This window comes from Puma concolor, chromosome C2 (genome assembly GCF_028749965.1).
Source record: "Puma concolor isolate L17-30 chromosome C2, mPumCon1.1.hap2, whole genome shotgun sequence".
Taxonomy (NCBI): domain Eukaryota; kingdom Metazoa; phylum Chordata; class Mammalia; order Carnivora; family Felidae; genus Puma; species Puma concolor.
Window position 1 is genome coordinate 117,456,412 of NC_141675.1, and position 288,358 is coordinate 117,744,769.

General features: G+C 36.8%; 4 protein-coding genes and 1 pseudogene across 8 annotated transcripts; 2 read left to right on the top strand and 3 right to left on the bottom strand.

Moving 5' to 3' along the window:
- Nucleotides 1–9,217: 9,217 nt before the first annotated feature.
- NSUN3 (NOP2/Sun RNA methyltransferase 3) lies at nucleotides 9,218–70,062 on the bottom strand. Its single transcript, XM_025914025.2, has 6 exons — nucleotides 68,993–70,062; nucleotides 67,949–68,058; nucleotides 56,524–56,867; nucleotides 42,072–42,226; nucleotides 41,234–41,355; nucleotides 9,218–11,073 (listed from the first exon to the last, which is right to left on the bottom strand). Exons 1-6 carry the CDS (start codon nucleotides 69,002–69,004, stop codon nucleotides 10,803–10,805), a joined length of 1,014 nt encoding a protein of 337 aa, XP_025769810.1. The 5' UTR covers nucleotides 69,005–70,062; the 3' UTR covers nucleotides 9,218–10,802.
- Nucleotides 70,063–74,195: 4,133 nt separating this feature from the next.
- Nucleotides 74,196–144,666, bottom strand: ARL13B (ARF like GTPase 13B). Of its 4 annotated transcripts, XM_086675674.1 has the most exons (11): nucleotides 144,328–144,666; nucleotides 130,631–130,701; nucleotides 123,203–123,452; nucleotides 98,074–98,179; nucleotides 96,810–97,012; nucleotides 91,869–91,983; nucleotides 88,457–88,682; nucleotides 85,565–85,681; nucleotides 84,534–84,602; nucleotides 81,700–81,777; nucleotides 74,196–76,248 (listed from the first exon to the last, which is right to left on the bottom strand). In XM_086675674.1, exons 1-10 carry the CDS (start codon nucleotides 144,384–144,386, stop codon nucleotides 81,710–81,712), a joined length of 1,284 nt encoding a protein of 427 aa, XP_086531800.1. In that variant the 5' UTR covers nucleotides 144,387–144,666; the 3' UTR covers nucleotides 74,196–76,248; nucleotides 81,700–81,709. The 4 variants fall into 4 exon arrangements, with proteins under 4 accessions (XP_086531800.1, XP_025769026.1, XP_086531802.1 ...); XM_025913241.2 differs by lacking the exon at nucleotides 81,700–81,777; XM_086675676.1 differs by lacking the exons at nucleotides 81,700–81,777; nucleotides 130,631–130,701.
- On the top strand, nucleotides 102,989–114,645 carry STX19 (syntaxin 19). Of its 2 annotated transcripts, none has more exons than XM_025913243.2 (2): nucleotides 102,989–103,241; nucleotides 113,731–114,645. In XM_025913243.2, the coding sequence occupies exon 2, from the start codon at nucleotides 113,741–113,743 to the stop codon at nucleotides 114,623–114,625; it is 885 nt and encodes a 294-aa protein (XP_025769028.1). In that variant the 5' UTR covers nucleotides 102,989–103,241; nucleotides 113,731–113,740; the 3' UTR covers nucleotides 114,626–114,645. The 2 variants fall into 2 exon arrangements, with proteins under 2 accessions (XP_025769028.1, XP_086531803.1); XM_086675677.1 differs by having other exon boundaries at nucleotides 102,992–103,241; nucleotides 113,618–114,645.
- A 5,776-nt stretch (nucleotides 144,667–150,442) lies between the features above and the next one.
- On the top strand, nucleotides 150,443–221,363 carry PROS1 (protein S). Its single transcript, XM_025914125.2, has 15 exons — nucleotides 150,443–150,704; nucleotides 173,553–173,710; nucleotides 176,461–176,485; nucleotides 184,784–184,870; nucleotides 187,613–187,735; nucleotides 187,835–187,966; nucleotides 191,629–191,754; nucleotides 194,267–194,388; nucleotides 197,032–197,147; nucleotides 200,197–200,386; nucleotides 207,103–207,270; nucleotides 208,550–208,718; nucleotides 214,359–214,507; nucleotides 216,556–216,781; nucleotides 220,878–221,363. The coding sequence occupies exons 1-15, from the start codon at nucleotides 150,629–150,631 to the stop codon at nucleotides 221,036–221,038; spliced, it is 2,028 nt and encodes a 675-aa protein (XP_025769910.1). The 5' UTR covers nucleotides 150,443–150,628; the 3' UTR covers nucleotides 221,039–221,363.
- Nucleotides 221,364–235,044: 13,681 nt separating this feature from the next.
- On the bottom strand, nucleotides 235,045–235,371 carry LOC112849823 (large ribosomal subunit protein eL30 pseudogene; annotated as a pseudogene).
- Between the last annotated feature and the right edge of the window lie 52,987 nt (nucleotides 235,372–288,358).

The window sequence follows — 288,358 nt, forward strand, 5'->3', positions numbered from 1 at the left end:
AAACTCCATGTTTTCCTATTCAGAAGTGTCAATAAAGAGCAGAGAAACTTTTCTCAGACCAAAGTTCATTAAAGTTACTCTAAATTAAAAAAAAAAAAAAGAAGAAGAATGTAGGCATACTCTCTATCATTTGGATGGTCACAATTAAGACTGCTGTGCTCAAGGTGTTTCTGTTATCCAGTTAAGATTAAGCGGTACTGTTATAATATCTGGGACATAATAACTTAAGAACACTAAAGGTGTTCTTAGTATATATGTCCTGTATTCGTGAAAAGTTGGAGACAGAATGGCATCATAGCACACCACAAAAATGAAGGCTTTACTTTAGTACAAATAGAGAAAATTAGTGGAAGGATTGAGAAATTAAGTGATGCATGACAGCCAAGACAGTCTGAAATCTAAAGCCCTATACCTTACCAATTAATAGCATGCTCAGTTTTCAAGTGGCAACAGTTTCAATAGAACAGTGTCATCTGTGATATTAACTAATGCTATTTATTTCAACTTTACTTTTCAATTTTGAAAATATAGGGTTTTGTGAACTTGAGAGTTGTGTAAAACCATATGTATATAGAATTTTATACACTGTTCTGTTTCTTTTTAAATAAATAATAAAACACTGGAGCTTCAGAAAATGTTCTTGCTCCTTAAAAGGGGGCTCCCATATTACCAAAGTTTGAGATACATTACAGTGAAAAATATCATGCTTGGAAACAAAAAGTTGTTTTCTAAGAAAAAGAAATGGAAACAACCAGGCTTTCTGGCATACTGGCCTAAAAGAAATGTCAGTTTAGCAAAATGAATGTAATTGTCAAGAGTATGAAGTAACACAGGCATGTGCCCTCTTCAACCAGGCTCTCTCCTGTCTGCTTCTCCCTTGTCGGACACACTGCCTACTCAGACCTTACTCTTCTATTTATCAACTCTTCTTACACATATTTTGGTTCACTATTGTCTATTTTCTTTCTTTAATATACACGGTATTAGTAGCCCTTTACCTCAATCTGTTTCAGCTCAGAAACTTTTCAAAAGAGAAGAGAATGGATTAAATAAAATAACGAGTATGTAAATACTTAGAACAATGCCTGAAATATAGTAATGGCTCAAAACATATTTAGACACAATCTGTTTTACTCTAAAAATTAGGCAACCAAGATTTAGAAAGTTAGAGACCTATTTAATGTTACAGATAAAGTTAAAGGCAGAAGTGGCTCCAAATCATATTTTAAAAAAAGAAAAAAGAAAAACTCTGGAGTAACTGATAAGTTTATGGAGAATAAGATTTTTCTATAGTTTCTGCAAGTGCCACTTTAATAATCTATTTTTTGACTGTCCTTGATATGCTGAAGTACAATTTCTTTTTCTATTTTAAGACATTCTCATCTGCTGTTCTGCCCTTGGATATTCCTTGTAGGTTTGAAGTATCCTCTAGAAGACAATTATGGATTTATCCATTGGCATTCCAACCTTATTATTGAGCCTATTTCATTTTAAAATTTTCCCACACTGTATGCATGCCTAAGCATGCTCATAATACAGTGGGTTCTCTATTTAATTTACATCTCTCAGTCCAATGCACAAGCTTTTGAAAATGATTTGACTATTCTTCCAATTCATTATGGAAAACTTAAGTATTGCAGCCTAAAATATGCCTGTATTGTTTTCATGTAAGAGTGTAAGAACAACAAGACTATATTCTTAAAAATCTAGATCAACTTTGAAAAAAATAAGTCCTCTAGTACAACTTCAGCTAATTCTAGAGTGGAAGTGCTGGCAAGTTATTTAAGGATATCCCAACCAATAAGCTGGGACACTTCATACATTGTGATGTTAGGTTTCCTCAACCTGAGTATTCAAATTTTGATGAAGTTAAAGAGGATGTAATTGTGTGTGTGTGTGTGTGTGTGAAAGAGAGTGACAGTGAGAAAGATACAGATCTCAAAGCAAGAGGACCTAGCATGAAATGCTAAGGGCTCAGGTTTCATCCTGTAGGCAACAGGGAGACACTGAAGAATTTTAAACAGGGTAATGACATGATGGGATTTTGTTGTCGGAAGAGAACTTCAGCAGCAAAGAAGAGTGGACTGTGTTCCCACCAACAGTGCAAGAGGGTTCCCGTTTCTCCACATCCTCTCCAGCATCTATAGTCTCCTGATTTGTTCATTTTAGCCACTCTGACTGGAGTGAGGTGATATCTGAGTGTAGTTTTGATTTGTCTTTCCCTGATAAGCAACAACGTTAAGCATCTTTTCATGTGTCTGTTGGCCATCCGGATGTCTTCTTCAGAGAAGCGTCTATTCATGTTTTCTGCCCATTTCTTCACTGGGTTATTTGTTTTTCAGGTGTGGAGTTTGGTGAGCTCTTTATAGATTTTGGACACTAGCCCTTTGTCCGATATGTCATTTGCAAATATCTTTTCCCATTCCGTTGGTTGCCTTTTAGTTTTGATTGTTTCCTTTGCTGTGCAGCTTTTTATCTTCATGAGGTCCCAATAGCTCCTTTTTCCTTTTAATTCCCTTGCCTTTGGGGATGTGTCAAGTAAGAAATTGCTGCGGCTGAGGTCAGAGAGGTTTTTTCCTGTTTTCTCCTCTAGGGTTTTGATGGTTTCCTGTCTCACATTCAGGTCCTTTATCCATTTTGAGTTTGTTTTTGTGAATGGTGTGAGAAAGTGGTCTAGTTTCCCCTTCTGCATGTTGCTGTCCAGTTCTCCCAGCACCATTTGCAAACTGGTGCAGCTGCTCTGGAAAACAGAGTGGAGGTTCCTCAAAAAATTAAAAATAGATCTACCCTGGGACCCAGCAATAGCACTGCTAGGAATTTACCCAAGGGATACAGGAGTGCTGATGCATAGGGACACTTGTACCCCAATGTTTATAGCAGCACTTTCAACAACAGCCAAATTATGGAAAGAGCCTAAATGTCCATCAACTGATGAATGGATAAAGAAATTGTGGTGTATATACACAATGGAGTACTACGTGGCAATGAGAAAGAATGAAATATGGCCTTTTGTAGCAACGTGGATAGAAATGAAGACTGTTATGCTAAGTGAAGTATGTCATACAGAAAAAGACAGATACCATATGTTTTCACTCTTATTTGGATCCTGAGAAACTTAACAGACGTCCATGGGGGAGGGGAAGAAAAAAAAAAAAGAGGTTAGAGAGGGAGAGAGCCAAAGCATAAGAGACTCTTAAAAACTAAGAACAGGGGCGCCTGGGTGGCGCAGTCGGTTAAGCGTCCGACTTCAACCAGGTCACGATCTCGCGGTCCGGGAGTTCGAGCCCCGCGTCAGGCTCTGGGCTGATGGCTCGGAGCCTGGAGCCTGTTTCTGATTCTGTGTCTCCCTCTCTCTCTCTGCCCCTCCCCCGTTCATGCTCTGTCTCTCTCTGTCCCAGAAATAAATAAATGTTGAAAAAAAAATTAAAAAAAAAAACTAAAAACTAAGAACAAACTGAGGGTTGATGGGAGGTGGGAGGGAGGGGAGGATGGGTGATGGGTATTGAGGAGGGCACCTTTTGGGATGAGCACTGGGTGTTGTATGGAAACCAATTTGACAATAAATTTCATATTTAAAAAAATAAAAAATAAAAAAAGAATTCGAAAAAATATATATTAAAAAAAAAGAGTGGATTCTGAAGTGTAAGGCAGGAGGTAGGAAAAAATTCAATAGCTCAGGTGGGCTTAACTAAGGCAACACCAATGGTATTAAGACAGAACAATAAAAAAGGGTAAAACTTGGTTATTATCTAGAGGTAAGAGTGAAAAAAAAAAAGGAAAGAGAAAAACTGAACACGACTCCCAGGTTTCCAGCTTGAGAAGCCAGATGGATGGAGGTGCTTCTAAATAAAATTAGAAGTATGCATAGAGAAAGATTAAGGACATTCACTCAGATGGCCACAATTTTCTCAAGAAACTAGGAGGCAGGAGTATCTTCTGAGGGAGAAGAGGAGAGTGTTTATCTAGAAAAATTGTAGACAATAGTGGAAGTTCAGGAAAGTCACTAATGGGAAGGGAAAAGGAAGCTGGCTCAAGAATAGCCAAAGTTAGGGGCGCCTGGGTGGCTCGGTCGGTTAAGCGTCGACTTCTGCTCAGGTCATGATCTCACGGTCCGTGAGTTCCAGCCCCGCGTCGGGCTCTGTGCTGACAGCTCAGAGCCTGGAGCCTGTTTCAGATTCTGTGTCTCCCTCTCTCTGTGACCCTCCTCCGTTCATGCTCTGTCTCTCTCTGTCTCAAAAATGAATAAACGTTAAAAAAAAATTTTTTTTTGAAAGAATAGCCAAAGTTATTGAGCAGTGTAAAAGTCTTAGGGGAGGCAGGTAAACATGAATCTGTAATGAAATTAATCTGCACAGTTGTGTGAATATGTAATGAGATCAATCTGCACTACTATATGGTTTTCTTTTTTCCCAAATAATGCTCGGCCATCTAGGTATGACAGAGGCAGATTCAGGGACTACTGGACTAATCCAGAGTTGCAATTTGAAATATCAGAGGCAGTTGAATCCAAAAGTAAGGGGAGATAAAAGCACTGTTCGAAAAAATTTTTAAGGCATCAATCTTAGTGTTTAGTATGATAGATAAGGAAAGGAGAACAAAAGAGGAATGAATAGTCTTAAGGGAATGAAGCTTTGGAAACTGGATTATAGGTGTTCTTTTAGTGTTTATTTATTTCTTCAGAGAGATAGAGGGACAGAATCCCAGCAGGGGAAGGACAGAAAGAGAGGGGGACACAAATCTGAAGCAGGCTCCAGGCTCCGAGCTGTCAGCACAGAGCCTGACATGGGGCCTGAACCCATGCACCATGAGATCATGACCTGAGCCTAAGTTGGACACTTAACCGACTGAGTCACTCAGGCACCCCAGAAATTGAATTATAGTCTTAATGAGAATAAGAGAGTAAAAAAGTTGGAAGGGCAGGGGGTACAGAGATTAAATTTTCCTAACTACAGAAATTCTAGATCTGTGCTGTCAAGTATGGTTCGCCAAGAGCCACAGTGGCTACTTATATTTAAAATAATTAAAAAATAGATTATGTTCCTCTGAAGGAAGATACCATATGTTTTCACTCTTATGTGGATCCTGAGAAACTTAACAGAAGACCATGGGGGAGGGAAAGAGGGAAATAAAAGTTAGAGAGGGAAGGAGGCAAACCATAAGAGACTCTTAAAAACTGAGAATAAACTGAGGGTTGATGAGGGGTGGGGAGGAGGGGAAAGTGGGTGATGGGCATTGAGGAGGGCACCTATTGGGATGAGCACTGGATATTGTATGGAAACCAATTTGACAATAAATTTCATATTAAAAAAAATTATGTTCCTCTGTCACATTAGTTACATTTCAAGTGCTCAGTAGCCATGCACGGCTACCATACTGTCCATATTGCACAGGTCAGGTAAAATACTGCCATCATATAGAAAGCTCCATTGGAGAGTGTGTCCCTAGATAATGCCAAGTTTTAGAAAATGCCCAAGAGTGTGAGCCTCTGAAGACAATGAAGACAAAAGGCATTGAGAGAGAGGCAGTAAAGGAACCAGAAAGGCAGGATATTGGATGGGCTTTCCATAAAGGTGTTGAATTCAGCCTTTGTCAGGAGTTCCAATGGAGAAGATATGAGCCAAACACTAAAGTCCTCAGTGAATGCAGAGTGTTAGCAGGTAGATGAACACAAAACCTTTGTATGGAGTTGCAATGTGCTTCCTAATGACAGTATATCCTAAAACCCTTTAGGCCTAGTGTAGTGTCCTTTATTTGTGAAACACACTTGACTGACTCAATCTAGACCCTATCCCAGAGTGATATTCCAGATCCTACTTAAACCTCTCCTGAACCATTCTCCTCGTTCAAAAATCACCTCTTCTGAAACTCCATCAACTTACTTTGGCCAACTCAACACTGTGGGGTGGAAAAGAAACCTGTTAACCCTATATAGTCAGGTTAACTAGGTAGTTGAAAATAATGTGCCTATGGGCAGAGCTCTAGTTTCATATAAAACATTTAACAGAGATTAGCTATAGAATATAGACAAAAGCAATCCTTCTTAATTGAAGAGCACAGGTAGTTTGTGTATGTCTATTCTGCTTATTAAACACATTTGTTATAATTTAGGACTTACACTGAGGTTTTTTATAATTGAGTCAAGAGGCATATCTATCTCTCTTGGGATAATGTGTAGAAATGTATGGGGCGCCTGGGTGGCTCAGCCGATTAAGCGGCCGACTTCGGCTCAGGTCATGATCTCGTGGTCCGTGAGTTTGAGCCCCGCGTCGGGCTCTGTGCTGACAGCTCAGAGCCTGGAACCTGTTCCAGATTCTGTGTCTCCCTCTCTCTGACCCTCTCCCGTTCATGCTCTGTCTCTCTCTGTCTCAAAAATAAATAAACGTTAAAAAAAAATTAAGAAATGTGGTACAGCTAGTTGGCTATCATACCGAACGATTTCCAGTAGCATCAGAGGTAAATGCCACCACGATGTTCTCTTTTTTCTTACAAGTTGGCAGTTATGGGGGAGCCTGGGTGGCTCAGTCAGTTGGGCATCTGACTCTTGATTTAGGCTCAGATCGTGATCTCAGTTTGTGGGATCAAGCTCCACATTGGGTTCTGCCCTGTGGGGAGGCTGCTTGGCTCTCTCGCCTCTCACTCTGCCTCTCCCCTGCTTGCATGTGTGTTCTCGCTCTCTCTTAAAATAAGTAAACTTAAAAAAAAGAAAAAAAGTTGGCAGTTATGAGCTATAAGTCCACAGTAATCCATGCCTACTCACACCAGTTCATGAGTCAGCACTGGTTCCTTAGTCTTCTCATGTCTCTATCCCTCACCCCCATGATTAATGTAACAGTGGGAGAAAAATACTTACTGTTTTGGAAAGGCTATTACACCTTGTTTGGATTAGTAACTATTAGTCTTTCTCTAACTTAATAATTGTAAGTTGAAATAAGTTCAGTCCCCCTTTTCTATCACCAACATTAATCTCTCTTACTTCGTCCATTCATGTTAACACCTGCAATTTTACTCCTACTTGTTTTTAAGAACTAGAAAGAAGCTGGGTCCTGCTTATTTTTCACTAGGCTATACGTTTTTAGTCTCTGTTGATTCTCCTAGGTTGTACAGTTATTTGTGTGTAATAGGCTCTTCCATAGCAATATGCAGCAGAAAATTCCTTTTGACAAGCCATAGCAAGCTTAATTGAGTCATGACGTATGCCATCAAATAGCTTCCAGGGAGGCAAAAAGCCCTTTTTCTAAGGTAGCATACGACTTCACCGAGTTTCAACATGACTATATGATCTCACATAACTAAGGAAATTACTTTTTTTCATTTGTGAAGTTACAGGAATGTATGGAGTTAACATTTGATTGAGCTAATTAAATTTTAAAGAGCTCTCTGGTCTACCAGGCTTTCTTCCTCCTTAGACTTAGAGAAACCTATTTTTAAAAAATCTTAGCATTAAATTACAGGTCAATTTTTTAAAGTTGGTTTGGTTTTTTGTTTTTACTCTATTGTTTAATCAGCCCCTAATGAGAATCTCAAATCAATTCTTGTTAAATTTTCATCTTATTTTAAATGTCACACAGTAAGTAATATTAATAGAAACTATTCTGTTAAGATAGCGTTTCTGATTCTCTCCCATTGACTTTGCAGCCTGAAGCCAATCCAAATTCTGACATTACTTGTAATGTTTTCAGGACAGATGCTGTTAGGGCTTTCAGCACAACTGGTAGGATATCAGCAGACATTAGTTAACTTGTGAACCTTCATCTGAATATCCTTCAGATACCCATGGGATCTGGGTGATATTATAGCTCCAATGTCAGCCTGAAAAGTAACATCAGTAATGGGTACCATCCTTACTTCCTCCCCACTGCAGCAATAAGGCAAGGAAGGGAGATTGTAAACCACTGGTTTGAACCATATAAATGGGTTGTGCTATCTGTTATATTTGTCCCCAAAGCCAAATTTACCTAGCACATAATATAAGTAGTCCCATTCAATTGCATCAAAGGACTTCTCTGCATCTAATAAAACTGTTGCTATTGGTTCCAATTTTCTCTTTGTATTCCAGGAGAGTTGCATTAGCCTATGCAGATCATCTGATGCTTATCTTCTAGGTATAAAGCCTTCTTGAATAGGGCCTATTAGATTTGTGATTACTTTATTTAGTCATGTAGCAAGTGTTCTGGTACCTATTATGTTACACCTACTCACATTGTAGGAAAGGATATTTTTTACAATACTGCTAAGGGGGTAACATGCAATCTTGAATATGAGGCTATATGGATACATATAATAGGATAAAGGACTGTATGCCGCCTTGATTCCAAACCATAGATAATATCCAATGCTTTAAAAATTCAGTATAAACCATTTAAATGCATTACATTTATTCACAGTCTATTTCTGAAACTAGTGGCTATTCAGTGTGCTGAAGGCAGAGAGAAGTTAATGTGTTGGTAAGCAACCTAAATTTTTATAAAGCTATTTTGAAAGTAACTCAGTGCCACAGAAAGTAATATCAATTACTCCTTGCTTTTCAGTTGACATTGCAGGGCTGCTCCAAATTTCTATTCTTCAGTTCAGCATCTGCAAAGAAAAGGAAGGCACAGAGCACCTCCATGGGAGATTTCTGGGTATGACAATCAGAAGTATTTTAGAACACACCCTGAAAGACTCTAGTTTTTTTCCAAGTACTGATGAACCTTTGATGCTCTGTGACTAAAGAATTGCATACAAGTGAAAAACTAAGTGATGGAGAGTAAGGGAGGGCCAGCTGATAAATTTGGGGGTTCCTATAACCTATGTCTTGTGAGACAGCATAGTGTAGGGAGAAGGGCCTGGGCCTTTGGATCTAGTTTTCACCTTGGCTCCATTCTTTACTTACCAGAAGAGTACAAACGGAACTGAGCTAGGGTTTTCTCATTCACATAAGGCAGTTAGAATACTCACTCCTCAAGTTGTTTTGAAGATCAAAAAAGATAACATGTATATAGAGAACTTAATAATATTTGATGCTCCACAAATGCCAGCTGCTTCATTATAATTAATGTTAATAATAACATAAGTTATACACACACACACACACACACACACACACACACACACACACACACACCTACCTCTATTTGCATTTTTCAGTAATCACAGGAAGGTCAAATCCAATGGCACACTGAGTATTCAGATTAGGCTTCATGGCAGCATAATGGAAAAATAATGACATTCAACAAAGTGCACTGTGAAAAGTTACTTTGTGATTAACCTACACAGAATAAATGCACTTTTAAATCTATAATAACTGAAGACAGGGTTTCAAACTGAAAAAAAAAAAAAAAAAAAAACAAGCACAAACTTAAATAAATAAATAATAAGTTTTCCATTATCATTAATTTTCTGTATTAATCCAGTATATTTCATTGAGTCCAAGAGATCTGGTTTTTCTTTCCCAGCTATAGGAAACTCGTTATATATGCTTGCAAATTAAAAAAAACAAAAACAAAGAAACATACCAAAAAAAAACAGTTAATGAGCAGTCTGTAGTTTAAATGCATAGAATATAGTAAACAAATTCAAAAAGATTCAGCTTCAGCAGAATTTTCTATTTCTATAGTCAGTTTATTTTTTTAAGTTAATTTCCAAATAGATATTCTCTTTTGAAGTATGCTGCAGAATTTTTCTTAATAGTTGGAAAAGTACATTTGGACTCTAAGTGAAGTAATTTCTAGAGAAAACACATGATCCAAACCTGAAGCTAAAACCCTAAGTTCATATACAGAAATGTATACAAGATTCCCAGATATATGTAAACAGAAAGAGTCACTCAGTAAATGGTATTGGGCTCTGGTAATTGTATAATCCACTCTCATTAGGCATCTCCCTCTTGTGCATTAATATGTGACATCATACTCTCATATAACATTTCATAGCAGAGTGAAATAAAAAGCCCCTCCAGATTGCAACGGTAAGATAATCAGATTCTGTAGTGCTCATTATGACTGCAATTATGTAACAAAACTCTCCAAATATAGTTCAGTTATTGTAGTTATTAATCATTCTGGTTTTGTTTCAAGTACTTGCTTTATAGCCTGCTGGATAGACTCCATTATTCTACAACCTGAATGTCGAAAGTCAAACTTGCGCATGTGAATCTGCTGTTCTAACAGCCTTTCAACATAATTTACCCTTTCAATTTGTATTTGTGAATACAAAAAAAAGTGGAGAAATAAAGCTGGTGTCAATAGAGTCACTGACCTTTGCAGTAAACAGAAGATAGTCCTTAGCAGAAAACAACGTGGCAAATAAGAAACCTATTTTCTAGAACTAGAAATAGTGCTGCTTAAGAAGTTAGTCTCAGAATTCTAATCAGTTCTTACAGAAAAAGGATAGGGGTTGGGACTTCTAAAGAATCTGTATATTTGATAAGGAGAAAAATTATGAAAGGGCCAGGAAATGTGCATTTTTAAAGGTTCAAAGCACCAACATCATGGATAGAATGTATTCCTAAACACATTATGCATAAAACCATGTATTCTGACTAATTTAACTACAAAATGCCAACTAAAAGACAGGAGATGTATTATACAGAACAAACACCATCTGCAACACCTTAAACCAGTGCTATAGATGTATTTTCAGGAAAAAAATACACCTGGAAAATTCTCAAGCCTAAATTCTGAGATGCCAAGTATTAACTAAATAGGATTCCAAACAGACCCAGGGAAAATGACTCCATAATTATTTAAATGTTAAAACAGAAAGAGCTCAGGAAAACATAAAATAACACATTGACATGGTTTACAAAATGCAAGTCACCAATTTCACGTAGTCCATGATTTTTTCAATTTGGCCACATACATTGGGCCCCAGGCTTTGCCCTTATCTGGTATCACCAAGAGTCCACATTCCTGGCCAGTGGGAGCAAATGTGAAGTCTTGGGAGCAAGTCCTTGCCATTTCCTTAATGTCCACGGGCATGATGTTACTGTAGGAGTTTAAAATTTCACTGATGACATCTTGATTTTCTGCCTTGGAAAGTGTGCATGTAGAGTACACAAGTAACCCTCCAGGACGTAAGGCCTTAATTGCAGACCTGTGTGTCATCAGGAAAATGGAGAAGTTTGGTTAGATTCATTAAAAGAAACAGATGAAGTCACAGGTCAAGGAAGCTTATATACTTGAAACTACCCTTACTCTGATTCAGGCTGCAAGAACTTTGGATATTTTCTAGCCTTACAACTATTTCTTTCTAATGTATCCCTGGATGACTTGAGAAAAATGATAATCAGGTTAATCAACATGGGAAAAACAGGCAGTGTGTTTGACAGGTTCTTTGCTTTGTTTTTTTCTTTTTCTTTTTTTTTTAAGAATAGGAAGATGGGTGGGGCACCTGGGTGGCTCAGTGGGTTAAGCATCTGACTTCAGCTCAGGTCATGATCTCATGGTTTGTAAGTTTGAACCCCACATCGGGCTCTGTGAAGACAGCTCAGAGCTGTTAATGTAATGGGTTTGTCTTTGAATATACTGAGTGGTACTAATAGGTAGGTGGGAAGAAAACATCTGAACTTCAGGAAAGGAGTTAAGGTTCAGTGATAGCTGAAGTCATAGTAGTAAATAGGATTTCCCAGGAAAAGAGAAGAAAATAAGTGGTCTGGGGTGCCTAAGTAGCTCAGTTAAGCGTCTGACTCTTGATTTTGGCTCAGGCCATGATCTCACGGTTCAGGAGTTCGAGCCCCATATCAGGCTCTACACTGATGGTGTGGAGCCTGCTTGGGATTCTCTCTCTCTCCCTATCTGCCCCTCCCTGGCTCGCTCTCTCTCTCTCTCTCTCTCTCAAAATAAACAGACTTAAAAAAAAAAGAAAGAAAATAAGTAAACTAAAGACAGACACTAAGAGAATACCTACATTTAAAGGGAAGCAAAACTTAGAAAGGAAATAAAGGCAGCTTCACCAAATGAATATGTAGCTTTGAGAAAAGATGGAAAGGAAGGTGGTTTTTGTTTGTTTTTTATTTCTTTTAGGGGAAGACTTAAACATAATTGTAAATGCAGATCCAGGAGAACAGTCCCAGGACTTCACACTGCAAATGAAAAAGTTATTAGCTTCAGAAAAGAGGGGTTACAGCTCTTCATCTAAAACAATGTGGGAGCATGAACAGGGAACTAGGATGTTGGAAGGTAAACAAAAGTTCATGACACAAAGCCTTGATAATAAGAGGGGAGTGGGAAGTAAGGTAATCTCCTGAGAGAAAACTAGAAAGTCTTAGTTCTGCTGCTGTGGTGATAACCTCTGAGCAATTACTACTCACGATTTTTTTTTTTTTTTTTTAAGAAATCTATGTTCTAGAATCTGTACCAGATTTAAGTCTACAGAAGGCCCCATGTCTCACATCTGTATTTAAAAAACTAGAGCACAGGCCAATAAATGAGGTTACCCACATGATCAAAACTAGTTCAAATTCTATTCCCTATTTTCAATTATTAAAGGATTGAAGAATTCTAATTCAAAACAAAGAAACTGATGACAAGGTTTTCTTTCCTCAAACCTCCTAGACACACTTAAACAGTAAGGTAAAAAATATATACATATGTATATTTTTAAGTACAGACTCAAAACAATAAAATAAATAGGACAGAATTACTAACAAAAGATTTCAACACATTTCTGAAACATGATATGCACACAGGAGAGTGGCAGCAGTTCACCAGAGTGGAGAGAGCCTCTCATGGTGAGGACAGCAGCCACAGAGGGCATAATTTGACCTGTTGAACTACAGAAGAGTTTGGGACCAGGAAATACCAGAGGTAATGTGATGGGAGTAAAGAGTGAAAACAAAGATACTGATTCAAAGCATATGTAAGAAACCATGGAGGGGCACGTGGGTGGCTCAGTTGGTTAAGCATCTGACACTTGATCTTTGCTCCGGTCATGATTCTCTCTGTCTCTGCTCCTCGCCAGCGCACGTGCGCTCTCTCTCCCTCTCTCTCAAAATGAATAAGAAAACTTAAAAAATTACATCACCATTAAAAAAAGAAAAAAAGAGAAAGACACCATACTCCCATACTTAGCAAGTCAGGAAGCCAAGAAAAAGTTGCAAAGTTTTTGCCTAAGGAAGTTGAATAAATTGTTTCGGGAGACTTAAGACAGTCACTGTAAGTGTTTGTCCCCGAAACCAAAGACCTCTACATTCTACCTTGAGGAGAACCTCCAGGGTAACTGCCAGCTTCTGATAAAGTGACATCACGAGGCAAAAAATTCCACCCCTATAATAAACTTCCTAGTACTTTATTGTCCCATTAAATAAAAAAGTACAACCTGCCAGATAATTTCAGTTGAAAAATGCTTAAGCAATGTGTAAGAGCAAGAACAAAATAAACAAACGAACAACAACAACAAAATGGCCTAGGAAAAAACAGAAAATTCAGAAAACGAGACATAATAAGACCTAATAAATGCAGAAAGATCAGTAAAGATACAGCACCCACAGAACAGTAACACAATGCCATGGAACAGGACCAAGGAAAAGGCTCATAGGTATTAAATATATGTTCATCATGATAAAGAATATTTTGTAGAAGTGTTTGGAAGTTAAGGTTGAAGAAATCTTCTAAAAAAGTAGAACAGATTGACTGAAAATGAGACAAGTAAGGTCAAGCAGATCCAAATTTCAATTAACAGGAATACCAGAAAGGTAATACAGAGAACGGGTAGTGAGGGACATTAAATCAATGAAATAATAAGAGTAATTTCCAGAGATAAAAGGAGTGTTCATCAGTAGGCTAGAAAGAACTCATCAGTAGGCTAGAATTATTATTTATTGAGCATCTATTATGTTGTGCTTTGTTCTAGAAGTTAGGTATATATTAAAATAGAACAACAACAACTGCAACAACAATACCCTTTGCTTTCATGAAGCTAACATTCTAGCTGGGGGAGATAGAATATTAAAAAAATAATATCAATAGTAAGTCTGTCATGAGCTAAACTGTGTCCCCCCCCAAAATTCATTTGAAGTCCTAACCCCCAGTACCTCAGAATCTTACTGTACTTGGAGATTGGGTCTTTGAAGAGGTAATTAATTTAAAATGAGATCTTTAGGGTGGGCCCTACTCCAATGTAACTGGTATCCTTATAAGAAGAGGAAATTTGGACACAGAGTTACAGAGAGAAGACCACGTGAAGATGCAAGGAAAAGACAGATAATCTACGAGCCAACCAGAAAGGATTCAGAAGAAACCAACCCTGAGGACCCTGATCTCAGACTTCTATCCTCCAGAACCATGAGAAAATAAACTTCTGTTGTTTAAGCCACACAGTCTATGGTACTTTATAGTAGTCCTAGAAAACTAATACAAAGTATATACTCACCAAAAAACAACTTGTGTGTGTGTAAACAAATACATATATACACACACACATACATATAAACCATAAACCTAAACCATATATATGTATGTATATGTGTATATGTATATATATATACACACACACATTTTCTCTCTCTGTATATGTGTATGTACATATATATGTATATATTTATATACACACACAAGATATACAGTAAAACCTTGATTGCAAGTAACTTGTTCTGTGAGTTTTCCATGAGACAAGCAAACATTTCTAATAAATTTTAACTTGATAAATGAGCAATGTTTTGCAATACAAGTAGTACAGGATGCTGAATGTCACATGATCACAACTGAGCCAACGGTTCTCGAAATTCGCTTTGACATACAAGTGTTTTGGATTACAAGCATGTTTCCAGAAAGAATTATGCCTATAAACCAAGGTTTTACTGTATATGGGTGTATGTGTGTTTGTGAATTTTTTCCTCACCAGACAATCCTCTAAGTCTCTCAAAACAGTGACTGCATGTCTAACAACTTAACTCAGTTCTGACACTATTCACCTGGAGTTAGCGTCAGATCCCACAGGTTAAGGGCTAAGCCCTACAAGGGTGCCCTTCAGATGACAACCAGAAATCCAGGCCACTTCTGACTAACCTGCCACATGTTAAACGTTCCCACAACCCCTGTCCAACAATTTGGTGGAATGGCTCACAGAACTCAGGAAAGGAGTTTACTTACTAGATTACTGTTTTATTATAAAAAGATACAATTCAGGAACAGCCAGATGGTAGAGTTGCAGAGATGGAAGAGTATGAGTTTTAAAAGGGGTGCAGATTTACTGTGGGCTTTCCAGGCATGCCACCCTCCCAGCACCTCTTCCTCACCAACATGGAAGCCCTCCAAATCCCTTCAGTGTTTTTTATGGAGACTTCATTAAGGAGGTGTAATTGATTGAAACATTAGCCACTGGTGATTTTACCCAATCTCTCTGGCAGGGGAGGCAGATGGGAGGGAAGCTGAAAGTTCCAACCCTCTAAACACACGGGTGGTTCCCAGAAAGTCCTTAGAAACTTTCCAAAAGCCACCTCATTAACATAAACCAAGGTGTGGTTGACAAAAGTTTATCAATAACAAAAGTTCCTTTCATCTTTACAAAATGCAAACGTTATAACAATAGATGTTCCTATCCCTCTACCATTGAGGAACTTTCAAAAGTTTTAGGAGCTCTGGCCAGGATCCAGGAACAAAGACCAAATATATTTTCACAATATCACAGTTTGCCTATTTTTTTTTAACGTTTATTTTTGAAGGGGAGAGAGACAGAGCATGAGTGGGGGAGGGGCAGAGAGAGAGGGAGACACAGAATCCGAAGCGCGTTCCAGGTTCCAGGCTGTCAGCACAGAGTCTGATGCGGGCCTCAAACTCACCAACTGTGAGATTGTGACCTGAGCCGAAGTCAGACGCTCAACCAACTGAGCCACCCAGGAGCCCCTATTTTTTTTTTTTTTTTTTTAATCTAGCAATAGGTTCTATGTAGAAAATTCAAACAGGATAAGAGGGTTAGAAGAGTTTGGATGGAGGAGACGATTGCAATTTTAAATGGGGTAGTTGGAACAGGATGACATTCAAATGAAGTGACATTTGAACAAAGATCTGAGGAGGTAAGGAAGTGGCCATGCAAATATCTGAGGGAAGAGCATTCCACACAAAAGGAATAGCCAGTGCAAAGACCCTATAGCATACTTGAGGAAAGAGGAAAGAGGGGCTAGAGTGGCTAAAGCAAGGTGGGCAAGGGGGTGGCAGGACGAGATGAGATCAGAAAGCCAAGAGGGGAGGGGTGCAGAAGGTCTTAGATTACTGTAAAAGCTTCAGTCTTATAATGAACAAAAAAAAAAAATCCATACTTAGATGCATTAATGTTAAACTTTAGAATTTCAAGAACAAAAGACGCTAAATGCCTCCAGAAAGAAAAATGGGTCACCAATAAGGGTTCATGAAACTGACTGGCATCAATGGTGTCGCTCACCCCAAATCCTGGAAAAAAAGCAATTTAAAGTGGATGCTACTTACTGCCAAACTGTCAAATAAATATAGAGGAGAAATACAGAAACTTTCCAGATATCTGATGACTCAAAAATTTTACCTCTAGCAAAATGAGGAGCTCAATCAAGAAAGGGGAGAAATGGGCACTCCTGGGTGGCTCAGTCGGTTGAGCGTCCGACTTCGGCTCAGGTCATGATCTCACGGTTCGTGAGTTCGAGCCCCGTGTCAGGCTCTGTGCTGACAGCCTGGAGCTCACTTCATATACTGTGTCTCCCTCTCTCTCTGTCCCTCTCCTACTCTCACTCTGTCTCTCTCTCAAAAATAAACAAACATTAAAAAAAATATTTAAAAAAAAAGGGGGGAGAAATGTACTGAAAATAGTAAATGTAACACAGGAAAGCAGTGAGGGGAGTGAAGCCCAGAATGATGACTACTCAGGAGCCCTAGAGGTAACTACTCCAGGCTAGAATGACAGGGAGATCATTAGAGGGAAGTGAGAAGGGATGAAGAGATGAAATGACTGAAAACTAAGAAAACCGTGAAGATCTGGTATATGCAACTAGACTGGGGCTGGGGGGAGGGAGGAAAAGAAGAGAGAGAGAGATTTTCCCATCAAACTGGACTGTAGGAAAATTTTCCTTTCAGTGGCACTTGATCATTACACTGAAGCAATAGAAAAGAAAACTTAATTCCAAAGTATCTGTCCATTCTGCAATGAACAATATTTACAGAATTAACATACACTGATTATGGGTCTTCAATGTTCAGAATCATTGCATAGACTGATCTTAGTAATGCTTCAGAACAGATTTTTACGTCCCTGAAAGAATACTGTCCAACCCAAACATAAAGCTACAGACATTGGGAAGAAGGGAGGGAGAAATGGAAGGCAGAATGGGAGTACAAATATTCTTGTAACACAAAGAGAGAAACCAGGAGATAGTGGCCTGATTATTGCAAAAAAGAATAAAGCTTGAAGTATGCCAGAGACACATTCTAATACTAACAGAACAAGAAGCATAAGTATAAGCATGCAGTGTACTAAGTTTCTGGGCTGAACGAAGAAGAAATGAGAACAGGGTAAGAACTCAGGGTGTAGAGTGTGGTGTGAAGAGGTAAGGGTGGCGTAAGTGAGACAAACCTGAACAAGAAGTCAGTAGTCAACGTCCAAGGCTGTTAGGTTAAGAAATGACAGCTAAACGTACTAGTCAGAGGTTTGGGAGTTATGTACAGAATAAGTAAAGAACAGAAATAATTAGAAGTGTTGCCTATGAGGAATAAGACTAGGGAAAGAGGGAGGAGGGGTAGGAGTAAATTTCCTTTAAGTAAAAGCTCATTTTTATTTTCAATTTTTACCCATATGTGTACTTCTATGATAATACAAATTAAAGGAGCTATGACAGTAGGATAAATATCAAAAATGTTCCTACAGATGTCAGTTATTTTTTTTTCTTTTTTTACTCTGAAGGAATTAACTCTCTAGAAAACTTATTCCCTGAGGTTCCAGATAACTAAAATTTTATGATATTCAGAATTTCTAGGCTCTTCATGTATTCGTTTACTGATTAAAAAATATTTCGGGAATTTCTTACCACTGAAAGCCTATTTAACCTTCAGTGTTTGTTGGCAGTGTCTAAAAAATTTCTTATATTTACCTTTTAACTGTTCACTGTGCCCTAAATATCCCCCCCCCCCCGCCCACCACACACACAAAAGGCTCCTATCTAGACACCAGACATGTGAACCATTGTGTTCACATTTGTGTAGAGCCTGTAGTAGGAAGAATAATGGCCACATGGCAAAGTTGTCCATATCCTAATCCTCAGAACCTTTAAACACCTCACGTTAAGTGGCAAAAGGGTATTTGCAGATGTGATTAAATGAAGGAACTAGAGATGGGAAGATTATTTTGGATTATCTGAGTATGCCCAATGTAATCCCCCAAATCCTTAGAAATCAAAAAGAAGGCAGGAGAGTCAGAGGAAGAGTTGATAACCATAGCTAAGGCAGGAGTGACAGGATTGCTGGCCAAAGACCATAAACCAAGGAATGTGAGCTGCTTCTGGAAACTGTAAAGGTAAAGAAGCAATCCTCCATCTTAGTCTGTTTAGGCTACTATAACAAAAATAACAGACTGGGTGGCTTAAACAATAAACATTTGTTCCTCACAGTTCTGACGGTAGGAAGTCAAAGATCAAGGTACCAGCAGGTTCGGTGTCTGGTGAGGACCTGCTTTCTGGTTCACTGATGGCCCTTGTATCCTCACATGGCAGAAGGGCTAAGGGAACTCTCTGGGGTCTCTTTTATAAGGACACAAAACCCATTCATGAGGGCTCCACCCTTATAACCTAATCACCTCCCAAAGCCCTACCACCTAAAACCATCACCTTTAGGATTAGGATTTTAACACCAGTTTTGGGAGGACACAAATGTTCAGTCTACAGCACTCACCTAGAGCACCCAGAAGGAATTGCAGCTTTGCCAGCACCTTCATTGTGAACTTAGAACCCTCAGAAGTATAAGATAATAAACTTGTGTTACTTTAAGCCACTAACTTTGTTGTAATTTGTTATAGCAATAAAAAATTAATACACACCTAGTGACAGGTTTTTTTTTTTTTTAATTTTTCTTTTACAGTAACCTACTAAGGCATTAGCAGATTTTTCTAAAACTGCATAAATTACAACTACACTCATTTTGGATCATTTTCTGATTATAGCAATGGGTATAAGATTTTCTTTAAAAAACTCAGATTACTGTGTAAGGGATATATACACAGTTTGAATGGAGATCTTTTAAACCCCCACTAAAAGGACTTTGTTCCTAGTTCCACAATTAGCAAAGCCAATGCCTAATCAAGTAAGTATGATTCTTTCTTATTACAATTATACAAAAGTACACAGAAGCCTCATCATCTACAAACAATATGTTCCTGGCCTAATGGAAATTTAATTAATTTCTACAATGTTGGCAACGTTGGCTAATTCTTCTGTTTTTTTTTTTTTTCCAACATTCATAACTTATGTTTCTAAAATTAGGTTGGTATAAGTTAACTGGTCACATTAATTTCTACAGAAGGAAATTGTATGTGGCAACACAAAGGCCTTTTTACAAATTGGGTTAATCTCAACACCATAGGGCAAACTGTTAGGGATTTCTGTAAAATGGTTGTTGTTATTTTGCTGCTGCTGATGGTTGTTTGTATACCATTTTTGTCCTTTTGCTTGTAGTAGTTATAGATTTCAAGAATACCATGATTTTGTATTAAAAGATCAAGGAAGGGGTGCCTGGGTGGCTCAATTGGTTAATCATCTGACTTTGGCTCAGGTCACGATCTCATGACTGGTGAGTTCGTGCCCTGTGCCGGTCTCTGTGCTTACAGCTCAGAGCCTGGAGCCTGCTTCGGATTCTGTGTCTCCTTCTCTCTCTGACCCACCCTTGCTCATGCTCTGTCTCTCTCTCTTTCAAAAATAAATAAACATTAAAAAAAAAAAAATCAAGGAAAATAGATAATGTGAAAAAACTCACTCCCAAGGTTCAGACAGCTGGGAATTATTGTAAAGTATAAAGATATCTTTATAATGAGCATTTATCAAAACATATAATAGTTTCTTCAGTTTGACACATAAATGGCAACAGGTACTTAATTTTAGTTAAGGCTACAGTATATAACAATTGCATAATCAGATTAGTTCAATGGTTTAAAAACCAATACTTCTGGTATTGGCATCTTGATAATTTAGTATGTGTTTCACAATATACTAAGTGAAAATTAACACACTTCTAAAATATAAGTACTTAAATATGCACTACTTTGCCTACTATAGTTGTGTCTAGGATAAATCATCTGCTTCTATAATAATTCACACTTTGAAACAGTCCATAAGAACCAAGTAATTATTACTTCATCCCAATCATAAAAAGACTATATATTATTTTTTAGACAGTATGGTGGGAGAAGGGTGTGATGCTTCAAGACAGAAATGATTACAATCAGAATGGAAGAAAGATACTGCTTAGTAGATCTTAACAAGCCCAGTAAGAAATTTAAAATTCCAGAGAGAGGGAAAACACATTTAGAAGTCAGAGAGACTTGAATAATACAAGTAAACTGGCAAAGCTGTGGTCATGACCATATAAATACGTTAAGTCAGGACTAGAGAAGAAAAATAAGACATGTTGGTTCTGGGGTCTGGTAGAAGGCAAAAAGGTTCTCTATGATTGTGTAAATTTCTGTCCATGAAAAGTTCTTTTTCTTTTTTTGGTTTTTAATAATAGGAAAGAAAACTAAGTTAACTAAGCAACATCCATTTTGGCATAATGGTATCCTCTGCTAACCTTTTCCAGATGAGCTGTGGCCCTGTGGTTTCTCTATGACTGTAAATTTCACAGCTTAACAAGAACCTGAGTAATGGGATATTTTTCATCTATGACAGAACACTAACTCTACTGCATCGAATTACTACAAACCAAGTTGTGTTAAGACTGCCATTATTTACCACTGAATTATAACAGATGCTAGAGAGATGGTCAGCAGAGCTAATTATACTTGCCAGCAGAAGGCAGAAAAAGATGTCATGACTGACTATAATAGATGGAGTGGAAGTATCATTTTGATCAGATTAGGTAGAAGGCTAACCTAATACCTTAAGGTGAAATAGAAACTAGTAGACATTATCTTGGGTTAGCTATATTACTGAATACACAATGCCTAACTATAATGCAGAACTGGGGGAAGTACTTCTAAAGGAAGCAGATATGCCACATAATATAATTCCTCTATCATATCCCTGAAACATATATATTTTCTTCAGAAACCTCCAATCTAAGTGGTTATCACGCTTAATCCTACTTGAAATAAGAAATTAAGATTCTACCTCACAACACTGCTGTAGGAAATAAAGCTGGTATTAATACTATAGCACAGAATAAAGTGGGAAATGCTTTTACCTCAAGCACTCCTAATAGAAAAAGAATGATGGCTTTCTTGCCACAGAACCTATGCTAGATAGCCCGTTGCTTTATGGCAGGTATTGGCTATACTACTGTCTCCAAATCTTTGGTTGTCTTTCAGTATATTATGAAATAAGCTGAAAAGCATTTTGTGCTTGAAGCACCTAGTTAATGAAGCAACTAAAAACAAAATAAAAAATATTCTTAAAAAACCATGAAATTAAGAATAAAATGTTAAACTAAATTCTCCCATTTACAAACAGAAAACCTTAGCTGATTTTTGGCACTTCACAGAGCATACCCGAATGATACTTCAGGTCTACTATCTCTTGTACATGCCTTTGTGAAATCCAAACGCTCTGCAACCTACAGTTGTTCTAAGTTTGTGGCAGACTCATTTGGCTTCAAAATCTGACCTAAATTGATGTGAGGCTATTTATGGTCAAGACTTAGCCCATGTGACATAACTATTCCTAGGTTTTGTTGAAAACATATTAACGTTTGATGACAGGGTGTGGCCTCAGACCCTACTGGGGACAGTGGGTGACATACCAAATATCTACTACATTACCTTTTTAAAATCCAAAAAAAAATCAGAATTCTGAAACATATCTGGCCTCAATGATTTTGACTAAGGTTTCAGACTTGTATTTTAGATTCAAATGAGTTACAGTGCAAAGTTACATAAATATCTTCTGTACTATATCTACATGATAAATTAGCCACATCGTTAACTGATGAAAGCTTAATTTAATTAGTTTTAAAAGTAAACCATTAAAATCTTAACTTTAAAAAGCATCAGATAAGTACGTCTGCAGTCTGTATACAAGAGTCCATCAGTGTTTTCCTATTCTAACATCAAGTAAGAAAAAAAATTGGTTTTGTGTTCTCTCAATACACCAAAGATTCCCCCTTGTCCCCAAAAAAGTGTTTTGATTTGTACATGTGTATTTTTTTATTTTTTGTATTTCTTTTTGTATTTTTTGTATTTTTAAAGAACACTTTGTACAATCAATAATAAAGCCTTTTTATCAGGAGTTTATTTTGTCATTTTGTTCACTGCTTTTCACTGAATCTCTTTATCCTTGAAAGATCTGCTTAAAGAAAAAACAGAGACTTAAGCCCCAAGAGCCATGTAAGGTACTGGCTTAGACATAAGATGAGAATGGGGCACCTAGGTGGCTCAGTCAGTTAAGCATCTGACTTCAGTTCAGGTCATGATCTCACAGTTCATGAGTTCAGGCCCCATGTCGGGCTGTGCTGACAGCTCAGAGCCTGGATCCTGCTTCAGATTCTGTGTCTCTCTCTCTCTCTCTCTCTCTCTCTCTCTCTCTGCCCCACCCCTGCTTGTGCTCTGTCTCTCAAAAATAAATAAACATTAAAATATTTTTAAATAAAATAACATTAAAAAAAAGAAATAAGATGAGAGGACATTGCATTCCCAGCACAAGGAGGGAGATCACCTTTATATTTACAGACTGGTCCACATAGTCTTCCAGCTACCAAGAAGTAAAGTATGCAATGGCTGAGTGGGGGAAAAAAAATCATTACCTGACTGTCATACCTTGAAAATAAAATGTATTATTTCCTTAATCAAAGCATAAGTTCAATGACCTTGAAAAGCTAAACGTACACACACATACATACACACACACACACACACACACACACCCCTAACTAACATGTCTTGGAACCCTGGCAGCTATCAAAGTTCCAAACTGAAGGTATTTATTTAACTTAACCAAAATTGAAAACATGATGTAGGGTGTTCTGTTGTTCCTAAGGCAAATCTCTGAATCTCAGAGAATGTTATTTGAATAGCTCCTAAAACAACCTAACACATTTTTAAAATACAAATTCCATTTTTCTGGTCTATTCTTTTGGTCCTTGATTAGAAATCTGGCATTCTGTTGGGAGGGTCAGTGTTAATTAGATCACTAAATTTAACTGTTTTCTGCATTTAAAAAGACTGAACCAAACTGCAGAAGAAAATAATCAGCGCGGCAATAGTGCCATCTTTTGACCAAAGCAGAAAGTGATTCTCTCCCCCTTTCATTAATTCCTCATGATTTACTATCAGGAGATAAACAACATCTTTGTATGTCTTCCTTGTAACGTGTTTGAAGTGACAGTCACTGACCCTCTTACAACAATTTCTGGTGTAGAAGTAAAGCAATCATAGATGTCTGTACTTTTGAAAAATTGAGAATACAGCTAAACATTACTGTGATTAATATATTTATTCTTCATCTTTCCTCTCTTCCCTTCTACCAACATTAAAGCATCAAGGCAATAGCTACCATCCGTTCAGATGTAAATACAGGGAAGCAATCAAGTAAAATGGACTTAAAGATTCCTTTATTGCCACAATATTATCAAGCTTATTCCCTTCCTCTTAGAAACTCTAGTATTAAACATTTTTTTTTTTAAACCAGCTAAGAATGTAGTTAATTTTAAAAATTTTAAATGAGCATAGGAGCATCAATCTTGAAATGGGTTCCCTGTAACCATTTAATATTCAATTCATATTTCAGAGATTCTATTTAAGACTACTTTATAAGGTTACTAGCAACTTGTACAGAAAAGAAAAACATTTGTATAATTAATACTGTGAGAAACGTATGAATACTACTGGCAGTCTTTGTATCTTACTACTCAAATGACAAACTAAATCCAAAACTGAAAAGGTTAAATGCTTCCAGAGGACACTGCACACACAGCACATGTTCCTCTGTGAAGAAATTTTTACTTTTTTTTTTTTTTTTTTTAGAATAAAAGAGAATATTCCTGAATCAATGGGAATATGGATTTGATCCAGGAATCAAATGAGATGTTGATTCCTATGTTAGCCAAGTGAAGGACAAGTGATCAGTCTAATTAGTAATGTTTCCTTATGTTTATTTGGTACTTAATTTAAAGAGCACCTCACACATGGAGTCTTAATAAAACCTTATGAGATACACAGGGTAAACAGTCTGGCCCAATTTATCAAATGGAGGGTCACAAAGACTCAGTGACTTGCTCAAAGTTACACAGTTAATTAATGCAGCACAAAGAGTGTTATCCTAATCTCATACCAGGAAAAGGACTGCAAGCCTTACCACTGCTATATACCCTGAAGCAAATGTTACCACTGCTAAAATAAGTATGGAATCTAGGGCAATAAGACAGAGCATGCCACATGCATACATTTTGTCATCTCAACTGTCCCAAATGCTCACCTTCAGTGAGGAATAATCATATACTTCCAGGTACTTTTAACAAAAAGAAACTAAGAATTAATAGGTCTGGCACTATGACCTGCAACTCTTGGCTACCTGTTCCTTTTATAGAATATACAACCTTCACCTATTCAAGTGCTATAGCACAGAATTTATAATGAGGTAAATGAAAGCAATTACTTCATGTTGACACATAATTTGAACCTCTTTGCCACAGTCTGACATCTAAATCATAGTTGTAAAGAATTTTCACAAACTACACTCAACTGTTAGAACCTCCATTAAAATTCCAAATAATTTGAAATAATTCATAAGTACTCCAAATTCCAAAGAATCTGGAAATTAATTTAGCCAAATATTATTTACACAGCTTTAAATAAAAATATGTTTTCCTGGGGCACCTGGGTGGCTCAGTTGGTTCAGCATTCGACTCTTGATTTCCACTTAAGTCATGGTCTAGAGGTTTGTGGGCTCAAGCCCCCCATCAAGCTCTGCATTGGTGGCACAGAGCCTGCTTGGGATTATCTCTCTTTCCCCCTCTGCTCCTCCCCCGCTCGCACACATGCACTTTTGCCCCCTTCTCTCGCAAAAATAAACATTAAAAAATAATATTTTCCTCAGAAGTTTATTGATAAAATGATTACAAAACCAGACTAAAAGGTTCATTTTCAGCTTTGATCTTACCATACTATTTGATTCTGTCATTCATCCTCAACCTCAAGAAACATTCCCCAACTTTGGTTTCCTGGACACTTTGTTCACTCCTCCTTCTACAAAAGTCTAAAGTTCCCTTTCAGCCTCCTTATCCACCTTTCCTCTACTTCCTATCCATTAAATATAAGTCTTCCCTAGAATTTTATCCTTGGTTTATTTTTTTTTAATTTAATTTAATTTAATTTAATTTAATTTAATTTAATTTAATGTTTATTTATTTATTTAAAGAGAGAGAAAGCAGGGGAGGGGCAGAGAGAGAGGGAAAATGAGAATCCCAAGCAGGCTCCAGGCTGTCAGTGCAGAGCTCGACGACATGGGGCTGGATCCATGTGAAATCATAATCTGAGCTGAAATCAAAAGCTGGATGCTTCACCGACTGAGCCACTCAGGTGTCCCTAAAGATTTTAAAGTAATCTCTCCACCCAACATGGAGCTTGAACCTACAATCCTCAGATCAAGAGTCACATGCTCTACCGACTGGGCCAGCCAGGCTCCCTTCTTCCTAAAGTTGGATGTGTTACATGTTATCTCATTCAATCTTTCAATTAAGTTTTGAGACATGAATTCTTATTCTCACTTTGCAGATGAGAAGACCAAGGCAAGATAGCTAAGCAACTTGTACAAGGCCACTCAGTAAATACACAAACCAAGATTCAAATCCAGGCAATAGAGCTCTACAGTTCATGCTGTTAACCGAGGTGTTACCCTTGACACCTTCTTTTCTTTCCCACTCCAGAGCCAATCAATCACCAAGTTCTACTAATTTTCCATTGAAATTATCTTGCAAATATAACCACACATCTCCCTACTATTCAGTTAGTTAAGGCCTTTGTCATCTAATTCTTGACTACTGTAAAATTCTTTCAAATTGGTTTTCTTGTTAAAGGGTATTCTTGTAAATCTTTGTAGCCTCCCAATGTTATTGTTATCTGATCAAGGGATTTCCAACTTGTGACAAACACTTTTAACTGTTCCCTAATACCAGTTCTCACTTTCTTCTGTAGTAATGCAATTTTTAATTAGGTACAGTTAAGGCTAGTTTCCTAAATTGCCTTTCACTAAAGGTAGGCATAGGACTAAGTATGACCCAGGAGATGTGAGTAGAAGTAATGTGAAGTATGTTCTTTTGTTCCTTCCTACTAGTTGCAATGCAGATTAAACAGCAAGAGCTGGAATAGCCACCTTGGAGCATGAGACAGAAGAAAGATGAGGCCTGGATCTCTGATGATTATGGACTCTGGCAATCAACTGATTGCTGGAACAACCCTGAGAAGCCTACTCAGGCTTTTACTCACTTAAGTCACTATTATTTTGAGTCTTTCCCTTTGTCTATTTCTTTCTCAATCGGTTAGATTACAAGAAAAAATGATCTTATACCGAATTTGGCACCAAACGTGGACTTGCTTTAGCAGAATCTAAAATGTAGAACTGGCTTAGTAAGAAGGCAATAGGGGGCATGTTCAAACAATACTACCGGCTGGAAAGCCAGTGACTATTAATTTTATATGTGAATTTGACTACACCATTGTGCCTAGGTATCTGGTTAAACATTATTCTGGGTATTTGGGGGTAAAATCAACATTAAATTGGTGGTCTTTGAGTAAAGCAGAATGCACTCCATAATGAGGTCAGACCTCAACCAGTCACAGAAGGCCTGAACAGAAGACTGACACCTCTCTTGAGCAGGAAGGAATTCTACCAGGTGGTAGCATTCAAACTTGAACCACAACATCAACTTTTCTTTAGATCTCCAGTCTGCTGACTCATCCTGCAGAGTTTGAACTTGCCAGCCTCCATAATCATGTGAGCCAATTCCTTAAAAAAAACTCCTTCTCTCTGTATATATACACACATCCTATGTTTCTCTGGAGAACCCAGAATAATACAGCCAGTAACCCTTATTATGCCATAGAAAAACATTTAATAAAATCATTGTTTATCATATCTTGGAAGATAGACCATATGCTAAACAAAGCTTATAGAACTCTAGGGTGACTAGAACAAAATCTCAAAATGTTACTCTAGGTTAATGAAAGAAAGCTCTGAAAAGATCGCAGTAATTTGGAAGGAGCGCTGGAAGGAATACAGCTCTCCTAAGGAAGGCTCTCTGCCCATGGGTTATAATCTAAATCAACAAAGAAATTCGATAATTTGGGCCTTGCTAGGGTTGAAAGAGTCGACAGATTCCATGCCCCAAAGTAAAGCAGTGATCAAAAGGTATTCCTGAAGAGGCAGCTCTTGCAGAGATAAGACAGTGGCCCCAAGCCTCGCTCTAGCACTTCTGAGCAAATGTTCTTATTTGGACAGTGGGATTTAGTCCAAAAACAAAGATGTTTGTTTCACACCTCATCCAATAAAATGGAACATACTCTGATATACACAACATGAATAAATATCAAAAACATGCTGAGAGAAAAATTCCAGATAATAAAGAATACATACTGTTTGATTACATTTTATATAGTTTGAGAACAGGCAAAGCTAATCTACAGTAAGAGATGTCAGAACAACGTTTGCCTTTGGTGAGTGGAGCAAATGGATTCTGAAGAAGCACCAGGGATCTTTCTGGGCGATGGAAATATTCTATATCTTGATAAGGTTGCGGGTTACACATGCCTATGTAACTGTCAAAATTCCTTGAACGCACATACAGCCTCGTGTATGCACACGTTACAGATCCACTGGCTCAACTTGTAGGTGGGGTAGGGGGTAGCTCCTCCAGCAATTATGGGTTCTTCCTTCAGCTTCCCTGAATTCTAGACCATGTTCCTGTGCAGTTCCATAATGAAATGCATGTGCTAGTCTGCAGATCACCCATATCATTATAAGCAGATGCTTAGAGGTGATAAGAGACCTATGAAGGTTCTGGTGCTAGAAAAACGTGGCTACTCTGTCCTTCTGGGTTCTAGTGTGTCTTTGTACTCCCCCCCCCCCCCCCCCACTTTGTGTGCTGGTTACTAGCCCTGGTTAACTTCAGGTTCCACACCAGAAGTAGAGGCACAATTATACACAACTTCTACAGACTGTTTAACCAGCTTCTATGGATTCAGTAAGATCTAATTCCTAGAAGATCCCTTACTTCACTTACAGAGATTCTTCTCTGGCCAAACCCTAACTAACAGTCAGTCAGGAATACCTTGTTCCCTGTAGAATGAGACAATATTGTGTAAGTAACTATCAAGTCAGTAAAGGAGTTAAAATTCATTCTTTGCCTCATCTTTCTAGGTGTTTAGTAAATTCTAATGCTTACATAATTATTTTCCAGTTTCCTTTCGATCAAACTTTTATTCATCCTTCTAGACCTATTTCAAAGTTCACATAATCTCCGAAACTTCCACTGACTTCCATGAAATTCCTTCCTCTTCTATTTTTCCCAAGCAAGAAGTTTTCAGCTCCTTGAAAACAGGGTTTATATGATATGCATTGTTGCCTTTTTCATGTATAGCACAACTGGAAAGTATGTCCTCAAAATATATTCATTAAATAAATGAATGAATGAATGAATGAATGCCACCTCAATTAAGAGGTAGGTCAGGCAGAGAACTTTTCAGTGTAAAACAAAAGAAATACGCTTCATTGCAACTAACACTCAAAAATTCTGAATAGGGAACAAACAGCTCAAGCAAACTACAACTCTCATGTTGTAGAACAGATGGAAATGTTAGAGGCCAGAGGCTTTATTTGGAAAAAAAATAATAAAGCTTTTGCCAAAAAGTAATTTATAAAAATGAGATATTTATAAAAATGGAAGGTTTTTTCCCTTGCTAACAGGGGTAGATAAACTCCTAAAAAAAGTAAAAAAATCTATTAAGGAAGGTTACTACATAACAATTGTGGTCTCAATTCTGATTGAATGGAATAGTTTGGTAAATTTTAGTAAATGAACTTGACTTTCCATAGGGAAAACCATGGCCACTACTTTATTTTATTTTATTTTTTTTTCCCATGGCCACTACTTTAAAACTGAGATATGTGGTATTGTGATCTTGTGATATATAATATATAATAAGATCTTGTGATCTTGGTCTTCATTCCTTTTTCTGACACAGAGCTCCTAAAACCTTGAAATTTCCTAAGAGTGATTGTAACAAAGGTTTCTTTTGTTACACTAATGAGATGACTTTGGACCTCAGCTAAAGAAGGCTACTGGTTTCCAGGGAAACCAGTCATATGACCAGGGGATTGGAACTTTCAGCCTCACCCTCGAATCCCTAGGGAAGGATGATGAGCTAAAGATTTAACAACTGCCAATGGCCAACAATTTAATCAACAACCATGCCTACATAATAAAGGCTCCATAAAAACCCAGCAGTTTAGGTCAGAGAGCTTCTGGGTTGGTGAACATGTAGAGAAGCTGGGAGAGAACGACATGCGCAGAGAGTGCATGGAAGCTCTTGCTCTTTCCCATATACCTTACATTCTGCATCTCTTCCATCTGGATGTCCATCTGTATCCTTTATCATTTTCTTTAATAGAATTGGTAATAAAATATTACCAATATCTATCTTCTCTCGTTAGAAGATATCTCTAATATTACCAGTATCTACTAATTCTGTCTTCTTTAATAGAATTGGTATTCTCTGAGTTCCATGAGCTGCTCTAGCAAACGGAACCAACAAGGGGGTCATGGGAACCTGTGATTTATAGCCCATTGTTTAAAAGCAGGGTGACAAACCTGGACCTGTAAGTGGCATCTGAAATGTGGGTGGGGGCAGCCTTGTGGGACTGAACCTGTGGGATGTGACACCGCAGGTAGACAGTGTCAGACGAGTTAAACTGTAGGACACCTAGCTGATATCACAGAGAATTCCTTAGTGGTGTGGATAAGAACTTCCCCCCGCAACCACCACATTGGAATTAATACCAGAACCCTTTTAGACACCAAAAATACCATTAACCTTCATACTTAAAAATGAAGGTTATCCCTGACGCTGTCTTTCTGGACACATAAGGGAAATTTAACAGAGAAAGTTAGTGTGGGGGGCAGACAATTGGATTTAAAAGGAAGAAAATAAATCTAGTCTTAAAAAAAATTATTAGCCTAATTTGATATACTAAATATTTTAATTACTACAAGGTAATTTAACAAATAATAAAACCACAACTTTAGCCAACTGTTAGGAGCTCACAAAGCTTTTATGTTTAAGTTGTTCCTTTTCTGTCCCCCCCACAATCCTAAAAGTTTAATTCCTCTATTTTTTGTATCATTTTTTCCTCCGAGTATTTCAGGATATTTCCATTTCATTTATTTTTCCTTATCATCCCATATTTTTTTCCCATGTTACATTGTTGGCTTCTAGTATTCCTTTAGAATTTTTCTATTTTTGTTCCTTATTTCTTTCATTTTTCCATGGCCTGTTTCTCATCATTTCCACTCTGTTTGTATCAGTTTACTATTTCTGCTGGCAAATAGCAGTCTAAGAAAGCAAATACCACTATTATGTACTATGACCAAAGAAAACATTAAGGTGAAAAGTTGAAGCTCGTGTACAATCTATCAAATAAATGCAGATTCAAAATTAAGTTTCAGGTACTTTAAGCATCTAAAACACAGATATTTCTGGGTTGATAGTTACCTAGTGCTATCATCAGTTTTAAAAGTATTATTTTACAAGCCTTGAGGGTACCCTTCACTATGCTCACAGTAAGTAATCAAATTTCTAGATATCAAACTGTTTATTATCAAAGAAGTTCTGCAAATTCAAGATAGAGAAACATGACCAAGCTTGCTATTTTCAGAGATGCCATACCCAGCAGCTATTCCTTTATCAACCTAAGAAACAAAAATAATGCTGATAATTATCTCCTCTCCACTGGCAGAACTTTTTACCTTGAAGAAGGAATATTTTTTATATAGTATTTTTATATGTGGTAGAGTGGTGTGATAAAAGATGCTAGATACTCCTGAAATAAATTATAAACAAGTTTTAATACAGTTCTTATACATTTCTACTTGGAGATCTTTAGTATATTTTCTCAATTGTTAATTACCTCATTAAGATGAACACAGGAGGGTTGGTTAAGTTTGAAAAGCTCTCTGCTGAGACTGAATATAAAGGAAGCCAGTCTTGTGTTGTTTTAGTTAGGAAGAGTGACAACAGACCACATTAGGTCTGCCTAACTTTTATGTAGGGTCTTTAATCTACTATCAAATATTGTCTCTTCACTCATACAAAAAAAAGAACTAATGAAAAGCTTTCAAGAAAACCACCAGAACTGACTAAATTTTGGCCCATGGCAAACATGCTTATAAATGAAGACAGATTGCTTCTTACAGATTTAAGTGGTCTTTTAAAGTTTTTTCAAACTTTTTTTTTCTTTAGTGAAAAGAAACTTTCTTCAAATGACAACCTAAAAGTTTAACCAGATGAAGATATGCCTCTAGTTGGATCTAGCGTAGTATAAGTCATCCCTCTCCCTCCCCTCAAGATGGCTCCTACAACAGTGCTACAGAATCCCTATGTCTTTATAGAGCAAAGCTTAAAAGCCACTATTGTAAATAATTGTTTAGAGGAAAACAACAGGCTGATATAGCGTATGTTCTCTGATCACAATAAAAATTAAAAAATAATAAGATAACCAAAAAATACCCATATGTTTGGAAACTGGAAACAAACTCACAGTAAAAAAAGATCAACAGGGGTACCTGGGTGGTTCAGTTGGTTGAGCGTCTGCCTTTGGCTCAGGTCATAATTTCACAGGTTCATGGGTTGAAGCCCCATGTCAGGTAGTCAGGCTGTGCACTGACAGCACAGAGCCTGCTTCAGATTCTCTGTCTCCCTCTCTCTGTGTCCCTCCCCACTCACCTGTGTGCTCTCTCTCTCACAAATATTAAAAAAAAAAAAAAAAAAAAAGATGAACAAATTTAAATACTAGATCCTGAAAAGACATAAAACTTGACAAACCTCAGGCAAGACTGATTAACAAAAATAAAAGAGAACATCATTTTAAATCCTGAAGACACTAAGAAGATAATAAGGAGATACTGTATACAATTTTATGTCAATAAGTTTGTTGACTTGGATAAAATGGAAAATTACTAACAACAAACTCTCATAAAACTGATTAAAAAAGAGAGAGAGAAAACTTAAGAGTCCTGTAACCTTTAAAGAAACTAAATCAATGGTCAAAAATTTTCCCACAGAACTCCAGGCCCATCATGGCTTCCACGGCAATTTCTATCAAATATTCAGGGGAAAAAAATACTTGCAACTTGCCATAAACTGTTCCAGAGAATATAAATGAGAACCTACTCTTCAATTCATTTTATGAAGCTACTATAACCTTAATTCTAAACTCTAAGAATGTTTCAAAAATGAAAACTTACAGTCCAGTTTCACTTATGAACACACATGCAAAAAATCCTAAGCAAAATATCACACAGAATCCAGAAAAAAAAATCACCTATATATATTTCTACATATTACAGAATCATGAGGGTTTTTGTTGAAAATCCAAAAGAATCTATAAATTTTTAGACTTAATAAATTTCTCAATATCGTGAAATAGCAGGAAAATGTCAAAACTGTCTGAATTGGTAGACTTAATGTAATTCCAATCAAAATCCCTACAAGTTTTTCATGAAACTTGAAAAGCTGATTCTAAAATGTATATAAAGATGCAAAGAACTGAAAATGGTCAGGATACTCTTAACAAAACAGAATGAAATAAACAACAAGGGAATATCTGTGCCTACATATTATGATATTAATGCCATGGTAATTAAGTCAGTGTAGCATTAGCTGTTGGGTCTATAAATAAAGCAATTGAATAGAACAGAAATCAGACTGATGTTAATGTGGACATTTGATTTACAAAAGAAGTAGCACTACAGACTCCTGGCAAATGGACAGACTTTTCAATAAATGCTGTTGGGACAATTAAGTATCCATGCACAAAGTTAAAAAAAATGAAGAATGGAGAAGGAAAAGACGGAAGAAAAGAAAATAAGATTCCTACCTCCCACTACTAAGCAAAAATCAGCTGAGGTGGATTATAGACCTAAGTGTAAAAGTTAAAAAATAAAGCTTCCAGAAAATAACACAGGAAATTATCTGAGGTATGGAAAAGACTTCTTAAAATAGGGCACACAAAAAAGCATTAATCCTAAAAGAAGACATAGATGTAATAAATTATATACAAAAAGCAATAAACTCTTCTTGTAAAACAAAAATAAAAGAACCAAAACACCAAGAAGAGTGAAAGGGTGAGCCGCCATGCCACAATATGGGAGGAGATATTTGTGCCACAAAATTGTGAAGGGACTGATGTTCATCCTTCTTGCAAGTTACACAGGTAGCATGCCAGTTACAGGGATGTAGGTAGAAGACATGAAACTCCTAAATCAGAACTAATGGATGGTTAATTACCTACAAAATAATAGCAGCCAATTCAAATAAAATTTGAATCTGCCCTGTGTTACCACTGGTGCCCAGAACATAAAAGGAACTCAATAAACACTTCTAGAAAGAATATATGGTTAGGGGAGAACTGTCACCATCCTTGCCACATGTTTCTATGAAGAAAGAGGAGATTCTTCCTCCTCCACCTACAAGGCAGGGGTAGGCATTTTGTTGGAGTAAACAATGCAAGACTCTCCACCTACTTACTTGAGCCTCTGCAAACAAGGAGGAGAAGTAGCTAATGTAGTCAATGAATGGTATCCACTGTTATTATTTTTACTAGTGATGGAGCCAAAATGGAAAAATCACTATTCATGGAACATCACAAACTTTCTTGTTCTCTTGGACCTGACTAACCTCTGGCACAAGTCCTACCCTTTCATCTTTTTAATCATGTTTCAATGCACAGGATATAAAGGGGAAGGGGTTTTACTTTTTAAGTGTTTGCTGATTAGTTGAATGAATTCTAAGAGTTAGATGTGGGACTGGAATAAGAGGTTTCATCAGAGGCACCGGGTTGGGGTTTAGGGTGAGCTAATACAAAGGACTGGATTGTCAAATCAGATTCTCATGAACCTACCTACTATCAAGATTTATTAATAATTTCAAGTACACAAGTAATCAAAGTGCACAAAAGAAGCAGGGACATCCAAAGTGGCTACCTCAGTCTTGCTTATAGCTCAGAATAGCTCAAACAGAGCTTCTAGCTCAGAATGTTTTCTAGCTCAGATAAGAGATGAGTTCTCTAAGCAAAGTTCACAGGTAAGTTCACACAATGGGGAGATGTCATATTTCTAATATATCTTAAGGAGTTGAAAAGCTTGTATGACGTTCTCTAGAAAGCTGTGCCTCACAAATCTACAGATTCTAGGCTGTGTTTACCACAATCCTAATCAGGGATATTCTGCTCAAAAAATGACATAAGTAGGAGTTCTCCTGACAGCAAAATTCATTAGTCTATTCACCAAGGAGGTCAGTTATCAACATGTTTAACTGGGTCACCTGCCTTCTTTCTTTCCATGGGAGTGCCTCCATAGAAATCAAGAGAAATGGATCACAGCCCAGCTGCTAACTCCTTTCCCAGAGAGTTAGCAAGCTCTTCCTGGATCACTGAAAAGGCTGATGTTTTAATCTCCACTAGGATTTCTTTTTTAACGTTTCTTTGTTTTTGAGAGACAGAGAGAGAGAGACAGAACTCAAAGTGGGCTGCAGGCTCTATGCTGTCACCACAGAGCCCTACATGGGGCTGAAACCCACGAACCACAGGATCATGACCTGAGCTGGACGCTTTACCAACTGAACCACCCAGGCGCCCCTCCACTAGGATGTTTTGTACCTATACCTATTTCTTGCATTTATGATATCCTATCATAAGAAAGTCTTTGATACTCCTAACTACCTGAATGAATGAATGAATGAATGAATGAGGGATTTAATATGCAGTCATCTCCAAAGTATATTTTCAAAGACTATTTACTAATTAACATGTTCATGGGGCACTTGGGTGGCTCAGTCGGTTGAGCATCTGACTCCTGGTTTTGGCTCAGGTTATGATCGCACAGTTCATGAGATCCAGCCTGGCATCAGGTTCTGTGCTTATGGCATGGAGCCTGCTTGGGATTCTCTCTCTGTCTCTCTCTCTGCCCCTCCTGTGCACACGCACATGCTCACTCTCTCAAATTTTTAAAAATAATAATTAACATGATCATAATAAATTAAATAGACAAAGATACTGAATTCTATTCTGATTTCTATTATAAATACTATATTCAGTCAAAGAAGTTAAGTCGGTGTAAGTTTCAATGGGTGGCTTATTTTCTGCTTTATATTTCTTTGTATATTTCAAATGTTTTATGAGGCTATACTACTTCCATGTTAGGAAAGGTTATCAGAATAAACCTCTTCAGTTTAAATATTTATCTGTTGCTTATTTTGTAAAATTTGCTTTGTTACACCCATACTCCATCCTTAACATGACCAAAGTTGGGTGTCCCTCCTTTTGTTCCCTCTGTACTCTATTCTACTACCACATTCTTGCCGCATTTTAAAACAATTGCCCTGAGGACCTTGAGAACAAGGAGCATTTCATATATATTTTAGTATCTGCAATGCCTAGCAAAGTTCTGATATAAAGTACTTAATAAATGTTGGATAAATTAATAAATGCTGATAAAATCTTATTTTCAAGACTGTATTTCTTTTTTTTTAATATGAAATTTATCATGTTCCATACAACACCAAGTGCTCATCCCAACAGGTGTCCTCCTCAATGCCCATCACCCACTTTCTCCTCCCTCCCACCCCCCCCCCCCATCAACCCTCAGTTCATTCTCAGTTTTTAAGAGTCTCTTATGATTTGGCTCCCTCCCTTTCTAACTTGTTTTTTCCCTTCCCCTCCCCCATGGTCTTCTGTTAAGTTTCTCAGGATCCACATAAGAGTGAAAACATACGGTATCTGTCTTTCTCTGTATGACTTATTTCACTTAGCATAACACTCAAGATTGTATTTCATAATGTCAATCTATACTTGAGACATTTTTAGTGTTGAAAATACAATAGCTACAAACTTTGGATGTCTCTTCAACCTTTTACAATTGTATTTAATGTGGAATATTTTGGTCTGTACAATCTTAATAAAAAGAAGTGTGTACTTTGTGCAAATTACAGATTTAAAAAAATTTTTCTAATGTTTATTATTGAAAAAGGAAGAGACAGAGTGTGAGCAGGGGAGGGGCAGAGAGAGAGAGAGACACAGAATCCAAAGCAGACTCCAGGCTCTGAGCTATCAGCGCAGAGCCAGATGCAGGGCGCTCAAACCCATGAACCGTGAGATCATGACCTGAGCCAAAGTCGGACGTTCAACTGACTGAGCCACCCAGGTGCCTCAAACAAATAACAGATTTTTAATCTGAGAATCTCTGACTCCTGCCATCTAACTTGAGAAAAAGAAGAAAAAGGAGGAGGTAGGGGAGTAAGAGAAGTATTAGCAGTAGCAATAGTAGCCGTAGGGGTATTAAGGGTTTGCTTGTGTTTTCTGTATTCCAAACATACGACTAAGCATATCATGATAGTATGCAAAGCTAACTGAATTAGTTGACCTTTAAAAAGAAAATATATACATAACTGAAACACTGGTGGAAATCTTCCATTCTAATAGACCTGTATGTCCAAAGATTATTTTTCCAACATGAATATATCAACGTTTTAGTCACTGCGTTGATGAATGATGAAGACTCAGGCTTCACAGTCACCAGGTATCCCTTATCTCAGCTCAAGAGCATGACAGAGGAATTGTTGGTGATTTTTATTTTTTTAATGTTCCTTTTAAAACACAATTCTTGCTGTCAGAGTACCACTTTTAAGGATAGTTATCTGGATGATTTATACAAATTTTCAAAATGTTACTGAATAATCTAAGCTTCCTTTTTCAATGAGTTCACAAATTGGATTTTACTTGTCAAGTAGTAAGAAAAGAGAACCAGAAGGGGTCAGTATTTTAAATGTGATTGATTTCCTCTGGGTAAATAGATGACATGATACATTACTGCAATAACATACCAATATTTTTGTTATAAATCATACTCTTCAGTTCGTGCTTTCCCACCTAAAAATCATGTAAACTTCTCTTGCACAAACACCATGGTACTTTCTAGAGACAACATGTATATCATTTTCAGCATATTTTCTCACTCTGTTTATCCTAATACATTTAAATAAAAATGAGGCAAGAGAACCTGATTATGTATGTACATAGTTTGTAACAGAAACGACTGCTCTCAGAAATTGTTTTGAGAAATGATAATAAAGATATACTTTCAAACGGTATTCAATTAATAAAAATGTCTTATGTTCAATTATTCCTTATATCATTGTCCTACATTCTCATCTTCTGAAAATGGTTTGGGGACAGATGTATAAGAGAGTTGTATACAGTTTTATCTTCCTGTATTGTAAATTAAATAGAAGAGTCTAATTTTTCCATTTCTGTATGGATAAATCAAAGGGTCCTCAATAAGTGTACAATGAAGCCATATGCTTTGGTATCTATCTCCTGTCATCATTGTGCCCTCTAATAAGCTTTTCATGCTAAAAAGAAAAATCAGGTTTGATCACTGTTTTCATGATTATATGCATACATTAATCTTTAAAAGAATTTTTTAAAAAAGACTTACATATCTACTAATATTAGTCTTTAAAAAAAGTGTAAATCAAGAAACTTCTATTAAAAAAAGTATCAATTTTAGGGGCACCTGCGTTGCTCAGTCGGTTAAGCATCCGACTCTTGGTTTCAGCTCAGATCATGATCTCGTGGTGGTTCGTTGAGTTCAAGCCCCACTTCCCGCTCCACGCTGACAGTGCAGAGCCGGCTTGGGATCTCTCCCTCTTTCTCTGCCCCTCCCCTGCTCACTCTCTCTGTCTCTTTTGAAATAAATAAATAAACTTTAAAAAAGTACCAATTTTAATTTAGGTATCACATTCATAAAAACATGTAAGATTAATATTCGGCTACAGAGTATTGTGTTTTCAAAAGCTACAACTGTAAACAGTGTGTAGATGGCCTATTTAATATAAATATGAATGATTTCTGATAACGTAAATGAATATACAGCCATAGAGAGCATAAAGTATCTTTGTGTACCATAACCTGTCAGCTGACAAATGCAAATACAAGTCTAGTCTTCAACAAAACAGTACAAAAAGTTTTCCTTATTTGCCTCTCAATTATCCTCTTGTTTTCTCCCTCCTGAGTGCCATCTTCTGTCCACAATATCAGGCCAGGCAATATTTGCTTGCTTGCCTTCTAATTGCTCTTTGCAAATGTAATAAGGATCTACTATCAATCCTTTATACTTTTGATTAAAATTCACACATCAATATATTTACTCTCTTGCATATGTTTGCATTTGAAACCTTTTATTTCTTATTGTGGAATAAAAGGATTACCTTTTGTTAAAGGGAGGTAAGGCAATAATTAGGTGAAAAAGATTTCGAAGAAAGTAGGAAACTTCTTTATATGTGGTATGGTGATAGAGCTATGAGAAAATTACTATATATGTGTGTACACACCCACACACATATTTCATTTTCTGGAGTCAGGGGCAGGTGATACAAGAGAAATTGTGGCTAGAGTTATCATTTTTTCCTTTATCTTTTTAACTCCCAGACTTGTAGATGTCGGGGAACTAGAACTGTTTTCTGTGCCTAGAGCTTGGGTATCCCACGCTTTCCCCGGTATCATCATAATCATACAGCAAAGGGACCCAAAGTTTCAACTAGTCTAAGTGGCTCTGAAAACTCTCACACAGACCAAGCATCAGGGACAGGAAGTGCAGAGTAGCTGGTCAAGGAAAAGAATACGAGACAGCTGGTATAATGGTGCTCCCCATGTGATTACATGAAAATCTACACCTGTAGTGATTGAGAGGTCAGTTTTGCACCTGTTCAATATGCTACTAAAATGATGTAGCACTAAAGCCACTCCTTTTGGAGACTAAGACAATGGGGGAGGGGAGGGGCCACTAAGGAAGAGCCTTCGTTGTTAAGGCATAAGAAGGTGCCTATGTGAGGTTTATATAAATGCAGGACCTTCATGATGATGACTGTAACGCTATATGATGTTATATATAACATAATGAACTCGCATTAGACTGTGCTGACAGCTTGGAGCCTGGAGCCTGCTTCAGATTCTGTGTGTGTCTCTCTCTCTCTGCCCCTCCCCTGCTCACCCTCTGTCTCTCTCTCTCTCTCTCTCTCTCTCACTCTCAAAAATAAACATTTTTAAAAAGTAAAAAGAAAAAAAAAAGGAATAATGTAGACATCCAAAATTAGAAGATTAAATAGCATAGGATAGACTGACGCTATTTAATATTTCACAAGAGTTGAAAAGAACAAAGTAAATCTACAAGGAAAAAAAAAACTAAGAAAAATTAAGTACAAAAAAGCAAGTTTCAGATCAATATATACACAACGATAGCAGTTATTTTTTAATGTATTTCTCTATGAACATGTAATTGTAAAATGAGCTACAGAACAAGTTTGGAAGAGTGGGCCCCAAACTTAAGTCCAACAGTTAACTCAGTGAAGAAAGCTGGTATTTGGCTGGGTCTATGTCCAAGGGGGCTTTTTGCTTTATTTTCATTATCTGAGTTTGTTTACAATGAAAATGTTTGCATTTAGTAGTTGTATAATAAAATATATTTTTTAAATGCTATCAAGAGATCAAGTAAAATTAAAATTGAAAAATATCTATTTATCCATTTAATGGATCTTTAGTATTTTTAACAAGCATAGATTTGGAAGAATAAAGGGAACAGAAAATAGATTACCATGAATTGAGACAAAATGGGAGGAAAAGCAATCGACAGAATATAAAACACAAAAAGCTTAATAATGAACAGGAAGAAAAAGAAGTATAGGGAGGCTTTTTCATGAGAGAAAGAACAATGATATTCTCAGGAAGCCTGGTTGCTTAATCACACCTTAAAAAAAATTAGAGGTCACAATGGTAACAAGCCATCATAACACTTATTGTCTATTACAAGGCATAAATTATAATAATAGCAAGGCCCAGAGTAGCTGGAATAATTAACCAAGAAGCCAGATCAACATGCCAAAGCTAATAACCCAAGAGGTAGAAGGGGAAAAGTGATATAAAATTCTCAAAATATCTTAGGGTTTAGTAGATGAAAGGCTGACACTGGAATCATATGAACAGTTTATATGCCAGATGAGTAACATCTACAAGAACCCTCTAATGGGTACTAACCAGAATAGCCATAATGAGCTGATACTTAATCCGGTACAAGAACAAGACTACATATTAGTTGACTGTAATACTTAGATAATGGCATGTATTCATTGTTGTGTATCAATCAGAAGTTGGAAGCAAACCACATTGTCAGCAGTGCATAAAATGTTAATCAGTCTTATTCCACATGTAAGAGATAATAGGTGATAATGCATCATTTAACCATATTTTAAATATTTCAGAGAATTTTTGTTCAGCATTAAACAACAGGAATTGCTTGAGAGTGGAGTATAAGTAGAAATCTCTTTTAAAACCAGCACAGTATGTCCCATAGTGTCTCTTTTTAGAGGAAAGCCAAGTATCTCTTGGTGGTCACATGCTTCTAGAAAACTCTTAAAGGGTAGATAAGTGCTAACAATAAACTACAACTTCCTAGGAGGCTGACTCATCCAGAACAATGTGTCCATTACCAACAAAATACAACCTGGTCCAAAGCTACTATTATGGGGGTGCTTTTCAGGTCCTGAAGAAAGAATAGGGTGCCGAACCCTAGATCTGAGACAGTCCAGATATGCAAACAATTTTAAATGACAATACACAGCAATACCAAATTTCATTGAGTGGATAGGAGTAGTGAGTCCTTAGAGCAGGAGAGCTGAAAGGAAAAAGGTTAAGCATTTTCTGGATACAGCCTTTGGAGGAATAATTACCAACACCTACACAGGAAACCCTCCATTTGGGGACTTCTCTGTGTCATGATTTGTCATGCCTATTTAAATTACATTAGAAGCCGGAATAAACTTTTGTATTAATAGCCCTCACCTCAAGAGTTCTATCTGCAGAACAGGCAAATTGCTCCTTTGGCTTATCCTCCAGGCTGCCTTCTGAGAATCAGAAGAGAACAACCAATTTCGATCATTTGAACACGGAGCATCAACTAACACCTAGAGAAAAAAAGGATATATGATGCAAATACGTAGTACATGGAGAAGCTATGTAAAATGTGACAAAAAAAATAGCTAATAAATAAAGTCATTTCTTTTAAAGCCAAAAATATATCATGCTAAATTCTTCATGACCTTTCTTCAGTAATACTTTACACTTCCAGTGTTTGTTTTTCTGGGGGGGGGGGGGGAGGTAACAGGAGAACTAAAAGTCTACTAACGTATAATCACATTTCATACTCTTGACAACTACAGCAAAAATTTTTACAGAAGTTACTCATTTTAAACAGACATAACTATATTTCTGAATTCTCAGCATTTACTCTTAAGAACTAATATTTCAATTTTGGTTCACTGAAATGTTCTCTTTTTCTTCAACTGTCATACGCTGATATGAAATATTACCAAATTAAAGCAATACAGTGCACATGTTTGTACACTGACCCAAATAACATCTGATATTTTCCTGAGTATCTCTGAGGCACTTGGAAATGAAAAACATTCAATAATCCCCAATCCCAATGTTACCGCTTCCTTTGAACCATGCTGGCCATCAAATAAAAACTGCTTCCTTGTTCACTTTATCAAAATTTCCCAGAGTACTGAGAAACTGTATCAGGCTATGTCTGGAAGCAGATGGAAAACAACAACAACAAAGCAGCATAACAGCGGTATCATTGGGAGTCCATCAGTTTGTCACAATGTAATAACAGTACCTTGTCAAACATTTCAGGCTGGGCATCTCCCATTTCTCTGCCATCCAATTCAGACACTTTAATTACATTTACCAAAGGCTGCGGGATGAATGATTCTAACGTCTGTCTCAGCCACCTCAATCTCAGACTATCATGTTCATTACAGTGAAGATAACCTAAATATAAAGGATTAAAAAGTTTTAAACTGAATGCAATGGAACTGTTAAATTTCCACTTTTGACCAAATAAATTTCAGAAAGAAATTCATCATAATCATGCAGAAATAGGGCGCAGAGATAAATATTATGATTATGTTTAAAAAATAGCAATACACACACACAAATTTATAATAGTCATGCCTTACACAGCCCATCAGCTCTGACCACACACTCATTCAAATTTAATTATGGATTCCTAAAGATATGCTATGCAACCAATACCTCAAACACAGTTCTCCCCTAAAGCTCTAAAGAGCAAATGATATATTTGGTGTATGATCTTTCTTTTCCTTTTTTTTTTTTTTTTGTTTACTTTTGAGAGAGAGACAGACAGACAGAGGAGTGAGTGGGGGAGGAGCAGAGAGAGGGAGACACAGAATCTGAAGCAGGTTCCAGGCTCCGAGCCATCAGCACCAAGCCCAAGATGGGGCTCGAATCCATCAACCCTGAGATGATGACCTGAGCCAGAGTTGGACGCTTAACCAACCGAGCCACCCAGGCACCCCAGTTTTCCTTTCTTTTCCTTCCTTCCTTCTCCCCTTTCCTTTCCTTCTTTTCCTTTCCTCCTTCTCTTCCCTTTCCACCTCTCCTCCCCTCCTGTCCCTTCCCCTTTTCTTTCTTCTTTCTCCTTCCAGGAAAGAACATATTAAGTAAAAGAAAGTATATGGTATATGGGAAAAGACACATAAAGTGCTGTTGGCTCTATGGGAAACCATGGGCTCAAGTTATGAGCTATAAGACTCTGGGGAAGTTTCTTAGCTTTCTTTAAGAGTCTCAGTTTCCTTTTGTGTCAAATGGATATTATACTTAGTGAAGGGATTCAGAACATGCATCTCTAAAACATGCCACTTTGCCCTGTTGATTATTTTGAGTTAAAGGAACCTGAATAACAGCAGATGCACAAAGGGCATTTCTGCCTTCCTTTTTCTTCCTGAAAGCCGGAGATCAACTCTCACATGACAGACACTCTCCCTATACCAGAAGGAAAGAAATATTCTGATCATCAAGAGATGAGGAGTCAGGGCCCAGAGAAATCTGCACAAATAGATCTTGTTAAAAATTCTTCCTGTCTTCTCCCCCACATAGGTTACTTTTCCACAACTGGCACTTTATGTTCAACCTAGTAATATAAGCACTTAGACTTGGCCACTTTTTTGGATCTTTGTTTTCTTGTGGCAACTCCCATATACATGTAAAATTCTATTAAACAAAATTTATATGCTTTACTTCTACTAACCTGTTTTATGTCAGTCTCAGCAAAATTTTATCTCCTCTACACTGGCTGCCTTAAAAACCTGTTCAGTTTAAAACGTGATACTTTAGTAATATTTCTAGCATTGGACTGCAAAAGTAGTAGTAACAAATGTTTATGATTATTAACAATTCTTGAGTCCTTATCAAGCGCTAGGCCTTGCTCTAAAAACTTTACATGTCAGGGGGTGGGCCTGGGTGTCTCAGTTAGTCAAGCATCCAACTCTTGATTACAACTCAGGTCATCTCAAGGTTTGTGGGATCAAACCCCACATCTGGCTTCACACTGACAGCATGGAGCCTGCTTGGGATTTTCTCTCTCTCTCTCTCTCTCTCTCTGCTCCGCCCCGGCTCACATGCTCTTTCCCCCTAAATAAATAAACATTAAAAAAAAAAATCAAAAACAAAAACTTCACATGTAGGGTCACATTTAATCCTCACAAACCTGAGGTAGGTACTTTTTTTAAAACTAAAAAAAAATTTTTATTTTATTTTTGAGGAGAGAGAGAGAGAGAAAGAAAGCATGAGCAGGGGAGGGACAGAGATAGAGACACAGAATCCGAAGCAGGCTCCAGGCTCTAAGCTGTCAGCACAAAGCCTGACATGGGACTTGAACTCATGAACCATGAGATCATGACCTGGGCCAAAGTCTGATGCCCAAGGACTGAGCCATCCAGGCTCCTCCTGGTACTTTTATTGTTATTTATATTTTACTAATGAGGAAACTTAGACCATGAGAGGTTAAGTAATATGCCTAAGTTCAGAACCAGAAATCCAGACAGTTCCAGAGCCCTACCTATCGTTAAGCACCTCTTAAGCATCATGCTATATACTGTTTCTCACTATAGAAGGCACCTATAAATGGTTTATTCCCTAGTGAAATTGTGATTTGTCTTTCCTTTATTTAAATATATATGTACATATCTTTTTAATGTTTATTTATTTTTGAGAGAGAGAGCACATGCACACAAGTGGGGCAGAGGCAGGCAGAGAGAGAGGCACAGAGAGAGAGAGAGAGAGAGAGAGAGAGAGAGAGAGAGCCACACAGAACCTGAAGGCCTCAGACTCTGAGCTGTCAGCACAGAGTCCAACATGGGGCTCGAATTCATGAACCATGAAACCATGACCTAAGCTAAGTTGGAGGCTTAACCAACTGAGCACCCACAGGCACCCCTAAGTACACATTTTCTTAAAATTAATTTAATCATTTAAACATTTTATTTATTTAAATTCAAGTTAGTTAACATAGAGTGTAGTATTAGTTTCAGGAGCATTATTTTCTTCTGCTGTGTCTGTTAAGTTCCCCATGAGCGAAATCATACATTTGTCTTTCTCTGACTTATTTCGCTTAGCATAACACACTCTAGTTCCACGCATGTTATTGAAAATGGTAGTATCTCATTTTTTTCAATCACTGAGTACTATTCCATTGTGTATATATACATCTTCTTTATCCATTTATCAGTCGATGGGACACTTGGGCTCTTTCTGTAATTTGGCTATTGTTGATAGCACTGCTATAAACATTGGGGTGCATGTGGACCTTCAAATCAGCACTCCTGTATCCTCTGGATAAATACCAAGTAGTGCAATTGCTGGGTCGTAGGGTAGTTCTATTTTTAATTTTTTGAGAAACCTCCATGCTGTTTTCGAGTGGCTGTACCAGTTTGAATTCCCATCAACAGTACAAAAGGTTTCCCCTTTCTCCACATCTTCACCAACAGCTATTTTACATGTTTGTATATATTTATATATATCATAGAAGTTATATGATATATATAAATATATAATCTATAAATACAAGCATATGTTTTAAAGTTTATTTATTTATTTACAACGAGGGAGAGAATGTGTAAGTGCAGGGGAGGGGCAGAGACAGAGGGGAAGAATCCTAAGCAGGCTCCAGACCATCAGCACAGAGCCTGATGTGGGGCTCAAACTCATGAACAAAACCATGAGATCATGACCTGAGCTGAAATCAAGAGTCAGAGGCTAAACTGACTGAGCCACTTAGGCACCCCTACAGGCATATTTTTAAATGCACAAAAGTACAAAAAACATCAAAAATTACCTCAAACCAATTGTCTTCAGGTAACCATTTAACATTTTGATAATCACACCACATTGCTTTATGTGTATACTCATATAAAACTTACATAAGTGGAATTATATATTATCCTCGAGTTGTTGCATCTCATTTTTCATCTACCCTCTCCACCAGCTGCCCATCAAAAGGAACTTAAATTATCAACCCAATATAAGCCTCGTTTTCCACATATACTATGCCAACACTTTAAAAGAAACACTACCAAGTCAACAGGTAGAAATATAAGTAATTGTTAAAGGCTGCTAAATAGTACATGAGATGGAGACGCCATCCTTTATTCATCCATTACCAACCATTGGGCATTCACATCGCTGTCACTAATAAAGCACAGTAAACATCTTTATACAGTTATCCTATTATAATATGATTTTATTATTATGACACAGTTTCAGAGAAATGGATAGGTTAAGGCAGGGGAATTTTTTAGTTTTAGTAAATATTACCCGGTCCTTCCAGCAAACTCCCACAAGAAGTGTTATTATCAAAGTGGTGTTGTAGTATAACACGAGATGGGATGTTGTAGTATAATCCTTGATCTATAACACAATTATCTTTTCATTTTCCATTTGCCATTTGGTTTTGCTTTTCTGTCAATGATTATTCTTATTCTTTGTCCTTTTTTTTTTTTTTCCTGTTCCACTATTTGAATTTTTTTCTACTAGGTAAGAGATATTTTCATAGTATAGATACTAACTCTCTATCTGCCATGTGATCTGCAAATCTTTCCTAAATTGCATTCTGAATTTATTTGTAGTATCTTAATTCTAAAATAAGTTTCACAATTTTTTAATAGTCAATCATACCACTTTTATAATTTCTAGGTTTTTTGGTCTTATTCAAGGCAGTCTATTCAGACTAGATTTTCAGGTCTGACTCAGCTCAACATTCATGCAGGCCATGTCTGGCCTCATCCCACAGGAATCACAGCTTGCCAAGAGGGGAGGGTGAGACACTTCTCTTTCATGGAAGACCTTGGGCAATCCTCACAGTTGGTAATTTAGGTGCAAGATGATAAGAATCACACTGGGCAGGTGTAGGAGCTGTCCTGGCTTAAAAGCTTCATATCCCATAGGAGACAAGATCTCCTCTAACAACTCTATAGGCACAGCTTCCAGGATCCCCATGAGGGACATGCCAAGTTACAAGAATCAGTGTACTCAGGAAGGCCCAGTCAGGGCATCCCCATGAGATCTCTGGGGCTTATTTATTCTTTCTCCAAGTGCACATGGATTTTACCCTTCAGGGTCTTTTTTATCATGAGCAATGTTGCCTGGAAACATAGTGACAATATGTCCGGTTACCAGGGAAACAAAGCTGGAGTACTAAATGAAGGTGAAATTCTAATGTAGAGGGGAAATATTTTTGTAAACCCTTTGCTCAAATATATTATCTGTATAAATATATATGCATTTACAAATCTATATATATCTACACATGTTGTTGTTTTTTGATTGCCACTCCAGGATTAAAAACTTTTAATGATTTCCCATCATCCATTAAAGTTCAAACTAGTGATTTATTTCAAGGTCTGTGATAATAAGCTCTCATGACAACCTTTCAATTTTGCAACCTCCTGCTATTTTATCAACATACTCTGTGCTCCACCAAATTTGACTGACTTGTCCACTTCTCAAGCATACTTCAAACCTCTCTTACAGTACTTACCATAATTTGTCTTAGGATAGAGGTTTGTGTGTGTTTTGCTTACCTTTCCTACTACCAGTGTGCCGTGACTTCTATACGGAAAGTGCTCAGGAGATGGCATCAATTTTGTCAGGAGCAGAAAAGAGTAGAAAATTACCTTAAAGGGGTGCCTGGGTGGCTCGGTCAGTTAGGCATCTGACTTTGGCTCAGGTCATGATCTCACGATTTGTGAGTTCGAGACCCGCGTCAGGCTATGTGCTGACAGCTCAGAGCCTGGAGCCTGCTTTGGATTCTGTGTCTCCCTCTCTCTCTGCCCTTCCCCCTCTCACTGCTCTCTCTTCCTGTCTTAAAAAAAAAATAAACATTAAAAAAAATTTTTTTGAAAAGAAAGTCACCTTATTTGCATTTGCATGGGTAGTATACTCTTTTTTAATTTAGTTTATGTGTTTCAAATGAAAGAAGAGAGATCACAACCAACACAACAGAAATACCAACAATGATAAGAGAATATTATGAGCAATTATATGCCAACAAATTGGGCAATCTGGAAAAAATAGACAAATTCCTAGAAATATATAAACTACCAAAACTGAAACAGGAATAGAAAATTTGAACAGACCCATAACCAGTAAAGAAATTGAATCAGTAATCAAAAATCTCCCAACAAACAAGAGTCCAGGGCCAGGTGGCTTCCCATGGGAATTCTACCACTCATTTAATAGGTATTAAAGTTAATACCTATTCTTTTGAAGTTGTTCTCAAAAATAGAAATGGAAGGAAAACTTCCAAACTCATTCTATGAAGCCAGCATTACCTTGATTCCAAAACCAGACAGAGATCCCACTAAAAAGGAGAATTACAGGACAATTTCCCTGAAAAACATGGATGCAAAAATTCTCAACAAGATACTAGCAAACTGGATCCAACAATCCGTTAAAAGAATTATTCACTATGGTCAGTAGGATTTATTCCTGGGATTCAGGACTGGTTCAATATCTGTAAATCAATCAATGTGATACATCACATTAATAAAAGAAAGGATAAGAACCACATAATACTCTCAATAGATTCTGAAAAAGCATCTGACAAAATACAGCATACTTTCTTGATAAAAACCCTCAAAGTAGGGATAGAGGGATCATACCTCAAGATCATAAAGGCCATATATGAAAGACCCACCACTAATATCCTCAATGAGAAAAAACTGAGAGCTTTCCTCCCAACATGACAAGGATGTCCACTCTCACCACTGTTATTCAACACAGCTTGGCAATCAGTCAACAGAAAGAAATAAAAGGCATCCAAATCACAAGGAGGAAGTCAAACTTTCACTCTTTGCAGATGACATGATACTTTGTGTGGAAAAGCCGAAAGACTCCACCAAAAATGCTAGAACTGATACATGAACAAAGTTGCAGGATATAAAATCAATGTACAGAAATTGATTTTATTTCTATACACCAATAATGAAGCAGCAGAAAGAGAAATTAAGGAATCAATCCCATTTACAATTGCACCAAAAAACATAAAATACCTAGGAATAAACCTAACGAAAGAGGTGAAAAATCTATACACTGAAAACTATAGAGAATTTATGAAAGAAACTGAAGACACAAAGAAGTGAAAAAAACATTCCATGCTCATGGATTGGAAGAACAGATATTGTTAAAATGTCAATTTTACCCAAAACAATCTACACATTCAATGCAATCCCTATCAAAATAATACCAGCATTTTTCACAGAGCTAGAACAAACAATCCTAAAATTTGTATGGAATCAGAAAAGACCCCGAATAGCCAAAGCAATCCTGAAAAAGAAAACCAAAGCTGGAACATCACAATCCCGGACTTCAAGCTGTATTACAAAGCTGTAATCAAGACAGTATGGTACTGGCATAAGAACAGACACATAGATCAATGGAACAGAACAGAGAACCCAGAAATGGATCCACAAATGTATGGCCAACTAATCTTTGACAAAGAAGTAAAGAATATTGAATGGAAAAACACAATCTCTTCAGCAAGTGGTGCTGGGAAAAATGGACAGCAACATGCAGAGGAATGAACCTGAACCACGTTCTTACATCATACACAAAAATAAACTCAAAACAGATGAAAGACCTAAACATATGACAGGAAGCCATCAAAATCCTAGAGGAGAAAACAGGCAACAACCTCTTTGACCTCAGCCACAGCAACTTCTTAGTAGACAAGTCTCCAGAGGCAAGGGAAACAAAAGCAAAAATGAACTATTGAGACCTCATTAAGATAAAAAGCCTCTGCACAGTGAAGGAAACAATCAGCAAAACTAGAAGGCAACTGACCATAAGAGGCTCTTAAATACAGAGAACAAACTGAGGGTTGCTGGAAGGGTGTTGGGTGGGGAAAGGGCTAAAGGAGTAAAGCACATTAAGGAGAACACTTGTTGGCATGTGCACTAGATGTTATATGTAAGTGATGAATCACTAAATTCTATTCTTGAAATTATTATATGTTAATGTAATATAATATAAAGGGCTAAAGGGGTAAGGCGCATTAAGGAGAACACTTGTTGGGATGAGCACTAGATGCTATATGTAAGTGATGAATCACTAAATTCTATTCTTGAAATTATTATATGTTAATGTAATATAATATAAAGGGCTAAAGGGGTAAGGCGCATTAAGGAGAACACTTGTTGGGATGAGCACTAGATGCTATATGTAAGTGATGAATCACTAAATTCTATTCTTGAAATTATTATATGTTAACTAACATAGATTTAAATTTTAAAAAATTAGTTTACGTGTTTATTTTGGGAGGCATTAAAGGATTTGCTAAGGCAGCTTATGGACAGGCTAAAAGCTCTTGTCTAAAAGCTTGAAATCACTAGAAAACAACCTAAGACAAAAGTTTGTTACGGAGGGGATGCAATCCCAAGGAAGTCAGAGTGAGAGAAAAAAAGGAAGTAAATCATGCAAAAGGAGAGCACAAATGTAAAAGGGTTTGTAATCAAGCTGGCTACAGCACTGGTCAGTCTCTCAGGATATGTCCACAGTCTGAAAATACTGAGCCTTGGAAGTAACTATGGGGTTTAACAATATAGGGAGGAAGAACAATCAATCTGCTGGCATCTTCCTGCCTCCTGCCTCTCATTGGTTAAAGTCCCTCTCAATAGCTGCTAACTCCCACACACTTCAGGTCTGTGCTACCTGGCCCTAGCCAGAGAGTCCCAAGGCCAGTTACAGCAACCACTTAAGTGTGGTGATTTCTGCTGGTCAGCTGGCCGCTATCTGGAGGCTCCTCAGTTTGTGGCAGTAGTAACATCAGCAGCAGATACCCGCAGGAATAGCATGAATCTTTTCTAGGGTTTCTCCAGTCTGGAAACAATTCAGGTGTCTCCAGCCCTGACGTGAGGAATGACAGTAAAGGTGAAGCCAAACATATCTGTGGTGGAGCATAAAATGGGGCCAAGGCAGCTCCCCAAAGTCACACCTTGTCCCCATCAGATACTAAGAGACTCAAAGGAGAAAAACATGTCTCTAATTATTTTTCATTCCACTTCTCCCTTTTTCTGGTTTAAATGTTTTACATTCCATTTCCATTATTTTATTAGTAAACCTAAAGATTTTAACATGCATATGTAAAAAAAAAAAATCTACATTAAGTCAACTTTTACCATTTTTCCTAAAAGATATAAGAATCTTTTAATTCTCCTTCTCAAACTAGATGCTATTATTACTGTGTATTTGGGTTTTATTTGGGCTTACCTTTTTTAACTGCACAAATTATTATCATTGTTTTCTACAGTCAATGGCAGATTCTTCCCATATATTTCCCATCGTCTTTGTTCTTCATTTTTTCTTGTATGTTTTATCATCCATCTACAATGGCTTTCCTTCTTCCTGAAGCACATCCTTCAGAATCATCGGTAACAAACTTATACTGTCTCTCTGTCTAAAAACCATGTCCATTTCACTTTTGCTCTTCAAAGATATTTTGGTGAATGTATTTCTGGATTTACAGTCATCTTTTCTTAGGACATTGAAAATAGCACTCCTCTGGATGCTAGTTTCCATTGTTACTCTCAAAGGTCAATCCTCAGGTTGTTGTCTTTTGAAGGTAAAATGTCCACTTGACTGCTATTAAGATTTTCTCTTTATTTTCAGTGTTCTACAACTTGACTATAATGGTCTACACTGGCTTAGTTGTGCTTACACAAATTCAGAGATTTCTTCTGCTCTCATCATCAAAGTTGAAGACAGATGGTTTTCCTTTCAGTCCCTTGGAGAGGACAATTTCTTCCTAGTTTACCTTACACGGAGGGTATACCATTTTGGAATCTCAGCTTTATGTAAGTTAACCTCCTAGCAGATGCTCTCTTGGGGAGGCTCAGTCTTCTATTCTTACATTTTCAGGAAGTAATGAAAAGCAACATGCAAATTTTTCAGGTTAAGCAAATGCTCTCAAGTGAAAAGCTAGCTTCAATGCTTAGTTGATCTCCTAGGTTCCCATTATCTCTTAGATTTTGGTCACTGAGTATTTAGAGATCATTGTGTTTTTCTTTAATATTATATCGTACATTTCTTAGTTGTTTTCAGTGGGAGGCTTGGTTAGGAGATCTAGTTTGTCATTCTGCAAGAACCGAAGTCTTAGTTACTTCTATATCCTTCACATCTCCACACCTTCACATCCAATGCCTTTCACATGTAGTATGTGCTCACTAAATGTAGCTAACTTGATTTGAAACATGACATTATAATAAAGAATGAATTGCTAAAACTGAAAATCAGGTCAGTTTTTCATTAAATTATAGCTTTTGTCAAGATTCTCAATATAGCATTTTAAAATACCTCTTAGTTCAAATATAGTTTTATGTTGTATTACTGTTTGGTGTAGATGTAGATTTTATTTTAAAAATCTTAGATTGGTTAAACTTTTTAAAAATATGTAAAATATGACATCACAACCCAAGTCTCATATATATGTACATGTATATATATATATATATATATATATACACATATATATAATACTATATATTATATATATGTACATATGTGTATATATATGTATATGTATATAATGTGTGTATATATATATATAATATATATATTATATATATATAATATATATATAATACTAAGACTTCCTACATTGAAGCAGAATTAACTTCAAGCTTAAATTGTCAAAAATAAACCAACTCTTGGTAATTTTTCATCTAAGCAGGAAAGGAAGTGAATTTAACAAATACTTGCAAAAGTCATTGAAGCTTTACATCTATATATGGTAGCCTTCGTCCATGGAAAGAAACTGAAGCTGATAGTTTCATTTATTAATTTATTTTGGTGCAACCGACTTGAAAAGAAAAAAAACAATTCTGCCTATTTTCATTTCTGTTCATTATTCCTTAGAGCCATAAGCCCTAATTATGATTGTCTGAGGAATTAGATTTTCCTCTCAACACAAATATTGAAATAATAATATTGTCCATGTATTACAAGTGCTATGAAAGCTAATGATAAGGTTTTCCCAGATATCTGAAAGCAATGTTACAAATTCACAAAAGAACAAAAGAACAAAATGGTAACAACAAATTTGTTAAAACATGGTTGACGACAGATTAAAATACACTTGAGAATACACCCACATCAAGATCCTGGTTTACTAAGTACCTGTTACGGAATGGGCGTGGTGCTAGCAGCTGCACACACAAGTGAGAACTTGCGCTATTCTCAAGAATCTGTCTAATGGAGGATGCTGGTAACATCAGGAGACCTCAAAACAGAGTCAAGTGCACATTCGTGAAAACCTGAGTTCAGAGCACAGCTCTGCCACTTACCTAGGACAATTTAGGTTAACTTCTCTTTGTCTTGGTTTCATCTTTAAAATGCGGATAATAGTGTCCAACTAATGTGGCTGCAGGGTTAAATTATGATCATGCACACCAGAGATAGTCACACTGTGTTCCTCAGAGCCCTAGGATTTCATAAACGTATTTATACAGAAATTTTGATTTATGCAATGTGATTAACACAGTCCTTGGCACATACTAGGTATTCCAAAATGTTTTTATTACTAACAAAATAAATAAAAAGTGCACCTAATGCAGGGAGTTCTGGAAGGCTTTCTAAGAAAGTTGGTTCCTGAGTGAAAATCTGATGAAAAAGCAAGCAGGGCAAGAGGTAGAGAAAAGTGATATCTGTAGGGTGTGTAAAAGGCCTGGAGGCCTAAAAGGAAGCAGGAAGCAGAATAACTTTCTACCACCAAAGGCTAACTTAGATGGCAAAGTTATTACTGACAGCAAAGAGAATTCCATGGAAGGATAGAGCCCTCAGCCAGAAAGTTGATGAAGCCACTCTACCAAGCTAGGTCATTCTTAGTATGTTAATGCCTTCCTATTTAGAGTAGAATTCTTTGCTCTTTTTCTACCAAGACCAGGACATCACAAAGGCTGTGTTGACAAAAACAAAAACAACAACAAAAAAACAATGGCACAATCCATCACTGTGCTAACATGTGGGTGCAGCTGGACCAAAAGAGAACTACTCTAATTTCCTTAATCATCCTAAAATATGAGCTTTTTAATCATTCAAAGCTGTGAGCCTCTTGGCCCAGAATAAAGGCCAGTGCTGATCTAAAGAAATTCATTGTATAAATGCACATTTAGTTGCAGCCATCATTATAGGTTTTGCTTTTAAAAGCTTATTTTAGCATTGCTTCTGCATTCCAAATTCAAGCACTGTAGCTAACCTAATTTGGGCTTTGAGCATCAGCATGAAGACATCTGTACTTCTTACTAAACCATTATCATTAGTCCTACTTAGATGAAAAGCTACTTTACTTGGAACACTGCCTGTAGTTCATTGCCCTTGATGTAAGAACAGGAAGATTCCTCTCCACTTCAAACTCCTAGAATATCAGTTTGCATTCAGATTCCTAATCAAATCACCTTCCCTATCATAAGTATGTAAAATATTTATAGCCTACCTACTAATGAGGATAATTTAGGATTAAAATGCTCTCTTCAAAACGGTACCCAAATTCGACATTTCTCTTCCATTTTTTTACAATACTAAAAATTCTATATTCAAAACTGATGTAACAGCCAAAATAAGAATACTGTCAAAAGAACACAAAAAGAGTGAAAATAAAAATATTCCTTATAACACATGATTCCATAAACCTTCAGGTCATTATTATATTTGTTATAAAAATAATAAAATAACCTTACAAAATGATCTCTTTGGTTGTGATTTCTTACATTAAAAATTATAGCAAGCTTCAATAATGGAGGTTTAACCACAATTCGAAAACACACAGCATGTTTTCTCCTAAATACATATTCGTACCAATGACTAGTACAACTGATTCACAATTCTCGTAAAAGTTTTTGAAATCTATTTCAACAGGGAGTGCCCTCAAAGGAAGATATAAATTAAAAAAAAAAATAAGGAAGATATAAATTAGCCTTCAAACTGGGATATATATGCCCTAGGGATATATAACAACTTTCTAAGGGATAAGGAAGCTTGGATAGTTTTAAAGGAAATCGATTTTCAGGGGCGCTCGGGAGGCTCGGTCTGTTAGGTAGTTAAGCGTCTGACTCTAGATTTCAGCTCAGGTCATGATCTCACAATTGTGAGGTTGAACCCTGCCTCAGGCTCTGTGCTGACAGTGTGTGGAGCCCACTTAGCATTCTCTCTCCCTTTCTCTGCCCACCCATCCCCCTAACTCGTGCACTCACTCTCTCTCTCAAAATAAAAAAATAAACATAGAAGAAGAAGAAGAAGAAGAAGAAGAAGAAGAAGAAGGAGGAGGAGGAGGAGGAGGAGAACAGGGAAGAGGGAAGAAGGAAAAAGGAAGAAGAAGAAGAAGAATCAATTTCAGATCATCAACTTCCTAAAGCAGAACACCAGGGCATCTCTTTTCACAACGACCCTTCACCAACCTCATAACTGAGAAGCATGCTTCCCACCCATCCAGAATCTTATTACTGCAAATTGTGCCAGGGTGTAAAAACTTCCAAAGCACCAAAGGCAGTTAAACACATGGGTACCCTGGCTGAGAAAGTAAATGAGTTAAACAACTAGGCGATGTAGCCTTTTGTAATTGAGATGGTTTGTAATCCTTTGCCTTCAACAATATCAAAAGCAGACCAAGGAGTGCTCGCCTAACAGATCATTAAAATAATGCTTGATTAAAAATATCTGTGTGATCTGGGGTCATAACTCAAGAGTTTAAAGAGCTTAGTGAAATTACTGTAACACAATTTCCACCATTTCCATCATCTTATCTTTATGAACAAAGGCATTTACATTTATAAAAATAAAAACATCAAACAAAAACCAGACGTAACTGTTGCTAAACCCTGTCTTCTCAAGCTGTAAGTTATATGTATCCAGGGAAATCTGAAATAATTTTTTGAAACAGTCTCATCATCTAATTAAGAAAAGAATTTTTGATGAATGTTGACTCATTACTTTTAATATTTATAAAAATGTACATTTAAATACATTTCATCATTTTTGTACTCATAATAGTAACAAGTTACTTCCAAAGAACTTTTCAAAATCTTTTAGAACTGCATTGTCTAACACCATCCCAGTTTGCCACATGTGACTATAAGCCCTTAGAAGGTGGCAGCTAGTCCAAACTGAAATGTGCTTTAAAATATCCACTTTAAAGACATTCTAAGAAAATTAGAATGCAAAATACTTCATTAATAACTTTTATTTTGATTACATGCTGAAATAATACTGACGTACTGGGCTACAATGTACTACTACAAGTAATCTCAACTGTGTTTTTCTACCTTTTTTAAATGAGTACCTAAAAATATAAAATTTTATGTACACTTCATATTATATTTCTACTGGACAGAACTTATAACCAATGATACAAAAAATGGTTTTAAATGTGTATATTTTTGTTGCTTAAAAGTATGACAAAGTATCAATACAAGATTCTTAAGTATGAAAGTAACAATAAAAAATGTTTGTTATTGGCTTATCAGGATTCACGTTATCTGACAGATTTGTGTTTATAAAATGCTGCAGTTGTGTTCAAAATTATCTGCTAGTATTTAGCTAGAAAAAAAAATGCTATTACATTGATTTCCTCAGCTAAAACTTCCATTCTTCTACATACTGTCCTGATTTTCAGGCTTCCAAAGTCTGCAAACTCAATCTTACATTTCTCCCCATGTACTTTAAGTATTTTGTAATACATGGCTATTTCGGAGTTGTCAATTACTGAAAGAAAAGCACACTACCTGGATAAGCGCACTGCAGCAGAGCTATTGATTTGCCTCCAGGAGCTGCACACAGATCCAGAACCTTCTCCCCATCTCTTAACTCCAGAGCCAATACTGGGAGAAGAGAGGCGGCATTCAGGAGATAGTATTTTTTTAGATTTCCAATTTGGTGTCTTTCTGAAGGCATTCTGTCTGGAGTTTTACTAAGGTAACACTTCATTGATTTGGGATTGCAGGGTAAAGATCCTTGAAAGAGTGTGTGATAGCCCTTTAAACGTAAATCTTTTTCCAGTTCAAAAGAATAATTGAATCGGTTAAGAAGGACAGCATATTGCCAGCATGATGGTGTTATTAGTATATCCCTAGAAATAGAAAAAGAAAAACAAATAAACATTAGTATTACACACACCAATATAATTTTGTAAGTAATTGAGTGAATGGGGTCTTAGTCTACACTTACCTGTGTTTTTTTTCAGAGTCAGGGTTATTACCATCGACTTTGCCCTTTTGCCTCCGACTATGATATGGCTCAGTCTACTGGTGTTATGACATCCTGCCTTTATTTAAAACTTTGGCATTTTATTCATCATAGGTTTTCTTTCTTTTGCATCAATTGTGCCCATTAAGGAATCATTTATTTTGATTATTGGGTTTTAGGGGCCCCTTAATATCTGCATCAGAAAGGAATGCCTCCTATGCCTCAGCCTAGTCCCTTCCTGCAGAACATCTTGCCAAAAACACGTCTGTTTTTACATACCTCTGAACACATCAAAATAGATGTCAGTCTATCACTCTGCACAAGGAAGGGTTTTTCATAAAGACAAAATTTAAAACCTGAGACTGCTAATATTGGAAGGAAAAATACTATCATTAAAGAGTGTTTAAAGGAGTGAGTGTTAAAGTCTTCCTCTCATGAAATCAAAGTATGGAAAACTAACTATAGTCAACTCTATCGTAACAGTTAATGAGGCGCTCAATGGCTCCGATGATACAAAACCAAGGATGATTTAAAAATCACTTACGGCTTGATAGTGCCACCCCCCCACACACACACACCTCCACCGGCAGATTTTACCTTCCTAATTTCTTATTCAGTCCAACATCTACATCTCTTAACAGTCACAAGCTCACATCAACTGACAGATGATACAGCAGGAAATATTTAATTTATTTACAAGCTGACCTTTCTAGCTGAGTTATTTGGGAGCCTCATTAACCATGGTCAATTAAATAAATTCCAGCTGCTACTCACCCTGGAGTTGCCTATGTGAGAAATGGCTGGATTGAAATGTAACACCTGCGCCTGGAATTGTGCCATGTGAATTTCAACTGGGGACTAATATGTGAAACTGCTTTCTCCTTCACTGCCTCTTACTATGATGGTGCATCATCATAGGACCCAGTACCTGTTTTAGGAATTCTGGAGGATGACAGCCTTTTTCTTTTTTTTTTTAACATTTTATTTTTTGAGAGAGAGAGTGTGTGTGTGAGTGGGGAGGTGCAGAGAGAGGGAGACACAGAATCTGAAGCAGGCACCAGGCTCTGAGCTGTCACCAGAGCCTGACGCGGGCTCGAACCCACGAACCGCGAGATCATGACCTGAGCTGAAGTCGGACACTTAACTGACTGAGCCACTCAGGCGCCCAGCCTCTTTTTTTAAGAACATGCTTTGCAAACTTTAGCATGCATCCAGTGTCTATAAAAGACATGCATCCAGTGTCTATAAAAGGACTTTCTGATTCAGTGGGTCGGAGATGCGGCCTGAGAATTTGCATTTCTAGCAAGCTGTCAAGTGAGAATGATGTTGCTAATCTTCGGGGCCATACTTTGGGAACCAATGCATTAAAATGGACCCAAAAGGGAAATCTGTGAACGTCACTGCTGTAACTCTTACTTCAGTACATCCTAATCTTACCCTCCAAACTGGATGAAAATCTACTCATAATTTTGAATCACACAGTAACAGAGAAATAATGGTCAGAAACATAATTCATACAGATTGGAGTGGCTTGGCTGACATGTGTCCATCCCTTTAGCTAACAAAGGTAGGTCACTTTCAATTGGTTAATATCTGACAGAGCAAATCTCTATTCTCCTTTTTTTTCTTAAGAATTTCCAAAGTGATTTTAGAATGTTTATTCTTTCAGATGAATTTCAGAAATCAGTGTGTCAGTTAATAATTTATAAAATATCTGCAAACATAGAAACTTTGACTGGGATTATATTAAATGTACTAAATTTGGGAAGAATTAACACCCTTATTGCAGTTAGTCTCCACACTGAACTATATGTTTATGCATTTATTCACATTTTCTTTTAGATCACTTAGTATAAAGGTTATTAATCTTGCATATTTCTTTTCAACCTTATTGTACATAAAAGGACAGTTTAGGAATGCTAGTTATTTTCATATATTATACAATATGTTAAATCTTGAAGGATAAGGAGGAATTAGTTACAGGGCAAAATGAGAAAGAAGTTCAAGGGCAAAGGCTATAGCACATGCACAGGCACATTCCCATTTGGGGAATTAAAAGTAGTCTAGGGGTGCCTGGGTGTATCAGCTGGTTGAGTGTCCAACTTCAGCTCAGGTGGAGATCTCACAGTGTGTAAGCCCGCATCAGGCTCACTGTTGTCAGCGCAGAATCCGCTTCGGATCCTCTGTCCCTCTCTTTCTCTGCTCCTTCCCCGCTCCCACTCTCTCAAAGATGAATAAACATTAAAAAAAAAAAAAAAAAAAAACAGTCTAATGTGGTTTATGGAAGATTATATGGGTCAAGTATAAGATGATAAAGTTTTAAAATTTTATCCTGTATGTGATGGGAAGTTATTGAAGGACTTTGGGAAGACAGCCTCACTGGATTTAAAAACACACACTTACGGCAGGATGAGGCAGGAAATCTTCAGAAATTGTCCTCATTCTTTAACAACTAGATAAAACAAGAACTTGCTTAAACAAATTTTCTTGGGAATGCAAGCTGGTCAGCCACTCTGGAACAGTATGGAGGTTCCTTCTAAAAATAGAACTACCCTATGACCCAGCAATTGCACTACTAGGCATTTATCCAAGGGATACAGGTGTGCTGTTTTGAAGGGACACATGTACCCCAATGTTTATAGCATCACTATCAACAATAGCCAAATTATGGAAAGAGCCCAAACGTCCATTGATGGATGAATGGATAAAGAAGACATGGTATATATATGTATCTATGTGTGTGTGTGTGTGTGTGTGTGTATATATATATAACACACACACACACACACATAGATACATATATACATATACACATATACATGTGTATATGTATATATACACATATATGCATACATACATACATACATAGTGGAGTATTATTCAGCAGTCAAAAAGAATGAAATCTTGCCATTTGCAACTACATGGATGGAACTGGAGGGTATTATGCTAAGTGAAATTAGAGCAAGACAAAAATCATATGACTTTACTCATATGAGGACTTTAAGAAACAAAGCAGATGAACATAATGGAAGGGAAACAAAAATAACATAAAAGCAGGGAGGGGGACAAAACAGAAGAGACTCATAAATATGGAGGACAAACTGAGGGTTACTGGAGGGGTTGTGGGAAGGGGGATGGGCTAAATGGGTAAGGGGCACTAAGGAATCTACTCCTGAAATCATGTATGCTAACTGATTTGGATGCAAATTTTAAAAAAATAAAAAATAAAACAAGTTTAAAAATAAATAAATAAATATTCTGATTCCTCCTAACATATACCCTGCCCTACTGAACTACTTGAAGTTCCTGGAACATGTTGTCTTTAGCCTTTACTGGTCTCAGTATAAACTGCTCCCTCTGCCTAGAATGACCCTTCCTCTGACCTACAATGACCCACCTGTAGCCTGGTTGACTCCCCTACTCTCTACTGAGGGGGGTGGTTTAGGATTTCTCTCCCCAGGGAAGCCTTTCTACCCACAACCCAACTAACCTGATCCACCTCACCCTGATACTAATAATAAAAATACTGATTATATACTTACAATATGCATTTTGCATGCTTACCCCATGTAACTATCACTACCGTGAAGAGGAGCTATGATACCCATTTTAGAACTTACGTAACTAAAACTTTCAGAAATTCGGCAACTTATCCAAAGCTACATCACTACTAACTAGAAGTACCCGGTTCAAAAATCTGGCTGACATAGTGTGAGATCTGGTACTGTAGCATTAGTGGCATACCACAGGGAGAGACAGAGAATTTGCACCTAACCCTCACTTAGTGTCAGCGCCCTGGCCTGCCATCACTTCTAACACTGGAGAATAGCCTGACACACACTGCCCTGAGGACCCGACATGTGACCACTCGATGAACGGGCTACTCAGGCTGGTGCTTCCTAGCCCTGAGAAAACAAAACTGCCTATTAATGTAGATCTCAGCTCCCCCTGCACCCACCTACCAGTGGCGTTCCTCCCTCCAGCATGGGCATGTGCGTGCGCACACATACACACACGCGCACACATACACACACACACAAACAATTCTCCAGTGCTTGTGATGGCAGGATGATGCCCCTGAGGCTGGCATGCCAATGGCTACTCAAGTCCAAAGCTCTGACTGGATGGGCAAATAACCTGTCAGACAGTGGAGGGGGTGTACATTAGAGGACTCAAGAAGACATTCTCCACTCTCAAGATTCATGAGGAGTCTGAAGCTGTTCCACTTACTGGTCTTCAATGACAGAAATTCAAGTACATCAGCAGCCAGATGAACTGGGACCCACAAGATGAGTGACCTGCAAATGTTTTGCTAGTACCTCCAACTGACACCATTTTGAAAAAAACTATGTACCCTCTGGCACATTTTAAGTTGACATCAAAATCTTCACCATATGTTTAAGAATGTAATTTCCAGCATACTATAAAAATTGACATTTTAAAATATAAATTATACCACTTTTTAAAATGTATCCAATGGAACCTAAATACCAGAGTGATTTTGAAACCCATCATTGTCCATCTAAAAATTCATGGACTGACTCTTCTTAAACAGGTGAAAATTTTACAGCTCCTTTTTCTATTTACATTCTATTTCCCCATATCACTTTATCCTAATACATTTTCGTGCTTGAAATCTTTTATTGCCTTATTGTACTTCTCTGCTACACACACACACACAAAGTGTATATATACTAAATTTGTTTTCCTTGTGGCCTAAATCTCTGTTAAAATGGAAACTTGTTAGAGCTGTCATTACAAAATTGATGAAAATAACCTATTACTGATTTGATAATAATTAAACATAAAAAGAAAAGGTGAGGGGTGCCTGGGTGGCTCAGTTGGTTAAGCATCCGACTCTGGATCTCAATTCAGATCATAGTCTCACGGTTTATGAGTCCTGCATCGGGCTCTGGCACTGACAGCATGGGGCCTGCTTGGAATTCTCTCTTCCTCTTTCTCTGATGCTACCCCACTCATGCTCTCTCTAAATAAATACACTTAAAAAAAAAACTTTAAAGAAAGGAAAAGTGATAGGAAATGGATCTCAATGAAATGAGTTTCAACTGCCCCCATACATCCACAGATGAATAGTGCTATACTGAGTCAGGGTTCAAATCAATTTTATTCCTATTTTGTTTTCACAAAGGTTGATAAAAAAACTTCACTTACATAAATGGGTGGGAATTTAATGTTTTCCTATAGCTGTATCTCCCCTTTTGACTTGTATTTCTTCCTGAGTAATTTTCCCAAATTATTTAATGACCTATCTTCAAAAATACTTTAAATGATCTGTTAATTGACAACTCAACTGGAGCTCCTTACTTTTGTTAAAAGCCAACCTTGGAAACCACATGACCTGTCAAAGATTTGTTAGTCATTAGTCATTTACTTTCTAAACCCTTACAATGACATTCCAACAGCCTCTGGCATGTGGAGGTGTTGACACCCTGGAAAAATGCAATGTGCAAGAGTCAGGATGGTTAAAGTGTGTCTTTTTTTTGTAAAGTGGGAGAAAGACAGTAACAGAAAGGCAGGTTTTGAAAGGAGAGTAAATACTCTCTTAGGCACATAAGGAAACTGATTTTCTGAAAGAGCATACATGAAAACTGAGAATCTAGAAGTTGATTGCTGTAACTTGCCTGTGCCCAAATATCCCTTGAAAAATTATATAATGTATTATTTTATAATTATTTGATTTATACATTATTTGATATTATTTTCATTCAATTTTTTTGTGAGTTCTTCTACTGTTATATTCTCCACTCTACCTTCCTACCTAATGATGAGGATGAAAAATCATTTTATCTAGGTATTGCTAAGCAAAATTAGTATAACCCTGCCAATTACAAAATCAATTAAATTTTTATGGTTAAAAAAATTAAAATCCCTTTTATGGGGAGGCTGGGTGGCTTAGTCAGTTAAGCACCAGATTCTTGATTTCAGCTCAGGCCATGATCTCACGGTTGCTAAGATGAGCCCCATTCAGGCTCTGACAGTGCAGAGCCTGCTTGGGATTCTCTCTCTTACTCTCTGCCCCTCCCCCCCCCACCCCACATGCACGTATGCTCTCTCTCAAAATAAAGAAGTATTTTTAAACATAAAAAAAAAAAAAACCTTTTGTTTTATTACTATTGTTATCCACTAGAAGGTGGTCATTCAATCATTTTAAAAGTCTGGTTTAGAAATGAATGAATTCATGGATTCATTTAAGAGCACCTAAGTATGCTTGAGACTTTTATTTTTATTCTTCAGAGATTCTAATGATGAACTGACCACCTACTGTTTCTTGCCATTGTTTTCTTAGTATCTCTCATAGAAGGGTAATCTATGTCCATATTTGTTATCTACAGTACCTCAGATAGGAAGTCCTGAGTGAAGGTTTGTGTTTCTGGTAAAGACCAGCAAAAGGATGAAAATGCTGCATATCTACTCCCTTGTATCAGGAGATGTGTGCACATACTCCCAGGGCTGGGACTCCAGACCCTTCACAGCAGCACATGCGGTAGAGGAAAAGGCATGGATTTTAAAATCACAGGCCTGAATTGGCCATTAAAATTGGTACTTTCTAACTTCCGAATTTTAAAGGGGCTAAAAGTTATTACTTCACAGGAATTTGCACAAATTAAAGTTGAATATTTGTGTAAAGCCATAATAAGGAACAAAATAAGAAATATAGACACTAGTTCATTTCTGTTTTCCCCAACCATCCCACTCTATTCCCTTCACAGATTCTGGTAATGGAATCTGGTTATATAATATCTTTTCCCCCATATGTGAATTATGTGAACTCTGGATTAATGAGAAGAGTGTCTAAATAAAAAAACATATATATTTTACAGACATGCCAGACTTAACTGAGGCTCTTTTGTTTTGCTTTCTACAAAGCACACACAAAATTTCCAAAGTTCATGTAAAGATTTCCAAGTAATCCTCTCCTCATATATATTTGAAGGCAGAATGAATATGCATATATATTTCATTTATTCATCTGTATTATATATATATATATATACACACACATATATACATATATATATATATATATATACACACATATATACATATATATATATAAAATCCATCTTTGCATCCCAATACTTAGCACAATGCCTGGTTTATTAAACACTAAATTGTGAGTAAGTAGATGAATTGCTCAAGTCTCAAGGTATTGGTTCTTCAAGACCCTCCCTTGTTGGGAGACAACTTAATAAATTATGACAATACAATTTTGAAAGAATTATAATAGCTCTATCAACAAAATGCAATGGAAACACAAAGGCAGAACTAATTTTGTCAAGGGTATATGAGACAGCCTGATGGAGGACTGGGTAATAACAGTAATAGTAATAAAAATAATGCTATCACGTATTGAGGGTTTACAGTTTGTCAAACAATATTCTAAGCACTGTGTATGTATATGAAATCATTTTATCTTCCCAAATAATTATTCGAGATAGATCCTATTTTACACATTAGGATAGTGAGGCAGGGATGTTAAGTAACTTACCTAGGTCATATGCTACAAGATGCAGAGGTAGGATTGAAACCCATACTTTAACCACTGTACAGAGGGAAAAAGGAGAGTGTCATTCCTTGCAGAGGGCATACCATATCCAATCCCAAAGGGATGAAGGAGACTGTCTACCAGGAGAATGTATTTAGTACAAACAGAATGCTGCAGACAGCAGGGGAGCAGAGGAGGCGTGTACTCCAGGGGTGGCCCAATGGCACAGGATGGCAATGAGAAGCAGCACCACACAGAGGGTAAAACTAACTCCCAAGGCTCTTTCAAACGTGAGCTGTGTAGTACTGGGCAAGTTAAGTAACCTCTATCTGTCTCGGCTTTCCTATCTGTAAAATGTCAACAGTAATAACTACCTCAGAAGGCTCTACAGAGGATTATGTTAGTATTTGAAAAGTGATTAAAATATTGCCTGGAGTATCGTGCCATAAAGCAGCTGCTACAACAAGCCAACAGATAAATACTAAAGGTAGGAGACTATGGAAAGAAGCTAATGTAATATGCCAAGTAAGAAATGATGAAGGCCTAACTCAACAGTATAATAGAGGGGATAAAAATGAAATCCAAATTAAGAAATTTCTCAGGAAGAAGCAAAAGCTGGGCATTTAAATTTTGATGGAGGCAGGGTAGTGGTGTATGGGAGTACATAGTTTGGGAGCCCCCAAGACCGATTAAAGTCAGTCCAGGTAAGAGACACGTGGTGTAGAGTGCAGGAAAGATCAAAGCGTGAAGGTTTCGGTTGTCCTTTCCAGGGGAATCACGGACGAGGACAACTTTTCCCTGCAACAACATGTGTCAATATGTTGTACTGCCAAGTAGGAAGGCTCACCGGAGCCTTGGAGTCTAGATTTTACTGGGGTTCAGTCACACAAACATGATCAATTGGCTAATCATTTGTCTCCAGCTCCTCTGGAGGTCGCAGGTCAGAGGGCGAGCTGATACCATGGCCCACAGCCGCCACCATAAATCACAGTTAGACTTTCCAGTGTGGCCTAGTCCCCTGGGTATAAAAAGACACTCTCAGGCGGGACATTCCATGGGCTTACAGATAACCTCCAAGGAGCTGAGGGCAAATGCCAAACTTACTTTTGATTCAGGTTCATTCTTTACCTTGAAGGTGTGGAGGAGGAGAAGAAACATATTAATGGTGACACCTTCAGTTGAGATAAGATATGCAAGTAGCAAATGACAACACAGATTTGGAAGGGAAAAATAACACGCTTTTGAGATTGCCTAGTATGAAACCAAGTGAAGTCACCAGAATATACTGAGGACTACGGAACAACGTTTGTGGAGGACTGCAAAGCTTGAGATGGCAGCATACTGAGGGAAGTTTAAAGTCCTACCATGAATGGGCTTACCTGAAGGGTAACATGTAGGCAACAAACAGAGCAAAACTTGAACACACTGTAAACAACTTTAAAGGATTCTCAAAGGGTGACTTGTTTAAAAAAAAAAAAAAAAAAAGCTATTACAAAACAATAAAATTTAAATAAATATTAAATCTTCCCCACTATCTAAATCTGTTAGATAAGAAAGGAAACAAAAAATGTTGAGTAAATTTCTAGGCAGAGGACAAAAATGCACTCACCTTTCCCTGGAAGTAAACAGACTCTGCAAGCATGATACCATGTCCTCCAAATAAAAGTTAAAGAAACCAAAAATATTTGTTTTTATTTCCCCATGCCATCTTCCATGCTCAGACCATTTTCTAAACTCAGCCTTTATTTTGCCCATGGCAAATTTAGCACATTTGTGCAAAACTTAAATTACCATGAAAACCCAATAAAAAGACAGATGAAGCAGAAGGCACAGCTAATTAGATGGATTTGAGGTTCATTGCTCATTTTGTTTAGGGTCAAACAATAATTTATAAATCTGTCTGAGCACATTAAATAGAAAAATAACTCATTACAGGGTAGGAGTAGCCAGACTACTATAGTCTGAAAACAATATACCTTTCAAAATCTTGATTTTTTTTTTTAAATCACCCATATATGCCTAATTACACCCCAGGTGTGCAAATAGGGATTAGCAGTGGGAATTCTTGAACCAGAAAGACTGGACACAAATCCCTGCTCTGGTTTTATCAGGTGGGAAACGGGAAACCTCAGAGCTTTGTTCTAAGGATCACACAGAGTCAATATCATCTGGTACATAATAAACATACAGTAGGTGTGTGGTTATTTGGATATAGTACGTTAAGTAACTTTGCACACCAAAAACATAATGAATTTATTGCACTTCACTCTCGTTCTTTCCTCTTTCTGCTCTGTGCCAGAGGACACCCATTTAAAATCTACTTTTGAAATAAAAACCACAATTATAAACGACTTTTTCATATTCTAGCATTTGCAAGTTTCTAAAACAGCGTAATTTGTCCTAAAATGGTCTCAGAACAGCCTCAGACTTTACCATCAGTCACTGTGTAATCTGTTTTAAAAAACGCTTAAAGCTATCGTTTGTAAATGAGAAATTGTTATTGAGTTGATCCAACAAGAGATTAAGACAACAATGCAACCAAATTCCATTTGTTTACAGCCACAGAACTTTTTCTTTTCCCTGAGCAAAACGTATTGGGCTTTTGCCCCTGGCTTCAGAACTAGCAGATCTTCTTTCAGGCTAAACTGCCTGGTTCTTTTTGGTGAGGTAACTCCTGTGAAGTCCCAAGGCCTGGCTTGTCCTCAGGCCTTTGCTGGCACCCTCAGGCTCTGTTAAAGAAGACAAGGTACTCCTGCCTATTTCTATCAGGAATTTACGGAATTAGTAATTTATAAACTATGAACACCAGACTGCAAGCAGATTAGACACGGGGACTGTCTTGCGCTTTGTACACCACAGAGCACGGGATATACTATATAAGAACTCAATGTAAAGAAGCCATGGAGTAACACTCTGACCAAAGGTAAAACTCACTAAACACACAAATCAAACTTCTATCCATGAAATGTTTGTTTTCTGTAATACATTTAAAGAATCTGTGTGTGTGTGTATGTGTGTGCACGTGTGTTCAAACATAGCCAGACATGGACACGCGGAAGACATAGGATTATCAAATAAAGTCACTCTAGCTAAGACAGAGCAGCGCTAGCTGTAAATAGGTTGTTTCTTCTGAATTCAGAAACCAGACAAGTTTTCAGATTTTTCTGCTACAGAATTAATTTTGTCAAACTGGTGGGCATTCCTGTTTCAAAGATCAAAACAGTTGCTCAAGCAAGGGCATAACAATTTTTTTCTTACTATCACTACAAAGTTTTCTTTCTCCCCTTTCCATTTTCCTATGATTCCATCTATCTCTTCCTAGTTCTTTCCTTCTCTAGCCCCTGTAGGAAAAAGAAAGCCAGGTTTAGATTCTTTCACCCCTTATCCTCACAGCACCCCCCCCCCAAAAGGGTTTATTTTTGTTCTATCATAGGCATCAAGAGATATATTACACTAACCTTATTGTATTCCAGGCATCTCCAAGTTCTTTGGAATACTGTTTTTCAAAATGATCCAATACAACTTTGCAAATTTGTTTTGCAAGCTTCCTCTCTGATTTTGTGTTCAGCTATAACAAGAAAACGTTGCTGACACAATCTAATATTACAAATTTATTCAACTTCAAATTAACAGTTATTTTCTTAAGAACATGTTTTTTTTTTTTTTTTTTTTTTTTTTATTTATATATGAAATTTATTGTCAAATTGGTTTCCATACAACACCCAGTGCTCATCCCAAAAGGTGCCCTCCTCAGTACCCATCACCCACCCTCTCCTCCCTCCCACCCCCCATCAACCCTTAGTTTGTTCTCAGTTCTCAACAAAGAACATGTTTTAAAATCATGACTAGTTCTTGCAAGGGAGCAGTACCTCAAATGCAACAAAACTGTATTATGACATTCTATTTATGAAAAAAGAGGGTGTCTTCAAATAATTATTGGTCAAATGGAAAACAAAGGTTAAAGAATTAGTGGCATTAACAGAAGCTGTGTTAAAGGAACAAAATTAACTTAAATAAGCCAATCTAGGTGTTAACATTAGGGGAAACTGGGTGAAAAGCATATCCAAGTCTGTATTATCTTTGCAACTTTTGTAAAAGTGTTCTAAAATAAAAGAGCTTATTTCAGGGGGGAAAAAAGGCACTCGATTCCTGTGGAAACTTCCTTGCAATTGGATCCAAACTTAATCGAGGGCTTGATACGTAACATCGTTCTAAGCTCCCAGGACAGAACAGTGATAATCTCAGTCCTTGAGGAGCTTGCATTGTGTTCAAAGCTGAGGGGTGTAGGTCATAAAGTTTGAAGACTGGATTGCAGACAAGTTACTTGGGGTGCAGGGGAGTCTTGGGAGAAAACGACTGAGAACGCTCACGAGAAGGCATCAGAGCATTCAGCATTATTCTAGGGCTTTGGACAGTGAAGCCAGAGAAACCAACAGCTCGCGAAGTTCCCCCATCCCGACCCCCTCCCTCGCCGAGGCGCCCAGCTGGGTCCCAGCCCTCACCCGGGTCAACATTATCCCGCTGGGAGATGCCAAACAAAAGGTCTAACCATCCAGCATCCAAAACCTCCAGGAAACCAAAAAGCACAGCCTCACGCGCGAGCTTCCACCGCATTCGCCTCCAACCCTCACTTTTCCGGTTCAACTTCCCGCGAGACACTGCTTTGCCAGCGCTATAGAAATCTCGCCAAAAAGATCCCGCGAGAGGCACGCGTGAAGTTCCTTCCTCGGGAGGCAGGTAGAGGCCTTACTTACTCCCAGGGGCGTGGCTAGATCCTGGGGCGGAGCCTTGAGAGGCCAGAGCTTCAAGTTGAACCTTTCACATTAAACGGATTGCTGTGTGCTTGCCGCTCAGTTAAAAAAAAAAAAAAAAAAGACGAAAGAAAGAAAAGGAAAAGGTGTCTTTGTTACTGTTAGGATTTGTATAATGACCATTGTTGAAAAATGTTCTCAGGAGCTAAGCTAGTTACTGCATTAATCTACCAAGTTTGATGACCCTCTCACTTAGCTCAGATATTCAGAACTCCGGGTAAAAGGGATGGATATGATGAAGAAATTAAGGCACCTATTTCCTAGAGATGGTCAATTGGGATCATCTCTTTTGACAGGGAGGGTTAAATGATTAACTGAAATACAGTAAAGCATTTAGCACAAAGAGGAGGAAACAGTAAATGCCCAAATGTTAGCTGCTGCTATGTATTATCTTCACTCTCAAGATCTTCGAGAGTATTATCATCACGTTCTGATACCAAAAGCCTCAAGACCAAGATGACCCTACACACTAGCCTCCCACCCACTTTTTACTAGGAGCAGTGTTACTGGTTCTGAGGAAGGTTTTACACCCAGTTTATTTGCTCTTTTAGTGTTACTATTCAGTTGCTCCCTTGTAACAGCAATCAACAATTCATCAGGAAATCAGGGCTTCATATGGTCCCTGGTATCTAATGAGCATCATCATTTTGAGACCTTTGATGCCCAAAATGTCAGTATAGGCATGTATCACAGGTATAAATCCTAGAACAGTGTAAAATGAAAATGTTCATCACCTCTAATGTGATTAGAAGCTTAATATATTTACTTATTTACACAAACCCCCTTTTTAAATCTAATAATGCATATGAATTCATATTCTAAAAATACATTTAGATTTGGTGCAAAAGAAAATTATAGTATTAAGGCGCCAAGTGATTAAATGCAGTTTGTTGTGTAGGGAAAAGTCATTAGTCTACCTTTCAGCCTCTATATTTGAGATTTTATATTTTTTCTGTGCTCATTACAGAATCCTGCATTTAATGAATTAATGTGGTAGTATATTTGCAAAATAGACATTGTCAAGACTTTTAAGGAGGTAGCAGAGATCATACTTTATTTCTATTAGGGAAAGGGGATGTGTAACGCATAGAAAGAGGTCATATTGGTTCTATTATATTGTTTTTTTACTTTTTTAGCATGTTTCTATTTTCTGATATTAAGTAAGCTAATGATTACCGAAGAAAATGTAAAAACAAAAGCCTATGAGAATGAAAAATGGGCATGATGCCATTAGAGATCATCACTATTGTTATATTGGTGTATTCCTCTAATTTTATGCATTTAAAAAAATTTTTTTTAACTTTTTTTATTTTTGAGACAGAGAGAGACAAAGCATGAGCAGGGGAGGGGCAGAGAGAGAGGGAGACACAGAATCCAAAGCAGGCTCCAGGCTCTGAGCTGTCAGCAGAGCCCAACATGGGGCTGGAACTCACAAACCGCGAGATCATGACATGAGCCAAAGTCGGATGCTTAACCGACTGAGCCACCCAGGCGCCCCTGCATTTTCAAGGTTTATCAAACAATATGTATAATGTATCCTCTGTTTTTATAAGCATTTTCTTATATTAAAATTCTTCATATACATCATTTCTAAAAGTTGCACAGTATTCCAAGGTATGGAAGTTACTACACTAGCTACCCCCTTACTATGGATCAACAGTTTTGTTCATGTTTCTTTGCATGTCTGATAGCCTTATAAATTTTTTTATTATGTCCTTAATTTGAGGTTTTCAAATCTCATTAGTTATTATATTTCTTTTGTAAATATCACCTCATGTCCACTTACCTATAGATGCCTGAGTGCTATTTTTATTTAGAGTGTTAACCATATCACATTTTCAAGTACTTTCCCATTTTTTCTTACAATCCTTTGACTTTAAATGTGAAAATACTTTAAAGTTTTATGCAATTGATTTTGTAATTGATTCCATTGCTTTTTGGCTTGGAAATTTCTTCTCACAGAGGCAAGCTATTATTTGTTTCTTCCTCTCTTTTTTTTTTCTTTACAGTTTGATATTTAATATTTAACCCATTACTCTATCTAGAATCAACATTAATGTATCATGAGAATGTTAGTGGACTTCCCCTATCTCACACCAAATAGCTACTGAAGAATAAACAAAGCTCCACACTGAATTTTAAAAATAGAAACTGTTAGCAGACTTATTTTAAATCACTGCAGATATAACAAATTGAGCTGACACAAATACCAGCAATTATATATTTTATTATTATTACTAAAGAATAAAGCAACTTAATAAGGACCTACACTGGGCAGGAAAGGAATTTTTACGTATCTAAGCAATTTTATCACAAAGCCATTTGATATAAGAAATGTTTCAGTGGGCATCTGGGTGGTCCAGTCGATTGAGTGGCTGATTTCGGCTCAGGTCATGATCTCACAGCTCCTGACTTCGAGCCGCACATCGAGCTCAGAGCCTGGAGCCTGCTTTGGATTCTGTGTCTCACTCTCTCTGCCCTCCCCGCTCAGGCTCTGTCTCTCTGTCTCTCTCTCAAAAACAAATAAAGATTTTAAAAAAGTGTTTCAGAATAGGTATACTTTATAGGCTTCTGTATGTTTTACGAATTTTCATATTTACATAAAACATTTCTCAAAACCCTCATGTTTATAGAGAGGTTGGTGTGTCAAAAAGGTAAAGACAAGCTTTGCAGTAAAACAATCTAATTAATGCCAAAAGACCATTAGCTCCTTACAATGAATGGCAGAAAAACAAAACAGAGAAATTCACAATCAAAGCAAGAGAACAAAGCATAGTTAGAGGGAATCTTGAAATTTCACCTCAGGAGAGTAGCTAATTAGCAGAGACTCTCATTTTATTATTTTGGTCCCCAAAGTGGTATGTACAAACAATCCACTGGGACTGGGAAGTAAATATAACTTGTATTTTTATTTAACTTTATCAAAACTTAAACAAAAATTAGGGAGATGTAATATACAAAGTATAGCCGAACATGTATATAACTGTTAGGAGCTGAAACTTACCCCCTCAAAATTCATATGTTGAAGCCCTAAGCCCCAGTACCTCAGAATGTGACTAGAAATACTCTTTCCAGAGGTGAGTAAGTTAAAAGAGGCCTTTAGGGTGGGTCCTAATATAATCTGACTGGTATCTTTATAAAAAGAGGAAATTTAAACAGGCTGAGATGCTAAGAATGAACACACACAGTATAAAGACCATGTGAAGAAACAGGGAAAAGGAGGCCATCTATAAGCCAAGGAGTTAAGTTTCAGAAGAAACCAATCCTGCCAACAAGGTTCCAGACTGATCTTGGACTTTCAGACTTCAGAACTGTGAGAAAATTAATTTCTGTTGTTTGATCCACCAAGCCTTCGATACATGTTATGGCAGATCTACCAAACAAATACAATAACTTAAATATTTACTGGAAAAGAGGTGTCATAAAAATATGGAGACCACTTACTCATTTACCTAGATCATAAATTCTGTTTCCTCATCAGCACACAGAAAGAATTTACAACTCAGGCTCTAAACAAGCAAATAATTATATTCCTATTTTTCCTTCAATTATAAACAGCTTTCCTTCATAAAGGAAATTTATTTCTGGGCCACCTGGGTGGTTTACATGGTTGAGTGACCAACTCTTGATTTTGGATCAGGTCCTGATCTCACGGTGGTTCTGAGATCAAGTCTCTCGTCCTCTAGCTCTGAGCTGACAGCAAGGAGCCTGCTTGGGATTCTCTCTCCCTCTCTGCCTCTCCCTCGTGTGCACATGCACTCTCTCTCTCAAAAATAAACATTTAAAAAATTAAGTAAAAATAAAGGCAATTCATTTCTGATTTCCTATCTCCCCTCTACCCCTGCAAAAGGCTTCCATTAGTGTGTCCACAAAGCCAATGCATTATTGTTATTTTGATAATTTATAATCATACTTTAAAGTAAGTCTTGAAATATCTGAATCTGTTTTTTGGATCAGATGGAATATTTTCTTGATAAATAGCATTAGCAGAATCTCACTTGCAAAGTCTACTCCACATAGAGAAAACTTAAGTATTTAAAGCCAAGGATAATAAAGTTTATAAGCAACAGCTTTATTTATATAAGCAGTTTCATTTTTGATAAGCTTTTGACACCTAGAAGTATTACATTAGTGCAGAACAGGAGAAATTGAATAATATGAAAGATATAGCACATAGAACTAAGTATCAAATAAAATAAAATATTGTCCTAGTAAAAGAATACTTAGTAAGAGATCAGCTGCAAATATAATGGCACATTCTATAATGTTTCTGGGCTATTCAAAATAAATTTTATATATTAAGTCTTTCATTTGACACTTAAAAGACCATTTAATTTTAAGCTTGCAGAAAACATGGCACTTAATTTTTACAAAATTGTAAGTTTGATTCTCCCATGATAAAAGTAAGCAAAATTTTAAAAATTAGTCTGAAAAATTGAGGAAAACACACAACCAATAACTCTAAAAAAATTCATTATTAATGTTTTGGAACATTTTTTTCTAGTGCTGCTATCATAGTGTCATAGTTAGAATCACTTATGATATTGGATATATGTTATGTATGCCTTTTGCATAAAGAATTATGCAATAAGTAATTATTTTTGAAATAAGTAAAAATATTATCTTTGGATCAGTAGCAGCTTTAACAAAATACAGACATTGGATCATCTAGAATCATAAAGTAATATGATGTTATTTTTAACTGCCTTTAAAATGACAATATTCTTTTCTACAAACATAAAAACTTGTGTGCAGAAAAAAGGTTCCATATAAATATCATTATTTTAATCTATTGACTTAAAATTTCTTCCAAAAGTCATATTCGAAAAATCCTTTTCTATTTTATTACCAAAAAGAAATCATTTAAATTTATCAAATGAAAAGCAAAGCAGGATACTGATATAAATTATTTTTATTGTGTGAAAATGTCATAATTCATGATGATTATGAACAAAAATACAGCATATAACAAAATAGGCATTTACTTGTTAAAAGCAACCTGGATTTACAAAACTTCTTTTAAAATATTTTTAGAATGCTTTAAGAATACAAATTACTTTTTTGAGAGAGAGATATAAAACATTTATTTCACTTTATCATATATTTAATTTCAAAATCATTTTTATTCATTTCTAATAAATGAACTCAATAATTACTGTACACTACAGTAATCACTGGTAGGAAACAAAAAAATTTAACCTTTATTCTCAAACTAGATGAAAATTTAAAAGATGGCAAAAGTAAAAGTTCAGTTTTTTAAAAAAAATGACTAAATGTAAATGTTACAAAAAGGAGCCAAAAAGATGTACAAATAAGTTTTTCTCTAAAATCCAATTCAAAATTTACATTCTGCCTTCTTGTGTTGCTTTTCCTTACATTTCAGCCATTTATCAAATTTAGGTTGTTATAAAATATGACTAAAATGTGATGCTCCAAAGTTAAACTTTTAAAGTAAATAACCATATTAAACTGCCTTAGACCTACTTAATCTTGTTATTGTTAGATACTAGTATATGTCTGTTGTCAGTACAAGTTACCCAACTTACCAATTTTAACAAGGTGATAAGGATTCATATTGTATTTTCATATTGCATTTTCACCTTGATATAAACGTACACTTTCAATTAAATGCAACATTATGAATCTATTACTCAAAGTATATTTCTAAAAGTTTGTCTAAATGCCAGACAAGTAGAGAATTCTACAGATGCCATTCTTTACTGCAAGAAAAGTGCTATTATTTTAAATTGGGAAATTATTTTGGAATTATTTCGTAATTTTAAGCCAACCTTTTTATTCCTATTGATTAGTTCCCAAGCATTTCCTGGTTATAAAACACAAGTCTCTGTACTTACAGTGGCTTTTTCAGGCTCTCTGCCTTTATTTCCAAGGCACAAAACAATTAGAATTAACCTAAAAGAGTCATTGAAGCTTCTGATAGAATGAGGGGGTGACAAGGAGCATCCTGATCTGAAAGGTCTATCTTATAAAAGAGGTGTTCATTAGGAATTTTAATAATATCTCACATAACATTTTTATTCATTTAAAAAGCATATAGGTCAAAAAAGTATTTCAAGTCTCCTTGATTTATTGTGATCATCACCAAAAAAAAAAAAAAAAGCAAATGACAAAAAAATTGAACTGTCCTTGGGTAGTGTTTTCAAATAATATAATTTGGTAGAGTAAAGATCTAAGAATCTATTTTTAAAAGGCATTACTTTAAAATTAGGTAAAATTAGAATGTACACTTCAAGAACAATACTATTATGAAATATACCTTAAATCATATAAATATGTCCTGTTTGTGTAGTTCATGTTTGTCAAGTAAATCAACTCCATTTCCAGACACAATTTAAACAAAGCATCTATAGAAAAGTGCACAGGCGATATCATAATAATTAAAATTCTTATAAGTTTTAGAAAAATATAAAAAGTTAAAAACTTAGGTTATAAATTCCCAAGAGTTCCCCTTCCATGCACATGTATCTTACAAAAAATGTTTAGGATACAATAATAAAGACTATTAAACATATAGTAAAGAAAGTGTGCAGAGTCCATTGGCTCTTTTTCTGAAGAGGTTTCCCTTCAGGAATATGCCCATGAGCAGGACTGTAAAAACCAGAGTCAACAGTAACTCCTGCTAACTTGATTCAAATGCTCATCCCATCTATTGGTCATTTTCCTTCCTTTTTTTTAAACCACGAATAACATGGATAATTGTCATATCAGCCAGGTCTTTGGCTATTTCTCTCACTGAAATCACTATGGTTATCTTGCCCCAGTCATCAATGCTTAGGGTTTTTCTTCTTTGAGAAGGAAGGTCTTCTAGTTGATCTTGCAGATCTTTAAAAAGCTCATCACATGACTCGGTTATGAAACCACATCATGAGCATCACTGTTAGGCCTCTGTCGCGCAGACAGGGGAGGCAGTGGCTTCCCATAGAAATCTAAGAAAAGAAGGGATACCAAAAATATAAAACAAATGTGGTAAATCAAAATTTTTGATACAATTCATTATTTACCAACCAACAATTTAAAAGAGTAGAGCACTCTGACTTGGCAGGAGAAACAACAGGTGAGGAGAATAGGAAAAAAAAAAAGTCAAAATTCCAGAAAACTTGAATAGATTCAAAACACAACCAGTAGGATAAATTCCTAACTCTAGATCATAAATTAATCTCCACTTGATTTAATAAAAAGCTATATCTAATATATATATATATATATAATTGTTATTTCCAATCATACATTCATTTGCATTAGAACAAACAAATAACAAATATTAACAATTAACAAATATAAATATCCATGGAAACTGTTGCCAAGGCCCTGGTAAGTCAGTATGTGTATAATCCATGTTCTCATCCAATGGCTATTACTTCTAGGTATTTTGGGAAAAGAGTTAATTATCTTAGTTTTCTGGTAAGTCGTAATCTTTTACAATGATGATTTACTATTAGTGATTTAAGACATATCTGATACAAAGAAAGTCTTATTTTATATTTCTTAACAAGTTCCTGTCCCTTAATTATTATAAACTGGCTTAAATTTAAGAGAATATGTAAACCTTCAGGAGCATCTGGGTGGCTCAGTTGGTTGAGCATCTGACTTCAGCTCAGGTCATGATCTCAGGGTTCATGAATTCAAGCCCTGAATCAGGCTCTGTGCTGACAGCTCAGAGCCTGGAGCCTGTTCTGGATTCTGTGTCTCCCTCTCTCTCTCTCTGCCCCTCCCCACTCACACTCTGTCTCTCTCTTTCCCTCTCTCTCAAAAATAAATAAAACATTTTTAAAAATTTAAGAATATGTAAACCTTCAGGAAGTAATTCTTTCCTAGCCTATTACCTTAAAATTATTCCAGAAGCAAAGATTTTTAGGATCACTTGAAATAAATATATTAAAAATGTATTGCAGGTCTGTTTCCAGTTTCACGTATGGGGAGAGTTTGGCTAACTAGCCCCTCATGCAAACAAGCACATGCCCTAGATAAGAGCCTGCAAGGTCACAAGTAAATGTAAGTGCCTGATATGACTTCCCCAATGCCCTTTGTGACCAACAGTCTCCCTCACCTTCCAGGGCCTTCCGTGAAGTAAGACTATAGTGGAGCTTCTACACTCTTTTGTTTTGAATTCACGAAACTGGCCTTAGCATGTGCCCCAGTTCCTACATGTCTCTCTGCTTGTACCCTGCCTTGATCTCCCCCTGTGGAACCCTCAAGGTATGCCATATACTTCCTCCAGAACCTGTGAATAATAAATTTCTCCCACTTTGATTTCTCTTGTGGTCTTTTTGAACCAAGGTTTACCATCTAGCACCCAGGGGCCCTACTTAACAAATGTCAATTTAACAAAGTCATAACAGCATTTAAGGAGATTGGAAGTCACCACTGCATGCTACAAGAAGTAAAAAAAAGCTGAACAGACTAAAAAAAAAAAAACAACAATTTGTCTCAGATCCTTAAGGGGGGGTAAGTCATAAGACAAACCACTGCCCCAATACCAAAGACAAACTGGCAAATATAGGGAGTCTCAGTTTACCAGAGCAGACATTCATGAATAGAATCTGTGGAGGAAACCAGTGCCCGGTAAGAAAACCCGAACTGTATCAAAAATAAATAAATGTTAAAAAAAAAAAAAAAATTAAAAAAAAAAAAAAAAAAGAAAACCCGAACTGTAGTGATGAATTGCTGGAGGCTTAGTACACAGAAGTCTGAGAATAAAAGACTCCAGGGGGACTAAGTCATAAGAGGATCCCCACAATACTGTGAGATTTATCTCTAGGAACTTGAACAAATTCCCACAATAAATACGGGAGAAAAGTCCCCTCCTGCTTCTGGCAAGAGAGGGGAAAATAAACCATCTAGAAATACCCCATGGCACTCTGTTCTGGGGCACAAGACCTGCTGTCAGGAGAAACTAGTTAACCAGAACCTAACCTAGTGGGGTATTATCAAACCCTAACTGATCTCAGGAAGGAAATCACCAATTCCAGCTGGCTGTATCCATTCTGTGCATTCCTTTTCAGCAGAAAAAAAAAAACCGAGACACTTTTGTGAAGTTCATAGTCCAGAGGCACAGGCTCACTAAAAGACTAAGATCTAATCACAGACATATAGAACACTTCTCCTTCCACCACACATCACCACCATATTACTAAATGCCAATTTGTAACAGTTCTTTTCACCTGGGACATCATGTCAGGCTATCAAAATAATAATAATAATAATAATAATAATAATAATAACAATAATAATAAAATAATACAAGGCATTCAAAAAGGCAAAACAGCCAGAATTTGAAGAGCTAGATCAAACATCAGCAAAAGACATGGCAGAAATGTTGGAATTATCAGGCCAGGAATTTAAAACAACTATGATTAATAGACTAAGGGCTTTCATGGATAAGTAGCATGCGGGAACAGATGGCAATGTAAGCAGACAGATAGAAATCCTAAAAAAGAACCAAAAAAACCCCCCACTGTTACAGAAGTGAAGGATGTCTGTGATAGGCTTATCAGTAGACTGGATGCAACTGAGGCAAGAACCTCTGAGCTTGAGGATAAATCAATAAAATCCTCAAAAACTGAAAAGCAAAGAGAAAAAAGACTGGAAAAACAAAACAAAACAAGAGAACATCCAAGAACTGTGGGACAAGTACAAAAGGCATACCTTATTTATAATGGGAATATCAGAAGAAGAAAGAAAAAAGAACAGAAGCAATATTTGAAGCAACAATGACTAAGCCTTTTCCCAAATTAATGTCAGACATCAGAGCACAGATCCAGGAATCCAGAGAACACTGAGCAGGATATATGCCAAATGAACGACATATAAGCACATCATTTTCAAATTACAGAAAATAAAAGAAAATTAAAAATCCTGAAATAAGCCAGAAAAAAAAAAAAAAAAACCACCTTTCCAACAAAGGATCCAAGATAAGAATTACATCCAACTTTTCCTAAAACACCGTGCAAGCAAGAAGAAAGTAAAGTGAAATATTTAAAATATTTAGAGGAAAAAAAAAACACACCCACCTAGAATACTGTACCCTGCAAAACTGCCCTTAAAAAGTAAAGGAAAAATAAAGACTTTCTCAAACAAAAATTGAGGGAATTTATTGCGAGTAGACTTGCCTTGCAAGAAATGCAAAAATTAGTTCCTTAGAAAGAAGGAAAATAACATAGGTCAGAAACTCAGATCTACATAAAGAAAAAGCATTGAAGAAATAAGTAAAAGTAAAATGAAAACACATTTCTCTTATTCTTAAATGATCCATAAAAGTTTGTTCAATGTATTTATGTATATAAACATATTTATCTTATGAATGTATGTATACATACATATATACACTTATGCATGCTTATATATATAAGTCAAATGAATGACATCAAGGCACAAAGAACAGGAGAAAGGAATTAAGATTATTTGATTACTGTAGGTACTTCAAGTACCCATTAAATCATATAGTATTCTTTGAAAGTGGACTTGGATTGGTTGTAAATGTAAATGCAAACTCTAGAGAAGCCAGTAAAAACGGTAAGAAAAAAAAAATTTAGTATACCTGATGTGCTAAGAAAGGAGAGAAAATGGAATCATATAAAATGCTCAATTAAAACCAAAATATGCAGGGACGCCTGGGCAGCTCAGTCGGTTAAGCATCCTACTCTTGATTTTGGCTCAGATCATGATCTCATGGTTAATGAGACTGAGCCCTGTGTCAGGGCTATCAACGCAGCGCCTGCTTGGGATTCTCCCTTTCTCTCTGCCTGTCCCCACTTGTGCACATGGACTCTCTCTCTCAAAATAAATGAACATTTCAAATAACTAAATAAATGAATAAAACCACAAAAGGCTAAAAAAGAGTGAAAGACAAAAATAGGAACAAAGAATGAGGGCAACACATAGAAAACAGTAATGGATATGGTAGATATTAATCCAACTATACCAATAATCACTTTGAATGCTGGATGGTCCAAATTCAACAATTAAAAGGCAGAGAGTCAGAGAGGATCAAAAAGTACAATCCAACTATGGGCTATCTACAAGAAAACCACTTTAAATATAAAAATGTGTCAGCAGGAAATGGCTTTTCAAGCAACTACAAATTCAAAACAACTAGTAAGCTGCAAGGATACCCTAATAAATCTTAATGTAATAGTATAACATAATGAATTAAGAAAGGTATGGATTTGAAAGCTGGACACACCTAAGTTCAAATCCTAATATTGTTACTTGGTAGTTATGTGACATGGGGTATAGGTTCCCTGTGCAAAAAATGGGGATATCACTGCCCATCTTACAAGGCTTTTAGGAGAATGAAAATGAGACAATGGTACCTGAAGTGCTTAGCAACATGCCAGGAACACAGAGCATACCATTAATATTATTGCTATATCATTGTTATTATTTAAATTAAAACAATTATTTTTGATAAATTTCAAGTATGACTTTTCTTATTTCTTATTTTCAAAATTAATGAGAATTTTAATACGTTAACAGAACTCACAATTAAACCAGAGTGAATATAGTTTCTAATATGGTATATTTAAGTTTATTAAACAACCAAAACTCCAGGGGTTCCTGGGTGGCTCAGTCTGTTGAACATCCGACTTCGGCTCCGGTCATGATCTTACAATTCATGAATTCGAGCTCCATATTGGGCTCGCTGCTGTCAGCCTGCAGTGCAGAGTTCACTTCAGCTCCTATGTCCCCCCTCTCTATCCCTCCCTCACTCATGCTCTCTCAAAAAATAAACATTAAAAAAAAAAAAGTACCCTCCTACAAAGAAAAATCACATACACATGGCAAGAAATATCTTTTTCCCTCCCAAGAAATTATTTTATTTTTACAATTTATTTTGTATTATTTCTTTGCCAGGAAATAAAATCATTCATACAAAGTAGGTTTCTTATTGCCTTAAATGTAGGGACTATATGTTGATGTTAGTGCCCAACTGATAGGACCAACTTAATTGCTAACACACATTTTTATAAAGAGCTTCAAACTTTTTAAACATGAAATTGAAGAGTAGTAAAACTACATACAAAATTTTATCTTCATTCACATTTTAAGATATGAAATATTCTTTAGTGCATTTGGTATTTTTAGCTAACAGAATCCTTGATATATTTCCCATAATGTATGATACATGTTAATGAAGTATGGATTGAGAGTGTTTACATAGTAAATACACATTCTCTAAGTTTCTTTTCTCAATGCATGTCTTAACTATTACGCTGAGCAAGCATTATAGACATTAGAAAAGTAAAATGAAATTGCTATCAAGGTAAATATCTATTATCAAAGAACAAGTAAGAATTTGCCTTAAAAATTCCCAATATAACTATAAAAAATTGTTTTCCAACCGAGTAAGTTTTAAGTGCTAAGCCAATAGTAGTTACCTTTTAATTACTACTCTAGTTCATCATGTATCTGTTGTTTACTTGCCATTAACCAAGTGCAAAGAAATGTGTACCAAGCTAGAGAAAAGAAGAGAATGCAATTTTAAAATTTGCAGCTATCAGCATCTCAGATGAAGATCTTATGATAAACCTTAAAAAATTATTTTTATTACAATTTTTAATTATACCTGTTTTCTTCCCTATGAATGAAAGCAGTTGATTGTACTTTTTTTTTTTTTTTTTTAACCCAGGTTATGTATACTTAGATTTAAAATTTATGGGAAAGGGGCACCTGGGTGGCTCAGTTGGTTGAGTGTCTGACTTCAGCTCAGGTCATGATCTCACAGTTCATGGATTAGAGCCAAAGCCCTGTGTCGGGCTCTGTGCTGACAGCTCAGAGCCTGGAGCCTGCTTCAGATTCTGAGTCTCCCTTTCTCTCTCTCTCTGCCCCTCCCCCGCTTATGCATGTGCGCTCACTCGCTCTCTCTGTCAAAAATAAAGATTAAAAAAAATTTGTAACTTATGGGAAAAAAACAATAAAAATATTTTAAAACTTGTGAAGTTACAGTGTTTTCTTCTCTGCTCTGGGAAGCTACATTTATTGATACATACTGAAAATTAACTAAATTATTGGAATATGGTGGTCTTAAACTTAGCTGATTTATTACAATTCTTTCCCATGAGTTCTAATTTTAAAACAAACACAGGAAAGTGAGGATGAACAAAACAAAATAACCTTCTCAACCCATTTTTGACCTTTTTCCACTTGCCCTTAACTAGCTTCCCCCTGCATGCTACCATTACTTCTTTTCTCCTCTTTCTATAAAATTTCTCTCAGAAACAAGAAACTATCTATCATTCCTTCCCGCATTCATTCAGTAAATGATTACAAAGCATCAATTACAGGCAAGGATTTCATACTGTGTGATAACAACTGAAAAAAAAAAATCCATCTGCAAACCCTCCACCCACCAGGGTCCCTTCTTTTCTCCTGAGTTCTTGAATCATTCTGGTACTGATTGGCCAAAAGACATTTACAAATAAATAAGCCTACAGACACCTCCAAACCATATCTCCTTCCTCAGGTATTTTCAGTCTTAGAGACAGCACCAACCTTCCAGCCCCTTGAATAAATAATCCTCTATTCCTCTGTCCCTCGGCCCATACATCCACTCATGAAATATTAATTACTATAATTAAGATATTTCCAGGGTGCCTGGTTGCTCAGTCAGTCAGGCATCAGAATTCGGCTTAGGTCATGATCTCACTGCTTGTGGATTTGAGCCCCGTGTTGGGCTCTGTGCTGACAGCTCACAGCTTGGAGCTTGCTTCAGATTCTGTCTCTGTCTCTCTGTTTCTCTCTCTCTCAAATAAATAATCATTAAAAAAAAAAAAAAGATTTTTTTCTGCGTACATTTTTTACTCTTCATTCCAATTTCTATACCTCACTTCTCACTGTAACTGTTACAACAGCCTCCTAGATGGGGTCTTGACCTCAAGTGTGGCCACCATCAAGTCTGTACTTTCCATTGTGACAAAAAATTATTTTCCTAAACAATACACCTAGTAACACTACTTCCCTGTTCAAAAATGTATAGTGTCTCTTGGAAAATTATAGCAAGTCCAGACATCTTAACATATGTGTAAGGGACTTCACAATCTGACCCAAAGCCATAATTCCAGTTTCAAAACTCTTTGAATAAAAGTATTTTATGCAGTTTGATATAATTTCAAGTTACATGATAATGGTTTTCTAAACTTCTGATTTTTTTTTCCGCTGGCAAATGGATCTCCATAGTAAACCAAGTTCTAGATTAGGTAAACAGAGCTATCAAAAAGGGAACTGGGTATTTTTTTTATTTATTTTTTTTTAATGTTTATTTATTTTTGAGACAGAGAGAGACAGAGCATGAGCGGGAGAGGGGCAGAGAGAGAGGGAGACGCAGAATCCGAGGCAGGCTCCAGGCTCTGAGCCATCAGCACAGAGCCCGACGCGGGGCTCGAACTCGTCAACCGCGAGATCCTGACCTGAGCGGAAGTCGGATGCTCAACTGACTGAGCCACCCAGGTGCCCGGGAACTGGATATTCTTGATGGAGAACTTTAATGAGCTACGCTATATATAATTACACTTTCGCATTCTAGAAACATTTTATTGCAACAGCCTGACCTGATGGTCTGAAATCAGAACTTCCGCCTGTTGTACAAAGCAGTTCTCTATACCCAGCTTCCCTTTCTCTTTCCAAATGTGGATTTCTAATGCCATATATTGGCTGGACTACACCTTATGTTAATTTCATCCAAAGAAAACTGTTTTCTAGAGTCAGTAAGTCTTTCGTAACTTTCTATTTAGCTGAACTTCATTTGGTTTACTGATTTAGTCTCTGATTTTACAAACTGTGTTGATTTTTACTTCATTCCAATATTCAGCAGCTGAGTCAACTTATAAGAAGCAGACAAAAAACAATTATGAAGCATTATCACTGAGTACACTGAGCATATACAGGACAATGCTGTTTTCAATACTAAGGATAATTGTAATTTCTCATATTTAACTTAAATTGCTTTAAAACTGTCCCCATTCCATAACAATTTACATAATTATGTAACGGAAAAACATAAACTATGGTTATTTTTACCTCTGTATTCCAGAGTAAACAAATTATATAGAGCCAAAAGTCACTAAAGAATAAAAAAATTAAATAAAATAAAAAGAGTTAAGTATAATGAAAAAGGATGGTTGTGGATTTGAAAGGCTTCCAAAAATAAAAGTTTGTCAAGGTAAAGAAAAGTGGATTTAATATGTATATTTTAAAACTGATCCTTTTGCATTACCATTATGACGTGTTTCACCAAGAGGCTCAAGTTTTGGAAGTCTAGTGACTTTGGGGGTTCCCCAGCCAACTAAAGAAAAAGAAAAACATTTTAAAACACTGTTAAACAATGTCTCTTTAGGCCTGTTGAGAGGTTCCCTCCCTTGACAGGAATGTATATATTTGATGCCAGGTCATATATGTATGTTGAATGACACAGTACTGAATAACCACAAAGGCATTTGAAATAGTTTTTATTGAAAAATGTAATTATAGGCTGGTAACATCTCTTTTAAGTTTTTACTTTAGTTAAAAATATAAGCATCTTCACCACCATCAAAAATTACCTTAGGCTACTATTCTAGCTTCTAGCCAAGGCTAAAAGAAATTTCTTCTAATAAGTGAAATACTATAAATGAGTCTTGAAATAATTCTCAAAGGAAAATATTACTACCTAAAGCCTCCTAACAAGGCTAAAAGGACACCACAAATATATACATTCAGATATTTATTGAGCATGTATAGTATGTGAGGTACTATGCCTAGTGCTGAAAAATTACAATTATTGTGCAGTTAGTATGTCTTAGTGTTTTACATGCAATATTCCTTTTAATTCTCATAACAACTTAGAAGGTCAGTATGTAAGTCGGAAATATATTGGAAAAATTCACACATCTTGGTTTTAAATGTTAACTTTCAGGATGAAAGATTCAACTATTTAAAAACTTACATTAGCCATCCATTCATTAAACTTAAATTCCTTTCAGAAATCTGGACAATGATACTTCAAATAGGACCTGAATTCATTCTAGAAAGTGCTGGTGTAAAGTGTCCTTATTAATTTTACTTTTTTTTTTTTTTTTTTTTTTACTTTTAGGAAACATTTTTTTCTGATTAAAAAAGCAATGATACATTTTGAACAAAAGAGAGAAAAGAGCTTTTCATAAATTCACACAAAAATAAATATACTGAATAAAACTACAAAATTTCTTTATTTTTCTTTACCGTTTAAAGCAGTAAATCTAAATTCAGTACCAATATCAATTTACTCACCAGGAGGAGGAGGCGGGGGTGGTGTTGGACTCTTAGGAGCAGAGTCATCTGTATTAACAGGTTCTACACGGTGACTCCTTTTTATTCTTAGTTTCTTAGTTTTCTTTTTGCTGTTATCTATAAGAATATAAACATTGAACTATATGCCTTTGAGAAAATGTAAACTTCTACAATAAAAAAGAATGGAACTAGACTACTGATATTATCATTACCATAAAAACAGATCTTCAAACTTTGGAAATTGTTACCAGTAATGAAATGTGAATCTGCTTTCACTAAGCATAAAATTTTAAATGATTCCTTATTGAATTAATACTTAATGAATATGACACAAATGGAAAAAAGCCTGTATTTTAAGTTTTATGAGAGATTATTCAGCATACAAAAAAAAGTTCACATTTCCAAAAGTAACTTGTATTTTTTCCAAATGTCATATCAAGTAAATATAATTGTCTAATTCCAGGCATTCTCATGAAACTCAGAATGGCCCAGGGAAAGGGGAGAGATGTTGATTTGTCTCAATAGAATATATAGAATGATTCTAGGTATAAATAATCCAAAATTAATCCTTTGAATGTGAAAAAAATACCCTAATCAAACTTAAACACGTTACCCATTAAAATAACCCCCAGACAAGGTATGCCCAATATAAATAAATATATGTAACCAAAATCACATTATTGGACATTGCAGAATCGGTGTTCTTTCTAAAAAATAACTATAGATTCTCACTTAAGCACATATAAACAATTTAAGGCCATCTATGCCATTAACATGTAAATTTTAACAGTGTAAACCATATGGCCATGTAGTTAAATAACCAAACATCAAAGTTACTAAAGTATTTTAAGTGACAATCTCAAACTGCTTAATTTATATGTATGTAACACATTTTATAAAATGGGAATTATCTATTATGTGAGAAATAGCCAACATTATGAAATCTACAAGGCAATGAGAAATATAAACATTTTTAGAAACACATACTTTTTCTAAATAAAGTAGTGTCATTTGAGACATCTTACTCCACAGAGAAACAAAGACATCGTTTTACAGTTAAATCATAAGCTTTACAGATGAGAAAAAGGGAAGAGAAAGTCCAGAACCATATGGTATTTCAGGATGGGCAGTGGCTCAGGGTCATGAAACAGCACAGGATAATGGGCAGATGATCTGTCCCAGCTACAGACAAGACATATGATCTTAACAAGCTCCTCAACCTCTCCAAGCCCCTGATTTCCTATTCAAAATAATGGGAATAATATACCCTAAAATTATTTACATTAAATAATATAATCCTGCATTAAATAATCTAAGGTATCTGAAGCCAGGTTCTAAAGCACAAAAATGTTACTTATTACTATTATAGTTATATGTTTGACTATCTTAGATCTTCTTCCTACACCGTACTTTCAAATAATCTGCCAAATATTTTTCTCTTTAACAATGTGTAACTGTTCAAAGTTCTCTCAACATATTGGGAGGCCACTTTAAATCTACTTTCTGTTTAACTTTGTTAACAGAGCTACAAGGGTATGAATATGGCTGCCCTAACTTCCCAACTTACAAAAGGTATAACTTTCAAGTCTAATTTTTTAAATCTGAACCTCAGGGATTGAGATCTTATTTTTATAATGTTTCTGATACCATACAAAAATTCTTTTTTAAGATTTATTTCCTTATTTATTTATTTAGAGGGAGGGAAGGAGAGGGAGAATCCCAAGCAGGCTCCATGCTGTTCGAACCATGAGATCATACCTGAGCTGAAATTACAGTCGGACACCTAACCCATTGAGCCACCGAGGCACCCCAAGTATGTACAAAAATTCTTATATACAATGGAACCATACTGCTAGCCAGAAATTTCAAGGATGTATGATTATTGGTTCATATGTCAGGCCCTGTGCTAGAAGAACTGTAGGGTTATTTTTGTTATAAGTACTAAAAGCCCTGTGGGAAAAATATGATGCTTATCCCCACCTTAGAGATGAGGAAACCAAGACTGAAGAACAATACACTGTAACAACAAATATCTCGATTCTATCCCAAGATGTCTGATTCCAAACACAGGCTGTCTATGAAACCAAAGACATGAACTTCCCGTTAAATCACAAAACCACTTAGAGAAAACAAAGCAATTATGAACTGAAGATTTTGTATGATATTAAAATAATAGGAAAATGGCTACTGGCTTTAAATACGTTCATGGGGCATCTGGGTGGCTTAGTCAGTTAAATGTCCAATTCTTGATTTTGGCTCAGGTCATGGTCTCACGGTTTTGCCTTCTAGCCCTGCATCGGACTCTGCGCTGACTGCACAGAGCCTGTTTGGAATTCTCTCTCTCTTCCTCTCTCTCTATCCCTCCCCCCTTCACCCACTCATGCTTTCTCTCTATCAAAGTAAATAAAATAAAAACTTTGTTCAACTGAGTAGGTCTGCATTCTATGGAAAAAACAAGTCAATAAAAGAAGTGACACTGATTGCAGTATTATGAAGCTTAAAATAAAACCCAAATAAAACTCCCTAAAAGAGCCTTAAAGGTTAAATATATTTCAAGGATTCCTGGGATTGTGTGCTATATTCCAAATTTATGAAACAAAATTGAAAACAGAATTTTCTGCTGAAATTCATTTCAATTGCAAAGGATCACATTTTAAGGTATCATGAATAAAAACATAAGTTAGCAAATTAAGGAGAAACTAAAAACCATGAGAAAACCATGATAAATAATGCATTTGGAGACAAAAAATATTATAGTACATTTTTTGTGAAAATAATCATGACAAATGATAGATGTATCATTAAATTCTGTGTATGTGTGTGTGTGTGTGTGTGTATACATATATATATATACATATATTTTTTAATATATTTATCACCTAGATTTGTCACCTGATTCTGATGATCGCTGGTCTGTATCATCTTCATTCTCCAACTGCTGTGTTAATGCCTCTTTATAATTTTCAACTATTCCAAGCTCATTGTTTTTTTGGCTATTGTCACTGATCTGGCTCTGTGTCTCTATTTGCTCATTCTCCGTTTTATGTTTCGGGGGGCAGCCATCACTGTCTTTCTCCATACTGTGTCTCTTTTTGTCTTTTTCAAGTTTTCTTTCATTCTAACAAAAATGAAATATATCATTTTTAATATAAAAGTTGTGTATCTAAGACAGTTTTAAGGGCGAAATCAAATAATCCAAACGAATTCTGTAACTTCAGGGCACCGTGATATTTTTATTAAAAAAAGCATTCGTTGAATATATCATTAAAGCATACTAATTGGTAAACATGCAGAAAACACATATAGTATAAAGAAAGAAAACAAATAATATCTGTAATTCCACAATCAAGAGATGATCTCTACTTGGTGCATGATCACTAAGAGGTGTTTTCTTCTCCTACCCCACATATGTACAGGTACACCACTCACAAACATACATGTGATTGAATGTCTCTCTATATATGCATATTTATTTTATGCATTTGTTTTTTTAAACAAAAAAGAATTTAAGTTTTTACTTAAGAATGTATATTTCTTTCCTTGTCAACAAATATATGAAGTGCTTAGACTAGTATCTGATACATAATAAAGTGTTAGTTATATGTGTTAGCTATTACTACTTTCATCAATTACATTATCATTTTCAAGGTTATAACGTAATTTACCAACTCCTAATCAGTAGACAAATTATTTTCAATTTTTCATTACAACAAATACAGTTATGGAATTCGTTTTTTAGAATAAATTCCTAACAGTGGAACTATTGGATCAACAGGTAACTAAACACTTCCCTTCAGAAAAGCAACAGTGAATTTACACTCCAGGCAAAAGGTTAAGAGAGTGACATTTCCCCATATCTTTTTCAATCCCTGTATACCATTACCTATCTTTTACATGTCCACCAAACTAATAAATACATATTTTTACCTTAGTGTTAGTTTCATTTTTTTTTATTGCTAGTGAAAATGAACTATCAACTACACTTATTGTCATTTTTATTTTTACTTTTATCCATGGTAACCCAAAACCTTTTTTTTTTCCTCCTAGATTCTCATTATTTTCATAGGAATTGCCAAGGGTTTGTTTATTTGTTTGTTTGTCTTACGTGTCTCAGATATTTTTCATTAGAGTTTGTTTAGAGTTTTTTGCTTTTAGCTTTGTAGAACAGATCTTTAAAAACAAATATAATAAGACCTATCTGTTTTTTACTTTATGATTTGTGGCTTAATTGTCCTGCTTTAAAAGTTTTCCTTCTCCAAGTATATGCAAATATTTAACTATATTATGTGCTAGTACTTTTTTTTTTTTTTTAAACGTTTATTTATTTTTGAGACAGAGAGAGACAGAGCATGAACGGGGGAGGGTCAGAGAGAGAGGGAGACACAGAATCAGAACCAGGCTCCAGGCTCTGAGCTGTCAGCACAGAGCCCGACGTGAGGCTTGAACTCACGAACCGCGAGATCATGACCTGAGCTGAAGTCAGACGTTTAACCGACTGAGCCACACACGCGCCCCTGTGCTAGTACTTTTAAGGCTACTTTACACATTTTACACATTTAAGTCTTCTGGAGTTCAATCTGATATTTGCTATTCATTAATTTTACTTTTTTCCAAATGATTGTTCAGTTATTCCATCTCCCTTTTCTCTCAAATATAAAATGTCACCTTTACCTTATCCTAAATGCTCATGTATAATTAGGTTTGTTACTATTTGTACCATTGACAAGTCTCTTCTGGAACGAATACTTCACCATTTTTTTTTTTTTTAATCTATAGTAAATTCAAAGGAATGCAAGGTGATTCTCTAAAATGCAAACATTTTAAAAGACAAGTTTAACGGAAGGAAAAAAAATACTTGCTCAGTAAAAAGAAGACTTCAGGTCATTTGTTTTCATTTACTTCATTTCTTTACTGATTATTTTCTTAAAATTAGCACAGTTTAAAAGCATAGTAACTTTCCGCATGCCACTAATTAGTTCAGGGACTTTGCTTCAGCATATAAGGTATGCTATGCTGCACACCGTATTGCTCACATCTTTATATTGTGAAAAATACACTGGTGATAGAAGGACTAAGGCCTTCTAAGTAATTTACAACCATGGTGCTATAAAATAATTGGTCATTATCCACAAGGTGAACTTTATTACAAATATAGAGTAAATTAATGCTTCAAAGTGCAAAGTCAAACTTGGTTTCCTTGTCTACCAATATTTTTTAAAGAACATACAACAAAACTTGGAAAACATGGTATTTAATAGGATAGAGATAAATCAATAGGTCAAGTTATTAAGACAGCTTTAATGTACTTAGAAAAGCACATACTGAAGGTAAATGTGGCGGGGTTAATAAAAAGATTAAATACAATTAACCTTCTGGTATCGAAGCAACCCAAGACAAAATATCTCCTATTACCAATTATTCTGCAAAATAAAGCAATACCAAAACTATCCAATCATCTTCTTACCTGTGGAGCTGCCTCCCTCCTCAGCAGCAGCCCCAAGGAAGAAACAATCATCCACCTTTCCAGATGAGGACCTGTGTGGAAGGAGGCAGTGACAGGGGAAGAGGAATGGAGAACATACAGGTGGGACCAGCGAGCCAGCTGCCACATTAAGCTCTGAGTGAATGGAGAGCAGATTTAGAAAGCCCTGCCTCAAAGGAGGCATGGCTGCGGATGGTGACTGAAGCAGGGCCAGCGCAAACTCTGGACACCCAGTGGAGAAATGAAAACGAAGATAGAGACATACAGACACACATACACAGCTCCTTCTTCATGATTAAAATCTACAAGTTAATTTTGGTAAAATTTCTGACAATCAAAATTAAAATAAATGATACTCATATATAGGAGAACTTATAGTTTCCAACATTCTTAAGTATTCTGGGAAAGTAATTAAAAAATCATTTACATACTCTAAAATGCATCACAGGCATCCAAATATTACTTTAAAGAGATAGTAACAGCAATACAGGGACAAAGTGTAAAAAAGAGTAAATACAGCACTATCCTATGAAATAAATGACAAAAAAGAAAAAATAGATTTAGCAGGACAGTAATTATGGCAGTTGCCACATTCAATCTTCGTTTTCATTCTCGGTTAATTCACGAGTCATCTCTCCTTTTTTATATCAGATCAAAAAGTAAACTTTACGAGGAAAAAAAAAGCAGTAAGCCTTTAATCCATCTCTCCCATTTAATTTCTTTTACGAATAATCTCTGGTGAAACACTTCTCCCCACCTCCTTTCTCAACTTCTAACTTTATAACTTAAGATAGAAAAAATCACATTTGCCACCATCCGTACCTCAAGGATGACAGATGCGATTGGCTGGAAAGGATTAACAATAATTGGTTCGGAGTCCAACTCAGCCAGGCTGCTGGTTCCATTGAGTTCCGCCTGCTCTCGTTCTCTTTGTTCTCTATTGTTTGAGGGAAAAGTTTTGGAATTCCTTATGAGAAAACGCTGAACCATGTGTAAGAACATTTGTAATCGGCTTAACGCTATTAAATTTAGTAAGTTAAACATCTGGACATGGCTTTCAATTACTAGGAGATTTTCAGAAATCCTTACTTCTGGTAATAGGCCCCTAGCCACGTGTAATAATTGGAACTTTTTATTTCAAGTATAGTTGACCCACAATATTACATTAGCTTCAGGTGTACAACATAGTGATGTGACAAGCCTATACATTATGCTATGCTCACAAGGGTAGCCACTGTCACCATGTAACACTATTATAATATTCTCTGCTGTACCTTTCATCTCCATCAGTTATTCATTCCATAACTGGAAGCCTGTACCTCCCACTCCCCTTTACCCATTTTGCCTGTCCACCCCCCCCCCCCCCCCCGCCTTCCCTTGGCAACCACCAGTTTGTTCTCTGTGCTTCTGGGTCTGTTTCACTTTGTTTTTCATTTGCTTTTTAGATTCCACATATAAATGAAAACACAGTATCTGTCTTTCACTTATTTCACTTAGCAGAATACCCTCCAGGTCCATCCATGTTGTTGCAAATGTAAGATCTTGTTCTTTTTTATGGCTGAGTAATATTCCACTGTTAATCATTTGAATTAAAAAAAAAAAAAAGGAAATGTTGACAAAAATAACATTCCCTATGACTGACTCCTTAATGTCAGTGGTAGTTGCTAATTAATTTTCTATGTGCCAAAGGTTTATATTCACAGATTTGTTAATTACTCTCCCAAACAAATGCTGTCCTCTTCATTGATGTTAACAAATAAGTCCTCTTGTTAACAGCCTTCTTCAGGGCTGTGTCAAACTGTATATCACATATGGACTAGATAACAACTGTTGCTGCAAAGAAGTAAAGAAACTATAAAACTAAGTTGCTCTATATCACTCAGATTAAGTATTTCCACATGAGTTACTACTGAAACATACACTATGTCTGTGATTCATAGTTAATATTGCCCCATACATGAAGAATAATAAGTTACTTTTTAAAATGAGTAGCTGGATGTTCACCATAAGTGTGGTCACCATCTGTCGGCATACAACTCTATTATAATACCTAATATGTTCCCTTTTCTGTACCTTTCATTCCTGACACTTACTCATTCTGGTAACTGGAAGTCTGTACCTCCCACTTTCCTTCACTCATTTTGCTCCACCCCCAACCCCCTCCCCTTTGGCAACCACCAAGCTCTGCTTTTAATTATAAATTAATATACTAGGGTCCCTCTGTAGAGGACTTCCTTGGCAGAAATTTGCCCCCCCTCCCCCCGCCATTTTTTAATGAGTTGTCAAGACTAAAAATCCTGGCTAGTTATATAAGAACTGTGTTGTGTCTGTTTTACCAAGTTGATGCCAATCCCTGGGGCTTCTTGATGCCAACTAGCTGGTTTTTCCCTGGTAACATAGATATGTCTTTCCAAGTCTCTATAAAACAACAAAGTCACTGAATATTTTAACTAATGTTTCCATACAATTCTGGCTCCTCCACTGTACTACTGCACGTATTACGAGCAGGGACCAGATCTGATTCATCTCTGTATTGTCAGTTTCTTATGCTGAATTCAAGACAGAGATATTACTCAATAGATTTTTTGGAGTGAAAAAAATAAACAAGTAGCTGAAGACAGAAGAATAAGTATTGTAGATCTACAACTACACTGTAAGTATGGTAATATGAATGCTCATTACTATGACATTTATTATGCTCTATTTTGGAAATATATATCCTTTCATTCTAAACCTAGGAAGCCAAGAGTTAGAGATTTGCAATTTATTACCTCTGTGACTTTGGACTTATATCTAGACCTTTAAGCCTCAGCTTTCCCATAAATGTTTATAAAAATATGTACTTCATAAGGTTGTGCAAAGTACTCTGTATGTGAAAGTACTCTGTAAATGAATATACCTACAGGATGGTAATGTTATTCATTTATTAGTAAGCAATTTCAGGTTTCTGGCACTGACATATTATTTTCAGATATCAACAACAGCATGTTTTACTATTTTTCAAGAATATCTGAACCTTTAATTAAATAAAAAGTTTTTTCGTTTTTTTTAATAACGCTTCTCTAAATGCCACTTGTAATTCCAAAGTCTCTCTGCTCAACAGGGGAGGCCTCAGACCAGAAGCGGCGTGGCTAGGAGAAAAGGAGGAAAGGAGAATGGGCGTCACAAAAGCCACAACAGGTCCTAACATCACCTAGAATATCTTTACGGAAAAGGTAAAAACTTGAAAAAAAGTGACTAACATTAGACGACTTCTTTCCAACTAAATTTTTTTCGTCGTTTGTTTTCTTAGTGGAAGAAAAACAAAAGAGTCTTCAGAAAAGCGTGGTCATGTATTTTATTTTTATAAATACATAAAAGGTATACTTCCATGAATGATTGGTTGTACCAAGCTTTATATCACTAAAATATGATACACTAGGAGAAAAAAACCCAAAGACTCTCACATTTACCAAAATAAAACCTCACACTGGTATCAAGAGAGACCTAGATGAATGATCTGCTCATATTCTTGAGTACTTGGAGATGGAGAGTATGTCTCTAGAAATATTTCTTTCCTTTAGGTCCTATCTCCGAATTAAATGACAGATACCAGTAATCAGAGGGTTTCTTCAACAGTGTAAGGAAGCATCTCACAAAGGCATCACCAAGAGCACTTAGTGAGTTCTTGCCTATCAGACTACAGCTATGTTAAAGTACATAGAAAGCCAATATTATTTAGGTATATGGAAGATAACTTTATATCTTACAGGAACTCACTGAAAAATCTTCATTTTCCCCCTCCTCTACCATATAACAATCCAATGAAGAAAGAAAGAAGAATCATGGGATTAAGTACTAAACTCAACTTCTAATCAAATCTGAGTACTTTCTTCCAGCATTAAGATTATTATAAATGATTTCGTGGTAAAAGTTATATAATCACTTTTTTTTTAATTCAGAGTTTGCTAAATTCCATTTAAGAGTTTGCTCTCAAGCAATGTATTTTAAAAATAATTTTAAAAACATCTTTTAAAATACCGAGACATTGCAATTTTTTTTTAATTTACATCCAGTTAGTTAGCATATAATGCAACAGTGATTTCAGAAGTAGATTCCTTAATCCCCCTTACCCATTTAGCTCAATCCCCTCCCACAACCCCTCCAGTAACCCTCTGTTTGTTCTCCATATGTAAGAGTCTGTTATGGTTTGTCCTCCTCCCTGTTTTTATATTATTTTTGCTTCCCTTCCCTTATGTTCATCTGTTTTGTATCTTTTTTTTTTTTATTTTTTAAAAAAAAAATCTTTTTTTTCAACGTTTTTTATTTATTTTTGGGACAGAGAGAGACAGAGCACGAACGGGGGAGGGGCAGAGAGAGAGGGAGACACAGAATCGGAAACAGGCTCCAGGCTCCGAGCCATCAGCCCAGAGCCCGACGCAGGGCTCGAACTCACGGACCACGAGATCGTGACCTGGCTGAAGTCGGACGCTTAACCGACTGCGCCACCCAGGCGCCCCCTCTGTTTTGTATCTTAAAGTCCTCATATGAGTGAAGTCATCATATTTGTCTTTCTCTAATTTCGCTTAGCATAATACCCTCCAGTTCCATCCACGTAGTTGCAAATGGGAAGATTTCATTCTTTTTGATTGCTGAGTAATACTCCATTGTATATATATACACACCACATCTTCTTTATCCATTCATCCATCAATGGACATTTGGGCTCCTTCCATACTTTGGCCATTGTCAATAGTGTTGCTATAAACATTGGGGTACATGTGCCCCTTCGAAACAGCACACCTGTATCCCTTGGATAAATGCCTACTAGTGCAATTGCTGGGTCGTAGGGTAGTTCTATTTTTAATTTTTGAGGAACCTCCATACTGTTTTCCAGAGTGGCTGCACCAGTTTGCATTCCCACCAGCAGCAAGACACTGCAATTTAATCTACTTTCTGACAAAACTAGTGCTGAAGATCAGATTTTACTTTAGTTGATAGATCCACTGGCAGCTTACCTTCTATCTTTGCTTAGACTAAAGAAGGCTTGCTTGCTTGCTTTCTTCCTTGCTTTTTCATTTTTTTAATGTTTACTCATTTTTGGGAGAGAGAGACAGAGAGAGACAGAGCACGGGCAGGAGAGGGGCAGAGAGAAAGGGAGACACAGAATCTGAAGCAGGCTCCAGGCTCCGAGCTGTCAGCACAGAGCCCGACATGGGGCTCGAACTCACAAACCAATAGATCATGACCTGAGCCAAAGTCAGACGCTTAACCGACTGAGCCATCCAGGTGCCTCAGGAAGGCTTTCTTAATCTATTGACATATTGAGCCCAATAATTCTTTGTTATCAGAGATGGTCCTGTGTATCACAAGATATTTAGCAGCATCCCTGGCCTCTACCCATTAGATCCCAGTAGCAAGCACTCTACCTACTCCCAGCCGTGACAAGTAAAAATGTCTCCAGACATTGCTAAATGTCCTCTGAAAAACAAAATCACCCCAAGAATTGAGAACCGCTACAAGAAATAAGAGAGAAAAATCTTCAAATTCTGGGAATTAATAAATACCTACGGAATAAATTTAATTACTATAACACCACTAAGAAAATTAGTACCCTCTCACTCAAACTTGTGTAGAGAAAGATCCACAGAAATGAAATATTTACCTAGTGTCTTCCTTCATATAGCAAGGGGAAACTGAATAGACAAAACTATAAAATTATTCATAAAACTGTGGGGTTCTGGACTTTTCAAATGCACTGTGGTACAAAATTAATCTACTTACCTTTCTTCTCGTAATTTTCGCACTCGTTCAGCCCTCTCTCGTTTCTCTTGTTCTTCAAGAGCACGCTGTTCTGTTGTGTCTCTTTGGATGCGTTCATTTAAAGCATCAAAGTCTCTTGCAATGATATGTAGGAGCCAGTAAAGGCCTTTTTTAATGGACTTGTCAATTTTCTTTCCGTAGCCCAAGACTGCTGAACAAGGTTCCTGAGAAACCGAAATTTATTTGACTTAAAGATTAAAACTAAGAGTTCTCCACAAAAATGTTTATAAACTATTAAGTGTAATTACTGGCAAATCAAAACTAATCCATTAATTAATTATATGAAGCGTCTGTTTATTTAACTTATAAAACACACCTTTGCAATGATTACTAAACATTAGTACATATAATCTGATATATTTTGTGGATAATATCTGTAAGCTGTGAAAGACATTACAAGAAGTCGGCAGTGCCAATTATAATTTTAAACAAACTCATTGGAAGACAAAACTGCACTGCCAGAAGAAAAATACCCCTACTTATTAAAAACAGCAGAAAGTTTTAATTCCTTATACCAGGGAATTTATAGCATTGAACATCTTTTAAGATTGACACCCTAATGGCCATCTTCTGAAGCCAGAAGGAGTGACTAAATCTTCTGTCCACCTTTCTTAAGATTGTAGGATAACTCTCCTGATAAAATCTTCCAAACTCCTGATAACCTCTCTTACGCTTACATTTTGTATTTATAGTAGAGCATGCTACAATTTTTTGTTGTTGTTGTTTTTTTAACTTATTTTTGAGGCGGGGGGGAAGAGAGACTATGAGCAAGTGAGGGACGGGCAGAGAGAGGGGGACAGAGGATCTGAAATAGGCTCTGAGCTGATAGCAGAGCCCGATGTGGGCTCAAACTCAACAAACTGTGAGATCACAACCTGAGCTGAAGTCAGACACTTAACTGACTGAGCCACCCAGGCGCCCCTCTACAAAATTTATAGCATGACATGTTTGTGTAACTTAAAGTTCCTATCAGCAATATCTTAAACAAAAAGCAAATGTAAAGTCTTGGAGATCATGAAAGATAGTTTATGGAAGCAACAACCAAACAGAAAAACAAACGTTATAGTATTAAATAGTATCAACAGAACAGGGAGAATGTGATTTCCTGGGTTAAAAAAAATTTTTTTAAACACTAATAAATTATTTTGTTAGCTGCCTACCACCTAATTGCCTATCACCTCTACAAAAACATATCTCATAAGGCAAAAAATCACCAAAAACTTACTATTTGACATAGGCACTTGTGCTCATTGACCAATTTTTCCAGAGATAGGCATTCAATCACATCAGCTTCTCCTAAAGCCCCTTCCTTGTCTTGTTTATTTGCCAACCTAGAGAGACATAAATGAAGTAGTTTTATAGCAAATATATAAGCATAAAGTCACTTAGAATTATTTTGATCATGTTCTTCTTAGTCTAAAGATTTAAGCCTACTGATTACAAAACATACTGGTTTCAGAGAGTATTGTAGTATCTATGTTATCATTTTCACTTTATTTATTACTGCTAAAATAAGTTTGTAAGATTTGGCCTATATAAAAGGAAATCAAGTAATCAAAAGTGTCAAGAAAATAAGCAATAGGTCAATAGGCCAACAACAAAACAAGCTATAAAGAGAAAAAGAAGTGGACTGCTAGTTTCCACAGCCCTCAGCAATCAGTTCCAGCTTTCACATTAATTATGTCCATATCTTTTTTTTTTAATTTTTTTATTTTAACGTTTATTTATTTTTGAGACAGAGAGAGACAGAGTAGGAACAGGGGATGGTCAGAGAGAGGGGGAGACACAGAATCTGAAATAGGCTCCAGGCTCTGAGGTGTCAACACAGAGCCCGACGTGGGGCTCGAACTCATGGACCACGAGATCACGACCTGAGCCGAAGTCGGACGCTCAACCGCCTGAGCCACCCAGGCACCCCATGTCCTTATCTTCTTAAAATACAAACTGTATCATGTTTTCAAACACCCAGACATTCATTCTGAGCCTGTACTATTGGAGTTCATCTATATTTTCAGTGTGTGAATATGTCCACATAAATGTGCAACCTATTGGAGAGGTGGGGCCACTTTTTAAATGTTTTATTTTTATTTTTGAGAGAGAGAGAGAGAGAGAGAGAGACAGCACGAGTGGGGGAGAGGCAGAGAGAATCCAAAGCAGGCTCCAGGCTCTGAGCTGTCAGCACAGAGCCCGGTGGGGGGCATGAATCCATGAACCACGAGATCATGACTTGAGCAGAAGTCGGATGCTCAACCGACTGAGCCACCCAGGCACCCCGGGGCCACTTTTAATTTATTTGGCATAGTATTGGGCATAAAAAACATGACACTCAATCAGGAACATATTGAGGAAAAACAAAATGAAAAACTAAAATAAATTATTAAAAAATAGGAATTACTACAAAATAACACCGTTTGCCTATCAGATGGCAGAGGACAAAAGTTTAATAAAACGCTGTCATGGTCAGGGTTTGACAGACATTTCAGAGCCAAGTATGTTATTTCACAAATATATAGAATAAATCTAATGAACCCTTATCACCTATCTTTAAAAATTATCAACATTATGCCATTCTTGCTCACCTACTATCTTTTACTTGCCCTGCCAAGTTACTTCACCCAGCAATTTAAAAATTAAAAAACATTACCATAATACACTATCATGCCTAAAAAAAAATTAACATTCCTTGATATTTTTTATGTTATGTCCAAATTCAGATCCATTTTATTTTATGGATACACATAAAAGATATGTGTATACACATTACAGTGTATTCGTTTACATCTTTCTGAATCAGTATCATCTGCAGTCCCAACACACCCACCCCTGCAACATTACCACCACCACCTCTTTTCCTCCCATGACATCTATTTGTAAAACAAAACAAGCCCTATTTCTATAGAATTTCCTGTGTTTAGTACGATTCAGCTGATACCCTCCTCATGAAGTCATTTTAACGTGCATTTCCTGTATCTGTAATTAGATACACATCGGTAGATGCGACATCCGTAGTTAGATGTACTGGTTGAAATTATGACAAGCATATTGCATAGATAGTGCTAATATGATACTTAGAAGGAATATTACATCTAGTTATACAAGCTTTAGTGATATTATAATAGATCAGTGGATTCGTCTAGAGTCAGCTTGATTCGTCCAAAACAAAGTTCCCGACTAACCTTTCTTTCATGTAATGATTTTAACAGGCATAATGACCTTTGCTTAATTTCATTATTTTACAAGAGCTTATCAAATCATGATGTTTCTAGTTCTATATTCCTGCTGAGTTTACTAGCTATGTTTTGTCTAAAGAATAAACTTTCATCAACTACTCGATAATGCTTAAATACAATTCAGATAAAAGTCAACATAAATGTTTGATCCTTTGCTTCATTTCCTAGTTTTCCTAAGAGTGAATTGGTGCCTTATCAACCTCCCAAGGTAATCAAGTTGCTTTCTTTGGTTTGTGGAGGGATAGATATCATTATGAACTCATGGATTTTAGAGGTGCCTGGCTGGCTCAGTCAGAAGAAGAGCATGTGACTCTTGATCTCAGGGTCCGGAGTTTGAGCCTACACGTTGGGGGTAGAGATTACTTCAATATCCTCAAACACACATGTATATGATAATGTGTTTTAGTTTATTTTAGTCAGTGTTCTTTTTTGAGGCTCAAAGTTACAGATTTTTGGTCACTGGGAGTCCTCTTTGAACTAGCTCCTGTGTTCTTTTGGCACAACTCCAGTAATCTTTGATAGCTTCTTTGCTTTCCCATAAGAAACTATATCCCAGGGGCGCCTGGGTGGCTCAGTCAGTTAAGTGGCCAACTTCAGCTCAGGTCATGATCTGACAGTTCATGAGTTCAAGCCCCACGTCAGGCTCTGTGCTGACAGCTCAGAGCCTGGAGCCTGCTTCAGATTCTGTCTCCCTCTCTCTCTGCCCCTCTCCTGCTCATGCTCTGTCTCTCTCTCTCTCTCTGTCAAAAATGAATAAACTTGAAGAAAGAAAGAAAGAAAGAAAGAAAGAAAGAAAGAAAGAAAGAAAGAGAGAAAGAAAGAAAAGAAAAGAAAAGAAACAATGTCCCAGACCTAAAATCATCAGTTTCTCTAAGTTGCCCTGATTCCTTTCAGTAAGGAAGGAACTGGTATTTTAAAGACCAAAATCTGGGGACTATGGGCATTTACTGCTATTGACTTGCCATTGCTTCTAGACCCTTTCAGTGGATAGAGCTAGGAAAAATTGGTTTAGAAAAAAATTGAATCATGAGCTCATAGTGATTTTTCCATTTTAAATCAAATATTAGTTTTTAGTTAGCTTCATTTGTGGTTCTTTTTTCTTTTCTTTTTTTTTTTTTTTAAGGAAAGATGTTTTCTTTTTTTTTCAATTTTTTTAACGTTTATTTACTTTTGAGACAGAGAGAGACAGAGCATGAATGGGGAAGGGTCAGAGACAGAGGGAGACACAGAATCTGAAACAGGCTCCAGGCTCTGAGCTGTCAGCACAGAGCCTGATGCGAGGCTCGAACTCACGGACCACGAGATCATGACCTGAGCCGAAGTCAGACGCTTAGCTGACTGAGCCACCCAGGTGCCCCTGTAGTTCTTTTTTCTTATACTTAAAAACTTCAGTTTGTAATCACACCGACATTAACAATTTACCATACAGTATAAAGAGTTTCAACACAATACCAATATTATTACTAAAAATACTTCCAAATGCAGGTTAAGATCTCATTGTGGTTATTTTTGTCTCTAACATATATCCCACAAAAGATGCATGAGTCAAAATACTGGTTTTTAAAATTACTTGGAATAATGCTTCTCTGTGTGGCTATGCCAACATCTAGATATGTAGCCACGTTCATTTGTTTCAGGCTTCTTTTGCTTTTTACATACAGTTTTATTATTTTAAGATTTAATTTTTAAAACGTCTATATGGTTCCAAATTCAAAACTGTAAAAACAAGGTACAATCAGAACTATTTTCCATCTCTGTCCCTGTCCCTCTCTCTATTCCTTCCATTCTCATCTAGGTAACTATTTTCATTAGTTTTTAGCTCATCCTCCCATTGCTTCTTTTTGAACATATAAACATATATATGGGGGAAATGGTATTTTAAAGTACACAATTTGGAGACTATGGAAATTCACCATTATTGATTGGTGGCGGGGAGGAGTATTTGTGTGTATATCCACCTTTCCTTTTTGCCTCAAAAACTACTACACTATATACACTTTTGTGCACTAGCATGCTTTTTTTAATTGTAAATTCTACAATTACCCTGTAGTATAAAGAAATCTTTTTTATTACTATATTCTTTATTAATGAATAAAACAGTCATTATACAGATGTTCCATTTATTCAGCCAGGCCTACATGGAAGGGCTTTTGGGTTGTTTCCAATGATTTGTTGTCACAAAGAGTGCTGTGAAGAGTAAGTGTGTGATGAGTTATTTCTTATTTTGGAAACATTCCAAGGATATAGCAATTTCCCTCCTCCTACCCTCAAATCATAACAACTCAGGCAGCAAAAAAGGGAGAGTAAGAAAATTCAGTAAGGTGAGAGAAATTTCATTTCTAATACTTCCTGTAAGTATTTCACTCCAGTGAAAATTAATTTTGAATTGTTGTACTGTATATTATAAACAGTATCACATATTGCTGCACACCTTTAGGTTTTCTACGCTGAAACTATTTTAAAGTGAAAATAGCAAGTATAAGTAAAAAGAAGAGTGAAGTGGAAGGTTTAAATATGAGCTCTTTTCTGGCTGGTATGGTTCTGAAATTCAATGATTTCATGAGTTAAGCCCTTGGGATTTCCTAAAATAAAGCAGAATTCAATCATCTTAGAGTAAATGGAACAAAAAGTCTTCACCCCAAGCTTGTTTCCATTCCTATTTATTCCAAATTCTGTAATATTTAGCAAGTTTTAATACCTAAAGAAAGCAAAGTAACATCTATTTAAAGACAAACCACCTTTTTCGTAATATCTTTTATGCATAATACAAGATCAAAATTACAGAGCCTGTGCCAAATGCTCTATGTAGGCAGTTTAACAAGGACTTCCTGTTACCGGCTAGCTCCAATGAAAATGATCTTCCTTTAATCTAAAGAATAGGCAGCTAACAGGCAAAACCGGATCCTCCAGGTGTGAAGCAAGCAATTTGTTCTTCTCATTTGATACTAACAGCAAAAGGACAACTCTACGTCTAACTTATTTGACTTCATTATTTGGCTTTCAATTACATTAACTAGATGAAAACCATACAGAAATTAGCCTGTGAACTATAAGACACAGGCTTAAATAATTTGATTGAAACGTTACAGATAATTCAGCTGTTCTCTCAAGGGCAGGACTCCAACACTGCAGGTGGAAAAGCAACAAAAAGAACAAGACAAAGGTAAATAAAACTACTTTTTTGTACTTTTCAATGCAAGACACCCATAGACTGAAATGTGTGACATTTAAAAATAGCTCAACAGATAATTAAAGTTACTGGTTTGCTTAGATTTCGACCAGGTAACTGATCTGTTCATTTATACTGCTATATCTTGAATAAGGTTTGGGTTTAGAGCTCTTCGAAATAAACCACTATAATAAAAATCAACTTTTTCTTTTAATTCCTTTAAAAAATAACTTCTCATTTTGGAAACACTAGAAAATCAGATCCTCTAAAAACAAACTTAAAATGCTTTCTTTTGTAGACTATAAATTAGTCATACTGTACTTACTTTCAGAATACTTTTACATTTAACTGTGAAAAGACGCTTATGTCCATACACATATACACATTGACACACATGTATAATATTTTTAAAGTTAAGATAATTTCCTGTAATATCTTAATTTCTTCATTGTTTCTGAAAATCTTTTAAATTGGAAGAAATTAGATAATAACTTTGTTGTAAAAGGACTACAGTAAAAATATCAAAAGTACTCAGATTTTTAATGTTTCAGTATATTCTATATTCTATATTTTAATGTTTAAGTATATCCTAAGTACTTAAATTATAAAACTTAATGTAAATATATTTGATTTAATGGTTTTAAAACTTAAGTCAGTACTATTTAAATGCAACATATATATAGGTAGTCTGATATGTTCAGAATTAAGTAATCTATAGAAGCTTAACCAAAACCTATTTTATTTTTTGATATTTCTTCAAAGTTATTTTATAATTCCTACCATGTAGGAATTTTCAATAAATAGCCCATTTTCAATCAAAATAATAATGACTTTTATTAAATGTTTTAAGGGTGGACTTGAAAGTTGGCTATGATATATTTAGAACACATTATCTCCATGGCTATGTAGTTTTAAACTTAATATAAAAATCTTTTCATGTATGTACAGCTTAATAAGATAAGTGGAAGTTCAAAATTATACCAAAGTCTTAAATATTTAAACAAAAATGGTCTTATTGTTACATTACGCAAGGTAATTTAACAATTTATTTACAACAAATGAGTAGAATAAAAAGTACTGAAAGACTGCATTATAAAAAATATGAGATAATTTAAACTCTGAGAAAAATATATGCAATTTTCAATATTTCTTTTTAGTTTGCTTTCCATATTTAAGCAGCCCAAGAAGTGAATTTTCCATGAACAGATGCTTTCACTTTGAATTAGGAAAATGTTACAAGTTGTCTTCACACATAAAAGCAAAAGAATACTCTATTTCATGTTGGATAAAAACTGGTTACATTTATTAAAATAGTGTATTTAATACAGTAACTGTAGAAAGAAATTTCTTACTAAAAAAATCTATAAGTCTGTAAATATCTGTCTCAGGGTATATGTTTCTTAAAGCATTAGGTAATTTTTATTCATATTTCTGTTTCTGAGAATGTTCCCTGTTTGTAATAGGGCAGAGAAAGTTTTACATCATACAAAGTTTACTTTTCTATTTCCCAGAACAAATTGTCAAAGTTGATTACCATATTTATAAATTAGTCTTCTTTCTTTCTGCAAATATCCTGTCTAAGCTCAAGATAAGTCAGTTATTAACAGTACCATTAAAAATTGTATAGCAACACAGTAAGCTAAACATACTGACAGAGGATTCATATTTGGATAGAAATCTTCCAACATTAAGAAAAATACATTTAAGGTACAGAAAGATTATATACAATGGTAGTCTCATCAATTTCATGTAGCCTAAACAATTACACATTTATGGCTTCATGAACTCTGTCTCTTCCAACTTTCAAATTCTAATATACTTACATGTCTCACTTTACTTAATATTCTAATTTATGAAGCTGTAAAATTAAGAGGTTAAATTGGAAATAGTTATGCATGTACTTATGAGAAGGTAACTACTAGGAAATACAATTTATATGTAACATGTAAGTGCAACTGAGTACCTCCTACATTAAGTCAATTTTGGGGCAGATTAAGAAGAATTTAAGGAACACTCTGAACTATGTTAACTCTGTAAAGATAATCACCTATGACTTTCAGTCAAGATATACAGATATCCCACCCTCTTGCTACAAACATATGGAAGTACGGGGTGCCTGGGTGGCTCAGTTGATTAAGGTTTCGACTCATGGTTTCAACTCACATGATTTGTGAGATGGAGCCCTGCGTCAGGCTCCACACTGACAGCACGGAGCCTGCTTGGGACTTCTCTCTCCCTCTCTCAAAATAAAACACATTAAAAAAAAAAAAAAAAACAACAAAACAAAACATGTAGACATGCTTGATGTAGTCTTAAGGGAAAAAGCACAAAATTTAAAATTGCATCATTACATTTGAAGTAAGAAAGGGAAATTTCCAGATGCTAGAATTGAAGAGGCAACACACAGCCAAAATGGAAAGCAGGAATTAAAGCTAACTCCATGCAAATACTTTACCTTAGAGGCTGCAGTTTAGAATTTGTGCATAATAGGGGACTAAAACTGAGCTTCCTAAAGTGGTAAACTAGAAAAAAATAGAATATAGTTCATATACAGTTACAGGAAAATCTCTGTTGGATTTAATGTCAGGATTACAGTGGGAGGTGAGGTATCCACTGAGGCTATAAAAATCAGTAAGAAAAAAATCCAGACCCATATGTATATACCTGGGCTATAGAAAAAGCACTAGAGAAAAATCAAGCCCATATTTATAGTACCTGGGCTAAGAAGGCAAACTCCAGAGGGCCCTAGTCATGCCAAAAACAAACAAACAAACAAAAAATGGGTTAAGGATGTATCCATAATGCAGAGCACTCAGGACATCCTTGTATAATATAATCACCTACTACTGACAAAGGTCACAAAATACACCTGCCCACCACCAGAAGAAACAGTCTGTGGCCACAACAAAGGAATTTATTCCTAAGAAACCAGAAATAATCTAATAATTTAAGGTATCTTTAACATAAATACACTTTAAATGTTCAAAAGAAATATGCTGTCTCTCAAAAAAATAAAATAAAACATTTAAAAAAAGAAAAGAAAGAAAGGCATTGGATCTATAAATGAAGATCAACACAGTATAAACTGTATCACTGATTTTATATAAGCATTATTTACTATAATATGCATGCCATGATACATAGCACTGAAAGGAAGTCTGTTTTTCCTTTAATATCAGTAACATATTTACACCTACAGAATAAAAGATGTGGAATATTTACTTGATTTTTTCTGGAAAAATTATTAGTATTAATGAATAGAAAATACTATCAATATATTTTGAAGGATTCCTTGAAGCATGTTTTATTCAAATATTAAAATGTGAAAAAAAAACAAATATTAAAATGAGGTACACAAGGGAACTAATCTTTCAAGAACAGAAACCCAGGAAAAGACAACCTTAACAAGGGTGAGAGTCAAATGTGTTGGTTTCCAAAATCAGTGACAGTAAAATTTACTTTTCTAAAAGCACTTACAAAGGCATACTGTGTTACAATAGCAATCTGAAATATTCTATTCCTTAAAACATTTTTTCAAACTATGATGCTTGAGAAAAAGGCTTTTGATGGTACTGATCACTTATTGCTAATTAAAACAAACAAACAAACAAACAAAACCATATCTATCCAGCCATAAAAATGTTAGAGGGGGTTGTTTCAGGATTTGTTCTAAACCATGCAACCAAGGAGAAAGTTGGGGACACTGCGGTTCTTGAGAACTGTGAAATTTAAGCATTGCCAAAAACTACCTAGCCATAGATAAGCATTAAACAGGACTTAATTTTCATGAATATAAAAATCAGAATCTGTTTTGTTTTGGTCCCTACCACCCCCATCTCTCATCTGTGCCTCTAATACTCAGTCTTTTCTTTTTCCCATGTTATCAAGGATAAAAGTCAGTTTTTTCAAAAATAAAAGTGCAAAAAAACAACATAACTATATAAAGCATAGTATATACATTGTAGCTGTAAGAATTCATAGTAACAGGTTAGTAGAAAACAGAAATCTGTGTACATTATAGAAATGAAGTATTACTTCTTATCTCTCTTATCTCAGCCTGTGACTGTGAGCCTAAACAAAATATAACAATACCTATCTCTACCATGGTATCAAGGATAGGATTCAAAGATTCTTGGAGACTTTCTGTAACATAGGTATATGAGATAGAATTAAATCTTTTTCCTCTTCTAAACTGTAAAGTGCTTAATTTGGTCTAATTATACTACAGGTTATAATAAAGCTGCAAACAACATAATTATTTTAGCTCTGATATACTATATTACCTTCTGCAAGAACTTTATTTTAGTCTTTATAGTAATTATACTAATTTATTATAGTACCTATACTAAAAACACTATTTGATATAGATCAACTTCATTTAGAGCATATTTCACTAGGATAACCTATTTCTAGTCACTATAGAAATCAGAAAAAGAACAGATCTGCAATCAGGTAGTCTTGTATCTGAATGAGGTTCTGCCACTTTTTAGTTATGTGGCCTCTGGCAAGTCACTTTACCTTTCAGACACTAAGGAAGTTAGAGGAATAGCTAAGAAAGTTAACATCCAAATAAGGGGAATTTTAAGGAAAGTAATACAAAGAGAAAGGAAAAGATGAAGTTTTTGAAAAATTAGGAACCTCCTTTCCCCCCCCCAAAAAAACCCTAAATACATCAATTTCCAGACTGAAAAATCATTCAACTTCCAGCAAATAAATGCAAAAAGATGTACCCCAAGTCATGTTATTGTGAAAATTCAGAATACTGAAATTAAAAAGAAAAGGCCAAGACTTTTATGAAAGGAAGGGGAAAAAAAGATCCTATTTAAAATACCAGGAATTCTATGGCAGATTTCTTAAGGGCGACAAAGAATGTTAGATAAAAACGCAGCACGGTTTTCAAAATTCGATGGAATATAATTTCCAAGTAAGAATTATATCTGCAGAAAATCTGTCATTCCGGTATAAAGGATAGAATAAAAATGTTTTCAGAAATATAAGTGATCACCACATTCATGTTTTAAAAGGAAACTATGGTATGCCCCCAAATCAAGGGAATAAACCAAGAATAGAGATGAGGAACTAGGAATCAGGAGGAGATAAGACACAAGAAAAGAGAAAAATATCCAAACATAGAAGCTGTGTAGTAAATCAGGTCATACTAGAGGGTTTCGAGAAAGAAGCCTCAGAAGATGGAATAACAACATGAAATAAAAGAAAAAGAATACCTACTATATTTGAATATATTAAGAGGGTATTTTCAGTTCAAGTCAAGAGTTTAGAGTGAAGTAGTAATGCACATGTACAAAATTAAGCAACTAAAAACCTGAGGTAATTAGTATTTTCAAGAGAAATTTAAAAGTTACATGGTTCTTGATCTGAGTAGTGGTTACATGGATGTGTTCACTTTGTGAAAAATCATCAAACTATACATTTTTATTTGGAACACTTTCTGTATATGTGCAAATACTTCAACAAAAAGCTTTCTTAAAGTGAAAATACACATTTCCTAGCCTTATCCACTGAAAAGGCCTAGAAACAATGAAAAAAATTATCTGAGAAAGAAAATACAGCCATACTACCTTTTGTGACTCTGGTATATTAATATTTGGGTAGTCAGAATAATGTAAACACAGAATACTAACCAAAAATTGTGATATAACTATACGGAGGGGGAAAAATTGAGGGAAGACTGGGGGTATAATGTGGTTAAACCACATCTTTCATAGCAGAGATACAATAGAATATTTAAAACTGAAAAAGCGGAAACACCTATGGAAGCAAATTACCTAGAAACAAAGAGTTTAAAAGTAACATACAGCTCAGGGGCTGGAAACAACTGCCTTTGGGAATGGGAAAATGGAAATGAGGCATGGTGGGGCAGGCAAGGGTCGGCTGTATATCTTTACAAGCTTTGAAGTGATTTGACTTCTTAAACTATGTGTGCTAATTTGAGGAGAAAAAAATCATATTTAAAAAGCCAATTTAAAAAAGACAAAGTTTTGGGGATTTATCCAAGGGATACAGATATGCTGTTTCGAAGGGGCACATGCACCCCAATGCTTATAGCAGCACTATCCACAATAGCTAAACTATGGAAAGAGCCCAAATGTCTATCGATGGATGAATGGATAAAGAAGATGTGGTGTGTGTATATATATATATATATATATATATATATATATATAATGGAGTATTACTCGGCAATCAAAAAGAATGAAATCTTGCCATTTGCAACTACGTGGATGGAACTGGAGGGTATTATGCTAAGTGAAATTAGTCAGTCAGAGAAAGACAAAAATCCTATGACTTCACTCATATGAGGACTTTAAGAGACAAAACAGATGAACATAAGGGAAGGGAAACACAAATAATATAAAAACAGGGAGAGGGCAAAGCATAAGAGACTCATAAATATGGAGAACAAACAGAAGGTTTCTGGAGGGTTGTGGGGGGGGGCGCTAAATGGGTAAGGGGAACTAAGGAATCTACTCCTGAAATCATCGTTGCACTATATGCTAACTAATTTGGATGCAAATTAAAAAAAATAAAATTAAAAAATAAAAGAAGGAAATTCTACATTTGCAACAACATGGATGAAACTGGAAGACATTATGCTAAGTGAAATAAGCCAAACAGAGAAAGACAAATGTTGTATTGTGTCACTTACCTGTGGAATCTTAAAAAAAAATTTTTTTTTGATTTCATAGAAACAGAATAGAAATAGAATGGTGGCTGGGGAAAGACTGAAATGAGCAGAGATAGGTCAAAGAGTACACACTTTCAATTTAAAGAAAAATAGGTTCTGAGGATATAAAGTACAGCATGGGGACTGTGGTTAATAATATGGTGTATATATTTGAAAGTTGCTCAGACTACATCATAAGTATTCTAACCACACATGCAAAAAAAGGCTAATTATGTGAAGTGAAGGATGTATTCATTATGTTGAAACTGGTAATCATTCCACAATGTATATGAAGTCATCACACTGAACAGTTTAAAAATATACAATTATATTTTTCAATTATTCCTCAATAAAGTTGAGGGGGAGATTGGAAGAAAAGCAGTGTAAAATAAAGAAATTACCTCAGCCAAAAAATAAAAAATAAAAAAAGACAAAGTTTACAAGCAACCTGACATCCTAAGCACTAAGGGGAAGGGTTTATTGTCAGCATCAATAAGGTAATACCAGAGAGAGCATATAGATAAGGAAGTAATAAATAATGCTAAACCAAACAAAGAACAGTAGGGAGCTATTCAAGACACATCATTAAGCTAACTGACTTTTTAGCATCAACCTCCCTCTACACCAGAAAGAGGGTGAGTCTTTACCAGAAGTATATAGTAAATTATGGGTGGTAATTCTGCTTTCACAAAGTTGCCACATGAGAAAAAGTTTCTACAATCACTTCCCAATGTTTTTGAGTGTTTTTAAATATCTTCACCAGCATGATCATCAGACATTTAATAAAATACTGAATACAAAAGAGCATATAGATGATCCCAGCTTTATGTAATATATATATATATATATATATATATATATATATATATATATATATATATATTCTGGAAAATTTATATTATATATCTCACACTGGAAGAAGCACTAGTCTAGAAGCCAGGAAATCTTGCATTATTTAACCAGTACTACCATTAACAAGCTCTGGGTAAGACATTTAACTTTTCTGATTCTCAACTTTCCCATAAGAAAAATGTGGAAATTGATTAGCTAACTTACAAGGCTTCTTTCTGGAATCCCATTCATTGCCTTGGCACCCCATTTCCTACAGCCTGGGTACTATCCCATGGCTCTTCATCTTCTCAACAGTAGGTCTCATAGTTCAAATACCACCTTAGAGAAGATTTGCTTAATTGATCCATCGAGATCTAAAATTGTCTCATTTATTTGTTTAATTGTATATTGCCATCTCCCCTTAGAGAGTAAATTATTCCAGGACAGGTACTATTAAATAAATACGACAGTATTTAAAACTTTGCATATAGTAAACCTCAATAATTATTTGACAGAATGTCAGTCCTTTAAAACCAAAGGAATATTATTAGCACACTGGTTTAACTTTTCGTGCAATGCAGGTCTCATTTCCACATCATCAACTGGGTCATCAATCAAGAATCTTGAACATCTCCAGTGACAACAAGCCTATTAACTCATGAAGCAGTTCATTCTATTTTGGGACAACTCTACTCATTTGAAAAGTCTTCTTTACACTAAATCAAACCTCTCTCCATGTAATCTCCACTCATGTCTCTTGGATTAATGCCAACTTAAGTCTGGTCCCTCTTATAGATACAGACCTACACATTTCAGAAAAACAGTTGTAGATACTCCCTACATCTCTGTTGCAGGAAAAGTATTTCCATTCTTTTCAGTGATTCTCCTTGTATTATGCCCCTGAGATTGTCTTCCAATCTCAACCTTCCCGTGATAGTATGGAAATTCCCAATTTTTGAATTCTTATCTCAAAACATCAGAACTTAACACAGTCCTTCTCTCATTTGCTTTGACTAACATAAAGTCCGTGGAACAAATATCTTTCTTAGTCAATATAGACATGACAATATCATTCATGAAAGCATAATGATTATTCTGATATAAAGCTCATAATCAACTAAAACCTCCAGTTATTTTGATCAGCACTGCTATGAAGATAGGATCTTCCATTTTATAGATGTAAAGATGCTTTCTAAACAATTAGTTGCAATATTTTATATCCGTCCTGGTTAAACATAATTTTGTTCCTTTTAGTAGAGTGTTCTATGCTATTTTAATCTTTGAATCCCAACTCTGTACTTGAAGATCTCTCCAAATTATGTGTCATCAACATATTTGATAAGTATGCCTTCTGTGACAACACCCAAATCACTGATAAAAATATTTGCATAAGCAATATCAAACACTTACATCCCATAGCATAACAGCATAACATTAGCAATACTGGCTGATTTTTCTCTGGCTTATACTGATATTATGTGTGGTTCAACACACTATTTGTAACTCCCCAACAGCTTCTTATCTGCAAAAATATCATGAAAGGCATTATTAAATGCCCTTCTAAAGTCAAGATGTTCTATGAAAATATTTTATTAACATGGATTGTCTTTTTAAATATATTTTTGTTTTTATCTAAATTCCAGTGAGATAACATACATACATACACACACACACACACACACACACACACACACACACACACACACACACGTCCATAATTTGGAAGTAAATAATACTGCTATAAACATAGGGGTACATGTATTCCTTTGGATTATTACTTTTGTATCCTTTGGGTAAATATCTAGTAATGCAATTGCTAGATCATAGGGTAGTTCTATTTCTAACTTTTTGAGGAAACTCCATACTGTTTTCCAGAGAATACATCAGTTTGCATTCCCCTTACTCATTTCATTTTATATATATATGCATAACAATGAGTGTATATATAGTACATATACATAAATCAATATATGTACATATAAATTATATATGTATATACATACGTGTATAGACCTAAACACATATATATGTATATATAAATTATATACGTATATACGTGTATGCATGTATATGTGTGTGTGTATATATAATGTACACCAAATTTAATCCTGTGGATAACTACCAACACAGGATGTGATGTCAACCCTATCAGCACCCCAAAATAGCATTTTATATATTGTCATTCCTGAAAAAATAGCACTTAATATGAATTGGTAAAATTTTGTTCTAAGTCTGGATATCTTTGCAAAGGAATGCTAAGAATACGGAATCAGCATAATCAAACCAAGCATATGTGGATATAATGGATATGTATATATATATACATATATATATGTGTATATAATAGATAAAAAAAAACAATGCTATGTCAAATGTGTTAATCAATCTAGAAGCCTCAGAAATTAAAGAAAAAAAAATCCAATATTATCTATATTGCTTCCATCTTTCCTATGGAATCTGCCCTGTCACTAAAATGCATATTTAGCAAATGAGTTTAACATTACATAGACCAAATTAATTAGGAACAATATCTTTAGTAATAAGGGCATTTTCAAAGTGCCCTTTTACTCCTAAAAGTTGAAGATATGGTCAAATCTTCCATTTTAAGATATATCCTCTAGATGCACAAAAATCTATTAAATGGCAGAATCATGAGATGAGACTGAACTACTTATTTGGGGGCAATTGTATCTCTATCACTGCTTTCTCAGCTATTTCACCCAACCGAACAGGACTCATAGTAGGCCCACAGGGTATGCAGTAACTTATAAATTATTTTACATTACTTTTCCTATTCAGTTATCTTTATGAGGAAATACTTACTGATTTTTCTAATTTTTCAAACTCTTTTCAGAAAACTAGGAGGATTTTTCCTGGGAGACACACATTAGCTATGTGAAGCCAACCGTTACTGAGAAAATGCCAAGCTTTTCTTTGTTCAACACAATCATTTTTGCTTCTTAAAAGGAAACAGAAGATGAAAGACCGACTTCAAGAACTAAAGCAACGAACAAAAGAAATCGAACTCTCCAGAGACAGGCATGTGTTGACTACAGAAGCAGAAGAACAAGGGGTGTTTTTGCAGCAAGCTGTTATTTATGAAAGAGAGCCGGTAGCTGAGAGACACTTACATGAGATCCAAAAACTACAGGAGAGTATTAACAATTTGACAGATGATGTTCAAAAATTTGGGCAGCAACAGAGAAGTCTGGTGGCTTCAATGAGAAGGTTTAGTCTACTTAAGAGAGAGTCTAGCATTACAAAGGAGATAAAAATACAAGCAGAACACATTAACAGAGGTTTGGATGATTTAGTAAAAGAAGTTAAGAAGTCAGAGGCTGAAAATGGTCCATCAGCAGTGGTGACAAGGATACTTAAATCTCAGCATGCTGCGATGTTCCGCCAATTTCAGCAAACAATGTTTACATACAATGATACATTAGCAGCAAAGCAGGAGAAGTGCAAGACATTTATTTTCCGTCAGCTTGAAGTTGCTGGAAAAGAAGTGCCTGAAGAAGAAGTAAATGATATGCTTTATCAAGGCAAATGGGAAGTTTTTAATGAAAGCTTACTTACAGAAATCACTATCACTAAAGCACAACTCTCAGAGATAGAACAAAGACACAAGGAACTTGTTAATTTGGAGAACCAAATAAAAGATTTAAGGGACCTTTTCATTCAGATATCTCTTTTAGTAGAGGAACAAGGAGAAAGCATCAACAATATCGAAATGATAGTGAATGGTACAAAAGAATATGTTAACACTACTAAAGAGAAATTTGGACTTGCTGTAAAATACAAAAAAAGAAATCCTTGTAAGGTATTGTGTTGTTGGTGTTGCCCGTGCTGTGGCTCAAAATAAAGAAGCTATTTTAGACATTTTCTCCAGTTGTAGAATGAAGGATGTCCCATATTTCAGCATCTTTCTTCATTTTACAGATCCATTCACATACCTTTCATCATTATTAAGTCATAATTTTCCTCTTCAGCCCTTATCTGCTAGACCAACAGAAACTTCTTCAGTCAGGGACAAAGCAAGTCATTTATTAAACCAAAAACAGTATAGGTAGTTAACTTTAAACTCACAAGTTAACTACTAAAAATGAGATCAATGATCTTATGTTTCCGTTCAGGTACCAAGCTCTATTATGTATTTTGTAACTTTTAATGCCTTAACAAGATGAATGTAAGTGACAACTGCTTAACCAATCCTTCTGGCTCATTTGAGAGCATTTCAGTGGTAAATTAAGTGCATGAAACAAGACCTCAAAAAGTGCTATATTAAAATCAAACCAGAAGCTGTGTCAAATCTTTTATGCTCAGATGGGTAAGTTAACTTGGTGGTCAACAAATCATGGAAAAATCCAACTATGTACTGAATGAAGAGTCTGGTTGGTAACTGAGAGCTGAATCTAGCTTAAGGCCTAAGAAAGTAAGGCACTGTTTTCCTGAACTTGGGTCCATTCAGGACATTGTAATACAGATCAGGAAGGTTGGCAAAGAAAGTAAAAAATAAAGGCAATTGCATTCTCAAAAGATTCTCTATCACTTTACGGTGAAGCTGAACACTGCACAATGGGCTAGGGATATAGTCTAAACTCACACAGGAATAGAGTTTTGGAATTCACATTTTAATGGAGAAAGCAGGTAAAAAACAAATATAAATATTACATACTGTTAAGCTCTTGGCAGAAACTTAAGGTATTGAGAAACTGACTTTTGGAATGGCTTCTTTTCCTTGGGTGGTCAGTGAAGGCCTCTCTGAAAGGGAACATTAAATGAATATCTAAATGATGAGGACAAGGAACAGTATATCCCAGACATAGTACAAAGAACCTGAGGATGATATAACTTACTCTGTTTCAAGAAAAATGAGCAGTACATCTGTATCGTAGTAAGAAAGGAGTAAGGAGGTAAGAGATAAAGTTAAGAAAGGTCAGCAGGGGCTAGATGAAAGGCTTTGTTGGCCATGTAAGTCCGAAGTTTACAGCAAGTATAATCAATGTTAAGCCCTTAGACTGTCTCTAGCCTGTAAATGACGTTATGTAATTTATCTGAGAAAAATCATCTTGTCTGCTGTATGTGGGTTAGAATGGATTTGAGGCAGATGAGTGGAGGACAAGGATGCAGGTATAGAAAACCACCAGAAGGGTAATGCAGCAATCCCAGTAAGAGATGGTGGAAGCCTGGACTAGGATGGGAATGGAGGTGGGGGTGGGGGTAGCATTACTAACACTCAAGGTTAATACAGTGTGTTATGTCTCAGCATTGTTCTAATAATTTTACAGTTTTGCCCACAAAAACACTAGGTACGGTGAGGTTAAGTAACCTGTCCCAGGTCACAGAAACTGTGAGAATCAGAATTTGAACCCAGGCTGTCTGATTCCAAAACAAATTCTTAACTACTAGGTACTATATAAGTGGCGATGAAAAAAAAATTAGACTAACTTGTGATAGATTTCAAAGCTAGAATCTACAGGAGACTGATTGGATGATCTCGTGACCCTGGGATCATGACCTGAACCAAAATCAAGAGTCACAGGCTCAACCAACTGGGCCACCTAAGTGCCCCAGAGGTGGGTGATTTTAGAATGAAGTTACCTAAAAAGTTTGTAGATCCAAAAAAATCAAATACCCAGAGAAGAGCCTGAGGTATTCCAAAATTTCCACCTAAAGTGGAAGAGTTAATAAAGGAGATTGAGAAGAAACTATTAATGAAGTATAAGGAAAACCAAAAAAGTGTGCTACAATGCAGAGTGTTAAAAGGACAAAGTTTAGGAAGAAGTCAACCTGAAGTAAAATAAGAACAGCAAACTGACAATGGATTTGGCAAAGTGAAGACAAATCGTTGACTCGAACATGAGCCATTTCAAGGATTTGTAGGGATAGAAGCACAAGAGAAGTATGTTGAAGAAAGAATGCGATATGAAGTATAGCAGCCACTACGAAGTATACTTTCCAGCTATGTGAATAGAGGACTGTGAAAAGGAATGAACTGCTTGAGAAGAATGCAGGGTCAAAGGATTCCATAACACTTAAAGTTAAGAAGTCCAAGAGCACATCCTGCTAATGGGAACGATCCACACTGGCAAACTCTTGATATAAGAAATGGAAGGGATTATATGCAAAAGTAGAAAGGATTGGGATCTATAGTACAAATGGAGAAGGTGGCCTTGGATAGGAGCAGAAGCACTTTTTCCATATTATAGTCTCGAGAAAAGGCAATATTTAGGAACAAAAGCAGATAGTTGAACAAATTTGGTGGTCCTAAATGAAAGAATTCTTACATAAATTTCTACTTCCTTAAAGAACTAGGAGGCAAAATTATTAGTTGAAAGCACAGTGGAGTTGATGGATAATAGGAATATACATATACATAACCTCCTAACACTATAAAATAAATTTTAAATTATAAAATACAAAGAAATTGAAGAGCCTTCTGCTGTGTCAATTATCAAGTATTACCAGAGAAAAAGATGTTTCATCTATGTCAGCTCCTAATGTTTAAAGAACTTTATAAAAAAAGATAAATTTAAATCCAATGACAAACTCTCCACCTAATCAGGTGGTGATAAATTTCTTCTGCCCCTTCTGAAGTTGCACTATATCCTTTTATCTATGACATTACTGATACTGGTTTATAATTGTTCCCAAATAGTTTATCATGGAAACTGAGAACATTAAGTATTATTTAATATTCACTAGCATAATTATGTCCAAAAGTGTTTGTAAAACTGTAGAGTTCTATTAGTATTTATATCTGCACATAGTGCTTTTACAGCAAGACTTAACACAGAAAGATTCATGGCAAAGCAATATATCACATATAATTTTCACTGTTATATTTTAAAACTAATTAGAATTACGCTGGGAGGACTGGATGGCTCAGTCAGTGGTGCAGTGAAGCATGACTCTTGATCTTGGGGTTGTGAGTTCACGCCCTATGTTGGGTGTAGAGAAGGGCGCCTTGGGTAGCTCAGTTGGGTAAGCATCCGACTCTTGATTTCAGCTCAGGTCATGATCTCACGATTTGTGAGATCCAGCCCTGTGTCGGGCTCTGTCTGCACTGACAGCACGGAGCCTGTTTGGGAATCTCTCTCTCTCCTCTGCCTCTCTCCCCAGCTCATATGTACGTGCGTGTGCTCTCTCAAAAAGTAAATAAATAAACAAAATAAAGTAAAATCTTAAAAAAAAAAAATCACCTAACCTAAGCAAAAAAAAAAAAAAAAAAAAAAAAAAAAAACAGAATGCTTAATTGGTTGCTTAACATATTTTATATGTTATCCACACACTTACTAGGCACTAAAAGTATTTTTTTCCCTTAAAATGATTACCTTAAAGGGAAAAACTTACTAAGCATTAGAGGGACAATATTAGAAAATCTACTGGTAAAATTACTATGAGCACCTGGGCTCATGTTCTCACCTACTAAACTATGTCATTTTCTGTAATCAAAAGCTTCATGTAGCCTGAATTCATATAATGAGACATTTTAAAAGCTCTCCTAATTCATCTCCATCCAGACACAGCATATCATCAACAATAACTATTCATATCCATCATCAATCACACTTGCAAAGCCACTAGTAAAGCACTGCACTAGCTGCTTTAAATACATGATGTGAAATTCTCATGACAACACACTTACTAAGATCCTTATTTACACGTGTAGACACGGAAACTCAGAGCAAATAACCTCCCCTAGGCCTGTCTGACTTCAAAGTCAGAGGTTACAACTTGCAGCTGTAAAATAAATACGTCATGGGAAGGAAAAGTACAGCAAGGGAATACAGTTGATGATGTAGTAAGTGTATGGGGACAGGCGGTAACTACACTTAACCACGGTGAGCATTTGGTAACTACACTCAACCACGGTGAGCATTTTGTAACGTATACACAATTGCTGAATCACTATGTTGTACACCTGGAACTAGTATTACATGTCAACTATGTTTCAACTAAAAAAGAAATTGGAGGTTATGTTGATTCCAGTGCTATTCATACTACTGCAAAAGTTACTCACTTTTTTTCTATTGGAAAGGTCTTCATCTGTTCAGAGTATCTAATTTTAGTTTTTTAAAAATTAAGTTATAAATTGTTAAAGCAAGAGTATACAAGGGTACATGAGGGTAGATAATATATTTCATACCTTAATCAGAGTACAGGTTAATCTCTATTGTACCTAGGGGAGTAAAAGGAACACTTTCTAAGTAAATAAACGGGTTAACATGATTACAGGGCAAAAAGTTTGAATAGCATCTATTTTTAATCTCTTCAGTCACTTTTACTTTTCTACTGAAACGGTTCACATGATTATATACAGCTGAATACAAAAAACAGAATTACAATATTTTACATCTACTTTTAATACAAGAGGTATTTAACCACTAAGTCCAAAGAAGTGAAGTGACTTGCCAGACTCATAAACAAATGCACACCAGCTCTTAGAATTCAGGTTCCAGACTCTCCATCTTCTCTCCAAACCCATGGTTTGTCAATTTTTCACCATTATTTCAGAGATTTTCATCAAAATATTATGCTTATTAAGTAGTAAAGCTATAGAACTGTAAAACATAACTTCTGAGCTAATAAAGCACAGAAGCCTAATGATGTTCTATGATTCTGACCTTTCAAGAGAACTCTCAAGGCTGTGACATAAAGTGACATTTGTCTGAGGCTTCATTTGCAGTGACACATGCTATCAGGCTGGTGTGCAACAGCACGTCAGGCAGAGCCAGAGACTGTCTAGGACCTTCTACTGTGCTGATCTAACTTTGCTCCCATAGCATGAAAGAATTCTGGCTCCACCAATTTGCAGTTTTGTGATTATAGACAATACTCTAATTTTTCAGGTTTATTTCCTTCTGTTGAATGGCGGAATTTTCTCAGAGGTCTGATATTGTTCTCTGTTTGTTCATCATTCTAGGGTGGGAAGAGAAAGTTATCTAGATGTTGAAGTTAGTTCTGAGAGGCTTTGTGGGTCCTAAATCAGCTGGTTTAGGCTCAGTCAAGGGAGGAACAGAAGATGAGATGAGATGCTGTCATTAAATTTTGCTCCTGATCGGTCCAGATGTTTGTGGACTGGAAGGAAGCAGCTAAGTGCAACAAGGGGCACTAGAGCCTGCCTCCTAATTCAAGTAACCTTGCCCTGCCTCTCCACAACCCACCAGAGCTCCTAGCACTGAGCTTAGCACGGTTCTTCCCACTTCTTACCTAGTGGACTCTTCAATGTCACACCTATTACATGCTAGGGTTGTATCAGTTAAGCACAATTTCTTATCTGCATGGGGCAGTGAAGGCTACCTGAAGGACTTTAAGCAGAGGAACTGTAAAATGATCAAATGTGTATGCTAAAAAGAGCTCTCACGTTCTTTATATACTCCTGCGTTGTTTCACTTGTTACAGCATGTACCAGTTTTATAAAACATCAAATTTTTTGGTAAAACACCAAATTTTGTAAAGTTGAAAAACATCACAAAAAAAAAAAAAAAAAAAAGAAAAAGGTTCCTGCTAGCAATGCAGAGGAGAACTTGGAGGATGGGATAGACAACAGAGAGACTGGTCAAGACCAGTAAGTAACACAGGGGAGGAATGTAGAGGGGATGAAAGGAAGTACATCAAGGCGAATAGAGAGGGAAGTGGAGACTCAAGCCATATTAATACAGTAATATCAACAAGAGGAATTACTTGTAGGTCGGAGAGAAAAAGGTAAACAGGAGAATTTCCAAACACAGGTTTGGGGTAGATATTTAAGAGGGGTTTAGAAACATATAAAAGACGATGAGATACAGGGGCTCCTGGCTGGCTTAGTCAGAAGAGCATGTGACTCTTGATCTTGGGGTCATGAGAGCTTACTTAAAAATAAATAAATAAATTTATATACATATATACGTATATGTATATATATATATACTTTTTTTAAAAAATAAAAATTAAGGGGAGTCTGGGTGGCCCAGTCAGTTGAGCGTCAGACTCTTGATTTTGGCTCAGGTTATAATCTCACAGTTCATGAAATCAAGCCCCACATTGGGCTCCACACTAATAACACAGAGCCTGCTTGGAATTCTCTCTCTCCCTCTCTCTGCCCCTTCCCTGCTCATGTGTTCTCTCTCTCGCAAAGTAAATAAAACTTAAAAAAATACATAAAAATGTAAAAAGGTGAGGTACAAATTTTTATATATTATATGCAACTGTATATATTATGAATTTTGCAAAACTATGCATAGGAAATTCATCAGAATGTTAGCAGTGGTTGGCTCTGCATGGTCAATCAACTTTTTTTTTTTTTAAGTTTATTTATTTATTTGAGAGCGGGGGCTAGGGGCGGGGGGACGCAGAGAGAGGGAGAGACAGAATCCCAAGCTCTGTCAGCACAGAATCCGATGTGGGGCTTGAACTCACAAAACCTGAGATCATGACCTGGGCCGAGATCAAGAATCGATGCTTAACCAACTGAGCCACCTATGCACCCCTCGATCAACGTTTTTTAACTCACTCTTCCCTACATGTTCTAAATTTATTAACAATGTATACTTTTTGAATGTTTTGTATACTTTTTAAGCACACTCATTTCAAAAAGCAGTTTACCTTTATTAATAAGAACCCTTTGGTTGTAAAATTCCCCAGATGAAAATTGGTCAAATGGCAAATCATTCTATATTTCACAAGCATATTATAGTATCCATAATGAATTCTCATGTCTTTGTGAGATCTCACTGACCGCAAAATTACAATAGTGAAGCAATCCCCTAGTTGGAGGTTTTCTGGGTTTTTTCACCTCTATTCTGATAATCTATTAGGTGAGGGAGGTGAAAGAATTGGAAGCAGGCCTCCTGCTGTTATTTGATTCTTCAGTGATCACTGCAGTCGCTTATGAACTGCATGCTCCCATCTCGGGGCTTTTCCACATACCTCTGCCTGACTGCCTCTCTCTCCTCAAGTGTCATCTCCTCAGTAAGACCCACTATGATTATCCTGATTATAAGAGCAACATACCCCTGCCATACCACCACCATAGGATAAGAGGTCTTTACTTTTTTTTCAATATACTTATCACCGAATGTCTGATATAACTTATTTATTACATTTACTGTGTGTCTCCAGCCCCAGAATGTAAGCTTCTCAGGCCACCCATGGATTATATTGTTTTGTTCTCAGCGGTATCCCCAACACCAGAACAATGACTAGCACATAGTGGATGCTCAGTAAATATTTGCTTCATTAACACATGCACGAATTAATAAATGAATAAATTCAGTAAATGACTATTAGGTTAAAAACTACACACACGATTATGTTACACATGAGCATCAGTCTTCTCAGTCATTAGTACTTTTTATTTTAGAAGACGCTGGTTCTTTGCTTAAACGTGTAGAGAATAATTAAGCCTATGTGGTTCAACAAAATTCATTCTTCATATATATGTCTATTAAACTTTCCTTCAGATTCAATAAAGGTAAGAATTTATTACACAAATCACTTTTCTAATTGGTTAAATGTATAAAAATTAAGCCATAAAACCTGTACCAATAAATAATGCCATAAAGTCTTACTTCGTGTATTCAGAGCTTCCAAACTGCCTCATTTAAAAATGTTCATTTACTACTGAGAACCAGTAAGAAACTCTGCTGATAATTTCTCACTTAACCATGTGGTAAGCAGGTTGTTTTTTTTTTTTTTTTTTTTTAAATCCTCAGTAATGAAACAAGCATGAGGAAAAAGGACAAGAAGGCAAGGGCACACATTCAGCTCGCTCTGATTTTAAGAGCAACTTAAAGAACTTTCACTTTATACTACGTCTTATAGGTACAGCACCATCTGGTGTTTACTATGCAGAAAGGCTATGAGGGCAGGTGGTGTAAAAGTCCTTTGTCACTTTGTAAAGAGTGTTAGGCAGCTGGACAAAGTGATACAAGCATATGACTAAGTTGATAACACAGATCACATATTCAATTTGGAAATATAGAAATAAAAATTTGGCAATCAGTGTGGCATTAGAAGAATAAACTTTTTAAATAACTTCCAGACAAGAATACTCTTTAAGAAAAACAGGACAAAGGCAAAACATAAATAAGTTATTAAAAGAGGGCAAAAAATTTTCTGAAAACCATTCTAGAATCTTATTAATAGGTCATCTCAAAATGCAAAATTTGATAAAAAGTAAATTATCAAACAAAACAAAGAGTTTACATTTGAATACCCAGAAGATTGAAGTATAACTCTTCTTTATAATATAGCCTCAACCCTTAATCCCTACAGAGAACATCACAATAAGGTCTCACTATATAAACAATCCCGTTAACTGCATACATTTTATTATACTAGGACATGATGATTTTAGCTTATTCAGCTTATTTTAGCTTATTTTGGAACTTTGGTAAATTTTTTTATTGGCTAATGCCACTGCTCCTGTGTTTACAATGACACCAACATTACTTACACCAGTATAGGCTTTCCCGATATCCTAGGATGTCTTAGCACTTCTGACATTGTCTCTTTTGTCTCTTCCATTCTCTCTTCATCACTGGAATCCACAACAAATATTACCCCATAGGACTCAGCATAGTAATTCTTCCAGATACCCCGAATTCGTTTTCCACCTCCCAAGTCAAAGATGGTGACTTCAAATTTTCCTTGTCTGAGGTCAATTTTGGAAAATCCAACAGTAGGAGCTACATCTTCAGGATACTCTGTTTCAAATGACACAAAAGAAACAACCTTAGACTTTAAATTAATAACATTAACTACACAAATTAAAGGACATAAAAAGTATTTTTCATAATTTAGTCTTAATTGGAATGTTTATTATTTGCTTACACACTAAGCTTTACATCTAAGCATACTGGTAGATATGGGGAAGGGTAGATACTATAAAATATCCAACCAGAATTTATGCTCCATGCAGACAAAAATTTCTGTATTTTGCTTATTTGTTTTGTATTGACCCCAGCTCCTAAATAATGTCTACCATATAACAGGTACTTAATAAATATCTGTAGAACGAATAAATAAATAAATGAACTCTTGCCTTTAAGGCTATTGACTCTCCAAGTTACAAACAATAAAAATTTCAACCCTTCAACACTACAGCCATCCCCAGGGACCATTACAACTTCTGTGAAGCTATAAAGAAAAACTGAATATTTAGAGAATAGTTGAGAAGAACCAAAGAATGGGAGAAGCTATGAAGAGTAGGACCACTCTTTTCAAACTACTGAATTAAAGCTACAATTGAAATAAAAAAACTTTTCAGGACAGCTTACAAACATAGAGCAGATTTCATTGTTTCTAAGGAACATGTTTCATATGTTTTCATAAATTTAAAATTGAATTTTTTTGGACTTCTGTATATGACAATACAAAGAAGGCATAGGATGCATGATTATAACTGCCAAGGGGGTGGTAATAATGACAACATTAAAAAGATAACTAAGGTTCAAGAAAGACTTCAACTAGGAGCTCAGACTTAGGCCTTAAAGCTAGGTAGTATGTAGACAGGCAAAAGAGTGAGCTAAGTAGCAGAAATAGCAAAGGAAAGAAAGTACAAACTGAACTTTGGCGCAAACCCTTAAGATTGGGAATGTAGAGGGGCGCCTGGGTGGCGCAGTCGGTTAAGCGTCCGACTTCACCCAGGTCATGATCTCGCGGTCCGTGAGTTCGAGCCCCGCGTCAGGCTCTGGGCTGATGGCTCAGAGCCTGGAGCCTGTTTCCGATTCTGTGTCTCCCTCTCTCTCTGCCCCTCCCCCGTTCATGCTCTGTCTCTCTCTGTCCCAAAAATAAATAAACGTTGAAAAAAAAAAAAAAATTAAAAAAAAAAAAAAAGATTGGGAATGCAGACTTAAGAGAGTTCTGAAGACAGAGAAATGGAAGCTGAAGGTATTTCAGCAGACCAATCATATAATTAATGTGACTAAAGTAGTGCTTTTTTAAGGTACATCTTTGCAAAATCTCTAGAGCTGACTAGAAATGAGAGTGACGGCCACTTTTCAGAGAGATATGAAAATGAGAAGAATGGAAAGAGAGAACTCATGAAACATTAATAGAACCTGGTGACTCAATGGTTATGAAGAAGAGTTCAAACTTCATGTTTGTCTCTTTCACTCTCTCTTCACCACCAGAATCCACAACAAACATTACTCCATTGGACTTTGTTTACAATGGCCACAATCTACACTAGGCTTTTTAAATTAAAATCAATTAAAATTAAATTAAAATTTCAGTTTCTCAATAGAACTATCTAGATCTAAAGTGCTCAGAGCCACACAAGGCTAGTGGCCCACACTACACTAGACAGAGCCAATACAGAACATTTCTATCATTGCAGAAAGCTCTGCTGAATAACACTAGTGTTATTATTCCCACATTCAACAGAATATTTGCTATTACAAAGATAAATTTGAAAGGCATTTGCTGCTAGGCTTAGGTGTGACTGGGCAACAGACTTGCCACATACTACTCCCTTTCAGCAACTACTTTAGTGCAGTTTAAATTTTTTTTTTTTTTCAACGTTTATTTATTTTTTGGGACAGAGAGAGACAGAGCATGAACGGGGGAGGGGCAGAGAGAGAGGGAGACACAGAATCGGAAACAGGCTCCAGGCTCTGAGCCATCAGCCCAGAGCCCGACGCGGGGCTCGAACTCACGGACCGCGAGATCGTGACCTGGCTGAAGTTGGACGCTTAACCGACTGCGCCACCCAGGCGCCCCTAGTGCAGTTTAAACAACTCCCTAGAGGCACCTGGGTGGCTCAGTTGGTTAAGCCACTGACTTTGGCTCAGGTCATGATCTCACGGTTCATGGGTTTGAGACCCACATCAGGCTCTGTGCTGACAGCTCAGAGCCTGGATCCTGCTTTGGATTCTGTGTCTCCCTCTCGCTCTGCCCCTCCCCTGCTTGCGCACGCTCTCTGTCTCTCTCTCTCAAAAATAAACAAACATTAAAAAAAATTTAAACAACTCCCTAGAAAGTTAGCAGAGACGTTACAAGTCACACTTTTCTAAGATCTTCTTTATCTAGGAGAAAAAGAAAAGTTTAGAAGCAATATAAGCAGCGTGATATTCCTAAAACAGGATTGCCCTAGACATCTAAAACAAATGGATCTAATCCAGGCCAGAATTGGTTTCCATAGTTAAAACAGGCAGCCATCTTTGAATACGAGTTTAGAGGTGCCCCCAGGAAATTATCAGTGCAAATAAATCAACTATGCTGGAGTAGGGATGAGGGAACTAATACGTATAGACACCTACTCAGTACCAGGACTTTGTTAGGCATTAGGATGTAAAGATGAATAAGATAGGGTTGCTGTCCTCAAAGAACATACAGTACAATATCAACAGATATGTATTAATGGAATTAACACAAGAACCTATATTTCTATGAAAAAAGTCTAGAGAGGATACTATAAGGATGTTATAGATTACATGTGTCCATGCCTCCCCCCCTTTCCCCCACCACCTTGCAAAACTCCTATGTTAAAACCCTAATCCCCAGTGTGTTAGGGAGGTGGAGGTGGAGTCTTTGAGAAGTAATTAGGTTTCAGTGAGGTCATGAGAGTGTAGTCCCCATGATGGGATTACTACCGTTATAAAAAGAGACACAAGAAAGTTTGACTTGTGTCTCTCTGCACCACATAAGAACACAGAAAGAAGATAATTGTCTGTAAATCAGGAAGAGGACTCCCTCATCAAGAACCCAACCATGCTGGCACCCCGACCTCACACTTCCAACCTCCAGAATTGTGAGAAATAACTGTTGTTTAAGCCACCCAGCCTATGGATTGGTATAGCAGCCCAGACTAAGACTGAGGGCATTCAAGAGGAAAAGGGTAAAGAGGAGGGAGGGGAAAGTTATGGTACACAAAGGCTTCAGAAAGGCCGTGAAATAAAAATGAAGTCTTAAAAACCACAAAATTATAATAAAGAAGGGAGAAGAACATTCTAGGCAGGAGAGCAACATAAGCACAGATAAAATGATGGCAACATTCTCAGGAAACCAATTCAAATTAGGTAATTTTTTTAAGGTTATATGGTAGGCAGAGCCAGGACTCAAATCCAGGTCAGAACTTTAAAAGTCTTCCCTCCCTGATTTGTCTATCCTTTCCTCTGGTTCCTACTCACAGTTCTGTGTTTCAAGACTCAGGACTAGGGGCGCCTGGGTGGCTCAGTCGGTTAAGCGTCCGACTTCAGCTCAGGTCACAATCTCACGGTCCGTGAGTTCGAGCCCCATGTTGGGCTGTGGGCTGATAATGGCCCAGAGCCTGGAGCCTGCTTCCGATTCTGTGTCTCCCTCTCTCTTGACCCTCCTCCGTTCATGCTCTGTCTCTCTCTGTCTCAAAAATAAATAAACGTTAAAAAAAGAAAAATTAAAAAAAAAAAAAAGACTCAGGACTAAATGTTCTGGATACAACTTCCCTATAAATCCTTTCTGATAATTCCTTCCTACTTTCAGTATCACCTGCACTATCATAATATTCTGTCTTCTTGCTAGTCTTCACAATAGCCTATACCTTCCCAGTAGCTGGGACCAATCGTTGTATCCTTAATACTTAGCACAAAGTATTTAGTGGCTCAACATTACAGACTGCCATGACAGCTGAAGCTACTGTTCTTACATCCATCCTTCCTTTTGTCATGCCACATATTTATCCATCCATTCATGCTAGTAGCCATTTATCATGTGTCTATTATAGATCAGGGATCATATAAGAACCAGGGGTACAAAGACAAATGGTCCCCAACCCTGAGGATTTCGGTAAAGTATATGCGCTAAGACAATCTCTGCGAAGTCCAAGATAAAGTGAAATATATCATCAATAACTTATTTATTGAGCATCTATTGTATGCTAAGCACCGTGCAAGGTCCTAGATACACAATAATAAGATCCATCTTCTGACCTTACAGAGCTCTTACATAGAGGAGAAAAGGGGAAACATAAACAAACAACATAATACAATGAAGATATTTTAATATCCAACAATGTTAGGGACCAATTTACACAAAGAAGAATTTTGCTACCCAAAAAACAACTGTTCCTTAGAAATTATTAGGAAATAGCACTGGACAGTCAGAGAATCCTAGTTTTTTAGCTGAGCACACACCTATTTAGGATAAAAACTTAAATCCCTAGCCTCTGTGGCAGCTAGGAATGGCTATTAGAACATATTCCAGATAGTGAGCTAGTGGTGTAGCATTAAACATTTAACCTCTCTTGCAGGACTTTGATATGTAGTGTTTGTCATTTTCCATGGTGTGAATACTCCCACTATGGCCAATTTCAAACTACCAGTATGAGGTACCTGAACACATGGTTGGGAAGGGATATACCTAACTGGATCTCGATAGCTGATATAAGCCAATAAGAGCAAGTAAGAGCCAGCTCCAAAATACCACTGAAGTGATGTGGCAGCTTCTAGTCCATGCCCTTAAAGGAAAAGAAAATGGCCTCCCTTCCACTTTACCTCTTCCCTCAGCTGAAATGCACAGTACTAGTGAGCCATCTTGGACCAGGTAGGCAAGGGAAAAAAAAAAAAAAGAGGAGAAGGAACATAACACCATGGGGGTGTTATGCCAGCCCTACACTACTTTTGCATGCACTATTATGAGAAATAAAATTCTATTTTGTTAAGCCATTGTTATTTTAGGTCTCTTGTTAGGACAACTGAACCTATATCCAATGAATACAATCACTTTGACAGCCATTAAAAAAGAGAAGTTGATTGAAAGAAGCAAAAGTCAAGGTATAGAAAGTATTCCTTGATTAGGAAGCTATAACATTCTAGATGAAAGACACTGAGGATGTGGATTTAGACACTACAGTTAGAAGAGAAGCAGATATATCCCAAAAGAAATGTGGGGGGGGGGGGGGAGGAGAAAGGGAAGAAAAGAAACAGAAATGAGGCAGAAATAAGCTGAAGAGTGGAAGCCATGGCAGATATGTTGTAGAAGACCACCTACTACACCTATGGCATGGCTGAACTGAGACACCAAAATGAGTAAAACTGCCCTTTGGGAATTTATGGTCTGGAGAGGTGAAGGGATACAGGAACAAAGGGGGTAATTAAGTAGTGATACAAGCAGGTATAGGTAAATATAGTCCAAAGCAGAGGAAGTAGCCAAGTCTACTGATGGTGATGGGAATGGGTAAAGGTAGCAGGAGATTGGAAAAGACTTCATAAAGGAGACTATATAACAAAAAAACCATCTTTAGAGACATTTAGATATTCTGCTTTAAAAGCAGATATTCCCTGTACTAAGACAAGTCGGAAGAGCATGAACAAATACAAAAGCATGAAAAGGTTCCACTGGAAAATTTCATGTAGCTCTATATAACTGGAATCTTTAAAAAAAGAAAAAAGGTAAGAAATCAGCCACTGGAGTAGGCTGAGGAGTAAACAAATATGAGATAAAGAACAAAAACAGAACCAGAGGGGAGCTCAAAGTGGAAAGCAGCTTTGACTTTTTGCTCATGATGTATCACCCTGAGTATTTTTTCTAAACTCAGAAAGAGAAACCGATGAATATATGGAGGTGAAAATCGAAGAGAAAGATCCTAATGGAAAGAGGATGTTCTAAGTACACACAACAAATTAGATAGTCTGATTCTTAGATTCTACTCCCTTGAATGTAAGGCTTTGAAGAAATGGAAGAAGTGAAGATGTTTAGATAAGCAGTCATGGCCTGCAGGCCAAATCTGGCTCACTATTTTTATATGGCCCTCAAGCTAAGAATGTGTTTCACATTTTAAAATAACTGCAAAAAAAATCAAAAGGATAGTATTTCATAACACATCAGATTTCAGTGTCCATAAACAAAGTTTCATTGGAAGGTGGCCATGCTCATTTGTTTAAATGTTGCCTATGGTTGCTTTTGCATTATTATGTCAGGGTTGTATAGTTGGGAAAGAGACTGCGTGATCCTCAGTCTCAAATATTTACTATCTGGCTCTTTAACAGAAGAAGTTTGCCAGCCCCTGGTTAAGATGATGACAGTCAGTGCTCTGTGAGGATATAAGCTAGGAGATAGCACGAGGGGTACCATAAGAATCCACAGATAATAATACACAATTTATATCTAATATTACATGCTAGAATATGGGGTGGCAAAACATTTTCCTTCAAAAGCAAGTTTTGCAAGGTGTTAATTTTCTTTCATAAACCTCCATAAATAAAAGCCCCTGACTATTTGGTATGCGTATCTTGTTGCAACATTCTTTTTCAGCAAAAAATATATGTTAAGTTTCTTCTCAATTCATACTCATGCTTGGCTGATGCTACATCTTCTGGGTACACAACAAACTCACTAGCACAGTTGCTTCTATGTTGTAGTAAACAGCATTAAATTAAGACTAAGTAAATACACCCAATGAGATGTAATATAAGTGACATAAAACTCTTTAGTAAAAAAGAGGCCCTACTTTTAACATAACTATAAAAATTACATATCATATTGAAAAACAATTAAGACGCGCAAGGAAAGACATGCTGGCTAACTGTATTTCTACCTCCGTTTGATTTAGGTGCAGCCTTGGGACTAAATTCCGGCCAAGAGAATGCAAGTGGAAGATAGGTATCCTTAAAGATGGGCATGTCCTTTTTTTACTTTTTCCCTCCTGTGCTGAGAAGACAGATGTAATGTCTTTTATCTGATCAAAGACCTCAAGGATCCTCTGCACCTCTGCATTTATTCACATCTGAAACATGTTAATAGGCTGGTACTAGTAAGCTAGAATCTATTCCCCATATTAGCCACAAGTCTACTAAGAATATAAAGAGATGGAGTGTATACTATCTGTACCAAATGATTATGTAACAAAACAATTTACATAAATAAATAATTCAGAGTAATTTAATAAGAAACATTTTCAACTTACCTCCTTGGATTCCCTTTGCCGTTGCCGTTTTACCAGCATTATCAAGTCCCACCATCACAAGAGTCACCTTTCTTAAAATAATAAAAATTTAAAAATCACTTTTGAGTTAATCCAATATCAGGGGAAAATAAAAGCAAATTCATTCACTCAAGCAACATATAAGGAACATCTACTACGTATAGGACAATCTGCTGGACCTCAGGCAGTTCAGTAATGAATGAAACAGATTCAAAAACAAAATTCTTGAGAAATATCCTTGAAGTGTCATCCTTTTGTTCTATAAGCAAAAAAGGAAAAAAATAAAAGAAAGTTGTACAAGAGAGAGTACAAAAGGTAGAGAAGAAATAAGAGAAAGAAGGAAAAGGATTCTAACACATGAGCTATTTATCATGGCTAAAGATTCACACACACCAACGGTGTGTTCAGCTCTGTTTTTAGATATGCAGCACCTTTCCAAGTATAAATCTTTTTTTTATTTTTTTTTTATTTTAAAAAAAAATTTTTTTTCAACGTTTATTTATTTTTGGGACAGAGAGAGACAGAGCATGAACGAGGGAGGGGCAGAGAGAGAGGGAGACACAGAATCGGAAACAGGCTCCAGGCTCTGAGCCATCAGCCCAGAGCCCGACGCGGGGCTCGAACTCACGGACCGTGAGATCGTGACCTGGCTGAAGTCAGAGGCTTAACCAACTGCGCCACCCAGGCGCCCCCAAGTATAAATCTTAAATACAGTATAATAACATGATTATTAACTTAAGTGCTAACATATTTTGGAAGAGTGTTCCTAAAATTATAAAGCTTAAAATACTTTTGATGACATAGCTAAACTTCAGAGAATCAGAAAAAAAAAAAAAAAAAGTCTAGTTCAATTTACAATCGAAGAAACATAAACTCAGACTTGTAAGACGACAAGTTGCTTAGAGTCAAAACCAGAACCTAAGTCACTTAATTCCTAGAGACTTCTTAAACCTGGCATAGGTATAAAGGAACAAACCTATTATAATGGTCCTATTACCTTGGCAATTCAGTCTACCACTAAAGCTCATTTCTGTTTCAGGCTGAACCACTGCACAATACAAGAGGGAAGACCATTCATTAACACCATGGATTTGGGAATATAGAGAGAAAGTCGCAGCATAACACAGCTGTTGTGTTAAAACCACAGGGCCACATTCCTATGCGATACAGTCAGGGTTTCTGCCAACTCATCTTCACTGAGGATCATCTCAAGAAGAGTTTAAAAAAACAGAGCTTAGGGGGCACCTGGGTGGCTCAGTCGGTTGAGCGTCCGACTTCGGCTCAGGTCATGATCTCGTGGTCCGTGGGTTCGAGCCCCGCGTCGGGCTCTGTGCTGACAGCCCTGAGCCTGGAGCCTGTTTCGGATTCTGTGTCTCCCTCTTTCTCTGACCCTCCCCTGTTCACGCTCTCTCTCTCTCTCTGTCTCAAAAATAAATAAAACGTTAAAAAAAAATTAAAAAAAAAAAAAAAAAAAGAGCTTAGATGTTAGAAGGGGTGTTCTTTCATCTTTCTAGCCCTGACTCTCTTGGATATGTTGTGTTGATTTTTTTTGTTTGTTTGTTTGTTTTTAATTCCAGATGTCTTCAAAGGATTCATATAACAAAAAGAAAGGACAGAGTTGAGGTGTGAGGCAGACAAGTTAGGGGTTGCACACTGAGGAAGAACACACTCGGTCTTGCAAAAACCAAACTGGTCGCTTATTAAACCAATTAAATAGTTACTGACCACCCTCTGGACGCTAGACACCAGTGTTCTAGGTACTTGAGATATACCTTTTTATTCAAATGACTACAACAAAAAAAAGCAAACAAAAACAGACACAGAAACTCTTCCCTTACTAAATTTACACATTAGTGAAAAGAAACAATAATAATAAATGTAAGAAATAAGTACATTATAAGCTATGCAGTATGTTAGAAGGTGATTAGTTACTATAAAAAAAAGAATATAGAGTAAAGCAGGCTAAAGGGAGGCAGGAATGGACATGGGAGCCAGGTTGCAGTTTTACATTAGGGTGATCAGGGCAGACCTTCTTGAGAAGGTAAAATCCAAGCAAGGCCTTGAAGGAGGGAGTTAGTCATGCAAATATATCTAGGGCAAGAGAGAACATCCAGGGCAAAGGCATTAACATGGGGGTATGCAGGAATGTTCTAGCATCAGCATGCAAGTCAATGTGGTAAAACCCAGAGAGAATGGAGCAGGGAAGGACAGGGAGCAGGGAAGGACACCAGAGGCCAGATCATGTGGGGCCTTGTAGTTGAGGGCTTTGGTTTTTGTGAATGAAGTTAATTTACTCTCCATATTAATTTCCTTTGTTATCCAAGAGCCTTAGTCTTCTAAATGTTTCAACCATCTCTACCCACCATGGGAAATGAATGGAAGTATATCTAAGCTTGAGTAAGTGCAAGAATAAAGTAAGCCACAATTAGCAGCATCCCCTTACCCCAACCTTGTCAGCCCGTGGTGGGGTCAATGGGAATGTCAAAGAGAACCATGACAGATTACGAATTTAAGGAGCTGTCCAGACTTCAAGATGTATTACAAAGCTGTAATTATCAAGATAGTATGGTACTGGCACGAATTTAAGGAGCTGAGGTTGTATGTGAGGTCCAGATATCTCTGTGCATACAGAAATTTTGCCTGCATTATCAACTTTGAAAAATATGAATTTACTTCTTAAGGAAGCTGTGTGTGATTTTTAAGAATATAAATTTATTATTTTGTTTGAAGAATTCATAACTACTAAATATCAAATAAGACTTAAACACAAAATAATTCCCTAAACAAAATACAATAAATGATTATCCAAAAGAGATGGATGGATAATGTCGCATTTATATGATATTTTAGGTAACTCAAGTTACTAGATATACAATGAATTAGATTAAAATGATATTAAAACAAATTCAATTGTCCTCTGAAAAATGTATGATGCATTTCAAGATCCACCATGCTTCAAACCTGACCATAAACGAAAACAATTACCATGAGGGAACAAATGCCCACATTATGCTTATGTGCATCATTTATTCTATAAATATTAATTATACACCTTGTACAGAGCAGCACACAAATATCCACAATCCCTAGCCCTCCTATACCTTACAACAAGAAACAGGTTGCTGTCCTTCCTTCTGTATTACACAGGTTGCATCTTAACGTTTTCTCTCCATTCTTGTCTGTCAGCCTAAAAAAACCTTCCAAGTAATTGCTATTACATATTTTGAAACACTGCTCTTAAAGCTAGCTACCAAAGATATTTGCTTTTTACTTTAAAAGCTTTCCTTTCTAGGGGCACCTGGGTGGCTCAGTCGGTTAAGTGTCTGACTCTTGGTTTCAGCTCAGGTCGTGATGTCACGGCTGGTGAGTTCAAGCCCTACACTGGGATCCGCGCTAAGAGTGTGGGGCCTGCTTGGGATTCTCTCTCTGTCTCTCTCTCTCTCTCTCTCTCTCTCTACCCCTTCCTGCTTGTGCTCTCTAAATAAATAAATAAGTAAACTTAAAAAAAAATGCTTTCCTTTCTTACTAAAATACTAGGTTCAAACAAAAAAAGTCCTTCAAACATACAAATCACTTTGGAAAATTATAATTATGCTGAGACTGGCACAAAATAAGCCTCTCTAGATTTCTTTTTTACTTTGACTACTGTTGAAAGTAGTTAATTTTTTAGATCATTATGCTATATACTTGAAAACATGACTTTAATTAAATACTTGAGGTCATTACAGTCTTAATGAATAAACATAACATTAGCAGTACAAATAAAAATCAGCATGAATTACTGCAATCTCTGATAACAAAACATTGAATTTATACTTTCAGAATAGAATGGATTTAAAAGGTTAACATTCACCTAACACTCAAAATCCTATGCAACGTTTTAAAACATGAAGATGTACAATCTAACACATGTTAAAATGTACATGTCATTACACCTGCTTAAAGTATGGTAAATTATCACTGGGAACAGTTGGCTGTGGTACAAAAATGGAAGACATTCTATGTCTTTTAATCTTATGATTACTGATCAAGTACATTAATCCTTCAATTGAAAAAAAAAACCAGTATACAGTGTTCTTAGGGTCATAGCATCTGGAAAAGTTGACACTAGCAAAAAAACAATCATTTAGTCATTTGATCAGACAGTAATTCAATAAAAGTACATAAGGCATTAGACATTACAGACACAAAAATGCCTGAGACATGGTTTTCTATCTCAGTGTACTCATCTTCTAATGAGAGTGACTAAAACATAAACAAATATTAGCACATTGTGACACTATGACAGTTGAATATGCACATCTATATATGCAAGACGTTTAAGTAATACAGGGCAAGATGATTTTAGCCTAGAGATACAGATACAGAAGATCAGGGAAGCTTTTTACACAAGGCAATGCCTCAGCTAAGTTGTTAAAGTGGAGAAGTTTGCCAAGCAAGGGAAAGGTGCAAACAGAAGGAGGGAGAATGAAGAGATTCCAGACTGAGAACACTGCCTGGGAAGATACCATACCAAGGAGGGGAGAACTGGCAGGATGTCGAGTTGCTAAACCCAGGGGTTAAGAGCACACCTCAGTAGAGCCGTATTAAACAAAAGGAGACCATGCTTGCTAGAGGCTCATCATACATAATCACGACTCACTACAACTACACATTGAGTGTAAAGGAAACCTGATATACTTCTGCTTTAGGAACTATTATCAACAAATAGTTAACAATGTGACCTTCCCAGAAGTTATCACTTCATTCTTATTGCAGTTTATCCCTGAGTCTTTAATTATATATCAAACTAGAAAGGCTGGGATGGGAAGGACTATGTTTTTATCAGGAACAAATAACAGGGATTATGTGCAATCTGATATATTTGCACACAGTTGGTATTAGAGAGACCTGTATTCAAGTCCCAGATTTGCCACTTCCAAGCTATATGACCTGGGCCATGTTATTTAACTTCTTAGAATTTTATCAGTAAAATGAGATTATAACAACTATCCCATAGGGATGTGGTAAAATGAAATATGACAATGCAAGTGAAGTGCTCAATGTCTGTGGCACAAAATAAGTGCTCAATCAATAGCTATTCTTACTATACCACAAAATTTAAGCTAGGGAGTCCATGAGATGAGACCACAAAAACAGGCAGGAACCAGATTACAGAAGAGAATGAACAGGTTTCAGTTTTACACACATCGACAGCAGTGCTCGCTCATCTCACACTGAAGTCTGAAGCTGTAGAAAGATCTGTCTTGGGTTTATGAGACATACCTGGTAATTAAAACTATGAGAAGAGATGAAAGATCCCAGGGAGAGCGCAGGATGGAGAAGAGCCAGGGGAACATGGCACCCCAAGAACCTTTGAAAAAACTCTTAAAACTGCAGTCAGAAAGAAATGAGACCAAAGAAATGGCTGCACCGGGAATAGTTTCCAGAGGGGTGAAGAGACAATCAATATCAAATACTGCAAAGTTTTGTAAAATAGAAGTATCTTTTATATAATTGCCCCAAATTAAGTAACTCAGAAGAAAATGCTCTCATCTTTTCCCAAATCCTGCAATAACCAATGCTTTGAATTTACACAGTATGTCTCAACAGTTCAAAGCTATTTTATCCTATCATTTACATCATACTGTCCCTGCAAGCAGAGCAGGTACAAGTTACTCAAGGCTATAGCGCTAATAAGAAGTTAGTCAACAGAAGTTTCCATGGGAAGTTTAAATACAATGGTTTGTAAAAATAGTAATAATTATTTTAAAGGAAACTTGAACCATTTGTTTAGCCTGTAATTTATTCACATCATATATATGCACACAGGGGCGCCTGGGTGGCTCAGTCGGTTAAGCATCCAACTCCAGCTTGGGTCACGATCTCACGGTTCCTGGGTTCAAGCCCCACGTCTGTGCTAACAGCTCAGAGTCTGGAGCCTGCTTCTCCCTAGCTCTCTGTCCCTCCCTGGCTTGCACTCTGTCTCTCTCTTTCTCGAAAAATATTTTAGAAAATATTTATATACATGCACAGAGATAAACATGTGGCTCGTTTTCATCAAGGAACCTTGCAAGTATCACCCCAGACTTAGGTCTGTCACAATCATAACCTAGTTTATGGACCTAACAGAAGGTAGATTACCTAGTAACAGGGATACTAAGGTCATGAATTGCATGCAGCTAATAAAACCTAATCATGATGTCGATGGAATCTAACTATAGCATTTTTCTGCTTAAAATCCTTAAACAGACTCAAGTCCCAACTCTGCAGACTCCTCTTCTGACACTCTCCTCCAGTAGGCCTACTAGTCCTGCTATTCCCCTAGTCCTTTCTGTCCTTCCTGACCGTCCATGCTACCACAGCAAACAGACCTTAACGTTCTCATGCAACTTCTTATATAGTCTCCTCTACTGGAACTTGTCAATCAGCTCGGGAGCCCCAGGATCAAATGTGCTGGGCACACATTAAGCATCTTTACGGAATGACACAGCATAATATATATTCTGACTCCCCCATTTGCCTGAGTAAACATTATGTAAAACGAAAATATATAATTTTCAGTTGATAAAGTATTATAATGGATTTAATTTATATTAATCTTCACATAAAAGTAACCGTTCAATCTTAGAGAACGTAATCACAATTATTTATCTTCTTACACCAAACTGACTAAAGTTTTCTAAAGAAGTTTACATGCCCAAGTTTTCAAGGAAATAATTAATGGTGAGAAAGATTTTTAAAACTGAAGCAATTCTGAGTAAAAAAAAAAAAAAAGTAGGGATTAAGAGTCAAAAGCTTGTTTTATATATTTAATCTCAGAGCCTCTTTGTATGTAACAGATAAATAATTTGATATGTCAGAAATATAAGCAACATAATACTGGGCTTTTGAACTCAGATTCAGAAAATATTTGAATTATTAATCTTCTCTGAGTGATTTTATTGTGATCATTTGAACATCTACAATTCTAAACTTCCTGATCTATCAACTAAGGAGACAATACCTCAAATGAGATAATTACATAGAAACTATTTCTAACTTCAAGAATATTTTGCAAGTCAAAATAAAATATTTCAGTAAAACACTAAAAAAACCTGACACATCAAATTGATATTACTGAAAATATTTGGAACCACATAAAGCAAGTTCCAAAGTTAAAAAGTAATGTAGACACATGTAGGAGAAGACACGTGGGAACATTATTTTATGATAAATGTACAAGAGAAAGAAAAAACCTACCACAAAAAAAATTGATACAATAAAAAATATTTACCAAAAAAAAAATTATGGCGTGATTTTATTGTACAAGTGCATTATTTGCTGACATTTTAATTCAAACTGTGGAGTTCAGGATAATATTACATCAAAATCACTACCTAAATTTATGGAGCATTAATAAATAGCAAAAGGACCAAACTTGAGATCATATGCTAATTCTGAAATCTTAAGTCAAATTCTTAGTGGCAATTTATTCATTCCTAAAATATAAAGAGGTAGAATACAAATGTCTCTAAGTCCTTTTTATCCTAAAATTCTAAACTTCGTACTGAGGATAAACAAGAAGCCGTAGGGGTTTAAAAAGAAATGTGAAACATTCCAGTTCTGTGTACAGCACATCAGATAATCCTTGCTAATCTGTATGTACAGCTTAATTAACAAATTAAAAACTCAGCAATTTCTATAAATGGCCTAGGATTTATAGTTATATTTTTTTAAACCAAAAAACATGGCTATGTACGCCTTACCAAACACCACGGTGATGTACAGAAAGCATTAATCTGCAGTGCTTACTGTAACATCTGAGTCTCTTCCTTTAGACTTGGCCAAATGAATGAAAATTTACTAATAAATCTGCGGTAAAGCTTAGATAGGCTGAATTGTAACAACAAAAAACACAGGTAGACAAGAAACTAATTCCAGCTAGTGGTTACCTCTGGGGATGGATTGGTAGGAGATGAATAGGATATAGGGAGCTTCAAAGATTTGTTATCTATTTTTCTTTAGAAAAAAAGCAGAAATGTGCTAACCAAAAGTTAATACTTGTAAAATCTGGGTGATAGGCACATGAGTACCTAGTATATTTTTCTTTTTGTTTACATTAATAGTAAAAATACCTTTAATTTATTTTTTAATGTTTATTTATTTTGAGAGAGTGTGCACATGTGCACATGCAGGGGGAGAAGGGGCAGAGGCCAGGCAGAGGAGCGGGGAGGGGCGGGGGGAGTAGCATAGAGAATCCCAAGCAGGCTCTATGCTGTCAGCACAGAGCCTGTGTCGCAGGGCTCAATCCCACAAACGGGAAGATCCTGACCTGAGCCGAAAACAAGAGCCAGACGTTCAGACGTTCAATCGAATGAGCCATCCAGGTGCCCCTACCTATTTTTTAATTATAATATTATATAACTCTTGTTGCCAAATTTTTTTCATTTAAATTGATATTAATTTTCTGCTTCTGTTAGGTGAGCCACTTCTGAATTCATGCCCATGGGAAGCTTGGGAAGCACAAATTTCTTCAAGATCCAGGCAAAATTATACCGCTTCCAAAATCCTGCTTGCTATTCTTGCTAAAAATCTTGGAAATCGTCTTTCAATTCTTGCATATTCTATCATATTTTATATGCACTAATACCAAGATGGTAAATAATAGGCATTCAAAATATGTAAATGATAATATGTAAGGGTAAGGACCTGTTTACAAGGTCCAGAATATACTGACCACCATGGCTTGGGGTCTGTGTCCAGGACAAAGCCTGTTCCCTATACACAAAATAAATTTCAGTAGAGTTTTAAATGTTAAAAATTAAAATATGAACATATTAGAAAAAAGGTGTAGGTGAATATAATCTTGGATACATATAATGGAATATAATCTAATCATTACACTGAAAGAGTGGTGCATTTAAATAAAATTTTTTTTTTAATTTTTTTAACACTTATTTATTATTGAGAGACAGAGAGACACAGAGCATGAGCAGGGAAGGGGCAGAGAGAGGGGGAGACACAGAATCCGAACGAAGCAGGCTCCAGGATCTGAGCTGTCAGCACAGAGCCTGATGCAGGGCTTGAACTCACAAACTGTGAGATCATGACCTGAGCTGAAGTCGGACACTTAACTGACTGAGCCACCCAGGCACCCAATAAAAAAAAATGTTTTTAATGGTTATGCTTCAAATGCCACCAAAAATTTACAAATATAACAAATCAAAAAAATATATCTGCAATATATACTACAGAGAAATGGTTACTACTGTATACATTTAAAATCTGTTTTAGAAAATTCAGTAAGAAAATACACTTGCCTCGATAGAAAAATAGAGAAGGAAATCGTTGGGAAATTCCCAAAACAAGAAATACAAAAGTCCAAGGGAAAAAACAATTTTACTAGGAACTCAGAAAATAGAAACTAAAAGCAGATAGCATTTCCCCCTATAACTTGGAAAAAACAAGTGATGACTCTCACTTTTTGAGGGGAAAAAGGCACTTTTATATACTTCTGGTAGGAGTAACAAGTGATTTTCTTTAAAGCCTTGCTGAAGAGCAATTTGGCAACAGATATCAAATACATTAAACTTTTTCATACCATTTGATCTCAAATTCCATTTCTAAAAATATTTATATAAGGATGCCCACCCAAGCACTGCTCACAATAGTGAAATATTTTAAATATCCTAAATATCTAATAACAGGAATGATTAAACATTCTTTGGTGAATGTATAGAACACACTATTCTGCTTAAAAAGATGAGAAACGTGTAATGTTGCAAAAAGATGTTAATTATGATTAGAACAAAAATAAATAAAAAGCTGTGAAACAGCAACTCTATTATCTATTGTTTAAAAATTCACACATATGGAAACTATCAACAAAACAAAAAGGCAAAGAATGAGAGAATATATTTGCAAATCATACATCCAATAAAGCATTAATATCCAAATGTATAAAACTTAGGAGAATATACAGACACAACTCAAAAAAAGAAAAAAAAAAAAAAGCAACCTGATTAAAAAACAGGCAGAGGACGTGAACAAGTATCTTTCCAAAGACAACTACAGACAGACAACAGGCACATAGTGATGCTTAACATCACTAATCATGAGGGAAATGTAAATCAAAATTATAATAAGATATTACCTCATACTGGTCAGACTGGCTATTATCAAAAAGACAAAAAATAACAAGTGTTGGTGGAGATATGGTGAAAAGGGAAATCTCATACACTATTAGTGGAAATGTAAATTGGTGCAACCACACCCATTATGGAAAACATATAGTATGGAAGCTCCTCAAAAAATTAAAAATAGAACTACCATATGATCCAGCAATTCCACTTTCGGGTATCTATCCAAAAAAACAAAACTACCAATTTGAAGAGATATATGCACCCCCATGTTCACTGCAGCATTATTTACAATACACAAGATACGTAACCAACCCAAGTGTCCATTGATGGACAGATTTAGAAGAGGAACTATATAGATATGCAATGGAATGTTACTTGGTCAAGAAAAAGAATGAAATACTGTCATTTACAACAAGGATGGACCTAGAGGGTATCACGCTAGGTGAAACAAATCAGACAAAGACAAATATCATATACTTCATTTATATGTGGAGTCTAAAAAACAAATAAACACACAAACAAAACAGAGACAGAGACAAGAAACAAACTTGGTTACCAGAGTGGGGAGAGATGGTGTGCAGGTGAAATAGGTGAAGGGGATTAAGAGATACAAACTTCCAGTTATAAAATAAATAATTCATGGGGATGTTATATACAGCATCAGGAATACAATCAATAATACTATAATAACTTTGTATAATGTCAAATCATAATTACACTTACCATGGGGATCATTTGATACTGTATAAAAATATTGAGTAACTATGATATACACCTAAAGCTAATAAGATATTGTATGTCAATTACACTTCAATAAAAAGAAACTTTACAGATATGTAAGAGATTCTACACCAAAATGGGAATCTTTGGGTATGAGATTGAGGGTAACTAATATCTGCCACTTTTTTGCTTAGCCATCCATGCCATCAAGCCATCCTAGAGGACCAGTGAGAAGAGCTGAATAAACATTTCATTACAAAACATGGGTAAGTAGAGACAAATACAAGGTGCAAAGCAAACACAATGAAAGGGTAAAGAATCTAGCTGGAATGCAAAGACAGTTTCCTGAAAGAATTGCCCAACTGACAAGTGAGGAACGATTAGGAACAGCCAAAAAAAAGAAGGGCATTTGGTGAGGTACGGAGGGCTAGAGAACTTAAGTACCCCAAAACTGGCACAACAGGAGGAAAAAGGAAAAAGACCACTGGCAACAGTGTAGAGAATCAATCAGAAGGGAACAGTGGAAAGACTGTCAAAGACATCTGGGGGAGAAATAATGGAAAGTTTAGCTAAAACAGAGCAGTGGGTATGGAAAGGCTAAAAGAGTGTAAGACATATAAGTGGTATTAAACAGGTAGAAACCAAAGGACTTGATGATTTGAGAGAACAAAGCACAAAGAGGTATCTAGAATCACTCTTGGCTAGATTTGGGTAGGGATTGAGGATTCTTGTGGAACAGGATAAGTAAGTCTTCAAGCAGTAGAGGAGTCTTTGCTGGAAATATGAACTTGAGGTCAATGTTTAAGTAGCCGCTGAAGTCTCTGTGTGGTGAAATTGCCCAGGAAAGGAGAATATACGGAAAAAAGAGAGAGTTGAACACAGAATCCTGGGGAAGACTTGAGAGTGAGATGAAGAAAGGCTAAATGCCAAAAAGAGACAGAAAAGACAACAGATAGAAAGGTAAAAATTTTTTAATTCAGAAAAAAATAAAATCAGAGAATTTCAAGAAGAGAATGGTCTTATGTGTCAAATGATGCCAAGAGATTGAAAAGAATCCATTGGATTTAATAACCAGGCAGCATCTGGTGTAGCAGGAACAACTTCTGGGCAGAAGTCTCCTAATGTAGGAAGTTAAGGAATGCATGAGAGGAAAGGAGTTAAAGTGTCAGAGACAGGAATCCATAGCCAACTCTTCCATCTGGAGTGAAGGGAAAAAGCAACCATAGCTGCAGGGACAGAGGGTTGTTTATCATGGTGGGCACAGAATAATGGCTTCCCCACAACATCCACATCCTAATCGCTGGAACCTGTGAATATGTTACCCTACATGGCAAACCAATTTTGCAGACACAATTAAGTGAAGGATCTCTTATGGAAGCTTATTTTGGGATGGCCCAATTCAATACAAGAGTCCTTATAAAAGGGACTCTTAAATGTCCTGGTAAAAGATCAGACAAAAGAGATGTTATGCAATTGGCTTTGAAGATGGAGGAAGGGGGCCACAAACCAAGGACAGCAGGCTACCTCTTCCCAACCCCCCCCCCCCCCCCCCCCCCGCTTCCCACCCCTCTGGAAAAGGCAAAGAAAAACAGATCCTCTCATAGAACCTCCAGAAGGCATGCAACCCTGCTGACCCATTTTAGACTTCTGACCTCAGAAGTCTAATGCAGGATAATAAATTTGTGTTTTAAGTCACTAAGTTAATAGTAATTTGTTACAGCAGCAATAGGAAACATTTGGTTTGGGTTGTTTTTTTTTAGGTAAGAGAGGCTTGCGCATGTTTGGCACACTAAAGAAAACAGATCAATGCTATGAAGACAAAAGAGAGACTTTGTATTTTTGACAATAAAATTTAACAAAAAATTTTGGGGTAAAAGTTTAGGTTTATTCTTGTATCCCAAAAGTCTTCTCTGTGATCTCTGACAAAATGCTGAATAACTGAAGCTCACTAGGAAATGGGAAATCACAAGAAAATCAAAACTTTGTTATAATTTACTCTTGGTCTAATTCCAAAGTCAACATTATTTATAAGGAGTAACAAATTTAAGGTTTCTTTATAGGGTAAGCCTAAAAAAGTGTCATTTTCACGGACTCTTTCCTAGCACGGTACCTGGCACATGGTATTTTCTCAACAAATGAATGAATATCAAGTAGCAGGTGCTAAATATTAATACATCTAGCATTCCAAAATGAAAGGTTAAGAAGTGGACTTTTTCAACTAAAGGCTTAACTAGATGTTACATGAAAATTGAAGCTACACTACAGTTAGGAAGACACTTTCCATCAGCTATTCTCACTTAATACAACACTCTTAAGGCACAGAGATTATCACTCCCATTTAATCGATGACAAAGGAGGGGCCAAAGTGGTTAACTCATGTCATCATTAAGCAGTGGAGCCAGATTTCAAACCTAAGTCCTTAAAACAGTGAGTGAGTGTGTGTGTGTGTGTGTGTGTGTGTGTGTGTGTGTGTGTGTGTTGGAAAATAATGTGTGGATGTTATGAAAACTGTATCCCATGCTTCAATGTTTAAAAAAAAAAAAAAATCCCATTACAAAAGTCAGGAAAAACACACAACGGGTAGTTTCCAACTCCATACGCAAAAGACACAACTTCTTAAGAAATTCGAACCCGTTTAAATAATAAGAGTACGCATTCTGAGAAATCTGAAATGTAACTAGGCAAAAAAGCTACCTCCTGCTCTCTCCCTCGGAGACGATTCAAACTGGGAGCAAAACCATCCCCCGCGGCCTGGGAGCGACTCTTCCCGGAGGAAAGGTGGCGCCCCAACAGGCCCCTCAGGGGGCAACTGTCCAAATCCCCTAGGGCGGCCCCGGCCAGCCGGGTGCAGCTTACCTGACGGGCTCCCGCCACCGCTTGAACCAGCTGCAGCAATTGGCCATCAGACTGAACATCCCAGGCCGCTCCTCCCAACGCCTCCCATCCGAGCCCCGAGCGAGGAAGGGCCCCTAGTTGCCCCGGGCCGAGTCCCGGCGGCCGCAGCCGTTCCGAAGCACCTCGGAGGCGGAGAAGTCTGGAGTGGGGTCGAGGTGGTCAGTCCCAGCGCCAAGTCCCGGTAACCGCGCCGGCCGGCGAGCGAACAACGGCCTCCTCGCCCAGGCACAGCTCGGCCAAAGGCACAGACACCTAGACCCGAGTAGTGTTAGCGGAGCCCCGCCAGTGAAAACCCCGCGTCGACGCGCTGACGTTTCTCCCAGGCGCGGAAGGCCCTCCCCAAGCACGGCCTTCCGCTTCTCCAATCAGCATTCGTCGGCCCGTGGTGCGGGCCGCTGAGTGGCTGAAGGGTCGGGCTCCCCTTCCCCCGGGACGGCGGGGGGCGGGGAGGTGGCGCTCGTAACTAGGCAACCGGAGCGTCCACAGATGAGTTGAAAAATCCCCGACAGATCTTGGGCAAGTCCTCTCTGTATACCCACACAAAATGTGTTGCCAGCCGAGGGTGTTGTTCCTCGTGTGTCTCTAACCCCAACTGAGATCCAGAGAGCTTACTTAGGTCTTGTGCGTGTTATGTTTTGTTTTGTTTTGTTTTGTCAAGCAGGACTGGGATCCTTTGGGACTCCGGTAGACTGACTGCACAACTGCAGAAGCAATGCCCTGCGACAGTTATTATAAATTAAGGACGAGGGGAAAACTCATTTGCTAACTATACAATAATTCAGATGACAGTGACGTTTTAATCTCTATAATGTTTATTGCTGTTTGTTACAGAAAATGTAAAATGATATTGTGGGGGGTTATGATTTCAAAAGAAATAGTATGTTCATTGTAGGAAATGTGAAAAACACTGAAAAAAACATAAGATCAGAAAACAAGATCTCACATTCACCACCCAAAGATAACCAATATTAACATTTCAATATACTTTCTAGGATTTTTAGAAAGTATTCGGTTGCTAGCTCTTTGGTTTCTGCACGATGGAGATGATGATATGCTGTTTTTGTACTATGTCTTATTTTATTTACAAATATATGTAATGTCTGCATTTGTTTTTATACTTTTTTGAAAAAGAAATGACAAGGGGCGCCTGGGTGGCTCAGTCGGTTAAGCGTCCAACTTCGGCTCATGTCACGATCTCGCGGTCCGTGAGTTCGAGCCCCCGTCCCGCTCTGTGCTGACAGCTCAGAGCCTGGAGCCTGTTTCAGATTCTGTGTCTCCCTCTCTCTCTCTGACCCTCCCCCGTTCATGCTCTGTCTCTCTCTGTCTCAAAAATAAATAAACGTTTAAAAAATTGAAAAAGAAATGACAAGTACATTCGTGTAGGGAAAAAAATGCATGCATGGTCTGTAGGAACCTGTGTGTCCATTCCGTTTCTACTTAAATAAATTTTTTCAAATCTTGGTAAGAGGAGAGAGGGCCCTATAATGTCCAGCGTATCCAGGGGAAAAATAATGGTTTGGGACTACAATAGATTTAGCTTTAAAATTGTTCTCTGTTCTTCACTCATTCATGTAACCCTAATTCAAACTCATATACATCTCTTACAGCTTGCTATCTCTGAACCCAAGCACCCCATCTGCCAAATGTCAATGAAAATACCTACACTGTGGGGATGCTAAGATGATGAAATGAGAGAAATAAAGCTTAAGTGCAGTTTCTAACAAATAACAGCAGATTTCGAAGTTGGTGTCGCTTGCCTAATAAACATTTATGGCACATGACCTCCCACCTCTTTCTCCAAATTGGTAGGACCTTGTTTAGTATTTTTATTGTCCTAACTTGATAACTTCAGTTTTGTTTCCAGTCACTGCAGGCTGCATGACCTCTACTGGTTTTCCTAAGTGAACCTGCCCTTCATGCCAGATGCTTCCTCTGCCTGGACTGTCCTATCCAGAAACAATAATACTTCTATTTTTTTTTTTTTTTAATTTTTTTTTTAACGTTTATTTATTTTTGGGACAGAGAGAGACAGAGCATGAATGGGGGAAGGGCAGAGAGAGAGGGAGACACAGAATCGGAAGCAGGCTCCAGGCTCTGAGCCATCAGCCCAGAGCCCGACGCGGGGCTCGAACTCACGGACCGCGAGATCGTGACCTGGCTGAAGTCGGACGCTTAACCGACTGAGCCACCCAGGCGCCCCAAGAAACAATAATACTTCTATTCTACAGTGCTAATGGGAAAGTTAGGTTATACTTTCATGAATTTTCTTTTCTCACTGTTATCTGTTTCTTCTCATTTTCTAATATCTGAAGGTATCTACCTTATCTTGTCCAAGGTTAACCACTTTCCTGCAACTTTGACAAACATCACTTCTCAACTTTTCTGAAATCCTGTTCCTTTGATTATTTATTTTTTTTTAACATTTCGTTTATTACTTTTGAAACACAGTGAGAGACAGAGCATGAGTGAAGGAGGGGCAGGGATGGGGGAGACAGAATCCAAAGCAGGCTCCAGGCTCTGAGCTGTCAGCACAGAGCCTGACATGGGGCTCAAACTCATGAGCTGTGAGATCATGACCTGAGCCAAAGTCCAACGCTTAACCAACTGAGCCACCCACGTGCCCCTGATTATTTATTCTTGATCCAACATGTGAAATACATCCCTCCCCATTTTATTTTCCTAGACCTTTGGCTATAATTTCCAGGTGAAGAAGGGGTAAGAAGGCAGGGCAGGAAAGATCCACAATTTCCCCTTAGCTATGAGCCAGGTTAGTTCTCTTCTGATGACTCTACTTTCACAACCTAACTTTTTAAACTGGTAGTTTACCACTAAAAGCCTAAAGCACTATTTTTTTTTTTTTCTGTTCCCTCTTTTTATCAATGTACTGTGATTGGGCTTCTGCTTCATCAAACTATGCAAAACACATTTTTAAATGTAACCTCTATCTTCCTAATTACCAAGTCAGTTCTCATTTTCTTTTTTATTACTTAATACATTTAAAACAGTTAACTCTTTTAAAACTCTTTCCTCCTTTGGCTTTTCACAATTACATACTATTCTGGTTCTCTTCTGATCTCACTGGTCACTCTTCCTTCAGCTTCCAATATGTATTCTCCAGGATCTGACCTTATCCTTCTACTTCCCTTTTTTCCTTTTTTAATTTTTTAACATTTATTTATCTTTGAGAGACAGAGAGAGACAGAGAGTGAGTGGGGGAGGAGCAGAGAGAGGGAGACACAGAATCGGAAGCAGGCTCCAGGCTCTGAGCTGTCAGCACAGAACCCGATGCAGGACTTGAACTCACTGACTGTGAGATCATGACCTGAGCCGAAGTCTGACGCTAAACCAACTGAGCCACCCAGGCATTCCCTTCTACTTTCCTTTTCAAAAACATGTTCTCTTAAGGGTGCCTGGGTAGCTTAGTCGGTTAAGTGTCCAACTCTTGATCTCAGCTTAGGTCATGATCTCACGGTTCCTGAGATCTAGCCCCACATCCGGCTCTATGCTGACAGTGGGAAGCCTGCTTGGGATTCTCTCTCTCTGCCCCTCCCCTGTTCCTTCTCTCTCTCTCTCTCTCTCTCTCTCTCTCTCTCTCAGTAAACAAATAAAAAATAAAGAAAAACATGTTCTCTTGACGAATCCAATTACTTACTTCTGTACCTGAAGGGACTTACCATGCAGGTGTTTCTTCAGCATTTCTGGAACTGTACTCAACACTCTTCCCCCCCCCCCCCCCCCCCCCCCGCCAAATATACTCAACCTCAGCTCTACTTCTTGTCTTCCCTGAGAATGATACATTACCAAATATTTCTGGTGTCACATATAGATGGTCAGTTAGTCAACTAAATTGAGTACGCATTTTTCAACGTTTTTTTTTTTTTTATTTTTGGGACAGAGAGAGACAGAGCATGAACGGGGGAAGGGCAGAGAGAGAGGGAGACACAGAATCGGAAACAGGCTCCAGGCTCCGAGCCATCAGCCCAGAGCCTGACGCGGGGCTCGAACTCACGGACCGCGAGATCGTGACCTGGCTGAAGTCGGACGCTTAACCGACTGCGCCACCCAGGCGCCCCTAGTACTCATTTTTCAATACCGTAAGTGGTTTAGTAGACATACGCACTGCATACTATTTCCCGTTTTCTTTTCCTTTTCCTTTTACAAGCATATACGATAGTTATTCCTACCCTTTAGAAGTCATGCAACTTGCTTTGTCCAGTGAAATGTGAGTGAAATGGTAACTGTGGAAGACTATGTTGTTAACTTTGAAGTATTATGAAACCCAAACAGCGTGGAATGCTGAGCCAACACATGGAAGATGTCTGTCTAGAAAGTCCTGCAGTGAACTTTCCATAAGCAAGAAGTAAACACTTAATCACTTACCTCAAGCCACTGTATTTTCATGACTATTTCACCATAGTGTACTCTAGTGTATTCTTAATAATGAAAACCATCTTGCTGTCATGATTCTAGCTAAGACTCTTATTTCTTCTCCCAGAGATTATTTAGCAGCCTAAATGTTACTTGATTTCTTTTTCCAGCTTTATTGAGGGATAATTGACAAAATTGTAACATATTTGAAGTGTACAATACGATGATTTAATATATGTATACATGGTAAAATGATTCCTACAGTTAACACATCCATCGCCTTACATTGTTAACCTTTTTTTTTTTGAAAACACATTTAAGAACTACTCTCATAGCAAATTTTAGTATATAATATAGTATAATTAACTATAGTCACCATGTTGTACATTGAATTCTCAGAACATATTCATCTTATAACTGAAAGTTTATATACCCTTTATCAGTGTTCCTCTGTTTCCTTACTCCTCAGCTCCTTTATTTCTATGAATTTTCTCTTTTTTAATTTTTTTTTAAAGATTCTACATATAAGTGATTCAGTACAGTAGTTGTCTTTCTCTGTCTGGGTTATTTCACTTAGCATAATTTCCCAAAAGCCATCTCATATAAATGTGAGATATCTATTATCTATCTATCTCTATCTCTATATCAGATGTTTTCTTTATCCATTCATCCATTGATTAAACTTAGGTTGTGGTTTCCAAATCCTGGCTATTCTGAGAAATGCTGTAATGAATATGGGAGTACAGTATCTCATGATAGTGATTTCAGGGGTGCCTGGTTGGCTGAGTTGCTTGAGGGTCCAAATCTTGATTTCAGGGTGGGTTGGAGCCCAGGAGTGGGGAGCCCAGGATGGGGCGTGGGGCTCAGCACTGGTGGTGAGGAGCCTACTTGGGATTCTCCCTCTCTCCCTCTCTCCTCGGCCACTCTTGGCGCTTGCGCTCCCTCTCTCTCTCTCAAAATAAATAAATAAATACACTTTAAAATGTCCTTACATTAACATTATGAAAACCCATTATTATCCCCTTTTACAGATGATACAACTGGGGCTTATAGAGGTTAAGCAATTTGCTTTAAGTTACAGAACTAGTGATAGAAGTATCGAGATTTGAATCAGGGGTTTTAGCTCCAGATGCCCCCTTAAACATTACATAACACTTCAAATGTGTATGTCTAAGCACAAAAAGTTGGGATTATATTGCAAAAAAAACAAAACGAGCTGTCTGAAGGTGATGGAATTGATATATTTCTCATTTCCTTCTCAAAACATATTTTGCTATAGTTTTTTTTTTTACACCATAAATGCAAAAACAAAATAAAAATGTAGATGATCAAAACTATCCCATTTGTTTCCATTCTCTCTCTTCTCTGTCGCCTTCCTGGAGTTACTCGCTTCTAGGCTTGATGAATGTCTTCATCCCCAACATCAGAGTGTCTCGGCATGATTTTTCCATCTTAGCTCGGATACCCTGTCCTCTGAGTCCTCAATGTTCCCCGGCCCCTGAGCCTCTCACCCTAGCTCGCTAGAGGTTTCCACTACGTTTAAATTCCCTTCTCGGGCAAGTTCACATTGCGGAGACTGGGAACGAAACGCAGGAGCTGGGGAGCGGGCGAGGAAGGTGTCTCCACCGTGTTTACTAGGCCTCCAACACTCTCCCGGAGCCCTGCCCCCCAGCGTCGAAAAGCTTCCTGGAAAAGTCCTCCTTATCACTTCCCCTCTCGGGCTGGGGGCTGGGAGCGGGCGGTCCCCCCGCCCCCGGCTCCCGCTGTTCCACCGGAGCGCTCGCTCGCAGGCGCCGCCGCGCCGCAGTCCTCGGAGAGCGGCGCCCCGGCTCGCAGGTCCCCGCCGCGCCGCGCCACGGTCCGGGTCCCCGCCCGCGCCTCCGCCCGCTCCGCGATGAGGGTCCTGGGTGGGCGCTGTGGGGCGCTGCTGGCGTGCCTCGTGCTAGTGCTCCCCGTCTCCGAGGCAAACTGTGAGTAAGCAATAGCGTCCTGTCTTCTCTCCCCAGCAGCGCCCTCTGAACCGGGAGCCCTGTCGATAGGATTTTCTCGTCTGGGGCTGCAGCCTGCTAGAAAGTTTCCAGTAAGTCCCGACAATCTCCGGGCTGATGGAAGCAGCCGGGGATCTAGCGGGCAGTGTAATGGTGGGGCAGGGGCGATATTGCCCTGCTCTGGGAGTCAAGCGCTGCCTACAGGACAGATTCAAGAACCCGGGTGACACTAAGTATCAGTGAAGGAATTACAACACCTACCCACTGGCCCTCAACAGCTGAAGTTCCCAGTCAGAAGACAGGGATGAGCACCTTCAAGTATAACAATAGGGGGGAAAGGGCAACCTACTATATTTTATACCCGTTGTACAAGTGGCTGTCCCCAGGCAGCACCCCTTGTTGCAATTTACCTCCCTTTTGCAATTTCTGGACTTTGAGCTTGGTTTGCTTATCTCAACATTGACAAAACAATTGTTTTAGGATCACTGCTGGTTTGCATGGCAGTAGGCAGATGTCATTTTCTAACCTTGAAATCAAAAGGACTGTTAAATGTTGTGTTTCTCGGATCATTTTGTACTATTTTTGACACTGTCACTGATCTGAGGTCATGGCATGAATTCTTTGTGCTTTATTTTTGTATTTCCAGTTCTTTATGTTCCCACGGGTGGATTCAAGGCAGGATATTGAGTTTTCTCTGTAAAGTATATAAGGGATATTGAGGCATTTAGTACATTTTGATTGCCTGTTAATTTGTTTTCTAAAGTTTAAGCATGCTCCCTGATTAAAAATGCTTACTTGTGCTACATTTTATTCTCAGGAAATGGCATGGGAGAGATAAACTTTGAATTGCAAAAACGTTTAGGCTGCTTCAAGCTCCTGTGGAAACTTTTCAAAGATGGTAATTTTAGGAGAATTCAGTAGGAATTTACTAACATTCCACTAGTTTGTATCAGTTACTGATCAGGATGAATGAGGTATTTTAAAATTCTAGTTTACAGGTTAAAACATCATCTGTTGATTTTATATTAAAGAGCTACAATAGCAGCATTTCTATTCAAACCATTGTCATTAAGCCTATATGTAGACCACATGTATGAATTTATTATTTATATGGTTCATTAGAACAATCAAATATTTGCCTGGTAACCAGAAAGAGGCAAAACTATCTTCCAATATTCACTCCTTGTCATCACAAACCCTTTCTTTCTGTAGAGATTGTTAAATTTTCATTGAATCTAGACAGTTAAAAATGATGTGAATGTCTGTATGTATTACACACAGGTAATCAAACCATATATATGAAGAGATGCACTTGTTATATACAAACCCTGATAGAATAGAGAAATTAATTGTACGAATACATCACATAAAGAATAGTTGGCCCTATATTGCCTTTATTTTTAATAAATATGAGTAGTTTCATTGGATTAAAAATCATCTCTGGTTAACTGATGAGGAAACCAAGATAGAGGTGGAATGTTTTTACTCCCTAAGATTTTAAATTTGAGATAGAATTAGAACTCTAAATATTTGATTTATAATTCATTGGTTAGTCCATAGAGATATAGTTGCTATTTCAAGAAAAAGGTTTACAAATCACGGTTTTAGTTTTGAGAGTTGTTAGAAATTGTCCAGTTCAACATCTTCCTTTTAACAAGAATTGGTCAGAGATGTTAACTGAATTTGCAGACATTTGTATATATGAAAGATTTTTAATATCTCTTATATTTAGAATAAATATGAGAGAGAGAGACAGAAAAGGAGAGACAGATTTAAAATATATACTGTCTACATATTTCATCATTTGCCACTAAGAATTGTGGTGAAGAGAAATAGGAGAAAAGAGATCTTCTCTGACTAGTTTGGCCCTATCCAGAGTTCCTCTTGTAGGTGGATATAGTGAGTGTACTCTTAACATTACTGACTCATATTTTTCTTCTCCTTTTCACTCTCTTCTCTCCCTAACTATTCCATTCACTGTTTACCTCTATTCTCTTATATTCCCTTTATTTCAGAGTTCAAACTGTTGCACTGATGGAGAAACTATTTTAAGGTTGGGATGAGTTAGAGACAATTTCTGCTACAACAACCACAATACCGTTTGCCACATTCTCTTATCATCAGTTCTATGCCAGGTTACATAAGTACTGCTTCATAATAGACCTTTTCTGTCCACCACGTTCAATATCCTCTTCACACCTAAATGATCTATATTTAAATTTTTGACATATTATGAGAAAAAAATGAGAAGCTTGATAACACAGATATCAATAGTCTTTAGGTACAAGCAACAGTAATGAACTCTTGCTAACTAATGCAGAAAGAAAGAAAGAAAGAAAGAAAGAAAGAAAGAAAGAAAGAAAAGACAACGAAAGAGAAAGAATGGAAGAACAAAAAAGAAATGAAAGAAAGAGAAAGAAAGAAAGAAAGAAAGAAAGAAAGAAAGAAAGAAAGAAAGGAAGGAAGGAAGAAAGGAAGGAAGGAAGAAAGAGCAAGCTGAGTGAATTTATTGGAAGACTACTGAATGGCATGGTGAATAACTCGGCCTACAGAAGCCAGGAACTTGGGCATTTCTGTGATCTATACAGTGGGAACTCATGCACTCACTGTTAGGAGCTGCCATCAGATGACTGGGTTCTAACTGCCTTCTAGTCCTGGGTGTCCCCGCTCATGATCAAAATTCCTAGGAGAGAGAGCTTGATCGTTTTGGAGAGTCCTGTGACTGACAGGTCACTAGAATCAGGTGAAGTGCCCCGACAGCTCCAGCGAAGGGATGCGTCCTGCAAAGGAAGCAGAAACAAGAGAAGTCTACACATTCTAATTGGTTGTACAACATTCACGTATGCCCTTCTTTCCATAAACGCCATTTGGAAATATTTCAAGTATAATGCAGATATTTTTCATATAATGCAAATAACTAAGGTACAGCAGAAAGGACCTCCTTCTTAGAAGATTCCAGTCACCACATCCAAAGAGGAAGGCTCAAGGCTACCATTTCCTAGTTTAGGGGATCATTGAGTGATGTGCCTGCCTCCTCTCATGGCAATGTGCTATGCCTTGTGGATAAAATGATACATTGTAGTGTACCAATACTATAATAATAATAACAACAACAATAATAATATAACAATAATAATCAAAAGACAGCAAGGGAATACAAGTACTGACTTTAGGGTGAACTGTCTTTCTTTCTTTTGAGCTGGACTGGTATTTACGATCTCCTTCACTACCCAATTCGACTTGTCTCTTGCTTTCAGGTAGTTCCCTTATGTTTGATTTTTTTTGTCTGCTCTCTGAGATGAACCACACCCTTATTCAGGAAGAATCTGAGCCTTGTTCTAGCTGTGGTCGGTTGTATCCATCTCTTTGACAATTTCTATTGTGCATAATAGTCATCTTGAGGGAGCAGCACTCCTTCTAGCCTTGATTTATATGTGGCAACATCACTCTTTTGCCTTGATTATTGTCATACCAGCACAATCTTCTTAATTTTTTTTTCAACAGGAATAAGGAACTTGAAATGGCTACATAACAGCCTCAGCTTCTAATTCAGTGGAAATATATTAAGTCCTATGGTAAATGCATTTCTTCTTGGTTTACCAATTTTGAGATGAACAAGGGAAGAAAGCAAAAACACTGGGAATGGGTCATTGAATTAATTTCTTAGGCTGCTGTAACAAAGTACCACAAACTGGGTGGCTTAAACAACAGAATTTATTGTCTCACAGTTCTGGAAACTAGAGGTCTGAGATTAAGGTGTCAGCAGGATTGATTCCTTCTGGGAGCTGTGAGGGAGAATCTGTTTCATGCCTCTCTCCTAGCTTCTGGTAGCCTCAGACATCTCTTGGTTTATCGATGGCATGTTCCCTATGTCTTCACATCATTTTTCCTCTGCATGAGTGGTTCCATTGCAAATTCCCCCTTTTGATAAAGACATCAATCATATTGGATTAGAGTTGACTCTTATCACCTTGTCTTAACTTGATCATCTGCAAAACTGCTTTTTCCAAATAAGGTCATATTTGTAAGTAGTGGGGGATTAGGTCATTAGCATCTTTATAGGGGGCACCTTTCAATCCATGACAGTCAGTAAGCATCATATCATGACAACTACTTCTTCCCTTTCTACCTTTATTCCTGACCTGTGTATTTTAGCTTTAGGGGGAAAAAGCACTAAATTTTATGATGTCTAGGACAAAACATGTACCACATTTATTTAAGTAAGCTCTATGCCCAATGTGGGTCTCAAACTCACAGCCCCAAGATCAAGAGTCGCTGACTCTACCGACTGAGCCAGTGAGGGGCCCCCAAAACATACCACATCTTTTAACCACATTTTGGAAGACAGTGTTGTGTCTGAAAAGGCAGTAACAGAACCTTCAATAATTGGTCAGTCCATCATGCTATAAGGCTAGCTCCTTTCAGGTATTAGGGTACACAGTAGGACCCATGAACACCATAATCAACATCCTATTGACGTATTTCCTTAACCATGGAGTTAATTCTTTAGTTAGAGGTAAAGTTGTGTGGTTAGCATAAAGCATTAAGTAAGCCTAACAATAGTGATACTGATAGAAAAACTAAATCTAAATACAGAATAAATATCTCTGTGTCTGGGAACAGTGTGCTGCTCCTGCATGATAAAAGAGCCCTAATTAATCAACCGTTCACCAGATATCTGATTGGATTTTGCAATGCGTCTAATCTCTAACAGCAGAAGGAATGGTAATTTTGCCAGCAAATGTGGTGTCTTTTAGTAGTAAGAGCCTAGTAGATCTGAGGGAGGAAAAATCTGTATAGTTGAGTCAATACATAGTGTCCATCCTTGCCACCTGGTATGTGTATCGAACAACAGTAGACCCAGTGACACAGCAAGTGATAACCCGAGATAGCCTTAGCACCAAAGGTACCCACGGACTTGTATGTTTGGCCTTCGTGGCATTTTAAAGATCAGGAAATTTCACCTAAAAAGTTTGTGTTATGACTTCTCTTGAAAAACAACTAAAGGGGGAGCAGCCACCTGGGTGGCTCAGGTCATGATACTGCGGTTCATGGGTTCAAGCCCCACATCCCGCTCTGTGCTGACAGCTCAGGGTCTGGAGCCTGCTTCAGATTCTGTGTCTCCCTCTCTCTTTGCCCCTTCCCTGCTTGTGCTCTGTCTCTCTCTGTCAAAAATAAACATTAAAAAAAAATTAAAAAGAAAAAAAAGGAAAGCAAATAAAGGAAGATCTGGCCATACTGGACACACATTCAAAGCTGCCTTCCTAAGATAGAATATACTCTATCCAGTTAACCACAATTCTAAGCATCCCCTGTCATCTCTCATTAAATTCTCTTCTCTTATTTATGGTATCTATCTGAAACTTGTAGATTTCTGTGTTTGTGACCCTTGTACTAGATTGCCTTGGAAAGGAACACAGCTGGCAATCCTTAAGTGGATCATTCTATCCCCTCTTATTAAGAACTTCTCTGGTGTGGTGCTGTGTTGTGAGTATTCAACTGGAAAAGAAATATTCTCAGCTCTGGGCAATTCTTTCCAAACTTCCTTGTTTCTAGACCTGATATCTAGCTCTTTTTAGGTCTCTGAACAACTAAGCAGACCATTTACAACCATTCAGGAAGCAGAATAGATCTTGATCTCATTCCAAGCAAAGTGGACAATGAGAAATACTGCTTATATGTCTGCCCATTGTGAGGTTTTTGTTTCTCCAAAAATTCTATTTCTCCTCAGGATTCTATTTCAGCCGCAGGGAGGCTGTAGTTTGTTTATTTGTTCATTGTAAGCTGTATCTTCATAGCAGATCTACCTCTTGCTCATATTGGTACATTACAAAGAAGTATCTGTAAACTAGAGATTTCATCTTCCGTAGGTTGATTTGCATCTTCAGTAGGTTGGTCATGGGCTTTCCCTCCTAAGGCTGTAAAGGGAGCTTACAGGAGGACTTCTTCAAGTTAGAAAAGTGAGCAACCTGCTCAGGCCACATAGTTTTGCCTTTAGTTCCATCTTGTTCATACCATTTGAACATGTCACAGTTGAACTGCCGTCATAACTAAATTTCTGGCTAGACGGAAAAGGTAGCAGCCAGTTCACGATGAGCTATTTAAATCACATGGTCACCAGGTATCCTGTGGTCAGATTTGCAGATTTCACTGAGGTCCAAAAGGATGCCAGGAACAGTTTGTCAAGGGTAGACTAGTTACTTGCAGAAAGAAATGTGACTTGCTCTCTAATCGGAAGGACCTCTACGGAAATTCTTCTCTTGGGACTTGCTATGGTACCCGGTATAGGACCAAAGTACCCTGCCATCCTATGGACAATTTGACACAATTGGATCTGATGGGTCACTGGCTAGTCTGACTGACAGACTGCTTGAATTGAACTTTGAAATAGGTAGAGAGCATTTTCTTATTCTGGTTCCCATCTACATCTGGCACCTTTTGGATTCATAGGGTAAATAGATCAGAATAGAACACCTAAAAATGGAATATGCCTCAAAAATGAGAGGTCCACAAATATGTATTCTTCTACCTTAGTGTTGGACACCTAGGTTTATAAAAGGTTGTCTCTCACTTGGGCAGTAATATTCTAGCATGACCAAACTGTTGCTGAAAATAGTTCAATGCTCTCAGGGGAATGGATCAGTTTGGAGTTTGAGTTTTATTGGACCTATAGTTAGGTAGTTTTAGGACACGATTCCCGTAATCAACTGACCCCCATAAGCTTCAGGTCTAATGAGAAACCTTAGATTTTAGATGCTTTGCTTCCCCAAAGGCCAATATCTAATAATCACTAAAGGTTTTGGGGATCTTTTCTCTTAGTGCAGTTGCCCAATGCAGTTAACTTGCTTTGGAGAGAACAAGGAGAAAAGTTCACAGTATACAGGAGGCTTCTTCAAGGGCATCTCTCCTCTCCTCCATTCGAGAGGTTCTGGATCCATCAACTGACTCAAGATTGGTGATTCAGGAGACGTGGCGATTTCTTTGTATTGTGACTGAAGTACAGCCTCTGTTTGCTAACCCACCGAGTTTTTGGATAAAAAAAAACCCAGTGAAGAACTTTGTGGATTGTCTTCCCATCTCATTCGAGGAGGATCTTCACCTGTTAATTCTTTCTCCAACATTCAATCGCTACAACACCTTGACTTTGATTCATGTGAATATGAGCTGCCACCTAAGCTCAGCCACCCACCCCCCAGGTTCTTCCCATTCCACCTGAGATCTGGGAGCCCATTTCTATTGCAGCCTCTCCCACCAGCATTTCTGATCCAGGGAGAACAGCCAGTAAAATCCCTTTTAGAAGGCCCAGTGGTTTCCTTAACAATTATTTCTGTGATAATCTTGAAAATGCCTTCTTTTATTTCATACTGGGAGGTGGGATGGGTAAGTGAGGAAGTGAATAGGTAGGAACAATGTGACAGATTCAAGCCAGAATGTCTGTCTCCTAGTCTTTGTGAATTCTTGCTTTAATACTATGCCAAGGAATGTCTGGATTTTGAGTCATTTTAGGGTGTGCCGAGGTTTTGTCTAGGATGGCATTAGCCAACCAAGCCACTGTTAGAACTGAAACTGGTGGCCCTAGCTAGCACATGGGATGGAATCAGCGATATTAATACATTCAGCCTGATGGAAAATTACACATGCCTTTTGTATTGGTTTTCTATTGTTGTATAACAAATTACCGCAAACTTGGCATCTTGAAACAGCACAATTTATTATCTTGTAGTCCAGGCTCAAGTCCAGGGACCTGCTCAGGGTCTAATAAAGCTAAAATCAAGGGGTCCGCCAGGGCTGAGATCTCATTTGAAGCGTCCTCTTCCAAGTGCACTGATCTCTCCAATGAGAGGAAGGAGAAGGGAGCGCAGTGGAGGACGTGGACTTGTGTGCGGAAGTGACAAAACTCACTTCTGCTTATAGTTCTGTTAGTTCCAACCCAAGGAAGCACATGGAATATTTGGTCAGCATTGTTTCTGTTACAAATATCTTTCCTCTAAGGTTAAGATTACTATTTCTTCCTCTAAGAGAAACACAAATACTTACTGCTTATTTTACCTTTGGTAATATACTTACAAAGTGTGAGGTTGTAATAACTACTTGTTAAATAGGGAAGGCATAATTAACTGTGCCCAATAGACCTAAGCTGGGGACATACTCTGATGACAGTGAGTTGGCGGTTAATGTAGCAAGGTGAAAAAAAATAGGGTAATAGGTGATACTGAAATTATTTCTCTTGTGAGAATGGTTACTATTTTAGATTGAAAAGTGGCTTTAGGTTTAGAAAGTGAAGTCCTGAACACATGATCTATAGCTTTGCTGTTCTAGAATAGTTCATGAACCAGTAGTGGGAGCATTACCTGTGAGCTTATTAGAAATGAAGCCTCTCTGGCCCCACCCCAGACCTACCAATTCAGAATATGCATTTTAAGAAGATTCCAGGTGACTCCTATGCACGTTTAGAATTTGAATCATGTTTGGTCTATAAGGAGATAGCTGAAAAGAGTGATCAATGGTTTTGCATAAAAAGTGAGCAGAAATTTACAGGGGTGGCAGTAGGGGGATAGCAGTAGGAGGCAACCAGGGAGACAGAAGGGGAGAGGAAGTCAGAGAAGGGAGAAAAGAAGCGAGCACAAGGCAAGAGAATGCAGCTTGTGAAAAGGTCTCCAGGAAGAAATTATTAGATGTGAGATGGACAGAGGACCTTTAGGAACTGGCTTTTTTTTTTTTTTTTTTTTTTTTTTTGAGACTCAACTTTAAATTGCAAAAATTGCTTTAATGTAAACCATAGCCCTTTGCACCTTCCCCCTGCCACCTACCCCCAGTGTTTCTTCAGAAGAGGTTATTTCCACATTTAAGTTGATTAAGAACGAAGAGAAGAGTTCCATAAGATGCAACGGACTTGAACAGTTTACTGAAAGCTAACACACTGAGTGAGTAGTGACTCATAAGAACCTCAGCTACAAAAGAATGCAGAAGTCTTAAGAGACGTTTTATCAGGTATGTGATTGGGGTTTTGGTCACCAGTCAGTGAATCAAAAAGCGCAAGATGGAGGCACCTGGGTGGCTCAGTTGGTTAAGCATCCAACCCTTGGTTTCAGCTCAGGTCATGAGCTCGTAGTTGGTGAGTTCAAGCCCTGCATCAGGATCTGCTCTGTGAGTGGGGAGCCTGCTTGCAATTCTCCCTCTCTCCCTCTTTTCTCTGGCCTTCCCCCGCTTGTTCTTGCTCTCTCTCTCTCTCTCTCAAAACAGATAAATAGACTTAAAAAAAAAGGTCAAGATGGTATGTGACATTAGCAAAACTCAAGCTATTTTTAAATTGTTAAGCTTTGATTGAGGGTAAATGTTTTGTTAACACTAAAAGAAAAAACTCACCTTGGTGATGCAAAAACAAACAGTAGTCTTGACTCTTTTTTCTATTAAGTGAAGCAAATCCTTTTTACCTAAATATTCCTATTTTATTGTACATATATTTGGGAAATACATAAGTAAATAATTATAATAATATTAATTAATTAATTAACAATATTAATAATTCATTAATTTTAGACAAGAAAATACTGTGCACACAAAAGATTGGAAAAAAATGGATAACATTTTAATAGTGAGTGTCTTTAGAGAGTAGAGGCATGATGCTTTTTTTTTTTCTTTTCAAATTTTTATGTGAATTCTAGGTAGTTAACATACAGTGCAACATTGGTTTCAGGAGCAGAATTCAGTGATTCATCATTTACATACAATACTCAGTGGGAGTTATGATGCTTTTTATTCCTTGTTTACCTTTTTGTTTTTAATAACTATAATAAATTGTGTTATTACTCTAGTATAGGAAACAACCTCATATAAGAGTTTTGTTTATATTATATTGTTCTAACTATAGAAATTGAATCTTCCAGGCTTGAGGGGAAGTGAAGTAAGGATATTTATCTAAATAGATTCTGAGTGTTTCTACAGTAAGTAAAGTAATATAAACTGGTTCTAGGCCATTAGTAGAATTCTTCTTAGTCCTCTTGTTCATTGTTTTTGGAATGGACTTTGAAAAGACACATTCAAGAAAAATGGCTTTGTGGTGCCTGGGTGGCTCAGTCGGTTGAGTGTCCGACTTCAGCTCGGGTCATGATCTCACAGTCTGAGTTCGAGCCCTGCGTCGGGCTGTGTGCTGACAGCTCAGAGCCCGGGGCCTGTTTCAGATTCTGTGTCTCCCTCTCTCTCTGAACCTCCCCCGTTCATGCTCTGTCTCTCTCTGTCTCAAAAATAAATAAACGTTAAAAAAAAAAAAGAAAAATGGCTTTTAAATCTTCATAAAAATGGCGAAATTATAACTTCATGTGTTTGTGTGATGGTTTCCATATTTCAAAATGGTGTCTTTGGCATTTTCTCATTGAGTTTTACAGCTGTTCTGTGATTCACCTTCCCATCTTTAGGAAAATGTTACCTTTACTCCCCCTCTACAGAAAGTTATTACCCCCTCTTTCTTTTCCTGCTCTCATTTGAACTTCTTGAGGAAGTAGTTTATTCTAGCAGTTTCTATTTCCTTTCTTCCTTCTGGTATACCTCCCACTGGTATTGGTGATGGGGAATTTTAATGGTGATCCTATTGTTAAACCAACTACATTTCACCTCTCATCGCAAATCATGGTAATTATTATTAATAAGTTCCTTATAACATTTGACACTATTGAAATTATCTTTTTGAAATTGACCTCCTTTTATGTCTATAAACATTATCTTCAACTTTTCTTTCTCTCCTGGGACACTTGGGTAGATCAGTCGGTTGAGCATCTGCTCTTGATCTCAGCTCAGGTCTTGATTTCAGGGTCATAGTTCAAGCCCTGCTTTGGGATCCATGCAGGGTGTGAAGCCTGCTTAAAAAAAAATTATTCTTTCTTTCTCTATATATGTGTGTTACTAATTCTACTTCTGTTGTTTTGTTGATCTCTGTTTTTCCTTAAATATTAAAGTTTCCTTGGCTTCCACTTGACCTTCTAGCCTCATTGAACATCTTTTTCCAGCTTAAACTACCAGCTATATTCTACCAACTCCCTAACATATTTAAACCATTCAAGTAATCCATGATTAATATAATCTAATTTGGGAATACAGATATTCACTGTAATATTGCACTAAACAAAAAAATAAAATCCATCTGTAGTTCATTAGCCAGAGACCAAAGTATTGTTTTGCTTTATATTCTTCTAAGCAACCTTGTCTGCATATACACATTCTTAGAAATTAAAATACATAAATACAAGAATGGAATTGTGCTCTAATACTATTTTTTTCTTTTAATATTATTATTTTTTTAATGCTTATTTTTGGGATGGGGTGGGTAGGGGCAAAGAGAGAAGGAGACACAGAATCCGAAGCCGGCTCCAGGCTCTCAGCTGTCATCACAGAGCCCAACGCAGGGCTAGAACCCACGAACCATGAGATTGTGACCTGAGCCGAAGTCAGACACTTAACTGACTGTGCCACCCAGGTGCCCCTTTTAAATTTATTTTTTATTTTATTTTATTTTTTTCTAATATTATTTTTAACTTGATGTTTCACCTAAATATATGGTGATGCACCAAAACCCATAAAATATCTAGGAATAAACCTAACCAAAGAGGTGAGAAATCTATATACTGAAAACTGTAGAAAGCTTATGAATGAAATTGAAGAAGACACAAAAAAGTGGAAAAACATTCCATTCCCATGGATTGAAAGAACAAACATTGTTACAATGTCAATACTACCCAAAGCAATCTACACATTCAATCCAATCCCTATAAAAATAACACCAGCATTCTTCACAGAGCTACAACAAACAATCCTTAAATTTATATGGAACCAGGAAAGACCCTGAAAAGCCAAAGCAATCCTGAAAAAGAAAACCAAAGCTGGACGTGTCACAATCCCGGACTTCAAGCTGTATTACAAAGCTGTAATCATCAAGACGGTATAGTACCGGCACAAAAACAGACCCATAGATCATTGGAATAGAATAGAGAACCCAGAAATGGACCCACAAACATATGGCCAACTAATCCTTGACAAAGAAGGAAAGAATACCCAATGGAAAAAAGTCTCTTCAGCATATGGTGTTGGGAAAACTGGACAGCGACATTCAAAAAATGAAACTGGACCACTTTCCTACCATCCACAAAAATAAATTCAAAACGGATGAAAGACCTAAACATAAGACAGGAAGTCATCAAAATCCTAGAGGAGAAAATAGGCGAAAACCTCTTTGACCTGGGCCACAGCAACTTCTTGACATTTCTCCAGAGGCAAGGGAAACAAAAGCAAAAATGAACTATTGGGATCTTTTCAAGATGCAAAGCTTCTGCACAATGAAGGAAACAATGAGCAAAACTAAAAGGCAACTGAAGGAATAGGAGAAGATATTTGCAAATGACATATCAGATAAAGGGTTAGTATCCAAAATCTATAAAGAACTTATCAAACTCAACACCCAAAAAACAAATAATCCATTGAAGAAATGGGCAAAAAACATAAATAGATACTTCTCCGAGGAAGACATCCAGATGGCCAACAGACACGTGAAGAGATGCTCAACATCACTCATCATCAATGAATACAAATTAAAACCACAATGAGATATGACCTCACACTTGTCAGAATGGCTAAAATGAACAACCTAGGCAACAACAGATGCTGGCGAGTATTTGGAGAAAGAGGAACCCTTTTGCACTGCTGGTGGGAATGCAAACTGGTGCAACCATTCTGAAAAACAGTATCGAGGTTCTTCAAAAAATTAAAAAATAGAAATACCCTATGACCCAGAAATTGTACTACTAGATATTTATCCAAAGGATATAGGTATGCTGTTTTGAAAGGGCATATGCACCCCGATATTTATAGCAGCACTATCGACAATAGCCAAACTATGGAAAGAGCCCAAATGTCCATCGACTGATGAATGGATAAAGAAGATGTGGTATATATATACAATGGAATATTACTTGGCGATCAAAAAGAATGAAATTTTCTCATTTGCAGCAATGTGGATGGAACTAGTGTGTATTATGCTAAACAAAATTAGTCAGAGAAAGACAAGTATCATATGACTTCACTCATATGAGGACTTTAAGATACAAAACAGATGAACATAAGGGAAGGGAATCAAAAATAATATAAAAACAGGGAGGGGGACCAACCATAAGAGACTCTTAAATACAGAGAGCAAACTGAGGGTTGCTGGAGGGATTTGGGGTAGGGTGATGGGCTAAATGGGCAAAGGGCATTAAGGAGGACACTTGTTGAGATGAGCACTGGGTGTTATGTATAAGTGATGAATCACTAAATTCTATTCCTGAAACCATTATTATACTATATGCTAACTAACTTGGATGTAAATTTTAAAAAATTAATTAAAAAAATAAAAAAAATAAAATTAAGATAAGGTGGCTTTCATATCCATAAATTCTGTCACACTTTAAAATAGATTTATAATTTTCTTTCATATATGTTCATCATAATATATTTAACCAAAAATGTATCTTTGGAGATTTACATTATTTCCAGTGTTTTGCTTGTATCAATAATACTGTGATGAACATATTCATAAGTGTTTCTTTACATTTGTCCATATTCATTTCCTCAGATTAATTTCCTAGAAATAGGATGGTTAGCTGAATGTCTAAAGGCTTTGGGTATATATTGTTAGATTTCTCCCTGGAAATTTGGTTTTAAAAGTAGATTTTAAGAGTCCCTAATTCCTCTCATCTTTACCAACATTAGACATGAACTTCTTTTTAAATTTTTGTCAGTGCAATAGGGATATAAATGGGGGTGACTTTCTTGGGGTGGGAGAGAAAAGTAGTCCATTCTGTTTTTCAGTTTATCCATTAACTTTTTTATTTCAAAATCGTATTTTAATTCTCTCCTCCCTTTTCATAGCAGCCTACTTTTGTTTTATGGATGCCAGATCCTCTCAATTTATTTTAGGATATTTAGTATACATTTTTAAGTTATCTTTTGTGTCTTTAATACCATCTTTATATGAACATTAGTATTTCTCATCAGCTCCAAAAATTTTTCTTTTTTTTTTTTTTTTTTTTTTTTTTTTTTTTTTTTTTCCAAAAATTTTTCTACCTGTACTTACATGATCATTTCCTCTCTCCATAGCCTCTGTTTTCTTTCTATAACTCTTCCAGAATTGATCCTTCATGACTTTGACTCTCATGTTTTTATATCTTTAAAATTTTGCTCTATATTCCAGGAGATTTCTTTAACTTTTTCTTTCAAACCTTCTATACTGGCAATCATATTGTAAATTTCTTGAAGTATTTTTTTCTTTGATTTTACTTTCATCCTTTTACGGATTCATTATCTTCTTAAGTCACTATGACAATATTCATTAGACTTTAAAAAAGTTTTTTTAAAGTTCTCTTTTCTGAATTACCTGTTTTTTCTCATATTGGTTTTCTTTTTCATGCTATTGGTAGCTGTTAATTTTTTTCCTCCATATTTCTGAGGATTCTTGGTTGTCTCTTCATATTTAAGCAACAGTACTGGGTAGGCTTTAGGTGACTCCATTGTGTGGCTTCCTGCTGGTCTTTTTTTTTTCTTCCTTTCTTTTTTTTTTTTTTAAAGGGAGAGTTAGCAGGTAGCTCTACGTACACTCATTACATGATTCATTTATACAATTAATGTTTATTGAGCCTACTCTAAGTGTACTTAGAGTATTCATGTATTTTGTGATGTACTGGGAAACCAGTGCTGTGTCATTGCTGGACTTTCAAATTAATCTTCTGCTTCTAGTTGCCTTTCTCCCAGTCTCCCACTAAATGCTGTATTACAGTCTTTCTGAGCTTTTATTTCCCAAAGGCAAGAGCATTCTTACTTCTGTTATATCTCTATGGGTGTATTTTGGGTCAAGGCTTCCTCTCCCTTATTTATTAATAGGTTTTCCTCAGCTTTCCAGCTTCTGGAGAATTTGTTAAAGTTATATCTGCCAAAGACCCTTCCCATTGTCTCAACTGTTGTTGGTTTTTCCTTTTTAAAATTCTCCTGCAGTCATTTTAATGCTGTCTTGGATAGAGAGCAGATAAATGCTCTTTAACATCACTAACCATAAACACCACTTTCCATGTCTTTAAAGAGCATCTAGAAATAGTCACCAACCTTCTTGCCTTATATGTTAGTCTGCTTGGACCACTCTGACAAAAATATCATAGACTACATGGTTTAAACAAGAGAAAATATTTTCTAACAGTTCTGGAGGCTGGAAAATCCAAGATGAAAGTTTTGGCCACTTTAGTTTCTAGCGAGGACTCTCTTCCTGGCTTGCAGACCTTGTTTTCTCACTGTGTTCTCACGTGGCCTTTCCTCAGGGCCCATATGCTTGCAGGGAGAGAGAAGGGGGGGGCGGATGGGGTGTGCAAGCTTGCTAATGTTTCCTCTTATCAGGACACTAATCGTATGGTATTAGGGCCCCACCCACATGACCTCATTTAACCTTAATTATTTCCTTAGAGGCCCCTTTTCCAAATACAGCTGCACTGGGGATTTCTACTTGAACATATGAATTCAGGGCGTAGGGGATGGGAGGTGGACATAAACATTCAGACCATAATACCAAACATTCAGTCCATAATGCCTTGTCAAGTGGAACACAATTGCTTAATTTATTATTTTTGTTATTATGGAATGAGAGAGGTAGTTTTTTTTAATTTTGTGGCTAACTTTTTTAAGTGAGCCTGAGTTTCTGTATGTTAAGTGTACCTTTCCTTATTACTTGTTTTACTATCCTTCTTGTTCCCACTCCTTATCCCAATCGCTTTCTCCCTTTTTTAAAAGAAATTATGTTATTCCATTGTTATTTAGACTGTATCTTACAGCGTTTTAGAAAGTCAACAAGGGGCTAGCAAAAATGTAAAAATTGAATTCTAAGCATTTATTCAATACTATACCAATATTCCAAATAATCTCATTTTCACATCAGCACTTAAAGAAAGATATATCCTAGGAGTCAAAGGAGAAGCATCTAGAGTCTTTCTAAGTCTTGTTTCATATCTGGGAGATATTGCAGGAAGTAGGATAGTGCAGAATTAGGCCAACTCTTTCATTGTTGCCTTTAAAAACGTCCAGGAACAGTTTGCCTGTTGCTTTTCCAAACATAAACACAGACACAGGCCAGTGAACTAATAATATTAATTGATGCTATCCTAACAAATAGGTCAAATAGAACAAAAACACAACTTTTCCTGGGCTGTAACCTCTTGGTACATGACGTCAAAATCAGATGGTGTTTTGGTGTCCTAGTGTGTAGGAGATAAAAAAGACAAGGAGAGCTGACTGCGTGAAATATCTTGTGCACGTCATAAAAGAGGCCTCCTGCTGTAGCCTCAGGAAGTATAGCCTGCAGTGTGGTAGTCGAGAGAAGAAAAGAGAGGACTATAGAAAATTCTTCTCCACACCTTGCCAAAATCTGAACTCTGAGTCCCTTCAAATGAAGTACCGTAATTTATCACTCACCAAGAGCAAACAAGTCAAATGAAAGAAATGATTAACGTAGTGTTTTGTTCTGTTTTGTTTTCTGGGTAATAAACTGTCTTTTGGGTAGAAGTATTTGTTGTTTTGGAAAGAATAAGTGAAATGTACCACTTTCTCTGTCTATGGCTACAATCAAAGGTTTTAACCTTGGGTAAACAATAGCAGAGTGTTTGATTTGTTCTCCCCCATCCCCACCCCCCCCCCCCCCCAGAATAGGGACTGTAAATTAAAGTCATAATTAAATCCTGGAGTAAGGAAAGGTCCATGTCATTCCAGTTGTGGCTAAACAGTTCAGGCATTGTTTCCCTCCTCATCCAAAATGGGGGTCGATGATCGCATTTTTTTTTAATGCCATCAATGGCTTTTCAGCTTCTAAATGAAAGCCGACCTTCATCTCTTCTAATTCAGATGTTTCCAGGACTCAGCTTTATATGTACAACAGGTAACTCACAGATTATTTCCTCTTTTTGTTTCCCAGATTTAAATTCTTATCCAGATCTATTCCTTATACTCTTTTAAAGTATTTCTTACTAGCCTATTTATTGCTTAGTCGTCTTGAAGAATGGATAATTCACCTTTAGAGAATACTTTTTTCTAACATGTTTCTAACCTTTAACATAAAAATATGAGAAGAATCAGTTGCTCAGCGGCATAGTCCTCATTGTAAACAAAAGTAAGAACTTTAGAGAAAAGTAAGTGTAATAGCTGTCTTCAAAAAATTGACTTAAAAAAAGATTGAAGTGTACCATGCATACAGACATAGCATATCTTCCTGAAAGCTAGCCCAAGCTTCTCTGAAAATTGGTAATAATTATACAGTCTGACAAATGCCTAATTAAAAATCTATCTTTGTGGGGGGTGCCTGGGTGGCTCAGTCAGTTGAGCGTCCAACTCTTGATCTCAGCTCAGGTCGTGATTTCATGGTCATGAGTTTGAGCCTTACATTGGGCTTTGTGCTGGGTATGAAGCCTGCCTTAAAAAAAGAAAATCTATCTTTTGGTTTTTCATAGTCCCTGCAACCTTCATATTTTAAAATATCCTTCCTCAATTAGAAATATTCTGTGGGAGAAATCTTTATGGAAAAACATGAAACATTTTACATTTGATTATCATGTGATTATTTTAAATACAATTGGTAATATCTGGGCATATGTTTTCCCATCATTATTAACTAACAGTTTTTCTATATTACATGCAGTTCTATGTTTCTCAGGCTTTGACTAATGAAAACATGCCATTTCAACAGTTGACACATATGAGGCACAGTTATATCTCAGAGTATTGTCTAGTTGTTCTATTTGTACATTGAAAGCAATTTTCCCCTGCTTCATCCCAGACTGAAGCAGAAACAAGGATTCAAACACTCTGCCAACCCAAATTCTACCAGAGATTCTCAGACACATTTTCTAGGGTAGTTTTTCATTCCTGGGATGCCAGATAAGTAGATCCTGGGGAAAAGAGACAGAAAGCAGAACTAAAAAAGGATGAGCTTTTGGAAGGAGGGATGTGAGAACCAGCTTTGCGAAGGACAAGAGAACAGAATGGAGAAGATTCAGAGAATGGACTTTCCTAAAGCATGAACCTTCTTCATCTCCTTTGTCTGAAACCTCACTCACATCTGACTGATCAGTTTTGGGCAAATTGCGGATCTGTGGTCCTCACCCCCTGAACAGATGGTAGCAAGTTTGAAAACTTAAGTGGGAAAAGGGCCTGAGGAAAGTACCGCCCTGTGACTGTGGTGGAACTGAATTGAACACTGGGAAATTCTCCTGTGAGCAGAGGCAATGCTAATACTTATTATTAATAATGCTTAATTATTAATAAGGATAATGCTTATCCTTATTACAGGTGCTTTGATGAAGTACCAATAACAATAAATTACTTTTTTGGAGATAAGACAATCAAATTTTGTGCTCAAAAAACAAAGATTTGCCCCCACAGAAAGAGGAACATTTGAAGGCTGTTAAGCAATGTCAAGAAAGAATTCCAGTTAATGTTTGAACAATGGTTATGTTATTGACGTAGTTGTTGAACCTGCTATGGACACTGTTTGAAGAAGGGAGGACTCAGATAAGTTAAAAATGTGAATAGTTCCATCATTCTTCTAACTTGAAAGACTCTTAACTGAACCCAATAACCTGAAATTTTGAATCTGAATGTAACACATTTCAAGCAGCAAAGTTGAGTTTTAACAAAGGCTTACTTGAAATACTTCTTGACCCAAAGAAGTGAAACAAATGACTAGCCACAGTGTAGTAATGCAAAAGGAGAACATGTTTTGGAGGCAGGCTTGGCTCTGTGATCAGCTGTGTGAACTTGGTGAGATGAATTCAGCTTCCCTGAGTTGTAGTTTGTTCATGTATAAAATGGGACAATTACTGTCTACTTAGAACAGTTGTGATTAGTATTGAAGGAGATCATTTAAAAACAGCATACAGGGGCGCCTGGGTGGCGCAGTCGGTTAAGCGTCCGACTTCAGCCAGGTCACGATCTCGCGGTCCGTGAGTTCGAGCCCCGCGTCAGGCTCTGGGCTGATGGCTCAGAGCCTGGAGCCTGTTTCCGATTCTGTGTCTCCCTCTCTCTCTGCCCCTCCCCCGTTCATGCTCTGTCTCTCTCTGTCGCAAAAATAAATAAACGTTGAAAAAAAAAAAATTAAAAAAAAAAAAAAACAGCATACATATGCTTATATACCATGACTATTCTGATAAATAATGGAACTTTTTAATAATGGAGAAGTCCAGCAGGGTGGATGCTTTTAGGTGGATAGACGGAGGCATCTGGTTTAAGCACTTCTAACGCACATATTTTTCTCATCCTACAGTTCTGTAGTTTTTAATTCGGATCTGTAATGTCATGTTTATATTTTTTTGAGAAGGAATAGTAGACTTCTTTGAAAGCACACTTGTTAAATGGATGGGTTTATTTTCTAAAGGGCAGTAAATGTCTTATTGAAGATATCAAACTTGTCCATGCCACAGTCACATAATTTCTTTTTTTTTTTTTTTTTTCAAGATCAAGTACATTGTGGTCATTTAGTGGCAGAATATACAGAGGAAAGAGCACTTTATTAGAAGGATGGGTATATTTGAATCCCTGTCCCATTAGACCACATCTTAACCCTATGACTTTGGGCTAAATCATGAAGCCTCTCTCAGCTTAAGTTTAAGTAACTCAAGGAAAGTGGGGATGATAATTCTACACTCTAGTTTATTTCATTATTTATGTGAGGATCAAAATGAAATAATACACACATTGAAAATTATTAAGTACCGTGACAATTTAAAGCATTATTGGTTTGAACCTAGATGAAATAAAACATAAACATTCAAATCTAGACAAAATTAGTTATTTATTGTTAGCTTCATTATCCTTTATTTATTTTTTTTTTTAATTTTTTTTTTCAACGTTTATTTATTTTTGGGACAGAGAGAGACAGAGCATGAACGGGGGAGGGGCAGAGAGAGAGGGAGACACAGAATCGGAAACAGGCTCCAGGCTCTGAGCCATCAGCCCAGAGCCTGATGCGGGGCTCGAACTCACGGACCGCGAGATCGTGACCTGGTTGAAGTCGGACGCTTAACCGACTGCGCCACCCAGGCGCCCCAACTTCATTATCCTTTAGGACAGAGGTGTTAATAATTTTCCTTTTTAGTATTCCTCTAATCAATGGAGAAAACGAACCCTCTGTTTTTTTGAGAAGCAGCAAATAGTACTGGATAGTCACAGGTCTGGACATTGGCATCTAAGTCCTAATTTTGCTATTATAACTTAGGGTAACTATCTTGCATGCTCTTTATGTGAGTTTCATCATCTCTGAAATAACGGAGGCTTTTTTGTTTCCTTCTACTTCTATAAACTTACGTAAGCATTCCTTTAAATGTCTACCTTAGTTCTCTCTGGACACTTGAAAGCTTTCCCTTTCACAAATGTGAATATAGTCTGTGTTATCAACCCTGTTCTGTGTCCTGTAGCAGGGTCCCTTGCAGGGGACCAGATATTCTTAGATACCAATATTAAGATCTAAAGTCCAAAACTTAACATTCCATAAGGAAGAAATACCAAAGAGTGATGTTTATGGTTAGTTTCCTAAGTGCATTTGACCTTGATTTTTTGGTTACTTAATCATTGTATTTATCTTTCAAAGAATGATGCTCTTGCTTTCCCCAGAAAAACGTACATATTTGCTTTGAAGTTCAAAAGGGACATGTTTTTGCTATATTTATTATAAAGTAGCATCCTTAAGACTATTTCAAATAAATAAAATAATTGGCCATGTCAGACTCTTTCATTGTGGATAGGACTACCATTTATCAGTCAGTAGCACACTTGGGAGGTAATGTGCTCACAGAAACCCATCTGTTAGACACATACAGCCTTGATTTAATCTTGATCTTAATGAACACTGATAAAAATGGTAAAACATAGAGCTACAAATGTAACCCAGACACTTTATTTATTTAATCATCACATTTAAACATCTGTTTTGGCAAGTAGGAGAAATAGTAACATTACTTCCTTCCCTCTTGAAAGATTTTTGATTAATTAGTTCTTTTGCTTTTTTTCTTCCTTCTATTGTCATCTGTTGTGTGTGCCTTATTTACCAGGTAATAAGATAAATAAGAGAAAAACAAAATTATCTATTTATATTACTTGCTTATCTTAATGAAAGAACCATTTGTGGTTAAAATCAAGATTAAAAAATTATTTGTAGATTTTAATTTTGGCTTAAAAAATTTGTACTATAAAACAATGTTCTGTTTACATACTAAAGCAATGACACCAAAGCTTCATACTGTCTTTTTTTTTTTTTCAAATATAATTGCAATCAGTAGTTTGTCTTCTCAAACTCTTTTCTATGAATTTGCCCACGTGATACTTACATATCTACAAGTATGGCTGATATATATATATATCAGGTTATGCTATAGGTGTGGCATTCCACAATTTTCATTTTTAATTTTTTTAATGTTTATTTTTGAGAGAGAGAGCAAGCTGGGGAGGAACAGAGAGAGGGAGACACAGAATCTGAGGCAGGGCACAGGGCTCCAACTCACAAACTGGGAGATCATGACCTGAGCTGAACTTAACCAACTGAGCCACCTAGGCATCCCAGACAATTTTCATTAAAAATTTTTTTTTAATATTTATTTTTGAGGGGCGCCTGGGTGGCTCAGTCGGTTAAGCGGCTGACTTTGGCTCAGGTCATGATCTCGTGTCCGTGAGTTCGAGCCCTGCATCGGGCTCTGTGCTGACAGCTCAGAGCCTGGAGCCTGTTTCGGATTCTGTGTCTCCCTCTCTCTGACCCTCCCCCATTCATGCTCTGTCTCTCTCTGTCTCAAAAATAAATAAACGTTAAAAAAAATATTTATTTTTGAGAGAGAGAGTCAGAAAATGAGCAGGGGAGGGGCAGAGAGAGAGGGAGACACAGAATCCGAAGCAGGCTCCAGGCTCTGAGCTGTCAGCACAGAGCCCAGTGCAGGGCTCGAACTCACCAATGGTGAGTTCATGACCTGAGCCGAAGTCGGACACTTAACTGACTGAGCCACCGAATGAGCACACATTCTCATTATTCATTGTCTTAATGCTGTTGTTATTGTTTTAGTTTGCAAAAGTTGTCTATACATTCTATAATGTGTGATTTTTTTTCCATTCTATATCATGAAATATTTTCCTCTAGTCTGTCGCTTGATGTTGAACTTTGTTTTGTTACTTTTGTTGTTGTTTTTCAGTTGTTTAAAATTTGTTATGTAGTCAATATTACCAAATTTTTTTCTCTTTGCCTTCTGTATTTTGTGCTTTGTACAAGGTCTTCCTTGTTTCAAAGATTCCTATTTTCCTTTGTATGAATAAATCAAGTGTTTTAGCCCATCAGGTATCTTTCAAATAGCTGATTAGACCGTACTCCTGCATTTCTCTATCTTTACAGAGATCATGTGGTTTTCCATTAAAATTGAGAAAGTTTGTTACTCCAGCTTTAAAGATGTGTGGTTGTAACTTTTGATATAGACATTTCAGCATGATGCTTTTTCCAGTATGGTCATAATAAAGTGAACATTAAATATTGTCTGGTATGTTTGCCCTTCTGTGTGAACTTGAATGATTTGTGTGGATCATTCTACAAGTGCTATAGTTTGCACACCAAACCCGCTCTTTGAATTGTTAACCAAAGTGCTTATGTACCAGCATTTTTTCTTCTCAGTTCACCTATACTGAGTTTAAATGTTATGCAATTCACAATCAGACAATGATTTTAATTCTCACTGTTTAATAAAATATTTTAAGTGGAGAAATGAAAGACTTACTCTTCACCCCCCCCCAACTTGTTTTTTCCTTCAGTTTTGTCAAAGCAGCATGCTTCACAAGTCCTGATTAGGAAACGCCGTGCAAATTCTATGTTTGAAGAAACCAAAAAGGGTAATCTGGAACGAGAATGCATTGAAGAACTGTGCAATAAGGAAGAAGCCAGGGAGATCTTTGAAAATAACCCGGAAACGGTAAGAATTCATGAAAGCTAGTAAGTTAGCATACTAGCCATACAGTGAAAGACTGAACATTTCCAGCTTGAATCCGCGTTGCCTTGTGTCCTTTACAAAGTTAATTGTGTCTATCGCCTTCCACGTGTAACCACTGAAGCATTTCAGTAGGGAGTACCTTCAAAGGAAAGTGGGCTTTGTTAGGGAGACACTGCTGCCATAGCCATGTGCTGTGACCAAACTATGATTTCCTTATACTTCAGAGTCAGCAATGGTTTTGACCTCATGGTTTATAAATACTTTCTCCCAACCAGGATTTGGTGGTATAGGGTAGATGGGGAAGAAGGTGTCTCAAGTGTGGTGTGTGTGTGTGTGTGTGTGTGTGTGTGTGTGTGTGTGTGTCTGCATTATCACTATCCTTCATTAAATCTCTCCATTGGCATTTTTTACCAGGCTTTAGAAAACAAGGCCCTCTGATCCAGAGTTTGGTACATAATTGGTACCCAGTGAATACTTACTGAAGAATTCATGACTGTATTATATTCCCTGAGTAGAATCTTTAACAAAGATCCTTGGGATGTTTCCTGAGTCCACCTAATATGATCAGTAATTCCTGGGGTTAGAATATATATATTTAGTGTCTACATTTTTCCAAGTTAGTCTCGAAGAATTTAACCATAAAGACCACCAAATATCATACAGAAATATGGAGCCCTCGACCTGATCTGTAGTCCCCCAGTTTCCCTGGGGGAGGGTGTTTGCTAATATGCCTGTGGAAAACAGGATTATAAACAGTGCCTCTAAAAGTTAGGATGAGGATGACCATGAGAATTCAAATCTGATACCTCTCAGGGTTACCTCAGATACTTTTCCTGAGATGAACTATGTAACCAACATGAAATGAGGGAGAAGACATATACAAAGTACTTCCTTCAGCTTGGCAGTGGCTTCTGGGACCGTGACACTAGATGAGAGAGGATGAACAGGAACATTTGTCTATATTAGAGAACTTGTCCAAGACAGTAACAGCTTGTGTTCTCCACAGTTCCTCTTTAATCCTTTTACCTCGACATATTCTAACAGGTTCAAAGACATTTTTTTTTCCCCAAGATATCCAAAGAATCGTTTGTAATATTCTCCAGGATTAAGTCAACACGTTTCTCTCTCAGTTTTGTTGCTTTGTGTGGGTAAGCAATTGACAAGGCAACAAAATTTTATTTCACACAATATAGCAGACCAGTACTCTTGTTGTGTGGGGTGTAAAATATTATATTGTTTATTATAGAAATTTAAATACCATAGTATGTATTTATATACTATATACTATACTGTAATATACTATACTATAATATATATATATATACACACACACACACACACACATATATGTGGTATATATAGCATACCTCCCTAGACTTCAACAGTTATTAGCAATCAGCCATTCTTGTTTTGCCTGTTCTCTACCCCACCCAGTCTAATTTTTGTTTTGTTTTTCTGGATTGCTTAAGGCAAGCCTGCATCCCTGAGATATCATATTATTACATTGCCCATAAATACTTGAGTACATATGTCTAATACCATAGCTATGATCTGGTAGCTTAGCCTCTGAATAGTAAATGGAGAGTGAGGTAGAAGACCATAGTGGAGAAGATGGAAAGTAGTGGAGAAGGGAACCTCATTTATGTGCTTCCTCTCCTCCACTTTCTGACATTGGCCTCATATATGAAAGCGAAAGATGACAGAGAGAGTAATGAAGAAAAGGGAGAAAGGAAAAAGCATTTGTGACTGCTTCTCATTTTCTATCCCACCCCAGCCTCTCCCTGTCCATGCTGTAATAGTCCGCACTCCCAGTATCCACCCTATTGCTCATCTCTTCACTGCCACTAATATCTTCCTTTCCCCTCACATCATCTCTCTTTGAACCCATTCGTCGTTGCTTGTCCTCTTGGCTTTTGTTCTGTAGAGGAAAACACCACTGTTGGAATCACTTGGTGGGAGATCCCATCCTTATAAACTAGTAGGTAAGTGTTGTGTAGGTTTATATGTGAGAGGAGGCAAGAGTGAAGACTTTGACTCTATACTGGACCAGGTATGTTCCTTACTAGAGTATGTTTTTCTGTTGAAGCACTGGTTTTTTGTGTTACTAATGTTACATATTAGATATATTGTGGCTTAAGATGGCCTTGGGGAACCAGCCTAGAAATGTTACCTGCAGAAATCATTTTTAACATTTTTCTCCATTTGGTAAAGTACATTCCTTAGCCCAAATTACCGATTTACAGACAAGCTTTTGGTACGTAACCAATTTGTAAGTAAGGGATTACATGTACAGAAGATGCTAAAAGATAATGTTCACTTTAATTAATTTCAAATTATGGCACTGTTATTCAGCATTAAATCTGGTGTGTGTCATCAGCATGACATGAAATGTGTCACCTGGGTATCTGATCATTATGGAAAAATTAAAGGAGTTACAAATAGAGGGCATATGTTATATTTAACATCTTCAATAGAGCCTGTTTTCAGATTAGAAGCTTTTGTGACATGATTTTATTGATCAATACTGAGTTAAGCTAAGCATCTTATTGACTTAATGTTATTAGTTACCTACTCTTGCTATATTTTACTATAGCAAAAATGTAACATGGAAATGATACTTGTATGTAATATATTTGCATCATTAATACAAAACACATGATAAAATTGAGTTTTAACTGTATAGTGAAATTTAGGCTTGCTAAGATATATTTTTCTCTTTTCTTTCTTTCTAGGATTATTTTTATCCAAAATACTTAGGTAAGTTCAAAGAATCTTAATCATATAATCTTAGAAATGGAAAGGAAGTTCGATTTGATCAAGTCCAATCTTCCATCCATATATTCCATCCAATATAATTTAATTTGCCTTGGGAGTAATATCTCATTTTATATTCAGTTTTGCTGTCCTTTTATTTAAAGACATGTAGAAAAATTTGAAATGGTTCTTTAACTACCATGTGGCATTTTGACTTTTAGCCTTTTTCATTCTCACATCTTTCTTATAAAGGTCTATGAGCTGTTGATAAATTATATTTATATATCAGGACATTCTTTATAAGCATGTGAATTTTCATGGATTACCTTTTAAAAATTTGTATTTAATGCTTATTTATTTTGAGAGAGAGAGAGACAGAGTGTGAGCAGGGGAGGGGGAGAGAGAGAGGGAGACACAGAATCCGAAGCAAGCTCCAGGCTCTGAGCTGTCAGCACAGAGCCCAACGTGGGGTTGAACTCACGAACCGCAAGATCATGACCTGAGCCAAATTTGGCGCTTCACCAACTGAGCCACCCAGACACCCTGGATTATCTTTTCAAAATTGATACATAATTAACATACATACATATAATGTTGGATTAGTTTCAGGCATACAACATAATATTTAATATGTGTATGTATATATTGCAAAATGATTACCCAGTAAGTCTAGTTAACATCCATCACCACACATAGTAAATTTTTTTTCTTGTGATTAGAACTTTTAAGATCCACTTTCTTAGCAACTTTCAAATATTATTAACTGTAGTCACCATCCTATACATTATACTCTACGACTTGTTTACTTTGTAACTGGAGCTTATAGATGATCTCTTAATGAAAGGAAAGATCTCTATACTCCCCAGAGCTTATGACAGAAATCATTATAATTTAAATAGTTATAGAAATCATTACTAGTATCTCTCTTTGAAACATCATTTCACCATTCCCTGAAGTATCCCTACCCATGTTTTGCCTTTGGATACCATTCTGGATTCTCAAGGAGGGAGGTGGTATTTCTACACCCAAATAGATTAGATGATTTCAACTCAATAGACATGAAAGGTAACAAGGCTCCAGTTTGCTTTAAGCAAATGTTGAGATATATTAATATTACTTGGGAAAGTTGTCAATATTTCCAAACAATAAAAGTAGACTATAATTTGCAAATCTGCAAAAATCCCCTTTTTCTGATGGAATTCTCTGTAGGTCCAACCTACACAGGCATGCTCTCCCTCCTCCTTTAGGCTCAGAATATTCACCATTTGTACCTCTTTCCACCCAGCTCTTATCCAAACCAATTTGAGGGTTCAAGCACTGCAGAAATGAAAAATCTTCCTTGGAGAAAGAATAGTAGAAATGTGATCTTATACGCATTAATAACTATGCAGCTTAGAGTTATTAATATAATGTTGCAAATAACTTTTTCTGTTAAATGCATTTCTCTTGAAGTTAGACGGTTTCATTATAGTTTAGGGCTTTACTTTTTGTTTGCTTTTGTTTTGCTTCTGAAGTTTCAGAGACCATCTTTAGATGGTCTTTAGATTTATACTTTTCCCCTTTTCCTAGGAAGATTTATACTGAAATGATGGTATGTTCTTATATTTTCCCTTCAGGACAATTAGCAAGAGAAGAGCCCAAGACTACTGGGTAGAACACCCTTTTAGAACCACGTGCCCTTTTTCATAATTCCTGAAGTGGTTACTCTTACATGTTTTGTATCCATGACGGTCTGAATTCTTACTTATGTGGCATATCCTGAGCCAAGGAGACTTAACTGCAATATACTCCATCTCGTTTTACCTGTGTTAACAGTTGTAAGACATCAGTTCAGTGGTATCTCTTAGATCTTCATGGCATGACCCATTTGAACCCATGTTCTGTGGGCTGCGGGGTGTTTTCCAGCTGACTTATTATAATTTCTTTCTATAATTTCCAATCTAATACGTATCTACTGCAAGATCTTAAAATTACTTTACCTGAAGGAGCCCGAGTTTTCTCAGTGGTCAGATGGATAACAGCAATTTACCAATACGTTTCTAGCAAGAAATAACATGAGATGATGTTTTGAAAGTACATAGAGGAATATGTTATGCTAGTCCTTTTTAGTTTTCTTCCCTGACTCCCCCTCTATTCCCATTTTCTTTTTTTCCTTCCCTTTTCTAGCTGCTGATAACAAACTTAAACAGTTTCCTTCAAATTTGGAAAGAGGACACTATAAAAACTGTGTAGTAATATTACTCATGTCTATAGATGTGAAAATGCAGCAAGATTCTCTAAAATCTTTAGCTGCCGTATCTTAAAGAGCAATGGGGTATAGATACACATCCATGAAAAAGTTCTCTTCTCTTGTAAAGTTATACATGTAAAGTTACTCACTTTCTAAAACAAAAACTAAGTGTTTATACTGTTAAAATGGAGAAAAATTAGAATATCAAGGCTGCTTCAGCTACTCAATTTTAGGTAGGAATTTACATATTTTATTTAAAAACAAAAGATAATATTTGGCTATGAAAAATTAAAAGCTTAAAAAATAGTATTAATTCTTGTTTCTTAGGTTTATGTAATGAAGCTGTGTTTCTGCAGATATCAGTACTCTAGAAGCACAGACCTTTGATCACAGAGTATATTTGGATGAAGATAAATAACATTTTAATACAGTATTATGTATTCTGGGGAAGTGCCTTTAATAAAATACTTTGCCTTTTTTCTCCTTTTATACTTCTCAACTTCCTCTTTTCTGGCTCGACTCAACTTTTTCTTTGCTTATCTTATGTGGCAGCTTGGTAGAAAAAACAAGTGCAAACAAAGGAAAAAAAAACGAAAACACAAGATGTGGGCTCTACTCCTAGGTCTAAAAATTTCTACTGTGTCAGGTTAAGCAAGTTATTTAGCTTTTCAGGTTCTGCATTTAAATGTACACCATAATTACATTTTCTAACTTTGGACCTATTGGGAATAACAAATAAGTATATGTATGCAGATAGGTTTTTTACTGCATGGAACTGTCTTGAAATGTAAAGTATTATTATTTAACCAACTCATAATATAAAAAATATATACTTTTTATTATGTTTTATTTTTTGATTCATATTTTATATTTGGGTCTTTAGTTATTTATATAGGCATATGCAATGAATCCCACTGCTGAAAACAGAAAAGAAATGCTCTACCTAACTTAAACCTTTCTGTCATTTGACTATGTGCATTCTAGAGGCCAATGGCCCTAATTGGAAACAAACAAACAAACAAACAAACAAACAAACAAAAACTTTGTAATCCTGTCTTTGGTAAATCTAACATAATTTTACTAATTATCATAGCTCATTCAGAAAACTTGCAGCAGGATAAGGACGCCTAAGAAATTAGACCACTAATACTTACACAGTGGGCAGTGTTTAGATTTAGAGATTCAGAGGCTTAGAAAGTGGTTCAATTTATCCACATATCCTATGTGCTGCACTGGAAACATAGAATTTGGTCAGAAATACTCTGGGGCTTCATTATACAAACATAAGTTTTTGAGTTGTGTTCTTTCCTTAGAAAATAGAATAAATAACTCTACCATTTATATGAGCCTTTAAAATATCACCTGATAGAATGGATGATTTTATTAATGGGAGAGAAAATTTTTGGAAAAATGCTAATTCTGAGCCTAAATATAAACGTTAGAAATAAGTTTTAGTTATTTAGTTCTTGCCAAGTTGGTGAACTAGCCCAAACTGCTGACTCCTTCTCTTAAAATCATCTCAGGAGAAACATTGGCATTCCAGGCCCTAATGATAACAACATAAAATGAAAAACAACAAGAAATGTGAGGAATCCATGGGTAAGCTGAAGTCTGGATTTACCTAGTGTGTGTGGGGACTGGGTGGTGACCTCTGAAGCAGCAGTGAAAAAACACATTGGAGAATTTACAAGATGACCTAAACATACAAATCAAGAAAAATTCTTAAATTTGACACTGAATAGCAAAAAATAATAACACAAATAGACATGGAAATTAGTTAAAAGGAAAACAAAACAAAAGAGAACATTCACAAAAGCAAAATTGCATTTGGTGCAAAGGTTATTAAGTTAGCCTGATCTTTAGCAAGAATAATTAAGGAAAAAGAAAAAGAAGGAAAGAGGAAATGCCAAAATAGAAGGTGTAGGATAAAAAGAAGAAATACTAGAAGTCCAACATTGATTGAATTTATAATGGTAAGATAAAGAGTGTCATAAAATAAAATATAATCACAAAAGAATACAAACAGCTATACCAAAATATATTTGAAAACTTGATAAAATGGATACATTCCTAGAAAAGTAGGAAACATCTATAATTTTACATGAAGATATAGATAATTGGGTTATAAATAACTAGTGAAAAAGTAAAACCTCAACCAAAGCCCTCTTCCGGATCTCCTAGATCTAGATGTTTTAGAGATGACTTCTTCCAAATTAAAAAAAAAAAAAAAAAAGTTAAATTTTCTCTTATAAAATTGCCCTAGTAGAGGGAATAAGATTCTATGCTGTGAGCTTATTCAGAAAGGCTGGTATAATCTTGATTCCAAAATCAGGTAAGGGGTGCCTGGGTGGTTCAATCGATTAAGCGTCTCAGGTCATGATCTTCGGCCCAGGTCAAGATCTCATAGTTTGTGGGTTCAAGCCCCACATTGGACTCTGCTGACAGCTGGGAGCCTGGAGACTGCTTCGGATTCCGTCTCCCTCGCTCTCTGCCCCTCCCCCACTCATGCTCTGTCTCTCTCTTTCAAAATTAAATAAAAATTTTAAAAAGTCAAAATCAGGTAAGAACAACACAAGAAAATAATATGATATCCAATCTATCTAAAATGTATCAAAGAGAGTATATCATAATAAATTAGGTTTATTCCAGAAATTTAAGAGTGGTTTAACATCAGAAAATCTATCAATGTAATTATCCATGTAAATAGTATATTATTACTTCAGTTCATACAGAAAAAGCAGTTGATAAAATTTAGAGCTTAATTATAAAACCTTTTTGCAAACTATAATTTTAAGGGAACTTTCTGAACTTGGTGAAGGTTATACAGAATAACCACATAATTTACAAATTTTGATACTTTTGTCCAGGACCAATACTACCCAGTACTAGGACTGTTCTGGGAAAATTGCCATGTATGGTCACTTTAATGATATACACACAACTGGAGAGAAAAAAAGAAGGAAAGAAAGAAAAAGAGGACGGAAAAAAAGGAAGAAAGAAGGAAGGAAAAACTCAAAATCTGCAGTAATTATACTTACTGGATAAAGTTTAGATATAGTCTATGGTTGAGGACAAGAAGAGAAGCACTGGAAGTTATAGCCAATGAAATAAGGAAAGAAAAAGAAATAGGAATTGTATAGCTCATGGGCAAAGTATATACCTAGCATTAATTATAACTGATACAATGATATGCCTAGAAATAAAAATGATCTGTAGACAATATATTAGAACACATAGGAGATTTTTAGATAGCTCTAAGACTAGCCTATAAAAATCAGTAGTAGTTCTTACACAAACAGTAGTCCACTAGAAAATGAAAAGATGATACCTTTTTCTATAGCTGCAAATTCTGTAAGATCTCTATAGAAAAAACTTTTAAACTTGAATTAAGGATATAGAGGATGAACTGAAATCATGGAAAGACATTTCATGATCTTGAATTGAGTAATGCTAAAGAGAGATCAACTGCAAATTGATCTATATAGTCAAAGCAATCCCATTTAGAATTTCAGATTTTTTAAAGGAATTCAGTAAGTTCACTTTAGCATTTAAATCAGGGAATAAAAGTTCACCTATGTCTATATAAACCTTTAAAAATATAAAAGGAGGAAGTACCTCATCAAATATTAATTCAAAGCTATAAAGAAAACCATATAATATTGTCAGAACATGTAGACTAATCAACCTAGAGAGTTCAGAGACCCATGTATATATGCCAACCTAATATCTGATAAAGATGACACCACACATCACTGTGGGTTGTTGAGAAGATGGTGTGGGGGAGAATGGCTAACTCTAACCAGAAATATAAATCTGGGTTCCTAAGTACCACCAAATGTAATGGTGTATTCTAGGTGGAATAAAGACAAAAATGTTAAAGACAAACCATGAAATTAAAGAAATAACATAGTAGAATATCTTTGTAATATCTTTGTAATCAACAGCATGGAAAAACACCTGCAAATTCACAAACCATAAGGCACAGTATTTGGTAAATTTGATGACAACAAAGTTAGGAACTTCTCTTAAAAGAGACGTAAAAGTTTAAGAGACAGATAACAGAATGAGAGATGATATTTATAAATGTTTAAATTTCTGCAAACCCACATGAACGATAAATAACTGCCAATAGAAAAATGGTTAGTAAGTAATGAAAATTTTCGGAGGAGGAAACTCAAAAATTTTTTATTTCTTTATTAAATTTTTTAACGCTTGTTTATTTTTGAGAGAGAGAGAGAGAGAAAGAAAGAAAATGAGCAGGAAAGGGGTAGAGAGAGACACACACACACAGAATCCAGAGCAGGCTTCAGGCTCTGAGCTGTCAGCATAGAGCCCGACTCAGAGCTCAAACCCACAAACTGTGAGATCATGACCTGAGCCGAAGCTGGAGGCTTAACCAACTGAACCACCCAGGTGCCCCTCAAAAGTTTTTTAGATGACATAACGGTATGCTGCATCTCACTAAAAATCAGAAAAACAATATGCGATGTCACTTTATTACCTATTCTGGCAAAAATTAGACAGCCAAGATATGGAAATTCTTGTGCTCTCTGGTGGGAATGCACCTCTAGAGAGTCACAAAGTACCTGCCTATCTAATGATCTCACAATTCTGGACCCCCCAGGTATCAATTTCTTATGCATATACTAATGAGACACATATGAAGATATCCATCACAGTGCACCTGTGGAGGTGGGATGTTGGGGGCAACCTGAGTATCTTTCATTGGTAGAGGGGATTATAAAAATGGTCGTTGCTTGCCATGGAGTAATGTTTATTAACAAGCAATAAATTAGAAACAGTAACTTCTATGCAGCAGCATGAAGTGCTCATAAAAATATAGTGCCCCCTTACCCCCTGACTTTGGATGGCCCCTGGGATTGTTTTGATCAGTTGACTGTGGCAAAGGTGACAAAATGCCTCTTTCATTGGCCTGGCAGTTTCTGCTTTATTCCTCTTGGAAGTTAGCTACCACGAAAGAAGTACCACTCTAGGACCAGCCTGCTAAGAGAAACCCAACCACAGTGAGAAGCCCTGAAACATGACATGTGTATAGAGAGAAATGCCAAGGAGCCTGAGCTGTCAGCCATGTGAGTGAAAAACCATCTGGGAAGTGGATCCTCCGATCCTAGCCACCCTGGCTGACTCTTATGTGCAGCAGGGACAAACAGCCCAACCAAACCCTTTGTAAATATTTGACCTAAAATTTAATCTAAAATGGAGTTGTTATTTAAGCTTCTGATTTTGGGGGTTGTTAGCAAAAGACAATAAAAATACCACTTTTTTAGTAAGTTGTGATTAGCTGTACAGTGAAGTAAGATATATACGTGTATATATACATACATATATATTTATACAATGTTGTCTTGAGGGACTATTAAGAAATGTTATGTTGTTGAGACTAAATGACTCCTAGTTAAAGTATATAAGTAAGTATTTTATTTTATTTTTTAAGTATATAAGTATTTTATCTGTTATTTCAGCTGTTATTGCTGCCAGTTTGCTTTAATTTCCCAGAGTTGTAGTGAGGAATAACATGAATGAAGTAAACCTACTTTGTAATACTGAGGCATTACACAAATATTATTATATTAATCTATATGCAACACTAGGAGAAGTAGAAGTTGCCTACAGTGACTAGAAACACTAAGTTAGTCTATTGATTTAATTATAGATGCTTTTAAACCAGGCTCTGATCTACAGATTTGAGAGTAATTTTAGGTCTCTGCTGTGGAATGAAGAACATAGACTTATTTGCGAATAAATTTTTTTGTTAACCTAAGATCGTTTCACTTCTTGCTTTAAGGTTCTTCTCTGAGAAGAAGCTTCCATAAACCTGTCTTTCCTTATTGTCATCTGTATGTATTGTCATCTTGCTTATAGATACTTAATTTTTCAAAAAGGTGGATGGAAACATTTAGGGCTCATGTTTCCATCACGTTCATTTTGAATGCTGAATCCTATAAATCCACAGGAACATAAATATTCTATCACTTTGGATAATTTCTACTTCCACCATGATTTCACATGAGGTAAATGTATCTACTCTAAGATTACATTTGTGTTTCCAGATTGTCTTGGCTCTTTCCGAGCTGGATTGTTCACTGCTGCACGTCAGTCAACCGATGCCTACCCTGATCTAAGGAGCTGTGTCACTGGTAAGCACCGCTGTCGTCCATTTGAGTAACAAAACAAAACAAAATAAAAATCTGCAAGTAAATGCACCATGTAAATATAACTGATGTTTAAAATCAACGAATGAGCCCTACAAGACTTGTTATGCCCAGCAAGGAGATATTTTTGACATCATTTGGAAAAGTGTTTTTTCAAATGCATATGCTGCTCTTTTACTCAAAATAAATATTCCACCTAAGGTTTAAATTGAACAGTGTTCCTTGTTTACTAAGCTTTAGGTCATTGACTTCAGAATTTTATTCCCAAACAGTTTTATTTTGGATGTTGTTGCATAATCATGTAGTATGACCAAATGTTACGGTTGATTGATAGGTCAAAGTGGAGCCATGTTTATTCTTCTAACTTTTGGCATCAGTAACATAAATGTGAAAACTGTTTGAATATCAAATTAGCCTTCTCCCCCTAAAGTTCACATAGGGCATAGTGATAATTCTGGTAGATTATTTGTCTCTCATTACCCATTTTCCCAATTGAGAGTCAAAGAGACAAAGGTGAAATTGCAAGGTGTAAATTGGGATGTTTATCTAGTGAACATTGTACATATAGCATCGGCATTATCTAAATATTCATTTATCTGCATTTTCTCTAATTTTAAGTTGGTTTTAATTACACAGGTAAAACGGTTTGCTGAACAAACATTTAATTCATACTTTATTTATTTATTTTAAAGTTTATTTTTTGAGAGAGAAAGTGTGAGTGGGGGAGTGGCAGAGAGAGAGAGAGAAAAAGCCCTAGTGGGGGAGGGGCAAAGAGAGAGAATCCCAGTGAGGCTCCAAGCTGGTAGTGTGGGGCTGATGTGGGGCTCAAACTGTTGTGCTGTGAGATCATGACCTGAGCCTAAGTTGGACGCTTAATCGACTGAGCCACCTAGGCACCCCTACTTTATTTATTTAATTAATTAATTAATTAAAAAAAATTTTTAACGTTTATTTATTGTTAAGAGACAGAGGTAGAGCATAAGCATGGGAGGGGCAGAGAGAGAGGGAGACACAGAATCCAAAGCAGGCTGCAGGCTCTGAGCTGTCAGTACAGAGCCAGAGGTGGGGCTCGAACTCACAAACTGTGAGATCATGACCTGAGCTGAAGTCAGACGCTTAACCGACTGAGGTACCCAGGCGTCCATACTTTATTTATTTTTAATTTACCAAAATATATGAAAATAATTTGATAACTTGCTAATTAGCTTGTTTTCTATCATTGTAACTAATACCTATTTTATTACTACTTTTCAAAAAACTTGATGATTTTATGAGGATGTTTGTTGAAAAATTGGGTAATTAGGTTTTGGTTAGTTTTTAAACTTTTTTTTTTTTTTTGCAAGTCACAGAAAATTCCTTAGCTAACTTAAGCAAAGGGAAATGTGTTAGAAGGATGGAAGGAACTTGCAGAATTAACTAGGAAGACTTGAGGAACAGAAATGTACAGGAACCAAGGGACCATTGCAGTGTCTAGTGGAGAGAGAGAGACCACAAATTAGTAAAGAAGCAAATGGGCAGGGGCGCCTGGGCGGCGCAGTCGGTTAAGCGTCCGACTTCAGCCAGGTCGCGATCTCGCGGTCCGTGAGTTCGAGCCCCGCGTCGGGCTCTGGGCTGATGGCTCAGAGCCTGGAGCCTGTTTCCGATTCTGTGTCTCCCTCTCTCTCTGCCCCTCCCCCGTTCATGCTTTGTCTCTCTCTGTCGCAAAAATAAATAAATGTTGAAAAAAAAAATTAAAAAAAAAAAAAAGAAGCAAATGGGCATATCTTTTAAGATCATGATAAGGTGCTATAACATTTTATGAAGAAAATAGCCTTCCCCTGGGCATCACCAATACTCTGCTACCTGTTGTCCAGTGTCTGGAAACCACTGTTTTATGTATTTTGAGCAGGAAGATAAATCTAGTCCATGTTACTTCTTCTTAGTCAAATTGGAAGTCCCAAATTCATTTTCTGTTGATACTGAGTAGTTTTATTTGTTCTGCACACCTCACTGAATCATTTTAAGGATCAAATAAAATAATTTATATGAAAAATATCAAATTGCAGTTAAGTACTGTCTATATTTGCAAATAAAGAAGTAGTTCCCTTTTGCAAAATAATTATAAAGGTTTGTTTAGTGGAATCAGTTTTTTTTTTTTTTTCAGGAAGTTATGTGTTTTCTTTCTTTTATTTCCTTTTTATTTTAATGCTTTATTTAAATTTCAGTTAGCCAACATAAAAGCAATATTAGTTTTAGGTGAGCAATGTAGTGACTTAATACCTACATACAACACCCTGCGCTCATCACAATCGTAACTCCAATTCCCATCACCCATTCAACCCATCCCCCCACCCATCTCCCTTCTGGCAACCATCCGCCTCTTCTCTATAGTCAAAAGGCGGCTTCATGGTCTGCCTCTCTTTTTAAAAAAGAATGAAATCTTGCCATTTGCAGAAACGTGAACGGAGCTGAAGAGTATTACGCTGAGTGAGGTAGGTCAGTCAGAGAAAGACAGATACCATGTGACTTCATTCGTATGTGGAGTTTGGAAAACAAGGCAAACAATCATAGAAGAAAAAATAAATATGGACTCACTTTTCTATGAAAAAGTGTTACTTGAAGGAAGGGGTTGTAATTTTTTTTGGTATTGATTACAGGCTTCGTGCACAGGATTTCTATTAAAGGGCATATAATTCTTTTTTTTACCATGGCGCGTGGTAAAATTAAATAGTTGTCTATCTCCTTCAGCCATTCCAGACCAGTGTAGTCCTCTACCATGCAATGAAGATGGATATATGAGCTGCAAAGATGGCCAAGCTACATTCACTTGCGTTTGTAAATCAGGTTGGCAAGGAGACAAGTGTGAACATGGTACGTATGGTAAACCCGCCTGGCTCGTCCGGAGTGACCTCCTGGGAAGGTCTCCAAAGGCTTTATCTCTTTGAAAACAATCTGTTCTTCCCTTCTCAGATATAAATGAATGCAAAGATCCCTCACATGTGAATGGAGGTTGCAGTCAGATATGTGATAATACACCTGGAAGTTACCACTGTTCCTGTAAAAGTGGTTTTGTTATGCTTTCAAATAAGAAGGACTGTAAAGGTAAGTGTGAGAGCAAAGTTCCGCTACAGGAATTTCCCCCAGAAAATGCTTGGAACTCTCTGGTTCTAAGTGCTTCTAATATGTATATGTTATTATCCACCTTGAAGCCTTATGATACTAGGGGACTGCCTTTTAGGTTAATGTTTATACTCATATTTTGTTATTTATAGAATTTTTCAGTGTTTTCTTATTGTATTTTATTACTGAGTATTTTATTGTTTTCTTACTGTGTGTATGTGTGTGTGTGTGTGTGTGCCTGTGCACGTTTGAATAAAGAATTTCATCAAATGGTGATAACGTGAAGTCTCAGTGCAAATCCTTGCTTACTAGAGTCTTTGCAAAACCATTGTTGGTAGTTTTGTCAGACACTATAATATTATGCCCTTTATTCCAATAAGGTAAACATCTATACAAAGTATACACCATCTATACAAAGTAGTGCACCATAATCCAATCCTTCATAACCTCTCCCACTGTAGGTCGTATTTCCTTGTTAGAAATACCTTTTGCGTATCCAGTATAAACCTTCTTGCACCTTATCTCCTGTTGCAGTTTTGGGAAAGATGAAGAACTTGTTTTCTTTCTCTGTATACATTTAAGATCTCATCTTTGGTCATAACTATTTTTTTCCTTCAGATTAAAAAAAAATTCCTGTCAGGTTATTTCAGTAAGTCATTTTACTAGTGTATTTCTTTTGTTTTTCTTTGTCTTTATGTTTCCCTTCAATTTTTACTTTTTCTTTCTGCCTATTGTCCTTTCTATTTGACTCCTTTATCTGCCATAGGTAAATATTCAAATATTTGTGCTAGGTGTGTGGATGACTAAAAATGAAATTTCCCAGCCTGGAGTTAAATTTTGCCTTTAGAAATTGGGAGCAATTTTCCCTTTCCTTCCTTCCTCCCTCCCATGCCTCCTTCCTTCCCTCCTTCCTTCCTTCCATTCTTCCTTCCTTCCTTCCTTCCTTCCTTCCTTCCTTCCTTCCTTCCTTCCTTCTTCCTTCCTCCTATTCCTCTTCTTTTTGCTGTGAGGTTGAAAATTTAGTAAGTTAAAACATAAAGTATCCTTGTTCAACTTTATTCATATCTGCTTTGGGAAATCCCCAGATTGAATTCATATTCAAGAGATGATCTGTCCCTCATCGTACTATAATGTTTAGTATAATTTACTATATTATTTAAGGTGCAGTTAAATGACTCTAAAGTGAACTGCATTCATTAACAATTATTCCTGAACCATTGTCCCAATTTGTGACTATACACCTTTCTCATCTGCCTATTTGAAGGTCTGTTTGAAGTTAGAAATTTAGAATACCAGTATTGTTAGAACACATTATAGAAAGCCATCATAATGCAGGAACCATATGCATTCTATAAGCAAATAATACCCATTTATACTTCTGCATCTTAGTACTTGAATGGTCTGTTCTTCTAAAGAAGTTGTAACTTATATTTTTAATTAAAAGGTATTTAATTCTTATCCATTGAGTTAATACACATGTATACAAATTATTACAAGAAGTTCTCACACATAGAATGTCCCTGATGACCAGAACATGTGTTCTGGTATACTTCATTTACGCAGTCTTTTTTTCAAATATTTTTTTCTTATTAATCTGTTTTTTTTTAATGTTTGTTTTTTGAGAGAGAGAGAGAGAGAGAGAGGGAGAGACGGAGCATGAGGTGGGAGAGGGATAGAGAGAGAAGTAGGCACAGAATACAAAGCAGGCTCCAAGCACAGTGTCTGATGCGGGGCTCGAACCCCTGGACCGTAAGATCATGACCTGAGCTGAAGTCTGATGCTTAACTGACTGATCCAACCAGGCATCCTGATTTACAGTCTTTATCTGTAAACTAGGTGATAGAAGAATATGTGTATAGCTATTACAATAAGGCCTTTGCCAAGATGTGGATATGCTTGAGATCAAGTTGCCAGTAATTGTCTAAAAATGGAAGAATGAAACTTTTTATCAGACATTAGATGTCAGTGTAGAGTAATAAAATCAACGTACTATAACTTGGACTCATATGATTTAAGTAATTCTCTGCAATATGCCTGAAACCAAATAATTTTAGTCATATGTTTTTACTATTTTATTTTATTTTATTTTATTTTTTATTTATTTTTTTTTTAAATTTTTTTTTCAACGTTTATTTATTTTTGGGACAGAGAGAGACAGAGCATGAACGGGGGAGGGGCAGAGAGAGAGGGAGACACAGAATCGGAAACAGGCTCCAGGCTCTGAGCCATCAGCCCAGAGCCTGATGCGGGGCTCGAACTCACGGACCGTGAGATCGTGACCTGGCTGAAGTCGGACGCTTAACCGACTGCGCCACCCAGGCGCCCCTATTTTATTTTATTTTTAACGTTTATTTATTTTTGAGAGACAGAGCGTGAGCAGGGGAGGGGTAGAGAGAGAGGTGGACACAGAATGTAAAGCAGGCTCCAGGCTCTGAGCTGTCAGCACAGAGCCCGATGCAGGGTTCGAACTCATAAACCATGAGATTATGACCTGAGCTGAAGTTGGTCGCTCAATCCACTGAGTCACCTAGGCGCCCCTACTTTCATTTAAAAATATGGATTTTATAGCTCTTTAAAAAAATGAATATTTTATTTGAGGTAATTGTAGATTCACATACAGTTGCAAGAAATTATAAAAAGAGATCCCATGTACTCTTTGCTCAGTTTCCCTTAATAGTAACATTCTACAAAACTACAGTACAATATCACACCTATGACAATGACATTGATACAGTCATGATACAGAAAAATTCCCTTACCACAGGAATTGATTCAATTATTTCTGTGCATGCTTTTTTTTAGCTAGAGTATTATCTGAAATTTTGGTTATTAGTCTGTGAAAAAATTAAACTCTCAATTTTTTAGAGTAGAAAATATTTTTCCTATTCTGAACTTGTCTGTCTCCAGAGATTACAGATGAGAGAAGTTCACTAAAATAATTACATCTCCATTGAACTATTTCTGTCTCTTGCTTTGTTTTTCTCATAGATGTTTTTATCTAGTGACTAACTGCAATCAATACTTTATTTCCTACTCTACCATGTAATATAATAAATGCGTCTGAAATTTCTGGATATTAATTTAGTACTAAAGTTTGTATTGGGATTTTATAAATACTTTGAGACCTTACTCAATTCCATTTTAAATTTGAATCACTCTTGAATATTTTAACCAACAATAATAGTATGCAGATTTAGCTAGTGTATATTTCCAAAGGAAAAAGTGACTGATGAGCCACCTCTTTTTTATTTTTTATGATTGTGATAATACAGAGTGAATCTACTTTTAAGAACATACTTCAAAAACATGCATTTAGGGGTATATATTAAGAATATGGTGAATCTTTTCTCCCATTTATTCATGTAATGTAACCCGGTAGATAAGAAAATAACTACAGCCCTCTCCTTTTACGTAACTATAAAGAACATAGCAAACATCAAATTCCCTGTATGTGTGTATGAAGAAATCATATTTAGTAAACTAAAACATGGTGACAGATTTAAAATTTTGTTATTCCCAGGCCACTCTCTTTTCTCATTACATATGTTAAACTAGATCCAGGAAACACAAATCAAGCATTCTTTGCTAGTATTCTCTGGTATGGGAAAAAATATATTTTTTTAATCTATTGGTTTCACTTATAGATGTGGATGAATGCTCAATGAAGCCAGACATTTGTGGCACAGCTGTGTGCAAGAACATTCCAGGAGACTTTGAATGTGAATGCGCTGAAGGCTACAGATATAACCCCACATTAAAGTCTTGTGAAGGTAGAGTTGTGGTGGTATCATTGTTGATGGCGCAGAGGGTGGGTTTGAGTCCTGCTTTCCTATTAGAAGCACTGGTTCTGTGTGAAATCGGCAATCAGATGTTCTACGATGGCAAGCTCCGTGATGTAGCTTGGCCGGTTTGGGGGTCATTGGCTTCCTTCCAGAATAACAGTACGTAAGACACATGGTCTTTAGGTCTGGGGTTGTGCAGTCTGTTTGCCCTCAAAGCTGTGTATGAATTGGAGATCTCCCGTGGATGATAAAAATACGTTCACATCATTTAAATAATATTCAAAGACGAAAAGCATTTCAACCTGGAAGGAAAAACATAAGCAAATGAAAGATAAGTTGAAAAATCACACGGGTGTTACATGGATGGGTAGAAACCTTCAGGTGTATGCCAAGCTTTTGGATGATTTTCTGTGAGTGTATTATTATGTCATTTATTCTCAAATAGGAAATGACGTAGTTTTGTGATAATTAAATACGTGTAAAAGGAAAATCTCATCATAATTAAATGATAACTGAGCTCTAGAAATTTGACAAGTATTGATTAGTACTGTCAGCACCTGCGCATTTGGGAGTGCCCTTTGGACTCATTACTTCATTTGGCTGAAGGCGCACTGCCAGGTGCGCCCCAGAGGCTTAGATATTTGGGGGATTTTTTTTATTATGGATATATGCAAATAGACTCATATCCTCCTTTAAATTTTGTAAAATTTCAAAATAAACTTAATATCATAATTAAAACTAATCAAATCAATAGTGATTTTTCATAGTGGAGATATATATACATATATATATACATGTATATACATGTATATATATATATATGTATACATGATATAAGATACCCTTTTAACCATTTTTAAAGGTACAATTCAGTGGCATTAATTGCTTCCACATGGTTATGGAGCCATCAAGGCTATCTGTTTCCAAAACTTTTCATCATCCCAAACAGAACTCTGTAACCATTAAGCAATAAGTTTCCCCCCCCTTCCTCTCCTAAACTCTAATCTACCTTCTGTCTCTATCTACTTTTTGGGAGATAACCTTTAATCTAATTCCTCTCTATATTAATTTGCCTAAATCAATAGTAATTCCAGAATAGGTTTTTTTTTTCTCAAATATATGTGCTTCTCTTGATATTTTGATGTTTTACCTCCCATACACTCATCAAAAATTATGCCCTCCACATACCATCTCTCTTCTCCCACGACTCCAGATAGAAATTACTGTGGTGATATTCAGATTTATTATTAGCCAACTTCATTGTGTATATTTTAGTTTTATTCAAGAATGACAGATTTTTTTTTTAAAAAAAGATACATGTGTGGTACCTATGTACAATATTCAGAGTACTTTATATGTCATTTATTTTTTTTTGTAAATCGTTTATTACTTTGGATTTGGCAATAGGTTCTTTTTTTTTTAATGTTTATTTATTTTTGAGAGAGAGAGAGAGAGAGAGAGAGAGCGAGCACAAGCAGGGAAGGGGCAGAGAGGGAGAGAGGGAGACACAAAATCCGAAGCAGGCTTCAGGCTCTGAGCTGTCAGCCTGAACCGTGAGATAATGACCTGAGCTGAAGTCAGATGCGTAGCTGACTGAGCTACCCAGGCACACTGAATTATATGCCAATTAATTTTAATGCTAAGGGATCACTAATTTTGGAGTTGTATGTTGAGGCATTTTTATGGGGGAATTTATATGCCATGAATATATGCGTTTATGTACTTGGGAACTTTCAAAGATTGCAGGGTGCATTCATTGAAAATATCAAGGATCCTACGTAGCTCTGAAGTGTACTTTAGATGAAGTGTATCATTACAACTTTTCAAGAATGATTTTCTCAAAATATGGAGTGAGGACAGGGCCATATCAAAGATTTCACGATATGGGAGATTATAGTACCGTGAGGTGTGTTTTTCTTTTTTAATTGATAAGAAATAAAGATAGAACCTTAAATATATTGCCACCGTTAATCACTGCATTATGGAAAGTCAGATGTTCTCGATATTATTTAATACCCGATTACATTAGCCCTCAGTTAAAAGGGATCTCTTTCCCCTTCCCCTCTCTTCACTATCTGCTCCTCCTCCCCTTCCTCTCTTCTCCCTTCCTTACCCTTCCCTTTCTTTTCTTCCAAGAAAAGAAGGGTGAAGCAGTCTTAATGGAATTTATTTAGTCAGAAATGATACTTATCCTGAGACTCTTAGTCTTTTTTCCCTCAAATTCAAAAATTGGAAAATTAGTGTAGTTGTTATATTTTTACTAATTATTTATTGCTGAAAGTTATACATTACATTTGTTGCTTTAGGTGTATAAAATAGATAGGCATTACGCTTGTAACTGATTTAAATTTCTGCCAAGTGTTGAAATGTGATTTCATGTCACAGAGATTCCTTTCACCAAAGAATCTATTATCACTGATTATCTTACACTAACATCAGAATACTCCTCTGGGATTGAACATTTAGAAGATATTAAGATTTATGTTCTCTTTTACCCCAGATGTGGATGAATGCTCTGAGAACATGTGTGCTCAACTTTGTGTCAATTACCCTGGAGGTTACTCTTGTTATTGTGATGGGAAAAAAGGATTCAAACTTGCCCAAGATCACAAGAGTTGTGAGGTAACATTTTGCAACATTAAACTTCCCATCTCTTTTCTAAAATGAGAGAACTGGGTACTTATTTCCATATAGCTGAGGTAAGTCGGGGAAATACAGATATTCTATAATAATTGCTATAGATCTAGCAGACTCAGAGTCACAGCCTATTTACTAATTTTGCTCATGTAAGCCATAAATATTGGGGATAATTAGTGACTAGGTTTAAAAAAGGCTGCAACGTCATAGTTCAGAGAGCATTCATCTGTATAGCCTATACATTTACAAAATCCAATGTGTATGTTTATTTAAAAAATTAAGACAAGCTGAAGTTCATACTTCTCTTTGTGAGGAAAACAATCTTATGTAGAAACCTTAGCAGAAACATTTTCCTACGTATACTTTATCCCACTCTTGACGAGTCTGATCACATTTCGTCATGTTGGTACTTGCAAGAGGGCTCAAAAAATCTCAGGTGGAAATAACTGTCAGGATAGGATTCAGTGAGGTTTAAGTACGTCAAAATTCAGAGAGGTTGATTTTGTTAATCTGTATGTCTCAAACTTGCTTTTAGTTACTTGGATTTAATTCATTATTGATCCAGGAATTGAATGTTGGGGGTAGCTTTTCCTTCACTGAAATAAATAGGTCAACATCTGAAGCGTTTCTCCCTCTAACTAAGGATCATGTGTTAGTGATTCTTGGTCCAACTCCGGCATTTCTTTTCATAAGTGAAGGTAAAATGTTATATGATCATGAAGCAGACAGTAAGAAAAAAAAACAAAAAACAAACAAAAAACCCCACCTCAATAATGATTTAATCAAGTATATACCCAAACCTCTGTATCTGTTAGCAAGACAAAACTGTCTATGTCCAAGAATGAAACATTCAATATATGCTACCTCCTTGGTAAAGACAGGGAAGGTGAGATTATACTATATCTATGTAGTAACTTTGATTTTACTGAATGGAATTCCATGCCACGTGAATGTCTACTTTGTAATTTAATCTTTTATTATTTTAGTATTCATAGTAGTTACACATCACCATCTTCCTTAGAATAGGTTTGTTAAAGTTCTAAGAGGAGATGAGATGTTGTTTACGTGCCATGTGCACAGTTCCCCCAGAACATCCCTGTATGTATGCCTGAAAACTTATCCCTAAAAATCTTTCCATTCTATTTTTTTTTTATTTTTTTAATCTTTATTTATTTTTGAGAGACCGAGAGAGACAGAGCATGAGCGGGAGAGGAGCAGAGAGAGAGGGCAACACAGAATCTGAAGCAGGCTCCAGGCTCTGAGCTGTCAGGAAGGGGGCTGATGCGGGGGTCCAACTCACAAGCTGTGAGATCGTGACCTGAGCTGAAGTTGGACGCTTAACCGACTGAGCCACCCAGGCACCCCAAAATCTTTCCATTTTAATGTTTGGTGTTACTCTTTGGAAAAAAAATACTTGATATTAAATTTAATGACTCTAAATCACTTTTTTGTAAATTCCTTGGAGACTAACACAATCTATTTGCTTATATTTATCCTATCTAGGTTTTCTAGGCATTCTCTTTGATGCTGTCAGGCTGAGTCCGAGAACCTGGGTTGAGGTGGGGCGGGGTGTCCCCACGGGATCATCCAAGAGGTCCCTTGGCTTTGCAAAGGGTAGAAATCAAATGCAAACCAGAGAAAGTGAAAGCAGAGTTTATTGAATAGCATGAATAACAGAGTATAGCAGACAGAGTGTCTGGGGGACACAGAAAGGAAAAGAGAATGAGTCTCTTCGTTGTTTAGGGTTAGGGGTTTATATTGGAAAGGGTCCAGAATACATGTTCCTTCAGGAATCTGGATAGGGTCCAATCAAAGGCAAGTGGTGGTGGGTAATAGTCGTTATTTTACAATCATAGAAGGTAGGGGGTGTTGATGCCAGCATCAGCTGGGGTTTATCCGAGGCTAATGTCCTGCAACATGTTTGGGATCTGGCTCTTCTTAGATGCTATCAGGTGTTTGGGGGCCCTAGGACAAAATTCAGAAAATGATCAACTTTCTTGTCTCCCCCCTGGAGTGGGAATATGGCTTCTTTGGTTTCTATATAGACTCAAAGTGAAATAGAGAATAATAGGGCCTGGCAAGAAAACAGCAGAAATGGAGCCTTTCTAAAATGGATTTCCTTCAACTTCCCTACTTCAGCTTCACTGTCTAGATAGTATATTTTTGCTCAGAAAATTTTTTCTTAATAAATGAATGAGTGTATGAGATGCTACTTATTGGTATATTAATTCTTCCATGATTTCTGACTCCAGTTTTTTTTTTTTTTTTCTTCCAATGTAATTCTTTGAAAGCATCAGAACTGCAGTTAGTTAAGGGGATACATGTTGTTACTGGAAGGAAAAGGTTGTGTTTTGTTCTGAGATTTGCAAAGGAAATATTAAGGACAGAAATATAAAGCCACACACATTGAACAAGACTTTAAAACATGTGTTCTGGGAGGTTTTACTTATGGACTATATAAGGAAGTAAAAGCTGTTGCTTTATTACCAAGGGTGTTCTTTATTTAATGTATCCCAAAGAATACATTTGACAAGATCACTAGGAACCAGAGAAAGAATGTATAACCTGACACAAACAGCAAGCAATAATCTATGCATTTTTTTATGTGCTTTGTTTCCTTTTCTCCAGGCTGTTCCCGTGTGCCTTCCCTTGAACCTTGACAAAAATTATGAATTACTTTACTTGGCAGAGCAGTTCGTAGGGGTGGTTTTATATTTAAAATTTCGTTTGCCGGAAATCACCAGGTGAGGTACTAATGTCAGTGATAATCTCTAGAGGTAAGCAGGTAAGGACAGAAGAAAAGTGACCAAAAAGGTTTGAAATGTATGAAATTGCACTCCCAATTAGATAATTTAGATATATTATCAATCAGATAATTTAGGGAACCCTAACGTTAATTCACCCCTTCACACATGTAATTTTCATGCTAAAATCATTTGGGTCATTCTAGGCTGAACTTCCCCAATGATCATTGGACCTTAATCCATCCTTTTTCCATTTCTAGTGAATACAAATTTACTAAGAAGTTGGGAAAGTAGATTTAATATATTTGTCAAATTTTCATTCTTCTTTATACATGTTATAAAAGCTAAGTAAAAAGAAAATACTGAAAGTATTGCTTTCAGAATATAGCTGTATTCATAATTACTAAGGAAAATTCATAAGATTGTGTAAGTGGTATTTTAAAGAACCACATCACATGATTTTAGTTGATTGTCTGAGTAGCTTATCTGCTATTCCTGTAGTTAGGTTGTGTCTAGGGAAAGAATAGTTGTTGATGATTTAGAGTCATGGTTCTCCTTTAATTATCACATTTTCTAAGAGTCATATATGATTGAAACTAGAAAAAAGGAAATTAGAATTTTGTTGTAATAATAGAAAGGGAATGTATTTAAGACTGATTACAGAATCCATATTTTAAAATATTTTAATTAGATAAGCATGCATATGGACAATTTAATTCATTAGATACATGAATGATTATTCATTAAATAATTCAACTAAATTCATAGAAATTGTATCCTTAAGGAACATTATTCTAAAATTCACTAATGTAATTGTGCTCCTTCAACACTCTTTTATCTACCAAGACTTGGTTTTCCCCTTTAATATCTCAGAGCAAATAATGTCATCTAGTGACATAGACTGGAGACAACATTTCCTTGCTAAGATAATAATGAGAATGAGAGAGAAAAAGGTTAATTATTGCATACCTTTAGTCACTGTCAGGGGGATTCATTTCTGACAATTCACAATAGCTTGGGCTGTAACACGGAATAACATAAGCCAAATTATTATTTTTTCCAGTATTTATTTGTCCTTTATTTATATAGTTTAAACTTTTTTATTGAAGTTTAATATATATATGTGTATAGAAATAAACACGTATCTTAAATATACAACTTGATGAACTGTTTATAAACTGCCACCTGGTAACCAACACAAAAAATATCTAGTGCTTTGTTGTGGCTTTTTTCCTTTTTTTTTTTTTTTTTTTTTTTTTCAAATTCCTTCAGCTCAGTCTCCAATGATCAAATACTTATCCCACCCTAAAGTTAACAAATTCACTCTTCTTTTTCATTCTACAAAACTTCAGAGAAAGAATGAATTGTTCCCCGGGGTATGCTGATGTATTCCAGACAGAAAGAATGTAGAACACAACTCTTTGTGTTACTGGTGTAGCATGATTTTGCAAAGAGAAGGAAATTATCTCCCTAAGAGGATCAACTTCTGGAAGATCCTGAGCATACGCAGATTTGGGTTTTGACAAGATAATACCTGCTTCACATCAGCAAAATGTGATGATTATGAAAGAGAATAGAGGTCCTTATCCTAAGCAAAAGTAAATAAACAAAATAATCTTAGTTCAGTAAATCCCTACTACATTGTTATCTGTCCAACATACTTCCCTCCACCTAACCTCTTTAAAATATTTCTTTGGAATTCTTAAGATTAAAACATTTATTTCATCAGCCTTTCTTTGTTCTATTTGAAGTTAAGTCTGTTCCCCATTGCATATAGTGCCTCTATGGGAATTCTTTCTGGCCTTTCTTGCAAATTATCTGAAGTCCTGACTTTTTTTTAACTTAAATCACCTTTATTTTAATTTAATTCAAGTGACTAACAGTTATACAACTATTTTTTTCTATTCTCTGTCTTTTTTCAATCATTTTGATTTGATGGTTTCCTGGAAATGTTAATGCTAATTTTCATTACAGTGTCATAGGGCACTAATCAATGCATGTTATTTTTTCTTAAAATTTATTTATTTATTTTGAGAGAGAGAGAGGGAGAGGGAAAGCATGGGAGGGGCAAGGAAAGAGGGGGAGAGAAAGAATCCCAATCAGGCTCTGCACTGTCAGCGTGGAGCCCGATATGGGGCTCAAACTCACAAACTGTGAGATTATGACCTGAACCAAAATCAAGAGTCGGATGCTTAACTGACTGAGCTGCCCAGGGGCCCGGATACATGTTAGTTTTTAACCCAGCATTTCTAAGATATTTCCTCCCCTGTAATAGCTACATATATACTCAGTGTCTTAATAGCAACAGACATTACCCAAACTCAGGTACCCCCAAACATATGACTAGACTATATCTTTTCAGGTCTCCTTCCATGTGCTCTAGTGTAATGATTTATACAATTAAAGCTTTGGAGAACTTTTTTAAATCAAGCTAACAGATCTAAGAGTTTTTTACTTTACTTTTCTTACCACACACAAAGACTTAATTATGTTTGCAGTCATCCAGATGCTGTTTTGTATATCTCTGTGAGTGATTCCTTCCTGACATATATGAAGTCACAGGGAAAACAGGCCTTTTGATGTATAAACCAATCATGAGATGGTAACATCTTTTACTAATCAAGGGTACAGCCAAAAAAAAAAAAAAAAAAAAAAAGGAATCTTAACATCAGATTATATAGTGTATAAAAAGCTCCAGGAGAGATACAATATATCTAATATTTTGTACATATGTATGAATTCCAGCATTTACAAGAGTACCTGCAAAACAAATGCCAAAAAGAGATGAAAAAGTACCAAAGCATCTGTTCACTGGAGAAAAAGTCTCCAAGAATACGAAAGAAAATAGAATACCTTGATTTTGAGCATACACAGAGCCAGAGATAACACATGAACAGTCTAATTGTGCTCTACTTTTTTACTAATTCCAGGAAAGAAAGAAATACTTGACTCTTTCAACATATTACTGTTTCTAGTATAAGAGAAAAAGAATAATGCATTAAGCATTGCCTATTTCTCTGTTAAGGCTGTCTCTTTGCCTATTATATAGATTTTCAGCTGAATTTGATTTCCGGACCTATGATTCAGAAGGTGTTATCCTGTACGCAGAATCTCTTGACCACTCATGTTGGTTCCTGATTGCTCTTCGTGATGGAAAGATTGAAATTCAGTTTAAGAATGAATATACAACCAAAATCACAACTGGAGGCAAAGTTATTAATAATGGTTTATGGAATACGGTATGTTTTATAGATTTTAGGAAGAATATCTCTACTTTAACACAGTTTAACATCATTAATAATTTATTTCTATGGTGATACCAAATCAAAATGGAGTTGGATTTATTTGATGTTATATGAAGTATACTACATACGCTGTAAATCCTTGAAACAGTCTGAGAAATGATAATGTCACAGAATATATTTAGGATTTTTGTAACATTGTTTTCAGTTATTTGCTTAAACTACTCTGTAACTTTTTACCTTTTTTAATGACTTATTGATGTCTCTCCTATAGGTTATTAGCGGGCATAACAGTTTATGCAAAGATACTACTGATCAAGGACAAAAATACTGAATAGCCACCAATATTTTTTAAATGAAAGAGAAATGCAATAGTAACATAGAAATACACATCGAAAGACTAGTACATATAGTAATTAATTCAATTTTGAATATTAGCATATAGATAAGGAACCATTTTGTATAGAGAGTATATACCAGCCAGTACCAATTACAGTGCTCTTTTAGATGATCACTAAAAGTGAGCCTAAAATGGAAGTTTTCGTGAAGGGATTACTTTCATCTATAATGGGGAGAACTCTTTTCTGCAAGAGTCATTGCTGTTTTCAGCAGGTTCTAACTGAGAAATCAGCTTCACCTTAGAACGTGGTACCCAAAAGAGACACTTTATATGCCTGTGGGATCTGGCAAGAGGTCTATATTGAAAAGACATGTGACATCATCACTACATTATTTCATTTCTTTATTTACCCACTCGTGCACTCATATATTAACTAAGCCTTTAGTGAGCACTTCTAAAATGTTAAGTGCCTGGGGCTCCTGGGTGGCTCAGTCGGTTAAGCATCTGACTCTTGATTTTGGTTCAGGTCATTGATCTCAGGGTTTGTGAGTTCCAGCCCTGCATCCGGCCCTGTGCTGTCGGTGCGGAGTCAGCTTGGGATTCTCTCTCTCTCCCTCCCTGGCCCTCCGCCACTCATGTTCACATGTGCCATCTGTCTCTTTCTCTCTCAAAATAAATCAACTTAAAACAAAGAATTGATGAAAATGCTAAGTTCCTGAGTTCAAGGCACTAGAGCTATGGCAAGAGATTTTCCTTGCTCTTGAGCTTACTTGGTACCTCACAATTTAACAGGTGATGCCTTATGAACTAATACAATATAATGTGAAATCATTACAGTACAGGTAGCAAATTAGGCACAGTTGCACACAGATATGGTTTACCAAAAGTGGGGCTATCTGTCCTTTGATAGCCATAGATTTGGGGCTCTGGACTCTTAAATACACTTTTTTTTAAGTTTATTTATTCTATTTTGAGGGAGACAGGGACAGCGGGTAGTCGGGGAGGGGTAGAGAGAGAGGAAGAGAGAATCCCAAGCAGGCTCTACACTGTCAGTGGAGAGCCTGATGTGGGGCTCAAACCCACAAACCATGAGATCACGACTTGAGCCAAAACAAAGAGTTGGATGCTTAACCAACTGAGCCGCCCAGGTGCCCCGGGGCTCTTGACTCTTGACCAAACAGTGTCTGCGCATGATCAGATGCAACTGTCAGAGAAATCACTAAAATTTTCTGGCTTCTCCAAATGCTCTCATTAGCGTAGCTTTGCCGCTACATCTTTCCTACTGCATCTATACGTAGAATACTTGGCTCATACAGCTATTCCTCCACTGTCCTAGAGAATACATTTTTAAGTTTTTTAAAAAAATTTTCTAATGTTTATTTTTGCGAGAGAGAGAGCACACGCGCACACACACACAAGTGGGGGAGGGGCAGAGACAGAGAGGGAGACACAGAATCCAAAGCAGGCTCCAGACCCTGAGCTGTCAGTAAAGCCTGACGTGGGGCTCGAATTCACAAACCGTGAGATCATGACCTGAGCCAAAGTTGGACGCTCAACCGACTGAGGCACCCAGGTGCCCCATTTTTTTAAGTTTATTTATTTATTTTGAGATGGCAAGCTTGAGCAGGGGAGGGGCACAGAAAGAGGAAGACAGAAAGGCAAGCATACCCCGCATAGTCAGTGCAGAGCTCGAAGTGGGGCTTGAACTCATGGACCACGAGATCATGACTTGAGCCAAAGTCGGACACTTAACCGACTGAGCCACCAAGGCACTCCTGAAGAATACATTTTATTGCCTCGTGTCCCCACATCTCCTATCTAAAAATCACTAAAATTACTTTTTCAGCAAAAGAGAGCAAACAGAATTTTTCTGATCAATTGATACAAATTGAAAATGTCACCTGTTTGGAGGAGAATTTAGATACATTTTAGGTAATATAGAATATATATAAAGAAGGTAAATATTTACCTGCAAGGCTAACATCTTGAGTTGCAGATAGTGTTTACTAATGAATTATCCATGAATGATATGTTAGAGGCAGGATTCTGGATTGGATTGAAGGCAGCTAGCTATTCAGTTCCATACATTTTGTCTTCTATATTTATGATTCTTATTAAAAATAAACTATTATTTAATGATATGCCCATATTTTAAATAAAACATAAAATTTCCCTTTGTAAACTGAATACAACTTGACATTAAAAATTTAAGAATAATAAGGAAATCAGAGAAAAACTTTAATCTGGTAATAAATTTGATGCTGGCTAGTTTTTAAAAATTCTTAATTTGATATTTTAGGAATTTATGAATTTTCTCCCCCGCCATTTAAATAAGATTTCTTTTCTCCCTATCTTTCATTTAAAAAATATTACTTCATGGTATTTTTACCATTTTACAGTTTTGTTGGTTTGTTAATAACTTGTACAGTTTCAGGCAAATTTATGCAGACACGGAAATTATCTCAAATAAATAGATATTTCAAGTAAATGCTTTAATTGACAAAGTTAAGTTATATTAATCATTAAGCATTAATACTTAAGTTACATTAAGCAAACTGGAGTGTTCACTTAGTACCATTTGCTTCACTAATTTTAAATAATTTTAAAATTTCAAATAAAATACTTTAAACTTTTTTTAATGTTTATTCATATTTGAGAGACAGAGACAGAGTGCAAGCTTGGGGTGGGGGCAGAGAGAGAAGGAGACACAGAATCTGAAGCAGGTTCCAGGCTCCGAGCTGTCAGCGCAGAGCCTGATGCGGGGCTCGAACTCACGAACAGTGAGATCATAACCTGAGCCGAAGTCAGATGTTTAACCAACTGAGCCACCCAGGTGCCCCTCAAATAAAATACTTTGAAAATAAGAATTTAAAATGTAGAGCTTAGGATTGTTGTAATTGAGATAAATAGAATGTGGATAATTGTTAATTAAAATGGTTATAAACCATAGAAATAAATAAGGCTATATTATAAGTCATTACATCTCATATTTAGGTATAATTCCAATATTGGTGGGAAATTTGTACTTTGTACCATATTTTTATTCATTCAAAAAGGTATTTATTGAGTGCTTTGTGTGCTGTTCCTTCTTCTAGGTAGTGAGGCTACAATAGTGATTAAAACAAAATCACCACTCTTGTGGAGCTTGCACTCTAGTGGTGAGATGTTAACCACGAATGCATGAACAAAATAGCTACGTCAGATAGTGGTTAGTGCTCAGAGGGAAAGGAAAAGCAAGGCCAGGCAAGAGTCATGATGGTGAGTGTGCATGTGGAATCAGGAAAGCCATCTCCGATGAAATCACATCTGACCGGAGACTTGAGGGCACAAATCATGAGCAATATATGGGGCAAGATGATTCTGTGCCATATGAACAGCAAGTACAGACCATCAGGCAAGCGGATGTGATTGTTGTATTTGAGGAACGACGCAAAGCTCAGCATAGATGCAGTGGAGTAAGGGAGGGAGGGAGGAATAGAAAATGAGGTTAGAAATGTGGTCTGGAATAACACCAGGTAGGGCCATGGGGACTCTATTGAGAAATTAGATTTTATGCTAAGTAGAAAGACCTAAGATGATTTTGAGAAGTGACATGATTTAATTTGCATGTATGTTAAAAGATAATCAATTCTAGGGGCACCTGGGTGGCTCAGTTGATTGGGTTTCAACTCTTGATTTCAGCTGAGATCATGATCTTATGGTCTGTGGGATCGAGACCCATGTCGGGCTCTGCACTGACAGTGTGGAGCCTGCTTGGGATTCTCTGTTTCTCACTCTGTCTCTGCCCCTCTCCCTCTCCCCCCCGCCCCAAAATAAGCAAACACTAAAAAAAAGAAGATAATCCTAATCAGGACATGATGACTTTGTGGAAACTAGATAGTAGAGAGTAAGAATGAGACAGGATATGGGCTTATGAGACCACTGGACCACTGTAGTAACTCAGTGGAGAGAAGATGGCATCTCTGACTAGAGCGTTGATGGTAGGTGGTGAGAAGTAATCAGATTCTGGATATACTTTTGAGCTTCAGCCTTCAATTTAAGGTAGATAAAAAGTTTTGAATGTTCAACATAAAGAGGGGTTTAACAGCCATGAGATTGATTATTGTTTATCTGTGGTTCTAAACTGTCTCATCGAGTGCCCATATATTCATAATGCTCCTTTCCTGTCCTATAATGAAATGCATCAATAATGTAAGCTACTTTTGCATATCCCTAGTAGAAACCAATATAATACCCTAATTACTATACAAAGAAATAAAGGGAAGTAATTTATAAGAAAATAATACATATTTCAGTATATAAGGGCTCAAGTGCAAGTACAGTATTTGTCAAAGCTTGCTCCTATATGTAGAATAATGTGAAAGCTGCAAATGAAGACTCATGCTGGAGTATTGTATTGGCAATTCAAATACTGTAAATGCATAGATACCATCAGTAAAGGTGATCTTCCAAAATAGTGAGAAACTCTTGGTAAAGATCCACGCAAAACAAACATCAATTTATCCTTGGTTTGCAAGACTGTTGATATTCTTGAAAAATTCAGTGAATGCTGAAATGGTACAAAAAATGTTTTGTGTTCATATATGCCAAACTCAGATAAGCATGAGTACACTCTGCATGAATATCCTGCAGGGATATTCAGAAGGTTTGCAGGATATTGGGCATTTTATTATTTTGCATGACGATCCTCCCTATTACAGGTATCCAGCATCTTGCAATGTGAGCATGCATCCTACTCATTGCAACAGCTAAGTACCCTCCCCACCCCCAAATTTTCCAAATGCCCTAGAGTGGGAGAGTAGAGCCCCCATTTAAAAGTATTTGCATGACTAAGGGGAAAAAGGTCTGAGAACTGAGCTCTGGGGCTTATTATAGAGGTTGAAAAGAAAAGGAGGAGCCCCCAAAAGAGACAGAGATGGAGTGGTAAGACTTCCAGAAGCAAGCTAGACTGAAGTTCTAGAGGCTAACTTAAATTTCTCCAGAAGGGGAGGGTGTGATGCTAAGTGAAATAAGCCATACAGAGAAAGACAGATACCATATGGTTTCACTCTTACGTGGATCCTGAGAAACTTAACAGAAACCCATGGGGGAGGGGAAGGAAAAAAAGAGGTTAGAGTGGAAGAGAGCTAAAGCATAAGAGATTCTTAAAAACTGAGAACAAACTGAGGGTTGATGGGGGGTGGGAGGTAGGGGAGGGTGGGTGATGGGTATTGAGGAGGGCACCTTTTGGGATGAGCACCGGGTGTTGTATGGAAACCAATTTGACAATAAACTTCATATATTGAAAAAAAAAATTTCTCCAGAAGGGAATAGTCATTTGAGTAAAATGATACTGATTGGCTGCATTGAAGACAGAGCATTGACCAACTTTAAATCTGTAAATGTTACCAAAGTTATTTTACATTAGAGCATAATTTTTCTCTTCCTATAGTGGTGCTTTAACATGCCTACCTTTTCACTTCCATTACTGATGAGTAAAAGAAGAGTTTTCATTTTGAGTGCTAGAGTTTTGCTTGAGGAGATTGGTTCTTCAAGTCGTCTTTTTGGGAGGATTTTTTATTGTTGTTTGCCATCACTTTCAATCTTTTTTAAAAAACCAAACCACTTTCAAAATTGGAAAAACCCAATTTAATGTATTGTATTTCCTTATGACCTCAATTACTTTTGAATTTTGAAATAAAATATAATTTGTATGTAATGAACGGAACACTAGAGATACTGATTTCTCATAATTTATATTAAAAATTTATTTCCCTTATTGATTCCATATGTATACTTCCAGACAATTGCAAAATAAGAACACTTAAAAGTTTCCTTAAGATTTTAGGGGCGCCTGGGTGGCGCAGTCGGTTAAGCGTCCGACTTCAGCCAGGTCACGATCTCGCGGTCCGTGAGTTCGAGCCCCGCGTCGGGCTCTGGGCTGATGGCTCAGAGCCTGGAGCCTGTTTCCGATTCTGTGTCTCCCTCTCTCTCTGCCCCTCCCCCGTTCATGCTCTGTCTCTCTCTGTCCCAAAAATAAATAAACGTTGAAAAAAAAAAAAAAGTTTCCTTAAGATTTTGTATAATTACACACTGGGGTTGAAAGATATATTATAATTGAATGTTTATATTTAAAAGAATAATATTGATTTTTTTTACCTTAAAATAATTCATTTACTTTTCAGACAAGAATTATCACTTTAAAACACATTTTTACCACCTTTATAGTAATTAGACATTTCAAATGGGTTTATGACAAATTAATTATTACATTAAAATGATTATTTTGAAAAATTATTTACTGGAATAATACCAGGATTTTTTCAATCTTAGTGTTTCAAATGACATGCAGTGATGTTTGGTTGTTTGATAATTTCTGTATTTTTAATTGTAGGTCTCTGTGGAAGAATTAGAATACAGTATTAGTGTAAAAATAGCTAAAGAAGCCGTAATGAATATAAATAAACCCAGAAGCCTTTTTAAGCCTGCAAATGGATTTCTAGAAACTAAAGTTTATTTTGCAGGATTACCTCGGAAAGGGGAGAATGTACTCATTAAACCGGTAATGATCCAAGCTTCTATCATTTATCATGGATGAATTCCTCTTGTCTGTAATAGATTTGAAGATGTGTTTTTCTTATAGTCAAAGAAGTTATTTTGTTGAACACACCAACTGTGACAACTTGAATTGAACAAGGAAAAATCACATAGTGATCCTTGAAAGTGTATTAAGGAAATAAGAAAATGAATGTCGTGTTTTTGAGCCCATTTAAATCCCCAGTGTTACTCATGGAGAAGTAGGCCTTTTCAATTCTCAAGCATCAATTCAATGTCAACATAACTGTCCATATTCAGCTGTTGCAGATACAAGTACATTTATTTGAGTCCCAAAATACAATATTTTATGGAAGCCAGTCAAAGAATTTTCTTAGGTCTATTTTAGGACTTAAAATTTGGGAGATAGAATAGCGTGTAGGATAGAACTTCTAAAAATCTTAAAAAAAAAATCTTTGCTGGGAGTACAACTTCAGCCTGTCATAAATTAAAGTTATAAAATAAAAGATGATTTTCTGCATATGATGTTTGTCTAATAGCCATGGAATAGGTTTTATGAAGGAGACTAATCACTGTCCTTGAAGAGCTTTAAAAATTTCATTTGAAGTCACGGGCCTGCCAATTATACTTGCTGATTTACCTTAAATATTTACTATTTTATATCCATCTTTTACTCATGGCAATTCAGTTACCATAACTTTTGAAAGATTTCTGCAATATGGTATAAAACCTGAATTGGTTAACCCATGTCAGAGTGAATATATCTGTTCCTTTGAAATTGAGAAATCAAGACATTTTAAAAGTAAAATAAATTATTCAAAAACTATTGGTAAAATGGCTACTGTGTGTCTTGAGTCTGGATGCTTTTTTGACTGAAGAAAGCAAACACTTTTGTTCCCGAAGACAGTCAGGGTCTGATGGCAAGACAAACCTATATTATAAATGCAACTAAAGAAAGCAGCTTGCAGCCCAGGGCCACAGCTAGTAGCGTACATGGAACTTGAGAGCAGAAAAACCATCTCTGGCTGGGAAAGGCCAGTAGGACTTGAGGTGTTAAAAATCATTAGGATCCCAGTGGGGCTCTGTGATGGCATAAACTGAAAAAGACTGTCCATCTGAAAGATACCTTAAAAAATTAGATAAAATTCGAAACATTTAAAATATTTAAAAATGTCGTCAAAGAAAGGGTTTTCCCTCTAAATGAAAACTGCATCTATATTCAGTTAAACCACTCTGAGTCTGACTTGTTTAAGTTGCACTCCTTGACCTATATTTCAATTGGTTAGATTAACCCTCGTCTAGATGGATGTATACGAGGCTGGAATTTGATGAATCAAGGAGCTTCGGGAGTAAAGGAAATTATTCAAGAAAAACAAAATAAGCATTGTCTTGTCACTGTGGAGAAGGGTTCCTACTATCCTGGTTCTGGAGTTGCCCTATTTAGCATAGATTATAGTAAGTGATTTCTCATTTTACTTCTCTTTTCTCATTAATGACTAAATTTATTCATTGACAAACTTCAGTAATTCCTTCAGTAAACATTATGGAGTACTTACTATGTGCCAGGAATGGTGTTAGGCTAATTCATATTGTTATATATTTTTTAAATTAACTTTTTGAAGTATATTAGGGGGAAAAAGTAGTTGAATATGCTTATGTTACTATTTAAAGATTATTGGCACATAACCCCATCAATTTCAAGTAAATTCGATTAACCTATTTTAAGGTTCACCCATTTCTCAGTTGTATTGAGTCTATTGATTAATGCATCAAAAGGATTTGTCTTCATTTCTGGCATTTTCATGTAACTGTTTCTTAAAATGTCCACCCCTCTGTTGAAATTGCCCATCTGTACACATTTTCTACCTGAGCCTTCAACTTATTATTCATAATTATTTTCAATTCCCTGTCTGATAGGTCCAATATCTGAGTCATAGCTAAGACTGGTCATGTTGACTGCTTTGTCTCTTGACGATATGTTGTTTTTCTTTGTTTCCTTCTGAATTGGATAATTTTTGGTTTAAAGATGAGCAACTTATGTAGAATAGTAGAGACAGATAAATAATATTTTTGTCTGGAAATGAGCATATTTCTGCTTTTGCTAGGCCCTTAATAAGGTGGTTGAATCAGTCTCATCAAGAGTTGAGCTGCTTAAGCTTTCTTGTTTCCACAAATATTCTTCAAATTCCTTTATTGTTACCTAGTGCTTATGGTAGGGAATGGTTTCTAGAGGATTTTTCTTAATAGCTGATCCATCGTTAGTTTTAGGTATTCTGTTTAGGGTATGCCTCAAGAAAGTGTCTCTCCATGGTCTTGCTTCACCCCAGAAGAATGCTCTCGTTACTTGACATTTGCTAGCAAGGCAATGGGGTCTGGAGAGCATTCTCTAATGTTCTGGTACAGATTCAATTTTTGGCAGATGTTGTATCCTTTGACTTTTCTTTTCCCCCCTCCCAACCACCAGCGGGGGAGATACCTAATGGTCAAGACTCAAGATGTTTTTCTGCTTCTTTTCCATGGTAGGTGCTCTTTGGTTGTTTGTTTTGTTTTTTTTTTTTCCGGTTTCCTTTCCCTAACCTGAAGACGTAATGGGTCTTTGCATGTGTCCTAATGATGACAAAGTTTGTTGCCTTTCTCCCAAAGCTGTAAGGCTTTTGTTGCCTAAAGAAGACAGAGAAGGATCTGGGTGGGACTTGTATACTCCCTTCAGGTTACTGCTCCTCTCTTCTAGGCCTGCACCAGGAGGGAAGCTTTCTCTGATTTCTTTCTCTGCCCCATTTTTCTCTTGAGTACCCATTTAAGGTCTATGAAGAAGAGCCTATAAATGGGTGTGGATTCCTCATGTGCCTGAAGTTCCCAGGGCTTCTGTATTCTCATATGAGCCCCCATTTGGAATTATCAGTTTGTTAATATTTTTATTTAAATTCTTCTCATCAAATTGTATAGCATCTGGTGTCTGCTCTGAGTAAGAGAGGAAACTCTTCCTGTCTTTCCATGGAAGCACTTATCTTTCTTCAGATTTCTACTTTGTTAGTTGCTCTGCAACCACAGCTCCTTGACAGTTGAAGAAAATTGTGTTTAAGTATATAATTGGTCTTTTGTTGTTGTGGTTGTAAGGGCAGGAGCAGTGCTATTTCCAGTTTTGTCTACAGTCTTAAGCAGAACAGGAGCTCTTGCCACACTGATCCAGGTTTTTGTGTGTACAAATAATATATCTGTAATATCCTAGGACATACATCTTTGTACTTTTATATGATTAATTCTGTAGGAGAGAATCTTAGATTCTGTCTGTCAAAGATTATGCAAATGTATAGTTCCTGTTGCTCAGTTAGATGCTTTTCCAAAAATGTTTTATGAATTTACACTCCTACCAACAGAATAAGAGAGTTTGTGCTTGAGATTCGTTTCCAATCTGAGAGTTGAAAAATTACAATTTGTAGTTTTATGTATGGTTATCCCAGTTTCTACTGAAGTTGAATATCTCTCCAGATGCTAATTAGCTATTTTTATATCTTAACTATCTTATTAGGTTCTTTTGTCTTTTTCTGTTTAGGAGTCCGTTATTTGAGTGACTAAATTTTGCGTCATAAATTTAATGTTATTCTGATATCTCTGCTTTAAGAAAAAATTATATATACATATATTTTTTTAATGTTTATTTTCGAGAGAGAGAGAGCAGGGGAGGGGCAGAGAGAGAGGGAGACACAGAATCCGAAGCAGACTCAAGGCTCTGAAGCTGTCAGCGCAGAGCCTGACACGGGGCTCAAACCCACAAGCTGTGAGATCATGACCTGAGCTGAAGTCGGATGCTTAACTGACTGGACCACCCAGGCGCCCCAAGAAAAAAATTATATGTGAAATGTGTTTATTTGCAGTCTACGAAGTATTGCTACAGTTTTAAGGATGAATCTTAACGCGGGTACTTTCTGTATTCCTAACATAAGTTAATGCAATGTCTTCAACATTAGTTCTGTATATGATTTTTAAAAAATGTTTTAACTAAAGTTGATGACTGAATGCAGGAAAAAACTAGGCCCACAATAATTTGCTTGAAGGAAAAACTCCCTGAAGAGAAAATGAGGGGCGGCTGGGTGGCTCAGTCGGTTAAGCCTCCTACTTCCACTCAGGTCATGATCTCACGGTTTATGAGTTCAAGCCCTGCATCGGGCTCTGTACTGACAGCTCAGAGCCTGGAGCCTGCTTCAGATTCTGTGTCTCCCCCTCTATGCCTCTACCCTACTTGTGCTCTGTCTCTGTCTGTCAAAAATAACTAAACATTAAAAAAAAGAAAATGAAAATAGTTATAACGTGTCTAAAAAAAATCACTTTCATAAGTAATTAGCTATTTCATGGATAACTTGAAAGTGATCCAACTTTAAAACATTTTATATCCAAATTAGTTAGCATATAGTGCAATAATGTTTCAGGAGTAGATTCCAGTGATTCATCCCCTCCACATAATACCCAGTGCTCATCCCACCAAGTGTCTTCCTTAATGTCCCTTGTCCATTTAGCCCATCCCCCACCCCAAACCCCTCCAGCAACACTCAGTTTGTTCTCTATATTTAAGAGCATCTTATGGTTTGCCCCCATCCCTGTTTTTATACTTTTTGACTTCCCTTCTCTTATGTTCATCTGTTTCATATCTTAAATTCCACATGAGTGAAGTCAAATGATGTCTTTCTCTGACTAATTTTACTTAGCATAATATACTCTAATTCTATCCACGTTGTTGCAAATGGCAAGATTTCATTCTCTTGATTGCCAAGTAATATTCCATTGGGTGTGTGTATATATATATATATATATATATATGTGTGTGTGTGTGTGTGTGTGTGTGTGTGTGTGTGTGTGCATATATATATATACATGCACACACACACACACACACACACACACACACACTACCTCTTCTTTACCCATTCATCAGTTGATGGACATTTGGGCTCTTTCCATACTTTGGCTATTATCAATAGCACTGCTATAAACATTGGGGTGCATGTTTCCCTTCAAAACAGCACACATGTATCCTTTGGATAAATACCTAGTAGTGCAATTGCTGGGTCGTAAGGTAGTTCTATTTTTAATTTTTTGAGGAACCTCCATGCTGCTTTCCAGAGTGGTTGCACCAGTTTGCATTCATACCAGTAGTGGGATTTCTCCGCATCCTCACCAACATCTGTCATTGCCTGAGTTGTTCATTTTAGTCATTCTGACTGGTATGAGGTCATATCTCATTGTGGTTTTGATTTGTATTTCCCTGATGATAAGTGATGTTGAGGATCTTTTCATGTGTCTGTTAGCCATCTGGATGTCTTCTTTGGAAGAGTGTATATTTGTGTCTTTTGCCCATTTCTTCACTGGATTATTTGTTTTTTGGGTGTTGAGTTTGATATGTTCTTTATAGATTTTGGATAGTAACCCTTTATCTGATATGTCGTTTGCAAATATCTTCTCCCATTCTGTTGGTTGCCTTTTAGTTTTGTTGATTGTTTCCTTCACTGCGCAGAAGCTTTATATCTTGAAGAGGTCCCAATAGTTCGTTTTTGCTTTTGTTTCCCTTGCCTCCAGAGATGTGTTGAGTAAGAAGTTGCTGTGGCTGATGTCAAAGAGGTTTTTGACTGCTTTCTCCTCTAGGATTTTGATGGCTTCCTGTCTTACGTTTAGGTGTTTCATCCATTTTGAGTTTATTTTTGTGAATGATGTAAGAAAGTGACCAGGTTCAATCTTCTGCATGTTGCTGTCCAGTTTTCTCAATACCATTTGCTGAAGAGACTGTCTTTATTTCATTGGATATTCTTTCCTACTATTTCAAAGATTAATTAGTCATACATTTGTGGATCCATTTCTGGGTTCTCTATTCTTTTCTATTGATTTAACTGTCTGGTTTTGTGCCAGTACCATACTGCCCAAAAGTGACCAACTTTTAAATTAATATTTAAAGTTACATTATAACTTCTGTACATTTGCATGTTTATTTTAGTTTGAGTTTGTTAATATCTTATTGTAAACTTACTTATTTCAAAATGATTATATTTTATATATATATATATATATATATATATATATATATATTTTTTTTTTTTTTTTTTTTTTTTTTTCCTCCCAAGTGGAAATTAAGGATTAGGAGGAAAAAATGTAATAGCATTAGATGTGGCTAAGTGGAAGATCATCTTGTCAGGGGGTCATTATTTTTTCCATTGACATTTACCTTTTCAAAATCTACAAGCAGTATTTGGGCTATTGCTATATATTACTTCTTATTAAATAAGGAAGACTTCATTCAAATTGTGGATTAATATTTTTAGGAATTACACTATTTTGGAAACATATCAATTCAACACATTGTTGAGTGACTGCTGTGGAGAACAACGTGGTGTTAGAGACATGTAGAGCCTGTACTCTAGTGGGATAGACAATTAACCTAGTAATGAATAAAAAAGATGTTAACTATTATGACAAGAGAATCACAGGAGAAGAGTTCCTGTTAGAATTTCAGAGTCCAGAATTGATTTCAGAGTATTTCTCTACTATCAGATATCTAACTCCCCTATTTGTATAAATCCTTATTTTTCCTTCCCCCTGCTTTGAACTGACCCACCCCCCCCCCCACTTTAAGGATGAGGAATGGTGGGTGATGGGGCTATACCTAAGTGTTCCCTCAGAAATGTTATAATAAATTCAGTGAGCTTCGTTCTAAATGTGTGCTTTCAAATATGACCACCTTGAGATTTGACCAGTGATGATTATACAGGCTAAAGGAATATCTGTAAAAGAGCAAACAGGGAAAATTCATAATAATCTGAAATACCACATCTAGAATTTTATTCTAGAAAGACCAGAAGAATGGGGCTTTATTTATTTGTTTTTTGCCTGCATTTAAAAAAAAAAAAAAATGGCTTTTGTTTTTCTGTGTGTTTTTTTTTTTTTTTTTTTTTTTTTTTTTTGCCTAAGTTATATAGTTCATTGAGAAAGGAGAACTAAAATCTTTAGTATTACACGAAAATGGCTTTGAGTATGAATAGGATTGGAATAATTCCTTCTGGTGTACTTTAGGAGTACACTGATCCTGCTTCTGTTTTATTGTTTAAACAGATAATATATCCAACGCTGAGGGCTGGCAAGTAAACGTGTCCTTGAATATTCGTCCATCCGCGGGCACTGGTGTTATGTTCGCCTTGGTTTCTGGTTACACCGTGCCCTTTGCCTTGTCTTTGGTAGACTCCGCCTCTGAAAAGCTTCAGGTAACTTTACTAAACCTTAGTGATTCTTGTTTTTCTGTTTTGTTTTGTTATCTGTAAAGTGGATATATTAGCAGTATTTACCTCAAAGTGCTATTTTGAAGATTAAATGAGATAACATATGCAAAGTATTTGGCACACAGTCTCTAGTACATCAGTAAAGACTCCATAAATGTCCATTATTATTACTTTCTTACTGGCTTATTTCCAAGGTCTGATCTAAGAAGTAGGAGAAATTGAAAAGCCTGTTACTGCATCTACAGCCAAGCTTAGGTAGACTCACACACAGGCTGCCTCGAGGTTTCCCAGAGTTCATAGAGATCCACCTTTATTTAGAGTTCTGGAAGTTATCATGGGAGTCTGTGCTAACAACATAAAAGTGAGTCTGATTAAAATTCACTCGCAGATATTCTGTGCCTAATTATAATGTTTTGTGCTCTCTGGCACTCTTAATCTTTTTTCCCATGAGTAAATTAGAAAGAACTAGAGAAAAGTAAAACCAGTCCACCTGGCTTCTTGCTGGCAACTCTGATTTCAAATTAGGAGGAAGAACAGGAAAAAAACCTCTTGGATAAAAGCAAACATGACCGTTATCAGAAGATCTGTATTATTCAGCCTTCTATTAGAGGCTAATAGCTCTGACCATGTATCATCGACAGTGGATTCCAACAAGTTATAACAAGAAGCTTGTGTTTATGCCCAGGTTGGTTTGGATGTTCTCTGTAGCTTTTGGAAAGAGACATGTAATTGAATCATGTCTGTAATAATACAAAGATGTGCTGTTTGCAGACTAATGATGATTGCAGAGAGTTGCTGGTGGTTAAGCATAAGCAACCTAAGAGATCCTGCCAAGTTTTTATCTCCAGTCTACCACCAGGAGCTTACTACGTTTTAGATTTCAACTTGATTTCAACTTTTTGTTTGCCTTTTTTTTTTTTTTTTAATGAAATGGAAATCCTATCTTCAGCACTACATCCATGCAGTAGAGGACATTAAGGCATGCCATGTCTTTGATGTTTATTTGGTCTTTTCCGTGTTTGACTCCATGGCTGCTGCTGCTGCTTCTCCCCCCACCGCCCTCCTCCTGCTCCCCCTCCTTCTCCTCCTTCTCCTTCTTCATTTCCATGTCAGACTGCGTTCTCAAGATCTGTGTGCAGCGTTTCATAACATTATTTCACATACTATTGATCATTCTGGAACAGTTTGTCAGCTGGCCATTTTAAGACTCATATTAGTGAGTTCAAGGATATAGACATGTATAACGGTAACAGATTTCCTCAGACAGCCTGTATTTGTGAAGTAGAGACTTAACATAGGTATCTTGGATTCTTAAGTAAATATTTCAGACTATCTTTCTACCGTCTCATAACATCCATGTTCCTAGTCCCCATTTTATTTTCTGTCTTTTTACATTTCCTCTACATACACATATGTTATATGCATAGATCACTGTCAACAAGTTGAGTGATTTTGTGTATCAGCACTTTGAAAAGTTAACAAAATGAAAACATTCTGTGTTTTGAATATCATCTGGTGAATACTCTAACTTAGTTCTGGTGAACCCTGGCTTTTCCCTCTCAGGAGTTCTTCGCTCACTTTGTCCCAAGTCTTAACAGGATTGCTTGTGTGGCACACAAAACCCTTTCAGTCTTGCTGGCATGTGCTTACTAAAGCACTTTACATTTTCCAAGTCTTTTCCCCAACAAAGGGTTATTCAGCTCCTTCCTCTTTCACATGTAAGTGTTGAAGTTAGGAAGGCTCACAAACAGAAAAATATTGCTTAAGACATGAGTTTAGGCAGACAACTCTCTTGGCTTACTGAATTTTTAGAAGCCACTATACATCTTAGCTGACCCTGAAATTCGTAAAGCTAATGTATATTTTAAAGTTATGATTATTATAACAAAATTTTTAAATTTAAATTGGGAGGCTCTATCATACTTATTTTTTCCTCATTGTAAGTCAGTTTTTGAATTTAAAAACCCCAAAGTCACTCTTAAGTGGCATTACCATTAATACTTGCTTATATTTTGTCTTTGCTCTGTTTTCAGGATATCCTGGTATCTATCGAAAATATGGTAGTATCTCGGGTAGAGGCCATAAGTCTGTGTTCCAATGAACAATTCCATCTGGAAGTAAGGGTCAACAGAACCAGTCTGGAACTGTTGACTCCACTTAAAAAAGATATCATCTACTCCGAAGACCTTCAAAGTCAACTTGCCATTTTGGACATAGCAATGAAAGAAAGAGTGTCCACTTACCTGGGTGGCCTTCCAGGTATCTTCTTACTTTTTTTTTTTTTTCAAGGTTATCTTTAAAACATCTTTCAAAGTATGTTTTTAATCAAATTGATACTATTTTAAAATTTTCATTTTAATAAAAGGGCATTAGAAGGGCAGACAAAATTCCGGTACCCATTAGTCTTTTCCTGGGGATTTATATTGACATTTTATTGGTACATTTTGTTTATTAATTGTTTTTAATAGTGAACTAAAACTAACCAAGTTTTGCTGACTATCCTAGTCAGAACATATTTATTAGTGGGGCGCCTGGGTGGCTCAGTTGGTTGGGCATCCAACTTCAGCTCAGGTCATGACCTCGCGGTCCATGAGTTCAAGCCCTGCGTCAGGCTCTGTGCTGACAGCTCGGAGCCTGAGGCTGCTTCGGATTCTGTGTCCCCCTCTCTCTCTGCCCCTCCCCCACTCATCCTCTGTCTCTCTCTGTCTCAGAAATAAATAAACATTAAAAAAATTAAAAAAAACATATTTATTATTTCAGTTCATCCTCAAATAGTCTTGTGAGTTTAACATTTATTCTTTAATTCATCCATCATTTGTTTACTTATATTTATTAAGAACCTACATCCCAGGTACCAGGGACATAGTAATAAAAAAAAAGATATGATCCCTGTTTCTAAACCTTTTACAATCTAGTGGTAGAGGCAGTCATTAAATAACCAGTTAGGAAAATATGAGGATAGTTAAAATAGTGATAACTCCTATGAAGGAATAGTAGGTATTGCTCTTAGAGCCTGAAAATGGGGACTTGGTCTGGTTGTGGGGGCCAGGAATGAGCTCTCTACAGAAAAGGCTAAGATGTAAATATGATAAATTGAAGGATTAAACTTAACCAAGTAATGGGGTAGGAATTGGAATTAATATGCAAGTGAAATGGTCTATATGTGGGCAGAATGGGGGATTGACACGCTTGAGGAATATATAGAAGATGGGTATGGTGCGAGCACATTGAGCAAGGGGATGGTAGTACAATATGAGGCTGTGAACTGGGTGAGGATTTGTAGACCTGGTCTGGGGTCCTGAGTCTTCTTGTAAGAGCCATGGGAGTCTTTAAAAATTTGTAGGCAAGGAAATGGTATATCAATATACCATGCGTGATGGATGGAGATGGACAGGTGGAAGGCAAAAGTGGATGAGATGAGCTGGGGGCTAATGAAGTAGTAACAAACAGAAGCAACAAGCATACCGTCATCAATCAGTGCCTAGTGACCAGTCTGGGCATGTTCAGACTGCTTCAAATGGATCCACTTGTTTAATTTTAATTTTAAATAGACCTGTGAGGTAGGTGCTATTATTATCCCCATATTACAGATGAGAAAGCTGCCGGACTAGGATGATGGCAGTGAAGATGGCACAGTGTTTAGATTGGAGATGTATGTGGAAAACAAAATTAATAGGATTTGGGGCACCTGAGTTTCTCAGTTGGTTGAGCAGCTCTTGATTTCAGCTCAGGTCATGATCTCACTGTTCGTGAGATCAAGTCCTGCATCAGGCTCTGTGTTGACAGTGCGGAGCCTGCTTGGGATTCTCTCTCTCCCTCTCTCTCTGCCCCCCCCGCCATGCTTCCCCCCTCAAAACAAATAAATAAACATTAAAAATTTTAATAGGGTAGAAAGGCAGGTGTAGGGATCCCCTTCTTAGGTATCTGGCATGTCCAGTTTCATGGGTGGAGATTCCATTTACCGTAAGATGGGGAAAACTGGAGGAAGAGCACATTCATCTTTAACTTAATATTGGAAAATATGAAATTGGCATCGATCTTTCATTTTAAATGGCAAAAATAATTGAGGGAGAGAGTTTTTGAGGAATATTTTCTGATACCATTTTCAGGTTATTCTCCTAGGAAAATTCTGAGTTTGATGTCTGGACTTCTAGTAATCTTCATTATATTACTTTAACTGCTCAGGGCCTTCATTTTTGTATATGGAAATTTTATCTGGGTTTTTGAGGAATAGAAGTAAAGATTCTATAAAAGTGATAGATTATGGGGCGCCTGGGTGGCTCAGTCGGTTAAGCGTCTGACTTCAGCTCAGGTCATGATCTCACAGCTTGTGAGTTCCAGCCCCGCATCAGGCTCTTTGCTGACGGCTCGGAGCCTGGAGCCTGCTTCAGTTTCTGTGTCTCCCTCTCTCTCTCTGCCCTTCCCCTGCTCACAGTCTCTCTCTCTCTCTCTCTGCCCTTCCCCTGCTCACAGTCTCTCTCTCTCTCTCTCTCTCTCTCTCTCTCTCTCTCTCAAAAAATAAACATTAAAAAAATAAACATAAAAAAATTTTTTTAAAGTGATAGATTAGACAGATAGAAAATCTATCATTGTTAATTATTACAAAGTTACTTAAGTTACTGTGGATAATTATTAGGAAGTATCATTATTGTTCAAATAAATAAATTCTGTATCAAAATCTACCTCCTTATTTACAAATTAGTTGAATGCAATTTTTATAAATCAGACAACAAAAGAGTTCAAAAGAGGTAAAACTGTCAAATTTTAGTGGTTCCAGGACTTTTTCACCAACACTTTAGATTGACTTCAGGTAAGATGTGTTTAGAAAAAGAGTGAGGAAAATTGAGAACTGTGACAATTGAGATATTAGGAGTAGAAACAATGGGATAGGTAAATTACCAGTTAACATGCAAAATAGGCATATTGAATTGAATGTTATGAATTAAAAATCAGGGAAAATTGACGATTCTGAGGATTTTTATAATAGTGGCATAATCTTTGATGCTCTGCCAGACTTGAAAGGGTTTCATAAAAAATGCTGTGAGCCCCTTGGGGCGCCTGGGTGGCGCAGTCGGTTAGGCGTCCGACTTCAGCCAGGTCACGATCTCGCGGTCCGTGAGTTCGAGCCCCGCGTCGGGCTCTGGGCTGATGGCTCAGAGCCTGGAGCCTGTTTCTGATTCTGTGTCTCCCTCTCTCTCTGCCCCTCCCCCGTTCATGCTCTGTCTCTCTCTGTCCCAAAAATAAATAAACGTTGAAAAAAAAAAAAAATTAAAAAAAAAAAAAAAAAATGCTGTGAGCCCCTAGAAAAGTATGGACTTTATTCACTGTATTGGCAAACTAGAGATAGAAAATTTGAACTGAATATTTTTTGCATAAGGCACTAAGGAAGAAGAATAAAGGCTGAAAAATGTGCATTGGGAACTAAATTGATGGAGAGAAGATGCCAAGAAAGAAGCAAGTATAGAGATGGCTGTTGTTACGATGAATCATAGCTCTTAGGAATTCAAGGGTGTAACTCAAGTACTAAGTCTGATGAAGAAAGTGAAAGTGTAGAAAGGCCCAAAGACCCTAGTCACTGAAGCATTATTAAAATTATTTTTTAAAACACCAAACAGCACATAAAAGTGAATTCCCTATCATGAGTTGCCATTTTATGCTCAGCAAGAAGCTATTTTTTGGGAAAATACAGAAATCTGCTTTTATTCTAGCAATAATAAAAGAGATATATTTATCATGACATTTTAAAAAGATTTCCAAGTAGCTATAGCTTGGATTTGAAAAAATGATTTAAAAATGCTTATCAACTATTGTTCAAATTTAAAGAGAAAATAATAAGGGCGCCTGGGCGGTTCAGTCAGTTAAGTGTCCAACTCTTGATTTCGGCTCAGGTCATGATCCCAGGGTCATGGGATCGAGCCCCACATCTGGCTCCACACTGAGCATGGAGCCTGCTTGAGATTCTCTCTCTGTCTCTCTCTGACCCTCTCTCCTGCTCTCATGCTCTCTCTCTCTTAAAAAAAAAAATTTAAAAAGAGAATAATAAAGTAGAACATCGCAAGTAAGAATATGCTCTTTTCGACTCTTTTTCAAGTGTGTTTACTTATCTTAGGTTTTGATGAGACTGATTGTGTTTATGAAATCAGAGGAACTCATGATATGCTGAATCCAGTGCCAGGCACAATACTTTATATACACGAGTCACTTAATATAAATTTATTGGATAGAATAACATTACTAACATTTGCCTTATGATTAGAATTAGGTTGGAAATGGGGAGTCTGAATAGTTCCTCTAGTTGTAAGCAAATAAGATGCCAAAAGTCTTGGGCTAATGTTTTAACGTTCTGTTTTTACAGATATTCCGTTCAGCGCCACACCAGTGAATGCCTTTTATAATGGCTGTATGGAAATGAGCATTAATGGTGTTCAGTTGGATCTGGATGAAGCCATTTCTAAGCATAATGATATTAGAGCTCACTCATGTCCATCAGTTTTGAAAAAAACAAAGAATTCTTAAGGCATCTTTCCTGTGCTGATGATATTTTTTTCCTGTGTGTAATTATACTTACGTTTCAATAATAGCTGAAGGGTTTTTACCTGCAGTGTGCAGGCCTTGATTATTTTATGGTACTTCGACTCTCCTGGAATTTCAAAAAAGGTTGTTTTTCAAGAGAACAAGACCCTTTTGTGATACAAACCACATTAAAAAATTCTTACCTCTATTGCTGCCTAGAAATTAAATAATGAAATACACAAACATTTCTAATTTGAATTTTTTTGCTACAAATGACATTTCTTCATGTTTATGTTTGCAAAAGTAAAATTTAATTTTATCACCATGAGTTGGTGCTTAAATATCTGTGTTTTTTTGGAAGGCAGGGAAGTAAACTCAAACAAAAGTTCACGTACTAAATACTTGTGATCATAGCAGATACTATTTTATTTATTTTCGTTATTTCCTAATGAAGGCAGAAGGAGAGACAGTGGCCTAAGTATGAATTGAGTGGAAGGCTTTAAAACTTTATTCCCAGCAGCTCCTCAGGCGGACCAGTTTTGGCTTCATTTTTCTTTCTCTTAGCTTCACATTTTAACCGGTGGCTCTCGTGAGTTCCAAAACAAGTGGGACACCTGTTCACGAGAGCTCATGGTTCTTGCTGGTCAGTAATTGGAGTTCACGAGGATGAGATACTAGATTGTGCTAGAATGGGCGTGGAAACCTGGGACGGGTACACTGTGTGGGGGCGCACAAGCTCTAGATTAGAAAAGGCAGAACCTAAGTGGAAAGGATGAATGAGAGAATGAATGAGGTGGACGTTCATAGTTATTCTTGAATCAAACTTCAATTACCAGGGTAACTTGCCAGCATGTGATTGTTGAAGGGCAATGAACTCTGAAAAGTAAAACAGATGTAATGAAAGGATAACCACACGGGGACATAGTTAAGATTGTGTCTTTGGAATGAGGAGGTAAGGATGCCAAGTCCTTGTTGGTAATGCATTTCCAGTGGCAGTTTTATCACTCCCAAACCTACCGGTCACATTAGGTAGGTACCAAAGGTTTCATTGATAGTTTTGGAAACAAATTTTTTTTTCTACTGTAGATATTTTATAGCATGTAAAACATAATCGACTGGGGTATTTTCTAAAAATTATGTGAATCATATCTATATTCTATCAACTCTTTGAACAGAAGGTATAATTATGTAACATACATGTGAGTCTTCACACAGTACAGTAGTTCTTTAGTTGAAAGGTGTAAAGCTCAAATATTTGATCAGTAGTTATGGGTAAGGTGTATGCTGGAGCTCAGAAAGGGAAGAAAAGCAAAGGTAATATGTGTTGAGTGTTTGACTCATACCAGAAATTGTGCTAGCTCATCTTACTGGCTGTAATCTTTCTCCCAATTACTACGGTGTACTATGGGTGATGAATTCAGGCAACAACTATGGACAATTAATGTTGGTGTAAAAAAGCAAAGAAGTACAAAAACTGAAAGCATATGGAAAGGGAAAAAAGGAAAGGAAGGAAGGAAATGAATTCTCTTTGCGGAGGAGTTTTCACATTCTTGCTTAATTATGCCCAGATACGAGGACAGCTATAGGGATCAATTCCACATTTTCCATCAGAAACAGAAAACTTCCAACATGCAGTGACCTTCATAGAGGCTCCATCTTTCTTTGCAATGCATGTACATGTGGCTTGGGGCGGGGGGTGTTTCTTACAAACAAGATTCATCCGACAGTGATTTTACACATGGGTTACTTGTTATACCAGACTTCAAGGCTTCCCAGAGAACTTACATTTGAAAATTCGATCTTCTCCTATAGAAGGGGATAAATCCTTTTTCTTACTAAAGTTTCAAATGGTGGGATCTAAAATCTTATTCTGTTAGTAGTCTCCAGACGGAAAAACCACTGGATACATCTGATCTTTTTTCAAGTTGATCTTCAGGGGGTTGGGTCAATATTTAAATGACATAGGAAGAATCTAATATCATTATCTGGAGTTGCCAAATAATAAATAAATGTAAAATAATAAATTATTTTATACAGCTATACATAATAAATATAAAATGTAATTAAACAGAGCGATATTGAACTTGGGTTGAGGCTGGAGCCTTCAGGGATGAATACCTTACTGAGCCAACTCAGCATGGACAAGGCAGCCACAGAGGATTAATAGCTGGCTGTTCTGGAAAATAGGTACAGTCCTAGCCTGCTTTGTACGTGTGGCTAGCAGGTTACCAGGAGGGGATCCAAACTAGGTCGTCTGAATCAAGAGTCCATGTCCAAATTCAAAAATCTATATTGCTCTTATATCCTTACCAGTTATCCCACCACTCAGTAAATGGTAATTGTTGGTGTGAACAAATTCTGTAGTCAGCTCTATATAGCAAAGACTTGCTATGTCTTTGATTCTCAGCTGATAACATTAACAATTTAATAGTTTTGAAGACAAATTAATATTACTTAATGAAATTAAGGAAATGCTGACAATGACTCTGAAAATGTATATAATTAGAACTCTGGGCTATATATTGTCCTAGGAAAACAACGGAGAAAATGTTCTAGTCCTCCCACAAAAATATTCACAGTCTAGGAGATAGTAGAGAAATGGTACAAGTAATTCAAATGTGAGCCTGAGTTTGGTAAGAGGTGCAACAGGGGAATAAACTGTATGCAGGGGGTTTTGGTGAGGGAGAAATTGATTACAAATGCAAGCCTAGTGAGTTGCTATTTAAATTAGGCCTAATAAGATACATATGAATTTCTTGGGGCACCTGGGTGGCTCAGTCAGTTAAGCATCTGACTTTTGGTTTTGGTTCAGATCTTGACCTCACAGTCATGAGATTGAGTCCGCATTGGGCTCTGCCCTGAGCATGAAGCCTGCTTGGGATTCTCTCTGCCCCTCCCTTCTCTCTCCTTCTCTCTCTGCCCCTCCCCTGCTCATTCTCTCTCTCTCTCTCTCTCTCTCTCTCTCTCTCTCTCACACACACACACACACACACAAACACACATACACACACACACTCAAAATAAACATTAAGTATATATATATTCATATACATATATATACATATATATGAACATATGAATTTCCATTAGTTTCTCTGCTTCCAAGTCCTCTTTCCCATAATGTTTTGGTAATCTCTCACACAGAGATCTTATTTCAGCATAATTCTCAAAATCTCCCTTATTTCCCTATTGATTATTGCATGAAGTACAGATGATTAATCCTAGTTGTCAAGAGCTTTTATCATTAAACTAGTGAATCTCACCCCAAGATGCTTATTAGATTCACTGGCCCCATTGCAGACAACTGAATCAGAAGATTCCTGTGGATAACCAGAGTCACAAGGCATGGATCCAGCCTCTGGGTTCTTCCCTCTGTCTCCTTTTGTCTCCCATGTGCATGTGAGCTCACGGGGGCACACAGAAAAACAGACATAAAGCAAAAAAATCAGTGAAAAGTGGAGATAGGACAAAGGGAGAGAGGGACAGGTATGAGAGTGTGTGTGAACAAAACCAGGAGGAGAGGAAAGGACAAAGAGAAAATGAGAGGAGATGGGAAAGATATGAAAACAGGTTCAGTGAAAGATTTGGTAAGATACAAAATGAAGAAAAGGAAAGAGAAAAAGCAAAGGACACAGACAGATATTGGGGAAGAGAATATGATATAGAGAAAAAATATAAAAAGAAATGAAATATCTACTTTCCTCTAGACACCTAGATAGGAGTAGGTGATATTAGTAGTGACAAACTGAGATCCACATAGAAAAGGGATTAGAGAGAGACTGAGATAATGAAATAGAGATAATAATTTATAAGAAGAAATTTAGGGGCGCCCAGTTGGCTCATTCGGTTAAGGGTCTGACTTTGGCTCAGGTCATGATCTCCTGGTCCGTGAGTTCCAGCCCCACGTTGAGCTCTCTGTTGACAGCTCAGAGCCTGGAGCCTGCTTCAGATTCAGTGACTTCCTCTCTCTCTGCCCCTCCCCAGCTCACAATCTGTTTCTCTCTCCCTCTCTCTCAAAAATAAACATTAAAAAAGAAAAGACATTAAAAAGGAAAAAGTGAAAGAAGAAAGGTAGAAAGAGACAAACAGAAAAGACTAGATGAGCATAGAAAGAAAAAAAAAAAGTAGGGAGGAGATGAGCCAAGCATAGGCAGGCAGACAGACAGAAGGAACAAATATAAATGGAAAGAAGGAGGGAAAGAGTGCCAGAAGAAAAACAAGAAAGGGGCAGATGTAGAAATAAAGAGAATATGTCCGAGAAGAGAACGCAGGAACAAGAAGAACATAGTAATAATTGAAAGAGGAAAAAGTAAGAAATGAGAGAGAGAAAAAGAGAGAACCAGAAATATAGAGGAAGGCAAGAAGTAGAGGGGACGCATTCAGTTTACCCAAGGTGAGGGTGGCAACTGTAAGACTTGGGGCTGGAGATGATGTTCCATGCTGGGAGGCGGAGCTCTTGGCAATGTATCTGCTAAATAGGGTACACCCCAGAGTGTCCCCAAAATCATCACCAAGGAATCCTCTATGGGAATTCATAGGTATGCTCTTGTACCATTCTGCCAGGAATGGATGGAAGGGCTTGCCACTAGCATCGCTGGCATTTTTCTTGCCTTATTTCTGACCTCTTTGAAATTAGGGGCACGGTCAGTTTACACCAAAAGGAATTGTCAGAAATTACATCTGGGGAAATGCAGAGGAGAGAGGGCACTCTTAAACATGGTGTGAGATCGATGCTACAATTGGAACAGTGAAAACTTACATTTTATTTTTTCTTTAAGTTTTTCTTTATTCTGAGAGACAGAGAGAGAGAGAGAATGGGGGAGGGGCAGAGAGAGAGAGGGGGAGAGAGAGAATCCCAAGCAGGCTCTGCACTGTCAGTGTGAAGCCTGATGCGGGGCTCAAACTCACAAACCGTGAGATTATGACCTGAGCTGAAACCAAGACTCGGGCGCTTAACCTACTGAGCCACCCAGGCACCCCAAAAACTTTTAAACCCACTGTTGTATGAGAATCCAAGCATCATAGCCTGTGGCTGCTGGCCTATTAATAGTGGTCTAGTTATATAAATGTGCGACCCCTAGGAGTGAAGGAAAGAAAATCCAGTCGTATTTGCAAATGACAAGTTTATGAAAACTACTGAGTTACAGAGAGTGTCACATCATATTCCACGAAGGAAGAAGCTTGCTTGAATTGCACCCTCCAGTAGAATCAGTTGTTAAGGTAATGTAGCTATCTCCTTATACCTCTTTGGAACAGCTTCTCTCGATTTTTGACATTCCTTTGTCTTTGTTATAGACCCCAAAACATGTAGAACAATTAGTTTTGGAAACTAATTGTCTGGAAATTTAAGTAATGTGTTTTTATTTTCCTTGCAAGCACCACATTTTTCCAGAATCTCCCCAAAGCGTGAAACTTGCTGTTGAACATGTTGCTCTTGGAAGGCTTTGGCAGATGCATATGAAACTAAAAATAGTAGCTTTCAAAGAAAATTTTTCTCTTATGCCAGGCCATTTTGAGCTGAATCCTCACACTCTGTCGTATCTGTACTTTCCCGTCTGTTGTTTAAAATACTCTAGAAATGCCTGAAAAGACTAGGGATATATAGCCTTTTTTTTTTTTTTTTTTTTTTTTTTTTGAGATAGAGAGAGCCTGCAAGCAGGGGATGGACAGAGAGAGAGATGGTGAGAAAGAATCTTAAGCAGACTCCAAGCCCAGTGCATAGCCTGAGGCGGGGCTCAATCTCATGATGTGAGATCATGACCTGAGCTGAAATCAAGAGTCAGATGCTTAACAGAGCCACCCAGGCGCCCCAAGGGATCTGTAACTTTTAAATAGTAATTGTTATTTCACTCTTAGCTCAATCTAGCTTCACAAGAGCTCTGTGCATAGAGCATGGCATCTAATCATGAATCTCCCTTCAAGATCACAAAGATGTCTTCCTCGCTCCTGCCTTTCTTTCCTTCCATCTTTATTCCTTCCTCCCTTTCTAGTAAGGAAGATTAAGCCTTACAGGCCCTGATTGCTTGAAAACTATTGGTATAATAACATCAAGTCTTCCTGGTGATCAGATTGTTTACCCCAGAGAATTATCTGTGGGGTTTCTGAAGGCCATGAACTGCACACAATTGTAGGAAAACTTCTGAAAGTTTTGTTGTGGAACACATACAATATGCTACACTTGTTCTACACTTGTAGGTACTTGGGCTACATGAGTGAAAACCTTGCACCTATGTACAAATATAGTCATGGGAAAAAAAGAAACTAGAGGTCCAACCCAGAAAGCAAAAGTATCTTCTGTGACTCTTTGCATATCATGGCTTAATTTAAATCAGGTTTTACTTTGTATTTCAGATTTCAGTTTACTTTTTTACTGCTCATGTTTATTAAAAAAAAAAAAGCGGGAGGGGGCACCTGGATGGCTCAGTTGGCTAAGCATCTGACTTCGGCTCAGGTTATCATCTCACAGCTTGTGAGTTCAAGTCCCACGTCAGGCTCTGTGCAGACAGCTCAGAGCCTAGAGCCTGCTTTGGATTCTGTGTCTCCCTCTCTCTCTGCCTCTCCCCTGCTCCTACTCTCTCTCTCTCAAAAGTAAATAATAAAACATTAAAAAAAACTTATTTGAGTCTGGAATTCAGATAGAAACCTAATCAGTAGGACCAGATGATATCATTGAGAAGCGATCCTTCAGGCTCTGTGTGAACACCTTCACTGATGCAGGGCTCACTATTTGAGAAAGCTCCTTTTCTCTTTGCTCAGTGCATTAGTTTGGAAGCTTCAAGAAGGAGATACCAAGAAGGTATTAGGCAGATGTTATGAACTGAATTGCATGTCCACAAAATTTGTATGTTAAAACCTTAAACCCCAGTGTGGCTGTATTTTGACATAGGGCATTTGAGGAAGTAATTAAGGTTAAGTGAGGTTGTAAGAGTGGGGTCCTAATTCAATACAACTGCTATCCTTATAAGGAGAGAGAGAGAGAGAGAGAGAGAGAGAGAGAGAGAGAGAGACAGGATGTACACACACAGAGGACAAATCATATGAGGACATAGCGAGAAGAAGGCAGCCATCTGCAAGGCAAAGAAGAGAGAGGCCCTAGGAGAAACAAACCTGCTGATACCTTGGTTTTTGGACTTCCATTCTCCAGAACCATGAGAAAACAAGTTTCTGTTGTTGAAGTCACCTGATGTGTACTATTTTATTTTGGCAGTCCTAGCAAATACAGCAGGCAATAGATTTATTGGGAGAATCACCTATGAAGGAAAAAGTGGGAGACAGCAGGAATGGGTAGGGAGAATCTTTAGGTAGCCAGGTATGTCTGATACATACAAAGAGAGAAGGAAATAGATTGATAGGAAGAGTCTAGTATCTCAGTGTAGTTCTGAGAAAGTTTCATCTAGGTTGATGAGGACTTCTTGAAAATACTGTCCATCAGAAGAGTTTTGCACAAGGCAGGAGTGGCCTGGCGTAAATGCTGTAACTGTGGTTAGTTATTGGCTGGGAAACATTCCAGATGGGTCCAGGGAGGGAACAACTGCAGCTGTCAGTCAGCTGTGTTCCAACAGCAGGTTCACAACGGTGGTCTAAGCAGCATGCTTCCCTATCTGCCACCGTCAACTCTCTGAGAAAGCTCTCCTTATATTAAAAGAAAATCAGAGTATCCACACTTAACACTAAATGCTCCTCTATTACTGACACAAACGAATTAGGATTCTATTGGTTGCAAGTAGCAGGAATTCAGTTGGAACTAGCTTACACAAAAATAATTTTTAGAAAGGTATTTAGTTGACTTTCAGAATTTAAGGGTAAAAACTGTTCCTGAGGGTTGGATTGCTGTAATAAATGAGGAAAGTTTCCTCACATTGTTTCTCACGGCTGTTTCTCTCTGAACAACTATAGTTTGCCATAAGAATACATACTGGTTTCCTCAACTATTGAATTGGAACATCATGGAATATGGCTGCCAACTGTTTCTGAATTTGCATATTCAGGTCACATACAGCTCAGAGGGAATATTTTTTTCATCTCCAGTTCCAGAATTCCAAGGGGAATATTTGAGTGGCCCAGCCTGGGTCAAGTGTTCATTCTGAACCATCAACAATGGTAGGAAAGCAACAATGGTGGGCTTACATTAGACCAGTGGTCCTCAAGCTTGATTGCACAGCGAAATCACCTGCAGACCTTTAAAAATACTGACCACTTACCTCCATCCCCTTTGCCTCACCCCCAGATTCCAAACTCCAGCCCAGGATTCTAACCTAATCGGTTTGGTGTGCCATTTGGTCATGGAGAGTTTTAAAACTCTGCAGGTGATTTTAAGGCACATCACAGGAACATGCATCACCCATGAAGCTAGATGGGTGGGAGGGGGGTGGGAGTGCGAACAACTGCAAAGAAGCGGTCCTGGCAACCACCTGTAGATTCCCACCATGAAGTAAAACATTCCATTGTTTCTAAGGAACCTTCTTACTTAACCTATTCAATAAAAGCTATATTTCTACACCCCATTTTTAAAGCGTGTCTTATTTTGCCACGTTTTTGGTTAAAGATTTTATTAAAAACATGCCAAAAAAATCCTTCATGTACCATAGGAAAAGTAACTTACTCTAGCAGGTAATATATATACCTTATAAAAATAATATTTGTTTAAAAAAACCCTCTAACTGGAAATATACTTTTCATATAGAAAGAAAAGTCTGAAAACGTATATGCGTCTAAAACAAACCAAACTTTTGGCATAAAACTTACGCTAGCAGATAACTCCTTTTTATAAATTACTTTCTTCCATTGTGGAGGAGATACCACTTTGGCAGTGGGATCTACTGAGGCCAACTCTTTTCCAGGTTTCACGTTCTGCCTGTTCTGGCTCTTCAGAAATGTTTTAAAGCAACCCTGGTTGGAATACAATATTAAATTTTTTCTTGAATTTATCTTTATATTGCTTTGGAGAGCAAATATAAACTTGGTAAAACCTGTTTAAATGATTGGTTCTTGGGGCGCCTGGGTGGCGCAGTCGGTTAGGCGTCCGACTTCAGCCAGGTCACGATCTCGTGGTCCGTGAGTTCGAGCCCCGCGTCGGGCTCTGGGCTGATGGCTCAGAGCCTGGAGCCTGTTTCCGATTCTGTGTCTCCCTCTCTCTCTGCCCCTCCCCCGTTCATGCTCTGTCTCTCTCTGTCCCAAAAATAAATAAAAAACGTTGAAAAAAAATTAAAAAAAAAATAAATGATTGGTTCTCTTGTGAATTACCATGCTTTCTGATGTTATCATCCTATTTGGTCAGATACCAAACTTTATTCCCTCAAAATGTATTTAAATATTGTTTCCACTTTCTCACCAATGCTTCATATTGATAATCTTTTTTACGTTTTGTTAATCTGATGAGAAAAAAGTGGCAGCTTGTTGTTTTTATTTGCCTTTTACTAATAACGAATGGGACTGAGAAACTTTGCACACATTTATTGGAATTTTATGTTGACTCGGTTGGGGAGAAGAGGCTTGCTTGTTCTTTATGTATTTTGCGATTCAATCGTTTGTCTTTCTTATTGAAGTCTAGGGGCTCTTTATATATCATAGATATTAAATATCATCTATTATTTATCGTATAAACCATCTATCATCTATTATTTATCACTGAATGTTCCATTTGATTGGCTCAGTATATTTCTTTGGTTTTTACTGTTTTCACTACTACTAAAATAGTGGTAATTTTTCTTCTCTGTACACTATGCTTCATTTGTTTTAATTACTAATTATATTGGCTAAGACTTTCAGAATATTGCTGATTGTTAACAGTTGTTCTTACATTGCTCTTGATTTTAATGGGATTATTTTTGCTATTTCATTATTAAGTTAAAATTTGCTGTTGATGTCTAAAAATATTACTTGCTCATCAATTTATTTATAAATTACTTAACAGTGATACTTTATATTTTTCTAGGTTTTTTCCAGATTGCTTATTGAAGCTTATCATGTACGTCATTAGTGTCCACTGGGATTATTTTTTTCTCCTTTAATATACTGTAGTTAGTTATATCAACAGATTTCCTAACATTGAACTATCCTTGTATTTGTCAAATAAAGGGTTTTTATTTATAGTATATTGTGACACTTTTATATACTCATAAGTGGGGTAAGTCTAGATAATTTTTCTTGGTTCTGTCTTTGTCCAATTTTTCTATTCAGATTATGCATGATTGAATGGGATTGCCGGTGATGCTGAATAAAATAGCACAAACTGTTTGGCTTATATAACAAAATTCATTGTCCCATGGTTCTGGAGGCTTAATGTGAACTCAGGATATCAGCAAGTTTGGCTCTTTCTAAGGACTGGGAAGGGAAGATATGTTCCTCCATCTTTCTTTGTCTCACAGATGGCCATCTCCTGCCATGTCTTCACATCATCTTCCTCCTTATATAATTGTTTCTAAATGTCCCCTTCTTAGAAGGATAGCGGCCATATTAAATTAGGACACATAATAACAATTAAAAATTTTTTATTTATTTTATTCATTTTGAGAGACAGAGAGAGACAGAATGCGAGTAGGGGAGGGGCAGAGAGAGAGGAAGACACAGAATCCAAAGCAGGCTCCAGGCTCTGAGTTGTCAGCACAGAGCCTGATGTGGGGCCTGAACTCATGAACCGTGAGATCATGACCTGAGCCAAAGTCATGACCTGAGCCAAAGTCTGACACTCAACCAAATGAGCCACCCAGGTGCTCCCTTAATGACATCATTTTGACTTGATACTTAGGGTCTGTAAAGACCCTGTCCCCAAATAAGTTCACATTCTGAGAAACTAGGGTTTAGGGCTTCAACATATAAATTTTGGGCAAGCACAATTCAATACACAGCAGAAGGCTTCCTGTAGTTAGGAATTAGGTAAAACTTTTGGGATAGAAGGAAAAAATACAGGGTAAATCAACAGATATTCAGACAGTAGAGGCATGTCTATGGGTTTTGGGAAGTTACAATATTCCAGTTTTTGATTTGAAATATCTTTTGACTCAAGAATATCTGATCTCAGGAATTATCCTATGAAATACAAGCTGAATTTTAGAATAGAAGTATATGTGTGTCTGAGGCAGGTAGAGAGAAGGTGGGGGGAGGTGTTGAATGTGTCGATACTTAACTAGGGTTTCTAACAGGTCTATTATAGAAGCCCCTGTTTTGCTGTTTAGCAACACTTCATATTCTTATCCTGCTTTCTCCACACTTCTTCTCCCTATACACACTAACAGTAATAATCAAAACTTGCTAAAGGGCATAAGATGCCTCTCCTGAGGAAAGGAAAACATTGCCTATTGCCAGAATCCAGAGCTCTACTAGACTCAATGAGTGAGAGCTGTGAAAAGATGAGACCTAGGCCAAGAGAGAACACCCAGCTCCAGTAGTGTAGCAAGTAGAGGTAGTGGGGAAATAGGCAAGTGATTCTGAGGGGGTAAGGGGATGCCTGATTGGTAGCAATTTAACAACAAATTTGCAAAATTCTTGAATCTTCAAGAATCATCTCTCACAAGTCTGTCTGAGCTATACCACTCTTAATAGTTCCTCAAAATGTGTTTCCAGTGTAGTCATCCAAAACCAACACATCGTTTACTGTACTAGTTTCCTGAGGCTGCTGTAACAAATCACTACAGACTTGGTGGCTGAAAATAACAGAAATTTCTTCTCTCACAGTTCTGGAGGCCAGAGTTCAAAATCTGGCAAGGTCATGCTTCCTCTGGGGGCTCTAGAAGAGAATCCATTCTTTACCTCTTCTAATTACTGGTGGCTGTCAGCATTCTTTGGCTTTCTTGGCTTGTGACCACATTACTCCATTTCTGTCTCTTTCTTAACATTGCTTTCCCTTCTGTGTGTCTTTTCGCTGTGCGTCTGTCTCTTTCAATGGCCTTTGCCATTAAATTTAGGGCCCATCTGAGGTGCCTGGGTGGCTTAGTCAGTTAAGTGTCCAACTCTTGGTTTTGGCTCCAGTCATGATCTTAGTCTTGAGATTGAGCCCAGTGTCAGGCTCTGTGCTGGATGTGGACCCTGCTTAAGATTCTCTCTCTCTCTCTCTCTCTCTCTCTCTCTGCCCCTCTTCCCTCCTTCCTTCCCTCCCTCATTCTCTCTCTTAAAAAAAGTTAGGGTCCACCTAGATAATCCAAATGATTTCTCATCTCAAGATGTTTAACTTAATCACGTGCAAAAAAAAATCTCTTTTTCCAAGTAAAGTAACATCTGTAGTTTACAGGATTAAGATGTAAGCATGTATTTTTGGAGTGTGGGGTGACACCATCCAGCCCATTACATTTACTATAGTCTAAAATTCATATTAGAGGGGTGCCTGGGTGGCTCAGTCGGTTAAGCGTCTGACTTCGGCTCAGGTCATGATCTCGCAGCCAGTGAGTTGGGGTCCCGCTTCGGGCTCTGTGCTGACAGCTCAGAGCCTGGAGCCTGCTTCAGATTCTGTGTCTCCCTCTCTCTCTGCTCCCCCCCCCCCCCACTCACGCTCTCTCTCTGTCTCTCAAACATGAATAAATGTTAAAAAAAAATTTATAAAACTCAGATCGATGTTAAAATTTAGGAGAACAGAGAAAACGAGAGGAATATTTTTTTAATATTTACTTTTTGAGTGACACAGAGAGAGAGAGTGGGGGAAGGGTGAAGAGAGTGGGAGACCCAGGATCTGAAGCACACTCCAGGCTCTGAGCTGGCAGCACAGAGCCCGACATAGGGCTCAATCTCATGAATTATGAGATCATGACCTGAGCTGAAATCAAGAGTCAAACACTTAACTGACTGAGCCACCCATGTGCCCTGAAAGTGAGAGGAATATTATGTTATTATTATGGACATGAAATCTGGAGCCAGACTAGTTTAAATACCAGTTCCATCACTACCTAGCTGTTAGCACTGTTACTTATTGTCTCTGTGCCTCTATTTCCTCATCTGTAACGTGAGATAATAATGCCTGGTTTATTGGGTTGGTTTGAAGATTAAATTGCCCATAGTAATACATGTGTTTGTTATTAGTATTTTTATTGTTGTTATTATTAAGTAGAGGGAGGTTGGCTGGATTCCCAAGATTCATTAAAATAGTGGCCTTTATTAAAGATTGAAAATCTTCTACTGTGCAAGACCAGAAATTTGCCATTTAGAAGTCCACAAACTAGGTTTGAAAGGAGTGGACTAAAGATCCAACTTCATTCATCTGTACATTCCAATTTTGTCTCAGGTCTGTCTTGAAAATGGTAACAGGCTGCTTTGTTTTCCTGGTTCCTCTTTTGAATTGGAGAGGAGAATGTATACCTTCTACTTGATCAAAATGGCTTAAGTTTGTCCCTTCCTCCAACAGTTCCAGATTTAGGGAAAAGCAAACTTTGAAAACCTTGAAAGATGTGTTAATGCTATATGCTTTCACCATCACAATTTGAATCAGAGTCACCAGAACATTCATTCAGATTCATTATGGTGCAAGAACAGAAATGCTAGTCCATTAAGCACTCATGTTAATGTTTATTTAATAAAATAAATAGATTCTGACACCCTGGTAAATTATGTGAGGGGGAAGGTAAGAAATATAACATATAATTAACTCACATAAGTCATTTTGATGCCTTTCCTCTGCAAATATTAAAATGTCTTTGTTGCTTCCTCTAGGAATTATTTAAAACACTGACATATTATGCTTCTATAGAATGTTCAGATAGCCAGTTATGTGGTTTAGAAAGTTAAAAAGAAGAAAAACTCTAGAATTCCATTTTCAAATTGACCCTCATTTGTAGACCATAGATTCATTCAAATAAAAATTATCTTCCACGATCTGGTCAATTATATAGGCAATTACTATTTAATGCTTTGTTCTATTTTCTGACTTTAATTTTAAATCCAATTCAATTGAACTTTTAGTTTATTTTGTTTTTTTAATTTTTAAGATCCCTTTTATTTAATTAATTAAAAAAATTTATTTATTTATTTATTATTTTTTTTTAACGCACTCCAGCGGGTTTTATTAAGGAAAACTTCTGCACGGTTTACTTTTCACCGGTGTGTTCTCGCATGCTTCTAATGATATCAGAATCACCTGGATCATGACGGCCGCCGTGCAACACTATGCAATATTTCCCACACGCTGCACCCCGTTCAATAGTATTGCCACTGTAGTGACAGACGTCCGTTTTGGCCAACATGGCACAGTATGCCATCTCGGATTTCCTCAAGGCCAGGCAGTTGTTGAGGAGGATGACTAGTTTTGCCTGCCATGTGTGATCATTTCCAGTCTGCTTATACCCCAGTGCGTACGTTCCACTTTTCACAGTGAGTTGGAGCCTAGAGTTGATTCACTCCAGTGGCTTTTTCATCGTCTTTGTGGCCACCCTCTTCTGCCTTAGGCGCGGGATGGTCCCAAGCAAGAGCAGTTGCCAAGATAGATGGGAGTGAGAAAGGATAAGATCTCTTTTGTTAAAAATAAATAAAAGGGGCGCCTGGGTGGCACAGTCGGTTAGGCGTCCGACTTCAGCCGGGTCACGATCTCGCGGTCCGTGGGTTCGAGCCCCGCGTCGGGCTCTGGGCTGATGGCTCAGAGCCTGGAGCCTGTTTCTGATTCTGTGTCTCCCTCTCTCTCTGCCCCTCCCCCGTTCATGCTCTGTCTCTCTCTGTCCCAAAAAAATAAATAAACGTTAAAAAAAAAAATTAAAAAAATAAAAGACCCTTCTGGGGGTGGGCAGAATGGGAAATGCTAAATAATTCAAATAATTGGTATGAAAAATGTCATTTGTAATGAACAAAACTGTGTTTCTGAAAGTAGCTTTTTATCTGTGTTATTATTACTCACGTTTAATTTGCCTGGCCAGAAACTAGAAAGCATCAGGCTGTTAGATCCAAAAAAGTGGTCTCGTGACCATGGTGAGGTAAAGTCAGGAAAATAACGTATATTTCGAAGTTATTCTTAGGATTCTCTATTACTCTACATTTATGCGACTACTCAGTAATAACGTACGTTGAAAAAATATTTAGCTCCATTAATTGCATAATAAAATGTACTGTTTATAAAGTGTATCTAAGGGCTGAGAAAAGCAGCTCAATATTTATTATGAGTTATCCAAATTTAACACTATGATCAGATGACTTTCATTTTTGCTCTTAATAACTTAAATTTTATTTTATTATTTTTATTTTTTTAAGTTTATTTATGTATTTTGAGAGAAAGAGAGAGAGAGTGAGCAAGCAGGAGAGGGGCAGAGAGAGAGGGAAAGCGAGACTCCCAAGCAGGCTGTGCACTGTCAGCACGGAGCCCGACGTGGGGCTCTATCTGGCGAGTTATGACATCCTGACCTGAGCTGAAATCAAGAGTCAAACGCTTAACTGACTGAGCCACCCAGGCACCCCATTAATTACTCAGGTGTTAAAGAAGCCTTTTGCATGAAGTTTCTCTCCATTTATGCTTTCAGTTAAGTTCGTAAGTAAAACCGAAGGCAACTAGAGACAAAATGACAAGTTACCACACCTCCCCAGGTGCTTTCTCTGACTCCTACCTTTTCCCTCACCTGCAAAATTCTCCAGTGAAAAGACTAAGAGTAAATCCTCATTGTAGACAAAAGTGATGAGTCTGCTTAAGCTTATTTTAAAAACAGGCTACTTCCGTGGTCACTAATTGCTTTGTTTTATGTGTAAGTTCCCTGCAGAGTTTCCAAGGTCCTTCATAATCTTTTCTCCTCCTGTCACAGTACTTCCCCAGCCATTATCTCTACCTCATTAGGTCAGTTACTCTGTGGCTTTTCACAGGTACTACTAATCTAGCACTTAATCCCCTTGTCTTCATCCACTAACAGAGCCCTTCCTACTTTAATCCAGACTTTTTCAAATTAATCCATCCATTTTCCCTTGTAGCACCTGATCCCACTTAGACACTTTCATATACACTGATTATTTACAATGTGCCCTCCCAGGGACTGCAATTTTTATGAAAGTTGGGCATTATCTCTACGCTAGTGCCTGGCATTTGTTAAGTAATACATATTTGTTAAATACTTTTGTTTATAAGTATTTGCTTTACTTCCTCTCCACCTTGCAACAAATTTGCAAATATTCTCATATGGGGAAAATACCTGTTATTCTTTTTGAATCCACAGATGCTTCTGGACAATCTGTCTGCCTCCTAAAATACCAGTGACTTCATGGATACTTCAAAAATCGAGGCTCGGGGCGCCTGGGTGGCGCAGTCGGTTAAGCGTCCGACTTCAGCCAGGTCACGATCTCGCGGTCTGTGAGTTCGAGCCCCGCGTCGGGCTCTGGGCTGATGGCTCAGAGCCTGGAGCCTGTTTCCGATTCTGTGTCTCCCTCTCTCTCTGCCCCTCCCCCGTTCATGCTCTGTCTCTCTCTGTCCCAAAAATAAATAAACGTTGAAAAAAAAAAATTAAAAAAAAAAATCGAGGCTCATTAAAATCACGAGGCACTAGTGAAGGTCAAAGGAAGAACAAGCAAGAAGGTGGGAAAGAATGAGGCACGTGAGTTTCCGTAAGCGCTTTTTTAGCACACAGAGAGGAAGTATGTTATGCTTCACCTACTATCTCATCTAAAAGAGAATATCACAATAATGAAGATTTTTGGAGCTGAATGTTTATGGCAGAACATTTGCAGGATATAAAGGAAAACATTGAAGGCTTCTGTGTTTCTGTTGTCTCTAAAAGGAGGCAAGAACAAGCCATTTCTATGCAAGTCCACAACCAGATGATTTAGGGCAAAAGGCATTGCACTCTAAAGAGAGATTAACGTGTAGGGAAGATATTGACATGCAAAGATGCATCCTATTTTCCTCATTCTTGGAATTTCATGTCCCAGGCAAAACAGATGACTCATATTACTGTAGAACAGCCCACACCCACAAATCTTGCCAGAACTGTCTCGAAGGAAATCCTCAACTTTCATATCAACCTGGTCATGTCATTATTTTTCAAATACTCTTACAAAAGGAGTGTTTCATCATGACCTTGACATCCTTGGGAATAATTCAAATGAACTCTACTCCATCACAAAGGGAAAAATCTCCCATTATTTACATTTAACAGACCTGTTTTTCCCCCTCCTGATTTAAAAGCCCAATATCTGACTACATTTTTTTTTCCTTTTGTACATATAATATTTTTGCCTACGATACTGCTTTTTCTCTCTGTCTGCCTTTGAAGATAGACTCATATTTCAGTCTTAACTTTGTTTCAGGTCAGTAAAGTCAAACCAGAACTGTAACGTATTTGGCAGAACATGTCATGGTCTTTGAGCAAAACCTGTATCTCTCCCTTCCTATTGTTTTGCACTAACCTTGACTGGGTGCTTTTCAGGCTCTCGCTTTTGCTCACCAGTTTTTTTGTTTTTTGTTTTTTGGTTTTTTTAAATTTTTTTTTTCAACGTTTATTTATTTTTGGGACAGAGAGAGACAGAGCATGAACGGGGGAGGGGCAGAGAGAGAGGGAGACACAGAATTGGAAACAGGCTCCAGGCTCTGAGCCATCAGCCCAGAGCCCGACGCGGGGCTCGAACTCACGGACCGCGAGATCGTGACCTGGCTGAAGTCGGACGCTTAACCGACTGCGCCACCCAGGCGCCCCTGTTTTTTGGTTTTTTAATTGAAGTAAAACTCACATAACATAAAATTAGCCATTTTAAAGTCATTCGGTGGCGTCGAGTGCATTTACAATGTGCTCACTAATTCTTTTACTTCTCTCGAGTTGACCATATTTAACAAACTTTTGTTATCTCTTCATGACTGAGCTCAACCCTGTGCCTTCAGCTCTCACCAGTGTCTAAATCCTCTGAGAAGGCAGAAGCCTCACGGACTTCCTAGCTTTTCACCTCTTCTACCCCTTCTCTCAGCGGTGCCTCTGTCATGTTGCCTCCACTTTGTTGGTACCCTGTACCCCCAAATACCCTCTTTCCTTTGCATTTTTTTTAATGTTTATTTATTTGAGAGAGACAGGGAGAAAGGGAGAGAGAGAGATGAGCGGGAGAGTATGTGTGCAAGCAGGGAAAGGGCCAAGAGAGGAGACAGAGGATCTGAAGCGGGCTCCATGCTGACAGCACAGAGCCCCCCGCGGGGCTCCAACTCACACCCGTGAGATCATGACCTGAGGTGAAATCAGGCACTTAACCAACTGAGCCACCCAGGCTCCCTTTCCTTACATTCTTAATCAATTCTTTCTTCTTTCTACCTGTTTCCCTGGTCCATGATTTCTCCACTCTGTGAAAGGCTTTAGTCCATTCTTACCTCTTGACTACCGCCTGCTTTTCTAAACTTCTCAAGAGAGCCATCGTATTCTTTTGCTCATTTTAAAAAGTCATCTATTTACAACTTAACCCATGCCCCAGATTCCACTAAAACTGTTTTTGTAAAAGTCACCTCTCATTTACCAAACTGAAGATCTTAATTATAATTTTCAAAGACCTTTTAACCACATTTGACCCTGTTGACCAGGGCCTACTATTTGATCTGAAATACTGTTGGTCTTTGGTTTTTGTGCTATGTCTCTTTCAGGATTCTTTTTCCATCCCCTCTGGGAAAATAAAGAAAGAAAACATTGGGTGCGGGGCCAACTCTGGGAAAGCCATCCTTTAAATTGAATTTTTTTTTTTAATTTTTTTTTCAACGTTTTTTATTTATTTTTGGGACAGAGAGAGACAGAGCATGAACGGGGGAGGGGCAGAGAGAGAGGGAGACACAGAATCGGAAACAGGCTCCAGGCTCCGAGCCATCAGCCCAGAGCCTGACGCGGGGCTCGAACTCAGGGACCGCGAGATCGTGACCTGGCTGAAGTCAGACGCTTAACCGACTGCGCCACCCAGGCGCCCCCTAAATTGAATTTTTTAAAACTTCATATTTGGCTTTCTATTCACTTTATACACTTCCATAGTTGACTTCACAATCTTTCATTCCATCTCCTGTCTTCTGTTTTAGTTGTTCTGCAAACTGAAAAAACAGCTCCAACAGCAAATGAGAATGAACTTTTGTCTTGTGAAGGTTTGGAAGCATAACATGAAATTGTTCACCCTAAGCACAAAACTACTTCAAAGGTCTGAGTTTTATCTTAATTCAGGTGGATTTTATATTCCACTTGATATTATATTTATTGTTCTTTAATTTATAAAACTTGTAACTAAAATGTCAGGTGAGGTAGTCTGTCCTTGGGAATGATTATTGTGTTTGCTTAAACCTCGTACCATGTACTGTGGGTCCCCCTCCAACTCTCTGGGGATTTGGTGACTCTGTGTGGCAGCGAGAGGCATTTAAGCTTTCCTCAGTCACTTCTGACTGAGTTCCTGCTGTTTCTGATGTAGTTCATTTTATATACTATTTCACTATCCTTCTAGTACCATCCATCCCCGTCAGAACACCATCACCCCAAGTGTAGAAGATAAACTTCTTTCTCCACAGTTTTCCAAATACAGCTGACACAATGAATTCAAAGGTGCAGCACTCAGTAGAGTTTTGATGTACCTGATGACAGTTATTTAAAAAGTAACTTCAAAGCGACATTAGCCATTCTTGTTCATCCGTATTCGCAGTTACCCATCAAGCGATACCTTTCCATTTGCCTCGGCCTGTCCTCTAAGGATGTTCTGCATCGACACATTCTGAGAATCATTTTCTTAACGTTTTCCTGGAAACTGAATTCTTTCAGCAAGAGCTACCCGCCATGAGCTTAGTTTTAAAATTTGCTGGGGCGCCTGGGTGGCGCAGTCGGTTAAGCGTCCGACTTCAGCCAGGTCACGATCTCGCGGTCCGTGAGTTCGAGCCCCGCGTCGGGCTCTGGGCTGATGGCTCAGGGCCTGGAGCCTGTTTCCAATTCTGTGTCTCCCTCTCTCTCTGCCCCTCCCCCGTTCATGCTCTGTCTCTCTCTGTCCCAAAAATAAATAAACGTTGAAAAAAAAATTAAAAAAAAAATTTGTTTTCCCATTACCAATGCTTGAGATCACTTGTCCTAGGAGAACACCCTGTAGTCTCCTATGACTTAGTGTAAACTTACTGTGCTGCTAAGTATATAGACCCTTTTTGTGCATATTCCGTTTTGAGAGGTCAAACTCTTTGGAAATGACTTCCAAAGATGTATCTCTGGCCTGAATTCTATTGAGCTTTTGTTCTGTATCTTTAGAACATCCCAACACATCCCTGGCATTTCAAAATTAACAGAGCCCGAAATTGCACTTTTATTAATTCCGCAAGTCTGTTTTTCCTGTTGTGTTCTTTATCTTAAATAAAATGATCATCATTCACTTGGGCGCTTTCTCTGCGAACCTTTCATCTGTGACCTCATGCTTCTTTCTTTCCTCGCTTCCTTCGTATGTATTCATTCGGTTACCACATCTTGTCAATTCTACCACTGAAATATTTTTGGGATTTGTTATCTCTTCTCACTTACCACTTACAGTACTTCTGCCCTCTGCTCACTTCCTCTCTCACTTGGGTGATTGCATTTCTCCTTGCCTGTGTTTCCATTGTCATTCTCTATATTGAATTTCTTCTATGCATTCCACAGTTCAGTTAACTCTCGATGCACTTATTTTCTGAACAATTCATTTACTGAACAGCTACTGTATGGCAAGCATTGTGATAAATGCTAAGGATAGGAAAAAAAAAAAAGCAGCAAATGAGTTTCTGCCCTCAGAGTTTCATTTTAAGTTTCTGCAGTTTTGGTTATACTGTTTTCTCTGAATTAAAAAAAAATGTATATTTAATTAATAAAAATATATACATTCAATTAATAAAATATGTATATTTAATAGATTTTATTCTAGTGTAGTTAGCATACGATTGTAGTCATACAGGTGTACAATTTAGGGATATAGGGATTCAACAATTCCATATATTTCTCAGGGCTCATCAAGATAAGTGTATCCTTTAATCTCCTTCCCCTATTTCACCCATTCCCCTCCCCCCCCACCTCCCCTCTGGTAACCTTCTCTTTGTTCTTTATAGTTAAGCGTGTGTTTCCTGGTTTCTCTCTTCCTCTCTCTTTTTCCTTTGTTCATTTGTTTTGTTAAATTCTACATATGAATGAAATCATATGGTATTTGTCTTTCTCTGACTGACCTATTTATTTATTTATTTATTTTTTTAATTTTTTTTTTTTTTTTTTTTAACGTTTATTTTTTTTGGGACAGAGAGAGACAGAGCATGAACGGGGGAGGGGCAGAGAGAGAGGGAGACACAGAATCAGAAACAGGCTCCAGGCTCTGAGCCATCAGCCCAGAGCCCGACGCGGGGCTCGAACTCACGGACCGGGAGATCGTGACCTGGCTGAAGTCGGACGCTTAACCGACTGCGCCACCCAGGCGCCCCTCTGACTGACCTATTTAACCTAGCATAATACTCTCTAGCTCCATCCATGTTGTTACAAATGGCAAGATTTCATTCTTTTTTATGGCCGAGTAATATTCCATTGTGTACGTATATCTCCTTTATCCATTCCTCAGTCAATGGACACTTAAATTACTTCCATAATTTGACTATTGTAAATAAGGCTGCAATAAACATAGGGTAAATTAGTATTCTTGTATTCTTGGGGTAAACATCCAGTAGTGCAAGTGCTGTATCATAGAGTAGGTAGTTCTATTTTTAATTTTTTGAGGAGCCTCTTTACTGTTTTCCACAGTGGTTGCACCAGTTTTCATTTCTACCAACAGTGCACAGGGTTCCTATTTCTCCACATCCTCGCCAATACTTGTTGTTTCTTGTGGTTTTTGGTTTTAGCCATTCTGACAGGTGTGAAGCGACATGGCATGTGGTTTTGATTTGCATTTCCCTGATGGTGAGTGATGTTGAGCATCTTTTCAGGTGTCTGTTGGCCATCTGGATGTCTTCTTTGCAAAATGTCTATTTAGATCCTCTGCCCATTTGTCAATCAGATTGTTTTCCTTTTGGTGTTTACTTGTATAAGTTCTTTATATATGTTGAATATTAACTCCTTAATGGATATTTTATTTGGAAATATCTTCTCCTTTTCAGTGAATTGCCTTTTTGTTTTCTTGATGGTTTCTTTTGCTGTGCAAATGCTTTTTGTTTTGATGTAGTCTCAATAGTTTATTTGCTTTGTTTTTCTTGCTTTAGGAGAAATATCCAAAAATAATGTTGCTACAGCCAATGTCAGAAAAAATTTTGCCTGTTTTCTCTTCTAGGATTTTTATGGTTTCAGAACTCACATTTTGGTCTTTTATCCATTTTGAGTTTATGCTTGTATATGGTGTCAGAAAATGGTTCAGTTTCATTCTTTTGCATGTAACTGCCCAGTTTTCCCAGTACCATTTATTTAAGAGACTCTTTTCCCAATCATTCACTCTTGTTTCCCTTGTCATAGATTAAATGCTGCATAAGCATGGGTTTATTTCTGGGCTCTCTATTCTATTCCATTGATCCATGTGTCTATTTTTGTACCATACTGTTTTGCTTACTACAGCTTTGTAGTATATGCTCAACTCTGGAATTGTTATAAGCCCTGCTTTGTTTTTCTTTCTTAAGATTTCTTTGGCTATTTGGGGTCTTTTGTGGTTCCATATAAATTTTAGTATTATTTCTTTTAGTTCTGCGAAAAATGGTGTTGATATTTGGATGGAGATTGCATTGGATCTGTAGATTGCTTTGGGTTTTATGGACATTTTAACAATATTAATTCTTCTGATCCAGGAGCATGACATATCTTTCCATTTGTTTGTGTCCTCTTGAATTTCTTCAATATTTAAAAATTTTCAGAACACGGATATTTTTCCTCCTTGGTTAAGTTTGCTCCTAGTTATTTTATTCTTTTTGGCATGCACCTCTTTTCTTAAAAGAGAGGAAACATCTTAAAGTGGTGAAGGTTGGCAGTCATTTGTACACTATGTATCTCTACCGATCCTACTAAGTATTATTACCTCAGTGTAATCTGGGTCAATCAGATCCACCTTCATTCTACACTTGAATGGGACTGAGAAGTAATTAATCTGGTTTATCATTATGAAGAGTTTTGTGGTCTCCAAAGCTAGAGAGTGATCCTTTTTTTTTTCTATCGAAGTTCATTGAAATAAATAAACTTCTTTTATATAAAACTACTATAAAATTCATTAGCAGATTGTGGAGAGTCACTATATTAAGTGGAAGAAAATTATAGAGACCAAAAAGTTAGGTTGAAAGTTACGGTCATGTACAGTAAAGCAGAGATGGATGCATGCAGAGACAAAGATAAAATAGGCATGAATAGTTCATGAGGCTCTGGAGGCCCAGAGGGAAAGTTGGATGGATCTAGTTCTGGTTCTTCAATAAGGTTTGGATGCTTATACTGCCATCTGTTTGTGTGAGATAGCTTTTGTCTTAGGTCGGGTGTCCCAGTCTAAGGGGGCATTAAGCAAGGTCTCTGTGAAATGCCTTTAGTGTTAGGTCACTTTCTTCAATATAATAAGACATTAAACAAGGGATTCATATGCAAGTCATTTATTAAAAAAGCGCTCCCAGATAAACTGATAAGGGAGTGAGGGAAGCAAGAGAGGGAAAGTAAGCAGCAAGGGTGCTATTTCAAGCAAGGGTGGTGACAGCCTTATTCAGTAGGGGAATTTGGAATGTAAGATACAATGCACTGTTTGTCTTAACTCAAGGCAAAGTTGCTGGGCTTCCATATTCCCTCACCAATCAGTTGTTGGCTTATAGCCATCTTGGGAGGCAATGGTGATTGTAAACTCTCGAGGGCTTCCTGCCCTCTGCTTATGCTGCCTCAGATGCTTCACTAGCTCAAGGCCCTCCTTGAAAGAAAATGACTTGAGTGGCCTCCAGAACTATGAGATAATAAATCTATTGTTTCAAGCCACCAAGTTGTGGTAATTTGTTACAATGGCCATAGGAAAGTAATACAGATTTCATTAAAGAATCAGCAGACAAAAGGGTACTCTATCAAATGTTATACAACTTTAAAAATAGTTAGTCTCCATTTGTATAACCAATCCCATCACTGTCTTTGGATTGCTCTTTGAGTAGCACTATACATTTCTATCCATGTAACAGATGCCCGTTCTTTGTAAAAACTATCTTAAATGAGTATCTGTAACTTGCAGTCAAAAGAAAGTTGACTAAGATTGCCTCCATTTTTTTTTCTTTAAAACAATAGACATGTAGCTATGAAGGTGACCAGTACTCCTTCCTTGGTGTTACCTCATGGCCAAACCTTCTAGATGCCCTTCATCTTCTTCATGGGGGTGAAGATTCTGGAGACTTTAGAGTTGTAGCCTTGCCATTGGCAGCTGCCCCCAACACTTCTGTTGAGTCAAGGCCACCATGACTAAATTAAATTTTTCTGGGATTGGCAGGCAATTAAATAACTTGTGGACTGTCTCAGCTGTGGTCTCACTTTCCTTAATTATTAAGTCCTTTAAAAATGTCAAGATACCATTAGGTATTTTACATGTTTTTGTTAATGTCTATTTACCGGGTTTGTTTTGTTTTCGTAATAGACACTCATATAGCCAAAATAACAGTTTATCTAATCTTTGGGTTAGATAAGCTTCCTCTCTACTCAATACTTTCTTTTCTTTCTTCATTAGGATATTTACTTACTAGGTCTTTTTTTTTTTTTTTACTCATATTCTGACTTTATATCTGTTGATAATTTTATATCTTCTAAATTTAATAAGCAATTTGTGGTTGGTGTTCAATGGAGAAAGTAAAATAGGAAAACAAATTAGGATTTCATCTCACAAAGTTGTTTGGTGTGTTTAAATTTATGGTCTGAGGCAATATATTTGAAAACACTTGGCATTTCTTAAAACAATATATAAAGGTAATAGAGTTTGAAAAATCACATTTTCTTGCTTTACACTACTGGTTAAAGGTAAAAATTTCATCTACTCATTTAATACTTTCCAAAGTGAGAGGAATCATTAACAGATTTGCATTTCTCTGTAGTTTTTGCTAAATTTTAATTTTAATTATTTTTTGTTTCTGAAAAAAAAATTCAGACACTTTATAAGAACTTCTGTATTTAAATCCAGAGTTACTCCCTTACCAACTTATGCTTTTGATTTCCATGTTCTAATCTCAGAAGAAAAATATTAACTTGTAATATAAATCTGTTAAAATAATCTTGTTATTATACCCATTCCTCAGTATTAGATATGACATTGAAAATTAAGCAGCAGAGAGTTAAAAGTTGGATTTTGTGCTTTTGAAAATGGGTATAAATGATTTAATTGAGAAAAGCATGATATTGGGCTGTATGTTTAACATTTCCAATTTAAGTAGCTTTGAAACACCCCTTGTGTGCACTTAAACTTATCCATTCATGTACCCAGGTTTTTTCAGTTAGATACAAATGGCACTAGGGTTATAAATCATCATTTTACCCATAACTTGTGATTTTGGAAATGTATAAATGACATGACTTTGAAAAGTTGATAGACATTTTATATAAAATACCCAGAATATTAAACAGTTCTGAAATAGGAAATGTTACTTGCTCCCTGTGTTTTTATCAGTTATGTTGATGTGGTTCTGACTTCAAACCCAGTCTATCCAAGCCTGCTAGAGAACAAGTTCTTTGGCTTAGATCTGTGGCATGAGGTTACTGCAGCTAACTCTTTCTAGGCTCTTTGGATAAAATGGAGGTGATCAGAATGAACCAAAACAAATAGCCCATTTTATTTCTTTTGGGGTCTTTTCACAGTAATCCAAATAAGCTGCTATGTGCTTGAGTTACCAGACGATGGTGCTAAGTGAATGCTCTATAATGAGAGCAAGCCCTAAAAAGACTCCTTTTCAAACTGTATAATGGAACAACTGAAATTATCCACTTAAAACATAAATGTGGCCTAATTCAGTTCTGCAATTCCAAAGAACGTTCTTCATAATGAAAATATTGTCAATTTATGCTCTTTTTATTGAAGTTTTCTCTCCCCCACCATAGACTGACAGAATTAGTAGTAAACCCTGGAAGCAGGCAGATGTGAAAGATGTTGTCTTGAGTTTATTTCTAGTGAAAAGAATTATCAGGCATTTATAGTCAGAAGGTAAATAATAGCATTAGCTCTTTATCAACGTATAACTCTTATAAACCTTGTTATTTCATTTCTATAAAGTGTTTTCTTCCTTTTGCATTATTAATTCTCAGGACACCTCTCAGAGGTGAGTAGTAAACTAAATAATTACTACCATTAAGATGGAAAGTCATGTGCCTAGATATTAAAATTTCAAGATGGGGGAAATAGTGAAATTATCTTTTACAAGGGAACAATTTTGTGGTCAATGTTAGTGCTCCTATCAAACAAACTGGAATAAAACCAATGGGGAGAAGCACATATATTTTAAAAAGAAAAGTGAGACAACAGAAGGTAAGATGAATTTGGTTCTTAATACTTGAATTCAACCTCATATTCTATCTTGTACTCATAAAGTGTAGGACTAAAAAAAGAAAAAGTCATTCTTATCATTCACACATTTTTCAGGTGACACACTTTTTACTATTATTGTTTTTCAAGCACCTTATTAGTTTGAGTTTTTAAAAATGCCTTAGTCAGTTCAACCTGCAGCAGATAATCTGACTCTTAGTGAGTTCATTAGGAAGACACTCCCACTAGCCTATCCGGGTTGCCCTTTGATTAATAGAAATTCCAAACTCCTATATAATCTCTGTACAGTATCTTGCTCTCCTCCATTATTTTTGCTTATCTTAAACACACCTGAACAGAGTTCCATATCTTGGCTTATTCATTATTTGACCCTACCTGACACTGTATGTTTCCTTAGTCTCCTTGGATAAAAGAAATCAATCACTGATATGAATTCTCTAATTTTTTCCTTAATCTTCCCCAGTGGAAAACCAAGCACAGAACCCTTAGTTGTCTTTCTGATGCTTCTGAGAATGGGTAGCTACTGACCTGTTTCCCTTTACTAATTTACTTGGATGTATAAACTATACTATATGCACAATCACATAGGTTGTGTATTAAAAGACAATATTCCTTGGCTCTTCTGATTTCAGTTTTGGAGAGATCTGTTCTCTGTTTAGCTTGCTGCCTTAAATTACTTTTGTGGGCAGAACACCAAAGCTGTAGAGGCAGGGCTCATGTAATAAACTGCTCCTCTCCTCTGCCCCCTTCCTCTCCTCACTCCGCCCTTTCTCCCTCTCCCTTTCCTTTCCTGCTGTCTCGTCGCTTCTTCTTAAATTTGGAATTTTAGGTTCTCAAGCACAGGTGAGAATGACAAGAAATAGGTCGGGGGTGGAGAGCGGGAAACTTGTAATTGTTAAATTACAACCCAAGGGACACAGTGATAAACATCAACTTGAAGTTCTTTCGGACTAGGTTGCATGGCTATTACAGGCATATGCAAACTGTATGTAAATAAACTTGTGACCCACTTACATATTGATCTTGGAAGTCTTAACTTCTTAAATGCTGCTCAGTCTGACTATCATGAAGTTTCTCTGTCCTCAGCATGAAAGATTGCCTCTATTAAAAATAATATCGATATTTTCACCTCCATTGCTTTAAATATGCAGCCAAAATAAGCTTTTGTGAACTGTTGCTTTATCCTGTCATCCTCATCTACTTGGCCATGATAATTACACTACTGTAACCAGCTTGAATTTTCTTTGGTTGTAATTCTAAAATGATCCATGTTACTGTGATGAATATGTGTTTTTATGGAGCTGGCTTCATTTCCTCATCCTCAGGATTGGGTGATCGTGTTTCCTCTCTGGATGAATTAGAGTAGTATATTTGAGATTATATTTCATTAGTTTTATTGCTGCTTGTTAAAGTTTTATTATCCTCTCTGTTTTATATTTCAGGCTGGCAACACTTGCAGCAGTGCTAAGTGACTTGATATATATGAATCATAACTTTGTGACCTAAGAATATGCTGTCTGCAAATATAATGGTGCTTCAGAAGCGATACTTTATAATGCTATTAAACACATGCATTCACAGAATAGCTATCTAAAATTAAGGAACTTTATTTCAAATTTTCTTTCATCCCAGGCCAAGTATTCAGCACGTTTCCTAAATGGTACATAATATGCTTTAAGTAAGAATTCATTCATTCTGATGATTTTCATTTATTTCATGTAATCGTTATCTGCTATGTAATCATAATTCATTAGTGTCTTTAAAGTTCTCTAGCACTTAGGTCAACTCTGAAACTACTTGGTGCTACTTAGGTTGATGTATCTTTACTCAGCTGAATAAACAGTTGAGTAGGTATAATGGATAGTTACACATCGCATAATTGAAGTAGGGCTAGACAGGTTGAGGGTTGAGTAGGAAGTACGTATCCTACCATTATAGAAACCTTATTCCTCTGGACTCACTATACTGTGGTTTCTTGTTCTGTAAATGGAGATTAAGCGTAAAGGTAGCACTCCTTGATACATTTGTAATAATTGTTATTATAAAGAACAATTATTTTAGAGGACATGATTCAAATAAGTCACTTAAAATTGGACTCCTTAAGAGCAAATTTTCTTAAACTTTTTTTTCAGGAAAAGGTAGTATTTTAGTTTTCTAGTAAAGAGAATATTACCTGCGATCACCATCCATAATTTAGTCTCTCGAAGGAGAACGATTCTTTATGGATATTTATGGAGCTCCCACTCTATGCCAAAGGATACTTTGAATTATATTTAACACATTGTTATTTTTGGGTCATGATACTTTATGTCATTGAAACTAGTAATTGGTACAAAAATCTTTAGTTAACTAGATGTTCACTACCCCTAACATAAAATTCTTGGGACATTTTAGAAAAGAAAAAGAGAGCATTATGTATTTTTACAGGGTTTTTCTTTCTTGGTAGTACTCTTAACACTTAAAAAATTAAAAAAAATTTTTGATTGATCATGTTGTCAAACTCTTTACTCATTAAAAGCAAAATAGGACAAAAATACAATCTGTGTGAGAGAAACAGGCAACACGGAAATGCCAACACACCAGGTCTTGGAGCAGACAGAAATCCCATGCTTGCCTTCCGGTGAGTGGCCATGTGGTGAGGGCCAGTGAGCACCCTTTCCCTGCACTGTGTCCCAGCATTTCATCTCACGTGCCAGGAAGCACTGAAGACATTTGGCATCTCCAAGGTTGGAGGACTCTTGAGGTCTCTGTGGTTTGACTGAATGATGGAGATTTCTATTCAGTTTCTCACTGATTCCCAAAGTCCAAGGGATCCTAAAAGAGAGATCCAGAGATCTTCTGAGAATTTAAATTTTCTTCTGAAGAGCCTAGAGTTTGAGAACAAAATAAAGCATAATAACAGTAAAGTATTTTGAAACTGAGCATCCACACTTGATGGGAACAACAAATGCTAATGTGTCCATGCTCTTACTGCTTCCCACTTAAGCCCTGGATTTTCTCCTTGCCTCTGACCTCCAAGCAAAATTGTTTCAGTTCCTATGTTACTGTGATGCTGTTTTGGGTCAATGAATTAAAAAAAAAAGATAAAAAGGGAGGATGGAATATTTACTTTGCGAAGAGAAAAAAAGAATAGTGTTAGAGGGGCACCTGGGTGGTTCAGTTGGTTGAGCGTCCAGCTTCAGCTCAGGTCATGATCTCACGGTTCATGAGTTCAAGCCCCACATTGGGTTCTGTGCTGTCAGCGTAGAACTTTCTTCAGATTCTCTGTCCATCTCCCCTCCCCTTCCCCCACTTGCACTTGCTCAAAAATAAAGAAAACATTAAAAAAAAAAAAAGAATAGTCTTAGAAGGAAAGTGGGAGGAAGGAAAGGCAAAGACCTTCAGGGGATGGTGGTGGGGCTGAGGAGAGCACTCGCGGGCCTTAAGAGCATCAGAGAGAAAGATTTTTAGGAGCTGTTTCTAATCCATGTGGGGACAGTTAAGAGTTGCAGGGACGGGAAGAATGAACATTAGAGATGATGTGTAGTTTTTAAAGTGTATTTCCATCTTGTCACCATTTTTTAAGTGACGTCTTTAAATGATTTGAATGTCTTTTAATTCTTTGTAGTTACTCTATTGTGTTTCTTTGACCAAAAGTCTGAGCTGAACCTGGATCACCGGAGCCTGGCTGTTACCTGAGTTATTGTCTATTTCTAGAAAGCATCAGGTTGCCAAATGTAGGAAACGTTTGTGGTCATTTTGCCCATCTCTTGGCGGGGAGCTTGTACCATTCCATCTTTCTCGGGAGTGCAAGGATGGAAGTGTGATCACGCTTCACATTCATATTCTAGGCCCCTTTACTAGACACGTTGTTTTCTCATCTCCTTGGAGTAAAGTTCAGGATAATGAATTAGAAGATGCTTAGAAGAATTAGGACAACTTTCGATGAGTGTAGGAAAGTGAGCCTATAAGAGAAGTCATAGAAGGAGCCTGACTCAATGTCTCTGAGTGGAACTTCATTCCTCAGAGAGGCTGAATGTTTAGGAGTTCTAGGGATCCCACTGAAACCGTCACTGAAAATATTCACTGCTCGGTGTTTCATGTTGAAAGAAGAGATGCTGTGATCCAAATAATGAAAAGTTTTAGTTATTATGCTTCTCCCAGTAGGAGGAATGGTAGCAGTGATCTCTTGTCATGTTGGTCAAGTTTTAATATCACTTTTCATTTCCTTCTGGTTGTCCCAGAAATGACTGAATTCAACACATACAAACCCAAATTCAAGCTTTTCTCTTGTGAGAGTTCCCTTCAGACTTACCTTGATTTCGTTCTCTTGTTCTTCAAGATTTGGAACTTAGAAATAATCTTTTCTTTCAGTCTTCACCCTCGTCCAATCTTTCATGCCGAGCAATTTCTTCCTTTACAATATTCCTCAGACCTTGCTTATTGCCAGTGATATGATTGTACTCAAGTTGTTCTTCCAAATGGGGAAGCTTGGCCCCTTCCTCTCTCTCCATTCTTTTATGAACAAAAGTCAGCCCCTGGCCTTAGAGTACTGTCCACTCCTTCCTCTAATGCTCAGGTCTGTCTCCCTTTCCCATATGTGATAGTAATCATTGCATCACTCATGGGAACCATTGTGTGCCTCATTAAAATGCATTATTTCATGTGTATCTGTCCTATGTGTTTAATGAGTTTATAAGCTATAAAAGTTACTGTACTTTGTTTCTTTCCTCAATTATTGTGTCTTATCCTCAAGTATCTCTTTGAATGTGTATGAAGGTGCCAGCTTCATAAGTTCTCTTTACCTGTTGAATTTAATCAAAGAAGCATTTAGTTGCATCATGCAAGGTAAGAGAGGCTGTTGGCCATGCAATGAGCAAAAGGAAGGGACCACAGCCGTATTTCTCAAAATATCCTGTCCTTGAAGCAGAGGAGACTGGTGAGTGTTTAGGCGGCTGAAGAGTAGGCTAAGCAGTTGTAATCAAATATGTTGGCTACATCCCATTTAATCCTAAACATTCTGGGGGATTTTCTTATTCTAACTCCATGAAATTATCTGTTTTAATATAAAAACAATTTTTTTAAATCATGAACAATTTCTCTTTTGACTCTGTGCCTCCTAAATCTTGTGATGAAGTCACTGAATGGTCCAGGAAAATTTGCCTGATAAATGGCTTTTCTCATTCTTTCAAAGATATCTTAGTTTGAGATACTAGAAACTTGTTGATAAGCCCAGCATCATGTAGAAGGTGAATAGCAAATTCAGGTAGGGCTGACTAAAAACCAGTGAGGAATTCTCCTTACAGAGGTTTGTATGTATTTTCACTTACTGAAATTGTGAACAGTAAGAGATTTAAAATTGAAAACCTTCAGTGTTTGGGTCACAATAATTTGTGTTTTATTTATCGATTATGTGTTCAAATTTAATGACCATTTTAGCATGTATCTCTAAAATATGAGGTCAGTTAACATAAGTTTTCTATGATAGTTTAGTTTTATTTCTAAAGAGATCTATTGAACTCAATATTTGAATGCAATGTTCCTTAATTGTTTTTAAAATAAAAAAGAAACTTCTCTTACAAGATTAGGAAGGAAGTGGTATTAGAATATTAACATGAAAACTGATTTGTACAAATAACACACACATATAATATGGTCAAATACTTTAATGTCATGTATTTAAAATATTTACTATTTTCAATTAATTATGCACAGTATCATTAATGTTATAATACATTTATTATGTAAAATTATATTCATAAGAAAATAAACAAAATTGTACATAAATTGTATATAAATTGTATATAATTCATTGTATTGTATATAAATGTATAAAAATGTATAAAAAATTGTATATAAATCATTACATAAATATAATATGCAGATTAATTGTTATCAATATTATGTTTACAATCTCATTTATTCTTTTTTCTTTCCTTAGAGATAGCACACGAGCAGAGAGAGAGAGAATCTGGAACAGGCTCCACGCTCAGTGCATAGCCTGACGTGGGGGTCCATCTCACAAACTGCGAGATCATGACCTGAGCTGAAATCAAGAGTTGGTCGCCTGATGGGCTGAGCCACCCAGGCACCCCTCATTCATTCCTTTCTTATTTGCAGATATGGTTGCAATTATTTTGTGGCACAATTGCAAACAAAATGAAACATTACTGAAAAGTTAAATGAATTAAAATGAATCCAACAACACGCACCATTAAAAACATCTCTAGCATTACCCACTTGGAAATTGCATATTAATGATCCGTGTTATCTTAAAATGTATTGAAATAATGTAAATGTGGTGCTCATATTTATTGTAGACTAGCCTCTGGCATTCTGGTAGTCCTTGAAAATTTTCTTTATGCTCTTGACAAGTTAATTACCCTGATGTCTTCCCTCAAGTTTTATTGAGTATACTCTTCTTGTCAAACATTTTTAATATTTCCTTCTACATTTCAGGTTATGTGAAAAATATATTAGATTTTCAGATTTTCCAGCTGTCAAAATTATGTTCAAATACGTCTAATTGTAAGTAATTCCAGCTTTCCAGAGCTGCACAAGGTTATTCACATCTTTTTAGACGGAGAGACTGATCCTGAGAAGGTGTAGGTGAGTCCCATAATTTCCCTTGTTAAAGAGTAGACAAAGGTAGATTTTGCTGCCGTGTGGAAGGCCCTAAGCCTGCTCTTCACACCGGGTACTTTCGGTTCAGAGCTGAGTCAAGTTTAATTCACTGGGGCTCCTAGTTTTCTCAGGAGTACTTGCTACCCGTGATCAATGCCTACAGCTATACTCAACAACACTGGTGACATTTCAGTCATAATGGATGTGGTTTTGAGGGGAAGTATGGCCTTATGCCAAGTACCTTTATAATCCAACTAGGTAGATAAGGGCCTACTCCATTTACAATTCCAAACGTGTCTCATTTTATTTGAAACTTGTTTCCTTTGCATAAGGATTTGTAACAGCTATGATATTTTTCTCCCCCTAAGTTGTCTTAAATCTAAAGTCTGAAATATTTTGAGAACAGTTTTCCGATATTCTTTGTATGCATTAGTTCTTAGATCTTTCTCAAATGTACCTCTTTGAGGCCCGGCAAAAACTTGTGCGGTATAAATGTTTTCTGAAGGTTTACATTGCTTTTCTAAAAGCAAACTATATAAATATGTATCTTACTTACAAATATGCATTAAAATATGTGTCTTTAAAATACCTTAAAAATGGAAATAAAACAGTTAAAACAATTCATCCTCGGTCAGCCAATCAATAATACTCATTGAGTTCCTGTCTGAGCTAGAACCGCGGAGAGGCCTCAATTGATTTAGGACATGCCCCCTGCTCTGGTTGATCAAATGTTACAAGAAAACTCCAGGATGTTTGCAGAACATTTGTCTTTTAAGCTCATTAGATTAGCAAACAAAAAGCCCAATTAAGGGAGAAAAGCCCCTCTCTTTTTAATCATTATTTTATTTAAAAAATTGTTGCTATGACCAAGTACCTGGAACGTTGCAGACTTATGGTGGTATTTTTCAGTGAGTAAGGATCTTTCAATGTATAAAAATACTAAAGCTGAGAGAATGAGAAGTTAGAAGGTGCTGAAGATCTTTGTGTTGCCCCCAAACTTCTTCCCACACTAGGCTGTTTCTAACTTCAGCTGGCTGTAAGTATAAAGTTTGTAACTATATATTGTAAAACTGATACCATAAAAGTTTTATTTATTTTATGATAAATAGTGTAGTCTGCTTTCCTTTACAAACTCAGTGACCTCATAGTTTACCGTTGCTTCCTAATGTAAGGCAGTGGTTCTCAGCCTTGGCTGCATATTAGAATCACCGGGGGAGCTGTTAAAACACATCCATTCCCCAGCCATCCTGGATGTTCTTTCTTAATTGGATTAAGGCGGAGCCCTGGCATCTGTATATAATAAAAGCTCGTGAGGTGATTTAATATACAATTAAGGTTGAGAACTACTGATGGGAGAGGGAGAAGGGGTTTTATTTGAATTATCTGAAACAAACCCATCACCGGGCATATTAATATATCCTGTGTGTATAGTGACCCGATGTATGTTTTGAAAAAGCTCTCCCACTAATGCTAATCTTGCAATAGACCCCAGTGTGAAAATAAGTCCCTTTGTGTGCTTGGTTTTGCTGTCCATTTGCAATTCTGGAAAAATAATGTTGGCAGGGGTTTGTTTATTAAGCCACACAAAAATCAGTCAATGTCTATCTATCAATTATTTCTGTACTTCATGGCATATTAACACCCTAGTTTGATTTGTTATAATATTTACAGCTGAGGTTGGGAAATTTGGGGCTAGGAACACAGGACATATAGGTTTTGATGGAGGGAATGGGACAACTTAGCAGGTTTCAAACAGTGTTAGAGCCCTGTCACCCAGTAGAGCAGTTACCGGAAAGAAGTCAGCTTCATAACTGTCCTTAGAGCGAATCCTGTGTCTGTTTTTCATAAGTGTCCTAAAATTTTATTTAGAAAGCTATTTCTGTTGGGTCACTAAACACACTGAGAACTTTGTCACTGACTATGGCCAAACTCAGTGACTTTGGATCATTCAACTTTCTTATTGTTTCTATCTCCATCTTATTCATTTGAACTTTTCTCGGGGTGATTTGCAATAATGAAGAGATTTGGAGAAGAAAAGTTACGTCTTTTTCATCTTGGATTCAGTACTTGTGGACAGATGAGAATATGTATGGTTCATTTTGAGTGTCAACTTGACTGGGCCACAGTACCCAGGTGTTTCTATGAAGGTGTTTTTTGGTTATTAACATTTAAATTGGTGGACTTTGAGTAAAGAAGAGCACCATCCATAATGCAGGTGGGTCTCATCCAATCAGTTGAAAGCCTCTGTAGCGCGCGCACACACACACACACACACACACATCCTGTTCTGTTTTTCTGGAGAATCCTGACTAAAACAGGTCATATTTCGGAGTTGGAAATCATGGGGGTTACTGTGGGCTTACCTGTCCCAACTCCTGATCACTGGACCAGCAACATGAGCATTCCACTGGAACCTGTTAGAAATGCAAAGTCTTGATCCTCATCCCTACTGATTCAGAAACTCTGTGGTGTGGCTGGCAATCTCTATTTTAATAAGTCCTCCCAATATTTCTAATGCACACTGAAGATTAAGAACAACTGTCATAGGCCACAGGGAACCTTGGGAACTAGCATCATCCACTCCCAACCTCACTCTCACTGTATTTTTTACAGATGTTCCATCTAGGTAAGGAGGAACACAGATCAATCGTTCTTAAACTTGGGTGCAAATTGAAATACCGTAGGATTCATTTAAAAATCCGAATGCCTAGGCTATAGTCTATACCAGTTGTGAGTAGTTCTAAACATTGCCTGGATGATGCCAATGTGTAGCCAGGTTTGAAACCAGAGGCGTAAAGAAGCTTCATTTTCTTCTGGGAATAGACAGAACATTGTTATAGTGTCATACAATCAAAATGTCTTCTGAGTAACTATAAATCATAAAATATAACAATATAACTAGCATATATTTTCTAGAGTTTTACATATATGTTAACCCATTCAATCCTCCAAACAACCTTATAATTATCCTCCTTTTGCATATTTAGGCAACGGAAGTGCAGAGAGGTTAAGTAATTTGGCAAGAGTCACAGAAAGTGGCAGAACAGGAGCTTGAACCCAGGCCCTTGGTTCCAGGGCTTTTTGCTCTTTATTATTAATCAATACTACCTTGCAAATATCAGTCGATGTCACTGAACACGCCTTTGCTGCCGCCAGCTCACCACTTGAGGAATGCTGGCATTTGCCATCTTTGCTAATTTGCTCCCAGGGATCTAGGCAGGCATTACAGTGCTGACCAAAGTCCAGAACATGTTACCATTCCTTGAGCACTTGAACAAAAATAGACTCCTGGAAAATATCTCAAACTAGAAAAAAAAATCTGAATGACATGAAAGGTTTTTTTTGTGTGGTTAGCCAAGAGGAAGGAAAAATGAGCAGTTTCTGGTCGGTGACAAGGAAGGAACTGTCCTCTCTTTATGTTATTAGCCTGACATTGGCCTGGCCTCTTCATAATGGAGCTGTATAGTATCATCAAGGATATATTTGCGTAGAGAAAAACACACCCACAATTTCACAAAGGTTTTCAATCAATTGTTGCATGCTCTCATTCATGACCAGTGTTGTGTGTGATGCAAAGAAAAATACTGCATCTGCGTTATGCGCCTGTTAAATGCTGGAACTTTCTAAATATAACATCCATTGAATCTATTTAATGTTCACCATGTTAATTAAATTTGGAACTTTTTCTGTTTTATTTATCATTTTACACATAATTAAATTTGGGGTCTGGCCATGGCCATTGGTTACACAATCATTTACAGATGTCTCTACAACAGGTTTGTAATTCAACTTGCCAGTATCAGGGTCTGATTTTTTGCGAAGGAAGTAAAAAAAAAAAAAAGAAAGAAAAGAAAAAAGAAAAGAAAAGAAAAAGGAAAAAAAAAAGAAAAGAAAAAGAAATCAAAGGAATAGTTGAAGAAAAGCTACAGTGACTTCTTTGTGGACTTCAAACAACAATCTGATGGATTTTGTGTGTTAACACCATCTTTGTGTTACTTGAAAATTTTAATACAGCAGCGATTGTTCGATTCCACAATATGGATTTGTCTTAAACATAATTGCGGGCTATCTGTGTTGCTGGGTAGTAAAAATGTGCTGAGTAACTCCCTTTCTGTGAAAGACAAACTCACACAGACATGAAGCTTGGTGTATATTCCATCTAGCGCTTTAGTCTCCTGCTCAGAGAGAATAACTTTTTCTCAGTTTAGAGAGGCACTTGGCACTTATTTATGCTATGGGCAAAAATTTAGATTTTGAAACATTCCTTATGCACCTTAGAACCCTTGGTTATTTGTTTTTGTTTTGTTTTTATTATATTAAAGTAAGAGAGCATCTGAAGAAATTTATCAGTTAAACTTCGAAAATGGGTCATTTCTTCAAAGACCATTAAGCAGGTGTAGAAATCTATTCTTGGCAGTCACATCACAAGAATTCCTATGGAAAGTCTATGCTGCAATTGGCCTATTTTCTGTAATTGTAAAATTATTGGTTGCAGAATAAAGAAGAGTACTAGTGATCTTTTCCTTAATGAAGCCTATTATTTGTTGACTAGTAACAATCTTTAGGTTATTGCTATTATTGTGAATTCAATGCAAGAGTTCCTTTAAAAGCATGAAATATAAAAACAATATAAAAAGTGTAAAATTTCCCCTCAAATACTAAGAATCCAAGGAGTTACAATTTATAAGTAAAGTCACTCTTACAATTCGCTTAGCCTCGATTGTTTTGTTAAGCCTAACACATATTCTCTGAAATAGGAGTAAATCATACCTGATAAGAGACCACCTACTTACTTTCAATCAGCTGTTACTATGTGAAAAATTCCATAAATGAATTTTACACATTAATACATTAATAAAATAACTCTTGGGGCACCTGGGTGGCTCAGTCGGTTAAGCGACCGACTTCAGCTCAGGTCATGATCTCACAGTCCATGAGTTCGAGCCCCGTGTCGGGCTCTGTGCTGATAGCTCAGAGCCTGAAGCCTGTTTCAGATTCTGTGTCTCCCTCTCTCTCTGACCCTCCCTCGTTCACGCTCTGTCTCTCTCTGTCTCAAAAATAAATAAAACATGAAAAAAAATTAAAAAAAAATAACTTTCATATCCATTTGTGTTTGTGTATAAGAGGTTTTCATCTGTGGTGATTTAGCCATGAATATCTTTCTATAAGAAGTTAAGAGCGTAGTTAAGATAGAGTTGTACATGACTTCCCACTATGTGTGAATTGAGGCTGGCTCTCAGCCCTTTTTCATTCATTTGCCTTGACTATTATTTAGTAGAAACTGATACAAAAAAAAAATGATGGTCCTGCAATGGTATTATAAACCTTCTTATCGGTTAAGATAGATATTTAGGTCTTAGGAAAGGGAAGATAGGAAGATATATATATATATAATGAGGAACTTCTTCCAGTTGCTAAAAATAAAGGTTTTATTGAGACATCCATTCTCTTATTTATGTCACCTTTACTTACTCCTTGACAGGAAAAAAAGAAGAGGTGATTGCTGATTTAGTCAAACGAAGTAATGTATATAAAAGGACACTGTAAACAACAATGCGATTTTAACATTTGAGGTATATTTTAGTTTCCAAGGGAAAAATTCCCCCACAAATATTGCTGACAAAGCAAGTAATCCATTTAAAGGGACTAGAATATTAATATAATCTTTCAGCAATGGTTTGAGGCAGTAGACAACTTTGAAAGGAGATGATGAATTTCCTAAAGAAAATCTCAGAGAATATATTATTTATACAGGTTCATCATATTTCTCTTGTCTCTTCCTTGTCTTTTTCCCTTATGTATTAACATTTTGTATGGCACTGTCCAAGTTAGTTAGTCCTCTGAATGCATTAGCTACTAATGATTAATAAAAGTTAAAAAAATTCAAATATAGTTTGAATTAAACTGCATTGTCTTTGTAACAATGGAGTTTTTAGTATCCTAGAACAGACAACACAGCTGCATAGGCTTTAAAAATATAGGGGCGCCTGGGTGGCGCAGTCGGTTAAGCGTCCGGCTTCAGCCAGGTCACGATCTCGCGGTCCGTGAGTTCGAGCCCCGCGTCGGGCTCTGGGCTGATGGCTCAGAGCCTGGAGCCTGTTTCCGATGCTGTGTCTCCCTCTCTCTCTGCCCCTCCCCCGTTCATGCTCTGTTTCTCTCTGTCCCAAAAATAAATAAAAAAAAAAAAACGTTGAAAAAAAAAATTAAAAAAAAAAAATAAATAAAAAAATAAAAAAAAATATAAATAAAAGGCAAATATTGAACACAAAGGAGATTAGTGAACTGGTTCAGAGCATGAACTCTGGAGCCACCTAAGCAGCTCTTCTACTCACTAACTTGCGACATTTGGCAATTGACTTCTGGGTGCCTCAGTTTCCTCCCCTGTAAAATGGGACTAGTCATGTACTGACCTCACAGAATGGTTGTGAAGATTGTACGTTAACACATGTACAATGTGCACGCCTTAGCTCGATTAAAAACATGAATTAGAAAAGCACTTGAAATTGAAGACCTGTGTAAAAGGCTAGAGAGTTAGGATGCGATCTGGGAAAAAAAGGTAGAAGGGAAATCATGGGGATTTTCTTTTGCAGGCATGTGCCAGTTTCTTTCTCTTCACTGTTGAAAGGTCCGAGGAGGAGGGAGGGGTCCTGGGAAGATTGAAAGTAGACACCGGAGGCTGCCGAGGAGAACCGATGGAGAGGGTGGACGAAGAGAGGCAGTGAAAACCAGGAAGATCAGTGTGGATTCAAGTGAACGTTTGAGAAACAGGTGTTCGTTTGCATCAGGAATGTTAGGGAAAACCATTTAGGAGTGTCAGATGAGTCATACTGCAAAGAAGGGAGGGGGTTCGCTGCGGCTTTGGTAGTGAGAGGAAGTTTTGTGTCAAGAATTTTGGGTGATAGAATGTATTTCTAATGGATTATATTATAATTCTGTAAGTATAGTAGAATAATATAAACAATAGAATTTATCGTGTATACGTATGTCTGTATATATGGAAATGGACGGATAGATAGGGAGAATTATTTATTGAAGGTTAAGGTTAATTTACTTGGAAGTCGCTTTTTGAGAACTCTTGTTTCTTAGACTTCAGAAGTGAAAAAAACCCCAAATAGATGAAGTCTAGGCATGAGGTGACTATAGGGAAACTCATGCTCCTGGTGCAGCTCTGGCTAGACAATAGTTTCACGACCTCTATCCATATTCTTGTTGGTGGCAGTGAGTGAAGATACCTGAAAGCAAGTTATGATACCTGATAAGTGTGGCATAATCTGATAAATTTTAAAAAATATAATTTTTAAATATTTTCAAAATAATTCCCTCTCTAGCTTTCCCGGGGCAATATACTAACTGAATCAAAATATATTTTATATCAAATGCCAGTTAATATTAAGCCTGGCGAGGCCACGTAACTGTAAAAAATGAACAAAGTGATAAATTTCAGGCTACTTTTTAAAGCTGATGCCGAGATCCAACTGTATTCCTGGATTTCCCATTTTATTGATGTAGTGTGCTAGTTTCAGAATTTTGGAGGCAAATGTAAATGAAACATAACATGTTTTCTTCTCTTAGATGAATAAGTTTTACATGTTTCATACATCCTAATTAAAAGTTTTTATTTTATCTCAGTAAATTTATAGTAGAAGTTATAAAAATGAACCTGTAAACATTTGGTTTCATTTGGTTCCAAAATTCATTTTTTTTTTAAGGAATGTCTGTCTTCTCTGTTAGATGGTAATGCTTTTCCTCTGTGTATCTAGCACGGGTCTCTTCCCATTGCCTAATTGATGTCAGTTTCATTTAATCCTTCCTAGTTCCTCCCTTTTTACTGGAGGTTCAGTACTTAAGTCTTTTCTTTATGAAAAGTTCTCATGTCTCCTTTGAGCATTTTTTTGTCCTATAATTGTAGAGGAATTGTATCATTTATAGACCTGTTAATGTTCTGCTGCTAATAATTTCCCCCTACAGTGAATTCAGGAGTTTCCGAAGGAATCTTAGCTGAGCGTTATGAAGTTGGGCTTCTTAACCATGAGGAGTAAACTGTCCTTTTTACTGTGTAGAACTTCTTTTTTAAAAATTATTTTTAACATTTATTTATTATATTATTGTGAGAGAGAGAGAGAGAGAGAGAGAGCGAGCATGAGCCGGGGAGGGGCAGAAAAAGAGGGAGACACAGAATCTGAAGCAGGCTCCAGGCTCTGGGCTTTCAGCACAGAGCCCGTGGGGCTCGAACTCACAAACAAGAAGATCATGACCTGAGCCAAAGTCAGACGCTTAACTGACTGAGCCACCCAGGTGCCCCTACTGTGTAGAGCTTCTTACCCGCTACTTAAATCTAGTTCTGTTTTATAGATTATCATAATTTAATCTCTACCATATTTTTATTTATTTTTTTATTAAATTTTTTTTCTTAATGTTCATTTATTTTTGAGAGAGAGAGAGAGAGAGAGGCAGAGTGTGAGCAAGGGAGGGGCTGAGAGAGAGGGAGACACAGAACCTGAAGCTGTCAGCAGAACCTGAGCTGTCAGCACAGAGCCCGACCCAGGGCTCGAACTCACAAACCATGAGATCATGACCTGAGCCAAAGTCTGATGCTTAACCAACTAAGCCACCCAAGAGCCCCTCTACTATGTTTTAAAACTAAAGGCATCAAATGATTAACATTGTGATTTTAACCCAAAAAGAAAAAAAAAAGTTCAATGGTCATATTTTCTCCAATATGTATCTTTAGCCTCAGATTAAAAGATGATGTATAGAAAAGACTCACTCTTGGTAATACACATGCAAACAAGGAGTTTGGGCATCAAAAGTCGCTTCCAAGACCTTAACCTTAAGGTCTGATAAGTAATTGTCCTTATTTATATATCCATACATATCCATCTATCTCTATCATACATATGATGAATTCTATTGTGTCCATTATACTGCATATATATTATAATATATATTTCCTTCTTTCCTTCTTTAAAATATTTCTTTAGGGTAACTTAATCTAGAGTACGTACTTGGTAGGATAATAAAACTTCTAGGGACACCTGGGTAGCTCAGTCGTTTGAGACTGGACTATTGATTTCTGCATAGGTCATGATTCTACAGTCATGGGATCAAATCCCACAATGGGCTCTGCATTGAGTGTGGAGCCTGCTTAAGATTCTCTCTGTCTCTCCCTGTGTCCCTCTCTCCCGCTTGTGCTCTCTCTCTGAAAATAAAATAATTATTTTCTGGGCAATATTTATTACTGAGTCAAAGAATATACAAAGGTAAGGCCCTGCAAGCTTACACTCTCATGAGAAATTAAAGTTTAATTTCCTTTCATCCTCTCCATGCCAGCCATGCTCCCTCTTGCTTTTCCTCAAACAGCCAAATATACTCCTGACTCAGGGACTTGGCACTTGCTGCTGCTTCTTCTGAAATGCTGTGTCTTCAGATATCATAGACTTACTCCCTTTGTGTTTCCAGGTTCCCATCAAAATTCACCTTCACCGTGAGCCACCCCAATCAATGTGTGCAATCTCAACCTCTCATCTCCTCATTTCATATCCTCCCTTCCTACTTTATCTTTTTCTTCTCGCCACTAATTCCGATCTAACACATCATGTATATTATTTGTTCATTTTCTATCTTCCACAGCATAATTCAAGGCCCATTGGGGCAAGGAAATTTTTTCACTATCATATCCTCAGTGCCTAGCAGAGTGTGGACACATCTAAGTGCTCTATATATGTTTGTTAATTTAATGATTGAAAACAAACAAAAAATGGTTCCATGATGTTTGAACATATACTCGAGCTTTTCCTTTTTCAAATGTAGTCTATGCTTAATGTAAATCTCTTCTTCTGTGTATAAGTCCAAACAAGAATTTTTGGGAAGCATAGAATTAGTTTAAAAACTCTATGGTACTTGAAATCATCATTGTCGATAGAGGGTCAACGTACTAAAGTTGTACATGCTTTTTGTGTAAGACCCTTGGATAAGTAAATTATATTTTTTGTCATATGGCTTTCTTTATTTTTATTCTGAAGAATAAATAAGTAAATCAGCAGGAAAAATATTTAGATAGGTGGTATGCAATGACGCCTTGGGGAAATGTATTTGATGACTTACAATAAACTACGTTCCAAGCAAATTATAATTGCTGCCCAGGAGAGAAAAGCAAAAACCAAGAAATTGTGTCTGCCTTTATTTGGTGGGAATTGTGTGCACATAATGCACTTAACAAAAAAAAATGACAAAGGAGAAGTAAAACTATTCATAGCAAAATATTTATAATTTCACCATTGGGTATGAGTCAAATGAGTCTGCCTCAAATGGAGGGAAGTCATAAAATTTTTCAAAAGCAGTCCCTGGAAAAAGTAACGAGTTGACCTATTTTTTAAAAAAGCCTGTTCTTTGTGCCTGGCACCTTGCTAAGGACTTTGCACACATTAAAATGCTAAATCCTCAAACAACACTGTGAATTGGTGTTCTCCACTTTTGCAAATGAGAAAATTGAATCTTAGAGAGGTAGGTACCTTTCTTAGTTAATACACAGCTGCTAAATGATAGCACAGAGATTCTGCCCTCAGTCGCCCTGTTAACTACGAAACATATTGTATATGGAGGCCATAACTTGGATACAATCTTAATAGCAGGTGCAGTAAAAACCTTTCTGTCTGTTTAAACTCACGTCCATGGGGCTAGACATCTTTAGGGTATCCCTTAGGATTAAATTACCGAACTGACAGCAATAATGAATGTATTTCATATTAACTTTTTAACACTGAGTTTTTCATAGCCAAAAGAAGAGGATAATACCAAATCATGGCAAATGTATGGTCCTGAATTTACATCAATTCTTTATCTAAATCCTGAAGTCAAAGTTTTGGCTAGATATAATATTTGAAAGAGTTAGCCTTATAAGAGCAGACAATTGAAAAAGAGAAAGGAAGTCAGGAGAGAGAGCTAATTAACCTTGCTGATTCATAGATGGAAAATGCCCCCTGTCTGTCCCCTTAATAGTGAAATGTGCAACCTATAGATAGAAACAAAGGGAGCCATAGAGCAGTAAAGCAAATGCAAAGCTAACAACAACTACAAGTAAGCAACAACAATGAAGATTTGGAGTGTGGTCCGGGTGTAGCAAACATCTGAAATTGGGACAGAGATGACGGAGATTGGAGATTTGTGAGTGTGCAGGCAGAAGGAAAAGTCTTGGAAAAAACAGCCATTTGGTTGTTTGCCCTCCTTTTTTATTGTGATCGTTCCTTTAAAATTTTTTTAAATTTATTTTTTATTTTTTAGAGAGAGAGAAATATTTTCAGTCTCTGTTTTTCCAGATTGTTTTTTACTTCTTATTGTCAACTCCCTGACCAAGGACTACCTATGAGATGTTTTCAAGGAAATTTGATTATGGTTACCAGTTTACCAGTTCTGCTGACTTGGATGCTTTTAAACAAACGATTTCTTTCTTAAATTCTGGAGAATCTAATATATATGTATGTATATATATTATAAACCAATAAATTTTTCTACTTTTTTCTCCTTTCTTTGTTTAAGTTTCCCTTGCTACTCTTAAAACTATACCCACTTTTCCCTAGCTGTGAAATTCTTCCTATGTTGTTGTGTTACATTAGTCATAATCCATTGTGGATTTTATATTCTGTGATAGTAACTTAATCTGTTATAGCATACGCAGGTTCAATTTGTTTACTTCAGTGACCTACTATGCTAGAATAGTTAAAAAAAAGAAAAAGCCAAGCTCCCTCATGTGTCTTTTAAGCCAAATTCCCTCTGTCCAGATGGTTCCTGCTACCAAGCCAGGAAAATGTAGAGTCTCTCTATTTCCTGCTGATTTGTTTATAGTGGCCCTTGATTGCTATTAACAATCCCCAGCTGTACCAGCTACCTAGCCCTGTCTCCCTTCCACTGAGGCTACCCTCATTAACCCTTTGGGGTCAGTTCCTACTTCTCTGCTGTCTGATCCTTCCTCGCTCCTTGCAGAAGAAACAAAACTTCGATTTTGAGAACCTAGAAAACTGTACAGACAAAAATAATTAAATCCATCTATCAAGGGGTAAATGGCAATGCTGACACCTGAGTGACTCTAGAAAGGGCTTTTTTGACTTTCATTTTTCTTAATTTCGTACTCATGCAACCGTACATGTGTTCATTCTCAGTCACTTTTAAGAGAAATAATGAATTCTGAAGGTTCTAAAAGTACAAAAGAGGGGCGCCTGGGTGGCTCAGTCGATTAAGCGTCAGACCTTGGCTCAGATCAATATCTTGCAGTTCATGGGTTCAAGCCCCGCGTCGGGCTCTGTGCTGACAGCTCAGATCCTGGAGCCTGCTTCGGATTTTATGTCTCCCTTTCTCTTTATCCCTGCTCATTCTCTCTCTCTCTCTCTCAAAAATAAATAAACATTAACTTTTTTAAAAATAAAAATATAAAAGTACAAAAGATTCATGGATGCACATATATCTATCCGTTTCAGATTGGGGTTTTTTGGGGGAGATATCGTAGGTAGAGCTTTGTCAAATCTGTAAGATTTTTCACTACTCAAAGCCCACTCTTGACTACCAGTTCCCACTCTTTCCTTGTATGTGCTATTTTAGGTGACTGAGACATAAATAAAAATATCACAGCGTTAACAAATTTCCATTATGCTCAGAAACGGATATTTCTGTAGCCTTTGTTTGAAGTAGATGGGATGCTCTGTAAAGGAAGCAAAAAAAGGAATGGAGTGAGGAACAACTCAGCTTTCATCATTTTAGCACCTCAGCCGAGCTCAAAGCAGATGTGGCTCCATGAACTAAAATGAAGTGTCTTTTGCCTTCGTTATTTTATCTCCTCTTTTAATGTTCTTCGGCCTCTTTCTGCCCTAAATATTAAGCTACAAATTCCTTTTCAGATTTTTTTAAAGTGCCTTTTTGTCTTTTACTAGGGTGCTTGATAATAAGACTTCGTATCCACACCACATGTTCCAACTTCCAGGCCTTGTAACATACACTTTACGGGCATTTGCTCTTTTATTTCTCACAAAGGCTCCTGAGATAGAGTTGTAAATCATTCTCTTTTTTTTAAAGTTTACTTATTTATTTGGAGGGAGAGAGAGAGAAAGAGTATGAGTGGGAGAGGGGAAGAGGGAGAGGGGGAGAGAGAACCCCAAGCAGGCTCTGTGCTTGTCAGCATGGAGCCCAGTGCGGAGCTTGATCTCAAGAGTGATAAGATCGTGACCTGAGCGGAAACCAAGAGTCCGATGCTTAACCAGCTGAGCCGCCCAGACGTCCCAAATCATTCTCCTTTGTAGAGGGAGATACTGAGACTTAAGAGAGGTTGCATGCAACCACCATCTGGGTAGTTCTTTCCTAAGAACTCATTGAACGAATGCAATATCCAACTATTTTTCTCCAAACAAAAGTCCTGAAGCTAAAGTGACTGAGGAAGAAGGATCTGGAACTGTTGCTTTTGGGTAAACAATCTGAGAACAGGGACCAGAGGGGCTGGCTATTAGAGGGTAGCAGCAAAGCCTTCTGGGAGCAGCAATGGACAGATGCTAGATTACATTGATCCAATAATCTCACTTCTTTTCCCTTCTGAGGGCAGAAGAACAGATTGCTTCTGTTTTCCTCACTGGATGGTAGAAAGAAATCCCCACATAATAGGTATAAAGAATATACATTTTTAACATGAAAAGACTTCAAAGCTCTCTGATAAACTGAAAATGCCGTAAGTAACATTTATTAGTCACAAGTCTCATAATCTAGCCTACTAAATTTTTTAGTCTGTGGACAATTTTTCTGGTATTTTGTAACCCAATTCTTGAGAGGGTTGCTTTTCAACTATACTAAAATTCAGCAACCTTAGTAGATTGTATATTGGGTCATAAATCATCTGGGGATTAATTTTGCCACTGGGCTCCCACTCTTTTTGAGCTTTTGATCCTTTAGCTAATCTTAATGGCTCCTTTGTTTTAAAAAAAAAAAACATTATCAGATAGTGTGTATTTAGGGCTTTGACCAATGAATTCAGAATGCCTTGTACTGTCTCCCTAGGAGGGATGTTTTGTTTGCGGGAGCACAGGTTTGCTGAACGAGTTCCCCTGGTACAAATACACCCTCTGAGACAGCACATTACAGTGCGCTTTAAGTGAACAGATACATTCCAAAATTAAATGAGGACTTGGGGAATTGCCCACATTTAACCAAATAACCAGCTGTGCAAATGTTAAAATGCAATTGATCTACGGCAGTATTTGGGAATCACGGAGGGTCGTTTAGTTCAATACTCAGATGGTTACCCAGCAGGGCTGGAGACTTCGCAGGGCCAGCCGTGACTGATATTAGTCATTACTGGAGATGATCAAAAAGGCTGACTGAGCCTCTTTTAATCCAGCTACCGTCCCATGTGTGCATCCCACCCGCCTCAATTCCCTGGTCCTGTAAATTTCTTTTTAAAAATTTGGCTAGGGAGAAGCATTTTTGGTACATTTTTTTTCCTTGTTGATTTCCTGCTCCTACATAGAAATGACAAAATTAGACATACAGATATATGTATGTGTATCAAAAAACAAATAAGAATCTTAGAAATGTTCTGGTTATCTCTTTCTTTCTTGTTTCTTGTGAGTCCACCCCTCATGCTTTCATCAAAATTTGCTTTGATGCTTTTGGGCCCCTGAAGTCCATATTCACTTTGTTTTTCCTTTTATATAGATAAAAACCTCTTACACAAACCCTAGTCTTCACACTGTTGTATTTCCTTTGTTTTTCTAGTGTGTTGGATCTTTATTTTTTCTCTCAGCTCTGTTTTAATGAGTTATTTCTGGTCACTGAAATAATAGTCCTGGTGTATATATATTGTTTTCTTGCCAGTACACAAAATAATCCATTGATTTATTTAGGAAAGGTATGCATTCCACTTAAAATTTTAAGAGCATATTTTCAGGTTATTTAGAATTGAGTTGGTGTAAAATATTATTGAATTAGTAGTTGAATCTTTTACTCTTTAGATAAAGCCTCTTATAACAAAAAGCAAAGTATTTCCTTCGGGCTTCATATAGCATTTTGAGTTTCTAAAGTGTTTTGGAACAATAATTTGGAACATGCTTACAAAATGTAATTTTATTTAAATAAAAATAAAGTATTTACTATTTGAAAGAATAGCTTAGGGTTGAAATTTCACATTTTCTGATGAGATGCAAGCCAAAAAAGAGTCCATTAGAATTATTTTTTTACTTAAATAAATAGCAATTACAATAGAAAGTGTAGAAAAATCACACCTCAGGAGAGCTTAGAGATTTATGGAAGGCAGGGTTAGAGTGTAAAAGGGTTGAAGAACCAAAAAATAGAAGGAAAATGAAACCACCAAATAGACAAAAGCTTTTTTTTCCTCTGTATTTGCTTCAGTGGAATAAAACACTGGTCCAAGAGGCAGAAAAGCTGGTTTTAGTGCTCTCTATCCCCTAACGAGTCACAGGATTGACTTTCCCATGTTAAAAAACAAAACTCAAGTAAATTTTAAGGATCTTTTTGGTTTTATTCAATGGTTCATGAATTGGACAGCATCCCATCTAGCAGATAGAAAGGAGCTGCTCTGAAGCGCTGTACAAAATGAAAGTCATTTATAGGCAGAAGGAGGCAGGAAAAGAAAGTTGCTAGCAAAGAGTCAAATGTTTTAAAGTCATTTTCCTATGGGAGATGGAAGAGGTCTATTGAGGGGATTACCTCACTATGCTGATCAAGTAATTCTAAACTGACTGCTTAAAGGTTACATTCCTGGGAGAGGCTGGAACTACAATTATGTTAGGTATTAAGTACCGTTTTGCCTACATGAGGCTTAGCGCAAGTGACTCCATTTTGGTCCTGTTGTCTTTTAAAAAAAAAAAAAAACCCATCACTAAGTCATTTATTTGCAGGTGATTTCTTGTGGTCCCTTTCTGCTCTAAGGCTCTATGAATTCTAGAACTATTGACTTAGAGATTATTTCACGAACCATGAGTATGAACCAACCAATCAAATGACAGATATCAATGTTATCAGACGTAGGAGTGACCCTCCAGATTTTCAATCACCATATTCTGAGCTTCTGAGCCCAAAACTGAATCTCATCTGAAGTTCCTGAAAGGTTGCGTATGAATAATGAAATTCTAATGCATCTTGAATTCTGCATTTCAGGGGCAAACTTTTTAAGTTTAGCTTTATCTTCTCTCATGGCCTTAGAATTTCAAAAGATAGTCTCTTTTGTAGATGATTTGTGTAGAGAACAAGGACTAACTGGTACTTCCAGTGCATTCTGTATATTTTGAAGTTAGACTTCTCTTTGTATCTCTCACCACTTAGAAGTACAAGGAGTTATCAGGACGCATATTTAGAATAAGTTTCATTATCTAGGTTTAAACACCAATGTTTCTTCATGGGAGGATTGTTTAACTTAAATTTGCAAAGTTACTGGAATGCTTAGTATCTAGGGTTAAATTGCAGGCTTTCTTTTGTCTCCTTTCATGCGGGGAGGAACCTTTTTTTTAAATTTTTATACTGAAATTATTATTCTCTTTTACACTATCTAACATGGATCACAATGCTTTTAGAATACCTGTAAATGTTTGATGAGTCTGATGGAATTAACATGTCCTCTGATAACAGTGGTGGGTAGATGAAGAATAATTCTACTCACCATCCAAGCTACATTTGTTCTGTCATTTTGAGAAAAGTTGGGTCAACTTTTCTATGAACTTGCTTTTGAATTTGCAATCTAATACTCTGCCAGATCCTAGGCAAGTGCCTTCAAATAGTTTAATTTATGTTGTTAACCTCACGTAAAACTGATAGCTGTTTAAACACAATATTCTTTTCAGAAACAAAGATTTTGACCCTGGGCTTCTCGGGTCTTTTCTGATAAATTCAGTTTCTGTTTGCCACCTAAGACTAAGTAGTTCAATTAGTTATTTGAATAGACAATCCTCACAAAACCAATTCAACCTCTCCAAACCAAAACTTAACAAACGTGTACACAAAAGTTCTGGGTTAAGGTTAAAATAAGATCAAAGGAAAAGGAGAACAAGGGAGGACAGTGATTGGAGATGCAGAAAGAAGTTGCCAGAAAAGGGACGAAGGAAGTCACCAAAGAGGTCTGGTGTGAGGTCACCATGCAAGAAAGGTAGAAAAGAAGTTGTGTCATAAAACATTGCAAGACCAGGTATATAGAAGATGGAATATAATGGTTAGACTAGTAAAGTGTATTCATGCCTTCAAATTATTGGGAGAAAGTGAGGGCTAAAATCAGAAATATAAGACTAAAACATGGAAAAATACTTCATTTCACTAATAACTGGCATATATGAGGACACAATGCCCTTAACAGAAATTGAGTGATAATAGCCTTGTTGCTACTAAAACCAATTATAAGTAGCAAAATACATTTACCTTTTTATGACTGAATATAATTAGATTTGCATTATAAATAGGGTAGTATATATTATGGAAAATATGCAAAATGTGTGCAAATTGCATCAGGGCTTATTGAGAAGGCAAAATTATGGGAGAAATAATGATTAACCGTGCTAAACTAAAAGTTCCTGTACATCTAATTACTACCCACTTTAGCCACTGATATGATCCAAACTGTAGTCTAAGAATTTATTTTACATGTTTGGCTGTAATTTGGTGTTTTTAAAACTTTTTGGCTGGGTAGCATTTGTGTTGACCTTATTTCTGATTAGCTACTTTCGTTGATGGAAAGCCAATGATGATTGGAATTGGTTTGTGGTGTAAACGGGGGAGGATTTTCATTATATACTTGGTATTTGCCAACCTTTTGTTTTAAAACGAAAGCTCCACTTTTAACCTAGGCACAGCCCTAGGAAAATGAGAATTTAGTGCAATGAACTAGGCCACTTATTTATTTGCAATTAGTATTCTTCTCTCAATAATACAATTTTCACAGTCAACTGCTTGGCCAAATTAATTCCTTTTGTTCCTCCAAAGTGTATTCCCTTTAAACATGTTCCCAATGGTTAGGAAAGCTGCAAGTGAGAAATGTGATCTGTGATGTCAATGATAAGGCTTTGTTTTATTGTATTACTCTGTTATACACATAAAAATAAATACATTATTCCCAGCAGCGGTATTGTTATATTAGTCAGATTCTTTAATACTGCAGGAAAGAGGCACACGGGAATTACCTTTGGCAAAGGGAGCTTGTTAAGCTTATATAGAAATATTGGGTTGAAAGTTCTTCTAAGAGAGTACTGCCCTCTTTGGAAAACCGAAACCATAACAGTATTACCAAGGATCTAACAGGAATATGAGACATCTTTTCATTTAACATTTCTAGTTCTAAAAATGAAGATTCGATTGGCTTGTTTTATCATCTTTCCATAGGGGGCAAGATTCTCGGGTAGAGTTTCAGGCTAAAGCTTTTCAGACATGTTTGGCCTCCCTTTTGACCTGCTCCAATGTGGTTGTCTTTGACTACTGCACTGATTATTGCTGCAATCAGTTGTGACCAAAAGACTGGGGTTGATTTCACTCAAAATATATTTGGAAGTGTCTTATGCAAGAAAGAACCAGTTCTGGCCACTTTTCTTGGGAGGCTTCTGTGGATTTGGCAGTCATCTGATGTCACATGGATCTCCCTCCAGCATGTCCAGTAAAAACACCATTCTGTTAAATAAACATTATCTCTCTTATTTAAATTAGTTAACTTAATTAAATTGGTTTTTTTCTTATTTAAATTAGTTGGAAAATATGGCAGGAATGGAAAGATTCAGAAAAAAAAAAATTGTTCTATGTTAAAGTGCTAAAATCTAAATGTCTTATCAAGAGACTAGTTTCCAGTTTCGTACCTTCCTTCCTTGAAATCACACGCGTTAAATTTGAGTGTATTACATATATGAAGGAGTTAGTTGGTAGGCATTGTTTCATAAAAGTTAAAATTTCAGGGCTTGTTATAACTATGATCTGTAGATTTAGCTGTGAAATGCCTGAAGTACGGAAACCAGGACTTGTCAGAGACTTGTGAGTTTCGAATGCTAGCTCCTGGGTTGTGAGTCTGCAGAAACCTTGCCCAAGTTTAGAGCTCAGCTTTATTGCTATAAATAAAAACATTGCCTATTCTTTTTTTTTTTTTAATGAGGTATTCATAGAGAACAGAACAAATATAAACTGCTGGCTTTCCTCCCAACAGGTTTTGCTTTTTTAATGGGATACCTTATGAGGCAGTTAGCAGGGAACAACTGATACACTACATTTTTGGGTGAGGTTGGCAGTAAAACAGTAAGTGGAAGGGAAGAGGCTCCTTAGATAATTCAGCAGGCTCATAAAACTGAATTTTAAAAGGAGCTGTTGAATTCAGTTGTCACATCTTAAAAGAGCTTTGGTGTGCTCTGGGAGGAAGTTTCTAGTAGGTTTAAAAGGGGATTTTGACACACAAGCCACAAAAGATGTGGGGCTTAACATTTCCACTGACCCCGTCACACCAATTAAAAACAGAGGACTGGGGAGAGATAGCTTGGCAACTTGAAATCAGGCAGGAACAGAGGTTAATTATTGAACTTCTCTGGCCGTCTGCACACATGTTTAAAGGTTGAGAGAAACATTAGGCTGTATTATTTTGATGACTCCAGGAGAAATACACCCATGTTGTTTACAGGATGTGTGAATAAAGCTAACTCATATGGCATCTTTACTGTATGTGTCATATTATGTGGTAGGGCTTTTCTCTTTAACTTACAACCCTAAACACCTTTGTGTTGGGTCTTATTATCATCATCTCTATGTATCAGTGAGAAAATGGGCCCAGAGAAGTTAACTGATTTACTTAAGGCCCCACAGATAGTAAAAAGCCCATCTGGGATTGGGGCTAAAGCTGACTGATTTGAAGGCCAGAGTGTCTTTAGGCACTTGGAGGAGTTTATTTACTATTGTTCTAGGACCAATGAGAAGCCTCCTCATGGAGTGAATATGGAGAACTGCTCATTAATTAAAAGAATATTAAAGAACTTGTAAATAAAAAATGAATGCCTCATTTATTTGTTCAACAATACCTGCCTTGACACATTGCTGTGATATTCTGTGTGTGGCAGAATAAAGTAGGAATAAATAGGTCACAGTATCTGTCCTAATAGGGAAGAGAGATGGATATATTAATGAAAATCACAGTATTATATAAGAAGAGCTAGAATATGGGAGCTTCAGATAAAAGGGCGAGTTCACCCTGATGTTATTCATTTAAATGTGTTCTTTGGAATTTTTTATTGAGGCAAATGTTATACACAGTGAAAGGTATAGACTTCACATGTACCATTTATTGAATTTTGATAAAGGCATATACCTGTGTAATCAACACCCCAAACCAGACATAGGACATTTTCATCATCCTAGAAAGTCCTCTCATGCCCCATTTCACTCATTTTCCAACCCATAGTAACATTGTTTTAGCTTAAACTTCATACAAATGAAATCAGTTGGTGTGTTCTTGTTTTTGTTGTTGTTGTTGTTTTTGGGTTTTTGGGGGGTTTTTTTTTTTGGTCTAACTTCTTGCTCTCAGCATAGCGTTTTGAAGATTTATGCATGTTGTTGATTGTATCCATGATTTCTCCTTTTCTATTGCAGAGTACTGTTCCATTATATCAATATACCACTGAACAGTTTTGTTTCTCCTCTTCTGTACCAATTTTCTACTTGTGTATGGCAAATAACCTCAAACTCTAGTTCCTTCACTAAAGCAGTGGTCTCAAGATATTTTTGGTTGTACCAGCTATTTATTTTTTTATTATTTATTTATTTCTCATATATATATAGATCATTATGATTAACCCATATCTCAACATGCAATACAGATTTAGGGTGAGATTTTCCATTACTGGAAGTATACATATGTTCATATTTCTAGGTTTTTTTCTTGATAATTTTTATATTTTTGTTGATATCTTTTCCGATCTGATTGCGTTCTCACTGATTTTATTTTGTAATGTGGCCAGTGAGGCTCTCAGACTAGGATTACAGTCATGTAATTGTGGCCTCTTGCCCATTTCATGTAGGCTTAATTTAGTGGAAACTAGATAATACGATTTGTAAATTCACTTGCTGGTCTACAAATTCACTTTCTGGTGCAATATAAATGTGAACCAAAACATGCATCAATAAGATGAAAGCAAATGCATAAGTAAAGGAACTTCCATCTCATTTTTCGTAACTGTGGATGTCGCACTCTTTTCTCAGGACAGCTGAATACTGTAGATGACATGAGCATCTGACATATATATCACCTTAGTGAGGGGACTAGTGTCAGTCTGTACATTAAAATCTTGTAAAGCTTAATTACGTATCTACTTTTCTCTTTTATTTATTTAAAAAAATGGTTATTTATTTATTTTGAGAGAGTGTGTATACGTGAGTGAGCAGAGGAGGGGGAGAGAGAAAGGGGGAGAGAGAATCCCAAGCAGGCTCCACACCGTGAGCACAGAGAGCCCACCAGGGCCCCAAACTCACGAACCACTAGATCATGCATGACCTGAACTGACATCCAGAGCTGGATGCTCACCTGACAGAGCCGCCCAGGTGCGCAGTCTCTTTTTCTCTTTTAAATATAAAAAGTGAATATAATGAGAAATGCTAACATTTTCTACACTCAGTACAGTGGTTTGGTTTATTACCTTCCGGGGTGTGTGCACGCCACTTTGGAGACCCCTGATTTAGAGCATAGGTTCACAGAAAAATTGTGGACCAGCTTTCAGTCAGAACACTCATTTTTAAATCAGATCACACTCACGGACTGGAGAATACTATACCAGTCACTCTGTATCTTTGGACTTATTCACAAGATAAGGTATTTCAACTGTATAAGCTCTAAAGACCTCCCTGGCTCTAACATTGCCTGAATTCCCTACGTCTTTGTGTCTTTTTTACCCTCTCGGGAGACTCATCTCTTCTTAATATAATCTCCTTCTTATTATTACAGCGATGTTCCCCTCACTGCCTTTAAAACAATATTGTGGGTTAAGTCAGTCTCTAGCACACCTTCCCCCCCCCCCCCCATAGTTCAGCTGTCATGTTTCAAAAAGACTCCTAGTGGATGTTTTGCCAAGAGTAGTATGGTATGTAGGTGGCTAAGATGGGCAAACCCGGGCCACCCAAGTGGTTAGATAGTGAGGCAAATGTTCAAAAGTCAAGGATGAAAAAAAAGAAGGTAAATTCCTGCAGCATATATTTCTGTCCCAAAAGAGTTGGCGATAACCGTACAGCCCTTGGAAGCCGGTGTAGTGACAGCAGGAAGTTTTATTTCATTGTTTCATTGACCAGGACTTAGTTATTTTTCTGTTGATGAGTAGTTATTTTTCAGAATACTCACCTTAATGAGAAAGCTCAGCATAGTGTGAAAGATCATTATAATAGCTGACAAGTTGGGGTACTTTGAATTTTGATCTTCTTACCATTGAATATTGGAATTATTAACTTTAGGAAAACAAGGGTAGTCATTTAATTCACTTAAGAACTATTTAAAAGGCAGAAATAGAAGAATGAAGTAAGATTTGGGAAAAAATCTGGGTTGGATTTTGGTCAGAGTTAAGTGTCAGGCTGTAGCATTGGGGTTTAATCCTGTAGGCGATGGGGAACCATTGATATTTTTTGAATGGGTTAGGACGTGGTTGTAAACCATGTGTTAGGGGAGAAAATAGATTGCTGACCATGCATAGGATGAAATGTAGGAGTTAAAAACATAAGCAAGATACCTGGAGGAGATCAGGCTCTAATGATGGGAGTGTGTGGAATGAAAAGATTGAAATAGATCTAAAGGGGAAAAAATACTCACATTCCTGACTGACTAAATATAAGGACGAATGGGAAAGCATCAAAGATGACACTGAGATAGTCTAAAAATTACTTTCTCTGCAATGAAGGCATTTAAATGCAGTCATTATAAATATACATATTTACATCATACATGCATATGATATAAATGTATATGCGTATTTTTATCACTTAAATTCGACCAATGCTAAATTTTCTGAAGGAGAATTATTATTCTTCAGGAAAAGAACCATGAGGAGTTTACTAATGAAAAACATGAGGGTTTGCTCTCACCGTCTTCTTTCTACCCCCTCTGGCAGTGCTGTAATGAGTAGCTATTAGTATTTTACTTGTCACCAGCTACTCATGCAAAATACATTAATAATGTTGAAAATGGTCATTAGGAAAGTTAATTATTTTTAAAGTGTTAACTGATTATTGTATAAGTATTATGTATTCACTAATTATTATTCCTTTCCATTAATTATATATAATTACTTAATTCCGTAAAGCAGATGATTCTTGTTTTGCCATGCTGTTCACTTCTGTTAATCTGGTTTACCAGATAATCCTTTGTACTAATGCAAAAAATATGCACTTGAGTGTTTAGGGTAATTTGATAAACATTCCTTTGTTAATCCTAATGACTTCTTGGTATCAAAATGAAAACCTCTTTTTTGCTAGCTTGTGTCTTATAGTCACCATCAAGTTGGCAGTTGAATACTATCTGAATAAACAAAGATAGTGAAACCATATATAGTGCTGGATAATCCATGGGAATTAGCCCATTTCCCCAAAAGGGAAGGAAAATAAATCATACCTAAGATACAGAATTAAATTATTCGGCTTATCTTATAAATACAGGAACTTGAAAGAACACAGTTTTAATGTGAACAGGAAGTAAATGAATATAGACAAACATAAATATAAATCATGTAGACATAGGAGTCTTCTTTATGTCTGCATTTATGTCTACATGCATAAATTTAAATTTATTTGCAGATCGATCCAATTTTGGGACACAGTTCAGTATGATTTGTGGCACCTTGTAGATAGAAACAAATGTTGCATGAAACAATTCAATATTGTGCTTCTTAGTAAGGTGCTATTGTTTCTATTTTCAGCATATCTGTCTTTGGTAGTTCCCCCCGAATATTAAAATGATGGGTTTGAGTGTCAGCAAATTCTATCTGTTACTCACAATAGTATGTTTATTTTTCTTATACTCTAATCTCCATTAGAGACATTCATTGCAATTTCAATCCTATTTGCAAGTATCTCTTTTCTCTCAAAATATGACCACCAACATTTTATGTAATGGAAGGTTAGAAGAAAATGGTTAAGAAAGCAGACTAGTGAATAATTCACCATGAAATAAAGTGGTTTAGCCTTCTATTTTCTGCCATTGTAGTATGTTAGAACATATTTCAAAAATCATTTCATACCCAACTGATAGAATACTTAAGGGAAAGATATAAGTATACACATACAGGGATTTCATATAGATGAGTGGTTGAATTTCAGCTTAGACCAAATGGGCATAGGAAATCATTTGTTAGTCAGGAACATTTCAATGGCAGAAAATGTGAATTAAAAACTCACTGTTCTCATTTGTCAGGGTCAATAAATCTGAATATTACTAATTGTCATATAAGAAATCATTTTGCTTAAGATAGAAGAATGGCATTCATTTTAAGAAGATGAGCTGTTCTATTCCAGGTAAAAAGAAAGTGAAATAGTTTGCTATTTCTAAGCAAAATCATAAACTACACAGAATAAACAATGGAAACCAAATTGAGGGATAAAACCAGTTGATGTGGTAGAAAGTACATTAGATAAAATGATATTTACTTGGAAGTGATTTTCTAACTGCAATGTAATCTACTATTCTAATTTACTATTGTCATGCGAGTTCTAATTCCATTTTGGCGAACTAAGTAGCCAGGGACATTCAGGCAAGTGATTCATCTTCCCTTGACCTAAATTCTCTTCACTCAAAAGTAATAGAATTAGATTAGATAATCTCCAAGGTCTCTTTAAATTTCAAAATGCTATTTTATTAGAGTTCAAATAAACATGCAGGGTTTAGATGTGTTAAAAACTATGTAATTGATTACGTAAATTAAGAACTCTAGATCCAGATGCATTTAAAAATGATCTCTAAGTGTTAACATTTTTTCAGCTCTGTACTTTTGTAAATTTAGGTTCAGCATTTCATGCATGTGGATTTGGAAAAAAAATTGTAAATATGTGTGAATGATTTGTCATCTACATTTTTAAAGGTTAGATTATTTAATTTTAGAGATTATAAGAAATGAGAGAAGTTTCTAAAGGGGTAGTGAAGAGTTACTTCTCAACTTTATAATATTATTTTTTCTTTATTGCCATACAGCAGAATATATTTCAATGTAAAATATAAGCTGATTTAGCAGTCATGACTAGATTTCATTGAGTTGGTATGTATGATTTCACTAAACTCATCACAGAGAAATCTCTGATAAATATACAGAATTTTACCTTTTTCTCCTTTACATAGTTTGAGAAAAATGGGTGTTTATTATTTTCTCTGTGGAGTTAGCTTGTGATTCAATATATTGGAATTCTCCATTGAAGTTCCCTATCTTTAATAAATAACTAATTAAGAGAATTTTTCCGAGGAAACACAGGAGCTCAAATTTGAGTCACATTCATTCAATTAAAAGCAAGTGAACTTTTGTTTTGTTCCATGCAGTATTTTCCTTCTACCTGTTCTTTTCTAGCTAACACTAACTTGAAAGATAGGGTAGAATCTTTAAAACTAATGGTTTTTATTATAACAATTTGTTATCATTTGTATTTTTACCAACCCCTTTTAAAACCCAGCAAGTGATTCATAGATACCTTCCTTTAAGAGCAATTTGGCTAGTCTCTGGATAGTATCAGCATTTGGCTTTTCTTCAGTTAAATTTACCAAACAAAAGAGAAGAGAGAAAAATGTCTTATCCATAGCATGGATGCATTTTTAGGGGAGGGAGGTGATATAAAGATAAGATTTGCATTCAGAGATTCAGAATTAATGGAAATCTTAGGAAATATCACATATTATGTATTCTCTTGTGACCATACTGTAACTTCTTTTGGAGAAAATAGTACTATTTTCATATTCTAGGTGTTAGAATGGAAACTTAGACTTGCCCGTAAGGTGCAAAGTCAATACATATTTCTGGAGAGAAGCTAAGTGCAAAGTTTATGAGAAAATAGTTCTCCTCCCTTTGACTAGCAAAACTCAAAGTTTCTAAGGCATATTATCATGGTAGAATTACCAGAGGGTGGCAGAATTAGTTCTATAAATGTACTGTGGTACTCTGAATATAAGTGATAAACATGACCCATATCTCTAATCAGAAATGCAAGTTCATTTGGGCATCTGCTAAGACACCTCAGTTTAGATCAGTCAAAACTAATCCACTTAACTGAAAGCTAATAATTGAGCAATGCAAACTCATGTGTGATTTGTAGATAATTTCGGTGGCAAAACCTTTTTTGTCTTCAAAAAATGTCTTTTTCAGAATTCCAAACTATGCAACAGATAATGAGATTTTATTTGTATAAATTTACAATTAACTCCGTATTTGTTATACTTACCTGCAAAGCCACCATTCAGAACAATATTCAAGTAATCTATACTACGTGTAAATAGTATAAGCACCCTAATTAAAGACAGAGTTGTCAGGATGGAAAAGCAAACCCATTTATACGTTGTCTATAAGAAACTCACTATAAATATAAAAACATAGCTATGTTAAAAGTTACATGATGGAAAAAGATGAACAAGGTAAACGTTAATTACAAGGATGTGGGTGTGAATATATTAGTATCAGGATGAGTAAACCTCAGAACCAAGACTATTTGCGGAGATCCAGAAAGCTATTGCATGATGATTAAGGGGCCACTTCATCAAGGAAACATATGAATTCCAAATATGTATGCTGCTAATGACAGAGCTTCAAATTATGAAACCCCAAACAGGCAGAAATAAAAGGATGAATAGACAAACCTATAATTACAGTTGAAGATTTTAACATTCAGCTTCTTCTGTGTCCTCACAGAGACTTTGTGTGTATGTGCTTGTTCCTCTTCCACTTCTTATAAGGACACCTTCCTATAAGGATACTGGATTAGGGTCCCACCATTATGACCACACTTAATTACTTCCTTTAAAGGCCCTATCTCCAATACAGTTCCATTGGGAGGGAGAAGTGTTAGGGCTTCAATATATAAATTTGAAAGGAACACAGTTCAGTTATTATCATTCTGTCCTCTCACCTCCCAAATTCATGTCTTTCTCCCATGTGAAATCCATCCCATCCCAACAGCCCTCCCCAAATCTTAACCCATTCCACCATCCATCCCAAAGTCTCATCTAAATTTCATCTCAACTGGGTATGGGTGAGACTTGAGGTATGATTTTCCTGACTCATAATTCCTCTCCAGTTGAGAACCTATGAAACTAGACAAGTTATGCGCTTCTAAAATACAATGGTGGGACAAGCATAGGATAGACATATTCCATATTCTCCCCTATTCCAGAAGGGAGAAGTTGGAAATACAAAAGGGATGACAGGTCCCAAGCAGGTAAGAATCCCATTAGGTCTTAAAGCTTGAGAATAATCCTCTTTGGCTCAATGTTCTGCCCTCTGGGCCCATTGGGTGATGGTATCATTCCCTGGTCCTGAGGTGACAGCCCACCCCTTCACCTGTGGATGCTCTTGTCCCTGAAGCACTGGACAGCAGCATCCTGGCCCACAGAAATCCAGGAGGTGGCCCCACCCTCTGCAACCACTGAGCAAACAGCCTTGCCCCCTGGGTCTGGGATGGGAGTGGCATTCCTGATGGTCTCTGAATTGCCTTCATAGCCATTCTTTCCTTTTCTTAAAGGATAATGCAAGGTCAAAGCTGGAGAGTTCTATCACTCCATCCTATAGAAGCCAACAGCTTTCCTTCATTCTGTCCCATTTTGTCTTTAGTCCAGCTGGTAGCACTTCTGTCACATTTTTAGATATTTTTCATAGGAGCACCCTGCTTCATAATACCAACATCTGTATTAGTCTGCTTCAATTGCCATAACAAAATACCACAAAGTGGTTTAGGCAACCGAAACTTATTTTCTCACAGTTCTGGAGGCTAGAAGTCCAAGATCACGCAAGGTGCCAGCAGGTCAATTTCTCATGAAGCCTTTCTTCCTGTCTTACAGAAGGCCACCTTCTCATTGTGTCTACACATAGCCTTTCCTTTCTATGTCAGTGGAGAGAGAGAGAGTGAATGAGTGAGCTCTGGTGTCTCTCCTTGTCTTATAAGCACCACCTGTATGATCTGATTTAACCTTAATTATTTTCTTAAAGGTCTTACCTACAAATACAGTCATACTAGGAGTTAGAGCTTACAATTATGGATTTTGGTGGGGGAGGGGGTATAATGGTCCAGTCCATAACAATAACAAATCCACAACACTTAGTGGCTTAAAAACAAAACAACATTGATTTTGTTGACAAATTTTCCATTGGGCAAGGCTCAGCAGCTAAGCTCGCCTCTGCTCCATTCAGTGTCAACAGGGGCAGCCAGAAGCCTGGTGGTTGGAGTCATTTACTCCTATGTGTAACTAGCAAACGCATGTGGTTGTCCTGGATTAAATTTAGGAGCTGTCAGTTGAACACCTACAGGTTCCATGTAGGGGTCAGTTTCCGTAGCTGAGTGTCCCAAGAGACTGGAAAAGAGCTAAGCAGAAGCCACGCCATCACTGATAACCCGGCCTCAAAGTCACACAGCATCACTTGAAGTATATTTTATTCATAAAGTCCCACTCAGTTTCAAGTGGAAGAAAGATAGACTCTACTTCCTGATGGGGGAATGACAAGGATCTGAAAATATTCTGTGGAACAAAAAATATTGCTGTGGCCATTTTTTTGAAAATACATTCTGCCTCAGGATATATGGTTAACAAGCTTTGAGGGGTATCAGTTGGAACCTTCTCTTTGGTTTACCACTAATCACGTCTTCTCCTGTAGTTTAGGAAGTAATCAGTCATAATATATAGGTTGTTTTTTTTTTTTGTTTTTACTTCAGAATCACCAAAAGACAAGGGCAGAAGCTAATGGGAGTTTATTCATGGCTCAGCAATTTGCAGATTTATTGGATGCTATTTATATTTAATCTAATATACCTACTTATAAAAAAGGCAAGAATTTTGTCACAGACTTTTAAAACTTGTTTTCAACTGCAAAGTGGTTGGATATAAAAAACAGGAAGAAAACAGAGCACTATGATAAACTTCTTTGGAAAATACTTTGAAAGCAAATGAAAGCCCATAAATGATTCTATAGCTAAGTGTTACAGGTGGAAGTAAACATGTGATCCATTTTCTCAAGCTAATGTGTTAATATCACTTAACTGCTTGAAGTTACTATCTCAAGCATTTGTTAGGATTTAATAATACATCTAATAAAATAATAAATTCAATGAAAATATTTTATTTTTACTTTTATTTTATTTTATTTTATTTTATTTTTGATTTATTTGGCTTGATAACTTTAACGGTAACTTTTAATAACTATAAACTTGTTAACTTTTAATAACTGTAAACCTCCTCACTTTTGCATAGTTTACTAGCTACACATCATGTTACAATGGACTTTTGTTCTAGAACTTTGTTAGAGAATAGTGTAAAGGAAATCAGAAATCCACTCTGAATGTTTCCTATTGTCTTTTTCCTTTTTTCACCAGCCACTCCTTTCCTTACTGCTTCTCTTAGTCTCACCTTTTCCTCAGTTTTTAACAGTGGAGGTGACAAAACATAGGAAGGCAATCCTAAAGTTTGGGTGCTCTTGAGGACTTCCAAGTAAGAAGCCAGTTAGTTAGCTTGTGCTGGTTGTGGAGACATGATTGTTGGCATGTTGTGCCCTCACAGGAACTGGCTGGTTTGTCTTCACTTTGGTGCCAGGCAAAAATGAGAAGCAAAGTTGTGTTGAACCACATAATAATTCTGATGGGCATTACATTTTAAGTTTGTCCAGAAAGAAGATGTATTTGTGAATTGCAGAACACTGTATCTTTTGAGTAAGAAGTAAAAACCTAAAATGAGGTGAAATAGTTTTATGTGCAGTGTTGGAGTTGCCCAGCATTATTTTTCAAACGCGTTCTTATTTTTGTAGTGACATGCAATTATTTAGACAATTTTAGTTCTGGCTGCTATAACAAATTATCATTGAATGGGTGGATTAAATAACATCTGTTTATTTCTCATAGTTCTGGATGCTCAGAAATCCAAGATCAAGGTGCTTGAAGACCCAGTAGAGTCTGGTGAGAACCTACTTCCTGGTGTAGACAGCTGTCTTCTTGCTTATCTTCACAGGGCAGAGAGCAGAGAGAAGCAAGCTCTCTGGTGATTCCTCTAAGGACACTTATCCCATTCATGAAGGCACAGCCCTTATGATGTCATCTGATCCTAATTACCTTCCAAAGTCCTGATATCCTAATACCATTAGGGGTGTAGAGTTTCCATATATGGGGGGTTAGGGGAATAGGGTTTCCATATATGAATTTTGAGAGGAAACCAACATTTAGTTCATAACCAGTAAGTTCTTGTATGGAGACATGAAAAGGAAAATTAAAATACAAAGAAACAATTACATCTACATTTAAAGAAAGCAAAGTATCATTTTTAGAATAGGTAAAATGTGTTAACTCCATGATTGAAATAGAACAATTAGGGGCGCCTGGGTGGCGCAGTCGGTTAAGCGTCCGACTTCAGCCAGGTCACGATCTCGCGGTCCGGGAGTTCGAGCCCCGCGTCAGGCTCTGGGCTGATGGCTCAGAGCCTGGAGCCTGTTTCCGATTCTGTGTCTCCCTCTCTCTCTGCCCCTCCCCCGTTCATGCTCTGTCTCTCTCTGTCCCAAAAATAAATAAACGTTTAAAAAAAAAAAAAAAGAAATAGAACAATTAGATGTCAGTGTATGAGATACTTATTCAGAATCTATGGAAACCTATCATCTATGTCTCAGTAGATGTTTCCTATATTACTTCCCATGATAGAATGTCATGCACACTAAATACTGGAATACTTTAAGGAGGACACTGTTGTATGTCACCTGGATTTAAGAGAATGATTTGTTCAGCATTGAATTTTTCTGACTAAAAAGATGAATAAACAGATAAATAACAACCAAGCTTATGAAGACAGGTTCTTGTTTTAATTTGGCACAGTTCTACCCTTAGAAAATTAGTCAACCAAGGCATACAGATCAAGTCCTATTTATTTTATTGCAGTTAAGTCATGAGTGGACATTTTCCACACCATCCCTTAAGAAATAAACAATAAGGTAAGTTACTTGTTACACTATTTATTTTTCCAACATGAAACTAATTAGTGAGCTCATTCTTTTAACAGCTGTCCCTGTTGTTCAGGATTTTCTTAGGAAGATCAGGGCCACTGGATGGAAAGTAGATCTTAAAAATCTAATAGTGATAATAAAAAACCCACAGAGCATGTCTGAGGAGTTAAGTAAAAACAATAAATAAGTCATTTTACAAGAGTTCAGTGATCTTGAACTTCCTATTCCACTTATCCACATTAAGGTTGTATTGGTTAGTGTCAGGGGGAAATCTTACCCTAAAATGGAAAAATATTAGCAATGAGTCAACCTCAAAGGGTTCACAATGAGTTTGAATAAGTATTCTGAGTTTAAAGTCTATTGGGATCTTAACTGAATGTCTACAATCTATAGAACAGACCAAAAATTTAGAGAGAACTGGCATTTTTCCAGTATTGTCTCAGCATCTTCTTGTTCCTATCAGAATGGTAATTTCTAAATTCCCATAACCTTTAAATTTAATACATTTTCCATTTATCCTTGGTGGGTGTTCCTGTCACAGACTTAGTAAAGTTGAAGGTAAATTGATACATGCAGAAGATATACAGTGGTAGGAAAAACATGCAAATCTAATACCAAAGAGGTAAAACTCAGAGTTTTAAAACCTGTGATTCAAAGTGAATATGTGAAAAAAAATGGGAAGAAAAAACATTAAGAATTGCCAAAACCATACAAAAATACATGGCAATAGGTAAAAACAGTGTTCAGTTAGCAGGTACTATATACTAAATGTCATTTGACTAGGTCTTTATAAAAATAATTCAATTATTTGTCAATTATATCTCAGTAAAGCTGGAAAAAAATTCCAAGCTAATAATTCCTTGGTTTGCACTATAAGACATAATTCATCCGTTATCTGTTCCTCATTCTATTATAACGTTTTATACAATATATCCCAAGTAATTTTTTAAAAATGTTTATTTATTTATTTATTTTAAGAGAGAGAAAGGGAGAGAGGGAGAGAGAAAGAGACAGGGAGTGCACATGAGCAGGGGAGGACCAGAGAGAGAGGGAGATAGACAATCCCAAGCAGGCTCCATGCTGTCATCACAGAGCCCATTGTGGGGCTTGAACTCACAAATGCAAGATCATGAACTGAGCTGAAATTAAGAGTCAGATGCTTAACTGACTGAGCCACCTAGGCGCCCCTGTCCAAGGAATTTTTTAAAGTGATATCTGGGTTGGGACTTTTAAAGATCAATATTTCTATTACTAGTCTTTTAGACTGCCCTCATCTTACACACATCATACCTTAAGGTAGGCTCTTTTCCATCCAGAGCAATTCTCTTTTACTTAATTTTACTGATTGCAACCATAGTAACCCAAAATTCTAAGCTAGTGTGTTCAGAATTGAACAAATTAGGAGGAGATGGAAGACAGAACTGACTCTCCTGTAATCCTACAATGAATTATCTTTGGATAGTCCGCTAACATTTATTTTTTGCATTCTTTAATAAAATTTGATTCAGGTAAGGATCATTAATGGATGACAAAATCACTAGAGGAAAGATTGCTATAGATTTTCATAGGATGCCAAAATATCATCACAAAGATTATTTACAGTCACAAAAAGAAAAAGATGGAACTTTACAAAGGCGAGATCAGGCTGTTATCCTCTTGAACCAGAGTTTAATGTGAACATCACTAATAATAATGCAGACATTGTGTGCTTCTTATTGTGATACATTGGGATTTACATAACATTACCTATAAAGTATTATGTTTCATCACATCCCAACACAATGTTTGGTTCTTAATTGGCTTCTTGTTTGAACGAGACATTTTTTGGACCATTGGGAGAATTTCAAAATGGAGTAAGTATTAACTGATATAAAGAATTATTAAGTTTCAAACTTAGGAGGAGGGGCCAAGATGGCAGAGTAGCATGGGAGTTCTTTGCCTCTCTTGTCCCTGAGATGCAGCTAGATCAGCGTCAAGAATTTTTAAGTTTCTTAAGTGTGATAATAGTATTCTCTTATGTGGGAAAATATTACTTTCAGAGATTATGATGATAATGTGCTGACCTATTTAGGGATGAAATGTCAAGATGTCTGAATTTAAAGAATTACAAACAAAAATAGATTAAGTAAATACGGCAACTCCAATTGTTTTTAAAATTTTTTTTTTAACATTTATTTATTTTTGAGAGCTAGAGACAGAGCACAAGTGGGGGAGGGGCAGAGAGAGAGGGAGACACAGAATCTGAAGCAGGCTCCAGGCTCAGGGCTGCCAGCACAGAGCCTGACGCGGGGCTTGAACTCACGGACCATGAGATCATGACCTGGACCGAAGTCGGATGCTTAAGTGACCGAGCCACCCAGGTGCCCCATGGCAACTCCAATTGTTAATCGTGATAATGGGTATAGTTTTCAAGGTTCTCCAGAGAAACAAAATCGATAGGGTGTGTGTGTGTGTGTGTGTGTGTGTGTGTGTGTGTAGTTATTTTAAAATTTTAAATTATGTATATATTCTTCATATATATATATAATTGTTTATACACACACACACACACACACACACACACACATAATTGTTAATATATATAGTTGTTTGAAGGAATTGGCTGACATGATTATGAAAGCTGGCAAGTCCAAAATCTGTAGGACGGGTCAGCAGGCTGAAAACCAGAGAAAAGCCACTGTTGCAGTTGACGAGTGAAGACTGCTGGCAGAATTTTGTCCTGCTCAGAGTGAGACAGTCTTTTGTTTTATTTAGTCCTTCAGCTAATGAGATGAGGCTCATCCACATTATAAAGGGCAATCTACTTTATTCAAAATCCACCAATTTAAATGTCAATCTCATCCAAAACACCTTCACAGAAACATCCAGAATAACACTGGCTAAATATCTGGGTACTGTAGCCCAGCCATGTAGGCACATAAAATTAATCATCTAATGGGTATATGGAAATTATTATATAACTTTTTACTTTTTTGGAAGATTAAAAATCTTTAAAATAAAAACTTTAAAAATATTTAAAAAATGGTCTTGTGGGTATTTATTTCCTATGGAATGGTAGAAAACTGAAAACATTTGCTTCACAAGGCCTTGTAGAGCATTATACGGAGAAGAGAAAAAGAAAAAAATGAAGACTTGTATATAAGTCTTCCCACTTACATATAAAGTTGGAAAAACAGATGTGAGAGGCATAGTGGTTTAGTTTTTCTGGTGCATTTTATGCTGCATCTGTGAAGGAAATGAAAAAAAATAGTTTCTAATCCCA

Excerpts from the sequence above, each read along its gene's own strand:
- NSUN3 (XM_025914025.2), bottom strand. Across the intron at positions 56,868-67,948 it reads GATGCCTGGAATACAATAAG|GGATATACTAATAACACCAT; the intron begins GTTAGTGTAATA and ends TTCTATTTCTAG. Across the intron at positions 41,356-42,071 it reads AGCCTGAAATGTTTGACAAG|GTGTTAGTTGATGCTCCGTG; the intron begins GTACTGTTATTA and ends TTTTTTCTCTAG.
- STX19 (XM_025913243.2), top strand. The coding sequence starts at position 113,741 with ATGAAAGACCGACTTCAAGAACTAAAGCAACGAACAAAAGAAATCGAA.
- ARL13B (XM_025913241.2), bottom strand. The coding sequence starts at position 144,386 with ATGTTCAGTCTGATGGCCAATTGCTGCAGCTGGTTCAAGCGGTGGCGG. Across the intron at positions 123,453-130,630 it reads GGCAAAGGGAATCCAAGGAG|AGTATCCTGAAGATGTAGCT; the intron begins GTAAGTTGAAAA and ends CATTTGAAACAG. Across the intron at positions 98,180-123,202 it reads TCGGGAAAGCCTATACTGGT|GTTGGCAAATAAACAAGACA; the intron begins GTAAGTAATGTT and ends ATGTCTCTCTAG.
- PROS1 (XM_025914125.2), top strand. The coding sequence starts at position 150,629 with ATGAGGGTCCTGGGTGGGCGCTGTGGGGCGCTGCTGGCGTGCCTCGTG. Across the intron at positions 194,389-197,031 it reads AAGATCACAAGAGTTGTGAG|GCTGTTCCCGTGTGCCTTCC; the intron begins GTAACATTTTGC and ends CCTTTTCTCCAG. Across the intron at positions 197,148-200,196 it reads CGTTTGCCGGAAATCACCAG|ATTTTCAGCTGAATTTGATT; the intron begins GTGAGGTACTAA and ends CCTATTATATAG.